This window comes from Poeciliopsis prolifica, unplaced genomic scaffold (assembly GCF_027474105.1).
Source record: "Poeciliopsis prolifica strain line A6 unplaced genomic scaffold, Auburn_PproV2 SCAFFOLD117, whole genome shotgun sequence".
Classification (NCBI taxonomy): Eukaryota; Metazoa; Chordata; class Actinopteri; order Cyprinodontiformes; family Poeciliidae; genus Poeciliopsis; species Poeciliopsis prolifica.
This window is the reverse complement of record NW_026562492.1, coordinates 33,697-322,054: the sequence shown is the minus strand read 5'-3', so window position 1 is coordinate 322,054 and position 288,358 is coordinate 33,697. Positions and strand designations below refer to the sequence as shown.

Sequence of the window (288,358 nt, the reverse complement as noted above, 5' to 3'; positions counted from 1 at the left end):
CTCAAACATAGAGATTACGCCATATTGTAGCCATGGAAACGCAACAATCCAATTATCAAGATGATTCTTTAAACTTTTACAAAGTAAACCATCCATCCATTTATTGTCTCCCGCTTATACGGGGTCGTGGGGGTAGCAGCTTCAGAAGGGAGGCCCAGACTTCCCTCTCCCCAGCCACTTCTTCCAGCTCCTCTGGGAGAGTCCCAAGGCATTCCAGTCGGGAGACATAGTCCCTCCAGCATTTCCTGGGTCTTCCCCGGGGCCTCCTCCCTGTGGGACGTGCCCGAAACACCTCACCCGGGTGAACTCCCATGCACCCTCCAGGACCCTGCCGGTCCAGTGTTCCATGACCAGGAGGAATGAAATGAGATATTGCAGAGTCGCGTCGGCCAGCACAACCCTACAACAGTCAGAGCTTTAAGAAACTCTGGCCGAATCTCATCCACCTTGGGGCCCTGCCACCGAGGAGCTTTTTAACCACCTTGGAGACCTCGTCCCCAGAGACTGCAGAGCCCAACCAAGAGTCCCCAGGCTCAGATTGAGGAGGTCTCAATTCTGCCTGCTACTCTTTTGCATTTTATCATTCTATGGAACTCAACACTACATTTCAATCAAGCTCTCTGGATTGCGTGTGTTTTTTTTCCCTTTCTTTTCAGGTTGTGGCAAGACATGAAGACTTGTTGGCTCAGGCTACAGGGATTGAGTCTCTTGAAGGTATTTACCCACTTTTTTTTACTCTGCATTTTGCTTTTGGGTCCTGTAATTGTGAAATGGGTTCCCTCTCCCCAGTCCAAGTAGCTAGGGAGAGGGAGGTGGTGTACCTAAGCCTGATTTGCTTAGGTACATCACCTAAGCATGCTTAGGCTACTGCTCCTGCAAACCGATCCTAGATAATTAGAAGATACCTAAATAACTAAGAAAGTATCGAGGTTAGTTGTTGTTGCCGATCGATCATGAATTTGAATATATTTGATGATTAGCAATCAAATTCAAAAATGTCATACTGATTCCAAAAGAAAATCAAATGTTGACGTAACTAATATCAATTCAAGATTGTTTGTGTGTGCAAAAAAGAGAATGTAGAAAATATTTTAACATTTTCCAGCACTTTAGTTATATTACATGCCTACAAAATAGATTTGAAAAAAAAACATCTTTAGAAAACTGTGAGCATCGGTTGGTACCACCAGATGGAGGTAGTGCATTCTAGAAAAGTAAGCTCTTTCAATTTCAATCTAATGTTTTGAAAGACACATTTTTTTTATTTTCAGGGGTTCTTCAAATGATGCAGACAAGGATTAATGCACTGCAGGCTGCTGTTGAGAGGTAAATAAACAACTGAATGATCAGGGTGTTTTAGATGGAATTTGGCTGTTGATCCATTAGAACTGAGTTGAATATCAAGGTTGAATGATCCCAGGAACTTTAAAGAACACACTAGCTGAACCAGAAATCATCAGCATCTAGATAAAGTCAGCTATTGACACTGTTTCAGATGCTGGAACAATATTGATGAAAACACGTTTATATGCTACAGTTTGTGACCATTGAAGATCACAATGTCTCTGTTGTGTTAATGAGTATTTTCAATATTTGTGTTAATCTTTTTTCACATGCAATGAGCCGATGGAATCTGTAGCTGACAGATTTGTTCGAAATGAAGAAGCCATTTTCGCTTAGTGTAGAAAATATTCTACGTCCATGCTACCTAGAGTAGTCTTTAACTTCAGGGTTTTAAGTACCACAGAGCTTCTTCATTTCATACCTGGATGCCCAGTCCAAATGTAAATGTTACTTCAAAAAGTAAAAGTTTCTCAGAGTTAAGTTAGAACCTTTTATTCCAAGTATACTTTGTTGTCTTCAAGTGTTTGTTTTTGTAATATTTATTTTCTTTTATAGCATTGACCTTCCTGCTGCATAATCATGAAAACACTAGATAGGTTCTCTGTTTACTGCAGAAGTTCCTTAGGTGGAAAACACCTGGATGATGGTCAGTTATAAAATGTGTTTCTTTCCAGAATGAGGACAAAGATCGTTGATCCCTATAATAAGATTGTGGGCAGAATCACTCAGCTAGCCAGACTGCAGGTAAGTTTAAACGTGATCTATCTGATTGTGAATTATGTTTTACATTGCTGGTAAAAAGTTGTTTTTCTGTTTCAAAGCATAGTAAAAGTCATTGGGTTCTTACTATGCCTTGGATCAAATAAATATATCAGACGGTGTGACTACGTTAACAAAATTAAGTGAAATTCCTGATGCAATCTATGTCATAGTCAAGAGACAAAACACACTGATGAAATATAATTGACTGATCTAATCTTCATCTTTTTTTGTGTCCTTGAGTTAGGTATTCCTCAGTTAAAGTAGCTTTTTTGGCATTTACCACACATGCTTTTATTGGCCATCTTGTTGTCACACTGTAAAACAATCAGTCTAAGATGTGGGCTTGGATGGATTCGGTGCATCACTGTATTTTGTGCAAGAGGTTTACATAATAAGGTTTACATGAAATCCTGAAGTCTCTCAGATGCTATTTCATTTCAGAGGAAACAGCAGTCCTTTCAGTTCCCTACAATCTTGTTATGGGGATCAACAATTTTCACCTGTGAAATTTTACTCCTACTTGCCTTTATGACGAACGTAACTTCAAAAGGTGCTTTTAACCTAACAAACGAGCCTCATCGGAAACTAGATTCAAAATGTTTTACTATGACTGTAATTGTTGATGGAGATTATTTATACACTAACATCACTACAATAACCAGGCACAGCAGAGTTTAGTCTCTCAGGACATTGCAGGAGATGCTGTGCTTGAAGGTTTCCCCACTTCTCACTCGAGAGTCACTGCTGTTGCTAAGCAGTAAGCAACATATCAAACTTTACATTTGTTCAAATAGGTTGCTTTGTGGTCAGCTGCTTGAGAATGATGGAGGTGTTTTATTATTTAGTGTTTCGAACATGTTGCAATTGGCCCTGGTATCGCCTTTTTTGTGAAATATAACCATATTTAGGAACATTTATGCCACAATGTTGTGTTGGATATTTTCTAAGTACAATACTGAGTGTGTACAATATGTCGTCACAAAAATACATCACACGTATTTACACTTTTTAAATATTAGTGAACATTCAGAAAACTACAATTGAGGCACAGTTTCTTTCAATAACAGAAATAACAGTTACTCCTGCTGATTCTTACAGGAGAGCAAGCTGCTGCCATTAAAACAAAATTTGGCATGTTTAGCCCTTCCTGACCCTCATGAAACACGATCATTTGGACTCCTCAACTTTTTTATTCAGTGTGCTATCCAGCTGTGTCCCACAGAGTGTGCGTTTTTACAAGGTTTTTTTTTTTTGCATGTGATTTTGGAAACTGATGAAACAAGAGTAGATGCTGATGGTTGTGGGCAGGAAGGATCGTCTGTACTACAATGAATGTGGAGAAGTCTGACTGAATACCCTCTCTTTCATGACAGTCTCAATATGAGGATGCTCAGGGTTCTCCATAATATTCTTGATTTTATGAATAATCCTTTTTTGCACAACAATCTGCTTGTATGACAGATGTATGGGGAAGAAGGGCAAGTGTGATTTTTTTTTCTATTTGAAAATCTTTTTTTGTGCTTTGTTTTATATATTGTGGGTAAGATGAGGGTTTTGTCAAGCAAGTTGTTCAGTGCTGCTTGGTCAGTACACTGAGGTACTGTTTATTTGTTTGTGCAGTGAAGAAGGAATCATGATTAAATATTGATGAAACAGTGGCTGTAAAAACGTTAGTGTGATTCTGAGGGCACTCTCTGGGGCCCCTGGCATTATGTATGAGAGTAATCACTTTCAGTGTCTCAGACTCGACCCTTAAGTTTGAATAGAATGACAATTTCTATGTAGTAATGAGGATTTTGGTTTTCAGCTTTCCCTTTGATAACAATAAATCTTTGTCTTCCACTTTCTCTGCTTTGTCCTTACTATACTATGCATGTTTTGCAGACTTTTATCTTCTTCTGCTACTTTTGTTTATTTCTTACATTTCTGCAAGACTTCTGCAGTTGACTTGAAATGCTTCTGCAATTTTCACAAAAAAAAATCATCTTACATCTTTCATACTACATTCTCACAGGACATGCACATTTTTCTAGTTTTGATTTATTCTTCTTTGTAGACTTTTGTTTATAATTACTCTGATTCACACATCATGTTTTGACAATTATTCCCTTTGGTTCTGGATTTGTGAAGCTGAAAGGATTTTTTCTCTCACTATTTTACTAATGGACAGTTGTCACAACATTATAGCTGAACTATGATCCTTAATCCAAAAGCTTCATGGAAGCAGACCAGGACCAAATATTAGTGAGAGCTGGAGAAAGTTCAAACCATTTTGCATAGTTTTAGCTTAATTACTGCTCTTAGTAACAGCCTTTTTCTTAGTCTTTATATTTCAGTTAATGATTAATTGATTACTAAATTAGTTGATGATTATTTTAATAATCAATTCATAATTTATCATGATTAATTTGATTATTTGTTTCAGCCATAGATATGTTATAGCAAAAATAAAAATAGCAATGATTTCTTTGGCATATAAAGTGTTTTTGAATTGAACTGAAGACCTGCAGATGAAACAGCAGGGGCTGAATACAAATGCACACCACACTGAAGTTATTTGTAAAATAAAATGTTTGAAACCATGCATCATTTTATAATTTCCCAGAATATATATCTTTCTAATTGATAAATGTTAAACTGACCAAATTGTGCAAATACGTTTGTAGTATTTATATCAATGCCCTGGGTCCCTGTTTACATAGGTAATTGTATCTGTTCTCTGCTCCAGGTGGCCTGTGACCTGCTGAGGAGGATCATACGCATCTTGTACCTGAGCAAGAGGCTGCAGGGCCAGCTGCAGGGTGGCAGCAGGGAGATTACTAAGGCTGCTCAGAGCATCAATGAACTGGGTAAGGCTTTTCTTGATTCAGTTTTGCACTTCACTTCTGTCAGGCAGCAGTGTATGATTTTCAAATCTACAGAAAACCATTTAGGCTTAAAGAGCAGTATGTAGTTTTTGTAACAAAAATATATTTTACATAATGTTCACATATCTATTGTTGTGGATTTTGGCCAAAAAGGCGTGAAAAGCATAACAGCTGGTGTCAGCCTTTTGAAGAGCTTGCAGCCTTCTCTCAGGTCACCTGTTGCAGAACCTTGTGATGATAGAGGTCTGGTTTGTATCCTGTAATAAAATCCTATCTAGAGTAGGTGTCATACTTATCATGCACTCCCTTCACCAGTCACCATTTGGTTTTCTACAACCTGGCTGCCTGCCCAGCATGTTGCACCTTGGAGCAGCTTATGGTAGGTTGCTGCTGGACCTTGTTTTACAGTAAAATCAAAATCAAATCAAATTTTATTAGTATAGCACATTTCAGCAGCAATGCTTTTCAAAGTGCTTTACATCATAAACACAAAAACACAAAGTCATGCAACATAGAATAAACAATACATTAAGTCAAGTTCCATCACTACATTTTGAATTGATTACATTTCAAATACAACTCTAAACATGTGTGTTTTTAGTTTAGATTTAAAGGAAGTCAGGGTTTCTACTTTTTTTTTTTACAGTTTTCTGGAAGTTTGTTCCAAATTTTTGGTGCATAGATGCTGAAAGCTGCTTCTCCTCATTTGGTTCTGGTTCTGGGGATGCAGAGCAGAACCAGAACCAGAACCTGAGAGGTCTGGAAGGTTGACACAACAACAGCAGATATTTGACGTATTGTGGTGCTAAACCGTTCAGTGATTTGTAAACCAACAACAGTATTTTAAAATCTATTCTTTGAGCTACAGGGAGCCAGTGGAGGGACTTTAAAACTGCTGTTATGTCTCTATCTTCCTGGTTTAGTGAGAACAGGAGCAGCAGCTTCTGGATCAGCTGCAGCTGGAGGATTGATTTGTTGGACAGGCCTGTGAAGACGCTGTTACAATAATCAATGTGACTAAAGATAAACGCATGAATGAGTTTCTCTAGATCTGGCTGAGACATTAGTCCTCTAATCCTGGAGATGTTCTTCAGATGATAGAAGGCCGACTTTGTAACTGTCTTTATATGGCTCTGAAGGTTCAGGTCCGAGTCCATCACTACTCCCAGGTTTCGGGCCTGATCGCTAGTTTTTAGTTGTAATAACTGAAGCTGTGCATTGACTTTAGATCGTTCCTCTTTAGGTCCAAAAATAATGACTTCAGTTTTGTTTCTGTTCAGCTGGAGAAAGTTTTGGCACATCCACACATTTATCTGTTCTAAGCATTTATTCAGTGATTGGATGGGGTCAAAGGTCACCTGGTGACACCATAATGTAGAGCTGTGTCATCAGCACAGTTATGGTGGCTAATATTATTTTCTGTTATAACCTGAGCTAGTGGGAGAATATAATTATTGAATAAGAGGGGTCCTAGAATTGAACCTTGGGGTATCCCACATGTGACCTTTGACCTCTTTGATGAGAAGTTTCCAATTGAAACAAAGAAATTCCTGTTCTTTATGTAAGATTCAAACCAGTTGAGCACCGAACCAGAGAGTCCAACCCAACTCTCCAGTCGATTCAGTAAAATGTCAAAAGCTGCACTGAGGTCCAACAGAACCAGCACTGTGGTTCTCACAGTCCGTATTTATATGATATCATTGAATACTTTGACTAGGCCAGTCTCTGTGCTACGGTGAGCACAAAAACCAGACTGGAAAGAGTCAAAGCAGTTGGTCATCATGAGGAAACAATTTAATTGTTTTCACAGTTTTTTCAATAACTTTGCTGATGAATGGGAGGTCAGAGGTCAGAGATCGGCCTGTAATTCTGCAGTAGTGATTTGTCCAGATTGTTCTTTTTTAACAGTGGTTTAATAACTGCCGTTTTCAAGGCCTGGGGGAAAACGCCTGATGTGAGTGAGATGTTACAATTTGGATCAGATCAGCAATAACAGGCAGGACTTTCTTAAAGACATGTGTGGGTAGGACATCCAGACAGCAGGAGCTTGAACTTAATTGACTTATAATTTCTTCTAGGGTTTTATAATGAAGTAGTTGAAAATGGGTCATTTTTCCTGTATTTGTTTTGTTTTGGTACAGCAATGGTTCTGGCTTTAGAGTTGATGTGCAGATTAATCCTCTGATTTTTTTGAATTTTCTCTGAAAAGAAGCTGGAAAACTTGTTCCATCAGCATTAGATTGGATTCATGTGGTAACGTCACAGGAGGGTTTGTGAGCCTGTCAACTGTTGCAAATAAAGCTCCAGCATTGTTCATGTTTTTGTTAATAACATCTGCAAAGAAAGCCTCCCTTGCATGTTTTAGTGTTGAGTGATAGTTACGTAGTCTTTCTTTATAGATGTCATTATGAACGTGAAGTTGAGTTTTACGCCATTTTGGTTTTGCCCTGCGACAAACAGTTATGTACTCACAACTGTTTGTGCTTTTCTCCATGGAGATTTCTTCCTACCAGACACAACCTTTACTTTAATTGGGCCAATAGAATCAATGTTATATGAACTTTAGACTGAAAATCATCTACCAACTTATCTACATCATTACAGCTTAAGGGTGAGGAGGAAGAGTAGATTTGATTAAATGTTTTCTGTAAAAGAACGTTTTGTGACAGCAGCTGTTTGTCCAAGCGGGTCAAAGAATAAAGAACTTCAAGATAACAGCAAAGTGATCCGACAGGGCGTCATCAGTTACAGAGACATTGGAAATATTCACACCCTTACTGATAACCATGTCCAGTGTGTGTCCTTGAGTGTGTGTTGCTTGTTTGACATGTTGTGTTAAACCAAAATTTTCTAAAATATTAAAAGCTTTTTTGCCCCTCTGTCTTGAAGTTTGTCCACATGAATGTTGAAATCACCAACAATTATTAAACAATCATAATCAATGCATATGAGAGATAAAAGATCATTCAAGTCCGTAACAAAATTTTGGAGTTTTGTATAAAGTTAGTGTCAAGTTCCTACAAAGTTCCTTTTAACCTGAATTCCAAGATACTCAAAAGACATGAAATGACCCAAAGAAAGTTTACTACAATTTATGGTTTTCTTTAATATAGAAGCCACGCCTCCTCCTGTTTTATGTTTTCTATTCTCACTTAAAAATTTGTAGTTAGGAGGCGCTGATTCAACGATTTGGTCATTATTGTCATTCAACCATGTTTCTGTCAGAAACATAACATCAATATTATGCCCAGTGATGAAAATCATTAATTAATAGAGCTTTAGCACAGGGTGATCTGGAATTTAAAAGAGCTACTTTAAGTGGTTTGGAGGCAAAAAGATTTTCAGTCTGAGGTTCGCATTAGGACCGCTGTATTTCATATTTCTGTTTTTTGTCAATTTTCTTGTTGTGATCTGGACAGGTAATGTCCTGTTCTGCAGAACCCGGGGCCCAGATACATTCTGGAGGAAGACGGGTGTAAGATAATATCTGGTCCCCGGCCTCAGACCTCAGAAACGCAGAGTGATGGTTCCTCTGGAAAGGATCCATCACTTTCCAGAGGATGGATCCTCTGGAAAGGATCCATCCTCCTTTCCAGAGGAAAAGGAGGATGAGGTAGTGAGGTCTGCTACTGAGTGCTAAGGAGAGACGTGCCGAGGCGAACCTTTTGATTCATTCCATCTGTAAATTTAAGAAACTCTGGTCCGGAAGACATTTCTTCATTGGTATTATTGAATCCTGTGAATGATTGGAGGAGCAGAGAGGGAGGGGGGAAGGAGCGAGGGAAGCAGTCGCTCCGTCTCCAGTCGATTTATCAGCTTGTTTGGAATATTATCCTCCTGATATGCGGCGGGCTCCATTCTAGTCAGACATCCTTGAGCCTGTTCTTCTGACGTGATGATCCTGTTGCTGTCCTTATTGATAAAATAAAAAAGGTTTGCAGCGAGTAGCTTTATCCCATATTTATTCAGATTGCGTCCTCCTCTTCCAAAAAGCTGAAAACTCTGCCAATAGATCCAGAGGTTATCATGAAGGTCACTGAGCTGGTAGAGCAGCTTTTAATCAGCCATTTGTTGATCGTGAGCAGACTGGAGTGTTTTTTGTCTCCCTATTGAAGTGATGGAATGGACCACTGAGAAATAACTTCATTTTTAATTTTCCTATAGTGTTCAGAAGAATATTAAAGCCCTTTTTCAGAATCTCAGACTTTTGCTTTGCCAGATCTTTGGCTCCAACATGCACAACTAAAGTCTGAATATCTGGCTGATCAGTGGTTAGAGAGAGCAGTTTGTTGGTTAAATCAAATACAGTGTCACCAGGAAAATACATCACTCTTGTTTTCCTGGGATTGCAAACATCACTGATTCCCTTTACTACCTCATCTTCAACAATAAGCACTTTTGGGATATCTTTTGTTTTCCTGGTGGTCACTTTGTCCTTTGGAGCTTTGGGGGATGGATGTGTTGGTCTTGCCTCACTGTTGATGTTTGAAGGCAAAGTTTCACTCAGAGGCTCAGGCTGGAGTGCAGAAAATCTGTTTTTCAGTGGGATTCCCACAGAGTCAGAATGTTTTGAGGCTCTTGCTGGTTGCTTTGTCCCTGGGAGCGGGGTCGGTGGAGGCGTTTTGGTTGCAGCTGCTTGTTTGTCTTTCTTTGGCGGAGCAGGTGTTGAAGTTGAAGGTGGGTTTCGGCTCAGAGCCGGCCACGCTGATTCATCCAGGTACGGGGTTCTCCCTGATAGTCGTCTCATGGGATCTGCAGTGCGAGATTCCCGTTTCGGCTTGGCACCCAGAGCGTTCCAGGGTGAGCTGCTCGGTGCGGGGCGCACGACCTCTCCTCTCCGTTGATCTCAAAGTTCACCTCCAGCAGTTTAATCTTCATTTCTATAGACTGAAGTCGTTGTACAATACTGCTCATGTCCTTGAGGTCAGTCGGAGGCATTTTGCCTTGGTTTAACTTGGAGGTAAAGAAAAGTAAGGTAAAAATAAAAGTAAGAAAATCCCCCAGTCCTCAGGTTTGGAGTAATCCAGTTAAGATGCCAATAATGTATGAGTTCTTTCACAGCCTAAGCAGGTCTGCCATCTTAACTTGTGGTCAGTGCACCATGTTCTGATCTAATGCATTACTTGTGCTTGTGGTATGTTTCATCTGAAGTTTTTGTTGCAAACATTTGTGCAGTTTTATCTTCATTTATTCATGGATATCATTAGAGTATTTGATAAACACTGTTTAGCCCAACTTTAAAATACCTGCTTATGTTCAATTAGCCTCTTATAATCATTAGAAAACCGTGTGCATGACAGTATGTGTGAGGTTGTGCTCGAGACCACAGAAGCACTTTCACCTAAAATTGAAAAAGTAAGGAAAAAAGTATTTGAATACCTTGCGACTTTGCAAGTTCTCCCACTTAGAAATCATGGAGGGGTCTGAAATTTTCATCTTAGGTGCAGGTCCACTGTGAGAGACATAATCAAAAACAAAATCCAGAAATCATGGTTTATGATCTTTTTCAATAAGTTTTTTCCTTGTTATTGGTCCAAATAAGCATTTGAACACTTGTGAAAATCAATGTTAATATTTGGTACAGTAGTATTTTTTTGCAATTACAGAGGTTAATTGTTTGCTGTAGGTTTCTCTAGGTTTGCACTGCAGCAGGAATTTTGGCCCATTACGCCACACAGATCTTTTCTAGATCAGCCAGGATTTTGGGAAGTCACTGAGAAACATGGAGTTTGAGCTCCTCCAAACATTTTCTAAAGGGTTTAGGTCTGGAGAGTGGCTGGGTCACTCCAGAACCTTGTTATGCTTCTTATGGAGCCACTCCTTGGTTGTCATGGCTATTTGCTTCAGGTCATTGTCATGATGGAAGACGGAGCCACGACCCATTTTCAATGCTCTAACCTAGGAACTGTGGCAGTGTGTTTCTTTAAGGTCTCTTAAGGAATGGGCCAGTCCTGTATCTCCAAAATCACATCCAATGTAACTGCCTTTCTACAGAAAGGCATGACATTTGGTTGCAGGCCACAGGAAACACTGGAGCTTGTGAACTGATTATTTTGTTTCTAATAAGTAAGTCTAGTGTGTCAAATAGATAACCATCAGCACAGACTTTAAAAAAAACCTACAATTGCATAATGTAGGTTTCAAGTCCATAAGACCACAAAGCCCTCCATGCTACATTCAGTCATTCACACACACAATCGCTTGTTAATGGTGGTAAATTACTGTATAGTAGCCATAGCTGCTCAGTCTGATAGATGTGAAAATGCTGGGCCCTCTGACCACCAAAGAGACAATAGCCACTGTTGCCATCATTATCCAATGTCTGCAATAAAATGGTGTCCTGTTTTATCATTAACACTTTTCCTCCTTCGACTGTGAAGGTTGCACAGTGACATGCACCACATGTAGTTAATCAGTGTTAAACACCAAGAATGTCTTAAATATTGCTTAGACCCTTGAAGAATCTTTCTAACAATTTTTAAGAGGGCATTACAGAGCTTTAGGTAAAAATCATCTCTGATCTAGATATGTGCATGAGCAGAACATTAAACTATGAAATACAGTGAGGCAAATAAGTATTTGAACACTTATTTGCCTCACTAAATGACTTTGCAAGTTCTCCCATTTAGAAATCATGGAGGAGTTTGACATTTTTTATCTTAGGACAATGCCCACTATGAGAGACATAATCAAAAACAAAAAATCCAGAAATCACAATGTATGATTTCTTTTTTCTTTTCTTTTTTTTTTTTTTTGTAATTTATTTGTATGTTACTGAGGTAAATAAGCATTTGAAAACCTGCCAATCAGCAAAAATTCTGGCCCTCAATGACCTGTTAGCCCACCTCTAAAAAGTCCACCTACAGTCCACTTTTCATTTTAAATGAAAAACACCTGTTTGAGGTCATTAGCTGGACATAGAATCCTGTCCACCCCACACAATCAGTAAGACTCCAAATACTAATATTGCTCAGACCAAAGAGCCGTCCGAAGAGACCACAGACAAAATTGTAGAGCTTTCACAAGGATGGAAAAGGCTATGGGGAAATTGCCAAGCAGCTTAGTGAAAACAAATCAACTGTTGGAGCATTTATTATAAAATGGAAGCAGCTAAACATGATTGTCAATATTCCTTGACAAGATTTTACTTTGTGACGTGTCAATGATCCTAAGAAAGGGGAGTCTCTAGTAGCTTTAACAAGTATCCAAACTGTGCAGCAGTGCTCAAAGAAAGACTATCAATTACCATCTGTCAGTTTCACAATGCTTGCATATTATGGGATCTTCTTGTAATAAGGCTCAGCTTCCCATTGTTTAAATAATTAAACAAAAATAAAAAGATAAGAACAAAGTGCCGGTAGATGTACAGAACGTTTTAATGCTAATTTGTCTGATGCATTGTCACTTTGCTACTCAGGAAGAAACTGTAGACGACACAATCCTGACAAATACTGTGCCCTTGGGTATTTATTACAAATGGTGACAAACGAAGTTATCTGTGACTCTTTGATTCACACTGTATTACATTGAACAACAGGAGCTACTGATTGATACAGTTTTTCAACAATAACTTTTTATTTCAGTCTCTGAGAGTCTACAATAAATACCATTAAGTTAGTATAACCCATGTCTCTTTCTGAGAGAAAACCTTAAACAAGTGTTGGGTTCATGTCATAACAATCCCTTTATTCTCAATGACACCATCATTTTAGCATTCATCCTACATACTGTATGTCAACCTGATTTTCAGCTTCATCTAAAAGTTTGGTCTGATTTTTGCTTCTCACTTTTTTTCCAACGTTTTCTCCTTTCTGCGCCTCATCCATATGTTTTAGTTCATTCACTTTTCTGTGTGCTTTCTTGACATTTACATGAGTTTAGTCTGTCACTCTGCTTCCTCTGAGCAAAGACACTTTTGTCTGGGGTCAGTCTCCTTGAACGTGACCTTTTTGTTTCTCCTGGGGTCTATCCAGGAGTTATGGATGACCACATTGTTTGGTGTTGGTTCTGCTTCCACAACAGACACCACCCTCTTTTTCATCTTACTTTTGAGAACTTTCTGGAACTTTTGCCTAGTGAAGGCATATAGGAGAGGATGAAAGATGGTGGTTCCATATGCCATTACCAGAAAACCAAGGCGAAGGCGTACAGTCAGATCGCTGGGACCATTACTGAGTATGATTGTGTTAAGGACCGTTATTGGGGTCCAGCACAGAAGGAATGTAGAGATGATCAGAAGAGACATCTTAAAAACTCGTTTCTGTCTTTCCCTTCTCTCTCGATGGCGTTTCACCGCTCTTCTTAGTGCAATTATGACCGATACGGATGTCCGCATGCCTAAAGGTGCATTTCCACTACCCTTGCCTGCGGTGCTGCTCTGTGAAGCTTCTGTAGACTCTGCTTGTGCAGCAGTGCTCAAAGATATGTTGTTTTTGCTCTTTTTCTTTTTCTTGGGTAAGTTGTGTTGAAAGCGTGTTCCAATGCGAATGTTAAGTGCCTGAAGGATCTTATAGTAAGTTACCAGCATTACCACAGCTGTAAAAAAGAATATGGGGATTTGTGCTAGCAGGTGGTAGTATAAGCCTAGCTCTGAGTAATATTCATTCATCTGAGAGAATTTCACTATTGCAGTCTGGTTTACAAGATCTGTTCCAGATCTGATGAAGAAACCCACTTCCATGAATGGAACCAAAAAACTGAAAAAGGATAAAGCCCAGATGGATCCTAGCAGAGCCAAAACTCGACCCATTGTTAGCACACGGTTTGCTGGTCGAACTGAGATATCATAACGGTCCACTGTGATGGCCAGGACATTTGCAGCAGTAGCCACACTTGCAAAAGACACACAGGCCTCATGGAAGCAGCTGATCAAGGCCGTGTCTGTTTCCAAAGGAAGTAGGATGACCACAGTTGTCAGCGGAATGCAGCCTACACACACCTGGAATATTAAAAGAATTCATATTACATTCTGAATATAATAGTTTTTTTAATCTCAGGTTTGTTAAAAACAGTGGTACCGGAAATAACAACAAATAGTAAATGGCCTGCAATTGTATAGCGCTTCATCAAGTCCTAGGACTTTTAAAGTGCCTTACACTACCATCTGTCATGCACACATTCACATGCTGATAGTGGTAGGTTACATTGTATCCACAGGGCAGGCTGATAGAAAAGAGGTGGCTGACCGGCACCTGCAGGTGAGGTGTCTTGCCAAAGTAACCCACTAATTACACAATGAAATCTGACATCCTGAGCAAAAACTACCCAAGAATAGGGTCTTTGGAAGAAATTAAACCAACTGGAAAGGTTGTCACTTATATGCTAATCATTGTATTTTGCTGGTGCTCAGTCAACTGTACATAAGCAGTAAAGGTTGACTAAACTAGATTCAGATCCCTTTGTCTAAGAAATAATCAAAGTTGTCCACTTTTCCTGTCATTGGCCTAAGTCAGTGATCATCAGGTCTATTCTCCCCACTCGATTTCATAAAAAATCGAGTGATTCACTGATTAATGAATATAAAAAACAATAAATGAATGGATTGTGAAGCTGCTTCCCTCTCCTCGAGAGCTTAATTTGCAGTTGTATGTTTCTCTTTAGTGAATCAGGTTCAGCTGCCTTTTAAGCCATTTCACATGATTAGTATGACTAATGAGTTGGGTATTTGTCCAAAGAAATATGCATTCATCAGCTAATTTATTGAGTACATCTTTCAGTTAGCAAAGAAGCCAAAGATGCACCAATAAAATATCCCTCTCACAATGTAGGATGCATCCATGCTTTCATCTTTTTTTCTAATTCTAACAAGCATTGGTAGGCTTTGCCTTGCAATGTGATTGGATTGCTTTTCTTTCCACTTTTGCTTCTTATCCAATGCCCGGAAAGTACCTATTGTTCTTAATGGACTAAGGTGCCTCTTTATTTATTTATATATTTAATCTTCCGTTACTGATAATGTGGCCTGAACCATAGCACGCACCCCCATGATACAAATATCAAAAATTGTGGCTCAATCTCGGCATCTGGACTATTACTTCAGATACCATTTTTGACTTACTTTGAACTTTGTCGAGGCAATGGTGGCACAGGTGGTAAGAGTTTGTCCTGTAGTTGGTGAGTTGTCAGTTTGAGTCCACACTTCGTCTGTCTTTGTTGTGTTGGACAAGACACTTCAACTACCTTGCCTGCTGATAGTGGTCATCGTAACTGTGCTTACAATCTTGTAACTCCCACCATCTATGTGTGAATGATGCTGCATGAATGAGAATGACTGATTTCATTGTAAAGTGTATTTGAGTGTCCTATATAAGTGTTATGTGATCACTTGAACAAGTTGTATTTACATGTGTGGACCTAATTAAGTTAGTGGTAAATACATTTTGGTATATCTCTGCCATAGGATTTGAAGGAAATCTTAAGTTTGCACTGAAGTTAACTAAATTCAAAAGTTTATTTAACATAGCTGATGAGATAGAGAGATGATTTGACAATGTAATATAGAAGGAAGTGATAATGATTTTGCTGTGATGGGGTTTTGGTAGCAGCTGAAATTTTAATCTTAAACCATTTAGGTTAATGCAAAAAATAAAAAGTATGAACTAGTGGAACTGAGAACTCACCAACACATCCACCACATGAAGGTTCATGGTGATGATATTGGAAACGGAGCTGATGAGGTTCTGTTTCATGGAGTAGAGGACCAGCACTGTGAGATTGGAGCTTAGGCCCAGCACGACCTCCAAAACCAGAAAGCTTGTCAAGGAAACCTTCCAATAGAAATCACAGAAATTATGTTGTGTTGTGAAAAAGGACAGTATTCAATTGTTCTATGACTGTGTTATCTGAGCAGTCTCATGCTAATATGAACATTGCTTCATGAGAAAAGGCTTAAAGGAGAATTGAGAAGTGTTTTTAAACATAAGGTTGAAGAAAATCATAAGAAAATCATATTTTCTTATCTATGATTAGCCCTAACCCTAATCATATTTTAACTTCTTGTAAAGTTAAAATATATCATAATGAATTGTATTTTATAATACTGTATTTTCTGTGATGCCAGACAATGAGATAATACAACAGGGGCTTTATACGTGATAACTTTAGTGACTGGCCATGGCAAAGTGCATGTCATGCAACCCAGGACAGAACAAACGTAATGTTGGGCCAGAATCATCCCACTTTGGCATTTTTTGACAAAAATCCCAAAGATAAGTTAAGTTTTAAAGAAATTGATCCTTGGAATGTTTTATGGAAGTGTTTCACTAAATAATATTTATGCAATGTCAACATTTTGAGATTTGATTTAATTTCTCCTTCAATTCTATTGCATTAGCTAAGCTAAAGGAATACCTGGAAGCTGATCGGATGAATGGCCTCAGATGAAGTTTGGTCAAGGAGGTTAGGTGTGTCTTGCACAGTCATGTTGCTCATTCTAGCGACAGAGATCAGGATAGCAGATGTGTGCATTGTCCTGCTAGTAAGATGTCACCTGGAGAGAGGTTCACACACAAATAATGCTTTGATTAGAAGTGAAAAAACTGCACATCACTTTTTTCTCTGGTGATCTGTAGCATGTAGTGTGCTACTTGTATTAAACTAATTATCTTTCCTTTTCCTGACATAACTATAGCCCCTTAGCTTGAAGAGTGAATCAGTGTTGTGTCCTCACTTCATACCCTGTGTTAAATTGTCTCTTTAGGATATTTGTTCCCAAAAGAGTCACAAAGGTATCACTGCTCCTGATGATATCATCTAGCTGATCATTTTTATTGGCCAGATGTTTCAGATGTGATGCTGTCAGCTATGGCTGACGCATTTTTGTGTATTTCGATCCAACAATGTCTTATAATTGTACAGTCCCAGCATATATGTCAGTGGCATTTCCAGTTAAATTCTCTCCGTGAGTATAAATTGGTACATTTCCAAACTGTCATGCAGTAACTGTTCCATTCTTCTTCTGTGATTTCCATTTTACTCTTTTTGCCCATTTTGTCTTCATATATGAAGTTCAATTTGTTTTTTTACTCATAAGTCTCTTGTATAACTGTGATATAACACATTTTTTAAGATTTTTGGCGCACTTACTTTGGAGGAAAAACATAAAGAAATGAAAACTGGTTTAAAGGTTTTCTTTAAACAACCTGCGTAATTTAAAAGAAGATATGTTTAGGGTTCAAATTCAGATTTAATAGCATACCAATGTTTGCATGTTGTTGGAGACAGATTTTTCAAGTTTTAAATTAAAATTCTTTTCAAAAGTAATAAAGACCACCAGCTTTGATTCTAGCTTCCTCCCATGCCACCGCATGTCATAGTTTAGATTTGGACTCCACTGTCCAAATCTGGACAACACAGTCCAAAATACCATCTATTGGAATAGATGGAACCGTGCAAAGGCAAAATGGTATTCCTTTCCAGGTATAATTACCTATTTTGAATGCTTCTTGGTTTGGGGTTACAGCAGGGTAATTATACTGTGATATTGGCCTGCAGACAGTTCATGCACATCAACAAATTATGTAGTTTAACTGCATCTAAGACTGTGTTCAGGATTACATGTCTGGGTTACAGTTAGGTTTGTATGTATTACAATATATATGTATTGCAAGAACTGCCAGGTCTGCCCGTATCCAGATACTGTCATGATCTTCTAAAGGCTTGTATGTATGAAAACCGGAAAAAACTTCATATCATATGCAAACCTGATATATAATCAATACAAAGACAAGATTGCATAGCAAAATCAGGAGACTCGCAAGTGCAATGTATTGATTTATAGTTTATGGATTTTTGGTATGTTTTATTGTTTTTTAACTGATATTTTTTTCTTTTAGTTTTTATCCTTGTAAAAAGTAAAACATCAATTTACCATTTGGGACATGAATAAATATGAATCTGAATCAATAAATTTAGCTTGTCTACCTTTTTGAATATGTAAAACATTTGCTGATCACTAAAAGGCTGTTTTTGCATCTATTTGTAACACTTGAAAAATAGGCCGTCATTTCTACAGTTGTTTTACCACAGCGAATACTAATTTAAATTAATTTTATTATTATCATTATTATTATTGTATCATCATTCCGTTTGCTTGTGATACCTTCCTTCAAGGGGACATCGGCTAAGATAATGCTGCCATTAACTGATTGTTCTTTCTTCTGCTGTTAACTCTGATGATGGCAATAAAAGTCAATCAAAAATAATCCTGCATCATTTTATCTGTTTCTTCTTCTGCATTTTTGTCGTTTTGTATTCTCAAATCCCAATTCTCAATTTTGTATTCAGTGAGTGAATGCTGCAAGCCTACGACTTAATGCAATTTGCTGGCTTTTCTAAGACAGAAGCTTTTTAATAATTGGTAACTAGGATCAATTTATGCATGATTGAATTTAAAAATTTTTTGTAAAGTGCTTTGAAATGACATTTGTTGAGTTGTCACTGTATAAACTGATTTAATTGAATTATTGTACCAGCATTATGACTTTCTACTTTATTTTTTTGCTCTCTGACACTCTTCATGATGGCAGCCAGTGCCACACCAAAATCGTCATTTCAATTGGCCAGTCTTCACCACTGTTGCTCCTATAATCAAAATCAGTCAGTCGTATTTTATGTGCAGCACGCCCACTTTCTTCACGCACTTTGCGGCTTTTTATTTGTCATCTTTGTAGCTCAAACCTCATGCTTCTGAAATATATTTAGTTTTAAGATCCATTTGTTAATTGGGATTTAACAGATGTGCAAAAAAGTTAGATTTATTTTTTTGGTTTGTTGTTGTTAAGGCTCTATAGATGTACGTTTAAGCATTGTTGACAATGTCTTTCAGTAACACATAATTACTCAGTAATATTTTACATTTCTTGTTGACTTAACATCTTTAAATCCAGAAATATGGTGGCCCGCTGATGGACCGCCTCAGTGCCTAGATCATTTGGTTCTGGGGGAAATCTTGAACTTTGTTTTCAATGTTTCTTGCTATGGCATTTTTAAAAAACACATATGTGGGTCCAAATATGAGGAAATAAAATGAGATTTTGTGTAATGTTAAGTTATGTCACATTTTTATAGTGTGCACATAGAAATTTATTTCACCCCTATTTTGTAATGAAGGACATAATGTTCAGTTTTGGGTGTGTTTCGATGAGGTGCGTGTCTTGACTTCACAATCTCATCGTTTTCACTTGTAGTTTTAGGTTTAGGTAACTCAGTTTGAGTTAAAACGTTATAGCCTGAGAGCTACATGTGTTCAGATAAGGATTAGCTCAATCGGAAATCAGGTGAGGCTACTGACCGTACAGCAGTTCCTCACTGGGCACACAGGGTGTCTTCATAGTACCCAGTATTAAGTAATATCAGTGGGTAGTGGTATTGGGCAAAACAATTTCCATTTAATTATTGTCTAAAAAATTACAATAAAGATTGCCTTTATAATGTAATGTGACATATCAGACTATATTTGGAAGCCCTAACAAACTATTTGGAGCAACCAGTAGATCGGTTGTAAACGTCAAAGAGTCTTGTGTTCTAAATGCTGCGTGAATGATGTTTTACTTAAGTTGAAAAATACCTTTGTATTTAACTAAAATGAATTTAGTATGTATAGCACTATTAAGACTTTTTCTACTCGTTTCCTCATAATTCCTTATGTCTGGTAAAGGAAATGTATGTATTTCGTTTATAGCTGTATATCTTGATAGTTTTGGGTTATTTCAATCTGAACTGTTCATATAAAATTGTATTGTGATAATTATTGAAATTGTTCATGAAACATCTAAAAAATCCATGGCAGCCTGGTTTTGCTGGTGCTTTTTTCCGGTGTGCTCTTTTTAAAATGGGAGACCTGAGTTTAATGCAGAATCTGTGAAAGGACCTAAAGACTCAAGTGATGGCAGGGGTATGAATAAATTTGGGTTAACCTGGCCAAAGAAAACTTTGAAGAATTTGTATCAGGGTGTAGACTTTGACTTCTGAAAAAACAAAGGGTCTTTCCACATTCATTTGAAATTTAATTTAAAATCTTTTCTTGCATCAGAAATGTTCTCTACTACATTTTGATCATTTATACTTAGAAAATGTAAACAATAATAATAATCAATAATAAAGTTTGACATCTTTGCAGTGTCCTGGTTTTTCTGCTGACTCAGTAAGTCAGACACCAGACTTACCTTGTGGTTTGGACTGAAGACAAGTAAACACAGGTGTGATATCAGGCTTTGACTCACCGCTCCCTCTCATTACTGTCTTCTTGGCTCAGCTGTCACAGTTGCCACAAGGATCCTATTGGAGCATGTCACGTCATCCCGCTATGTTGAGACTTTATGAAGTCACTTCCCATTTTGCCCCTGGGATTTAAAGTGGCCTTTCTTTATCAACTTAATATAATTACTAAAAAATCCAGAAGTGTTTTTAGTGATCTTTATGTTTAGGGATATTCAAGTGCAAGCAGAAGCAGCACCCAGCCACCCCTCATGTGCCTTGCAGCATCAGTGTGGTGCACGAAGATCAATGGTTTCTTTCATACAAAGCGCAATCTAGTCATTGTGCCTTTGCGCTTGAACTGTTGTCATCTCCTGGGCAAAATAATGACAGTTTCATAACAGTTCTTCTTCGCTCTACCAATCGCTATTATCTTCAAAGAAAAAAAAAATTACAAGAAAAACTACGACAGTTTTTCTTGTGGTAAAACTGAGAAGGAAGGAATGCAACTTTGTGTGGTTTCTCAAAGCAATTTCCTCTTCAGATTCCTTAAGTCCAAATGTTGAACCAAAGGCTAGATATCCTGATGTATGTGGTGGCAAGACCTTTTAGAACATTCAAGTCTCCAGTGGCCTTCATTATGGACATCCTTAATACTTTGTGAATGGTTGAAGTGAAGTGGCTGTTGGGGAGGCAGAGAACAAGCATGTTCCCCAGACATCACTTCTCCTGAGATTATCTTCTGCTCCCATTCAGGTTCTGTGGAGACGAGGAAAGAAAGAAATCTTTGGGTCACCTTGAAATAGATTATTATCCTGTAGTCTGGCTGTTGGATCACATGTGCATAGTCCAATTAAAGCTCAGCCATCATCCCCTGATACTTAGATGCCTGCCTGTGAGAGGTTACAGAGTTGTTTGTGTGTATGGAGAGTGTCCGTTTAATCAGTTTTAGTTGTCCTGCTCTGAGTCTTTGATGCTTCTCATCATATGTTGTTCAGGAAATGAGCAGCGAAAACTGTGAACCTCTTGTCTGCAGACTGTCTCAGAGGAGTGTATTATACATTTCAGTGTAATCTTTTTAATTGGTCAGAATTACTATATTTGTAAGTTTTCTTTATTTTTAAGCATTTGCTACGTTCCTTAATAAAACGTGTGTATAACGTATAAACTGGAATTGTGAAAATCAGAAATATTTCTTTCTTTTGGGGTGACCTAATAAATCTTTTATTTAAAAGACTTTAAATGCATTCCAAAGCAATCTATCAAAATGTTTTAATAGGTGTAGGATTTGATTTATGTAGCATCTCAGCTTGTGTGGTCCATAGTTTCCATCCTTTATCTAAGTTTTAGAATAAGGACGGCCATCTCTGGGCTAGGATTCTTCCTCCCAAGTTCAGGTTGTGGGAGACAGAAAAATGGGACAAGTGGAGGTGAGCAGCTGGAATTCAACCCACAAGACCTCTTATCCAGGGAAGCTTTCACACAGTTGGCTGCTATGAAACCAATACTAGGCCAAGCTAACATTTTCTGGCTAATAAATTGAATACTAAAAAAAACTAGTGCAAGTCAATAGGGCACTTTCCCTGTCATTGGCATTTAACGTAACTTTTAGTTAAACTTATCTTTAATGTAACTTTTTTGATGTTGCACAGTGTGTGACAGTAAAAGTGAATCAAAGTCCATGCTGCTAGTTGATGAATAAAAATTATGGAAATTCTTTGTTTTGAGGCATTTAATAGAACTGTGGAAAAAAGCTTACATATACAGCAGCCAGGGCTTGAACGCTAAACTGAAATTGAAGCAATTGAATATATTGCTGTTGAATATATTATTTTTGACACAAAGCATTTGTTTAGCTCACCAGAAGTAAGAACTGCTTCAGCCTGTTTAGTTTCCAGCAGTGTGAGTGGTCCGAGTCCAAGAGGTTGACTCTGTGGGTTCAGTTGCTCTTTTGGTTAAATAATCCTGGTGTAAAAACCTGCTTCAAATGTACCAGGTTCAAACCAGTGTTTTTAATTTAACATCTATTTTTGCAACGGCTCCTTGCCACACATGCAAACCAGCAACAGCGTTCTTGTAATTGACAAGCATTAGTTTACCTGAGAAGTACGATCTTTCTGTGTGAAGCTTTGTCATCTGTCACCAAAGATATCCTGCTGCCCACAGGTAATGCTGAGCTTTAGCTTGTTTCCCCATCAATGAGTCGTCTGCGGTACGCTGTTGAATCCCTTCAGAATGTAAAATTAAAGAGCAGAAAGCATACAGCAAGACAGGCTAGAGTAATCATGGAGACGCTGCTGCTCTTCCTCTCCTCTCTTCTTCTCTCTTCTCTGTGCTGTGTTTCTTTCTGTCTGTTTCTCTGTCATGCTTTTCCTGTCTCCAGCAGCACTCCACACTCATATCACCTCCTCCTCCTCCACTGGCTGTCTGTAGCAATCTTTTTCTGTTTTCTCTTCTATATCTATACGCTTAACTATTTGGTTTCAGAGCAGATTTAACTCATTTTTATACTTCTATAAATTTTTCATTCAGGGCTTTCTGGATCGTCTTTATCACTACATCCAATCCATGCGTTGTTTTTTTGTTTTTCCATTGTAATATCAAATTAGGGTAAGATTTATATGACTTGATTTAAAACATCTGACATAAATGTTGTCTATGGCAATTGTAATGACCATATATGCATTCTGTCAGGACTTTGGCCACTCCTCCACTGTTTGTGTTTGCATAGCACCTGCCGGATGGTGCATGTCTGTTTGCTCCAATCTGGCTACCATTTGAGCTGTTAAAGTTGTCCTTATTGCCTGCTGAGTATATCTGGAGTGAAGCTTGTCAGTGGACTAATTAGGGGTGCTTGGGATTGGCATGGCAACAATGGCACAGCCAGGCTAAGCAAACACAGACTGATAGATCAGGATTTAGATTAGAGCCCGTCTGTTGTCCTCCACAATTCATTTTTCTCTGTGTGTGAAAAAAAAAAACTGAAAAATAAATTGTTCAGGTGCTTGCACTAAACAAAACGCATATAGCTTAAATTGTTCAAAGAAATTAATATTAGAAGAAGTTTATTCAACATTCTGTGACATTTCATTGCATTTTAAGATATAGCTGAGTCACAGAATTCATACATTTATACATTCATAAATTTAAAAGTCCACTGAAACTGGTTAACTGAAGAGTGTGACTGCTACTCTTAAGCCAATCTTTTTTTAGATTTTTTTCAGCACTAGAGACCCTTATTAGCAGTCACCATACAGGAAATGGGTGGAAGGAACAGGGGAAAAGAGATGCAACAAAGATTCTAGAGTCAGGAATTTAACTCAGGATGGCTGCTTCAAGAACCACGGGCTCTGTATGTTGGGCGCTCGCTCTGCATCTCATCTTAAGCCACTCTTAAATCATTTTATGATGTCTTATTTTCTGCTTTTGTTCGTCTTAGTTGTAGTATTTATTTTTTATATTCTGATTTAATTTGTGTTGTACATTATTCAACACAAATAGTGTGTTGAATAACACATTCAACAATGAAAAAGTGGAATCAGCAGGTTAGACCTCAAAGAAAAGCAGTAATTGCAGCAGAGTGTTCAGTGTCTTTCCTCTGATCATTTCTGAATAGTTTTTGCAAAATGTTACTCTGGGTTCCAAATTCTGCAGATGTCAATTAAATGAAGTATCAGTCAAGGAGCCATCTCACAATTTGGTACTACAACATTCTTTATGGGAGTGAAGTGTGTGTTATGATTGGAACTTTAATGGTGGCAGATAGAAGATCTACAGTACTGAGAGTACTGAGTGGGTTGTATAACACATTCGTATATTATTAACCTATCATACAAATTGGGTTACCACAACCAAACGTTTTATTTGCAGTTCATAATTTTAGCAAACATCTTAAGTTGGTACAGGCCTATTATTTTTTTACTCATTTTAAGTGTCTTTTGGACTTTTTAGCCATCTTGCCATTGATTTTTGTTCCCCTGCTTAAATCACTGCTTCCTTGGAAAAGTGGGACTATTTCTTGCCAAGTGTAGAATTGTCCTCTTTTGGACCACAAGGCAAACTACAATAGGATCATTCAGCTGTTCAGAGACTTGGACCCTTTGTTTGACTAGTAACTAGTAATGCTACAAAATTTTTTATTTTTTATTTTAACATTTTAATTGAGAAAGCACATTACATTACAATGATATGTTGATTTCATTCTAATTTTTACACTCAGTTTTCACACTTTTTTCCTTGACAGAAAAAAAAAAAACATAACAAAAAAGGAAAAGTCAAGGCACATCTGTGTCAGAGCTCTGTTTATCACCTGGGAAATGTCTCCTCATAACCAGAGGTCTGTGTCACCTTCTTTTCTTTTGGCGTGCATGACATGCACAACACTGTGAGCAGTGAACACATGACACGAATCAGAAAAGACCAATTCATACAAAGACTTTGTCACATAGCTCAGCTGTTCCATCTTTATATATGTGAAACTTGGTAAATAACCAGGAGCTTTGGACAGATTGCTTTTGAATATGTGGTGTCTGCACAATACTTCAGTCCTTCACCTGTATAATAAGAATAGTATATCTTCCTTCCTTTGCGTGGGTGTACTATAGACCTGAAATGTAAAAAGAATCGATTCAGATGCTACAATTAGCAACAACAAAAAAAAAAAAAAAACAACAAACCAAAAATGCCATCAGACTATTTAATGCAAGACAACTTTAGGTTTTTTTGTTTTCATTCTGAATTATTTATGGTGGCCAATTTTTTCATCTTCTGATGGGCTTTATGAATAGCTTGATTTCATTTTACAGAAGGTTTAGGTACCGACCCGTAGTACCAAAAGTACTAGTGCCTTCTTTAGTCACCATGGTAATGCCAGCAAACTGGATTGACCTGAACCACACAGAGAATCTCAGGGCTATTGTCAAGTAGTCCATTGGCCAGAGGCCAACATTTCACATTTTGGTTTATTTCACGAGGAAAATGAGACATCAGAACCAACAGTGCAGACGAGCTGAAGGCTGTAATTAAGTGTGGTTCTACTGGGGCGTTCAGTCTTCCTGAACGCCCCAGTAGAACCACACTTTGATCTGTTTCATGCCACATTGGATTGATGTAAGAATTGACGCATATGAAGCCTTTCACAAGTGCTAAGTACAGCTATTGTTCAATACGTGGATGACTCAGTGTTACTAAGAACATTTCATTTTTATTGGTCTGTTATAGTTTTTGAGAAACAAAATTTGGAGTTTTCATTAGCTGTAAGTCTGAATCATCAAAATAAAAGTAAGTGCTTGGGCACATAACTGTGTGGACGGAATCTTTAACTTTCTTGGAAAACAATTTCTGAAACAACATTTGCATACTATTCTGAGCTAAGATCTATAAGGTGCTTTCTGTGTATTTCTTTGTTAGAATTTCAACTTTCTCTGCCTCACTGTCAGACAGACACAACATGTGGTGTCGGACACACTCAGTGGGACCTTAATGTTTTAGCTGCTCACAGCTCTAGCTGTAACCTGACCGGTTTTGGACCAAACCTTTTAAATAACCAGGGTTATCCTGTAAGTTGTTTTGAATGTTTAGTTTTTAAACTATTATTTTTGGTAGTTTCCATTTGAATTAGTATTTGTTTGTTAGTTTAAAATTTGAATTAAGACACAGGAGGACAAGAAAGTTTGTCCTAATATTTAACTAAGCAACCATCATTTTGTGTTGATGTCATATCTTCTGTAGTTTACTCAATACAAGAAGTTGGAAAGTTGGAACATGAATTGAATGGCTATAAATTGCAACTTTTTACAAATGTCAACAATTTACAGCAGTGAGATATTATTCTGTTTCTCCTGTTCCTAACATATTTTTGACATGAATATCATAAAGTTGTTTATATTAAAACTGACATTGCTTTAAGGCCTGTTTTAATTCCTGTGCTGCATATTACTTTTGGATACCAGAGCTTTGGTTCTGCGTATTTCCAACCTCTCATCATTTTACCTGACCTGCAGGGCAGGGAAGTGTACTGTCAAACATTTTCAGATGAAAGAGGTGTGATCCCCTTTTTGAAGTTTATTTGCATTCAATCTTTTTTCTTGTGAAATTCTGTGCTATGAGAAGATTTAACTCTATCATAGAGTTAAATCTGAGGCAGTTTTCTACTTTCATTTCAGCCATCTGACCTGCTGAAACCTCAAACTATTTTATTTTATCTAACCTTTATTTAACCTGGTGAGTTTATTAAGAGGAAATTCTTAGTTGTGATAGCAACCTGGTGGAGAAGAAAGAATAAAGCTGTTTGTGTAGCAACTAGACTGCTCTTTAAGCCAGAAATGGGAGTGTTCAATAATACAATATATTTAGAAATATCAGTATAAGGCCAAACCAGTTTGATGAATGACTTAGCTCCCTTCAGTTTATTTTATATTAACCTGCAGCAAACATAATCTCAAATCATTGTTACAGTAAAAAAAAAAAAAAAAATCAATCATGCAAACAGGCACAAAGTCACTGATGACCACAGAGTCCACATTTGACATCATAGCTGGACCCCTGTGTAATGGAGAGATCAGTGGTATTTCTGAACCATATCAGCTGCGAGTTTAGTCTACTACTCCAACATCAAAAATAGGCCAGATTAGGGCGTGGCAATGGTGCAGGGATAAAGTGTTACCCATGTAAGGAGGCTTTAGTACTCGATGTGACTGCCGCAGGTTTGAGTCTGATGATCTTTCCTGCATCTCTTCCCCTTCTTTCATAAGTCTGACAACTTTCAAATCAATACCTCTTATAAAAAATGGCTAAAAGGTTGTAGATTAGTAATACTTATCAGCTTGTTGCTTAGTGTCTGTTATTCACATTGTAACAGTGTGTCCATGTCCTGCTGTCTTCACATACACCACCTCATATATTGCTGCATGAACATTCAGGTTTCTCTCTTTTCTGGTTGAAGTTCTAATAGCATAATGTTTGTTAGTTGACAGCATCAGCAACGTTAATTTCAGCAGTTTGTCTATGGTGCTACATTTTCAGATGCTCATTGTTTAATGGACTTAATTCATTATTCTAGTGGGATACAACCGACTGATTGTCCACTGCCACATTTTCATGTGAGTTGAGCCAGTATCTGTTCCTCTGGTATAAAGCTGGGGTGACAGTAGGTGGAGAAACAATAGAGGGGGAAAAGCAGTTGAAATGTTTAACAGGCTGTCAGAAGTGCTATGTGCTTCTTTGAAATAAGTGTTGTTGACAAATCTGTCAAGCTGACTTATCCTGCTGTCATCTTCCCTGTCAGCAGGATAAAATATGCTAATTTAATCACAAAGATGTGTTGATGAAGTACCAGAGTATCATTTGAACAATAGTTGACCAAACATTTTTGTACAAGTACACTTTACAATTTGAAGATGTAAATGCCTAGTTCTCAAATTGTCCCGCTACAAATCTGAGTCGTTTTTTTTTCTTCACCATCAATGCATAAAAAGGGCACCCTCTTTCTGATTGATATAAATGATCTTATATAAAAGTCCTGAAGTATAGAAAACATGGGCTGCTCAGTTGAAGGTTTGTTCTCCTGAAAAGGAAGGTAGTTCTTCCCACTGTCAAAACGAAAAGTCAAAGCAAAACCAACAAAAAGCAACCACTAAAACCACTATTCCACGATTCTTTCTCCTGTCTTCTTCAGGAGGAGCAATAGCTCCACAGACAATAACTGTCTGATATTAACTGGACCGTCTTCCTTATTTATTTATAAAGCCCCATTCAAACACAAAACAAGGAAAAGAGCTCTAGATAAAATTGAACAAAAGACTTAAAGAATTTTAATAGGTATACCATCCCAGTGTCTGTTTGGGAGCATCTTGCATACAGAACTGCCTTAATTCTGTTCATCAAATTCAACAAAGTGTCAGACACATTCCTCAGACATCTTGCGCCATATATTAACGTGATATTTTCTCACAGTTGCTGATAGGTCTTCTGTACATTCATGATGTGGAGTCTCACTTCCACTACATCCCAAATCCAGATCCTTGGACTTGGATCTGGTGAGTATGGAGAACACTGGACTACAGTGAACTCACTGTTGTGTACTAGATATGATCAGAACTTTGTGACATGTTTCATTGTCCTACTGGAATTAAGCATCGGAAGATGGGTCCACAGTGGTCATAAACTGATGGGCACAGCAACGATACCCAGGTAGGCTTGGGCAAAGTTAAACGATGCTTAGTTGGTACTCATGAGTCTATAGAGTGTGCCATGAAAATACTGTTATCACCACCAGTTTGAATTGTTGATAGAAGATTGGATTGATCCATGTCTTCATGTTGATTACAGCAGATTCTGACCCTGTCTGAATGTTGTTTCATTTCAGACTTCACATAACAGCAATGATTTTTCCAACTTGTTGGTGAATCTGTTTGAATTTTAGTCTCAGCTTCCTGTTATTTTCTGACAGCAGTGGTACCAGGGGCCTCATGCTTAAAAGAGTCCACAGTTCTAACAATAAAACTTCGCATACGGACAAATTTAGGAAAGTGCAGCGCACAAAAAAAATTGGATGTATAAAGAAGAAAATTTGTTCACGTTGAAACAATAAAATATTAAAATAATGAAAAAACATTGAGTTTGATGCTTCTTTGTCTAAAAAAACCACTGAATGTAGTCAGATTTCCGCACATTTCAGTGAGTTTTGATGCTTTATAGTTTGTTATTGTCCAAAGAAAAAGTTTCCGTGGTTGCCATACATTTTCACAGCAGGTCAAAAGCTGCCATATATGTATGGTTCCATGTGTTCTTCCTTCACATATGGAATTCTGCATATCAGTGTTGCAGCCAGTTTGACCTACAGTTGCCAATGTATATCATCTTTACCCAGTCTGTCCATTGTCTTGCCTCTGACATTTCTGTCCATTCTCTTGCCTCTGACATTACCATCCACACAGCTGCTGCTCACTGAATGTTATTTTCTGTTTCAGAACATTCTTTGTTAACCTAAAAAATGTCTGAGTGAAAGTCTCAGCAGTTCAGCTGGTTCTGAAGAACTGATATCAGTCTATGTGGCACCAGCAACTATTGAAAGTCAAATGAACATACTTTCTTCCTCATTAATTCTGATGCTCAGTTTGAACTTCAACAAGAATCAGAGCCCGATCCGAATCAATTGAATACCTTTGATAATAGGCCCGAGTCTGAAATAAACCTGCTAAATATTTTAATCAAGATTTTATTGCTTTGGTTTTCAGACCACCATTAGAGTAAGAGCTATTGTTTAACATCTTCCATCTCCTTTTTGTTACAACTGCAAATCTTCAGGGATGTGATTGATAGAATAAAGCAGGGCTGTGTATAAATTAGTTGTGCAGGTTGCTGCACTTTTTATAGTCTAATTAACTTATACATCTTTATTTCTTCTCTCTATCAAATCCAAACTCTGCTTCACCACATTTAGACGCCAAAATGTACAAATTAATCACCATTTTCATTTTTTTGTTACAGACTATTTGTCTCAAGGTGTGGATCTGAGCGGTGTAGAGGTGATTGAGAACGATCTGCTGCTGATCAGCAGAGCGAGGCTTGAGGTAGAGAACCAAGCCAAGAGACTATTGGAGCAGGGCATGGAGATCCAGGTACGTTATAAAATGTTACTCCTCTAAGAAGTTCAATGTCTAAAGGATGGAAGAATCCACCAATAATATGTTTGTAAAAGTAAGTGAAGGAAAACATCAAAAAACAATTAAATAGTCTTGTGAGGTGCTTACTTTGTGACCTGACGAATATTAATGAGAACTCCCACATGTAAATGCACAAGCCAACCTAATCACTCAAGCAGCTCTGTCGTCCCACCCAGCTGCTGTCTCTACTCTCTGGGTGTGAAGGCTTCTATTCGACTTCTTCGGCTGTATCATTCAAACTAAAATTCTCGTAGACTTGGTTCATATTTGAAAGTATTAAATGAATAAAAGTTGGTTGTTCCAAAGAATATTTTTAAAGAAATGTCTGTGTATTTTACTGCTTAAAGCAAAAGAACACCATGGGCTCCTTGGTGCTCCATAAAGTAAATGTACAATAAAGCTCTAAATCCTTTTATGTGGATTTCCTTCACTTGCCCATGAAGGGAAGTGTGTGTTTTTGACAGCCTCTTTAATGTTCATGTTGCTGCTGACATGCTGTGCTTTTGTCCTCAAGTCTCTGTGTAGGTGTTGAGCAGGTCCACATTCAGCAATATTAAAATTTATCAAATAAAAGCAAATGTAATGTGAAAACATTTCATTATATCTACTTATTATCTTTCTCCTTCCAATGAGTCTTTGAAAGTGAGGATTTTAATTTATTGGTTAAGATTAGGAATGTGCAAAATATATGGCATTTGGCCTACAATAGAGATGTGTAGTCTACCAGCTAACCAAGGTAATGCTTGTTGATGATGTAACAGAGCCATTGGGAAGCACCGTGACTGATAGCACAAAGAGGTCATTAAAAAGGCTGGTAACGTAAATGATCACGACCTGGTCCAAGTTATTATTAAATACAATTTTAAATTGTGCTGTAGACATCTGCATAGCTGAGGGAGATAGACTACTTGTCTCAAGGTGTGGATCTGAGCGGTATAGATTAATTAATGGACTAAGTGCAGCTATTGTTCAATACGTGGAGGACTCAGTGTTACTAAGAACATTTAATTTTCATTGTTATATTTTCTGAGAATTTTTTTTTTGGAGTTTTCATTAGCTGTTAGTCTGAATTTAGTGTCAAGTCTGACTTAGGGTCAATTTGTTGACCCTAAGTGTCAACAAATTGACACCTCATACCAAAAAACAAATTTTTTTTTGTTTGTACTTTTTAAGCAAGAATAGTAATTTAGCAAAATAAATTGATCTGACTGCCCTCAGTCATTTGATTATTAACCAATTCTTATTCTTGTCATACTTCTGCATTCAGTTGTCCCAGATCCGCGATAGGGAGGAGTGTGCATGCAGAATGGGTTCCTGCAACTACCAAATTATAGACAAAACATTTTTTTCAACATTGAAGTTACAAAAGCACTTTCATGTATTTACTTTGCGAATGTAGTAGGGAAAACCCCTCCTTGCAAACACAGAAATGGTTTGACTGCAAAGAAAACATCTGACTTAGAGTTCATCAGGCTGTCCTAGTTCTGTCCTAAATCCCAGTTGTGCTACAGGGAAGTCAGGTAAAACTTCTGAGGAGGTCCCTCTGCTCTGGGTCAGGCACCTTGATATGAGGAAACTGTACTGTGACTGTCGCTGACTAGTATAATATTTGACCCATTAAAATATTATAGTACCAGTCAAACTCTCAGAACATTTTACAGTATCCCTTTTGTCTTAGGAGTGTATGATCATAAATAAATATGACCATGTGGTCATATTCAGGACAATATGACCATAAAAAGTAACTTCTTCAAAAAAATCTTAAAGAAATTGAGAATCTCAAGGACATCATGTTATTGTGGGTCAAATTATGCTAAATAATAAAAACTCCAGCCTCAGATACCTGAATCACACAGAAGACTTTGAGATTCAGGAGTGTCTTTGTCATGTGTATTCAGATATGAATACACATGCATATATGTAGAGCATACACACAGAGACCACTTTTCCCATTAGTCAAGGGACTTCTTTGAGTATCTTATATAAGCATTTGGGTCATATCTGTGAGAATTAGTTTTACCTCAGTGCTCTGCTAAGGCCGCCACAAACCCTGTAGGCCATAAAGCCTGTTGATGGGTGTTCAGGTGACCGAGAAAACAAAATCTTGCTTGTTTGTTGTCCTCTCCATACATCCAGACCCACCCCATCTGTCAAAAACAAACAAAAACCAGACTGTACTTTTAGATAGTAACAATAGAGATAATGTTCTTCGATAGCTGAAGGCCAACGTGAAATTTGTGCCATTTCAGGCTAAAGTAATTTAATGGTCGGTTTCGGGATTCTGTGATGCATTTTCAATTAGCCTACAATAAATCCAGCATACAGAAAGGTAAACAAGAATACACAATATAAAGATTGGTTAATGTGGATATTATAGAGGTAGTTTACCCTGCTGAGGAAAGAAAGTGCAGAAGTTAGGCTGTAACAAGCGTAGCACAATGCCGAATCAATGTGCATGTGACTCCACTCTGCTCCCATCAAACATGCAACCCTGAATATTCACACTTGATTTACCCCACAGTTAAAACAAGTGACAAAACAGAGCTGGAAGATGTTACGCTGAAGCTAAAAATGAGAGAAGTTACACTTCCACGCCAGCAGAGAGCAAAGTCAAAGATTTAGACATATTTTAAACTGGTAGCAGTTTAAAATATATCGAGATTACTTTGATCAAAGGTCTCTAATCAGAGTTAACGAGTCAGGTTGGATCAGGCTTAGACAAGGTGAACATGGGCTCTGGCCATGTTGGAGTTTTTTAGGCCTCATAAAGAAAAAAAAAAGCACTGACAATGCCTAGAAAAAATACCACAACCTCTTGGAAAATGATTAGTTTTCCAAGAGTTTGTCCATAAGAGAGTCTATGTTATGTCTGAGTACCCAAAAATAATAGTCGAGTTATAGCATTATTTTGTAATGAAGTTGCTAAGTTTCAACTTCATGATGAATTGGTGGTAGGTCAACATCTTTGTTGAGGCCAGTAGAGTAGATTTGAGGTATGCTTGGCAGGCTGTGCATTTGGGACGTGGACCTTCAGTGGAGGTTTACCAATTTAATTCACCAGTATAACACTACACTGTTAAAAAAAAAGTCTCTAATTCATGGTTAAATACAAGCAGCTGTGGTTGCCAGAATTTTAACATATTTAGGCCTGTCACAATAAAAAAATTTGAACGATTAATTGTCTCAAAAATTATTGTGAGAAACGACAATATTTGAAGATCATTTTAAACTGATATAATGGTAATGATGTAATAATGCAAGCACATCCTGCCAAAAATAAATACTCTTTATTTTCAAAAGAACATTTAATACTGGTAAACAAAACATCCAAAGAGAAAAATAAAATGGACTCTTGGTCTCCGTTAACAAAAAAATGCATTTAAATAAAAGCTAAACAACATAAAACCAAAGTGGAAATAAAATCTACATTCAACCAATGAAGTCTGTATGCTGTATTGTCCTCCAATAATCATTAGATTTAGAGAAAGAAGGTGGACATATCCAATGACCTGATCCAACAGGTAATAATAATATGGCAACCTCACCAAACAATTTTCAGACATAATTTATGCTGCTGTATCGTTCCAGATGCTACTCTTAGATGTACGTTTCTTAAGAGACATTAATTAAAGTCCTGCACCTCGCACCCCACTGCATAGTCAGGTGTGAGCTAATGAAATGAGGAAGGGAGGGATTAGTGGAGGGCACCAGAGTTGAGCCTTTTTTCATCCAGTGGATGAATATATATATATATTTTTTTTTTTTTTTTTATTTAGACTCCTTTATTGTCCATTAAACATACATAAAATGTAAATTTATCTTTGGCAATGGCACAAGAAACACAACACAACACTCATCACAGTCGCTACAAAACTGCATGCACAATGAACAAACAAGGTCTGTAAAATGAAATCAAGTCATATTACTCTACTCATGTCATTCATATATATACACACACACACTGGTCCCACACATGTGGTTGATTGGGGAAGGAATAGGGATTAGGCCAATGAGGGAAGTGCATCAAAATTACATTACCATTTTCTCACAGTTTACAATGTATTCCTTATATTTTTCTTCTTTTTTTCTCTTTGCTCAGAATCCAACCCAGGTTGGAACAGCTTTGCAAGTTTTTTATAACTTGGGCAGTTTAAAAGAGACTATCAACTGTGTGGTAGGGGGTTATCAGGCCAGCATAAAGGATAATGTCTCTAAAGCCATTGACATCAAGGGTTTGACCCAACCAACCAACCCCAGAGGTAAGAATCAACCAATAACTGGTTCAAGTACTGTAGAAGTTGGACTTAAGCACAGTTTTATTGCACATTGTCCTCATTTCAGAAAGATAAAAGACAATGGCACTTTCTGGGTCGGCCCAGTTCATAAGTTGGCTAGCTGGATCCAAAACAGAATATTATACCATGGCCATAGAGAATAGTTTGTTGAATCCAGGGGAAAATGTTATCTTCACACTAATGTGATCTCCACTATCGTTCTATTTTTCCAAATGTGTAGTCAGACATGATAAAATGCATGATAAAAGTCTTTGTTGATATTTGAGTTAGTAAATAGTAAAATAATTTTGATGGTCCTGTCAGAAAATAACACTATACAATGTATTAGAGCTAAAGCTGCATAGAAAGCATCCTACATACAAGTAGAAGTTGGATCAATCCCAGGCCTAGATAGACTGTCCTGCTGCCACAAATACTAAGTGTTTGAAATTGGTGCACAGCAACAACAGTATCTTATCTTTGCTCTTCATTCACAGTTTTCAATTCATTTGGACACCCAAATGATTTTTCAAATTTCTTGTTCTTTTATTTTAAAGGTTTTCAGTTAGCCAAAACTAGTTCACACTTGTCTTACCATTACCTCAGTGTGCTTTTAGGATTTGAGGACATGTGAAAAGTAAAATTGACATTTCAAGCACGTTTTGGGCTATGTATAAGGAAATTTTGACTCTGATCTGAATGATTTTAAAAACAGAAACACTGCTTGTCCTCCTTCCAGGAGCTCCTGGGAGAGCAGTGATGCCTACACCAGGCAACACGGCAACATTCCGTGCTGCTCTGTGGACCAACCTGGAGAAACTAATGGACCAAATATGTGCTGCATGCAGACAGGTACACATATGCACACGCAAACTGACTCCACATTCACTTATTGGCTCAATGCTAAAAAAAACAATTCATCATATTGCTTTGTCAGTTGCAAATGTTTTGGCTCTTTGAAGTGAATGACAGGAGCCGGCTCCTCACTGAGAGCCATTTTTTATTTATGGGAGGGATTTATGATGAAATCACACCCATACACACACACCCATACGCACACAGAGTGTGCTCCCCACTCCCCACTTTTTTTCCCTTTCACTGCTCAGCTCTCACTCTTTCAGTGGCTCCACTGAGCAGAGTCATCCACTCTGCTCATGGCGGAACTTTGCTTTGATTTAAAACAGCAGCCTTGTGGCCAATCGTGTGAGAATATGGGATCATACCATTATGTGAAAACAGTGGTTTGGGGGAGCAGACATGACAGTGAGGTGAGGGGACAGTCCGTCCCCTCAGTCAAGACAAAACCCATAAATATAATGGACACCTGTAGAAGAGAAGCATCATCTGGCTGAAAACTAAAGATATTGTAGAATAATAAATTATTATTATGAGTAAGTTCAGTAAATTTGCAGTTTTTTGTTTGTTGGTTTTTGTTAAAAATTAGAAGTTTGATTAAAATATTATATAAAAGTAAGAATGTCTGCTTTCGTAACAGAACAAATACATGAAATTAAGCAAGTACAAGACTTGTCTTATAGGGAACATTGAATGCAAAAGGATATATCAAAAAAATATTTCTATTTGTCTAGTTATGTTTATATATGGGGCTGCAGATGATCAGAAATGAAGAGCCATTTGGGAACCAAAAGAGATGGCTCTTTTTTGGGAGCCAAGCTACAAAAGCCTGCTCTCTGAAAAGAGCTGAAATTTCCATCACTATACAGTATCAACATAATTTGTGTGCTGCACCCTACAGGTGCAGCACCTACAGAAAGTACTGATGAAGAAAAGAGACCCTGTCAGCCATGTGTGCTTTATGGAAGAGATCATCAAGGTAAGTGGGCTTAAGTGTTTTGCTTATGGTTTTGATCCATATTGTCTGCTTAATGGTTGGACTTTACGGGGATATAAATTTAGCTCAGCTTATTTAAACGTCTTCAATTCACAGCAGATGTGCTCTCATAGTGCTTTAACCCCTTAAAACCCCCCCCCAAATCACCAAAAATGTTTGAAAAGGTATACCCAATGTAAATCAGCTGCTATTTTTGAACAATTTGGAGTACATGCAAAAGCTCGGTCTCTTTATGAAGATGACAAGCTAAATTTTCTAATTTTGCAGTCAAAATACTTTAAGTAGTTTGTAGCTATTATGTTTGTAACACAAAAGAAATTGAAAAATGTTGCTTCACCTAGATTTTTGATTTTTATTTCTTGTAAATAAAGACTGAGTGTTGAATGTATGGACTAGGTAAGCAATAAATCTGTAGAATAAAGTATTCTGCTCGTGGATTTTAAGACTGATCAAAATAGCACAAAAAAGAAATGTCATTTTGGACATGTTTATTTTTGAGGATGTAAAAATAAATGGGACACTTGGACAAATATCTAGTGACTGTAAGTCCTCAGTGCTTCTACATACAGTCATCAATGAGGGTTCCAATGAAAGATAATGAGCAGAGGAAGTACTGAACAACTCATGTTACATGATTATGCTACAAATGCCTGCATTGTTATAACTATTTTTTATTTATTTTTAAGGAATAATTATTGCCTTAAGATCTTTGGATAGCAGGTATGAGCAGATGGTCTTTCAAACTTAATGCTGTTAATATCAAGTCAGTATTACAAGTTTCAGCTAGAAAAGTTATGGACACCAACGTGGCCCTTTGAGAAAATATCGCAACTTAACTCCTAAAACCATCTATTATTGGAATTTATATTTTTACTATTTTGTCACTAAATTTGAAAATATCATTAAATGAAGTCACTTTTCCAGTTCAGTGACAAACTCACTCTACTTTGTGAAATGAATGTGCTGAGCAAGCCTGGTCTTGGCAGCAGTTGATCAGAAGATAGGAGTTCATTATGTCATTGGTGGGTTGCCAGTTCACAACACAGCTCTGTCCGTATCAGTCATTTTGTCCTTTGGCAAAATGCTCTACCTCCCTCCCTGGTGGTGACCAGCAGGCCTGCTGGTCTGCAGCAGTCTGCCCCACGTCAGCTGTGGCTACAGTGCAGCTTAACTGTATGAATGAAAGAATGACAGATTGGTAGAGTAAAGCTCTTTGGAGTCTCCTGATATATTAGAAACAACAAAGAAATTCCTGATATATTAGAAACAATATCACTGACAATCTGTAAAGGGTTACAATTTCTAAGACTTTGGGAATCCATAGAACCACAATGAAAATCATTATCCACACATGGAACAGTGAGAACCTTCTCCCGAATGATTGGTCTACCAAAATTTCTCCAATTGCTCTCATTTACACTGCAGGTTAGAGAAGAATCCTAATTAGAATTCCTTATAATTTAGAACGACATTTCAAAAAACAGCAACTCTCGAAGAAACACAAAAACAAAAAACATACTTACAAAAAAGTCAAAATATAAGAGAAACTACAAAAGAGATCTCTTTGACTGTAATTTATCTCACAAAATTACAAACCAAACCACATGTTAAAACATGTTAAAACATCCACATGTTAAAACATGTTAAAACATGTGGTTTGGTTTGCCCCTTCTATCAGTGCACCAACAAAGGAGCACTAAAGGTTTTACGGCTACAAAAAATAATGTTTTAATATGCTAAACATGAATTGTTTATTAGAAAAGAATGATATTTGTAAAGAAAAGGAGAGAATTGACACCTTTTTAAGTTACAGTTCTAATAGTTTCAGTGGTAACCATAGCAGTCTTTCTGTGGTCATCATCAGCGTTTCCCTTTTTACAAAACCTAGTAGTAGAAATCAGACTGGGAGACTGTTACCATGGCAACAAAGCTCTCACCAATTACCCATAGATGGAGGTGTGATTTGAGACCTAATGACATGTGTAAATGCAAGGCTCCACAGCAGTACAGCTGCACCGCCATTTCCCCTGTCCTTTACATGAGCCTGTGTTTTTTTCCACTAAGGTGTAAACATGTCGGCTCAGCTTGCAGAAATTGTTCAACAGTATTTATTGCAGACATGTTTTAATCCCTTGCCTGAGACTCAGAAGCCATGTGTCAAATCCAAAATGAGCTGCAGATCCAACCTTCTTTTGTTGTTAAGAAAACACTGAAGGAGTCCATGTCTTTCAAGTCTCCAGTTGAGAAGCTGAAGATTGACTTGACTTGGGGGAAAAAAATAAATAAATATATATATATATATATATATATATATATATATATATATATATTATATATATATATATATATAAAAGAATCCTAATTAGAATTCCTTATAATTTAGAACGACATTTCAAAAAACAGCAACTCTCGAAGAAACAAAAAACAAAAAACATACTTACAAAAAAGTCAAAATATAAGAGAAACTACAAAAGAGATCTCTTTGACTGTAATTTATCTCACAAAATTACAAACCAAACCACATGTTAAAAAAAGAAATAGGCTATTTTTTTTTTTTTCATAAAAATCCTGGCTAATGAACTGGATAACATTATGTTGATTGACAACATATTAGAAACATCTAATAATTAATCAAAACTCATTTAGAAATTATTTATAGGTTAACATATTTGGGTGTGCATGCTTGTTATTTAAGATATGTTTGAATTACTTACATCAGCATACATACATACATGTATGTATTTATATATAATATGGGATTCTGGAGTTGCTGGTGTCTATCTCCAGCTAACATTCTGAGTGTGTGTCTGAGTGTTCACACACACACACACACACCTAGGGAGAATTTAGAGAGACCAATTAACCTCACAGTCATGTTTTTGGACTGTGGGAGGAAGCCGGAGAACCCAGAGAAAACCCAGCATGCACAGGGAGAGCATGCAAACTCCATGCAGAAAGACACCAGAATGGGAATTGAACCAAGGACCTTCTTGCTGCAAGACAACAATTCTGAGATAAACTCACTCTCTCGTGATGGATATGGCAAAGTTGAATAATAAAAAGTCAGCTTAAGAGATATATGAATGTGGACAGCAAAAAAAGAAGAGAAGTGGGAACACAAGATTGGTCAAGAGAGCCAATGAACTGAAGTAGCCCTGACTTAAAATGATCTGGAAGCAGACAATATCTAATGTGGGCAACTTACCACCAACATGACATAAGAATATTAAATCATATGTTCAGCAAAACTCCAAGCAAGTAAATAACAGAAAAGCAATTTACAAATAGCATTAGTTTAAAACACTTAATTCAGCTCAGATAATGGAACTATCTCACTCTGAGCCGATTATCAGTTTGGATAAAGCAATGTCCAAAGATTCAAAAATTGATGGAACAGAAAAACTCTCTTCCGGCAGCAGACGTAAACTGCTGAAGTTTCTTAGCAGAACCTCTGGTACTTTGGGTTGACTAACTCAAGGAAAGTACCTGTCTTGGTGAGGAATGGAGAGGTTGCCACAATAGGCCTATGCAGACAGACGCATCAAGAGACTTTGACGTCTCTATGGGAACGCAGAAACATGATGTGCGCAGACCGCTGCCTAGAAGTTCTCCAGTGAACACTTTGAAGGTTTTGAAATAAATTGTCTTCCTGGGCAGCAGGATAGAAGAAAAGGGTTCAGAGCTCTTGTCTCTTGGAGGTCGACTCCAACAAGACTTTAGGATTAAAGTCTTGCTTCTGTAGTGGGGATCAGTTCTCATCTGAACAGCAATGAGTTTTAAGTGCAGGTTTGGCAGTGATGTCTGCAGCACAAGGAATGCTTAGGAATTACATCTGATCAGTTTGTGAATAAAAGTGGATCACAACACAGGTCTCAGGCCATTTGCTGCATATCTTCCTCCTTTCTCTCCTCCCTACTTCCTGTTCAAGTTCAGCACAAGAAAGGCCACTAGGATTTAAAAACTCTTGAAAAGAAAAGAAAGAGGAGATATCAGGGTCTCACTTGTTTTGTCTGATAGCAGGATGGTCAGCCAGATATCCTCTACACCTTCTGGACAGATGTAACCGGTACACTCAGTGAGGACTTTCATCGAGCAACTGAAGGTATGACTGGTCTGTTCAGAACTTTGACATATTTTGACTCACTGCTGGAATCCACCTGTTGTCTTGAAGTCAAATTTAGTCACAACCAACAAGAATAGTGTTGATGTTAACTGTTCTGTAAGCTGTTTCTCTTGTGTGGTCAGCACACACACATAATGTGTGGTGAGCACATAATGTTGATTACAATATAGTGTAGTTTTATCTTGGCTGGATTATGTAACCATGGCAACATGCTTGTTCAGTTATTGTCGTATCATTTTCATCTATCCTCTTCCGGTCTGATAACCCAGAAGTATGCTGAACTGTGTTCTTGTTTTTAATATGTGATTTTGATGTCAGATGTTTATGTGAAGTCAAATCAGACCAGAATAAAATTTTTAGTTCACTATTTGTCATCTTTAAACTTATTTAGGCTATGGACCTGAATAAGAGGTCAAATATCCTCCAACAACTGGATGATTATGATATTCATAATGACATGTTGTTTTGTCTTTATGAACATTATTATGGTAATAGGCTTACTTTGACTTGTTTACTCTGCTTTGAAAGGATTCATCATTCCACTCTTTAATTGTAGATCCAGTCAGCAAGATGCAGACAAAAATTAGACAAAGATTTCCTAACAATTTTTTCAGTTCTTTACACAACTCTCTCTTTTACACTTATGGGCCCAGCATGGTTGAGCCGATGTACCAAAATAGATTCTCGTTGTCACAATTGCCTGGTGAAAATCTCAACATTTTGTTCTCAGCCTCATGTAGTTCACTCCTCCTTGTCACAACCTCCTGGCAAACGTTTCATCCCCGTCTGCATTCCAAACTATTGTGTGACTGGTCTGAATTTCAGGGATATGTTTTATTTTCTCCTCCAAACTTTTAAACTGGTAGTCTACCATGATCAATGGGTTTGCTGTACTGTTGTAAACCACAAATGACGTCTTACTGCAGTGGGAGGGGATTTTACAGGAGAGTGTGCCTTATTTACCTGGAATGGTGTTTATAAAAACCTCAACTGTTTGGCTGTGACCTGACTATGCAGGGCCCTTAACCACCTGAAATATCTGAGCAACAGAGTAAGAGAGAGGAGCCACAACGTCTGCTTTTGTCTATATCTTTCTGTGAATGTCTTTGAAAATTGTAGAATAATGTGGCTGAATGCGCAATGTCAGAAAGAGCAGGACCTTCTTAAAGTGTCACCCCTGGTAAATTTGGAATAATTCCAAGAAATTGGGAAGAGTCAAAATACAGTTCATGTAGCGGATATGGTAAGTGAGGCTGTGATAAAGACAAAAGAAACATTGCTTTCAGCTTGTCCACTTTGCCATTGTGTTGATTGATTTTTCAGATTCCTCTAGTGTCCTTTTTTCAAAACAATAACTAGTGCTAACTTGCTCTTTGTTTGTGTTTTTGGAGACTTTTATTGCAACATCACTGTGCGGCCATTATCCTTAGATACCAGAAAGCGCTACATATGTAACCCACGATTGTTATAAAAATCTGATATATATCAAATATGACTTACAAGAAATTTGACTTTGCAATTTAAAGCCTTAAGTGAAACTAATCCACAAATCAAATTTTTGTTGATAAAATGTTTTAATATTACGTGTCTGTGCAAATTCTGACATTTTTGTGCAATTTGTTAAATTTGGTTTTATTTTGCCTAAAACTGAATCAATACTATCCTTCTTCACTCAAACGATTCTTAAGCAGTTGACTTTTCCTATTGCAGTTGCCCTGGAGTGTGAAGATTTATTATTTACATGAACAAACTAGAATATGTAGGTCAAATGGAGTAGCAAGTGATGCTACTCCATCTCCAATGGCAACATTTAGAATGTGGACATGGATTGGAATGGGTTTGCTCTGCTCTGACTGAAGGTTTGGTGTTGAACTGATGACTGTCAGACTGAGGAAGGAGGAGAAGCTAAGTGGGGTTAGATTTAGCGCTCTGGGTTCTAATTAATGTTACACCCCAAGAAACTGGTTTCACTACATTTCCCATGAACCTCCAGGTCCTGATTTGTCATAAAGAATTAAACTTAGTTGAACTGCCTAGGTCTGACCCATAAATGATGAGACTATATTCAGGTAAAGTATTTATTTACCAAACTTCAGAATGAAAATAAAGTAAACCACATGTGAAAATATACCCTCACACTGACTATGGTCACCAGCAGACCTTATGTCTGGCGAAGGGAATAGAAGTCAAACAACACCTTTTGGTGGTTGTTAAACTTCAAATAACCAGAAAGTATCAAAACAAATGCATTAAAATACCACAAGCTTTCTCGACCACCTGGTTTATAAATAGGGATGTTCCCTTTCTTTTCAATGTTTGTGTAGTCCCAAATTAGATTATTTTGAACAGTTCCAAACACGTCAGAGTCCTTTAGTTTGAACACAATAATATAAAACAATTGACAGTTTTAATCAGTGGGCCCACCAAAAATAAAACAAATTAAAGCCGGCAAAATAGTCTATGAACCCCCGTTGCAGGCCTGATACTGAAGACACTCACCCTTGGTCCTCAGTCCACAGTGATGGGTGTATATAGGTCCGGATGACTCATCTCACCAGATATCAGTCAGTTAATCCGCGCCCTTTTAGGTAGAGGCGGAGGAAACCACAGCCAAATCCAAGCACAGCAGGCCCGACGCAGGTGTAGTGGCTCTCCTCTCCACAGCTCTGGTGCAGAGACCTCCGCATCCAGCTCACCACTTGCTTCTCGGTCCATCAGCTGTCCCTTGGTGCTAGTGCACATCTAAGTTGTGGCACTTTTTAGCCGGTGTTCCACCAAAACGACTCACAAAAGTTCCAGCTAACTCCACCGAGTCTCTGCGTCGTTTCTTCCCTTTCTTGTTCTGCTCTCCTCTCCCGCGGTACTCCTGTTAGTCCCGCCGCCCAGTCAATCACAACTCAGGAAAAGTGCAATCACCCAATAGCAACTGACCTAAGGCAGAACAACAAAAAAAACATACACAGCATTCCAGTGTGTCACACCTCGTGTTGAGCTGTACTTTACATATAAACTATGCAATAATTATTTGTTCTTAAATTGACGGAACACAATATTTTAATATACTTTTTACTTCAACTGTTTTTATTTTTAACTAACTCTTGCTCATTTCAAACTCCTACCAAAACACTTGGTATTACATCTTATTTTAGGATATTAAGTTGCATACATTAAATTTATTTTTCAAAACAACAATATTTCTGGGAACCCAGGGGATTACACATAGTTACTTGATTGTGCTATAAAATGGCACTGTGTGACTGGAAAATACAGAATACTTCTCCATAATTACACACGTAATAAAAAACATGACTTTGCAACTAAAAGCACAACATTCGCAGTTTAAAGTAAAATTTTATGAACTCAACTGATTTAGAGTACATTTAAACATGAAAACATGGTGCATGTAGCTTAGTGCTGTTTACCCTGATGACCCATGACTGTCGTCCCAGGTATAACACAAACCACATCATGAAAAATGCAGATGAAACAACAATTGTGGGATTAATTCAGGACAACAATGAGGTGAACTACAGAAAAGAGGTACAACGTCTTGTGGACTGGTGTAGAATAAAGTACCTGTTCCTGAATGTCGACAAGACAAAACCACACGGCACTCCTCATTAACGACAAAGCAGTGGAGATTGTCAGCAGCACTACGTTCCTGGGGGTTCACATTACAGACAACCTCAGCTGGACACCTCACATCACTTCACTGGTGAAAAAGGCACAGCATTCGTCTCTGCACTTTCTAAGACGAATGAGAAGGGCTTCGCTTCCCTCCCCATCCTCTCCACCTTCAACAGAGGAACCATTGAGAACCTGCTGACCAGCAATGTCTCCATCTGGTCTGGAAGCTGCAAGGCCTCAGACTGAGAGTCTCTGTGAAGAGTGGTGAAGACAGCAGAGAGGATCATTGGGTCTCCACTCCCCCCCTATCCAAACCATTTTTGTCACTTATTTTATTTGAGATCCTCTCTGACTCCACCCATCCCCTCCATGGTCTGTTCATCCGGTTGGCATCTGGCAGGAGATTCCACAGCATCCGCTGCAGAACAGCCAGACTGAGAAATAGCTGTCTGCCACTGGCCATCAGACTGCTCAACAATCCCATCACTAAAACTGTCTAAGACTGCTTGAAAATATTAAGTTATATATATTTAACAATTTGTTTATTATGTAATTATAGGCACACTATCTTTAATCTTTATTAAGGACAGTGCACATTAATGAACAATCAACACTATTGTATAGACTGTAAATGAGCCAGATTATAGCATAATTGCTCATTTCCATCTGTAGTCCTAGACAAGGAGACCCAAACAACAAAAAGACATTATAAACATACAATCAAGAATTAACAAACATTCACAAAAAACACAGTATGTTTCTATGGTTGATCTGGTTGCCAAGCGATGATATTTCATTGCCAATTTTACTTACGTTTCTTTGAGCAATGACAATAAAGTAAGTCTAAGTCTACTTCGGAGCAACAATGTAGCTTCTGTGATTGAATAAATGCATCTGTAGCTCAGTTATTTTAGCAGCAATGTGGCTTAAACACTGTTTGTAAAATTATTGTGCCACTGTTTTTATCCGCTTCTCTAGTTTACATTCATAATCATTCTTTCATTGTAGTTATCTCTTATACTGAATGAATACTCCTATCAGAAAAGTACAATGATAAGTATCTTTTTTTTTTTTTTAATCACTGAAAAATAAAGTGCAGGTAACAGATGGGTGCTTTATTGGGTGTATGTTTGAATATTTGTTAGACCAGGACTAAGACGAAGACTTAATGATTTCAACAATAGCATTCATTCTTTATCGCTCGCAGTCACTCTCTCTCTCTCCCGGATCACTGGAGGCATTCAGCACAGAGTTGTCTGATTACAGCGAATACCAAAGTGAGAATAGGAGAGGTGATTTTGGCTGCTTGCTTTTGTACTTGGCTTCAGTCTAGCTTTGTTAAAAACCTGTTGTATCTGACAGGCTGTGTCTGAAAACATTCTTAGGCAGAAATAAGAAAAAAAGTGTATTGTATTTAATTAACATGGAACTTATGTAGAGACATTTTTGGTGGAACAGTTTGTTTTTCATAATCAAAAGTAGCAAAGAATTACTGGCAGTCAACATCTATATACCAAAGAGCCCCATAGTCACCACAAACTGGTCAGGCACATCAGGTGTGATCAGAGTATAGCACATTAGGAACTAGATTTTTCTGGTTAAATCAAAGAGAATATAATAGATATAAAGATTGCTTTCATAACTAAATATTTGGTTCTTTCTTTTGTGGAACAATTTTCTCTGCTTGTGCATTGCATACCTATTTACACTCATTTATTGATTAGATTCAGTGCACTTAAATTAATTTGTGAAAACTGCTCAACCCCTCAAGCTTTACAACAAAAATAGATAAAATTGATATTCTGTAAGATATTCTGGTTTAATCTGAATTTGCATGTAATTGCCAAGGTGACTAACAGAAAAACTTGGACTCTGGTAGCACATCTATTCTTTATGCCATTTGTTGTGGTTGGTGTCACACAAATGAAATACAAAGAGTAAATAAGTAAGCTCTGCTGTAATTGTGCAAACCACTGGAGCAGTGAATGGAACTTGCTGAAAATTTTTCTTTCCTATGTACAATCCGTCCCTGTTTTTGCTTGTGATGGTCTAGCTCAAGTACAGCAAGAAATTTGGGTTCCTCACAACAAAATACTGTTTTGTCTTAACTTCTAAAGTTAAAAAGTGGTATACAATCTGTCATTTGTTTTGCTCAGAAAAGATTTTTGCTTCTGCAGTTAATTCTTAAGTAGACGAATGCAGGAGGAAGTTTGACAGTCAGAATTGAATTGTTTGGAAAACAAACAACGAAAAAGCCCATCTCCTACGACAATTATAATGTGATTTGTAGCAAGAAATGAATGAATGAATGAATACATAGATTCCACAAATCTGAATCAGAAGTGATCTGCACCATCTTAGTAAGCAAGCACATGCTCTATGCATAGCACTGGCTTCCAAACCAGTTAAAAGAAAATATGTGGACAATCTTGGCAACTGTGCAAGAGAAAGATACATGAAGAAAGTCACTGCTGACCCGTATGAGACGGAGAAGGAAAACATGTCAGACGATATGGACGAGCTGCCGATCTCTGACTTAACTTATAAAGACGTTGTTTTTTTTCTCCATGTCAATTTACCTGCCAATAAAACAAGTATGTTTTCATTAATATTAAGAAATTATTTAGTTAAAACATGTCTCTATGCCTTGCTGAAAGGTTATTTTTAAGTTTATCTGCTTGCTTGTTTTTTTTTTTCAGCCTCTTCTTTCCTAAAGCAAGCTTTTGAAGGAGAGTACCCGAAACTTCTGCGACTGTACAATGAGCTGTGGCGCCGACTGCAGCAGTACAGCACAAGCCTGCAGGGGGCTCTGACGAGCGGTGGAGGGTTGGACATGCCTCTGGACATCGCTACTGCAGAAATGGAGAGCCAGGACTTGTTCACACATGGAAAACAGGACTACAAGTGAGTCAATTCAAATTAACCAACTCAACCAATTAAAGCCACTTTCATTTTGTCTGGAGTGAAGTTGGGTGGCAAAGTATTTTTCGGAGTACTAATTTCTCACTGTTTGGTGCTAACACTCTTTAACACCATCCATCCATCCATTTTCCTATCTCCAGCTACGTTCCGGGCGAGAGGCGCGGTCACCCAGCCTGTCGCAGGGCCTCTTTAAAAGCAAAATGATCAATTGTACAGCAACAGTAAAGGACACAAAGTCCATGATTTCCAAAAACGTGGCCTACAGGACACTTTGCATCAGTCCATCTCAGATGAGCTTAAGCCCAGAGAAGCTTTTGGTGTTACTCTGGTGTTAAAGTTTTCAATTGTATGGTAGAGTTTTAACTTTCACTTGTACATGTAGCATTGAACTATGTTCACTGAGTGTGGTTTTACAGTTAGGGCCAGAAATATTTGGACAGTGACACAGGTTTTGTTATTTTAGCTGTTGACAAAAATATGTTCAGAAATACAATTTATATATAATATGGGCTGAAAGTGCACACTCCCAGCTGCAATATGAGAGTTTCCACATCCAAATCGGAGAAAGGGTTTAGGAATCATAGCTCTGTAATGCTATGATTCAAGGGACCAAAAGTAATTGGACAATGGACTCCAAAGGCTGCAAGTAACTCAAAAGGCCTTTCCCTCGTTAACCTGTAATCAAGTAAGTAGTTAAAAGGTCTGGGGTTGTTTCCAGGTGTGTGGTTTTGCATTTGGAAGCTGTTGCTGTGACCAGACAACATGCGGTCAAAGGAGCTCTCAATTGACGTGAAGCAGAACATCCTGAGACTGAAAAAAAGGAAAAAATCCATCAGAGAGATAGCAGACATGCTTGGAGTAGCAAAATCAACAGTCTGGTACATTCTGAGGAAAAAGGAATTGACTGGTGAGCTTGGGAACTCAAAAAGGCCTGGGCGTCCACGGAAGACAACGGTGGTGGATGATCGCCGCATACTTCCTTTGGTGAAGAAGAACCCGTTCACAACATCAACTGAGGTCCAGAACACTCTCAGAGAAGTAGGTGTATCTGTCTCTAAGTCAACAGTAAAGAGAAGACTCCATGAAAGCAAATACAAAGGGTTCACATGTAGATGCAAACCATTCATCAATTCCAAAAATAGACAGGCCAGAGTTAAATTGCCCAAAAACACCTCAAGAAGCCAGCCCAGTTCTGGAAAAGTATTCTATGGACAGATGAGACAAAGATCAACCTGTACCAGAATGATGGGAAGAAAAAAGTTTGGAGAAGAAAGGGAACGGCACATGATCCAAGGCACACCACATCCTCTGTAAAACATGGTGGAGGCAACGTGATGGCATGGGCATGCATGGCTTTCAATGGCACTGGGTCACTTGTGTTTATTGATGACATAACAGCAGACAAGAGTAGCCGGATGAATTCTGAAGTGTACCGGGATATACTGTCAGCCCAGATTCAGCCAAATGCTGCAAAGTTGATCGGACGGCGCTTCACAGTACAGATGGATAATGACCCCAAGCATACAGCCAAAGCTACCCAGGAGTTCATGAGAGCAAAAAGGTGGAATATTCTGCAATGGCCAAGTCAATCACCAGATCAACCCAATTGAGCATGCATTTCACTTGCTCAAATCCAGACTTCAGACGGAAAGACCCACTAACAAGCAAGACCTGAAGGCTGCGGCTGTAAAGGCCTGGCAAAGCATTAAGAAGGAGGAAACCCAGCGTTTGGTGATGTCCATGGGTTCCAGACTTAAGGCAGTGATTGCCTCCAAAGGATTCGCAACAAAATATTGAGAAAAAACTTTTTTGTTTGGGTTATATTTATATGTCCAATTACTTTTGAGCTCCTAAAATGTGGAGTGTTTGTAAACAAATGTGTACAATTCCTACATTTTCTATCACATATTTTTGTTCAACCCTTTAAATTAAACGTTACAATCTGCACTTGAATTCTGTTATAGAGGTTTCATTTCAAATCCAATGCGGTGGCATGCAGAGCCCAACTCACAAATATTGTGTTACTGTCCAAATATTTCTGGCCCTAACTGTATGTGGTAATATCTGTTACAGAATGATGTTGGTTTTTACTAATGTCTGGGACATTTTTTGATCCGGTGTCTGTGTGCGTTTATGCAGTCCAGAAAAGGCCCTGAAGGACTCCCTGCAACCATACGAGGCAGCATACCTCTCCAAGTCCCTGTCCCGTCTGTTTGATCCCATCAATCTGGTGTTCCCCATGGGGGGGCGTAACCCACCCTCCAACGACGAACTGGAAAGCATCATAAAAACCATCAGCAGGTGAGTTCACTACATGCCAGCACAGATGCTCTTGAAGTTTCAACATGTCACAGGTGTGAAAAAATCTAACGTTATTGTTTATTTTAAATGTAATATAAAAAAAAGACGTTAACTGATAGCTTGAGATTTCTCACACAGATTAAAGCCTTTTTTTCTAAAATGCAAAAATAAATGTATGATAAATTCACATTTGTATTTGTATTCCGCTAGATGTTCCATGTAACTTTTGAGTGCCTTCAGATGACTTTTGTTCTAAATCGACATGATCTGAAAAAACTGAATTTGTTTTTGTTACAAAGAGACAAATATCCAAAAGAATCAGAGTCTCTGAGGACAACCCCTGTTAGAAGGTGTGATTGTGTTCCCAAAAGGTCGTCCGGTAAAAGTCTTGATTGAATAAACGTATCGTAACTTTTGTCGCCAACTATAAAAGTCAGAGCTAAAAAAAAGAAAGAAAGTACTTTCATTTTTCTAGCTTTCCTGAACTTTTGGAACTGTTTACATTTACTGTTTCTTCTCCATCATCAGTGGGCTCAGTCTTAGTTGAAAATTCAAGTACATTTTTGTCACATTTTATTTGAGAGCAGCACTCTCTCCACTCGAATGTAAATGTCAATGTATTGATGCCAGAGATAAATATTATGAGCTCATACAAAATGTTAGGTTGTTTCCATAAAAAATATGTTTTCAGAAAAGTTATACGTATGCCATTTATTAAAAGCCTCTATATTTTTGCATTACTAAGCTACATTTGACTGAGGCTGTTTTATTTCCAGTGAGCTGAATGTGGCATCAGTGGACCCAAACCTCTCTCTTGCTGTGGCCAAGAATGCTGCAAAAACCATCCAACTCTTCTGTGTAAAGTCTGAGCAGCTGGTATGTACAGCAGCCTGTTGTACCTCAAACCGTGAGAAATTGTTAGCTAAGAGCTTAGCTCTTAGCTTCTATATTTCTGCAGCTCAAGCTTAGCTCTTAGCTTCTATATTTCTGCAGCTCAAGCTTAGTTCTTAGCTTCTATATTTCTGCAGCTCAAGCTTAGCTTTTAGCTTGTCAGAAATAAGCACCAGGTTTGCAAGCCTTATACAGATTCTGATAAGGTGACGTTTGCTGTGAACCAACAAAAATGACCGTAGGCTAAAGTGCAGAGACATTGAGTGTGGGAAACAAAATTGGATAACATACATTACATAATGTCTACTGCTTCATGCTAATAAAATAATCTTGATGCGCTGGCTATTGAAAAATGTGAGCATCATTAATTTCTCTTAATAAAGAACATGAACACAGCAACAAAAGGTTACAAACCCAAAACATTCATGCAGTTTCTACGGAAGGAAATGTTTGGAAAAAGAGAAATGTTCTGCCATATTGTACTGCAGAATGTCTGAAAATATCAGTACCAACACCACCTGCTGAAGTTAAAGTAATATCAGTAAAAACTGTTTTTTGAATGTTTTTACAGTTTAGTTTTGGTTACTGCAGATACAAACTCCACCAACACAAATTCTACTCTTTGACAAGATCAATCTAAATTATTATCACAGTGAGATAATGAATGAATGAGATACTAAATTTCTATCACAAACCTCTTACCTCATGTTAAGCACAGTAGCAGAGGGGTAATAATGTGGGCTTGTCTTCCAAACTCAGGCTTCCTCCATGAAATTTTCTGCATACTGGAAGACTCTAAAGTCAAAATAATATTTCAGACCAGACCTGAAGATATCCATGTGGAAATGAAGGTCTGGAAACATTAGTGAACTGAAATGGGTAAAAAAATCCCTTCACAACAGCAAGACTCTTAGTTAGCATGGTCTTTTTTCTGTACTACAAGCAAATGACCTGTAGTTGGTTTTCACTCTGTCTCTTTTTAAGTTTCTGACAACTACAAAAAAAACTGTTCTTTTGGGATATTTTATTTCTGCAGTGGTACAGGTTAAATTATAACTTGTTGCCCAGTTGCTAGAGCATAGGGGAATTATTTTCTAACATTTGCTGATTATGTCTTCAGTCTGTAAAAGCATTGTTTCCCAATCCAGGTCCCCAAGGCTCACTGCCCTGCATGTTTTAGGTATTTCCTTGCTTCAGTCCAGCTGATTTCAATTGATGACTGATTAACAGGTGTTTGTTGAACTGCAATCAGTTGAATCAGGCACATTAAAGCAGGGAAACCTCTAAAACACGTAGTGTAAAATCAAAACCAGAAAATTATAGGCCAGTATCTTTGACATCAAACTTATGTAAAATAATGGAAAAAAATGATTAACAATAGACTAGTATATTATTTAAATAGTAAGGGGTATATAGCAAATTATCAAAGTGGATTTCGAAAAGGGAGGAGAACTAATGATCCAACATTATGCTTAGAGCATGAAATTAGAAAGGCACAAGTAAATAAAGAAAGTGTAGTGGCAGTATTTTTTGATATAGAAAAAGCATATGATATGATGTGGGTTATTAATGAAATTATATATGTTGGGCAGTAAAGGAAAGACATTTCAATGGATTAAAGACTTTTTAATAGAAAAATTCAAGTTAGAATCAATGAAGTAATATCAGGAGTATATACAGTAGAAAATGAAACTCCACAGGGGAGAATAATAAGTCCATTATTGTTCTCAATTATGATAAATTATATTTTTAAAGGTATTGGAAAAGAAATGGGATGTTCTCTTTTTGCGGATGATGGAGCAGTTTGGAAAAGAGGGAAAAATTTAGGTTTCATTGTTAAAAAATGACAAGATGTCATTATTGAAATAGAGAGATGGGCATTGCAATGAGGATTTATGTTTTCAGTAGAAAAAACGAAAGTAATGATATTTACTTGGAAAAAAATAAACAAGGAAGTAAAATTATATAACCAAGAATTAGAGCAAGTAAAGTGTATAAAGTTTTTAGGATTATGGTTTGATGAAAAACTAAAATGGAATGTACATATTCAAAAAGTTGTAGATAAATGTAAGAAAATCTTCAATATTTTGAGATGTTTGTCTGGCAGTGACTGGGAAGCGGATAAATCCTTATAACAGATTTATATACAGTAGGTATGATAAGAGCTAACATAGATTTTGGTTGTATTGTTTACGTTTCGGCAGCTAAATTACATTTGGTTAAATTAGACATTATACAACATCAGGCATTAAGATTATGTACAGGAGCATTTAAAACCACACCAAGAGCAGCAATAGAAGTAGAGATGGGAGAAATGCTGTTAGATTTAAGAAGAATAAGATTGGAAATAAATTACTGGCTAAATTTACGAAGCAATAATTTGGATCATCCAACTAGGAAAATTTTAAAACCATGTTGGGAAAAAGAAACGAAAGAAACGGGGAGTGTTGGATGGACAATTGAAAATAAAATAAAAGATTTTAACATGAGTAATTTGGAAATTAGACCAACATCAGTAAAACCACCATGGATTCTACCAGAGGCAATAGTAGATATGACAATAATGGAAAAGAAACAGGATAAATCTTTCATCATTGATAATAGTTCACTACAGGTACATTTAAACAATTATTATCATTATATTAAAATATATACAGATGCATCAAAAATATCTGGTAAAGTAGGAATAGCTTTTGTAGTACCAGAATTCAATATAAAAATAGAAAAAAAAATTACAGACAGATTATCAGTGTACACAGAAGAAATGATGGCAATATTAATATCTTTACAATGGGTGGAAGAGATAAAACCATTCAAAACAATTTGTTCAGATTCAAGCTCTGCATTATTAAGTGTATAAAATAAGCAGTCGGATAGTAGGATGGACATTTTATTAGAAAGAGAGAGAGAGACCAACATGAGCCACACTCCATACCAGTAAGTGGCGGTAATGCTACTTGAAGTTTGTTGCCAATAAACACAACAAGAAGACGTAGTGTACCTTGAAACACTGTGTTAAAGTGAACTTTGGACTCTGTAACTTCTTGAAACCTTTCTGTCCACAGCTCTGTACTCAAGGAGACGCCAGTCAGGTGATTGGACCATTGACAGAGGGGCAAAGAAGGAATGTTACTGTGGTCAACTCTCTGTACCGCTTACAACAGGCTGTTGCTAAGGTAACAGGAGAATTAACTATTGAATGACAGACACCAACTGTTTCTGTTGGTGGTTCTGACTTGCTATTTAAGTTACAACAGCTGTAATCTGTTTTACTGTAGTGTTGGAGAAGCCTGAAATGAATGCTGAAATCTTGAACAAGACATAATTCTATTTCAAGAATGATGCTAATGCTAGTTAACTTTGTGACTTTCATTGAGATCTTTTCTTTTTTTCAAACATTCATTTCTTCTTTCATGGAATTTTTTCTGTTTCTTTTTAGACAAGCATTTGTTCTTGTTTTGGATGCTGTGCAGATGGACTTTTTTTGCTCTTTTGTTACGATGCGTAACCATAGCAACAGGGTGGTTTACAACAGAGAGCAGCTGATTAATGAATGATGAAATAATATCACAACTGAAACCAGAAATCCCAGAGGAGTTAAAAAGAGGTGTGATGCATACAAAAAGGAGACAGAGAAGGAACAAGTTCAAACTATCTCTACCATCAATCTTAATGTCTAGTTCAAACTTTTACTTTTTGCTATTTTCTTGCAGCAGCTCTGTACTTTCATAGAGATTTTTTTTTTTGGCCTTTTTCTTTGTTTAAACTGGCAGAAACATAGCTTTTTTGTGACTTTTTCTAATCTGGCATCAATACCATCACCTGCATCTTCCCTCTACGCATCTGTGAAAACTGCAGTATATCTGAACTCAGCTGCCTGCACTCTCTCCACTGGGGTGACCACATCACCCAGTGGTGACCATATCACCCCAGTGGTGACCACATCACCCCTGTGGTGACCACATCACCCCAGTGGTGACCACATCACCCAGTGGTGACCACATCACCCCAGTGGTGACCACATCACCCTAGTGGTGACCACATCACCCCAGTGGTGACCACATCACCCCAGTGGTGACCACATCACCCCAGTGGTGACCACATCACCCTAGTGGTGACCACATCACCCAGTGGTGACCACATCACCCCAGTGGTGACCACATCACCCCAGTGGTGACCACATCACCCCAGTGGTGACCACATTACCCACATTCCCAATTCAACACTGAAACAATACAGAATATTCCTCATGCCTACAAAACACTCGATGAGCTTGCTGCCTGATTTGATTTGATTTGACTGATTTATTCCAGACATGTTGCAACCACTTTGTGGAACATATCCACAGTAACTATAGTATGAATCCATGCAAACACTGATACACATGTGCATACACACACACACAATTGAACATATATATATATATATATATATATATATATATATATATATATATATATATATATATATATAAGAAACAAAAACATTATAAAATGTGTTTATATCAATTGATACACTTTAATGGAATCCACAAGAATAAATCTGTAAATTAAGTCTCCACATTTACTCATACTCATGTACGTACAGCAATGGAAAAAAATAAGAGATCACTTAAAATGATCAGTTTCTCTAATTTTACTGTTTGTAGGTATATGTCTGAATAATATTAACATTATGTCCATGAACTACTGACCAGTCTCCAAAATTCCTAAGTAAGTATTTAGTAATTATTTATTTTAGTACATAGTATTCATTTTGAGAACAATGATAAATGGTCAAAACCACAAAAAAGATGCATTTCTTTAATATGTTAAATAAAGCAAAGAAAACAAGTTTCTATTTATTTAGAAACAATGATACTAAAGTTTTAACTGGCAGAGAGTTCAGACCCAATGTTTGGTGGGATAACTGAGGTTTTCAATGGAGATCAGTGCATTGGTCTCTTTTTCTAGAGCTGTATGTATGACAACCAGACTGCAGTGAGTATGTAGGCACACATATGGTTGTATGCTGGGTTAGTATGCTGGGCATGCTGGGTTTATTTATTTTTTCGTATTTGATTTGTTTTTTTGTGGGCTGTGCAAGTTTTCAGTTTCCTGTAAAATAATACAAATAATAATTATCCCAGTGCTAAATTTTACAATTGTAAACCCTAACCCTAACCCTCCAATTACACACTATTACATTCAGAGTCACGTACGCCATGCTGCCCTCTCACTAAGACCAGTCCCTAAACAGCAGTTATTGGACCAGACACATACAACTACTTACAGATGTTCTGTTTGTGCTACTTTGTCAAATTTTCGTCCTGAATCACATCTAGTGCTGCCTTTCAAAAACATGACCATGACATGACATGGTTGATGCCAAGCAGTGGGATCTAATTCTAACCCTAAAGTTCACAGTTCAGTAACATTTCAGACGCCAAAATAAAACCATCAATGTTTTTAAACATAAATGGTATGCAAGCCAGGTATAAAATAAATGAAATGATGCTTACCCTAATCTTTGACATAAAACAACTGAAACAAAACATCCACAGGTAGGATGTATTGCTTTAACCCATTGATGTGCACATATACATTACCACAAGGTAGGACTGATGGACCTCTGACCTGAGGTCGGAGGTCATTCAGGAAACAATGAATGATCCCTGTCATTCATTGTTTCATTTGAAGGCAGCAGCAGCTCCAATTCTGTCTTCTTCTTCTGTTTGCTCCTGCTCATCTTCATTAGCTCTTGTGATTTCAACGAGCTGCAGTTCAAAGTAACTTAATCATCAGTTTTGGCAGTTGGACCTTAGACACCATTTATCCAGAATACATTGCTCTGTGAACGACATGGTGACAATATTTTATTAAAATTGATGAAAACTTAATCTACAGTATTGTTATTGTATTGTTTTTATTGTTTTAAATTCTAAAATAAACATTTCTCAATCAAAGTCAAATCAAAGTTACAAAGGGATCATGGATCCATTTAAATCATTTCTGCCCTCCTTCAATCTCAGAATCAAATGTCAGAGAACTTCAGGCTTTGCTCAAATATTAGCTTATTTATTAATATAAGTGAATATTAGCACATAATCCTTAATCTGGCAAGTTTATCAGACTTGATCAAATATTTGAAATGAGCTTTAATGTTATATTTATTTTGTTCATTCTGGTAATTTAACCGCAAAATCATGTGTTTTTTGCCTGTAGACTATAGCAGCTTTTCATCAAAGTCAGTCTTCATGTGCTGTCTGGACTATTTTTGCCCTTGCTAGCAGATGTTTTTTTCTCATTTGCAGATTATTTCTGCTTTGGGAGCCAGTCTACCAGCTGCGGTAGATGCCCTCTTGTCTTCTTTGGAGGTATCAAACTTCTCTCATGGTTTGATGTGGTTTTCAAGTCAGGTCAAATCAGTCTTTTTCTTTCTAAAATGTTACCTCAAAGAACTTTATGGCACACAGTTGGAAGTTCGGTTTCTATTTGTTTAATTCAAAACAGAACTTTATAAATATAATTAAACATGTGTTTATCTGAGGAAATCTTAACAATTGGTACAATTGTTAAAGGTTTTAGGCTAGTGGCCTTTATTTATCAGATTTGCTGGAAGAAGGACATAGAGAGAAGGGATTTCTTTCTGCTTAGGACCAATTTGAATGGATCAGAACATGTCAGTCACTCCTCAATAATTTGTTGCTGAAGTGCTGCAGCTTTCCTTGGAGCTGTTTTAGCCTTAAAGTTTGTTTGCCTTAAATTTCCTGCCTGCAAGTTTAAGTCAAGGAAATCAGGACGGGTTTGATTTCTATACAGTTAATATCACTGTTTTAAATGGTTTTGAAACCATTTAAAACACAATTAGATGTGACATGTTTCTCTAACATACAGAGATCTGGACTCAGAAGCTGTTCAATGTGCCTGTTTAACCGTTTCCCTGATCTGACCTCAGGGAGTTCAGGCCCTGATGAGCTGCGCAGTGCAGCCCCTGCTGCAGTCTGTCAGCGACTCTATTGAGGCCATAATCATCACACTTCACCAAGAAGACTTCTCAGGGTGAGACATTTACTTTCTTTTTGTTCCTCTGTGAAATAAGAAAGATGCAAGACGATGTTGGTCTCAGGCTGAGTGTTCTGGCTGGATCTTTGAAACATGCCAAGCAGAAATTACATAGTTTGAAGTTGTTTTGTTTTTCATGCTGTATTGAAGTTAAAGTATATCTGGCCTCCACTTTTATCTAGAGGCACAAACTTCTATTTGAACCCAGTGAAGCGGTTGAGTTGAAATGAGCCTCTTATTTAGGAAATAGTTTCCCTAATTTTGTAATAGGGTTTTTTTTATGTTCACTGTTTCATTAAATTTAGCAAGAACTGAAAAGTCGACCATTCTTTTTGAACTTTTGTCAGATATCAGAAGAGACGCATTGTGATCCTTTCTGAATGATGCTTCAAAGAGAGACGATTAGATCAGCTCTCATTTCAAAATCTCAGTTAACTCAAGAATATAAAAGTGGTTTAACTCAAAGCAGCTGGAGACTCTGCACAAATGTTGAGGTTCCAAGTTCTCCTTCTCCCAACTAAAAAATGATGCAGCTTTAGAAATATTCTTAAACATTCTTGTTTGTAAACATCTCCTCATCAATTGTGTGTGTGTGTGTGTGTGTGTGTGTGTGTGTGTGTGTGTGTGTGTGTGTGTGTGTGTGCGTGTGTGTGTGTGTGTGTGTTTGTTTTTCCAGGCCTCTGTCCAGCCCTGATAGGCCAGATGTTCCATGCTCCCTGTACATGAAGGAGCTGCAGGGTTTCATCTCCAGAGTAATGGCCGACTACTTCAAACATTTCCAATGTGTGGATTTTGTCTATGACAACACAGAGTCCATCGCCCAGAGAGCCATTGACTTGTTTCTTCGCCATGCGAGCCTGCTGCGCCCCCTGGGGGAAGGAGGCAAAATGAGGCTGGCTGCTGATTTTGCACAGGTAAGGATCTGCTAACTGTAGGGCTTGGACAGTTCAGAGTCCAGGTCACAGACCAAGCCCTTTGGACTGTGTTATCTGTTATTACAGATAAGTGCATGCTGCATTATTACTGTGTAATGTAATCTATGTGTCAGATGGAGATGGCTGTAGCCCCTCTGTGCAGAAGAGTGTCCGATTTGGGGAAGCCGTACAGGATGTTGCGCTCTTTCAGGTCTGTGCCCTCTGACTGCAAATTATCTGTGACCCAGTTTGGTTCTTGGTTATAAGAACCAAGAACCAAACTGTGTTATTTTAGTAATTAGTTGGTTCACATCCTGCTCTATTTGAACCAGAATGTAGTAAAGTTCCAGCCATGAAAGTTGTGACTGAGCTTTCATGGAAACATAGCCTGGATGTTTGCTGGATGTTTCAAGACATTACAAATAAAAATCCTCCCAGCCACCGCGGACCCTAACCCTAACCCATCACAAGTTTGAGTCTCCGCACTGTGGGAAGACCTTTGCAGAGAAACCAAAAATCCTTAAAAAGAAAATCCTCCCATATTTGCATTTTATGTCAGCTGACCATTTGTTGGTCCCCTTTTTATGAGCTGAAATGAAAAATATTTGTGTGATCACTTAAAAGCTGAAGAGATGCTGTTCTGTTCCTTCCAGCTATGATTTTATTTCTTCTTGTAGGAGAGAAAATCTAGAAGATGAAGAAATCTCTCTAGAGACCAGAGTCTTGTAGTAGTAGACGTAGATTAGGTGCAATCACCTTTCAGCTTTTCATGAAGGCTTTTCATTGGTGAAAGTTTTGTGTGTGTGTGTGTGTGTGTGTGCAATAAGAAACGTGTGTGATGTGTTTCAGACCTCTGCTGTTTCAGACCAGTGAACTGATCGCCAGCAGTCCTGCAGTAGGTGACCTGATCCCCTACAGCACTGTGCTTCACTTTCTCTTCACCAGAGCCCCAGCTGAGCTCAAATCACCTCATCAGGTCTACACACACACACACACACACACACACACACACACACACACACACACACACACACACACAGACACACACACACACACACACAGACACACACACACACACACACAGACACACACACACACACACACACACAGACACACACACACACACACACACAGACACACACACACACACACACACACACACACAGACACACACACAGACACACACACACAGACACACACACACACACACACACACAGACACACACACACACACACACACACACAGACACACACACACAGACACACACATACACACACACACACACACACACAGACACACACACACACACAGACACACACACACAGACACACACACACACACACAGACACACACACACAGACACACACATACACACACACACACACACACAGACACACACACACACACAGACACACACACACAGACACACACACACACACACAGACACACACACACACACACAGACACACACACACAGACACACACACACAGACACACAGACACACACACACACACACAGACACACACACACACACACACACACACACACACCTAGTTTAGGATCATACAGAACTTTGCTTGCCCTCCACAGAGAGCAGAGTGGTCTATTGCACGTTACTCCCAGTGGCTGGATGATCATCCCTCTGAGAGAGACAGACTCGCCCTCATCAGGTGGGCTCCTCTCTTCTCATCATTCACCTATTCAATCTCAGTAGGATTGTATTTGTGGGCAGTGATGACCTCTAGAGGTCATTATTTGACTTTAACTAGTAGTTAGGAGGCACTTCACAGTCTCACATTCAGAGTTCCTCCTCACTCCTTAAGTCCAAACTGGACTCGCTCTGGCAGCTTTCTGGTCAAATTTCCAACAAATCCACCTTGTGCATGTTGCCATGGTAACTCTCAACTGGATCTTACTAGAAACCCAGTCAGAAGCCCCCCGTCCCCCAATAACAGTTTCACTCTAATAAAGTCCTTTGCCAGGCTACTGGTGCAGTCAGACATTTAACTCTACTATGTGTGTGTGTGTCCTCTCCTCTCCACAGGGGGGCGCTGGAGGCCTACGTGCAGTTGGTGAGAGCTCGGCAGGGAAAAGAGTTTGCTTCCATCTATCCCATCATGCTGCAGCTGTTACAGAGAGCCACTAGTGCTGCTCAGGGGCCCAAAGCCTGAAGCAGTGGTGCTGCTGTCAGAACCAGAATTTCTTACTGTGACACGTCATGTAAATTTGCTGGATCCTGTGCAGGATCAGGCGCTGATGTTCCAGGAACATCACAATGGCTTAACTTTGAGAATAAAGGAACAAATGTTTCTTCAAGAGTTTTCTTTATTAGAAGCAGGTCTCACACAGAACGACAGATGAACTGATTTCAGATGGGCCACTTCCACTGGTTGGGTGGAGGCTCCTCCACCAGTGGCTCCCATGGTTTCCAGTCAGCCATCTTCCTGGACAGATTCAGCTCACACTCCGCCTGCAACACAGAACACCATCCGTCAGCAGAGCAACGATGTTTAAAACCCACTGAATGCTCCATCCAGCTTTCAATGTTCAAAACAAGCAGCGCTTGCTCTCATTATCTTCTCCTCTTATCCCACTTTTGTTCCTTGTGTACTAAAACCTTTTTAACTAAATCTGTATCTGCAGCAATACAGATGTATTACACTATTCTCACTATACAGCGGTACGATTCCATACATTTTTACTATGTTTTGAAAGGTTTTAGGGGACAAAGTGATTTTGGTGAGATTTTGTGACTGTTCCATAGACGTGAATTAAAATAATTGAACTGAGTTCCAGTATCCACTTTTTTCTGTTTCAACCACAAATGAGATCAAGAATGTTTGTTTTCACATGGTCATACTTCCTGTACGCAGCACCCTAACCTTTCCAGAGGAGAAGATTTGAAACTAAACTATAAAGCTTTTCAGATTTTTTTTCTTTTCAAGCTTTGAGTTTCAGTCCTGCTTCTTTTTTCTTTTCACTAATATTTGGTTTGAAGTTGCTCCTTTTTAGAGCTGGAACAGCAAGAGTCTTTTGCTGTCAGTTACTGTTTCCTACCTGAAAGACGACTTCTTCAATTTGTCCACCGTTTATTTTCTTCTCTAGCTTCACAATATCTGGCTCCTGTCAACATAAAGCAAATCCAAGCTTCATCTTTAAATTGAATAATCGCTGGGTGACATGGTGACCTGGGTCTGCTGACCGTTTTCACGTGGTGTAATCGCTCGTTAACCAGCTGCTCTGTGTACTTCCTGTATGCGGCGTCCTGTGGCATGGTCTGCAGTGATGCCAAGATCTTTGCATAAAGAATTCGAAGACGCTGAGAAAGGAAAATCTTTAGGAGAATAGCTTCAGCTGGGAAATTACAAACTGCACCCTGCTCACCTCATGAGGATTCTGGGAGACAGCGAGTCCAACGAGGCCGGTGGTCTGGATGGGAACAGGAGAGATGCTGTAAGTTCAGGAGATGCAGGAGAACTCCCACTATCTCCTGCAATCAGGTAAGTTTTCACTGAGCAGCGAGTGAAAGAACAAAGAAACGCATCTAAAATCAGACTCTTAAACAACTCTTGGGCAAGCTGAGCTCAGACTGTTTTTGTCTTAGTACAATAATGGAAAGAGAAAGTGTATAGTCCAGAAAGAACAGGGAAACATAAAAACATATTCATAAAGTTAAGTGAACTCAATTCAAACTGAAGTTTCTTTTGTTTGTTTTAATAATGTGGCCGTTGATAAAAAGCAAACGGGACAAATTTCAGTTCCCTGATTTAAAAGTTGTCTAACAGAAATGTAACCTATATGGTTAATAATTTATTGTTCGATTAAAGTTATCATTCATAGACGCTTGATCAAATTTATTCCACCTCTTGAACCCTTTGAGATAGATAGATAGATAGATAGATAGATAGATAGATAGATAGATAGATAGATAGATAGATAGATAGATAGATAGATAGATAGATAGATAGATAGATAGATAGATAGATAGATAGATAGATAGATAGATAGATAGATAGATAGATAGATAGATAGATAGATAGATAGATAGATAGATAGATAGATAGATAGATAGATAGATAGATAGATAGATAGATAGATAGATAGATAGATAGATAGATAGATAGATAGATAGATAGATAGATAGATAGATAGATAGATAGATAGATAGATAGATAGATAGATAGATACGCTTAGTTTATCTTAGCTTAGTCTTCTCGGGCTCACGGTTCATTCGCCCGGTACCCGCCGGCATGCAGGCTGGTTCCTGCAGGCTCCTGCCGGCCTGCCTTCATTCCCTGTTGCCTGATATTCTAATGGGTTTCACTCGCTGCCTTAATCCCGAACAAACTAAAAAGAACATGACCTCTAACATACCTTCTTCAGTAAGCCGGCCATCTTTCAGTAGGACTTCCGGCAACCAGTTATGACGTCGCGTCAGTCAGCAGCTCTTCTTCTCTGGTCTTTTTTAAACGTTTATCCAAAAATATAAAATGTACACAGTGAGTCTTACAAAAACCTTTGGCAATATTTGTTTTTTGAAATACAGTTTCAAACAAGAAATTGTTTTGTAATGATAATTATTTCAGTTTGGCCGAAATGTTTTTTTTTATTAATTTATTTTGTTTATGTATTTATTTTAATTTTAAATCAAAATCTGTAAACTTCACTTGGTTATGAAAAACAATAGTACATTCTTCAGAATGGAATTGTTTTTATTCAAAAATACTTAAAAATAATAAAAAGGGATAATGTAATAATAGACTAATGCTGGAGAAAGTGTATAATTAGCATGTCAGCCCAAACATTATTTTTCCTTTTTTAACATAATTTCCCACAACTTTGTACAAATCAATTTTGAAATTAGTACAATTTTGCCAGACACAAAATAACGTTGATACAGAATTTCTGTTTTTTGTCTTTTATAACAAACCAAAAACATCAAAATTACTGTTAATGTCTGTAAATATATTAAAAAGTTCTTTATGGTTGTTGTTACGACTGCCGTCGTAATTATGCAAATCTGAGTGTGCAGCACCTGCACACTCAGATTTGCATAATTACGACGGCAGTCGTAACAGTTGTGCAGAGGATCAGTTCTTTCACAAAATGTGCACGTTTTGTGAACATGATTGTGACGGCCCTGCTGTGCAGGTGTGTGTGTGTATGTGTGTGTTATGTGATAATTTACTAACTATCAATGAAGGTCCTCAATGTGGGAGGCTCTTCCATTACAGACACCTGGATGGTAGATGAGGAGCGCCGTTCCATTCATGGGTGACTAACAGAAGCAAGCACGCACAGACGACCCGGGGTTCCAGGCCAGGATGACTCCCAGGCCCCCCGGTGTGAAGAGACCAGACTGAAGGGGCACGGGTCAATCACCCCTTGGGCCATCTATTGCCGTCTCCTTGATATTTTGACTTTTTTTAACCCTCTCCAGCGGGTGTTGCAGATTTGCAACACCTGCTGCGACACCTGCTATGGTCCTCTCGTAGAGCTCAATCACTGTGCGTTGCTGTTGTGGGACGCCTCCCTTTCCCATCTGCCTTTCCAGTATTGTTCAGTTGCTCTTTTGTTATTACCCTGCCATTGAGAGTACACCTTAGCTGGTTGAGTGGAGAAGAGCCGGCTTGGAGCCTGTTTGGCAGTTTCGAGTGCTTCAGATCTATACCTGCCTGTACTTTCTGGGTGTTGGTCTTTTCATTGCACCCTCTGATAGTTGGCTCACTTCCCTCCTTGTTACCTTGATTTTAGCCTCTAACCGTCTTTTCCATGGTGGGTATTGGGTCTCATGGTTGCTCTTATAGCCAAGTATCTCAAGGATCACTGATGCTGAGTTGTAGATCAACTCATTGGTTTCTGTTATGGGATCATTCTCAATGCTGCATATATATATATATAAAATGTATATATATTTTCAATGTCTGTGTACAAAAAGTACAGCCATGTTAGAGACCAGAAAATGTTTGAGGCTTCAGCTGCCATTTTCTGTTTGTGCCTACAGAACAAATGTTCTCAAATTGCAGCTTGAAGAATTTTTGTTTTCCAATAATCAGTTTTGATTGGGTCACTGCTGGAGACCCAAGGTGTTCCCATGCCAGCTTGTTTTTAGTCTTCTCTTCGAACGCTGTCCCAGTTGGACAGGCCAAAGTACATCAAAAATAAAACAGGTGATGCTAGTTTTGATGCTGAGGAAAACATTTTGGGCTCCATGGCATTCTGTAGGACCTGACCTACATCAAGAACTGCTACCAGAAGAGGAGCTCAGCTTCATCCTCTCTCTCTCTCTCTCTCTCCCTCGTTCGCTCAGCAGCAGAGTTCTTAGAGAAAGCAAATGAACTGCATCTTTCTCCAGATGGAGTTCATTTGTTTTTAGTTTATACCTGAATTAGCACTGCTGTTCCCCGTTGTGAGCAGGAAGGCAATGAGAACTGGTTGTTATTAGAAGGTAAACAACATGAGCTCATTTTGAGACTTTTATTAAAAACGTTTGCAGATCATCAGCTACATGGGAGTACAAAAAGTTTATAAAAATATATTACAAATCTTGTATATTTACAACTGCCTCTCTCTACAGATGCAGTTAATTTGTTTTCACTCTAGCTGCAACCAACATGCTTTCTACAGACTGCACCTAATAATACTGATGACCAAAAAAAGCCAAGGAGACAAGTTACTAAATTCCTAAGATCCTCTTGGATGAAGAAGAGGAAACAGAACATGGAGCTGAGCAGAAACGTCTGCCCCTGGTATTTCAGTTGAATTCATCAGAAGAACATCCTGTGGAGAAAAACAGGCACCAAAAAATATTTTAAAAAATTATTTTCAATGTTTCTTTTGCAATGTCATTTTATGTTCACCCTTGCCTGTAAATGTTGGGGGCCAGGAGGACAGCTGTGTCTGTCGGCAGCTTGGACAGATGAACCACCTTGGTCTTCAGCTGCAGTCTGTCGCTCTCATTCACCCACACGTCAGGCAGTCTGATGCACACAGGAACACTTCAACGTCACTGACACACAACTGCTAAAATGACCAGTTATGAGAACAGTGGAATTTCTGGGAGGTTCTGGAAGTTAAGGCTCAGGACTTACATATCTTCAGGTGTCCAGTGCAGCAGCACCTTCACTTTCCCAGAATCCTCTTTCCTCCTGGCTATCACCTAGAAACAAAAGAGAGCAGGGGTGGGTCTGTTCTGTGTTCTGTGTGGTGGGTCCGTTCTGTGTTCTGTGTGGTGGGTTCGTTCTGTGTTCTGTGTGGTGGGTTCGTTCTGTGTTCTGTGTGGTGGGTTCGTTCTGTGTTCTGTGTGGTGGGTCCGTTCTGTGTTCTGTGTGGTGGGTTCGTTCTGTGTGGTGGGTTCGTTCTGTGTGGTGGGTTCGTTCTGTGTGGTGGGTTCGTTCTGTGTTCTGTGTGGTGGGTCCGTTCTGTGTGGTGGGTTCGTTCTGTGTTCTGTGTGGTGGGTTCGTTCTGTGTTCTGTGTGGTGGGTCCGTTCTGTGTTCTGTGTGGTGGGTCCGTTCTGTTCATGCTGTGAGACAGAGAGAGAACCAACCGTGCTGTGGAAGACCACACTGTGTCCGTTGCCCTGGCTCTCAATGTGTGTTGCCAGGTTGAGACATATGGCTCGATGCCGGATGGCCTCCATGGTTTGTGCATCAAAGAAGTCGTGGGGTCGAGCTGGAAATAGGTGAAGAATCTCACTGTGAGATTGACTGTTATCGGCTATTAGACTGAATTCATAATTGCGTGTGTATAAATCATACGCAGTGAACGTCTATATTTGTTCCTGAGTTTCCTTCTCTTGATCAGACCAGCCTTGGATGGAGATTCCTCCTTCACTTTTCCCTGACTGGATGTTTTGGAAGAACCTTGGGAACTGAAGTGGGTGGGAACGTGGCGTGCCAGCCCCCCCTGTGAGGCAAAAGTGGCATTGCAGCCGCCAACCACGCACTGCAACAGAATGGACAGTTAGTTGGAGGAGGAACATTAACCTGATGCTGAATCTACAGATGTGTAAGGTTACCTTGAAGGGCTTGTCTCCACTGTGGGTCAGCATGTGTCTCTGCAGCCAGCTCTGACTGGTGGACGGAGTGTTGTACACCTTGCAGTTCTTCCACAGGCACACAAACACCTGGGTAACAGAGAGCTGCAGCAGTCAGCATTGGTCGAGTCTGAAGCACACACCATGTTCAGCTGTGGTGCGGCTGTGCACCAACAATCACTTTATGCTGTGGTCAGCATTCCGGTGAATGCTGACCACAGCATTCACCGGAATGCTGTGGTCAGCTGTTCATGTTCTACCAGTGTAGAACATGACAGCTGTTCATGTTCTACACTGAGAGGGAAATATTTTTGACTATTTCCCTCTACATAAACAGCCAGCTGGCTGCACCAATGTGGAAACAATCAGGTTGAAAACTGGAATTGACTCCTGACTCAAATGTATGTCTAAAATATGACTGTCCTAAATCTACTTTCTAACACAGAAAGGTAGACAGACCAGATTCTCTCATCTTGTTTCCAAATCATAATTTGGGTATACTGACTGACTACATTTTCTAGCCGATTACAATTTTTAAAAACTTGATGTAGCAATTCCAATTTTGGCCGATACTAATTTTTTTCTGAAAGAATGTAGCAGAGTTGGTGGGTCTGTCAGTCAAACCAGTCTCACAAAAGAGGACCGTTGATATTTAGTAGCACAAGTATGAGCCAATCTCCCAAAAGGAAATGGGGGCCCATTTATTGGTGCACCCCTAATTATGATAATCAAAATTTGGCCTTTTTAAACAAAACTATTTACAAAAAAAACACTGCAAAGTGAAAACTGAGTGAAGAATGACTGCACCAACAATAAGTGACAATATAAATATTGTTTATTGTATTGAAACAGTACCTTCAAAACTAAACTTAATCTGGGACTGTATTGTGATTACAGTCAATCAAAATGTTGATTATATTTTATCGAAACAAAGAAGCCTAAAGACGTTAAAACACCTTCAGGACATGGATGTAGACAGAGCAAGCTTCTGGGTGACGTGACGGTGTTCAGGTGGGGTTGGTTGCTACCCTGATGGTGCGGCGGTTGGCTTAACTCCGCCAAGCTAAAATGCACAGCTAATGATACCCACACTGAATAGGCCTGGCAGGCCGCCAGGCTTTATTTGCTAAGGTTTTTCATACAGAACAATGACAGAAAAAAAAGTTAAGCTAGGTTTATAACTGGGCTGAAGGGTGTGTGCACTGGTCCATTTGCTTCACACATAAACAGGTAAGTTTGGAAAAATGATGATGCCACAGTTTTTTTAACTTTTCAAAACGAAAACATGGTGGGCTGTGGACTGCCCTAACGCTGACAGTGTGAGCTACCAGAACCAGCAGCATCCAAGTCCAACAGACACACACACACAGACTGACCCCTCCTCTCTGTCCATCCACATGCACAGATCGAATGTGTTCAGCCAGGTCAGGGCTGCTGGAGAACAGAAGCTGGCAGTCATCCCAGCAGCAGGTGTAGTTCAGAGATTTGCTCACAGCAGGTCCAGAGCCTGTTACTGCCACTGCCCCCCCACTGTGACCATTGAGCATGGCAGGAGTGGAACGACCGCTGGACGCAGTGCTCTCAATGTCCATCAGGGTGGAGCAGAAACTGGAACAGATACAGGAAACCATAACAAAAGCAACAAAGACGAGTCTGAACTAAAAATTTGAGTAGAGAGTAGAGAGGCACAGATTGCCAGAGTTAAGTTTCCAGATGTCCTCTGCTGGTTCTGGTCCACTGAGCTTTCTGAAGTCCACAGTCAATTCTATAAGGAAATTCTAGAACACTTCATGTATGTATGGAGATTATTTAATTTTCTAATGGGCCATGGTACCAACCTTAAGGTACCAAAAGCTGCTCCACTGACCATGTGCCAATCCTGTTCTTGATTAGCTCCAGGGCTAAAGCAGACCTGAGTATCAAACTCCATCCAGCATGCTGATGACGTGATGCAGCCGGAGCTTTGCTCACATGGATGCAGTCATTTATGTATTGAGTATGCAGACTTCTGAACATGCTTTTCAGAAGTCTGGAATTCCTGTTTAGAATGTCCTGTTTTGTTTTTACATAGTGTCATTTTCTGAGATACTGAATCAATATTCTGCAAAATCTTATCAAAATTTCAAGAAAAAAATAAGCATGAAATCAGTGACCAATTTTCTTTTGATTTTCTCAGTTGTACGTGAACATTTCAGATCATTTCTAGAAGACATTGATCCAACTATTGGCACGGAGAACGTTCTTCTCAGAGGCAGTGTCTCCGGATCTGCTGCCTACTTTCTACATCAATTCAAACTAGTAGAAAGAGCAGGTGTGTTACTGCGGATTTACAGGCGAAATCACATGGCAAATGTGATCACTACATGTGCTTCACATGGTACGGCCATACTACTACACGATCATTATCCTTAACAAATCATTTCTGATAAGCTCTAGGAAACACACACCGTCACCCTAAAAACTTTATTACACGCTCTAAGTGGTGAACTCGGACCTCTCTGGAACTCAAGTGTGCGGCCTTCTGCCTCCTCCGGCTTTTACCAACCTGTCCTCAGAGTCCATGCGGCTGAGCGGTTCTCCTTCCACTGAGTTCAACTCCACAGCGACCCACCGCCTGGCCGCGTGTTCGGCCTTTCCCGCGGCCTTTGTGCAGCCGCGAGGCTCCGAGCTGCGCCCGTTCTCCGCTTCTCTTTGTTCTGCTTTCAGGACTCGCGAGCCCTCTTGTGCGGAGTCCGTGCTGCTCGCTAGACTACCCTGCGCAGGGCTTTCTTCAGGTTGGCCGAGTTTAAAGCCACATTCCACATCGCTGTTGCCCGGCTTCCTGTGAGGCGACGTACCTTCCCCGTCCATGTCGGAAAAGGACTGCGGGTTGTGCCCGGGCCCCGCTGCCGTACAACTGCCGCAGTCCTCGGCTGGTTTGTCCTCATTGTTGACACCCGGTTCCCGTTTAGGGTCTTCCGCGGCTTGTGCCTTAAAGTTGGTCCAAGAGTCGCTTTGTTTGGATTCAGACTGAGAACCGTGTTCGGTCCCTTCAGCCCTCATCTGAGCCATTTAACACAGCACACGCGCTGTTTTTGTAACGTTTCGCGAGAAAACTTTACCCCGCGCTGCACTAAACCTTCTAATGTAAAGCAAAGCCGAGGATGGCGTGACGTCAGAAACATCGTGGCGAAAAAGCTGCTCTATTTTGGAAGATGTTTCACTCGGTTTAGAAAGGAGTTAACTATTAAACAGACAATCCACAACAAATTCAAAACGTCAAGAAAAAAACGTTTCAAAGCAAGTATTCTCACTACATCCAACTGACTGCTTCTAAAAGCAGAAGAATTCCTTATATTTCAGTTTGTTGCTTTCAGCAGTAGGTCTTAAGCCCAGTTAAGACCCACTACACGATTTTTTGGCCCGATTTTGCCCTTGCGACAATCTTATAACTTTCTGAGTTCTAAGATTGTCGCTTCCGACAATCTTAACCGATCATCCTGTAGTGTGTTAGGTTAGGTTAGGTTAGGGTTACTGATCGGGTTAGGGTTACTGATCGGGTTGGGGTTACTGATCGGGTTAGGGTTACTGATCGGGTTGGGGTTACTGATCGGGTTGGGGTTACTGATCGGGTTGGGGTTACTGATCGGGTCCAGTCGCTGGAACGTTGGGACAAATGCTACGGTGAATGAAATTTCCTTAATTAGATCTCATAAAACTATAAGTAAAACTTGATCCTCATTCGGAGCAGCATGCTATTGGCTCGCTGTTTTAAATGAAAGATAATTATAAAATTATAAAAACATCTGGTTGAGAAGCGGATTCCAATCTTTGGTTGAAATGGCGCATTTGATTTTATTCTGCAGTCATAATACAATTTTAAACAATAAGTTTCAATTAAAGGAGCTGGAATACCTTAAGCTTTCGCGGTCAGTTGGGAGGAAAAAAGGATAACTGCCATCTGATTTTCTAAAAACGAATATGCAGAAAATGCTTTCTTCTACTTTAAGCTGCTCTGATGTTTCAGTCATTCTGTTTTCTGAAACAAGGTACAGTGTATGCATATATTCTACAACAACATAAACACAGCGAGAAATGATACGTAAACGGTTAATTAAACAACAAAACCGAAAACATTAAAAACAGTATTTTTTATATATATATAAAAAAAGAAAAAACCTCACCTCCATGTTGCAATGCAACAAATATAACTGGGCTTAATAAGATAAGCAGGGATTAGTAATGGTGAGAAGACCAGCCCATTTACAACAAAAACGGCAATTTGGACTTTTCTAAAAAAAAAGAAATAAATGAAAAAGACCTTTACATTCAGTGTACATTACCAAGTACAGTAAACTTTTGAGCGAGTGAAGCATCTTCGCTCACATTAACGCTCTTTTCTCTCATTTCCACGTGTTTTAACAAACAGATGAACGAACCAAACTAGAGGAGTGAACGCCGTGATGTGATGAGCCCATTTATTGACTGTTGGTTGGCTGTCTCTTTCTGGGGGTGTTGCTGCTCTATGCTCCCACTCAGGCCCTGACAAATGCATCATCCCATAACGTTCTGAGTGGAAACAAAACTGAGCTGAAGAGAAACGGTCAAAAGTCCGCACACTACGGAGCCCTGGAGGGGACATGGGGAAGTTGTTTTCTTTTGCGTTCTCTCGTACTAATGAGAGAACACATTAACACACCGCATGCGGCATATTTGAATAGGCTACTGTAAGCCTTTCATCATCGTACTTTCTGGAGTTTTCGTGAGATTTTTCCACGTTTTTTAATATGAAATACCTGAAGTTTTGTATATTTTTATTTAGGATAGAAATGCACGGTTTCTTTTCTTCAGTATGAAAGAAAGAAACACAATACATTCAACTATTTGGACTATTTATGAGTTATTATCACGGATAAATAACTGAAAGTAATCTGACAGTTTTGATTTGTGTCTTTTTTGTGTTTATGTGCAGTTCAACCTTCCACAGACATGCAGTGAATAAATCCATTTTCAATCACTTTTTCCACCAAAAGTTAAGAATGAACACGTTTTATATGTGTATGTACTTGACATTTTAAATTGACATTTGTGAAACTAGACCAGCAAATGTTGCAGGAAACACATTGCCAGGGAAGGCAAAAGAAAAAACAAATCTCCATTTCCCCCACAGGGCTTCACAGCTGTGAAGCCCTGTTATGTGACTTTGTGACTATTAGCATCTTTTAATGTCTTATCTTCTCTAAAAAGTCAATCCAGAGCACTGCAGCTAAAATGAGCAAAATAGCACATCATCCCAGCTCTAAACAACATTTAAAAACTAAGAAAACTAAAATAGGAAAAATTAAAATATTTTATTTGGAAAGGTGATGTTTTACTGTGAAAGGTTCCCCCAGATGGGAAAAGGTTTGAGAGGGAAATAGCTTAAAAAGCTTAAAAAGACCTGAAATGTTAGGGTAGAATCTCAGTATCTGAGCTTCTGCCTAATGCATCATCAGCTATGATCCATGTATGTTAATGTTTTAAAGTGCTATGTAATATTTGACAGCCATTTTGAAGTTTTAAAAATAAAATACTGGCAACCTCACTAAAGCTCCTTGGAAACCTTCAAAACAAAAACAGTAGATTTGGGAGTAAAGAGTAAAAAAACAATGTTTTAGTACAAGTCTGTGTAACAGCAGTTCCAATTGTACAATTAAGACAGGGCTGGGTACCAGCTTTGTTTTTTATGTTTTAACTATTTTACCCTTAGTTGATAAAAAGTGAAAAGTGACAGAGATTTAAAACTTGGACATTATATGTTACAGTTAGTTTTTCCACATGTACATCATAATTATGCAGAGATATACCTTTCTCATATTATTTCAGTAATAATTGCTAATGCATTTAATGTGGTTCCCATGCACATTGTTAGAATAATCAAAGTGACATTAATGGGTAATAATAATAATATAATTATAGTATTTGAACTGAATAGGCTTTCAAACAATTAACTTAGTATCTTTACAACCTTAAACTGGTCTCCATGGACAAAAAGGGAGCGTGACAAATGCTCTCCGTCCAAACACTATGTGTAATAGCAATTGTCTGACAGCAAAACTTTTCTCCCTGAATTGCCTTCCCAAAAACAAGTGTGAAAAATAAAATAAAACAAAGAAGATATCTTGCCTTCTCCCATGGTAAGAGGTCCTATATTTAAATATAGGACCTGTATATCCTATATTGTATATCAACTGAATCTGCCAGGGAAATTATCATCCATTGAAGAAAATAGACTGGACAACTTTAGGAACATCAACATTTATTTCACATGATATAAAACAGATGGGGTTTGAACCTTTTGCATATTGGCCCTTATAATGACAATGTCTTTAATATTCACTCTTTTTCAGATTAAATTATGCTTCTTATTAGAATTAGTTTTACAGTTTATACACGTCTTAAATTTATTCGTCCTGAAGCGCCAAAGTCTGCCTTATTGCTTCATACGTGTGCTATTCTCCTATGTATCACCATTTAGGACAGAATCACAGACTCTTTACTCATGTTTGCTACCTAAGAAAACTAAGTGAGAGAAAAACAGAAGACAAAAGCTGCAAAAACAGACAAAAATCTGAAGCATTCTAATGCATGCTCAAGACTTCAACCAAGACTTAAATCACCCTATCCAAATAAATATTTTAAAAAGAGTTAGTCCTCTACAAAAGAAGAGAAAAACAGCAGCATGAAGTGGCACCATTTTGAAGGAAAATTGGCTGTGTTTGTATATATTTATACTTTTAAATACTTTTATCTGCATATATGTCAAAGGACAACTTGTATTTTTATGAAAACATGAACCCTTCAGCAAAATAAAATCAGTACACTTTAGTGGTCACTTGGGGTTGAAGTTAAACACTGCAATGTGTGTGGAGGCAGCTCATAAACATTGCCACGTGTGACAAGGTTTCTCACTCTACTTCTTATTCAGATTAATAGCTCTGTACTTTAGCAACAAAATTCTAATGATCCCAGGATCAAGCTCCACATTGTGTCAGCACGTTTGCACTTATTCAGCAGCTCTGATTGTACAGGGGCTGTACAATCAGAAGTGTTTGCCTGAGGCCTTGTTGAGAAACAATTACAGAAAATACAGACATACAGAACATGTTAGCATTTTTGTTTCTCGTTCTAAAATGTGAGTTTCTATTGGGGCACTGATAACCTGCTTCTTATTCCACAGTTTCCTCCACACAGAAGGCCTGCTTTCCTGGTTTTGCTCTGAGGTTTTAAATTTTACCCAATTGCAAACATTTGCCCATGATGTATAAAATGTGCCAGTTTGATCCTAAGAAGCTTATTGGAAATTGCCTGCTCTTGTGAACAACATCCTCCACTGTGAACAGAGCTGATATGAATAAACGGCTGTTAAAATTAATGGGCAAAGCTGCCGACATGGATTGGCAGTGGATCCTCCACTGCCATTGCTGAAACTACAGGAAGACTACAATTCTAAAACAGAACAGAAAGTGAAACACTTTATTTGACGGGTTGTGCATAGTCATGACACCGTCATAAACATGAAACCTGTCATGAATATTTATGACTGTTGTCATAAAGTGTAATTTGGTAAATTTAATACAAAGCTGACATTATTCAAAATGTCTTTATTATGACAACTTGACATTAACCAAGAAATCATGATTGTTTTATATATTGTTATATAAATTACTGATTAAACTTAAAAAAAATATGTAGCTTTATGTTATTTAACCTAAAGTTTAATCAGCTTTAAACCCTACCCCCATTGACTTTCTCCCAAAGTCAATGAGAGAAAGCCCAGACTGAGCTTTGAAGTGAGATTTGAATCGAGCAGAATAACATAGGAAGGTGAGGACTAGGCTAAGTCCAAAGCCAGGCTTGGACAGTGTAGACAGATGAGTCCATCTGGGACTCAACTTGTATTAGCTTTGGATTTTTGCCACACAAACCATTTCAGTTCTCTCACCTGGTGCTTCCTCTAGAATAAGCAGGTGTAGGTGATGCAAAGGTTTGAGGGAACCGTTTCTGTCAAGGAAAGCAGATTTGTGTTTGACCTGATTCTATGGCTTTCCAATGGCGTGAATTGAATATTTTTAACCAGATTGGATGATGACAAAATGTGAAACAGTATGTTGTCGTTCACTGTAAAGTGAGACATAGTCTCACCAGTAGGCCATTTGGTTTATGACACTTTGGAAGAGCCATGTAAAAGTACTCATAACCCTTTAACATTTGTCCACAAACTTCAGTCGGCATAACTGTGATGTAATTGGAAATTATTATTTTTAAAAAGAAAAACAAACAAAATACAGTAAAAAGCATGTTTTTAAAAAGTTAGAGGTGCAGAATAAGGGATCAGTCCCCTTACTCTGATCCCTCTAAGTAAAATCCAGAACAGAACAACAAGTTGATCAGAGTTAATGGGACAATGGATGGAGCTAAATCCAAAACAATCCTTATTTCTCTGTTGTTAATGAAGTGTACCAGTGAGCTGTCATCATTTCTTCAATTTCAACCAAGCAATTTAAACATGTCTGAAAATGATTCAAGAGTCAGAAATCAGACAGAAACAGTAAAAGTAAGAAAAGCTCAAAGATTTACCATAAGTGGCCCTGACATCCTGTCTAACATAAAAATGTTAGACAGGGATCTGTTCTTTACTTATCAGTAAAGAAGGATTCCGTTTTCAACAGAAACTCCAAATGATGGCATCATCTACAGTCAGTAGATGAGTTTGCGTTCTGACAACGTTTGTCAGATTAAAAGTAAACTTTGAAAACAACATCCTTGAGACAGGGATTAAACACTTTTGATTAAACCCAGATTGCAGTAATAACAGTAATGTGTGTGATATATTCTAAACTTAAACATTGTTTTCTTTAGATCTAAACCGAAACTTATCCATCCATCCATCCATCCATCCATCCATCCATCCATCCATCCATCCATCCATCCATCCATCCATCCATCCATCCATCCATCCATCCATCCATCCATCCATCCATCCATCCATCCATCCATCCATCCATCCATCCATCCATCCATCCATCCATCCATCCATCCATCCATCCATCCATCCATCATCTATTTTGTCCCCAGTGGGTGCGAGGCGGGGTTTACCCTGGACAGGTCATCAGGAACTTATAGTTAACAAAAATAAAGTCTAAAAAAAGAAGATGTGATTATTTAATTGGTATAGGTTTTACTTACTGAATTGAGTCACTGAATTAAGACTTTTTTTTTCTTTTGATCCACTCAGGGTTTGCCCATTGGTAAAAACATAATCTATAACCAGTTCATAATGTTTTTTATGCAAACATGTTTAGGGGATAAAAGGAGCATCTGAGTTTGAAAAATGTCTAAAAGGTATTAGCCAATGACAAGCTCTGTCTGTGCCAGGATTCAAAGACTTCCCACCAGCTGTGTACTGTGATGTTGCTGGTGGTGGGAAGTGGTTTGTACTTCCCCACGGCTCAGAGAGTCGATCTCTGAGCAGGCATGTAGCTGTAGTCTCTAAGTGATTCTGTCAGGAACGCAGAAAGCCGTGGAAACATGCTCTGTGCTGGTTGGCTACATTTGGGCTTTATGGGATGTTGTTTTGGACACTGAGGCTGACCATGCTCACGTGTCGCTGCTAACCAAGGTAAATGTCTGCACTGCAGGGAGGAGAAGAGAGGGAGGAAAGCATGTTAGTCATGTCTCGCACCATTTTACTTAGGAAAGTTAATAAAAAAGATTTTTTTTTAAAAAAAGAAGATTTTGTTCCAAGTAGTTTTAAATTTGTGCCTGTACTGTGATGAAAATAGTCAGTGGCTTATTGTGTGAACCAAAACAAATAAAATCATAATATTTTACTGTACTGTATGAATAACGCAGGAAGTAGAAGTAGAAGCAAAAAATACATAGGCTATTATGGAAAGTAATTAGTTACATGTACATTTATGATTGTAATCACAATTTATCTAATTTGTACCTTAAGTTGTCTACAAAACCCAAACTATGACTTGAATTTGTTTGAATTTGTTTTGAGTAAAGTTACATTTGATGAGTACCATTAATGAGTGAAAATATAACATGAGAAACAGCAGAAAAAACAGCAGTGATCTTTCAGCTGGGTTTGTGTTAAGATCTCATGGTGTTGCATCAACGGGAAGACAGAGGAGCAAAACCCACCAAATTTAGTTCAAGCTAACTTCTGAGAAAAAGAAAAACCCTTGCTGAATTTAATGCATCACTTTAATATAGTAATCATTATTATTCAAGCTTATTGTAAGCTTGAATAATATTTTAACAACTAATGGAAATATCAGTTTTATCAGATTAAAAATGTCAATTTTATCAGATTTTTAAGATAAAAAATAAAATAAAAACAGTCAGTCTTATCAAGTGAGACTGACTGTTTTTTTTTTTTTATCTTATCTGAAGCAATTTCTCTTTGGCTAAATGTGGGCAAAGAATCTTTTTTACCAGACAACATGTTGCTGTTATGCGTCTTGCTGTCTCCAGTCAGCTGTTTGCAGGAATCAAGACTCTTCCCAAGCTGCTCCTCCTGGCTTGGAGGTAAGCTCTGCTGTTCCTGTTCCTGTTCCTGTTCCTTAGGCTCAGGGCTTGATGGATGAAAACTGTATTGAGCAAAACACATCACATTCATAAAAGCTCAATATGTAGTATATTTCAAAAAGTCTCTAAATGCAATCCAGAGCCACCACCTCTGTGAAACAGTGGTTTTGATTACAGCTCATCTGTCTGCCATTCCACCATGATAACATTAGCTTCTTTTTAGGTTGTCTGTATAAAAAAAAAAAATCAACTTCAGTTTGTTTAGGAATGTTTGCCCAATCAGTGGTCATGGTCTCACTTTCCACAGAACTATGATTATCCTCTAAATCATAGTTCTGTGCTGTTTAAAATATATTACACTCTCCACACACAGACCTGTTTTCAGTGAAGGTGTTTGTAGGAGAGCTGGTCAGATCTTGACCTTTGCTCTCATCATCCTCAAAGGGTAGAAAGTTTACGATCTCCACATGCTTTGGATCTGTGTCGAGGTCCACAATGATCACCCTCTGGCGCTCACACAGCTGCAGCAAATAAATAATACTTTCAAAAGAAAGAAAGGGGCTGGCAGTAACATAAAATGTCAGAACAATGTTTGAACAATTTAGTAAAATTTCAATTTTTCAATTTTAAGTGCCTTTTTTAGCTGTGTGATTACATAACATCATAATCAAAATTTTTAGATTATTATCTTTATTCTGCCTTTTTAAAAATAAGCTTTCTTAACTTTTTGTTAAAATTGTCAGTTTGACACTGTTCTTAGCCAAAAACAACCAGCGTAGCACTAGACTTGTGTACATGCTGCTCACACCCTCCCTTGCTCTGCTGTAAATGTGCAGACTCGTGAGAATGGACAGATTGTGATGAGCAGGGAGGAGCTCAAGTGACAGCTCTGGCTCTGATTGGTTGTTTCTGACCGAACCTGTATTCTGTAGGACCACAAGTGTAAGATTTCATTTTACACTTTCACACTCGCATATTTTTAGCAAATACGTAAAAATAAATAGAGGTGCAGTAGGTAGCATTGCTGCCTTGCAGCAAGAAGGTCCTGGGTTTGAATCCTGGCATCAGGTCTTTCTGCATGGAGTTTCCATGTTCTCCCTCTGCATGCTGGATTCTCTCTGGATGAGAGAATCCAGCATGATCTCCAGCTTGTAAGCTGGAGATCATGTCCAAAAACATGACTGTCAGGTTGACTGATCTCTCTAAATTCTTCTTGATGTGAGTGTGTACATGGTCATTTGTCCTGTCTTCTCTGTCCTGGCGATGGACTGCCTGTGGTGACCCTGCCTCTCAGCCATTGACCGCTTGAGATATGCACCAGCTGCCCACGTGACCGCATTAGGGATAAGTGTGTTAGAAAATGAATGGACGGATGGATGTAAAAAGGAAACATTTTTAAATAAAAAGTACATAGTGCAATTTTAAATCAGTCTTCACACAAGAAATTTTTCAAAGCTGTGTGTGTGTGGGCGGGGGTTAAGGTTAGGGTTTCACGTAAGTTTGTTACACTGAGCTTGTGGAAGTTTGTTAACCTCACTCCTGCTTACATGTGACAAAATGGAGCTTGAAGATGTTAAACAAAATCTGAAAACAGGAGAAGGAACTCTGCTTTACTCAAAAGGCGGTCTACAAACAGAAGAAGCAAAATCTTATTTAAAATATGTCAGGTTCACTTCAGCCTTGGCCCTTTAATTAAAGTTGGGTTGGATTGGGCTCAGAGACAATGTCAAAGGACTCGGTCCCGGCCAGGTTGACTTTTTTAGGTCCATCTGAACTCCAGTGCAGATTTCTCCACCAGAAGCGGACCAAGAGGAAGTTGTGGTGATGTGCAGGTTAAAACTGCAGGTTTAAATGCAGTTGTTTAATTTTCTTGTTCATATGTAGTTATTGGGGCCACAGTAAGTAGTTTTTGTCTCTGCAGAAACAAAAATTAAAAGTGTTCATCTGTTTTATGTGTGATGAGATCATAATTTTCTGTACAACTTATGGAATATTGATTCAACTGCATAAAACATACAGGCCGTAACCTACATATGTCTGTATATGATAAACCCTAAGCTTTCCACCCTGTGTGGTCCGGTGGCACTGCACTGACTTCTTTGAGCATTTTTAAGAGGTTTTTTTTGTGTGTGTGATTTTGGGAACTGAAAGGCTGACAGAATACCCCATCGCTTGCCCATCGTCCGACTGTGTCATCGGTCATTCTCCACCTCAATGCTGCGCTAAGATTGCAGGAGGCTTGAGAAATTGACGGGCAAAAATAAAATATGACTAGTATAACTGCAAGAGTGAAAATTACTTCAAAATGACCTCTGGTATGACTCATGCTTATATCACATTGAGTCAACATCGCTATTGGTACTGCATGCATTGGTACTGCTTGGTACTGCTTGGTACTGCTTGGTACTGCTTGGTACTGCTTGGTACTGCGTGCATTGGTATCACATTGAAGAAAAAACAGTGGAGTGTAAGACAAACCTGTGGTGAGATCAATGGCTCATCTACACTGTTAGCCCCTGATGTTGCTTCAGTCTGTTCCTTATGAGCAACCTTTAGTTGCAGCAATGCTGTCTCAAGCTCCACAGAGTTCAGACAGGCCACTTCTGTCTGCGTCCGACGCTGAAGACACACATTGACACCCACACAAACACAGATACTACAGTATGAATGGCTACAAATATCCTGTGGTATATTCACTTGAATTAACTTTCAAAGATATCATAGTTGTTAGGTTTTGAGGAAAAGATAAACATGAATTCAAGTATTTAACAAAGGCATTTTGCTGCAGATTGACATGCAGCAAAATGCATGTATGCAGAATCACCTGCAAGTGGAGGAGGGAGGTGTCTTTGTTGAAAGAAGATGAGCGTGACAATGTTTCTCTTCTCTTCTCTCGGAGTGATGATGCCTCCTGGTTTCTCCTCATCCTCTCCAGCTGCTCCTCAACACTCATCCTTGTTCTGATGAAATCACGCTCACCAAATCCCATCTGGTCCACTGCACTCCTTGGACGATCCTGAGGAAGACCAGACTCAGTGTTGTGCTTTAATGCTCGGGTAACCTGCATGAAAAGCACTTACATGTAGACTAGAGTGAACTTTGAAAATAAGGAATAGTAGTTTCAATGAAATGGATCTTGAACACATGGAAGGAAATTTAAAATGTATGTGAAAATTCTGCATATTGAAAATTAAATGTAAATGTAAATTCTGAACTGTCAATATACTTTCTTTTTGTTGTTCGAAGCCATGGTTCTGTTTGCTTTGTACTATGCTTGCTTACCAAGATGTCATGGATCCCTTCTGGTTCAGACTTCTGGTACTTATGCATTAGTGAAGGTTTGGTGTCAGATTGAAGTGTGCTGAGGAAGAAGAAGCTCATGGAGGCTAATGGTTGCTCTCACTGCTTGCTCATGACAGACAGGCTGCAGCCGAGCCGCAGAACGTTGTCACCATTAAAGTCTCCAACAAAATCACTTTGGGTTAAATGAAGCAGCGGGGTATAGAAGAAGCAATGGTGCTTGTCAGGAAAGCAACTGTCTTCTACTAATTATGAGTTTTATGTATCACAACATTTCTTTTCAGTTAATGGGAATATTACAATATATTTAGGTCAACATGTACAATAAGTTGTTAATCATGGCTCCCTTTTAAGGGACTAATGTCACTCATGTGCGTTCATGAGGTAAGGTAATAGTCAATGACAGTGTCACAATAGTCCATTGCTGCTACATGTCTGTCCAGGAAGAAAAGATATTGCAAGTCAGTATGTGCATTCTGCTAAGTTTCCTTAGAAAGAAACTTTTTATCTAATTCGAATAATAAACTGATCTTGACTGTATTGTTTGCTAACTAAGATTGAATCGCAATGTCAAAGTAAGTGACTTGAAATCTGTCAGATTGCATTGAGTTTACATTTTTTGTAAAGTGCCTTGAGATGGGATTTTCTATAATATTATATAAATACATTTAATTGAACCTGTGAAAATTCTGCCTAATTTACTCTCTAATTCAGGGGTAGGCAACTCCAGGCCTCGAGAGCCGGGGTCCTGCAACTTTTAGATGTTTCCCTGGTCCAACACAACTGATTCAAATAGCTGAATCACCTCCTAAAGGCAGTCAAGTTCTCCAGAGTTCTGCTAATGACCCCATTATTTCACTCAGGTGTGTTGAAATAGAAGCACATCTAAACTTTGCAGGAGACCGGCTCTCGAGGCCTGGAGTTGCCCACCCCTGCTCTAATTGGTGAGTCACTCTTCTGACACACACTGTTGCAGGAGACCATGGGTCTGCCATATAAGTGAAATAGTATGGCTTTTTTTCACGATTGAAGGTTTGGTGTCTCTGTCGATGCAGAAGAAGTTCATGTTGACACTTACACATCTAGATTCAGGTTTTTTAGTTTTCCTCAGGGTGACGTAGGAGGCAATAGTGGAAGACTCAGGGGGGCTCATGGGAGATTTAGTCCTGGGAGCAACAATGCCCACAGGGTAGGGGGGCACTGTGAAGAAAAAAAAAACATGTCACTTACCCTTCAGCGAGCAATAAGTAGTGAATAGTTCAGTGTTGTGGTAAAACACTGAACTATGCTACAAAGACAACAAGATAAAGAGATGGAAAAGAAGAGACATGCAAAAGGGGAAGTATTATGTAAAATCTACTTATTTTTAGCTTTACACAATGTTATGAGTAAAGTTGATCAAAAATATATCTGGAGTGTTTTGATCCTTTCATGTGTGTTTGAGAAATCCTTTAGAGTGCTGTGGCAACCTAGCCCTGTGCAACTCCCAGCACTCTGGGCTTTCTCCTCTTGACTTTGTATATTTTTATTTTCTTTTAAAAATATAAAAGAAAATAAATCCATATACAATTGAAAAATACAATTTCAATTGTATTTTTACAATTGAAAGTGAAAGTTTCTTGATTGTGCTATAAATTACACCATCTGGATGGAAAACAAATAATATTGCTGCCCATTTAAGAAAATCACAAGAATAAGTACCATTACTTAGGTTTGATTGCTCATTTAGTGAATGTGCATTAAATGTTTATAAATCATGTACAGATTACCTAAAGAACATTGAATAAAAGACTACAGTCATACTACAGAATAAAAGATACGGTAACTATACTCCTCAGTTTAAATTGGCACATACTATATTCCTCATGTCTTTGTCATCTTTATTCATGCTATATTCAGTAAACCTGTAGTATGAAACTTTTATAGATTTTCCTTACATATTTGGCAAAACCATCGCTATACTGTAACAGAATGGAATGAGAGATAATCCCGGCACTGATTAGAAGCAACAAATCAAAACCAGGTCTTAGTGCTGTCCGTCATAGTACTTGCTTTATCAAGCTCACTGGACTTCAAAGCACTTCACACTACATTCACCCACTCACACATGTTCACACGCTGATAGTCACAGCTGCTCTGGGGCAGTCTGGACCATGCTGGCAATACCGGACTTTCTGAACACCACCATCAGGCAAAGCGGGAGAAGTGCCTTGCCCAAGCATACAATGACAGAGGATGGAGCAGGAACCCACTGATTGCAATTTACTGTGGTAAATTGTTTCTCCACCATTTACCAGCATGTACATGAGCCTGACTCACCTCCTGGCTCTGATTGGTTGTTTTTGGACAGTAGTGGTGCATTTCTTCAGAGAGCAATAGCAGCTCAGAGAAGAGTTGGAGAAGGTTGATGTTTTCACAGATTATAATTATAGATTTTTTGGCCTATAAAGTGAAAATTTTAACAAATATGTGTAGTGTTTGACCACAAAGAGACATTTCGGAATGCTAGGAAAACAGTCCGATCAAAGGTCACCAGACATTCAGTTTTTAAAAAAAGTTGTACTGAGTGACTTGTTTAGAAGTTTTTGTGTCGTTTTCTTCAGTAGTTCTAGATGCAGCGCCACCAGAGGCGCGGGAGGAACAGGTTTTCCAAATGGTTTGGATTATGTGACACGGTGCAGAGTGAAAGAGAACTGAAGAAGTTGAAAATGTAACAAATGTTGCAACTTTACTCCCACATGGAACTGAATCTACTGTACTATCAGATATGAAAAGGTTCTTTAATATTAGAAAGGGTAGACATTGAAGAGCAAACCATGCAGGGTGAAAGTCAAGTTTGGCTTTAACATGGCCACTCAGTGATCTGTATACATTAGTGTGAAAACACAAAGAAACTAAAACGTATTATTTTCATGTTTTTACTTTAAAATGCACTATACTGCTGTACTGTATTGGCTCACCTTCTACAGAACAGCTTCTACTCATCTGGGACGGCTGTCCACAAGCATTAGGAATGTGTTTATGGGTACACTGCGGGATTTTGGACTATTCTTCCAGAAGTGCATTTGAGAGGTCACATACTGATGTTGGGCAAGAAGGTCTGGCTCTCTGTCTCAGCTCTAATTCATCCCAAAGGTGTTGAGATCAGGATGCTGTGCAAGTTCATCCACACCAGATGTTTTGTCTTTATGGACTTTGCTTTGTGCTCTGGAGCACAACTCAAACTGGAAGAGGAAGGGTTCAGCTCCAAAGTTTTCCCACAAAGTTGGGAACAAGGAATTACCCAAAATGTCTCGGTATGCTAAAGCATTCAAAGTTCCTTTCACTGAAACTAAGGGGCCAAGCCCAGCTTCTGAGAACCATACATCATAATCCCAAACTTTATATTTCACACTATGTGCTTCAGCATCCGATGACCCTGCTCAATCAGTTCACGTGTTCTGAGTTGCTGTCGTTTTTGTTTTTCTTGCAAAAAATCTTTCTAAAAGGAGAAAAAGAGCACTTCATTCACCTCTGTACATGTGCAGGTCTATTCTGCGTTTTCTCTCCGTTCAGCCCTCCAGTCTGGTTTCACTCACAAACTGGGCCGTGCAGATTAAACATTTTTACAGAATGTCGAGGTTTACTAATGTTGGAGGCTTTAATATTAATTCAGAAATGTTACTCTGTATTCTTAAGAAGATTGCACAACACAATTTTTACTCTTAGTTCGTTGCACAGGGATTTTAAACGCTGCTGTTTGTGCAGGGATGACAGAACCAAGTCGTACAGCTGACAGTGTGACAGGTGGCATCCTATCATAGTTCCACGCTGGAATTCACTCAGCTCCTAAAAATGACCCGTTCTTTTAATTTTATACACCTGTGGCCATGGAAGTGCTTGGAACTCCTGACTCTGATCATTTGGATGGGTGAGCAAATACTTTTGGCAAAATATTAATTTTATAGAGAAATGGTGAAGGGACCACCTGCAGCCTGGGTACACTGTGATCTTGGCATAACAGCCCATTTCTCCAAAATGTACAATTTAAACCAGTTTATCTGATGCATCACATTTTCTCACAATATCAAAAGAACAAACCTCAGTGGTCCATCCTCTGTAGCTAGAACATTATCCTGCTATCGGTCAGTAAACACAAAGTCTGAATGTACCTTTGGATGGTGGGGTGTCTTTACTTTCAGTAGACATTTCAGTCTTGTCCTTATCATCACCGTTGGCCTCGTCTCCTTCTTCCTTCACAGTTGTGAGCTCAGGCTCGCTCTTATACAGCCGGTAGTCTGGAGCTTGCTATGAGAGCAAGGTGAAGTGATCCATGGTTAGAATACAGTCAGTAGAGCTTTTAGAAAATATTCATACCCCACTGAGGTTTTTAGCAGTTTCTCAATTTTCAGATTCAGAGTAAATGGTAAGCGGCCTGTACCATTCACAAAGTACATAGGACCCCAAAATACTTTACACTACTTCAGTCATTCACGCATACATTCCCATTCTGATGGTGGTAAGCTATGGTTGCTCCTATGAACTGGTCCCACCAGGCCCTGCGATCCACCGGCAGACAGGTGGGGATCTTACACAAACGATACAACAGCAGAGACGGAGAACTGGAAACCCACTGATTGTAAGACAAACACCTCCAACTGTCACCACAATCCTCCCTAGTGTACAATGGATTTCTGCTCCTGACCGAGTACACAAACACTATGTGCTGAGGTTCTAAGGGTAACTAGCTTACCTCCGCTTGGAGTCACTGTAGGTTCCCACATGTTAGCAGACAGTCTGGGAAGAAGGGATAAATTGTATTTTCTGAATCAAGAGGATACAGAAGTCCCTTTGCTGATGTCATGGTGTCCTGGCTTTAGTCATTTTTTTTTCTTTCTTTTTACATCGGGTAATCTCACACATAGAGTACTTACTCTACCAGTCACCAGAACCTTGTTATTCACCTGGAGGGTTTGTATGTCCATTACAAATCCATTTAAACAATGATCCAGATGATGGAGGGATCAGACCTCTGGAAGATGTTCAGAGAATCTGCTTTAGACCGAAGGCAATTAGAAGCACCAAATTTTGTTCAGAGGTATCAGTGTAAAGTGGAATATATTCAAGGTCACACTATACCACAAACTTTACTGAATGAAATTTAATTCAAAGAAACTGAAAATATTAAGAATCACTTGCACTTCACAATGAATCTCTGAGTTGTGTTTGATGAAATATGCCGAAGTTTAGGGGTATGAATATTTTTGCAAAAATATATACACACTCTCACATATAAAGGCTACAGAGCAAAAAGTCATTTTAAAGTTTTTGATACATTACTATTATTGTTATGTCTAAGTTTAAATAAGTGGTTGTAAAACAGCTCAGAAGGTTTACTGGAGGACGACACGATGTTTTAAAGTCCAAAGGTAAGATGAGGGACAGACACAACAGGAAAAATCTGATGACAATGATGAAACGCAGGATGAACCATGAATAGGTGAATATCATGATGTAGCTTGGTGTAGAAACGCAGGGCGGATGGAGGTGGGTAAGTTACTGGGAGGAACTTCTCATTCTGTAAATATTTGATGGCGATGCTGAAAATGATTAAGGTCAGATGAAGTGTGTTCTTAGATGATGGAGGATGAAGGGATGGTGGAGGTTGGAGTGGAGCCTTTAAACAGGTCTTACACTGTGCGCTCCATTCCTGGAGCTGGTCTTGCGCTCTTCAGGGCGGTGAGCGTGGAGGGGTCGGCTGCCGGGTTGTGGGTGGTGGGGGTGTGTGTGAGGGATGCACTCTGAGTCATAGCATTGAGGGAGGGGTGGGCGAGTGGGCGCCCTGCTCCCCTCTTTAAGTGGGCTGGGTGGCACTGCCTGTTGACAGTTAAACAGCACAGCTCAGAACCAAGACAGGACCACGCTCACACCGTCACACTGAGGACGAGCTCAATGGTTTAAATTATGTGGTAGACAGCATAAGTACAATGGCGTGCTCACATTATGCACAAGCTGGAACAAAAATGTTTGTTCACATGTCCAAACTGCTGTCTGTAGGCTACAGAAACATGCCTACCCAACATGCATCGGGACATGGTGACACACCAGACAGACAACTCTTCACTAAACTGGCTGTGCTGCAATTTGAATTTTAAACTGTTGGACTTCTCCCTGAGTCATCTTCTGTTGTGAAGTACAAAGCTGCATGTAAAAAAATTAGTACAATGAAGAAGTTTATGTGTTTAATGAATTCATCTCAAGAAGTGAAACTCAAATATTACTTTGATATATTGATCAGTTTCTCATGATTTTTGCCTCAGCAAAGGAGAACTCAAAAATTTGTTCAGAAACAAATCCTTGATTATCAATGATCAAAACATTTTCAAGATTCCTAATAATCAGAGAAATGATAAAGGATTTTCATTCAGAAATGTTATGTTGCATCCACATAATCATGGGAAAGAATGCAACTGGTTCAAGCAAACAGCTTTGAGGGTCACAGTCACAGAATCCAAACTACAATGATAATTACATTTTCCAACTTGTTCTGGTCAAACATACCAATACCTTTAATAACCATGGTAACACTAGCAAACTGGCCTGACCTAAACCCCACAGAGAACCTGAGACACTCGATGACCCAAAGTCTGCTATTATGGAAAATGACCTGTACTTGTATAGCGCTTTATCAAGTCAGAGGATTCCAAAGCACTTCAGTCATGAAGTCAGTCACCCATTCATATACCGACAGTGGTAAGTTACATTGTAGCAACAGCTACACAAACGATACAACAGCAGAGACGGCAGGCAGCCTTGGTATGGCAAGGCTGCCATGCACTTCATCCACCAGGCCTGAGTTCATCTCCAAGGACACAACAACAGAAATATGTGGTCCAGGCCTTTGAACCGGCAATCCACTGGTTTCAGGATGAACTCCTGCCTCCTGGACACCCTGAACACCGATATCCTCCATACCACACCTCACTGATCCAGTGGAGCCAAACCAAGTACTCCAAGTTCACTAAGTTACCTTGAACTGACTTAAAATGAATTTTACTGATATGTTAAAAAGAATTACATCTCGTCTTTTAATAATGAAAAAATGTTCAAAAGGCCAGTGTTTCCCAAGCCTGGTTCTCAAGGCATGTTTTAGATGTTTCCCTGCTTTGATACTCGATTCAGATGAATGCAGTTCAGCAAAACCTGGCAACTGAAATCAACTGGCCTGAAGAAAGGAAACACCTGAGACATGCAGACATTCCTTGAGGCCCAGGAATACTGTGATATACTGTGATCGTATAAACAGGCGTCACTCAGAGGTTTTTCAGATGAACTTCTTCATTTACTCATTATACTCAAATGTCAGAAGCAAAGAGATTCGGGGGATGAAAGCAGCAAAAACTCAGATAAATAATGGGTGCCAATGCTGCTGTGGCCTAAATGAGCACATAATATTTGGTCAAATACTTGGAGAGTAAAGGTTATGATTTAAAATATGTGGTAGATGTAATGTGTGGGCTTGCTTTACCTCATTTTTCTGCTGACTGGAAAGAGGCGTGGAACCAGGAAAACCTGCAAAATATAACAAAAGAGTAGAAATATCTGGAGGAACCACTAAGTCAGACCAAAATCTCCAAAACCAACTAAGCGAACATGGCTGCCTGAGACATGGCAGCATAAGAAGCAATCGCCGAGATGACTGCCTGTTTGAAATAACAGGAACAAACATTTTGGAGTAAAATCATCTTCAATCCCATTTATTGTAATAAATTAGAAGACTATTGAAAAGACCATTTATTTTAGAAACTTTATCACTAAGTGAATCAAATTATATAAATTAATTCCACACAGATTAATGTTATGTTGTTAATTAATCATTAATCATACCAACAAAAAGCTGTTTTCAAAGACAGAAACATGGGCTTGTCAGATCATGTTTCATACCTATTTAATGGTTGTTATTGTCATAAGGTATTTTAATCTGACAAATGAGGCTCATAGAAATGCATATAGTTTATTGGAAATGACTATATCACAGCAGAAAAAGATTTGGCTGCCAAGGTTGCAGAAAGGTTTTGATAAACTCACCACACTCTGTTCTCTGCTGAGGTTTAGTTTTAGACAGAGCCTCCATCACATCCTGGATCCTCCAAAGCTCCTTCTGGATCTGGATGTGCTGCTGACTTGGAGGTTCTGTCTAAGACATACACACACAAAAGAAACATATAGTAAGAAAAGAATGTGCAGTTTAAAAACAACCAGTTTCACTCCTCAAGCTGCTACAGAACCCTAAAACGCTCCAGGTCGGATTGTTTGCCCTCGCAGGATTGTGTCATTTAGCTCCTAAAGTGATCTTGAATGTTTTAAGAAAAGACATTAAGCTCATTAAGGTGCGAGTCACCAATAAAGAGTGTGTGTTTGTGAGTGGGTCTGGGTCTGTCTGCTACCTGTGGGCTGCCCAGGGCCTCCAGCTGCTCCAGCAGTTTGGTCCTGGCCAGAGTAACGTCTGCCTCCAGCTGCTCATACTCCTTCAACGATCGCTCCAACTCCTGGGAACAACAACGACACACAGAGTGTGTGCAGATGTGTGTGTGTCCATATGCTGTGCATATGAGTCTTAGTAATATTTAGTATTATGGAACAATGTATTGTTTATTCTAGGTTGCATGACTTTGTGTTTATGATGTAAAGCACTTTGAAATGCCTTGCTGCTGAAATGTGCTATACTAATAAAACTTGATTGATTGATTGATTGATAGACTGATTGATATGTGGCCACTAAGGTTTTCACATTAGTGACTCTGCCTTTATGCAATTAGATTCTTAGAAATTCCTTTACACATGTATTCAAAAACTTTATAACAATCTATCTATCTATCTATCTATCTATCTATCTATCTATCTATCTATCTATCTATCTATCTATCTATCTATCTATCTATCTATCTATCTATCTATCTATCTATCTATCTATCTATCTATCTATCTATCTATCTATCTATCTATCTATCTATCTATCTATCTATCTGTATGTATGTATATAAATAAATAGACGATAAGAATAAGCATAGGCTCCTTTCTTGATAAAAAATACCGTATATATCAAATAAGCACCAGTTCGGCTTACTGTATGCGTTCATTGATCATTGGGAAAATGTGAACAATATAGCCTACATATGTCTCTATATGTGCATACATGAATATTTGAATATAAATGTGTGCATATGTGCTTATGCATGTATGTATAGGCACAGCAAATATCTTTCATTTTTGTTGAATGCTAAGACTATGACTAAGATGGGCCTTGGCTTCAGGCTATTTGCTTTTTGGTAAATTATTGTTTTGTAAAGTAGCATTTTACTTTGTTTCTATGGTTATGCTGCCACAGACTTTGGCTACTGGAGGGCAAACTGACCTCTTTTTCTCACTTTCTTCTTCCACTCCTATTCAATGTTATTTCAACTTTTAACTTTTTGTTTTCATAATTTTTCTCTTCATGGAAGCTACATCAGGTTCATTGTTCTGATTGGCTGATTCTTTCCCAGAGGAAGGCATCAGCTGAAATAATGCTGCCATCAAAACTATTTTACCAAGATAAAGTAATCTGAGTCTGGACTTACGGCGGTGACTCTGGACAACTCCCTGCAGGTGCTGAGCAAGCCGCTCTGCAGAACATCTCTTTGCTGGACCAGGCTCTGCATGGCTGCTGTGTTGGAGCTGCTCTGCTCGCCCAGCTCCTGACTGGCTGACACCAGCACCGTCTCCAGAGTGTGCTGCCACAAAACAACAGAAACTCCTTACTGCATACCTGTGACTGCTCTCCATGCGGAAAGGTGAGCTTGCTCTGCTCAGGGCAGTACCTTTTCCCTGTGCAGCTGCTGCAGCTTTTCGTCCTGCATCCTCAGCACTTTGTCCTTCTCACACAGTCTGCTCAGCTTGGTCTGATGTGCGTAAACACCGAGATCAGCTGTGCAGTTCATGAGCTGCTCAGCATTTCACTGACAGCAAAGCTTTCTTACCTCTACATCAGCCTTGTCAATGGTCTGGTTTAAAGAGCTGTCTTTAAAATCTTCTGGAGCGATCTGAAAGAGGTGAAACATTCAGACTGGACCAGTGGGGGGCGCCAACAACCCATCAGCTAAGATCAAATGAAAACCAGTTTCTCCTCACTTTGAGACTGAGCAATGGTATTCCTTAGATTGGCTCTATGCCGTTAAGGAAAGAGCTCTGCACACTTATTCACAAATCATCAAGCTGGCAGTTGATCAAGATGTAAACTTACCACTGATTTACATTTTGTCCAAGCATATACTATGCTTTTCACATGAAAATAGGAATATCATATAGTTCAATTATGTACGTAGTAGAGGCTTTTATAAAAATGCTGTTGAAAACTATTTTGCAGGTCAGAGAGAGAGCTTGCAGAGTATTAAGGAAGAACTGCCAGTAAAACAATGCAAACATCTCAGAAATTCCTTTCAAGAGGGTTATTTCATACGAAATACACAACAGCTTCCTCTCTGTTAGTTAAATGTTGGAGAAAAGGAACAAAACAAAAAAGTTTTGAAAGGGGAGCATAGAGGTAGATAAAGTGCTGAAGCTCAACAGCACAAGATTAAGAATGCTATGAAAAGAAAAAAAAACTAAACAAAACAAAACACTAAACTATAAACATATGAGCTGAAATGTTTGTGAAGAAGAAGTGAATGTTTACTCATTGAGGCTAAATATCAGATGAACGAAACAAAATGAGGAGTCAGATGAGATTCTTATATTTTTGTCATGGAGGACAGGATGAAAGGATTCATAGACAGACCACTAATCACTGCTGGTGAAGATGCAGGAATGTTTAGTGTAGTGATTTTTCTACCAATCATGCAGAAACAACTGAAAAGCCCCACAGAACATTTCCACAGACAGTGGTGATGTGGGGCTGCATGTCACAGCACATCAACATGACCATGCTCTGTAGGAGGGTCCGGACAGGGGTCCATCCTGCAGGGCTGACTTCTTAACTACTGCATGAAACAGATAGAATCTCAATTATGATGACCGTTGCTGTCTGACATAGTGAAGTGAGAAGAACTTCTGGTTGGACTCACGAAAGTTCTGCTAACCTGAGCAAACCCAATTCACAAAAGCTGCCCCTCTGTACAGACCTCAATCAGCCTTTCACAAAGGGTAGAAAGTCTTTTTTTTTCATGAAGAAATTCATTTTCAACAGCCAGAGAATATCTGAAAAATACATCTTTACAAAAACTCATCTTGACATGTAGATATGCGTCATACACAACAATCTATGGCAGATGAGGACAGGTGGAGAAGGGTCTGTGTGACAGTGCATGTCCCATGCTTCAGTTTGTGTCATTTCCAATAAAGAAAAACATTTCAAATGTCAGGTGCTGAATCACAGACATCTTACAGACATCAGCTGTTATATCTAGGAAGGATCCAGTGACTGGTGTTGAATGGTTCACTGCCTAAATGTGGTGAAACTGGGGCTTGATGGTGGAGATGCGGATACACAACAACTGGGCAACCACAGCAAAGTTTTGGCTGGAGTCTGCTGTACTTCAAGTCATGTTGAAACATTGAAGCTTTGCTGAAAATAAAGTAAAGCTGCAGGGTAAACTCAAGTTTATTCCTGTGTACTCAAATAAAAAGTCTTCAAATGATTTATTGTTTCTTTTGAGAAATAACTCCTAAATTTCCAGGTTACTTTTTGGGAACTTTCCATTTGAACCAACTTCATTCAGCTCTTACGTTGATGCTCTAATATTTAACCATGAAGCCTGGGTGAGTTAGCAGTTGTGTATGGGGAAATGTTTCTGCCATAATTCAAGAGCACACATTTTCAATCTGAAAACAAGATTTCCTATCTTTAGTTCTCAAAACTTTTAATAATTTTCTTTGCATTTATATGTTGAAAGCAGGACTTCAGATATTTCTTCTCAAACTTGTAATGATTGTACTCAAAACTTCTCCTCACACTCACAATCTCTGCTCAGAGCAAATCTTCACTTGCAAAACTCTCTGCTGGTTTGGTGGAATTTTCCTGCCATAATTCAAGAGCACACGTTTTCAGTATGAAAACAGGATTTCATGCCTTTTGTTCTCAAAATTTGTAATATTTTTCTTACACTTTCATTTTAGAAGCAGGACTTGATGTAATTCTTCTCAAAACATGTAATGCTTGTACTCAAAACTTCTCCTCATGCTCACATTTAGTCTCTGCTTGGACTATCTGCAGGGCCCATCAGAGACCTTTGGAGGGACAGGGGCTCAAATTTCAAAAAGGGGCACATTGAACAAGATCTTAAAACACGGTACAACAACATAGCAAACACCCATATTAATCAAGAATTAATCATTGCCATCATGCGGGGACAATGCAAAGCAAATGTACATTTTCCCCAACAGGTGTAAAGTTTCTGTTTCTGCTGCTGACAGCTGGAGGGCTGAGTTGATCTGAGATCTGATTAAACAGACCAGAGGAGAGAAGGTCAAAGGTTATGAAGCAAGCAAAATTGCTGTCATTTTACTAATTAAGCCCTGATAATATCTATTTATCCTCTAGAACAATTTGACTGCAGAATGATTTATAGATCAAATAAAGCTCAAAGGGGTTAACTCTAGCAGTTTTTGATGATGGAAGCTCTGAGATCTAGAATTGGAAAACTGGGATATCAAGGCAAAGAAAACTCAGTAGCTGCTGTTAGGGGCCTCTAACAATTCAGGGCCTCCAGACATTCAGGAGGCCCTAGAAATGGTTTAATTGCAACACAGACCATATATGTAAACCTGTAGCATTCATTCATAGAGAATAACAATGTTATAAAATGTTATTTAATGCATTCAGCTGAGAGGAAAAAATTACATTTAGGATTTAATTAAAAAGTTTACTTTGTAAAAGTTTAAAGAATCATCTTGATAATTGGATTGTTGCGTTTCCATGGCTACAATATGGCGTAATCTCTATGTTTGAGTTGGGTTTGTTCACAAATACATCTCCGCAAATAACCAATAATCAGTGATTGATTTTAAACTCGGTCAATAAACCTGGTCTCCCTCTCACAGATTCACCTTATTGATATTTAAACATGTTAGTGATGCTGAGGTTCTTAGTGGGAAGGGTTTCTAAGGCCCCATAGTACCTTGGGCCGGCCCTGCATGAACAACCACTGTGATGCGCATCTCTGGAATCTACCTGGAATCTTCCAATGCCAGTCCACTGATGCTTGGCTTTTGATTTATTTAATTGTGGCATGTTTGGCTTTGTGGTTCTCATCATTGCTCCAGTATTTTCTCAGATGTTTATTGTGTGAACTCTAAATGCTTTGACCCGAATCTTCCTTTAACCCTTGAGGTTCTGCAGTAACTTCTATTTACAGCCGTTCACCTCCAGCCCAGATCCCATCAGCAGCTTTAACCCGTCTGGTATGAACGTGTCAGAACAAGATGCAGGAAGAGAAACTGAGTGATTATTCGACTGAGGGCAGCCAGACTAGTTTATTTTGATAAATTATTATATTTAGCTAAATATTATTGCTGAGCTGTTAGTGATTAGCAGCACACTGCTGGTGGCCGTTTAGAAAGCTGACATTGTTGTTTCCCCCTACATCCAGTGGGTGATGCAGGTTGCTATAATTGATAGTAGAAACACAGGCACACCCACTAGAAGGAAACAAATGCACCCAGTACAACACTTTGATTTGATTGGCTCAGAGGTTGCCAGGCGACTATGTCCAAAGGCAGTTCTGTTTCGTAAGCGAGCAGAGAGTCCGCTTAAGGACTGCTTAAGTGTGAGTCTGAGGAGCAGTTTTACAAGCCTTACAAGTTTTGAGAAGAAATACATGAAGTCCTGCTTTCAAAATGAAAATGCAAGCAAAAGTATTAAAAGTTTTGAGAACAAAAGACATGAAGTCCTTTTTTCAGACTGAAAATGTGTGCTCTTGGATTATGGCAGGAACATTTCACCAAACGAACAGAAAGTTTCGCAAACAAAGATTTGCTCTGAGCAGAGATTGTGAGCGCAGAGACGTTTTGAGTACAATCATTAGAAGTTATGAGAAGAAATACATAAAGTCCTTATTTCAAAATGAAAATGTAAGCAAAAATATTGAAAATTTTGAGAACAAAAGATATGAAATGCTGCTTTCAGACTGAAAACATATGCTCTTGGATTATAGTCGAAACATTTCCCACATAGTTGTGAAGCTAAATCTCCATGACAAGGTTGTGACCCAGCCAAAACTCTCAGCAGATGGGTGGATGGGCTCTGTGTCGATTCGAGTTAGCACCTTCCAAAAACCTTACTTTCTGGTAGAGTTGCGGCCTTGGTGCCGAGTTCTCAATCATAGTGTGAATCATGAAGATAAGAGGCTCATTCTCCTTCGTCTAGCATTAGCGCCGGGAAGAAGAGGATACAGTGGTGTAATAAGACAGCTGGTAAGAGAGACTAAAATATCAAATGCTGTTTAGCTGATAATAAATAAAAGAAGAAAAGGAGCTGCTCAAAAACTATGGTTTTATATTTTACCTGCAGTCTGAAACCTATGAACTCATGGACAGTGCAGTGTAGAAATGAAGTGCTTAACAATCAGTGTAGAAATGAAGTGCTTAACAATCAGACTTATGCTATAACCCACATGCACAAAAGACATCAAAGCAAGTAAATGTATAAATCAAAATATATAATAAAGTGACATGACTCAGTCCTGAACAGATGAAGAATATTAACTGTTAAAAGTCACAGAAAGCCATAGAAACCTGCTGAAACATTTGGGGAGAAACATTTCAGCTGGAAACAGACCTGCCCTCATCAATGCAATTTAACAACAGCCGGTTAGAAAATAAAGTACAATTACAAAGAATTTACAGAAGAAGTCTATCATAATGGGTACAAGTAAAAACCTCTCTCAAGATATTGTTGTAGGAAAATATATATGTAACTTGAAACGTCTTAGATTTTGCAGTTAGCCCCTTTTGGGCCAAAATACTATAAACCAGTCAAAAATTAGATGCTTTTTTGCTAGAATTCTTAGAGAAGACAAAATAATACTTGAATAAGTTTTCCAAGAGCCGAGGATCTCTTACAAAGTTTCTGAATAATTTAGAAATTGCAGGTACAGTCTGTCAATGAAAACTATGAGTCATGCATCTATCTACCATAGATCATATAAACATATTTCTCCGCTGTTGAAGAGAAAAAATATGGAAGCTTATTTCAAAGTTGCTATAGAAAACTTTGAAAAGCCAGTGAAATACTGGAATAATGCTCCAGCCAGACCAGAGCAAATTTAAACTGTTTTCATGGAAGGATAGAAAACAGCACATCTGCAAACAATAAAGTTTGTAGGAAAGATTATCATGGTGTGTCTTTCTTTCAGCATAGAGAATTCTTCATACAACTCAAGGAACAATGAATGAAGAAATGTAACTGAACATTCTTGCAAATAATCTGCAGATGAAATGAAGTTGGATTTTTCAATATGATTCAAACACACACCCCAAGAAACTCTTAGCTAGTTTGAAAGAAATCAAAGAAAATGGTCTAGCCAATCACCTAACTAGAAAGAAAATCTATGGAGGGAGCTGAAGACCTTACTTTGTGTGGAAGAATGGTACAAAATGCAATTTCAATGTCAATTTCTGCTAATAGCAATTGTGGCCAACATCTATTTAATGGATATAATAAATAGACATGTTTGCTTTGATTTCTCTGTGTAGATTACTTTGTTAGTTTACAGATATCTAATGAAACTGAGCTGAGGTTAGCATGCCCATCCTGGCTAACCCAGTTAGCAGCTATGCACTGGTTATTTCAAAACCAGTAATAATATCTTGAGCAATTTGACCTGGATTATCTTTTCTGTTGCATCAGACAACTTGAGCACCCATGACTCCTGTTGCTGGATTGCCATTGTTGCATCTCTGGACAGCTTTTCATAGATCACCAACACCCCACATGCCTTGCTATTAAGGGACGTTCTGACCCGGTTTTCTAAACATCACATTTTGGTTGTCATTAATATTGCTCAACTACACTATATATTAATGCTGCTTCTGTTACAGCACCTATGTGGGCAAAATGTCAACCTGTTGCCTCATTTATCATGAGTCACTTTGCAGAGGTCACAGTGACTATGACTTCATCATCATCACTGTCAGGGCCTATGATGAAGAGAATTTACTATCAGTGTGTTTCTATTATATTTTATATGTCACTCAGAAATACCTGCTTTTGCTCCTTTTTAGCAACAGGAAAGAGGTGAAATGTTGTCAGAAATGAGATCAGAGCAACTTCTGGTTCACCTATAACCTACTGTAGTCAGTGTAGCTGTGAACAGTAATAAGTGGTAGAAACGTTTCAAAAACAAAAGTTCAATTTCCAATTCAGAGAGCACAGATACGCTGCCTGTGCCAGAACCAGAGTTCTCACCTGCTTGTCCAGGTAAGTAAGGTTCCTCTGAAGATGGTGAGAGAGAACATCAGTCTATAGACGATAAAAAAGAAGAAGCAGGAAAATGAAAGCCATGTTTTTCATGAAATCACAGTCACATGGTCAAAGGAGGGGAAAAGCTGGATAAATTAAAATGGAATAAACAGCTGTGTGAAGATCTGGGATAAGAAGAGAAGAAAATTTACTACAGTGCATTTGAATAAGTTCAAACTTATTAAACAACCCTCTAATTTACAGGTCAAGAAAAAATTCTTTATTCAGTTCTTTTCCTAATTAATAATAATGATAATAATAATAATAATAAATGACATGCTGTATGTACCAAAAACAAGCACCATGAAGTCATCTGAAAATCAGTTCTTTGGAAAACAAAATATCTTCTTTGCACTTTTATGATCAAGATGAAATCAGCAACAACACTAAGTGGTGCTGCTCTGTGGTGCCAGCACAGTTAAAATGCTGTGCTGCCATTTCATCTGAATGGAAGAGATCAAGCGACTATTTTATTTTTGGGGTTTTTTGGGTTTTTTTAAATTGACAGTATGATGTAAAATAGGCTTTTTTGATGATTACATCATATTGTAAAGTTATTCTCTCATCCAAAATATGCCTTAATTCTTTATGGTTCTGGTCTGCTCTGCGTCCCTGGAATCTGAACCAAACATGGAGAAGCAGCTTTCAACTTCTATGGACCACAAATCTGAAACAAACTTCCAGAAAACTGCAAACCTGCTGAAATAGTTCCTTTAAAACAAGGCTGAAAACAACCCGTGTAGAGTTGCTTTTGAACCATAATAAATGCAACATTGACCAGCTCATTTGATGTGTATCAATGATTTTAGTGATGGCACTCATCAAAACATAATGTTCAGCTTTTTTGCTGAAATGTGCTACACAAAGAAACTTGATTGATTTATTGGTTGGTTTCATGCAGGTTTGAGAAATCCTTTAATCTCCTATGGGAACCATTCAGCTGTGCAAAACACCTCAGTGAACCTAGTGCTGCCTTCAAGGTGCAGTTCCTTCTCACAGCTGGAGTTTCCACTCCTCCACTCAGCTCCCTCAGACTAGCCAACAGCAATTAGCAAACACCTGGTGTAGATGGGCTGATTGACAGCACTACAACCCTGTTCCTAGCTATGATTGGTAGCACTGGGAGAAGGCAGAAAAGCTTGATTTTTTTTCACAGATTATATTATACTGTTGTAACATAGTGACAGTTTCAACAATTATGTAAAAAACAAAATATATTTTATAAAAGCTAAATACTACAGCTTTAAGAATATTTGATTTTTATAACAACTGAAGTTCAAATAGTTCCTTGATTGTGCTGTAAAATGGCGCTATGCTGCTGGGAACACATAATAAAGTTAGTAAAGTTTACTAACTTTCACATATTGCGCTTCTGCAGAACATTTTCTTAGTCCAATCTTAAGGACTCACTCTGGGATATGCTGCTGGCATTGCCTGTCTATTCACCTATAGCAGCTGACCTCTTTTATTCTGCAAAAGGTTCAAACCCACCGTGCCAGAGCTTTCATTTGGCCCGACATTTGGATCTTCTCTCCTTCTTCTGCTTCACAAGGCCACAAGACTTGATTCTTAATTCTTAACTTTTCAGGCTGAGGAAAACATAACCCATTTCACAAACACTCAGGAACCACTAGATTCTGAAAGTGTGGATTCTAAGATTTGCAATGATGTTAAACATATAAAAATCAAAAAAGAAGTCGTTCTTTACTACCAAGTGATGTGTATATTAATGTCAACATGGACTTGTCAAAATGCAAAATTTTTGCTGGGGGGTTAATTGTGACAAAATTTGTGATTAACAATCATGTTATTGTTTTGAAACCATTGTTAAGTAATAGCATGAAAACGTCAGAATAATGTAAAGAACAATAAAAATATTTCTAAGGAACCTTTAGCACTGGACCTGGAAGATGTATCAAATATATAAAATACAAAATGTTGAATTCCATTTTGTTCAGGGACTATCCAAACTGTGTCTCCACATTCCTTGTGCTGCAGACATCACTGCCAAACCTGCACTTAAAACTCATTGCTGTTCAGATGAGAACTGATCCCCACTACAGAAGCAAGACTTCAATCCTAAAGTCTTGTTGGAGTCGACCTCCAGAGACAAGAGCTCTGAACCCTTTTCTTCTATCCTGCTGCCCAGGAAGACAATTTATTTCAAAACCTTCAAAGTGTTCACTGGAGAACTTCTAGGCAGCGGTCTGCGCACATCATGTTTCTGCGTTCCCATAGAGACGTCAAAGTCTCCAAATACATTTTGAACAAAACTCTCAGGCATGCATCAGTTAATAGAAGTTTTTACTGGACAAGCTTCCTTATGAGACTGAAATACAAAACAGTGACTGATTGTTAAGAAACAATCACCAAAACATAGAAAGCTGAAAACAGATGCATCACTGCACAGAAGTCCTTAAATAAGATGCATGCAGAGCAGCAGCACCTCCACCAACACTGCACTGACACACACGCAGAGCACAAACCCAAGAAAGCAGCTGCCACCACCTAAAATCACAAACTTATCCATCAGTGCCCTGATTTACTGCTGGACAATAAATTGAATTTGGTGTGTTAACAGAGACACATGAATAAATAAATACCTTCAAGCTGGCTGAGAATCCAGTGTATTTCTGTATCCTTCATTTTTGCCTAAAGTTTAGAAACACAATAGTTATGACTACAACATAATATCACAGAGCCCAGCTATTTATCCCACTGTGGGATGAAACAGCTGCTAAGTCCTGGTTGGAGGATGAATTATTTCTAAGCTTTGGCCAATGAGGAACATTGCAGGTTGCCATGACAATATCAACCCTAATTTTGGATCGAAAGACTGCTCATTTAAACACAAAGCTAAACTAACTGCCTAATGGCATTTGAATGTTTCTGTGAAGTGGAAGGTTAGATAGATGTTCAATGTGAGATCAGAAAAATGCTTTTAATAGAAAATTAGACCAATGTTAAAAAGATGAGCAATTATCCATTATTCAGTCATGTTGTTTGTGAAAATGCTTTTGTCTTTTTTGGTAAATAACCTTTAAATGCACACCAAATTCAATTTAAATGTTTGTTTTAAATTAAATGTTACCAAGACGAGCATGAACTAACACAAGGTTAGAAAACATTCAAGGCAGTCAGACACAAAACAACTGAATCTGCATGTTTGCTATATCAAAAGGGAGAAATGACCAGCACACACCTGAATCACTTCATGGATTTCTCAAAGACACAGAGAATCACAAAGAACCAATGTGTGCATGCACACTCTGGGCTGACCTTGGGGTTGGGCCCTTCTATTCCCAGAGCCATTAGCTGAGCTACTGTATGTTCCCGCAGGCTGTTGATTTCTGCCTGCTGCCGGCGGAGCTTGATGAGCAGCAGTGTCAGCTCCTCAGGCTGCACACAGCAACACAAAGAGGAGAAGAAAAGACTAAAATTGACTTTTGTATTTTTGTCAGCATATTGCTTCTTAAACAAGACGATTACTTTCTTATTGTATTTATTTCAAACAAAACTCTGCATCACTTTTCTGGGACCCCAGTCATGTCATATGTAGATGAATACCTTACTTATGTTTAAGGGCTGCAACATGACCAGCACATGACCGACCAGCACATGACTGACCAGTACATGACCGACCAGCACATGACCGACCAGCACATGACTGACCAGTACATGACCGACCAGCACACGACTGACCAGCACATGACCGACCAGCACATGACCGACCAGCACATGACCGACCAGCACATGACCGACCAGTACATGACCGACCAGCACACGACTGACCAGCACATGACCGACCAGCACATGACCGACCAGCACATGACCGACCAGTACATGACCGACCAGCACACGACTGACCAGCACATGACCGACCAGCACATGACCGACCAGTACATGACCGACCAGCACACGACTGACCAGCACATGACCGACCAGCACATGACCGACCAGCACATGACCGACCAGCACATGACCGACCAGCACATGACCGACCAGTACATGACCGACCAGCACATGACTGACCAGCACATGACTGACCAGCACATGACTGACCAGCACATGACTGACCAGTACATGACCGACCAGCACATGACTGACCAGCACATGACTGACCAGCACATGACCGACCAGCACATGACTGACCAGCACATGACCGACCAGCACATGACCGACCAGCACATGACTGACCAGTACATGACCGACCAGCACATGACCGACCAGCACATGACTGACCAGTACATGACCGACCAGCACATGACCGACCAGCACATGACTGACCAGCACATGACCGACCAGCACATGACCGACCAGCACATGACTGACCAGCACATGACCGACCAGCACATGACTGACCAGCACATGACCGACCAGCACATGACTGACCAGTACATGACCGACCAGCACATGACTGACCAGCACATGACCGACCAGCACATGACCGACCAGCACATGACCGACCAGCACATGACTGACCAGCACATGACTGACCAGCACATGACTGACCAGCACATGACCGACCAGCACATGACTGACCAGTACATGACCGACCAGCACATGACTGACCAGCACATGACCGACCAGCACATGACCGACCAGCACATGACCGACCAGCACATGACTGACCAGCACATGACCGACCAGCACACACAGTATTTTATTTGGTTATGGTGTGTCTGTGACTGGCATCCTGTCTCACGGATAGAGCAGATGGAGGGTTTAATTTTGAACTCTGCCTCATTGTCTCAAGTTTGCATGAGTGGTTTGTCTCAAAAACAAAAACAAACAAAAAAACCTTAATGAGTAACTGAATTTCTGCAAATAAGTCCTCTAAGTACCTCATCTAAACGGCAAAAAGGATGACAGCTCATCAAAATTGATGTTATATTGGTGCACATGCTCTTTTTTCAATGAGGCCTGTATGTAAGGTAAAGTTAATTATCTCATGCTAAAGCTAATGCTACATTCACAGAACAGGCAATTCCTTTTTCTGGCTGAAATTTGTTCCCCCCACCAACATCCCTCGTACGCTGAATGATGCAAACTAAATCAGACTTCTGTGTAAATCCATAAAATCCCAGAGCAGAAGAAAAAGGTGGATGACCAGTGACAAATCTATCTTTCTGTCTGTGCCGTTGGAGACTTATATGGGGACAGCACTGCTCTGCTCTGTCCTGTGTGATAACCAAGTCGCTGTGGTGATCACTGCTTCAGGACTGCAGTCAGTCTGAAACATCCTGCAGCCTATCATTATCAGCAGTCAGAGAAGAAGAAGTCAGCCAGCAGGGAAATGTGGGCGGGATCTTCTGCACGCGATGTCATGCTGCAAGGGGTCCATAAAGGTAATAAAATCTGCATTGTGATCTGAGCAATAAGTGATAGTTTATAGTTGTAATGCTTTGGAATTTTAGCTAATAAAATTTAAAAAAAAATTCCCATAAAACAATTGCTATAAAACCTCAAATACATTTAAATTAAAAACAGCATTTGTATGCTGAAACTATTTGAAATATTTGTCTAAATATTGCAACAGCATATTTCCTTTTGACATCCTAACAACATATTTTGAGACTATGTTATTCTTATCTGTTCAGAGATAAAATTGCAAAGAATTATGCCACTAATAAGAGGAGTGAAAAGGAACAAAACGGCCACCATGACTCAAAATTGATAAACATGTTAGTGTTTGTTTTATTTATTTGCTTATAAAGGAGATATAGGAAGCAGAAGAGAACACTCACCGTCTTCCCCTGCAGAGACTGTGGTGTGATGGTTTCAGGAGGGACACAGGTGGCCACAGACCGTCGGTCTGATGGACATCCATACTGTGACAGATAGAAAATAGATTGAACAGTACTGGTACAGATGTGGAGCAGGCCATAAATACATCCCTCCATTATTCCAGGAGCATGAAAAATTTGGAAAAATTCAACCTCAAATTTGAGAAGCTTTGTTTAGTATTTTATTTTTATTTATTAGAAAATTCTAATCGTGATATTCATAAATTCATGATGAACCAGGTAAGATCTTAAGTTGTATGAACTCCAAACCCTAAAAAGGATCTAGCCAGAGTAATGAGATTGCAGAAACACGCCTGCAGGATTCTATTTCCAAAGCCAGCACGTCTCTACGTGGATTTATCTGACAGGCTTTCAGCAGAAGATGATCAGCTAAACAGCAACACAGAATCAAGGAAACTAACATACTATTCAACAGTTTAGGGACAAGCTCAGCATCCGCCTCTTTTGCCACATCAAAACAGACGTCCCACTCTCAACTTTCCTGCCAAACCTCAAATGTTTCATTCTTCGCCTCAGTCATGGACTCTTCAGCTTGTACATGTTTGTCTTCAACTGAATCAGGAGATGCTGCTGCTCATTCTGCTTTGTTTAGATACCACACAAAAGTCACCCATCAATGATCAATGATTATAAACCTGTTGGTTTGACATTCCACATCATGAAGGTCCTGAACAAACTCCTTTGGCGACCTGAGGTACCGGAAGCAGATACGGACACGTCAGGACCCCCTGCAGCTTGCTTATCGCTATGAAGATGCCATCATAAACCTGCTTCAACAAACCCACTGCTATCTGGACAAAGCAGGCAGCATGATTCCAGATCCAACAAGAACATCCTTCATAAAGGGAGAGGGCAAACCTGAAAAATTTTAAAGAAATAAACTTCTGTGTTGTTCCTGATTTTTTTTTTTCTTCTATATCAAAAGGCTTGAGTTTTAATGAGATTTCTTTATGGCACTTTTGCTGTCTCTCTTCATCACCTGATATATTCAAAAAACTTTATGATCAATCCCAGAAACTCTTCACTGCTTCCAACAAAACCCTTAATCCCACCTTTGAGTGGAATATGAATTTAGAGCAACCAGCAGTGGCTGTTCCTAAACTACAGCAGTCCATCTGTCCATAAAATCCAAAGGGAGTAGAGATGTACTCAGGTGTAAATCCTACCCACCTCTATTTCCCAGCCAAACTCATCTATAACAATAGTTCAAGCAAATTTCTTAAAAGGCTGTAAAAACTGTAGGTTGTTTGATCTGAGATTAGGGTTAGGGTTAGGGTTTTCTGCCTAATGTAGGGTTTTCTACATTAGGCAGAAAAATGACATGCCAAAGGCAAACACCATGATGCGGATAGCAGTGTGTGAATATGATTCAGCACTGTGCTAATGTATCAAATGTGCTCCAAAAAAAGATGTTTCACGTGACTTGGCCTTCAAATGCGTTGCACTTACTTTGCTGAGGTGAGACCTTTGCCGGCGATCCAAAGTCCCATCCCCTCTGAGGACAGGTGAGGACACCTCAGAGAGTGAGCTGCTTGGGTTAGGAGCAGCCTGCTGGTGAGGGGGGGAGAAGCTGCTGTAGGGCGCCAGGGAGCCATGAGACGGAGAGGTGGAGATGGAGCGTGCCACAGCATGCTCAGAGATGTTTCCCATCGTCTTTGTGCTGGGCAGGGTGCCGTAATGACCCACAGCTGAGAACATGGCAACCACAAGTCACAGGAAATTCAGAACTTCTAATGAAATTACAAAATAAAGTTGACTGTCATAAATGCTAATTGAAGAAAAAAACACAGCTGAGATATGTCTCTAAGGCTACATTCGCACTACAGGCTTCAACACACAATTCAAATTTTTTGTGAAATCAGATTTTTCACAGTTCCAAATATATGCAACTTGTGTGTGATCTACTGCGTGAACTGCAAATGACCGAGGGCACAGCGACATAGAGGGTGAAGTAAACTGTGCCACATGTAGTGAGCTCACTAAGTGTTTTGGCAAACGCCATAAAAAAGAAGAAGAAGTGCTTAGTGTTTGCAGAAATAATCATAGAGGCTGATGGTGGAGCATATCTTATGAGGCTATTAACAACTAAATGTTCAATATGCTTGTTTTTCTTCTGTTCTTAGTTTTCTGCTGGAGATTTTATTTTTGAAGTTTAAAAAATTACCGCAAAAGAAAATAACACAGAGGTCCAAATCAACTTTCAATTTGAAACCATTTTTATGATGCTTTTTCTAACTCTGAGTCAGCTTTACTTTACAGGCAGACTCGTTGCCATGGCAACCTCTGGTAACCCACACAGCAGAGAGTGATATATGTCAATGGATTTCTTTTTATCTCTAAAAGACCATGAATTATTTCTCCCTGTAGTTCTACACTCACTCATTTATTTTGGCTGGATTTACCCAGAATGCCTTGGTCCACTTGGTGTTCACATGCATTCAAACAGATGCAGAGTTCACTTCAACCAAGCTGAGACCAAGGTTTTCAGCTGGACCAGAGATTGGTTTTTCGCTCTGCATTAGAGTGTGATTGTGTATTCAGACCTCCTCAAACAAACCCAACCTTCTGGACAAATGAGCTGCAGTTTGATGAAAGTGGACTAACCAGGCCGGTGTGAATGCACATCAAACCTTTTGAATTCAGCTTGTAAAAAATGTTCAAACCACTATTCCTTTCAGTTTCACAATAATTCACGTGAAATCTCAATAAACATTAAGTTTTTGCTTGAAAAGTGACAAAAAGCAAAAGTAATTGCTTAACATTTGTAATGAACATTTGCTAGTGCATGAGGTTTACCTGCTGGTTGAGCCAAGCTCTGCCTGGAGAAGGCCTGCCTCTGCTGCCACTCGTACAGCTGCCACATGGTGTCGTCTCTCATTGATCGCCTCTTTTCCACGGTGCTGATAGTGGAGGAGACTGGCCGGAGGGCCCGATCGTAGGTAGACCCTGCTACGCTGCAGATGCTATCAGGCCTGATCATACTGTTGCGGGGCAGTGTGCGGTAACCCTCAGGGAAGCAGGGGACGATCTGTGTCCTGTGACTAGGCATGTTCCTGGGCAATGTCTGGTATGACATAACACTGAAAGAGACAACAGGGAGGATGTGTGGAGGTTTGTTTTCGCTAATCTCTCCAGAGTAGAACTTTTATTGTCTTAAAAGTCGTAACTTGAAATACATGCAGAAGATGTTCAAGGGTAAACAGCTTCCAGTTTTGCTGTTAAAGCATGACTGTCTAATTCTGGGTGTTTAGGCACATCTTTTTTATGGCTATTTCAGGTCAATCAGTCTTTGCCTTTATTTAGTTCAAGAAAACATGCTGAAATAGAACTTTTCTAGCAAATGTGTCTTTTCTAAGTTTAGCCTAAACAAAGATACTGAGAGTGAGGTTCGGCCAACCTGATGGAAAAAGCTTGGCTTTTCAGTTTTACCTTTCAGCTACCTTGACCCATTGTTTAAACAGAAGGCATTAATATTATAAATGTCTTTATAGGTGCGACAGACTGGCGACCTGTCCAGGGTGTACCCTGCCTCTTGCCTTTTAAATTCAGCTTGTAAAAAATGTTAAAACCACTATTCCTTTCAGTTTCACAATAATGCACCAGCAACTCATGACCCCCTTAGGGATAAGGGTGAATAGTAAATGGATGGATGGATGGATGGATGGATGGATGGATGGATGGATGGATGGATGGATGGATGGATGGATGGATGGATGGATGGATGGATGGATGGATGGATGGATGGATGGATGGATGGATGGATGGATGGATGGATGGATGGATGGATGGATGGATGGATGGATGGATGGATGGATGTCATTATAGGCTTAATACATTTATTTTGTGAAAGCTGTGCATGTACACAATACATAATCCTAAAACTGCTCAGCAGATGAAGCATTAAATATTACCACATTTTTATAAATATATTATATAGATATATAGATAATATAAATATATATAAATAAGCTTACCATGAAATTCACACATGACATAATTTATGCATAAAAACAAATCCAATCACATTTGTAGTTTTAGACCCATGAAGAAAAGCAACTGCGAAAACTAATGGAAAACTAAGAAAGCAGGTGAAATCTGGCAACATTCAGAAAGCAATCCTGTCTCTGAAACCCAACCACCTCTTTGTGACCAGGCAAACGTATTGTTTATCTGAATTTCCTGGATACCTTTTGCAGCAGGTATCGCTCTGTCTTTGTGAAGGACGGATGGAAGCTGAGCACTACTCAGCTTCCATGAGCCACAGTTCTAACGATTTCTGCAAGATAGCACAGATCGGTAGCACAGATAGTCAGGACAGCGATTTTTCAGTCAGAGAGCAAATTTGTGAGTAGCAATTGTTTGAAGCTTCATCTACTGAAATATTAAACTCCTCCCTGTTAGAGCAGATGTTGGCCTCCTTGCCCATGTCCAGGATGAAAGATTGAGGTTGAAAGATATGTTCACTTCCTGAGATAGCCTTCTCTTAACATTGAGGTGGGCCTAAATCACAGAATAGAGTCGAAATACAGATTGAAGTTATTTGAACCTTATTTTTGTTCAGATTGTATTAGTTATCTTTTCAGCCCCAAACACAGTAGTTTCTTGACAACTGCTGTCAAGACTTGTCAAGAACTCTTGAGTTGTCAAGAAATTTTTTATTTGACACAACTAAAAAAGGAAGAAAGCTGTTTTTGTCATAAAGCAGTGCAATGTGGTGGTGAGGCAGACGCTTGAGACTCAGGTAGAGATGTAAAAGGTGGTTTTAATGGTGATGACGATGATCTAAAAACACAGTCAAGTCCACAGCCAGGCAGCACGGCTGAGCGGAAGCCAGGGCTCAACACCGGTAGAGCAAACTGGACGACAGGCAAAAAAAAGTTTTACGACAACCAACGACAAGGAACAGAGGACACAGGTGGGATTAAAAACACTGAGGGTAGTCAAAGAAACAAGACACATCTGGGAGTAATCAAGGGGAAGACAGGACAACACGAAGACTCAGACACAGAACTCAACATAAACACACAGAAAAACACAGAACGTGACAGTTTTACTGTTCAATTAGAGAAGAGAGGAAGTTGTTCAGTTTTGCTTACTTGACTTAAGCCAGCTGTATGTAAATGTAAATGTACTGTGGAATTCAATGCGTTTTGGTTCAGTTAAAAAATAAAAAAGGAGAGTTACACACCAACTCTGACTGATCATCAGTAGAGCAGGTGTTTAAATGAGCTAATCTGTGTTAGGGTAACTGTGACAAACAGTTCAAATCTTTAAAAATGCATTTAGAAAATCTCAATAACTTGTAAAGACGGTATTTAAAAGCCTCACCTTCGTGTGTCATCATCCAGTTCTCTTGTCCGGTGAACTCGAACCCTCGGCTCCAAGTGCATGGAATTGGCACTGGGTATGCCAAAGTCTGGCTCATGAACTGGAGGTGGGGACTGCAGAGGAACCCTGGCCACAGCGTTCTCTGCTTTTATCTGACCGCAGTCCCCAGGCTGTTCTCCAGGCCTGTTAGCTTGCAGAAGTTTTTGGACGTTGACATTTGCCTGGTTCTGGCGCGATACTGACACTGCAGCTGCAATGGCAGCTGCCTGAGCAGGCTGAAGCTTAATGCTGTTGATATTATTTAAAGACCTTTCTGAACTTGAATCTTTCTGGAAGAAGTACTTTTCCCCAGCACGAATTGTAGCATACTTCTCTGCGTCTGTAACAGCAGCATATTTATTCCCCTCTCGTAGTGTGCTGTACTTCCTTACTTCCTTTAGATTGCCATATTTATCCACAATTTGTATGGCACCATATTTGTTTCCTGTGTCTCTCATGGTGCTGTATCTTTCTGTTTCCTTCAATGATAACTGTCTCTTTACTTCCTTCTGAGAAACATAACTTTGCCCGTCTTTCTGGAGCATGTGTCTGTCTCTGACTTTCTGCAGAGCATACTTTTCTCCATCTTTTGTAAGTAGAAACTTTTCACCATCTTTGGAAGGAGCATATTTATCCTCTGTTGGTGTCACTGTATATTTATTATTCACTTTTTGAACAGCATAATTCTCCACATCTTTCTGCAGTGAGTATTTCTCCCCATCCTTTTGCAGCAGGTATCGCTCTCCGTCTTTGTGAAGGAGATATCTATCTCCGTCCTTCTGAAGCATGTAGCTAACTCCATCTTTCTTTAATGAGTACTTTTCTCCATCTCTCTGTAGGGTGTAATACTCTCTCTCCTTCTGGCTATTCTGTTTTTCAATGTCTTTCAAGCGTTTTTCATCAGCCCGTGAAAGTGAGTGTTGTCGTCCAGGTTCTCTGTTGCGTTCGTTGTTCTGGATCTCAGGCTGTGTAAGGGCAGTGTGGTTCAACAAGTTGTTCCATTGCTGAGGTGTCTGCTGGTCCATGTTCAGCTTGTCTAGCCTGTGTTCAAAAAGCAGAGTTAGTTTCCAATATAAGGCAAGAAAAACTCAGGCAAAATAAAGTGTCTCCTGGTCAGTCTGTCGTCCATGTGAACATTAAGGTATTTATATTTCTGTACTTCCTCTCCCATGACGGAAATACACCTTGGCATAAAGAAGTTCTTGTCTTTGAATAGAAACTTGCTTAGAACGGACAATGCTCCTCTAAGCATAAAGCAAAGCGTGCTCATTACTGACCTTTTGACCGGCTCAGTGTGGACAAGTGCAGCGTCTGTCATGACTTTCATCCAGGACTCCATCTCCTTTGAGGTGTCTGTGCAGAAGTAATATGTCCGCATGTTGGGATGGGTAGCCTGACAGCGGTGGAAAGAGCAAAGAGTTGATGGTTATAAGCAGACTCTGAGGGAATGTTGGCTTGAAAAGAGTTTCTGTGCTTCCTTCACTCCACAGAAGTTCTTTAGATGGGAAAATAGGAAATGGAATAGTCAAGTAGAAATGTCTAACTCTCCTTCTGAGAAACACAGAAGGAAAGCTTAGATGAGCTTAGATGAAAAACGCTATGAAGAGGATCAGATAATTCAAGTTTTACATGCAAGATATTTGGCTTTATATTTCTGGCCAAAACTTGTCAATGACAATCCCTTATCCATCAGGATTTCTGCTCTATTGGGAAAAGCAGAAGCACATTATGATAAACCCTGAGACTGTGGTAGAGGTAATATTCCTGCCTGCTTGGTGAAGAATAAGATCCCCAGCTGTCCTTAGCAATAGCAATGCTGAGTAAGTAAACAGAAAACAACTGGACTTGATTTTGCTTATCAGTGCCAGATTTGTAAATGTAGCCAGAGCTTTTATGCTGGTATGGTCATTTAATCAATAATATCACTTTTCATCTGAATACTGATGTCAGACACATTGGAAACTCTTTGGAAAGAAGCAGCAATTAATACTTTACTGTTAATTAACAAACAAAGTATCCCAGCACTAATCTGTCAGTGGTGGCAGATGGTTCTTCCACTGAGTCAGGGTTTGGTCCTGCTGGAGGTTTCTTCCTGTTAAAGGGGAGTTTTTTTCTCCCCACTGTTGCTACACTCATGTTTGGTATGAGGGATTGCTTATTAAACAGTAACACACGATGCATGCAATTGTCACTACATACTTGTCCAGTGAATATTGCAATCAGTGACTTGATGCATTGACTCACAAGCCCATCAAGAGTCTTGATGGGTTTGCTTTGACAGAAAACTTTTTCAACCAATGTGAATAATGAGCTAAGCTTACTGTTTAATAATTAGGAATAACTGGAATACATGTGTGTTTGAATTGAAAGAACTTTTCTGGCCTCCAGATGACATTTGTTGTGAAATGGAATTACATACATCAACTAAATTGAAATGTTTCACTTGAACAGATGTTAATGAAAAAGTGAATTGAAATGTTTGTTTTTCAGTTAATTGCATAATATTTCTGCTGAATAATAGTTGGCCAATAGATATTCATAGAGATTCTCCTGAAAAAGTTAAGACCTCACTTTTACTTTCTTAGACATTTATTAACATTTTGGATCAAACAACATTTAGAAGGGTTTACCTTGAAGGCATATTTCTTACTGATGTGATCGTCCACAGACAACATGGAAATGTGAAAACTGGGCAGCAGGATACTTCCCAGGATGCTGTCCTCCTTTTCATCTGCAGAAATGACAAAGGAAAGTTTGACATAATTCAGCAAGACATTTAAACCTGAAGTGAGTGTCTAAAACTGAACCTGTCTGAAGTGGTTTGTCTGTCAAACATGAAGGCTGAGGTATAGAAACGTTGGTTTTAGATGTCAGTGATTAATCATTTACTCTTGTTTGGTTGTATAATATTTGCATATTTACACATATCTGTTTTTGACTTGAGTACTTTTGACTTGAGTACTTGTAAATACTATACAGCATATTGCTGATGGCTTAGTGAAATACATGCCTTTCAAATTGTTTTAAAAGTATTCATAAAAACAGAATGCCTGTGCCCGCCCACCTGCTTCAGGACATGATGTCACCCAGATGACCCTTCACTGTGGATACCCCCTATTGGCCACTAGTGGAATTTTCTCAACAGATGGGAATCTTTATCAAGGATGGAATAAAGAGAGCAGCCCCTTTAATAACTTCTTCCTTCCTCAGTCTTTTCCTCAAACGACCAGAGTCACCAATGCAAAAAAGGAAAAAAATGTCCTGAAACCTGGTGCTTCAAAGAAAACATGCAGCAAAATAACAGGATGCAGTTTCTATTTTATGCATGTGAAAATAACCAGCAAGGTGGTGGAGTTACTGCCTGATGTTTTGAAGAAAAACAAAGCAGCAAATAAAGAAAACATTGGGGAACATGTTTTTCTTTTAGAGCAAACTTAACAACCTGATAAAGAAGTCTGGTTCTGGTTTTGGGAAAGACTGTGGAACCTCTGGAGATTTTCATGAAATCAAGAAAATGATGGGAAACCCTGAACATCCTGTTCATCAGACTGTCATACAACAGCAGAGTGTCTTCAGTCAGAAGCCTTTCTAGACCGTAATACAGACTGCTTTAGGAGTTCCCTCATGTCCAGCAGTCTCTGCAACAATGCATTAAAGAACTGAGAATAATGTGACATACAATATTTAATTTTGGGATCAGAAAAAGGATGATCTGAATTCAAATGAATGTTACGGTCTGGTCCATGTTCTTTAAAACAGTTTATGGTTTTCGTAAATAAAGAAGCCACGCCTCCTCCTTTTTTATGTTTTCTATTCTCACTTAAAAATTGTAGTTAGGAGGCGCTGATTCAATTCGTACAATTTGGTCATTATTGTCAAGTTCCAAGTCATTTGTGTAAAAGCTCAAGTCAAGTCAAAATTCTCTGAAAATGTATTCAAGTCAAGTCTAAAGTCATAATAATGGTGACTCATGTCTGACTTGAGTCCAAGTCCTGAGTTCCCACCTCTATCATACTATATACTGTTTTAAATCTGACTTAGTTTTTATTGAGTGACAGTCTGCTCTGGACTGACCTTTCTAAAATTGAAGGTCCATGTGGAACCTGCTGGAATGTGTGTATCGAGCTTCAGCAGGACGCACACTTAGAACTTTGATAAATGGCTTTAGTTGTTCAAATGCCAGCTTTGAACATCAGTGCATCATCTCACTTTGCTATAGAGTGCATGTAAATCTAGTGGTTGATTTCACTCTGGCAGGGAGGCTCGTCGTCTTCCCCCCAGGCGAGGAATAAATGCAGAGGCTCCAAATTCTGCTGGCATCTCTTAGAACCAAGTGATCCAGCAAGTCGGAGAAAAATTAAAATAAGAGGTGGTTCATCATTAGGCAGACAAGGACGTTGTCTTCCTTGAGGGTGTCCCACCTCTCACTTGTCTAGCTCGCAAAACCAATAAAAATATGATTCCTCCTTGTGTTTGTCATCAAAATGGCAGCTGATTGCATTCTGGGAGCAAATAATTTGTCACTTTAGAAAGATGGAAAATCTCCTTTTAAGTGTTTAGTAGAAATGACGGATGGACAGATACACTATGTGAAGAGAAGGTTCTGTTGGGTGCTGGAACCTGGCCTTGTGGGGAACCTTTTCTTTGTCCATCAGGAGGTTGTGGTCGGTTGGAGGGCGGTTCCTGCGCACCTCTATGTATTCGGCATCATCACCGCCAGCATAAGAAGAGCGGGCGGCCAGTTCTCCTGCGCTTCAGTGTTAACCTCTAATGGTACTCTGAGCCTAGTCCTCTGTGTTTTCATCTGTGTTCCTGACGACCTGAATCTGTCCTTATATTACTCCTTGCAGGAATACCCTCCGACGACTATTCCATCAGTGACTTCTGAGAATCCCTCCTTCCGTCAACTTTCCGGCTCCAGTTCTCCTCCCTGGCGGATGCTCCTCACTTCTCCCAGTAAACTCGTTCTTGAATTGTTTGTTCCAGTTTAAACATACCTCTCACCTCTCCTCTCCCTGCCTTCAGCACAAAGACGATTCTCATCCAGTGGAACCCGAGACAAACCACAATCCACACACATTATTTATGTTTGAACAATCAAACTTTATTCATCTGAACCAATTTCCATCTCCTGTTTGTGCTTCTGCATGTGGGTCAAGCGTGTAGCTTTGATCATGACAGGTTCTTCAATTAGTGTGGCCCTTCAGCATGGGAACGATTCCATAAACTGTAATAGTCCTTATTAGAATGACATTGGTTTAGTAACAAAAACACTATTTTCATTCTACTGAAAAAATGATTTTGTTATCGTCTTGTTACATTGATGCATTAAATCCAACCATTGGACTGCAGCTGGGGCAAAGTTTAGAATTTCTTAAAAATCATTAACACATTTTGTATTTTATTAGTATTGTATGCGGCAGCATAAAGTAGTGCATAATAGTAAGCAGGATGGAAAATAATACATAGTTTTCAAAACTTCTGTAGAAATAATCTGCAAAGTATTCTATGCTTCTGCTTCCAGCATGTATCATTACTGGAGATCTACTTTGTGAGATAGAGTCTTGGTGAAGAATGTAATCCTGCTTTAAACTTTTCCACAACGTCTGAAAATGTGCTGGGTCCCTTGGTCTCTAATGTTCTCCAAGACCAGAACCAGAACAGCCGAATTTCGATCCAGATCGGATTATACAGCTGGACTCTGTTAAAACCATTAAAACACAGTGTGTGGTTGTAACATGACAAAATGTTAACACACTTAAGGTGTCTCTTCCAGCATTCTGTGTATGTGTACGCGTGTGTGTGTATGTGTGTGTGTATGCGTGTGTGTGTGTATGTGTGTGTGTATGTGTGCATGTGTATGTGGTCTTGTATTTGAGAAACTATAAGGCCCATTTTTCCAACAACATTGTGAGGACTGACTGCTCCTTCAATCTCCATAAGAGGAAGTGCTGTTTTTGTCATGGTGTGAATAAAAAATTAGGTTATACATAGGTTTAAGCTACAGAAATGAATGGAAATCAATCCCAAGTTCCTGGCCGTCAAGACAGAAAGACATACTGTGTGGGCGTGTGTGTGTGTATGTATGCGTGTGTGTGTGTGTTCTCACCACGGTAGTAGAAGAGGCACATGTCAGACAGCACAAACCACCTCTTTTTCCACAGCTTCATGCCTGTGCTGTCCTAAAGTCAAAGGTTGTACAAGAACAGACAGTTAAAATTTAGAAATTACTCCAACACCCACAAACACACACCATTTATCTTTCTTCACTCTGTGTCCTTTCTGACAAGTCTTACTTAGCAATGTTTCTCTCATCCTCCTTAATTTTTTTGCATAGAGCTGAGGACCAGATTGACCTGTCACCACTACAGCACCACTATTTACCAAGAGTCACACTCGGCCATTGACATTGAGGACAGGGGCTCTGGGTACATCCTCCTGACATTTCAATGTGGGGTTTTACCTGTGGGTGGAGGTAGGTAGGAGACGCTTTGAAGTGAAATATTCACTTTGAAGTAAGTATAATAGTAACCCTATTATAACAGTAACCCTAACCCTAAGTGAATTGAATGCCATCTCAGTGGAAAAAACCCTAAAAAAAAACTGAGGCAGAGCTAATGTCTGCATATATAGTTGGAGCAAGTTGAATAGTGTTCTGTAAGGCTTTTAGTGGGCTGGAAATATCTTACTGTGACAGTGGAAAGGTAGCAAGACAACGAACCAATGCACAGTCTCGCCAAGTAGTTTAACAACACAACTCTGGATTCACTATGTTCAGTATGGACTCTTTATTGACAGAACTGAACCAAACTTTGGTGACTTCCTCAATCTTTCTTTTCAACTTTACATAAAAGTTGTTACATGTTTATGTACAATGTTACATTTTACATTGTTTATGTTGAAAAACCATTACCTGTTTATAAAGCCAGTTTCTCTTGACCACAGGGGCATTAAGGTTCCGCTTGATGGAGTTGGATCTCTTGCCAAAATTGTGGACTTTTTTGGATGACCTAGAAGGCTTCCAAAGCACAAAAATGAAAGTGAATAATTAATACCTGCATGTTCTTACAGACTAAAAAGCTTAAGGTAAAAAATGACTGAAACTAGGATTAAGATTGCTGTAGTTGACTGTACTCACAAACAGGATCAGGCTTGAGTGCAAACTCCTTATTGTTCTTAAAAATATACCAGACGTGGACTCTTCCAGAATAAGTCACATCATAATAGAAAGTAGACAGCAAGAAGGATTTCACGTCTTCATTCTTTAAGTTAAAAAGTTTCATAATTTCCCGCAGCTTGAAAATTTTCTATTTCTATAAATTCATATCATATTATACTTTTAAAAAGAGAAAAGAGAACATGTTTTCACTATTCAGACAGAGGCAGGCAAGGGGAGGTTCTCTACCACCTTTGCTTCCTCATTTTATGTCATCATCAAGTGTCCATAAGAAGCAGAACATATTGTCAAGAAAATCTGAGATCATCCCACTTCCCCATGCTGGAGATTTTAGTTAACAGTTACAATAAATAAAGTTACCTTTAAAATTAGTCACACAGGTGACATCTAGATCCAACTGTAGACCCAGGCTGCAATAAAATAAATCTGGTTGTGTGTGTTGTTTTGTCTCCTGCAAACTTAGCTTTAATTATACTTATTTTTTCTACCTAATCATAAGAAATCATAGTCAGAGAGAGAGATGAGACAGGAAGAGCAGGAAAAAAGAGGAAGTAAGTTTCCAGCTTGCAGCTGTATAAAAATAGCTGAGACTATTCCTTGTTTAAAAGCATAAAAATTTTAAAGGATAAAATCTAAACATTTTGAGTAATTAGATAAGATTTAAAGTAAAGTACTAATATTAATATTGGTTTACTTATAACAATATTTACACTTGTGGGAACAAGTAACTGTAACTTTGACATCAAATAATTACAAAAATAGATTATTCCTGGTTTCTTTTCAGAACATCTGTAATAACTCACATTATAAGAGTAAAAAGTTATGGTGTCAAAAAATTATAAATTAATGCTAAATCAAAGAAACTAAAAGGGTTATGAATATGATTTTAACATTGAATGGTGTAAAACGTGTAACTGCTATTAAAGATCACTGATGATGTGTTGGAGGTGGATAGTAGGTGAAAGGTAAAAGGTCAGGGGTAAAAGGGCAACTAACAGGAGAGCAGAGATGATCAACGCCTTATTTGGAGATAGATGGTTGAACAACTTGAACGTTTCAAGGAAAAGCCAAGAGAGGAATGTTGAGCAACCCTGAGACATTAGCACAGACATGAGGACAAAATGTCTCTGACAGTGATGGATATGAGATCATCTGTCCATACAGTCAACCAATGAAACAAGCACAGCAACAGTGTTAGCCAATGCAAATGCACCAAAAGGCTGGATAAACCCAATAAAAAGAGAGAGCAAAAGAGGAATCTTTGGTTGGATCCTCCAGGCAGCTTTGAGCCAAGACCGAGACGGACAAAGAACTCTGCAGCTGAAGGAGATCCGGGGCCACAGAGCCGAAGACTGTCCTGCGCACGGGGACCAACCCATCAGCCCCGCAACATGTGGCTTCAAATTGCACTTCTCTCATCAATTGGGCTCAAACCCCAATGACAAAGATAAAGACCCAAGTCCTGTGTGACCTCACCATGGATGCAGAGATGAAAGCTCATCAGACCAACAGAGATCCCTGCCTTTATCAATCAACCTCTTCCTCCTGCTGCAACACCTTCATCATCGATCCAGTTCTGGGGTTTGAAACACCAAACTTCATCTCAAAGGTTCCTTTTTTAGTTCTCAGTATCAGCGTTAGGGAAAGACAGGCTAGATGATTGATTTTACTTATTTGATTATTTCTGCTACTTAATTAAGCTGTACTGACCCTTGCAAAATTGCTTTACTAATAAAATATTTAGCATAAAGAAAATCTAAAAGATGTTGTGGACATTCAATTAATGAGTCACCTCAAAGTTCTTTGATGGTAGTAAAATAGCTGTGATGTTTGATTCTGGGGAAGAAAACTAGGGAATGTTTTATAGGTTGCTTTAGCCCAAATTTAAAACAACATCCTTGGGACTCGCCAGAGTCACTAAAACCAACCTGATTCAGTAACAAGTGCAAGTTGTAATCAAGAGAAGGAGCGACCGTTAACAGATGTGCTCTGTGGAACTAGTTGGCTGCAGGCTGCTCAGTCTGGCTAATTCACAGGGGGAAGAAGGACGAGACATCTGGATGGAGGTCGTAGAAATCAGGCGAATCCTTTCTAGAAACCAGCTTAAACAGAGTTTCCTTCAGTTCTGGATCGGGTAAATCCCAGCAGATTTAGGAAACTCAATTTACCCGTTAGATGGAGAGATGGTAGCACATGTCCCCTCTCAGAAGAGGAAGTAGTGACTGAGAGAGGAGAGAATGAAGAGGGGAGGGGGGAGCGTCAAAACGACAATATGAACCTGTTTTAAAAGGTGACCTTACATCAAATTAAAGTTACAATGAATTTAATGTGATATAATTAATGTTGGTCTTAAGAATGAAATATTTTGAGTTGTAACACCAGCAAATTTATGAACTAGTGTTTGAAGAAAAATCACAACCCAAAGTCACTTTTATAGCTGATAAAAAAGTGCTAACAAAGACAGATAAATGTGTCACTTCAAAGGAAAGATATTCTACATCTTTCCTGTATGACAGCTTACTCATGCAGGTGATAGGAGCAGATGTGCTTTGACTAAACTGAGATGAAAGGAAATTGTCCATTCCATTTTATTTAACACATTAGATCCATGTACTGAGGATCTATTGTACTGTTCAGTTTCTATTCTATTATTTTAGTTTTAACAGTAACTCACTCTCAGCAACAGATAAGAGACAAACTCAAACTCAGAGATGACCCAGTTACCCCTCCCTTCTACTATCATTCAGGTTTGTTCATGACAAATATTACAGAAATTAATAACATTGACATTCCAAAAAAATCCAGGAACTATGATCAAAACTATTGGTTTATTTAAACCAAGATTAGGTTAGAAATGCAAAATTAACTTCTTCTAAGTGCTGCAAATACCGCAGAGTAAATATTGTGTGAAAGGCACTTACCCTGGAAGATGAGGTGGTGGTGACAGTAGTGACAGTTGTAGCTGGGCTGCCAGGGAAGGTGCTGTAATCTGAGCCACCAGTATAGTTGGAGGCCTCACTCATGATGCTCATGGGACGCTGTTTCTTGTCAGTGCTGCTTTCCTGCTCTGCTGAAGCCTTTGGAGCTGGTCTGAAAAGAGGCACAAGCCAGAAATTTGAACATATTCTGAAAAAAATATTGAAAATATATCCTATATACTGACAATTAGTAATATTGTAATTGATAAAGCTATCTCTTGTCAAATGTTCTGTGAGCAAAGCAAGCATAGAAAAATAAATAATATAATAGTTTCAGATCACAGTTATCCTTGAGTTCAAGGCAAGTTTGAAAATATGTGCATGTCATATCTTGGCGAACGTTGTTCGCCAAGGTTCGGATTGAGTTTACAGATCTAAACATGCATTTTTCTTTTATCATTTGCTAATAAAACATCTGATCTTTTGAACTGTGTGAGATTGAATATACCCAAAGTTGGCAACAAATGGTGAAAATAATCGCAGATGTTCTAAGGACAAGTTCTGTTATCTGTTGTGTTCCAATATGTCCACATATACCCTAATTTTACTGTTCAAACAGATTAGACTAAACACAGGGACAAGGCCAGAAGGTGGTCCTGCTGGCAATTGAGCATCTATAGCCTTTGATGCAAAATTTATAATAATAATAATAATAGTAATAATAATAATACTTTATTGATGCCCTGAAGGAGAGGAAATGCTGCTTGGCCCAGCATAGCACACACACACACATACGAACACACACACACACACACACACACACACACACACACACACACACACACACACGCACACGCACACACACACACACACACACACACACACACACAGTGTTGTAGACACTCAGCCTCATACACAGCAACCCAAAGCAGACAAACATTTCTATCATCATTTTAGTGAAGTTCTAGCCTCACTGATTCTTCATTGAGACCGGATAACATCAACCAGTCTTCCTACATTAGACACTTGGGTAAAATGTACTCTGTCATTCACTTTCTGATTTCCCATTCTTTAACCATTTAGTGCTGCTTCTTACTGATAAAGATCAAAATGCTTTTTGTTTGTTCGTTGCTTTTTTGCTTCCCACCCTCTAGCATAAGGTGCAAATAAATGTAGTATTTATTTGCTATCTAATATAAGCTGGTTACCATCAGGTGGCACAGAAACAAAATAATAAAGAGCAGCTCTATGATCATTTAGTTCATAAAGCTATGGCTGACGAGTGTTTCTACTGTGTAGTGACTGATCCCACTACCACGTTGACTGGAGTGCTGCCAATCTTTAAGTCTTCTTTTGCCTGCAAAGTAACCAAGGACTGTTGTAAAGCAATGACCCAGCACCTTCACCTCATCACAAAGGGCCCTGCTTCATTCTCTCTGCTGGAGCCATTAAAAGTAAGAAGAGCAAAGTGAAACACAAGGATGACTGGCGTGAACAAACATGAACAAAGATGTACGTGCCATTGGGAAAAGCTATAAACTTAGATAAAGAAAGCACAAATCAGGAGTGGAGGACAGAGATGGTGCCTGAATCCAGCTATCATTCTTTGATTGATGACTTAAACCAGTGGTGCTCAATATGTCGATCGCAATCTATCGGTCGATTGCGATCTATTGGTCGATCGCGATCTATCGGTCGATTGCGATCTATCGGTCGATTGCGATCTATCGGTCGATTGCGGGAAGATTTTGAGTGGACACTGAAACCAGCACTTCCTCTTCTGACGCGCTTATCAAAATAAGAATTTAAATTAACTAATCACCCACCACTGTGTTCATGAGAGGTTTATTAAAAATCCACAACTATATATCAAGCCTGGAAACCTGATATCGTAACGGATTGAATGTTTTTAACATAATCTTGGAGGACGCAGGCGGTTGCCACGGCAACAGGTGTGTTTAATGACAAAGAGAGAGATTAAAAAGGTGCATGAGTTGATCACCTGTTCAGGTTATTTTACCTTTGTTGACCTTTGCTGTGGTTCATTACAGAGTTTCTGAACGATCAATAAACGATAAACTTGGACTGGTGACGTCGTTCGTTTGCAGTAAACGTGTCACATCAAATAGGACAAATATATTGAATAAGTTTTAACAAATGGTTTCTGCCACCATGATTATGTGAAATGAAATAAATTTTATCCCAGATTCAGAAGATTTGCCTTTACTTTAACAGAGCTCTTTGGTTCCTCCTATCAGTCTGCAGTTTCTCATACTGAGGTCAATGTTCAGATCCACCAGAACTGACTGACAGCTGCTGACCTCAGATTTCCAACCAGCTTGAGACTGAGAAACCAGTAACCTGTTGAAACCAGTAACCTACTGAAATCAGTAACCTGTTGAAACCAGTAACCTACTGAAACCAGTAACCTACTGAAACCAGTAACGTGTTCAAACCAGTAACCTACAGAAACCAGTAATCGACTGAAACCAGTAACCTACTGAAACAAATAACCTGTTGAAACCAGTAACCTGCTGAAACCAGTAACCTGCTGAAACCAGTAACCTACTGAAACCAGTAATCTGTTGAAACCAGTAACCTGTTGAAACCAGTAACCTGTTGAAACCAGTAACCTACAGAAACCAGTAACCTGCTGAAACCAGTAACCTGCTGAAACCAGTAACCTGTTGAAACCAGTAACCTACTGAAACGAGTAATCTACTGAAACCAGTAACCTACTGAAACCAGTAACCTACAGAAACCAGTAACCTGTTGAAACCAGTAAACTAATGAAACCAGTAACCTACTGAAACCAGTAACCTACTGAAACCAGTAACCTGCTGAAACCACTAAAACTGAAACCAGTACTGAACCAGTAACGTGTTCAAACCAGTAACCTACTGAAACCAGTAATCGACTGAAACCAGTAACCTACTGAAACAAATAACCTGTTGAAACCAGTAACTGCTGAAACCAGTAACCTACTGAAACCAGTAACCTGCTGAAACCAGTAACCTGTTGAAACCAGTAATCTGTTGAAACCAGTAACCTGTTGAAACCAGTAACCTACTGAAACCAGTAACCTGCTGAAACCAGTAACCTGTTGAAACCAGTAACCTACTGAAACCAGTAACCTACTGAAACCAGTAACGTGTTCAAACCAGTAACCTACAGAAACCAGTAATCGACTGAAACCAGTAACCTACTGAAACAAATAACCTGTTGAAACCAGTAACCTGCTGAAACCAGTAACCTGCTGAAACCAGTAACCTACTGAAACCAGTAACCTGTTGAAACCAGTAACCTGTTGAAACCAGTAACCTGTTGAAACCAGTAACCTACTGAAACCAGTAACCTGCTAAAACCAGTAACCTACTGAAACCAGTAACCTATTGAAACCAGTAACCTATTGAAACCAGTAATCTACTGAAACCAGTAACCTACTGAAACCAGTAACCTACAGAAACCAGTAACCTGTTGAAACCAGTAAACTAATGAAACCAGTAACCTACTGAAACCAGTAACCTACTGAAACCAGTAACCTGCTGAAACCACTAAAATACTGAAACCAGTAACGTGTTCAAACCAGTAACCTACTGAAACCAGTAATCGACTGAAACCAGTAACCTACTGAAACAAATAACCTGTTGAAACCAGTAACTTGCTGAAACCAGTAACCTACTGAAACCAGTAACCTGCTGAAACCAGTAACCTACTGAAACCAGTAAACTAATGAAACCAGTAATCGACTGAAACCAGTAACCTACTGAAACAAATAACCTGTTGAAACCAGTAACTTGTTGAAACCAGTAAACTAATGAAACCAGTAACCTACTGAAACCAGTAACGTGTTGAAACCAGTAACCTACAGAAACCAGTAATCGACTGAAACCAGTAACCTACTGAAACAAATAACCTGTTGAAACCAGTAACCTGCTGAAACCAGTAACCTGCTGAAACCAGTAACCTACTGAAACCAGTAATCTGTTGAAACCAGTAACCTGTTGAAACCAGTAACCTGTTGAAACCAGTAACCTACAGAAACCAGTAACCTGCTGAAACCAGTAACCTGCTGAAACCAGTAACCTGTTGAAACCAGTAACCTACTGAAACCAGTAATCTACTGAAACCAGTAACCTACTGAAACCAGTAACCTACAGAAACCAGTAACCTGTTGAAACCAGTAAACTAATGAAACCAGTAACCTACTGAAACCAGTAACCTACTGAAACCAGTAACCTGCTGAAACCACTAAAATACTGAAACCAGTAACGTACTGAAACCAGTAACGTGTTCAAACAGTAACCTACTGAAACCAGTAATCGACTGAAACCAGTAACCTACTGAAACAAATAACCTGTTGAAACCAGTAACCTACTGAAACCAGTAACCTACTGAAACAAGTAACCTGCTGAAACCAGTAACCTACTGAACCAGTAATCTGTTGAAACCAGTAACCTGTTGAAACCAGTAACCTACTGAAACCAGTAACCTGCTGAAACCAGTAACCTGTTGAAACCAGTAACCTACTGAAACCAGTAACCTACTGAAACCAGTAACCTACTGAAACCAGTAACCTACAGAAACCAGTAACCTGTTGAAACCAGTAAACTAATGAAACCAGTAACCTACTGAAACCAGTAACCTACTGAAACCAGTAACCTGCTGAAACCAGTAAAATACTGAAACCAGTAACCTGTTGAAACCAGTAACTGTGAAACCAGTAACCTGCTGAAACCAGTAACCTACTGAAATCAGTAACCTGCTGAAACAGTAACCTACAGAAACCAGTTGACCTGAAACCAGTAACTACTGAAACATAACCTGAAACCAGTAACCTGCTGAAACCAGTAACCTGCTGAAACCAGTAACCTACTGAAACCAGTAATCTGTTGAAACCAGTAACCTGTTGAAACCAGTAACCTGTTAAACCAGTAACCTACAGAAACCAGTAACCTGCTGAAACCAGTAACCTGCTGAAACCAGTAACCTGTTGAAACCAGTAACCTACTGAAACCAGTAACTACTGAAACCAGTAACCTACTGAAACCAGTAACCTACAGAAACCAGTAACCTGTTGAAACCAGTAAACTAATGAAACCAGTAACCTACTGAAACCAGTAACCTACTGAAACCAGTAACCTGCTGAAACCAGTAAATACTGAAACCAGTAACGTACTGAAACCAGTAAGTGAAACCAGTAACCTACTGAAACCAGTAATCGACTGAAACCAGTAACCTACTGAAACAAATAACCTGTTGAAACCAGTAACCTGCTGAAACCAGTAACTACTGAAACCAGTAACCTGCTGAAACCAGTAATCTGTTGAAACCAGTAACCTGTTGAACCAGTAACCTACTGAAACCAGTAACCTGCTGAAACCAGTAACCTGTTGAAACCAGTAACCTACTGAAACCAGTAATCTACTGAAACCAGTAACCTACTGAAACCAGTAACCTACTGAAACCAGTAACCTGTTGAAACCAGTAAACTAATGAAACCAGTAACCTACTGAAACCAGTAACCTACTGAAACCAGTAACCTGCTGAAACCAGTAAAATACTGAAACCAGTAACCTGTGAAACCAGTAACCTGTTGAAACCAGTAACCTACTGAAACCAGTAACCTACTGAAACCAGTAACGTGTTCAAACCAGTAACCTACAGAAACCAGTAATCGACTGAAACCAGTAACCTACTGAAACAAATAACCTGTTGAAACCAGTAACCTGCTGAAACCAGTAACCTGCTGAAACCAGTAACCTACTGAAACCAGTAATCTGTTGAAACCAGTAACTGTTGAAACCAGTAACCTGTTGAAACCAGTAACCTACAGAAACCAGTAACCTGCTGAAACCAGTAACCTGCTGAAACCAGTAACCTGTTGAAACCAGTAACCTACTGAAACCAGTAATCTACTGAAACCAGTAACCTACTGAAACCAGTAACCTACAGAAACCAGTAACCTGTTGAAACCAGTAAACTAATGAAACCAGTAACCTACTGAAACCAGTAACCTACTGAAACCAGTAACCTGCTGAAACCACTAAAATACTGAAACCAGTAACGTACTGAAACCAGTAACGTGTTCAAACCAGTAACCTACTGAAACCAATAATCGACTGAAACCAGTAACCTACTGAAACAAATAACCTGTTGAAACCAGTAACTTGCTGAAACCAGTAACCTACTGAAACCAGTAACCTGCTGAAACCAGTAACCTACTGAAACCAGTAATCTGGTGAAACCAGTAACCTGTTGAAACCAGTAACCTACTGAAACCAGTAACCTGCTGAAACCAGTAACCTGTTGAAACCAGTAACCTACTGAAACCAGTAACCTACTGAAACCAGTAACCTACTGAAACCAGTAACCTACTGAAACCAGTAACCTGTTGAAACCAGTAAACTAATGAAACCAGTAACCTACTGAAACCAGTAACCTACTGAAACCAGTAACCTGCTGAAACCAGTAAACTACTGAAACCAGTAACCTGTTGAAACCAGTAAACTAATGAAACCAGTAACCTGCTGAAACCAGTAACCTACTGAAACCAGTAACCTGCTGAAACAGTAACCTGCTGAAACCGTAACCTGTTGAAACCAGTAAACTAATGAAACCAGTAACCCGCTGAAACCATAACCTGCTGAAACCAGTAACCTGTTGAAACCAGTAACCTACTGAAACCAGTAACCTGTTGAAACCAGTACTGCTGAAACCAGTAACCTTCTAAACCAGTAAATATGAAACCAGTAACCCGCTGAAACCGTAACCTGCTGAAACCAGTAACCTGTTGAAAAGTAACCTACTGAAACCAGTAACCTGTTGAAACCAGTAACCTGGTGAAACCAGTAACCTGCTGAAACCAGTAACCTTCTGAAACCAGTAACGAGTTGAAACCAGTAAACTAATGAAACCAGTAACTAAGGAAACCAGTAACCTACTGAAACCAGTAAACTGCTGAAACCAGTAACCTTCTGAAACCAGTAACCAGTTGAAACCAGTAAACTAATGAAACCAGTAAACTAATGAAACCAGTAACCTGCTGAAACCAGTAACCTGTTGAAACCAGTAACCTACTGAAACCAGTAACCTGTGAAACCAGTAACCAGCTGAAACCAGTAATCTACTGAAACCAGTAACCTACTGAAACCAGTAACCTACAGAAACCAGTAACCTGTTGAAACCAGTAAACTAAGAAACCAGTAACCTACTGAAACCAGTAACCTACTGAAACCAGTAACCTGCTGAAACCAGTAAATACTGAAACCAGTAACCTACTGAAACCAGTAACGTGTTCAAACCAGTAACCTACAGAAACCAGTAATCGACTGAAACCAGTAACCTACTGAAACCAGTAACCTACAGAAACCAGTAACCTGTTGAAACCAGTAAACTAATGAAACCAGTAACCTACTGAAACCAGTAACCTACTGAAACCAGTAACCTGCTGAAACCAGTAAATACTGAAACCAGTAACCTGTTGAAACCAGTAAACTAATGAAAACAGTAACCTGCTGAAACCAGTAACCTACTGAAACCAGTAACCTGCTGAAACAGTAACCTGCTGAAACTGTAACCAGTTGAAACCAGTAAACTAATGAAACCAGTAAACTAATGAAACCAGTAACCTGCTGAAACCAGTAACCTGTTGAAACCAGTAACCTACTGAAACCAGTAACCTATTGAAACCAGTAACCAGCTGAAACCAGTAACCTACTGAAACCAGTAACCTACTGAAACCAGTAACCTACTGAAACCAGTAACCTGTTGAAACCAGTAAACTAATGAAACCAGTAACCTGCTGAAACCAGTAACCTACTGAAACCAGTAACCTGTTGAAACCAGTAAACTAATGAAACCAGTAACCTACTGAAACCAGTAACGTGTTCAAACCAGTAACCTACAGAAACCAGTAATCGACTGAAACCAGTAACCTACTGAAACAAATAACCTGTTGAAACCAGTAACCTGCTGAAACCAGTAACCTACTGAAACCAGTAATCTGTTGAAACCAGTAACCTGTGAAACCAGTAACCTACTGAAACCAGTAACCTGCTGAAACCAGTAACCTGTTGAAACCAGTAACCTACTGAAACCAGTAACTACTGAAACCAGTAACCTACTGAAACCAGTAACCTACAGAAACCAGTAACCTGTTGAAACCAGTAAACTAATGAAACCAGTAACCTACTGAAACCAGTAACCTACTGAAACCAGTAACCTGCTGAAACTAGTAAAATACTGAAACCAGTAACTGTTGAAACCAGTAAACTAATGAAACAGTAACCTGCTGAAACCAGTAACCTACTGAAACCAGTAACCTGCTGAAACAAGTAACCTGCTGAAACCGTAACTGTTGAAACCAGTAAACTAATGAAACCAGTAACTGAAACCAGTAACCTGCTGAAACCAGTAACCTACTGAAACCAGTAACCTGTTGAAACCAGTAACCTGCTGAAACCAGTAACCTTCTAAAACCAGTAACCTGTTGAAACCAGTAAATTGAAACCAGTAACCTGAAACCGTAACCTGCTGAAACCAGTAACCTGTTGAAACCAGTAACCTACTGAAACCAGTAACCTGTTGAAACCAGTAACCTGTGAAACCAGTAACCTGCTGAAACCAGTAACCTTCTGAAACTAGTAACCAGTTGAAACCAGTAACCTATTGAAACCAGTAACCTGCTGAAACCAGTAACCTATTGAAACCAGTAACCTACTGAAACCAGTAACCTATTGAAACCAGTAACCTACTGAAACCAGTAACCAGCTGAAACCAGTAACCTACTGAAACCAGTAACCTACTGAAACCAGTAACCTATTGAAACCAGTAACCTACTAAAACCAGTAACCTGCTGAAACCAGTAACCTATTGAAACCAGTAAACTAATGAAACCAGTAACCTGCTGAAACCAGTAACCTACTGAAACCAGTAACCTGTTGAAACCAGTAAACTAATGAAACCAGTAACTGCTTAAACCAGTAAACTAATGAAACCAGTAACCTACTGAAACCAGTAACCTGTTGAAACCAGTAACCTAATGAAACCAGTAAACTAATGAAACCAGTAACCTACTGAAACCAGTAACCTGCTGAAACCAGTAACCTACTGAAACCAGTAACCTGTTGAAACCAGTAAACTAATGAAACCAGTAACCTGCTGAAACCAGTAACCTACTGAAACCAGTAACCTGCTGAAACCAGTAAACTAATGAAACCAGTAACCTACTGAAACCAGTAAACTAATGAAACCAGTAACCTACTGAAACCAGTAACCTGTTGAAACCAGTAAACTAATGAAACCAGTAACCTGTTGAAACCAGTAACCTACTGAAACCAGTAACCTACTGAAACCAGTAAACTAATGAAACCAGTAACCTACTGAAACCAGTAACCTGTTGAAACCAGTAAACTAATGAAACCAGTAACCTGCTGAAACCAGTAAACTAATGAAACCAGTAACCTACTGAAACCAGTAACCTGTTGAAACCAGTAACTAATTAAACCAGTAACTAATGAAACCAGTAACCTACTGAAACCAGTAACCTGCTGAAACCAGTAAACTAATGAAACCAGTAACCTACTGAAACAGTAACCTGTTGAAACCAGTAACTAATGAAGCCAGTAACCTGTTGAAACCAGTAACCTGTTGAATCCAGTAAACTAATGAAACCAGTAACCTGTTGAAACCAGTAACCTGAAACCAGTAACTAATGAAACCAGTAACCTGCTGAAACCAGTAAACTAATTAAACCAGTAACCTGCTGAAACCAGTAACCTACTGAAACCAGTAACCTGTGAACCAGTAACCTGCTGAAACAGTAACTAATGAAACCAGTAAACTAATGAAACCAGTAACCTGCTGAAACCAGTAACCTACTGAAACCAGTAACCTGTTGAAACCAGTAACCTCCTGAAACCAGTAAACTAATGAAACCAGTAACTAATGAAACCAGTAACTACTGAAACCAGTAACCTGCTAAACCAGTAACTAATGAAACCAGTAAATTAATGAAACCAGTAACCTACTGAAACCAGTAAACCTAATGAAACCAGTAAACTAATGAAACCAGTAATACTGAAACCAGTAACCTGCTAAAACCAGTAAACTAATGAAACCAGTAACCTGCTGAAACCAGTAAACTAATGAAACCAGTAAACTATGAAACCAGTAACCTACTGAAACCAGTAACTTGTGAAACCAGTAACCTACTGAAACCAGTAACCTGAAACCAGTGAACTAATGAAACCAGTAACCTGCTGAAACCAGAAACCATAACCTGCTGAAACCAGTAACCTACTGAAACCAGTAACCTGTTGAAACCAGTAACCGCTGAAACCAGTAACCTGTTGAAACCAGTAAACTACTGAAACCAGTAACCTACTGAAACCAGTAACCTGCTGAAACCAGTGATCTAATGAAACCAGTAACCTGCTGAAACCAGTAACCTACTGAAACCAGTAACCTGTTGAAACCAGTAACCTCCTGAAACCAGTAACCTGTTGAAACCAGTAAACTACTGAAACCAGTAACCTGTTGAAACCAGTAACCTACTGAAACCAGTAAACTACTGAAACCAGTAACCTGCTGAAACCAGTAAACTAATGAAACCAGTAAATTAATGAAACCAGTAACCTACTGAAACCAGTAAACTAATGAAACCAGTAACCTACTGAAACCAGTAACCTGCTGAAACCAGTAACCTACTGAAACCAGTAACCTAATGAAACCAGTAACCTGCTGAAACCAGTAACCTACTGAAACCAGTAAACTAATGAAACCAGTAAACTAATGAAACCAGTAACCTACTGAAACCAGTAACCTGCTGAAACCAGTAAACTAATGAAACCAGTAACCTACTGAAACCAGTAACCTGTTGAAACCAGTAAACTAATGAAACCAGTAACCTGCTGAAACCAGTAAACTAATGAAACCAGTAACCTGCTGAAACCAGTAAACTAATGAAACCAGTAACCTACTGAAACAAATAACCTGTTGAAACCAGTAACTTGTTGAAACCAGTAAACTAATGAAACCAGTAACCTGCTGAAACCAGTAACCTACTGAAACCAGTAACCTGTTGAAACCAGTAACCTGCTGAAACCAGTAAACTAATGAAACCAGTAACCTGCTGAAACCAGTGAACTAATGAAACCTGTAACCTACTGAAACCAGTAACCTACTGAAACCAGTAACCTGCTGAAACCAGTAAACTAATGAAACCAGTAACCTGCTGAAACCAGTAAACTAATGAAACCAGTAACCTGCTGAAACCAGTAAACTAATGAAACCAGTAACCTACTGAAACCAGTAAACTGTTGAAACCAGTAACCTACTGAAACCAGTAAACTAAAGAAACCAGTAAATTAATGAAACCAGTAACCTACTGAAACCAGTAACCTGTTGAAACCAGTAAACTACTGAAACCAGTAACCTGCTGAAACCAGTAACCTGCTGAAACCTGTAAACTAATGAAACCATAAATTAATGAAACCAGTAACCTACTGAAACCAGTAAACTGATGAAACCAGTAACCTACTGAAACCAGTAACCTAGTAAACTACCAGTAACTAATGAAACCAGTAACTTGTTGAAACCAGTAAACTAATGAAACCAGTAACCTGCTGAAACCAGTAACCTACTGAAACCAGTAAACTAATGAAACCAGTAACCTGCTGAAACCAGTAAACTAATGAAACCAGTAACCTACTGAAACCAGTAACCTGCTGAAACCAGTAAACTAATGAAACCAGTAAATTAATGAAACCAGTAACCTACTGAAACCAGTAAACTAATGAAACCAGTAAACTAATGAAACCAGTAATCTACTGAAACCAGTAACCTGCTAAAACCAGTAAACTAATGAAACCAGTAACCTGCTGAAACCAGTAAACTAATGAAACCATTAACCTGCTGAAACCAGTAAACTAATGAAACCAGTAACCTACTGAAACCAGTAAACTGTTGAAACCAGTAACCTACTGAAACCAGTAACCTGCTGAAACCAGTGATCTAATGAAACCAGTAACCTGCTGAAACCAGTAACTACTGAAACCAGTAACCTGTTGAAACCAGTAAACTACTGAAACCAGTAACCTGTTGAAACCAGTAACCTACTGAAACCAGTAACCTGCTGAAACCAGTGAACTAATGAAACCAGTAACCTGCTGAAACCAGTAAACTACTGAAACCAGTAACCTGTTGAAACCAGTAAACTAATGAAACCAGTAACCTGCTGAAACCAGTAAACTAATGAAACCAGTAACCTACTGAAACCAGTAACCTGTTGAAACCAGTAAACTACTGAAACCAGTAACCTGCTGAAACCAGTAAACTAATGAAACCAGTAAATTAATGAAACCAGTAACCTACTGAAACCAGTAAACTAATGAAACCAGTAACCTACTGAAACCAGTAACCTGTTGAAACCAGTAAACTAATGAAACCAGTAACCTACTGAAACCAGTAACCTGCTGAAACCAGTAACCTGCTGAAACCAGTAAACTAATGAAACCAGTAACCTACTGAAACCAGTAACCTACTGGAACCAGTAAACTAATGAAACCAGTAAACTAATGAAACCAGTAACCTGCTGAAACCAGTAACCTACTGAAACCAGTAACCTACTGAAACCAGTAAACTAATGAAACCAGTAAATTAATGAAACCAGTAACCTACTGAAACCAGTAACCTACTGAAACCAGTAAACTAATGAAACCAGTAACCTACTGAAACCAGTAACCTACTGAAACCAGTAAACTAATGAAACCAGTAACCTACTGAAACCAGTAACCTACTGAAACCAGTAACCTACTGAAACCAGTAACCTGCTGAAACCAGTAACCTGCTGAAACCAGTAACCTGCTCCGAGTGCCAGAATCTCACTGGGGAAGAAACTGCATCAGGTTTTCTATCACTTTATCATTTCTGATAGAACTGATTCATATAGAAAATGACTCAATAGGGTTTAGTTTACAATTTTTATGTCTTCGTGTCATGAGGTAGCCGGCTGGTGAGAGAAAAAGTAGATCTTGGTCTCAAAATGTTTGGCCACCCCTGACTTAGACATATGCTTCCATTTTTAATTACAGTAATTACTTTTCAACACGGTCTGACAAATTATGAAAAATCTATTGCTTTTTTGCCCTAATTGGGTAGAGGGATAATGTTTGAAGAAGACAATACAAGGTGCCTGATGGGATTCAAACAACCAAGTGACAGCTTTGTCTACAAGCTGGAGGCAGCTTGCATCAACAATGAAAGCAAACAGTGGCTTCAATCCGTCTCATCAGCATTATAAATGTTACTTCATTTGATTAGTCCTGATTTCAATAGATAATATGAATTAGTTTATTCTTTTTGTTGTTCATATTGTTTTATAAGATAAAAGTGAGAACATGTTGGACCATTTTAATACCAAACGTCGATCTGTATGTGTGTTCCCAGTCATATTTTAGCAGATGCTCCTGCTTGTCTTCTGATAGATTAATGTGTGAGTCAAGACATAAGGCTTTAAATGTGTCTAGCATTAACCCTCTCAGGCTCAAATTACTTGCAAAGACTAGCTAAGTAGCATTTAGCTGTTTGCAACATCTGCCTGGAGAGGGTTAAAGATGCTGCCTGCTGCAGGTTGGAGATTATTGGTGACAGCGAGAAAGAGTTAAAGCGTCAAGGCTGCCAGAAGCTGGAGCTGCAGCAGCACTTCAGTCAGCTAAAGAATTACCTGATGAATCTTTCAGTGTCATGGTGAACAAACCTTCCTATATTCAGACTGTAGGAAGGTAAGGAGGGAGAGATAAAAAAAAAGTCTTATGAATCAATTGATGACTACTGGAAACAGACACACGTTATATGAAATATTTAAGCACAAATTGACATTCTCTTCAACAGAGGCCTGCGATGGACTGACAACCTGTCCAGGGTGACCCCGCTTCTCACCTTTTGATTTTGGGAAATGGGCACAATCAGTCCTGACACCACTGGGGTCAGGGGTGGAAGAAAATGGATGGATGAACAGACGTGTTTAAATGTTTACCTGTAAGTGTCTACATTACTCATTTAAAGTGATGTAATCATCTATTGACTTTCCTAGACATGATGTGAATCTTCCATCAACCAGACACTCTGCAGCAGTCGATCTTTTACTTTTCTGCACTATGTGAGTCTTTGTTTCTCCAAATTTGACCATCAGGTTGCCTGGCTTGTCCGTTGTACACATGAAAGGAAGATCTGTTAATAATAACACAAAGGCAATACAAAAGAAAGGGGGAAATGGTTTATGAAAGAAAAAACTGGTATATTTGGCCTCCAAACCTCTTTGGATTGGGAATAGAAATTTATCAATGTATACATTAAATTAGAGATAGACATAGGCAGCCTGAAGGGACCCAAATCCATTTTTCTGTTCTTAAACTACCAGGCTGCATGAACATCATCAATCCTCAACACACATCACTATTCGATCCTGATACGCGCAAAAGGAAGAGAAACAACGGCCTTGGTGGACCATAGTGAGCATTACATGGCTAACTCATTCTCAGCTCCTCTTTGCTGACTCCTCACATTTGATCCACTCATATTCCATTTAACTCCATTACATCCCATCTCTTCCCTGGTTTACCCAGCTGGCTTTTCCCATTGAATTTATGGTTTTGCTCTGATCTGGTTCTCTGTTGTTTTCTGTGACTAGGACATCACCATCTTGAATTTACCAAAACTACTAACTACTAACTAACTACACAAAATATCTATGGACCCTTTTTAAGCTCTGCTGAACAGCCACCCCTCATGTATGTGTATGACTCAGAAGATATAGTCATACACATTCTGTTTTGTTTGCTTTTGGCTACCTATGACTTATGTGCTGTCATAAACTTTTTGTCACAAAGGCCATGGCCTGAGATCATGCAGGTTTGATCATTAGCAATTCTGTAAATCACATGGAAATGACACATTACAGCCCATCGATTCTTCATCTTCAAGCATGTTGTGTGGTGGAACAAGTTGAAATTTCCATTAGCAGGCACACACTAATTAAACACTTTTTTAATCATTACTTTTTCACCTACATTCTGCTTAACGAGTTTAAAAATATAAATAACTTATTCACATGACATCCACATCCACAGAGAGGCACAGTGGTGCTTTCAACAAGGAGAGGTAAGAGCAAAGAGATAATTGGGATGGCAGTTGAATAAGGTGTGTGTATGTGAAAAGAATGAGTGAGTCAGAAATGCAGTGAGAAAATTGTTCCCACAGTGAACCTGTTAGCAATCGAAATGAAAAGTGTTGGTAATGATTTGTTAATGTCTGTTATAGGCAGATAATCAAAGCTGCACAGCTTATAGATGAAAAAGACCCTTTGATGAGTGGTGTATTTTGCATTTTGTGTAGGATTTACCTATATATTTATTTTACAATATCATCTTCCTGAATTTTATTGATTTGAATTGTTTACTGGTTATCCTTGAGAGGCAGAACATACACTGTATTGTTAAACGTATTCACTCATCTGCCTTGACTCACATATGAGCTAAAGTGACATCCTAATCCCTATTCCCTAATCCATAGGGTTCAATATGATGTAGGTTCACCCATTGTAACTAGAACATCTTACACTCTTCTGGGACAGCTGTCTACAGGGACTAGGAATATGTTTGTGGGTATTTTTGACCATTCTTCCAAAAGTGCATTTGAGAGGTCACTTACTGATGTTGGACAAGAAGGTCTGGCTCTAAATCTCAGCTATAATTCACGCCAAAGGTGTTCCAGTGGATTGAGGTCAGGACTTTGTGCAGGTCAGTCAAGTTCATCCACACCAGACTCTGCCATCCATGTCTTTATCAACTTTGCTTTGTGCTCTAGAGCACAACTCATTTTCAGCCCAGCTCCAAACTGTTCCGGCAAAGTTAGCATTCTGGAATTATCCAAAATGTCTCGGGATGCTAGAGCATTCAGAGTTCTTTTCACTGGAACTAAAGGGTCAAGCCTAGCTCCTGAAAACCAATTCCCTCCACCAACATTTATACTTAGCACATTGCAGTCAGACATGTACCGTTTTCCTAGCAACCACTAAACCCAAACATGTTCATCAGATTGGCAGATGGAGAATCATTCCAGAGAATGCGCTGGAGAATCCACTGCATTCACTGAGAATCCACTGCTCTAGAGTCCAGTGGTGGCGTGCTTCACACCACTGCATCTGACGCTTTGCATTGCACTTGGATGCAGCTGGTCACCATGGAAACCTATTCCACGTAGCTCTGTGCACTGTTCTTGAGGTCTTCTCAGGATTTATTGCACAGATGGCATCCTATCATAGTTCCACGCAGGAATTCACTCAGCTCCTGAGAGCGACCCATTCTTTCACAAATGATTGTAAAACAGTCTGCATGTCAAGGTGTTTAATTTGATACACTTGTGGCCATGGAAGTGATTGGAACTCCTGATTCTGATCATTTGATGGGTAAGCAAATACTTTTGGCGATATAGAGTAGATTTTCTGAAAGGATAGCATAAAGATGCAATAACTGAAAGGATACAATTCAGCATTTTACTGATGATGAAATGAAGCATATTAAAGATGCAGCGAACAACTTAAAAAGAGAACCACAGTTACAACTGGACAGACCAAAAGACCAGCAAAATCAAAGACATTACCTAATATTTAGCTGGACAAATAACTTAGGATTTTTTATGCAACACAAGTAAAGTGTAAGAATTGGAGTAGCGTTGCTAGGATTGTTTTTGTAGGGCTGCGGCAATTTATCAGGTTGCTGACTTATTGGTGCTGATTTCCTTAATTTTGGGAGAACGGTGATCAGCCAATACTCACATTTGAAACTGATCTTATCTTCCTCAGCAAAGGTCTAAAAATCACTCACTGTCCTCTTCTGCTCTGAAGAGATTTGATTGGGTCATATCTGCACATTTTTAGTTCGCAATAGTCACACCACTGTTGTCAACTTTCTCGCTATATTTATCAACATTTCAGACCAAAAAATTTGGTATATGCCAAAATTGGCATCGAAATGTCAGGATTTTTAAAAATCGGTAATTGGCGATCGGATAGAAAAACGTAATCGGACTTTTTATTGAATTTTCTGTCAGTCTCAAAAGTCAAAAGTGTTCTCATCACTGTGAACCAGTCGTACAACCCAAATTAAATGTCTGAACTTTACAGTTTAAGGAACTTAGCCTGTTAATTAAGGGATGGTAGACATTGTTCTTCAAACAAATGAAGACAAAACTGATGGAAATAATTTTATTGGCACCAGCAAAAATGTATTGGATATAGGAGAATTGTGCTATTCAGGGTTGGCAGAACACTGGAGTATATGTATTTTCATGCAGAATTTCATGCAGAACTTTCATTCCAAAGTGATTTTCTTAAAGGAAAATCACAGATTGATTTTATGAATCAGCCCGTCTTGTTTTGGATATTGTGTAGTTGGACTGATTTTTCTTTTACACGCTCTGACCATCCTCTATGCGTTCTATAAAGTTTTCAAAGTTCACATTATAGTAACTTGTATTAGCTACTTTTGGCCAGTTTTTGGCAGGACATGACAGGTGATGTTGTGATAAGAGCTCAAAGTAAATCTTACAAAATCATATAGGCTTAAAGTCAAAAGCATTTGTCTTAATTAAAAATGTAATTAACAGAAATGCCCATTTTAACAGAAACGTCTGCAAACAACTCTGTGTAAAGAACAAGAGTAACTGGAACAGAGTTAAGCCTGGTTTTATTATTGCCCACATGGAAAACAGAAGTTAAGCTAAAATAAAACACATGTACACAGTTTTTGCTGCACAGCTTCAGCAGTGAAAAATGAATCAGTTCATTAGTTTGTGTTGGATATTTCAATCCAGAGCAGAACAGACACAGCACTATCTGGGTGTGTCATGGTGCAAAGAGACTTACTGTTCATTTACAACAAAGATGCAGTTGTCTTGTGATGGGATGCCTGACACTGGGTGCTTGCAGGTCACTTTTCTTTCATTGTGGCTGAAATAAACAGAATTACAAAATTTGAATGTTAGAACATGTTAGGTTAATGACAAAAAAGTTCAAATCTTTCTAGTTAAAACTGAAATCAGAACTAGTTCTGTAATATAAAAGAAGCTTACTTTCCGACTGACATTGTAAAACATTGTATTACTGCAAACCTTGTCATCAACAAGCACACATTTACACACCTGGAGCCATGTGTGACTCTGAATTTAAGCATTATGTTCCTGTTACAATGTTCCAGCAGATATCCCGCATCCACGGCTTCCAAAAATCAAATACTTAAGTGTCCCAGTCTGAAGAAGCCAGCATCTGAGCAGTCCACAGCAGCCTGTGCAGGACAGCATCTCAACATCCTCCAGCTCTGAAAAACCTCCTGTCCTCCTTTCCTTTTGCTTCCGTCTGGTCTGTTTCAGTCCTGGACTTGGCTTGCCTCTGTTTTGACTGTCTCTGGGGTGGGAGGCAGTGTTTTGTTTTCTTCGTGTTTTTCTGTTCTATTTCTATTGGTCAGATGCTGCATCACGAGAAAACTGCTGACTGTCTCATTCTTTTCACAAACACATGAGGCTTCTTATCAGCTCTAGAAAGCTCATAGACAATGATACAAACAACCTTAATGATGACCTGAGAACGATGACCTGAGAACGATGACCTGAGAAACAAACAACCTGAACGATGACCTGAGAACGATGACCTGAAAATGATGACCTGAGAATGTTGACCTGAACGATGACCTGAACAATGACCCGAGAACGATGACCTGAGAACGATGACCTGAACAATGACCTGAGAACGATGACCTGAGAACGATGACCTGAGAATGATGACCTGAACAATGACCCGGGAACGATGACCTGAGAATGATGACCTGAACGATGACCTGAGAACGATGACCTGAACAATGACCTGAGAATGATGACCTGAACAATGACCTGAGAACGATGACCTGAGAACGATGACCTGAACAATGACCTGAACGATGACCTGAACGATGACCTGAGAATGATGACCTGAACAATGACCTGAACAATGACCTGAACGATGACCTGAACGATGACCTGAGAATGATGACCTGAACAATGACCTGAACAATGACCTGAACAATGACCTGAACAATGACCTGAACAATGACTTGAACAATGACCTGAGAATGATGACCTGAGAACGATAACCTGAACAATGACCTGAACAATGACCTGAGAACGATGACCTGAGAACGATGACCTGAACAATGACCTGAACAATGACCTGAGAACGATGACCTGAGAACGATGACCTGAACAATGACCTGAACAATGACCTGAACGATGACCTGAGAATGATGACCTGAAGAATGACCTGAACGATAACCTGAGAACGATGACCTGAACGATGACCTGAGAACGATGACCTGAGAACGATGACCTGAACGATGACCTGAGAACGATGACCTGAACGATGACCTGAATGATGCTGGGCCCCTTGGGATGCAATAGTGACTTTTCATTTTTAAACACTGGGGAACATTGTTGTCTTTGCTTCATGGTTTTTAAAATTTCTCTCCCATGAACTTGTAATATACTTTCTTAAAAAAATAAAGAAAAATATATGTGCTTTGGAATTTGAAAACATCCATTGTATTGGACTTCAAAAATAGAAACTTTGCTCTTCTGATAATGTATTATTATTGGAATTATTCTTATTCTTGTTGATAGCTAAAATTTCACCACAGATGCAAAATTTTATTTAACTAAAAGTTTACAAATAACCAAGTAAATTAACAATTTATAATTTATTCAGAAAATACATTTTTGGTGTCATAATCCACAGTGGAACATGTCCTGTGTCCACATGGGCTGAAGGCCCTCAGCAAGGAAGCAGCCATTACTCCAAAAGAAAAAGCCAGACAGCAGTTTGCAAATGTCACGGACAAAGATCTTCATTTATGGAGACGTGTCCTCTGGTCTGATAAAACTAAAGTGGAATTGTTTGACCACAATAACAATTATTACATTTGGATGAAAAACTGGGACAGTTATGCCATGCTAACTTAAGGTATGACAGCAGCAGCATCATGCTGTGGGGCTGTTTGGCTGCAGGAGGAGCTGGTACATTAATAAAACATCATGACAAAAGAACATTTTGTGGAAATATTGAAAGCAACATCTAAAGACATCAGCCAGGATATAGAAAGTTGATCACTCTTCCAAATGCACATTAATCCAAAGAGTAAAGTCAAACTGATCACAAACTGGCTCAAGGACAACAAAGTCAATGTTTTGGTGTGACCATCAACAAATCCTGATCTGAATCCTGTGGAGAAGTTGCAGGTAGACCTGACATGACTCACTCAGTTCCACCAGAACTGCCAGGAGGAAACAACTGTGAGAAACTTGTGGAAGGAAACCGGGAAGGTTTGATCCAAGTCATACAGTTTAAAAGACAGTCATCACTGATGCTGATCAATATGAATATAAACTTCTGAATTCAAAGAAAGTTACAAAGAAAAAATTCCATGAATTTTTAAGTCTGTGGCATTTAGCAAATAGATTATTTTATTCATGTTTTATCAGTGATGGGCTGTGAGACCCAGCAGGGCTTTCTCTGCTCGTCCTAGAAAATTGAAAAGAAAAAGTGTAAAATTTCTTAATCATATTTCATTTTATCTGTAATTTAATTTGTATTCTACACATGCGTTACTTATTTGTATTATTGAGGTTTCACTTTCATTTCCTACTCAAAAAAAAGTCCCTTAAACGCAGCTCCTCCTCAGGACCTGCTGCACAAATTCAGCTAAAAATGAGAGACGAAACAAGAGACAGAGACATGCTCCTGGGAGTCATTTCTTTTGGGTACTTCAATGATAAAGTATTCAACAAAAAAGGGAGAGCAACATGCCAAACCTCCAAGAATTGGATCTCAGATTCCAACTTTGTTTGATATTTGAAGTTGCACAAATAACAGTAAGCAATAATTTTCTTTTCCTGTATGAAAGTAGGTATGGAAATCTGAGAACAGCCAGGTTGAGCCACACCAGATCTGCTAATGGAAAATGAATCTGGTCAGATGGGCCAGACCGGGACCGGCCCGGTGAGAGGTGATGTAAGACTTGTGTACCTACGTCATCATTTAAACAGTGTTGCTGCTCAACATGTCCGTTCCTTTAAGATCACAGAGTACTGATCATCTGATGCCTGCTTCCAGCCGTCAGATGGAAGCAGAGATCTGCTTTAAACTACATCCTGGAAAATGCCAACTTCAGGATATCATTGGCCTCCACAGTCTACAAACCTCAAAGCAAAAGATTACATTCATCAGAACTAATCATTGATGTTCAGTCAATAAATCTGCAAAAAGTGTGTCATGTTATCAAGAAAAGTATAAGGAAAGAAATCTCTCAAGAATGTTTCTGATTACATGAAGAATAAATGCAGTTCTGAACACTTAAGTAGGTACCTATGAAGTGGCCAGTGAGTATATGTTGTGTGGCTTAATTTGTCCTACTTATCCATCTAGTGAATTTAAAGTTGAAGCTTTTCCAGTCCCCTATTTGCTGTGAATGAACTGTGCTCAAGGTTCTACTCTGATACAAACAAATCAAACTGAAATATTGCAGTGACAACCCTGAACATCACACAGCCCTTCACATTCAGCTAAGACAAGAGCATGACCTCCACAAAGAAATGAGTGAAAGACAGAACATGTTTAGTTCTCCACTCTCAAGAACAGACAGTGAGAGTTGATGCAATATTTAAAATGCCACAAATAAAGAATGAGTGTGTGTGAAAATACAATAATAAACTTGTGTTTCTTCTTCGACACAAGCATGACACAACAAAGTTTGTTCTCTTTCCCAGCATGCCACACATACTTAGAGGTTACAAAGTTTGTTGTTGTTGCAGTTTTGATGTGGCGCTTACACACATGTATGCATAATCTTTAAAGAGTATCACATTTCTTTTCATGTATGAGCTAATATTTAATGTCAGAAGCTAACATTGTATTTTGCTCTAAATGCCACTTAAAGGATGTTTAGAACTGGGGAGCGGACATGCGTGTGCTCTGCCCTGTTCCCTGTGAAGCGCCTGCCATTCAGCTCCATTCTCCTTCTATCCAGACTGCTTGTCTTTCAGAAAGGCCACAGTACAGACTATTCTTCTCCTTCCTCTCCACTCTCCTTCTTTTCTTCTCATATTGTTTCATTCTTTATTCTTCCCCTGAACTGATCTTTTTTCTATAATCTCTCAGCTCTCCCCGTCTTTCTGCCTCTAAAATCTTCCACCCTCCAGCATAGAGCCGTAGTGACCATAGTGGCTCTATGCAGTAATGCCTCTGTCTCGCAACACAGCTGACTAATTTTTGTTTTAATTTAATCTGTTCTGTTCTGCGGAAAGACTGAAATCCAGTCTCCTCCTTATGAAGTCAATGTCCCATATGCTAAATGTATTGCTACAAATTTGATAAACTTTTGTTTGAAACAGGTCACGTTTGTCCCTGTGATTGAAACCATTTCAGAAAGTAAGACTTTTATTAAACACAGGACTGAAGTTCAGTTTTATACAGAAACACCAGGTAAGTACAATCAGTACAATGCAGAACTGCTGGAGGACATAATCTGAGGGAAGGATGAACAGTGGACTCAGGAGAAACTGAACGGAAACACAGAGAATCCAAACCAAAGCTAAGGACTAATGCCAACACAAGAGACTAAATCCAAATGCCCAAAACAAAATACAAAAAGAAACTCAAGACAAAGAAATAAACCGATATGAAGAGATACCAGCGACACTAAAATGATCCCCACCTATTTATACATTTTTTAGGAACATGACTCCATATCATTGATGGGAAATTAAAATATTATATATTGTAGAATATTTAAAGGAAAATGTAGTTCAGAAAACTACCTACTGGAGCAACGCTACCTCACATATTCTTTGCTGTTTGCCAAAGCAGCTTCTGTAGAGAGTGCCAAGACAATGTCCACTGGTCAGAGCCTTGTGAGTGGGGAGTCCATAAAGACCCTTATCGTATGATTTGTGTAACTTTATAACTTAATTATTTTTAATGGAAGGCACATTTGGTGTTTTAATTACTAGAATAAAAATGTGCCAACAGATTTGGAAGATTTTGAGATCAGGTGTTTGCTGGTGGTTGTGTTCCCTAACTCCCAGAGCCTCAGCACAGCCAGCTGGGGGTCGTGACATTCTGATTCTACGTCATGATGACCCGTTGGAACAGCTGAGAAAGAGTGAGGCACATCCTATGCTGAATGCTCATGTTCAGCACTGTTGCTGGCTTGTACCGTGTGCATAGATGAGCAGTGACATAAAGAGGCCACACAAGCAGTCTGCTTTTTCCTGCATCACTAAACTGAGCCGTGCACTACATGAAGCTGTCCTCAGAGCTGTCCGGGCAGTCAGTGCTGTCAAACAGAGGCAGAGAGACCTTCCTCTTTAAGCTTCTCACTTCTGTGGACTTTATTGCACACCACCTACCTGCCATCTGAATATCTTGAGCCACCTTGCCACCTCCCATCACACTAATCCTCTGCATGTCTTTCTTCACTACATTTAGGAACCTTTTCTTCCTGTACACCAGATGCCTGGCAACTCCAGATTTGACATCTTTTGCCCTACCTGCCTTCTGTGCCTTCTCTGAATGTCCAAACCATGCAAGCCTTGCTTCTCTGTTTGCTCTCACTGAGCTGTCCTCTGTTATAAATCTCACTGAGCATTTGTGGGATGTGCAGGGCAAACAGGTCCAATTCATGTTACTGCCTGCAGGGCTTAAAGAATTGGATGCTAACATCTTAGAGCTACATACTATAACACACTGCATGAGGAGAAACACTCATGGAGTGTGCATGAGCGTTTCACCCAGCAGTATGTTGACCACCGGCCCAACATGGTACTGGGCAGGTGGTTATGATATTATGCCTGTGTAAAGCTGAGTAAGACGACATTTTACCACTATTTAATCCAAATGGAACTATTGTTGGTTTTGGTGATGCAGTGATCAAGCGTCTTCTTGGCTAATATTTTTCTTAGTTTTCTTTCAGGTGTAATCTGCTCATCTAGATATTTACTCGTTTTTTTCCCCCAATGATTCTGAGATGTAAAGCAAAAAAAAACAAAACTATGTACTTCTGACTGGCACTGACTGGTACTGTCAGAAGTACCAGTTTGGAATAAAATGAGCATTTCAAACAAAATACTAAATATTGATGTCCCTTTACTCACATGAAATATAAACATAATGGAATTGTAATTGTCATTTTTGCATACAGAAATTTATTAAATAAACAATTTTCAATGTTCTGTGAAAATGGCTTAGAGCATTAATCTCAGGGGAAAATAAAGCTAGTATCATTCATTTGCTCCAGCTAATGAGGGAAATCTGGTTCTGCTTTATGTTGAAAACTGGCTCTAAATAAAGATTCTGTCCACACACTGGAACCAGGCACAGCAAGAGCAGCAGAGGTCATTTTTTAACGTGCATTTAGGAAATGACACCTTTAAATGAGCTGGATGAAAGCGAACACAAACAGCCTTGTTTTTTCCTGAGAGAAAGCCGAAGCAGCAGCTCGGCTCATTCCTACCTCTATTCTGCCATGCCAGCGATGAAGCTCTCAGCATATGCCACCATGAGAGAATTCACAGTGTCAGTGTTTGCACACACCCACAGCCAAAAACACACAATGCCAATAAAGCCCACAGCTGGTTGACTTGACTCACCACAGGAGTAGTGTATGTGGTTAAGGAGGCAGGCAGGCAGCAGGACGGCGGTCAGCAGGACGGCAGGCAGCAGGACGGCTGTCTCTGTCCACTGGCTTTGCTCAGACATCAACGCTTCTTGTCTGAGTGCTGCTTAACAGCCTTCCCTCCCTCGCTTTGCCTCTCCTGGGCTGCCTGCGACACTTCTGTTCCACTACTATCAGACAGACGTGTCAACGTAGAGCCGGGACACGGGAGAAAAAAAATACCCAACAAGGATGTGAAGGCAGCCAACTGAAGAAAATAGAACGGAGAATATTTCCTAAGGTATATTCATGCACTGACCACAGAGGGGCAGCACTGTCTCTAAATAGAAACTATGTACTAAGATTTACTAGATTATCTACAAGATCTATAGAAGCTCAACCATGCATTGCATTTTTTTTCATCACATTGCAACAGTGTCTTCACAGATCTACCTAAAAATCAATCCTGCAGCTGCAGCCGATCTAGAAAGCTGCTGGAGTTCTTACTAAAACCAGGAAGATAGAGAACATCACCCAGTCATTCACTGAGAGAAGAGACTGTTAATTACCCATTAATATTTTACATTCTTTGTCAACTTAACATCTTAAAATACAAAAACACAGCAGGCCGCCTCGGTGCCCGGACCACCAGGCTTAACAAGTTTTCTGGGGGAAATCCTGAAAATGCAAAACTGCTGAAATATTGAATTCATTTAATTTAAAGCTAAAACTCCATTTTCTTACAATTCCTTCTCTTTATTTGAATGTTTTAATTATGTAAACTTTAACATTCTGAACTGCCTTGATGTTGACTTACGCTTCACAAATATTGATAAAACTATTTGTCAGAAGACTTGTAACTAGACAGTTGTCTCGTTGAATTGTATTGATGCCCTCCACAGGCAGGGTAAAAAAACAAAAGATTAGCCGTATTAGCTACATACTATAACACACTGCATGAGGAAAGTCTAGTGGAAGCAAAAAGGTCTGGAAAAAGATGTTCTCCCGCTCCTGCTATTAACTTTTTACGTTTTCTTAGCATATAAATTACCCTGGTTCAATTTTTCTATTTCTTTTTCTGTCTGCTTTGTCTTCTCAAACAATCTGTTTTCCAGTTAGTAATGATAGATGGCCACTTGTACCCAACCATGTTCTGGTTCTGCTGGAAGTTTCATCCCGTTAAAGACGAGTTTTTCCTCTCCACTCTTGCTACATGCAAGCTTGGTATGAGAAATTGTTGTAAAGTCAACAACACGATGCAGCATCCACTCCTGCTGCGTTGACTTGCAGCAATCAATGACTCCTGCAATCTGCTGAAATTCTTAGAAACTTTTTAAACTATTTTGAATAATGAGCTCAACTTTATAGACAGTTTGATAACAAGGTTGAAATGAATGTATGTGTGACTGAAATGACTTTTTTGAAAAGCTTTTGAGACAATTGTTATGAATTGGTGCTATAGGACTATAAACCACCTCTGTGGCAGAAGGAGAATTAAATACAAGTTACAGAGAAGAATAATAGGAATGATAACCAAAGAGCCCAGAACAACCTCCAACGAAATTAAAGGTGAACTCCAAGTTCAAGGTACATCAGTGTCACTAGGCCTGTCACGATAACAGATTTTGCTGGGCGATAAATTGTCTCAAAAATTATTGCGATAAACGATAATATTGTTTGAAGACCTTTTTACACTGATTTAATGGAAGTGACGTAATAATACATGCGATTTTCTGCCAAAGATAGAAACACTTTACTTTCAAAAGACACTTAACACTGGGACTGATACACAAAATAAATAAAACAACCAAAAATAAAATAGATTCTTAGTCTCCATTAACAATAAATGTACTTGAATAAAAACTAAACACCATGAAGCCAAAGTGGAAATAAATACTGCATTCAGCCAAAAGAGTGCAGATTATGAAGTCTGTATAGTATATTGCCCTTCAGTAATTATTAGATTTAAATAGAGAAGACATCAGACTGCCTGATGCAATAGTTCAAACTACAGGATTTTTTCTACCCGAACGACAATCTTAGAACGTGATTCGTTCTAAGATTGTCCTTTGTGTGTTACGGTAGATCGTCGTGGCCGCTCCGATCTAAATCAAGGATTTATCCAGACTGGGAGCGTAACGCAGCCTGTTGAATGTGACCGGTAGCCAATCAGAAAGCGCGGACTCTCCTCGTGCTTTCTGAGGGGAAACACGGAGGGCATCCCGAACAGCTGACACGGTGCAACCCGAAGTCCAGCAGACATCGGAAACAACATGAATGTTTATTCAACAGTTAGTGCAAAGGAAATAAATCACTAGGGGAGGAGTTGGAGCGAAATTTCTACCAGAAAAAACTTTTCAGCTGTTCTTCGTTAACGTGACATAAATAGGTCATAATGATTTTCATTCAGTCAGACTGACAGTAGCTACATGCATTGCAGGTAGATTGTAGTAAGGAATTGATTATGCCTGGTTTCAAAATTAGTGAACTGGACTTATTATTTTGTGTCCATTGTTGGACACAACACGGTTTCGATCGAACCGTTATACCGAGGTTTTCTGTCGGCTAATGTGTTTTGAAAATGAGTCGACATCAGATGGTGCAGCGCGCTGGGCATTACACTGAGGAAATAAGGAAGAGAGGGTCAGTGGAGTTGAGCCTTTTTTCATTCAGTGTCATCAACAAAAAGGCAGGAAGAAACGATGTAGACGATAATTAAAATGAGGTCGATAGTTTTAACTTATCGTACGATTAATTGACTTATCGTTTATCGCGACAGGCCTAAGTGTCACATTGCACCAGCTATCGTTTCAGCCAAATATGACGTAATGAGAGTCTACCAGGAAGCCCACCACTGCAAGCAAATCATAAAAAAGCCAGACTGCAATTTGTCACAGTGTGTAATGACTAGCCACAAAGCTTCTGGTGTAATGTTCTCTGTACAGATGAGACAAAACTGAAGCTCTTTGTCAAGGCCCATCAGCTCTATATTCATGACCAAACAATGAGGGAAGGTAAGAGAAGAACAAGATCCCAACTTTGAAGCATGGAGGCTTGACTGTGCTTTGGGCTGCTTTGCTGCATCTGACCAAAGGTTTCTTGAATCTGTGCAAGATACGATGAAATCTCAAGACTATCCATGCATTCTGGAGAAAAATGTGCTGCCTGGGGTCAGAAAGCTTGGTCTCAGTCACAGGTCTTGGGTCTTCCAAAAGGATGAATACCCAAAATACACAGCTAGAAACATCCAAGTATTTTTTAAGATCAAAATATTGGACAATTCTGAACTAGCCTTCCATGTGTCCTGATCTAAATCCTGTTGAACATCTGTGGAAGGAGATGAAATACTTTGTCTAAAGTTGGGCAACTGGAGCAGTTTGGCCGTGAGGAGCAGGCCAGGATTCTTGTGGACAGGCGCAGAAGCCTCACTGAGAGTTACAGAAATCAGTTGATTGGAGTTATTGCCTAAAAGGTTGTGCAGCAAATCATTACGTTGCATGTCCCATCTTGTCTTTTTTTAAATTAGTTTCTTAAATTTAAAAGCAATACGTGTTTTCATTCTCATAATTTTTTAAACTAAACATGTACTTTTTCGTCTCAAAATGGGAAATCAAGTTCCAACAGCTAATTGTCCATGAGGAAGCTGTTCCATCCTCCTCCAGGGTGCACTGGGAGATAGATGGCTGATTAGATGACGGTAAGCTCAGTGCAGTGACGACTCATTCTTTATCTCTTCTGTGAAAAACCAATAGCAGTGTTTCAGCCTGTGTTGCTTGGCAACGATAATGACAATGAGACAAAGGACATGTTTGAGAGCTTTTTACGCCGGCTGAATCAGCTCATTGCACAAGATTCATAGAAAATATATGAAGGTGGACATTTTTAAAACAAAATGACTTCTTAATACAAAAACATGGAAAACTGAGAATCTTCAGACATGTTTGAGAAAATAGAACATTTTCATTAGCAATTTGTGGAAACATGGATATGTTTCCAAAAAACATATGCATGTTTTTTGCATAGTCCTTAGTCATCTAAGGACTAAGTGAGCAGTTGCCCTGGCCGGCATCAATACCCTTATTTCCAAGAATTAGGAAATAATATATACTTTATTTGTCAGTTGTATCCTGAAGAAGTCTGATCCTACCTGTATGAATCTGTAGTGGACTAAGTGTCTGTTGGTTGCTGTGGTATATTGGGAGAATACAGTACCTGCTTTGTGCTGCAAAAATAATACTAATAGTAATATTAATAAAATGCCTGCATTTTAATTGGCTCTCTTGTTGCAAGAAGAGACGCTTTCCCAAGACAGCATTCCTGCACCATAACAACTGTGTGCACATTTATATTTCAAGCGTTCAGTTAGGCATTGTGATGAATCATAATATGTATATTCCTTCATGTTTTAAAAAGATGTATCTCTACTGCTACAGTGTTTGTATAGAATCAGTCCTCACAATAAGTCAGAGATGGGAAAGCAGGTCTTCTTTCTGACGATAAACTAAAATTGGATGAAATTTTGCAAAAAATCTAGAAGCCTTTTCATTCATCTGCCAAATAAAAAGATGCCAAGAAGATACAGTAAGTATGACTAGCTCTTTATTGAACTCAGATCAGGAGTGTGGACAGTATTCATATAGATCTGGGCTGGAATATGAGGACAACAACTTATCAGTTCCTCCACACAGAACAAGAATTATACAAAGCAGACACACAGGGTGCCACTAGCGCTCGAACTTCAAGCTGCTGTTGTCATGGTTACCCATCTCCACACATCCTCTGTCTGCACAAGCACAGCCAGCGAGACATACTCTGTGTGCATGCCAATAAGCTGAGAGAAAGCAGGAAAGGGAACAAGGATGAGGAGATATGGCCAACGCAGGGAAGGTGATGGAGGGATCGGAGGAAAAGACAAACTGCCCCTTCGTTCATCTCCTCATCCCGCCTTCAAACTGTCTCCTTGAATCCATCTGATTCCAGGCAGTCGACACACACACACACACACACACCCACACACACACACACACCCACACACACACACACCCACCCCCCACACACACACACACACACCCTTTACTCCACACAGTGAAGAGGACATCTGAGCTGTGATTAAGGCTGACATTCAGCTGTTTTAAGAGTTCATGACTTATGCAATAAATTTTCCCAGAAAAATGTACCTCTGGTTACTGAAAGGATGCTCCGGTGTCACACACATGCACACATACACAACCAGAGAATAAAAGTAGCATCTCATATTCAGAAAGCAGTCTTCTCCCCAACAAAACAAAGAATCTAAAGTCACCATGTCTCTACCAGGATGTAGCAGGGCGGAGGGGAGTGCCGGGGGGTTAAAACTAAACGACAGGGTGCAGACTTGATTTCTATAGCACAATTTATGCACAGTTAAATTGCTTTACAGGAAAACATAGAAGCACAGTTACAGAAAATTCATTGTGGAAAATGACAAAAGAAGAAAATCCACCCATCCATTGTCTAGACCCACCTAGAGGGGCTCTAGTGCTCGTCTCCAGCAGTCATTGGGTGAAAGCTGAGCATTCCAGTCCAACATACAATGTCACAGGTATTGATATACAATTCAGATTTCTGCTGAAATTTGGTTTTTTGTTGTTATTGTTGTTCATTCTACCATTGAAACTTTTGTTTCCGTCCCTAAAGCAACTGCATGTAATAATCAATGGAGCTGTTTATGAATTGATTTTAGCGTTTATTCAGCATTGGGAAACTAACATTATTGTCACAAGATCTTAAAAGGAAAGCACAGTTAATAGAAATGCATTGACTGGAACTTTTGTAGAGAAGACTGCTTGGATGTGTAGTCAGAACCAGGAGTTGTAACCTTCAGTGATAGAGATGCCTTTCATAATTTAGTAATTATAATTTTCAGCCATTGCTTACATCCAGATTTACCATGTCTGACTTCTAATGGTGTAGAATTATGACATGTCTCAAATCAATGGCAAAAGCTGGATAAAATGTGACATGACCAGATGTTTTAAAAACAACCAGATTCCTATCCGTAATAGAAGCACATATGGAAGTGGCACAGATCAGCGCTGGGCAGATCACACGTCATGAAAAAGCTGGATAGAGGTCGGATAAAAGCAAAACAGGCAGATTATTGTTGCATTTTTCTGCTGTGTGAACGTAGGCAGAGACAGACAACATGTACACACACACACACACACACACACGCACACACACACACACACACACACACACACACACACACACACACACACACACACACACACCCACACTCACCTAAGAACAATGTAAAGAGACAAATAAAGCTAACAGTTATATTTTTTAACTGTGTTATTTTACATGACACAAATAACATCAAGTTGTAAAGTTTATAGGAAAGTTAGATCAACAGCAACATTAACAAGTTTTCAGGAAGCTTGCTCCACTGCGTTAGGGACAGAAACTAAATCTGCTTCATCAGCGATGGCAATGCTGGATCTGACACTGGACATGAGAAGAGCACTGCTGGCAGAACGCATCACTGCCAGAGAAAAACACTCTGGAAACCTCCACTCACTCTCTTTCTGAATATTCGGGCATTGTTCACATGGAAATGTCAGTAGCCAGAGTTCATGGAGCCAAAGAATTAAAGGCATGAAGTTCACTTCTAGCAATTCTCTGTGGATTTCAGGTAAAGTATGTGAGGGGAACTGAAGCTCTTGGAAAAACGCTCCATTTCATTCTGGGCATTGATTAAGTTTTTTTTCTTCTTTATTTAGTCTCATGTAATTATATAAGCATATGCACAGGTATGCAGATTAGAAGGGTATCAATGTTTACAGTACATTCTGAGATTACGAAGTGACTATTCACAGATCTACTGGAGTTCTAACATGGAGCGCTTTTGTGCTGCTGTATGTTGAAATCCTGAATGTGCCAACCAGTTTATTCTTTTTGTTTTACTATAAGCAATATAAAAAGGTATAGAATAAAATGGTAAATGAAATATAAATAGCCATAGAAGCTCCAGGAGATCCAGAACTTTATGAGGAACTAAAACAAATATTACTGCCAGCAAACAGAGCCAGTGATGCACTGTGTATAAATCTAATCCATATTCAGCTGAACTATGGAACCTAAAACCACCACTAGTGCTATAATGGCTGTAAACTCAGTAAGAGTTATTAAAATAACTTCAAAGAAAATATTAGTTTCCACAAAACTTTAGAACTTTAGAACCTGTCCTGGCCTCATACCAACCAGGCAGCTAGGCTGGTAGCAATATTTCAGATTTGCTGGTGGCTATAACCGTCTTGCAGTGATTGAAGTTAAGGTGCTTGCTGACAGCAAATTATTGACAACCCCAGCCTCAACATTATGTGTGTCTATATAAAATCAAGGCTCAGGATGCAGAAGGAAGGTATAGTACCCACTATACATCGTTTCACACCCTACATCTTTTGTTGTATGGTGCTGTGTCTGTTAGGAAGGAGAGGGGAGATCCCAAAGCTCTGATACAAAGTCCCCTCGGTGGGCCTGCTCATCCAGCACTCATCACCAGAACAGAGACTGTGGTTAGAGACCCTTGAGAAATGTGTGATGTCAGACAGAAGCTACTGCAGAACATCATACTGGTGCAGGAGAACTCAGGTCAAATCAGTAACGTGGCCAGCAGCCTAGGACTAGAGATGCCATGGACCAGCCAAGACTACAGGAGTAAGTCATGGTTGGTGCAATCAACCTCTCCAACCAACACCCATAAAACCTTATTTCACCCCCACCCTACCAAGCTCTAATCACCGCAACTACCAGTCCAACTGCTGGGTTAGGAACACTCAGGAAGTACCCAGCCCTCTAACTGCTTTAATTTAAATAGGAAACAAAAGTTAAGGCAGTGAAAATAAAATGTTGATTATTACATTATTAACTGGAACCAGTCTGTGTCTGTCCAGAGAAATGTAGAAACGTCTATACCAGATGTCCTCCAGGCCCACCGTCCTGCATGTTTTAAGTGTTTACCTGCAGCTCCACACCTGGATTAAATGAATAAGTAAATAACAGGCTTCTGGATTAATTGGAGGCAAGCAAATGAGGTAATGTAATCATTTGAGTCAGCTGTGCTGGAGTAGGGAGACATTTAAAACATGCAGGTCAGTGGGCCCAGAGGACCAGAGCTGGGGACTACTGATCTACACTGTACAGTCTGCATAAAAGATACACACTTCAGCATTAAGATTTTAAAGAGACATAGATGATCCCCGATGTCACATATCCAACAAGAAACAAGAAAATGTCATGAATGAAAATGCCTGCTGTCTTTATTTTGTGGCTGTTGTCTGGTGTCAGCGTGTCACAGCCCACTGTGACACAACTTCTCCAGTTGAGAAGAGCCTTGTCTCCCTCTTGTGGCCAATGAAAACGTTAACCGCTGACTTATAAATAATAACATACATGGAATGTCAAAGCAGAGCGATTAATATTCTGATATGGCAAATTCTAAGGGTTAGCGTTAGGGTTACCTTTACAAGTAAAGCCTGCTGAGGAAGGAACAAACACCTGGCAGAACAAAATGTAGAACCCTGCAGTAAAAGTTCCAGATCCTTTTACCTGCAGATCTGATGAAATGAAGTTCAAAACCAATAAATTTGAGCTTTAAAAGTTACTTTTACCACAATGTACTGACTCAATAAGACATTAGTGTTTCACCTATCAAGACATAATAAAAAAGAGCCACCAACATGACTTTAATATGACCTCAGCTTTATGAAAACAACAAGCTGAAATGGAAAAGCTGTGAGGAAAAAAGAACAACCTTGTTGTCTTCATAGACTTCTGTTGTCTTACAGCTGACAAGGTGAGTAAGGGGAGAATTCATCTTTTTGGACTTCTTGGCCTAGAGGCACAGTATGTTTTGGTAGAGGCAGCATCATGCTGTGGAGATGCTCTTCTATATCAGAAACAGGAAAGTTAGAGCTGATGGGAAGATGGGTGGAGCTAAATCCAGAACAATCCTGGAAGAAAACCTGTTAGAGGTTAAAGAGGACTTTAGGCTGGGTTGGAGATTCATCTTCACTGAAACCTCCAGCCAGATGCATGCCACACCTTTCAGATGACAAAAAAACAATGCAGAAAACAAAGGATGATTTTGCGGCACTTTATCCCCAACTTTTTTCTTCTAAACCAGCCTCCAAGAGAAGCTCAACTGCTTCCACTATTTCCACGAAAAAGTATTACAAGGAAAGCAGGACTAGTAGCAACTAAATGTCAGACATTCTTCAAACTAGCAGGTCTCATTTCACTGTAGCCACTGCCAGAACTGCTGGTCCTGTGGTAAGGTTGCTTTGGGACTATGTTTGCCCAAATGTAAAATAAACTTCATAATTTGCTCAAGAAATTAGAATGGCAGATCTTTCTGAAAAGATTAGAACAAACCAAGATGAGAACCAGACCAGGAGCAGTCATCCATCCAGCTGGAAGCCTTCAGTTCCAAAGCTCCAAAGGTCACAGAGAGGGCTCAACATATTTACAGGAGGGAAACAGGGGAGGGGGCACATTTTTCTTTGCCTGTGAGAGTCTGATGTGTTTCAGCAAAGTGTACAGAATCCATTGTGAGTTCATAATTAAAATGAGGGAAAAGAGGGTCGAACAGCACTGAACATTTCCCAGGAGAGCCGTGGGATCAAAGCAGGCCCTGATCCGCTGCACTCAGGCACCAAGCGCCACCAGCAACCGAATCAGCCAAAGGCTCCACCCAGCCTTCCTCCAGATCACTGTGATTAGTGTGAGGAGGAGCGTGGGGGAGACCAGAGGCCGGGGAGCTGCAGGAAGGAAACACAAGTCAGACAAAACTCAGTAATCTTTGATTTCTGTTGAAAGTTTAAAGGGATAGTTTTTCCTTGTGATTCCTTCTAAAGCACATGATTCATTCCAACTGGAATGCGATCATTTCAGTCTTGAAGTGACAAAGAGTTGAATGAGAAAAAGATCATCTCTCTGCATCTCAGTCATATCATGCTTTTCTGATATGTTGCCCATTCTTTAAACATGTTTCTTCTCATAAACTCTGCAATCTGCACAGTTAAAAGCCTCTACTGGAAAGAGTACATACTGGGAATGAATTCTTTGTAAGGAGCATCAACATCACTTGCCTACCTGGTGGTGTGGTTTTATGTGGCTAAAGTAGCTCTGACTTATGGACTCATATATGGACTCCTGAAGCTGCCACCAGATGTTCCCAGTCGATCCTTTAACTTCTGGAAGTAGTAGTGTCTCCATGGATTATATTTGTTTGCTATTATCATCAAATTTTTATTGTTCTCATCCTTCCTACTTCAACCACATCACTGAAGCTTACAGACATTTTGTCTGTAACATTTACAGGCAAAATGTTCACTGAAGTTGATAATATTTTACGTCCCCTGTCTGCAGTCAGAATACTATACAAAGTTAAAATTATTTTTAACTTTGTTAAAAATAATTAAAGTGGATTCTAAGGCTTTTTCTACTGTTTAGTGCTGGTTTGGTAGAGATGAGCCAATGCTAAGCTGATGTTGGGATTTGGAGCAATCTAAATAGTCGTCAAGACGGCTGCAGGTGTCTCTCTTGGCAGATAGTACGGCCTACATAATGATGACTCTAGATGACGGGAGCAGTGATTGTCTATCACAAGGTTATGTGTAGATGCATACACAGCTCCACATCTCTGCTCTTACTGGTGACATTGGTTCTGCTATATATATGTAGCATCTTTCTGACGTAAAGCAGTTTCCCTGTTCTATTATTTGTGCCCCAACATTAGAGTAGGTGCAAGAATGAGAATGCCAGTTATCCTAATCAGGGTTTCCCTTGTATATTATAAGCATGGCAGGTTGTCAGGTTTTACTGTAAATAGGTTTTTTTTAACACAAAGACAGGTTTATACTTTCTGTGATGACATGGGCGTGAGGCAGGGCACACCCTATCCCACCGTCAGCTCCCTGCATGTTGGCTGTGGTGTCTGTGTGCAACTCTGAAGTTTACGTGGGGCGAATCGGCCATGCCAGCTTTCATTCAAACTAAGCAATTTGCAAGGTGCTCTTGCTGGAGGCTTCAGAGGGAATTGCATGATTCTTATTAAGAATGAAATGACTTGTAAGCCATTGTAGTGTTGGTGCATCACGATAACACCTCTGTAAAGGAGTCGTCTCTTCTTTCATGCTCCATCTTCCTGTTGATATTGTGTTACATCCAAGGGTTTTGCTGCACAGCAAAAATCACAACCCTGGCAATAAACAGTATGCTTTTTCTTGCCAGCAATAAATGGTGCAGCTGGCAGCCAACAGTGAGCTGCACAGCTTAGTGAACCAGCAACAGAGATTCATTTAAATCCCCAAATTCTGCACTCTAACAGAAAGGCTTACAGACATTTATAAGCATCATTTAGGAATCGACACCATCAGCAAAAGAAATTACAAGTGGACTTTGTGAAAGTCTGCCGCTTTTCCTCTGTTGTCACTTGACCAGAGCAGGCAGTATAGTTCAGATATCTCACCAGTAAAGCCATGAGGTTCAGATATCTCTGCTCTTCATGAATTGACAGAAATTTTTTAATTGATCAGTTTTTGTTTGCAATAATGACTTTTGAGTCTGATCTGAATTCTTCCAGCTGTCAACATAAACCCAGACCAGCGGGCCTAGCGGGCCGTGCACTCACGTTGTTTCAGGACTGTCGTTTTTGCACACACCCTGCAAGGTCCACATCGAGCCAACCTCCTGTAAAACCCACCTGGTGTTTGGTCACGTGTGTGGTTTGCAACAGCAGAGGGGAGTGACTGTTTTGAGTTCATAAATTCAGAGGAAGCGAAATCGATGACTGATGAGCTGCAACATCTCTTTTTCTTTCCCATCTTATCTGGAGAAAAAAACCCAGAAAGCATCGGTGGGATGTTTGTTCGACCAAAGCTGTGGAGGAGGAGTTCAGTGTTTTAGTCCAACAATGCATACTTCCTAGCTGCTTTGGTCAGTTGTTCTTCAATACTATCAATCCTGAAAAAACTGCTTCTAGAAGCTGAGTTGGGACTATTTTTCACATAAACATCTAAGAAATAAGGTTGAGAACAAAATGACACAAATTTCATCGCACATCTATAATAATGAGAGACTATTTCAGCACAATGGCCGACCATGCTGCACTCTGGTGCAGACACAGACTGCAGATTGAATCAAGCAGGTGCCTCCGTTAATCATTCAGCACTTTACAAATTTGGCACATTCGATCAATTGTCAAATTTGTTTTTGTTGTAAGTTTCACTGCAGCTGACTTTATGAAATACTGTATTTTATGGAAGCAGAGAATGTAACAAGTGTAAGCAGCAGCCCTGATATCAGTGATGGTTCTTAATATTTATATGTCATGTCAGGGAGTAACAAGAGGAATTCAGCCAGAAAAAGCAAAAGAAACTGTTGTTTTATAAATAGAGTTCTCTGAAGATACTAAGCTAGCAGCAGACAAAGCTATGGAAGCCATGGGGGCTAACATCCTTACAGAGCTGAAAGAAGTTCAGATGAACCTCTAAAAACAAATCACTGACCAGTCAGGACTCATAAAACAGAAAATGTCTGAATATAGAAAAGAGATGGGGAAACGGCTGGACAACATTGTTGCAGACCTGAAAGACGTAATGAACAGAGTTGAGGAGGCCGAGCAGCGAATAACCGAGGTGGAAGAATTCAACATGGACGTCAAAGACATACTGAGTCATGCGGTTCAGCTACAAGAAGACCTACAAAGAAGCCCGTTCACAAAGAAATAACATTTGTATCCATAGGGTCACAGAGGGAGAAGAAAGGGATAACTTGCAGAAATTCATAGAAAATTTTATAAAAACTGAACTCTCCCCCATGGACATCATGCTGGGCATACAGCGCTGCCACCGGTCACTCAGGCCCAAACCGCCGCCCGGCTCCAACCCCAGATCCATCGTGAAACATTTTCTGGAATATACCACAAAGAAACTTGTGCTTCGTTCTGCATGGGGTAAGAAAGTGATACAGCTGAGAGGAAAGCGGGTGTTCTTTGGACAAGACTTCCCCAGTGATATCCTCGCTAAACGTAAAGCATACAACCCCATCAGGAAGATCTTAAAAGAGAAGAGACTTCGCTTCCAGACCATGTACCCATCCAGACTTTGTGCGTTTTATGAGAATGGCCCTATGATTTACAACAGTGCGCAGGACACGTCTGATGACATGAGGAAGAGGAACATGTTGGAAGCAATGGACAAACCAATGGAGGACGCCCCAAAACCCAAACCGAGAGCCTTCTCCCGGGAAGGAGCGAGCGGAACCCAGCGGTGGAACCGGGAAACGCGAGTGAAACACATCCAGGAAAAACCCAAGGCCTTCAGGCGCAACGACAACACTCCGTAACCCTCTGGTGAATTTCTCTGTAAAGTACGAGTATTACAGACGACCGTAGATCTGGGAACAGACATGCTTTCTCCAAGGGCGCTGCCATGATGGACGAGAAATGAGGGGGAGCACTGAGAGGAGCCCCCTGGGATTCTAGGGACTCTCCTTACTACTCTGAAGGTGGACTGGTACTTCACTCTTGAAGTCATGTATGTTATGTGTTTTTTGTTGTTTTGTAAAACCCCCTTGTTCACCAGAGCACAATAGGTATTCATTATTTGTGTGTTAAACAACAGTATCAGGTAATTACTCTTAATGTTAACGGCTTACATAATCCTATTAAAAGAAGCAAGGCTCTTACAAAGATGAAACAAGAATAGCAAGATATAATCTTTTGGCAATAAATATCTTTCTACTGCTGAGCATAAAAAACTGTGTAAAATGGGGTTTAAAAATGTGTATTTTTCTTCATATATATAAAAAGCAGCTCCAGAGAAATAGCGATTTTAATGTCTAATAGGCTGAATTTTCAGTTCTCCTCACAAATTGAAGACAAAGAAGGACAGTATATACTGGTCAAAGGATGCATAGACCATAAAGAAGTCAACTTACTGAATGTCTACAGACTACCCGGAAATAATAAACAACTCATTAGGAAGATTTTTGGCATGATTGCAACAGAAATATGAGGGATATTGACATGTGGGGGAGACTGGAATGTTCACCTAAACCCTATTCTGGACTCATCTGGCAAAACTACAAAGGTTCAGACAGAAGCAATATATATTAAAAAAATGCTTAAAGAATTAGTGTTGGTGGATGTATGGAGGAATTTACACCCTCGGGATAAAAAATACTCATTTTTCTCTTACGCTCATCACATGCATTAAAGATTAGATTATTTTTTATACAAAATGTTGATAAACACAGAATAATAAATTGTGACAGAGGTGAGAGATATATCGGATCATGCAGGGGTGTATATGATACTTCATCTGGATAATGATCGCAAAGAAACCGTGTGGAGGTTTAATAATAGTTTATTAAATGACACTAAATTTGAGAGCTTCGTCGAAAGAGAATTTAAAGACTACAGAGAATATTTCTCCCTGTATTTTATGGAACGCAGAAGAAACTGTTCTGAGAGGGAAGTTAATTATGTGGTCCTCCAATAAGAAAAAAGAAAAACATTTAAAAGATCTCACTATCAAATTAAAATCTTTAGAAATACAGCACATGGAAAATAACAATGACCACACCCTATTACAGATAGGAGAAACAAGACAAGCTCTAAACTGTTTATACGTAGACCAGATTGAGAAAAAAGCTACATTTATTCAACAGAATTACTATGAAAATGGACTCAAATCAAAAAAAATTCTCACCTGGAGATTTTCTTTTTTTGTTTTGGTTGAGTGTCACTCAACTACTTTCTGTCAAACTAGTTGTTAGAGGGAGGTCTAACTGTTCAATGTCTGTATGTGTTCTTGGAAAACTACTAAAATGATAAAAATAAAGTAAAAAAAAAAAAAGAGGACTCCGCCCGACTCCTGATGGTGTCCAAGTTCTAGTAGCAAAATATTATCAGTAGGTTTGCATGAAAGAATAATAAGGTATATGAAAGATTTATGATGGTATCTTTTTATTGGTTGCTTCTGTGTTTTATTTTGTGATGCAATTTTACTGAGACAAAAAAGTAGTTTTGTTTTGCATGTTTAATATCACTTTGATTTAAAAAAAAACCTGTGAAACTTTAAATGCCAGGAAAAACCTACATTATATGCTGTGCATTTTTCAGAGGTTTGTTGTGTGATTTCTTATCCACCTGTTGCCTTTACAAACACAAATAATGCAAAAGTCAAATACCTCGACATAAAAAAATTCATAAATAAACATGTCCTTTGCTACATATAATACAGATCATTTTTTTGGAATGGAAATGACAGGAATTCATAAACACAAGGAAGGCAGTGGAACAAGTTATACTTTGGCTTAAAAAAACATTACATGTTTACATTACCTCTGTGGTATTAAGATGAGTTTATTATGATGTTATATTCTTGCTTTGAACTAAACTGGGACCTTCTCTTGGATTTCCAAATAAACACAAATTATGCAGCTTGGTGATTGTGACCACCGAGGCATTGCAGTAATTTACTAACTGATTCCACTCCAATTGAGATGAAGCTGTTCATCTCCACTTGTTTCTCTTATGCAACACACTAAAAGCTTAACTAGCTGAAGGCCAGTGGCAGAAATTCCTCTGGAGTCCAGTGGGGCTTTTTCCCTTAAAGTGTACATTTTTAATACACAACCCACTTCAACAAATAATAAAAGGAAATGTTTCCTTTTAAAAGCAGCTGATCAATTCAGAATAAATGTTAAGAATGCTCGAGTCATTGGATAAGCTTCCTTTTGAGCTCAGTTCAAAAAACCTTTTTGAAATTTCTGAATATTAACTCTCGAGTCTCTGACAACCAGAACAGAGCAAAATACAAATAAAATCATTGATCTGTCATTCATTAAAAAAAGGCAAGCCACAACTTTTTTATGAAATAAAATTATTTAGGAATGGGAGACCAGGAGGTTTGTCTCACTTATTTCAATGTTCAGCCCAGTACGATGTGAGCTAGTGGAACCGGCTGCAGCCGGTTCCACTAGCTCACATTAAAGTGTAAATGTACACTTTAAGGGAAAAAGCTCCACTGGACATCAATCTTGATGTAAAACTAACAAAGACATGCACAGTTGAAGAGAACATCTGTTGTTAAGTCTTATAAAATCTTCTCAGTAGGGTTTATGTTTTGAACCGCCACTCCTGTGTCACGTCATCTAGAGCCTCTAACGTGTTTTCTTCCAGTGTTGTCCTGCATTTAGCTCCATCTATCTTCTCAAACACTCCAACTTATCATGGTTGTTGTTTTAAACGTGGACTCAAATGTCTAAACATAATTAAACTAGAGTAACAACGAATAATAAGAGACAAGAAATAAACTAGAATCACTAAGAAGGTCTGAACTAAAGTAAAAATAAAAAATACTGATCAAAGAAAGAGACCGAGGAACACAAAATACTAAGCAAAGCTAAAAACAACTCAGGATCCAAACATAACTTCTGGGTGCCTTTCAGAAAAGAGGCATTATGATGCCATCATCATGTTGTATAGAGGTTAGGGTGATTGGTGATGTGCAGCGTTATGTTTCCTGTCACAAATTGCATAAAAACAAAAACTTTAATTTTGGCAAAACACTTTCTGTGAGATCACATTTTAGACTACAAGAGCTGCCACTCAATAGATAAGGAACATATGGAAGGGCATATAATTTCCTTCCCTTTCACAAATATGCTTTGTGTTGGTCTGTCACATAAAATCTCAATAAAACCCTGAAAACTGCAACGAGACAAACTGGGGAAAAGTTCACCGGGTGTGAGAACTTACCCTATCATTGCTAGCATTTGTCAAGCTTCAGCTGGAGAGTGACATTTTCACATATTTTACATGTTGCAAAACTTTCATGATACTCTATTGATAATCTAACAATATAAATCTATTTTCATGCAATACTAAATCACGGGAAAACATTTTACACCCAGGAGAAGTTTTTTTTCTCCCACATGTCAAGTATCCACATCATTCTTTCAGTTGGATGACTCACTCAAACCACCTTTTCCTCCATGTTGCTATGGTAACATGCACATGTGTGATTACCTATACATCCAAGAGTCACTGTTGACTTCCAGTAGAGGAAGAGGGAGTGTAATCAGCATTCTGAGGAAAAGAGCTCTTTCCTGTAATTATCTCTAGGATTTCAGCCAAAGGTCTGATAAGACAGATCTGTGTGAGCCCATGTGTCTGTTAGAAAGAGCAGGATTTAAACCACTGAGTGGTGAGGGGCAAAGTGTGTGACCTCTTTCCCAAAAAGACCACCACCAGAGATGAAAACCTCAGTGTAAACAGAAACACCACTGTGCAGTTAGGAGAGGTGTATGTGACATATTTATTTTTTCTGATCAGCCATAAATGTGCAGTGAAAATGTGGAGGGTGAAACAGAAAGTCCCATGCCTCACTGATAGGGGGCAGTGCTGAGCCTCATAGTCACAGACAACAGGTGCTCTTCTTCTACTCACTGAAAAGACCGAAAACAATCCTCAGGGCCACCATACAAGAGAGATACACTGCTGGAGAAAACTATGATGGTTAGTAGTTCACAAACCAGCTGAACAAAATGTAAAATAACCGGATGAAAAAGTTCTTTCTCTCAGAAACCAACCGCCTGACATTTCAACTCACTTCAGTCCTTTTGATCTATTTGCAGATATGGAAATGAGAGGAAAAGCTCAAACAGTAGGTTGTCCTTTTAGTGGACTCCAGCTCCTCCATTTTTATCCCAAAAAGAAGGTGTTTCCAGCCTGAGCTACATGTTTTAGGGCAATTATCACATTTTACAGGCAGAAGTACTGATTGTATGAAACACACATCATAATCAGTCAATCCATTATTTTTCAAAGCAGATCAATTTAAAAGAACTTTGTCACATTAAAACAGCATGGCGATCAGTAAAGCATCAAAACCACACCTCTTGGTTATGTTGCAGACACCAGTCACAGTTCAGTCAGTGTGCTGCTCAATCTCTTATTTAGCTCACCTACCGGGAATCAGCCTTATTTAAGCTTGGGTGAAACTGCCGCAGTAGCTGTGCCTTTGTATTTCTGTGGTAAGAGCAACACTGACATGTTGTGTGTTGCTTTGCTAAATTCTTCAGTAGTTATGTGTTTGATTAACCTGTGGATGGTTGAATTAGCAGCAATGCTGCTAGTTTTAGACTTATTATGGATAATTGGATATGGTCAGGTTTCATGTCAGCTGGGGAGCGGTGGTCTGTACTGCTCACCCTGCTGCTGTCTCGGTCCATGTATGGCTGCAAGTCTAACCAGACACTTGAGCTTTGATTAAGACTTAAAGACTGAGAGCAGTGACATCAGCCAGAGGATAACAGAAGGGACCAAGTCCACTGACAGTGGAGCAAAGTCAGGGAAGGATATGACATATGAAATACAATATTATATATATATCTATATATAGATATATAGATATATCTATATAGATATATAGATATAATCTATATATAGATAGATAGATAGATAGATAGATAGATAGATAGATAGATAGATAGATAGATAGATAGATAGATAGATAGATAGATAGATAGATAGATAGATAGATAGATAGATAGATAGATAGATAGATAGATAGATAGATAGATAGATAGATAGATAGATAGATAGATAGATAGATAGATAGATAGATAGATAGATAGATAGATAGATAGATAGATAGATAGAGTCCCTCCAGCATGTCCTGGGTCTTCCCCGGGGCCTCCTCCCGGTGGAACGTGCCCGAAACACCTCACCAGGGAGGCGTCCAGGAGGCATCCTGACCAGATATCCGAGCCACCTCAACTGGCTCCTCTCGATGTGGAGGAGCAGCAGCTCTACTCTGAGTCCCTCCTGGATGACCTACGGAGGAAACCCATTTCGGCCGCCTGTATCCGCGATCTTGTTCTTTCAGTCATTACCCAAAGCTCATGACCATAGATGAGGGTAGGAACGTAGATCGACCGGTAAATCGAGAGCTTCGCTTTTTGACTCAGCTCTCTCTTCACCACGACGGACCGGTACAGCACCCGCTTCACAGCGGACGCTGCACCAATCCGCCTGTCGATCTCCCGCTCCCTTCTTCCCTCATTCGTGACCAAGATCCTGAGATTCTTGAACTCCTCCACTTGGGGCAGGACATCTCCCTCGACCCGGGGAAGGCACTCTACCCTTTTCCGACTTAACACCATGGCCTCGGACTTGGAGGCACTGATCCTCATCCCGGCCGCTTCACACTCGGCTGCGAACCGCTACAGCGAGAGCTGCAGATCACGTCCCGATGAAGCCAATAGGACCACATCATCTGCAAAAAGCAGAGATGCAATCCTAAGGCCACCAAAACGGATCCCCTCAACAGCTTGGCTGCGCCTAGAAATTCTGTCCATAAAAGAAATGAACAGAATCGGTGACAAAGGGCAGCCCTACAGGAGTCCAATCCTCACCAGAAATGAGCCCGGCTTCTTGCCTGTATCAAAGGGCCCGGTACCCCATACTCCTTGAGAACCCCCCACAGGGCACCCCGAGGGACACAGTCGAATGCCTTCTCCAAGTCCACAAAACACATGTGGACTGGTTGGGTGAATTCCCATGCACCCTCCAGGATCTTGCTGAGGGTGTAGAGCTGGTCCAGTGTTCCACCACCAGGACGAAAACCACACTGCTCTTCCAAAATCCGAGGTTCGACTATCCGACGGACCCTCCTCTCCAGGACCCCCGAATAGACCTTGCCAGGGAGGCTTAAGAGTGTGATCCATCTATAATTGGAGCACACCCTCCGATCTCCCTTTTTAAACAGGGGGACCACAACCCCAGTCTGCCAATCCAGGGGAACTGCCCCCGAAGACCATGCGATACTGTAGAGTCGAGCTGACCAACACAACCCAACAACATCCAGAGCCTTAAGAAACTCCGGGCGAATCCCATCCACCCCCGGGGCCCTTCCACCGAGGAGCTTTTTAACCTCGTCCCCAGAGACCTCGTCCCCAGAGATTGGGGAGCCCAACCCAGAGTCCCCAGGCTCAGCTTCTTCGATGGAAGGCATGTCGGTGGGATTGAGGAGGTCTTTGAAGTATTCCGCCCACCGGCCCACAACGTCCCGAGTCAAGGTCAGCAGCACACCACCCCCACTGTAAACAGTGTTGGTTCTACACCGCTTCCCCCTCCTGAGACGCCGGATGGTGGACCAGAATCGCCTCGAAGCCATGCAGAAGTCTTTCTCCATGGCCTCTCCGAACTCCTCCCATGCCCACGTTTTTGCCTCAGCAACCACCCGAGCCGCACGCCGCTTTGCCTGCTGGTACCCATCAGCTGCTTCCGGAGTCCCACAGGCCAAACAGGCCCGATAGGACTCCTTCTTCAGCCTGATGGTATCCCTCACCGAAAGTTTTCACCAACAGGTTCTAGGGATGCCACCACGACAGGCACTGACAACCTTGCGGCCACAGCTCCAGTTAGCCGCCTCAACAATGGAGGTACGGAACATGGCCCACTCAGACTCAATGTCCCCCACATCGCCCGGGATGTGTTCAAAGCTCTGCCGGAGATGGGATTCTGCCAGATGTTCCCAGCAGACCCTTACAACACGTTTGGTCCTGCCAGGTCTGACCGGCATCCTCCCCCACCACCGGAGCCAACTCACCACCAGGTAGTGGTCAGTGGACAACTCCGCACCTCTCTTCACCTGAGTGTCCAAGACATACGGCCGCAGATCTGATGAAACAATAACAAAATCGATCATCGAACTGTGGACTAGGGTGTCCTGGTGCCAAGTGCACATACGGACACCCTTATGCCTGAACATGGTGTTCGTTATGGACAATCCGTGACGAGCACAGAAGTTCAGCAACAGAACACGACTCAAGTTCAGATCAGAGGGAGCGTTCCTCCCAACCACGCCCCTCCAGGTCTCACTGTCATTGCCCACGTGAGCGTTGAAGTCCCCCAGCAGAACGAGGGAGTCCCCAGGAGGGGCACGCTCCAGTACCCCCTCTAAAGACTCCAAGAAGGGTGGGTAGGCTGAACTGTCGTTCGGCCTGTAAGCACAAACAACAGTCAGAACCCATCCCCCCACCTGTAGGCGGAGGGAGGCTACCGTCTCGTTCACCAGGGTTTACCCCAATGTACAAGCCCCGAGATGGGAGCAACAAGTATGCCCACTCCTGCCCGACGCCTCTCACTGTGAGCAACTCCAGAGTGGAAGTACATCCAGCCCCTCTCAAGGAGACTGGTTCCAGAACCAGAGCCATGCGTCGAGGCGAGACCGACTATTTGTAGCCGGAACCTCTCAACTTCACACAACAGCTCTGGCTCCTTCTCCACCAGAGAGGTGACATTCAACGTCCCAAGAGCCAGCTTCTGCAACCGAGGATCAGACCGCCAGGGCCCCCTCTCTCGGCCACCACCCATCACAAACTGCGCCCCACCCATTTGGCCCCTCTCATAGGTGATGGATCCATGGGAGGAGGGACCCATGTTTCCTCTTCAGGCTGGGCCCAACCGGGCTCCATGGGTAAAAACCCGGCCACCAGGCGCTCGCCAACGTGCCCCACCTCCATGCCTGGCAGGTCACCGGTGACCTGCGTCCGGGTGAGGAAACACATGATACAAAGTTGCCATTCATCATTAGGCTCTTCGGGCTGCACTTTGTCTGGTCCCTCACCTAAGACCTGTCTGCCTTGGGTGACCCTACCAGGGGCATGAAGCCCCAGACAGCATACGTCTTGGGATCATTGGGGCACTCAAACCCCTCCACCACGATAAGGTGGCAGCCCAAGGAGGAGTGCATGGAGGTTTCCATCCCAAATCCAGCACCCTGAGACTGTACACGAGCCGCAAGGAAGGAGGCAGAGGACTAGTGAGTGTGAGAACCACTGTCCAGGACGAAACAACTAAGATCCATAAATACATCAGGGACAAAGCCTCAACAGACAATGTGCTCAGTGAATGTCTCAGACAACAGGGAACGGAGGAAACCAATTATCATTCAGGGACAGAGCGACCCCGACTGAGCTACCGCAGAGACAATACCGACTGTATGCAAACAATGATAACTAAACTAAAGCAGAGAAATAAAGAAGAGAAGAAATAAGCCCTGAGTGTTTCCTGCTCTTATCAAATGAATCTTTAACACAAGTACAGGGAGACGTGAGTGGATCACAAAATCTCACATAAAGACAAATTACTATTACTGTCAACAAACTGCTGTTCGACATTTCTATGTGGTCTCCAAATTAAACATCAATGTTTCCCAGAAGCTATGTCAAACAGTTTGGTGAAAAAACTGGATTCAAATATTTGACTAAAGAACCTGATGAGTCCCTCCAATGACAGGGAGGAACAGTGAGCCCTGTGCTTACTCATAACCAAAGGCTTAAAATTAGTTCACGAAATAGATTCAGCTAGACAGCTGGAGACATACAAGCACATTCACACACCCACACACACTCTTCTTAAGGTACCATTTCTACTAAACTGATGTTCACACTGAAAACAGATTAAGCTCGTCCTTGTCTTTGTTCTTGTCCTTGTGTGCTCTGTGTAAAGTCACGAGCCTCTACAGCCAATGAAAAGGGAGGAGGAGGGGTCTGCGTCTTCTTAGGCCAGAAACATCCTGCTGGTTTAACTGACATGACTTTATTGCAGTCACACTGGTGCATTCACCAAACTGGTGCTCCTCTGGTACTGAGAACTAATTCTGAGCAACAAGCCATGGGGAGACCCGGTTAATGAGGGGGCGTCTGAGCTTGTCTGATTTAGCCTGATTTAGCATTCTGTCTGGAGGGAAAGAGAATGCCCTCCTCCTGTTTTCTGTGTGCAGATGATGTTGACATGATTGCTCTTAACTGACTGATGCATAATCAGCATAGCAGAGTATTTGACAACCACATTGAGTAATACAGACAGAAAAAAATACTGGAATTGTCTCAAGCTGGAGTTTTAAAAATCACTTACAGGCTGACAGGTAAACCTTCAGATTCAGATTTCAACCTGTGTTTCACATTAGACTGCAGCCTTATAAAGTGAACCACTAGAAGATGAGCTGCAAGAGCAAAATGAAGAATTCAAGAACATTTAAAAATTTGAAAATACTCACAATATTCCGCTAAAAGAGCATTTGCTTTTAGATCTTATTTAATAACTGCTTATTGAAAGTAAAGTAAGGAAAGAGACCTTTTCTCCATGGCTAACGAAAACATGGCAGTTTTTTATTGCAACTTACACTTCGACTCAATTTCTGACTGGAGATTTTAAGTCTGGGATGGCTTTCTGGAAAGAAATACCCCAGATTTGGTTTGGTGTGAAGCAAATTAACATAGTAAATAAACTCATGGTCACTGTCAAAGATGGTGGAAGATCTGTGATGCTGTGGAATTTTTCTCTTACAAAGATCTGATTAAAATTGTTAATTTGCAACATCATATAAAACAAAATGTACACAAACAAACATTTCCAAGTAAGGCTGACCAAACTGACAGTGAAAACCATCAATCCAACTTGAACTTCACACGCTGTGGTCCATGGGGTCAAGTAGGACTGTTATAAGGATTTTAGTAAATCTAGTAATCTATAAATAACTCTGACAAATAATCAAGTAATCGAACATAACAGATAACAGCAGTATTAACGCTGGCCCAAATTTTTTATCTGTGCCACCCTAACAATTACTTTTATATAGCTCAGAAAATCAACATGTAAAAAAAACATTTTTTAAATTTCATTCTCAACAAAAATTGCACAAAGACTCTGGTAAAAAGAGAAACATTCAGTTTTTAGTTTCTGTGTTCATCTTCAGTCAATTTAATTGACTCTCACTTTGCTTTGTTCACATGGATCGCTTTTGCATCCATGTGAAGAGATCTTTGTCACCTTCGACATACACAGAAACATCAGCCAGCTGCAGGATGTGTTCCGTCACTCATTTATTGTAACCGGGATGGTGGGAAAATTATTTTCTGGTTTGTCTGCAAAGCTACACTGAAGCTAAGCTCCAGCTACGGTGCTGGAGCGCTGCGTTCTGTCTGTCTGCATGTGCCTTAGCAGGCTGTGCCTCTGCTCCACCTGTATTCATACACCCACTGTTCTCCAAACCAGCTGTTCAGCAGACAGCGGCGCCAGTCCATTTAAGGATGCCCCGAAAAACATCAACAACCTGGACATGTCCGGGGAAAAGATGTCGCTTGGTCACTTGTATGTTATGCTATTAGCACTTAGCATTCATCAACAACTTATTGGCAGAAGTCAGTGTTGCAAAAAAAATAAAAAATCTGGCTGTAACACATGGTGCTAAATGGTAAAAACAATTTAGTGAAATTTCAAGGCAGATCATTTGCTTCAAGGGATTTTTATATTTAATGTACTCTAATCATTTGATGAACCATTACAGCTTAATAAAGTTCACTTCAGACTGGATACAAACCTTTCTGTGGGAAACCCATGTTCAAGACCATCAACAATCTTAGAAAATAGAACTGTTCCTGTCCCATGACATGAAATCAATATCAAACATAATTTACATGAAACTGATTACAGTAGTAATCTTACCTGTGGAAGAAAGATGAAGATGTCCAGCAGAAGGCCATGAAAAGAAAGCAGAGAGAACATTTGTTAGATATTCAGTGTAAAACATACTGTTATGACAAAGAAAAAAACACATTTCTAAGCTTTGCCTAATATTTGCCCTTATAGCTTATATGTATAAGGTTTAAGAAACATTTTTATTTAACATTAGAGATCCAGTTACAAATTTGTTGAGGATCCATGTTAACATGTTCTAAAATAACAAAAACCCTGTTGCAGCACAATCTGAAACATTTATTTAAAAATTCCAAACTTCAGTCAGATCAAATTCAAAGTTATTCACTATGAAAAAGCTGTTATAGCATGATCACCACCACCACAGTTTGGGTTAACTCAAGTTTTAATGAACCTTTCATCTATAACCCATGGTTCCCTGTTTCCCAGGGGTATAAATATGGTGTGACACAAGGACATATTTCTCTCATTAACTGGCAACTAGGCTGGATACGGACCTGAGGTCTTCTTTCCAGGAATTGCCTCAACCATGACATAATTGTCCAACACATAGGAATTGACATTAAGGCTGCCTGACAGGCTTTAATGAATACAATGGGGTTGAAAGATCCTGGAACCTGGATTTTCCAGTAACACAATGCAAGGAACCCCTCAACCAGCAAATTCTGGAACTCTTTATTTGCTGTTTCAGACTTCAGATTTAAATTTGATAGACATTTTGAAGTAGATTTAAATGCAGATGCAGCATGGAAGCCATCAACCATCATTGAGCTTTTGTACAATAATGAGCAAACGCTCTGATCAAGAGGTAATCAGTGCATACGGAAACTATTTGTTCTAAATGATTAAAGCCAGTTGGTTTTCCAGTGATCCCTCTATATGGTTCCACAAAAACATGGTGGTAACATTGATTACTGCCACAGTGTCTTCACGGGTCTGTCTAAAGAATCCATCCTCCTGCTGCAGCTGATCCAGAAAGCTGCTGGAGTTCTGAGAGAGAACATCACCCAGTTCTACAGTCATTCACTGAGAGAACAGACTTTAAGATACTGTTAGTTTATAAATCACTGAACGGTTTAGCACCACAATACATTACAGATCTGCTGTTGTTGTATTAACCTTCCAGACTCTCAGGTCTTGGAAGAGCAGCATTCAACATCTATGCACCACAAATCTGGAATAAACTTCCAGAAAACTGTAAAGTAGCCAAAACACTGAGCTCCTTTAAATCAAGGCTAAAAACCCAACTGTTCAGAGTTGCTTTTGAAACATAATCAATAAAACATTAATCAACATTGTGATGTGTAACAATAACTCTTGACAAAATGTAATGCTACTGTGTGTTCATGACTGTTTTTTTGTGTTGTTATGAAGTGAAGCACTTTGAAGGGGTTTGTTGTATAAATATGTTATACAAATAAACTTGACTGATTGATGTGTTTAGTGCATGTAATTGTTCTTTTATTTCAAAAATTTTTGTGAACATTTTCAGATTTGTTTCTTACATAAAATCAGAAAACCCGAGAGGAACAAGAGTACCAAACTGTATTTAGTGTAACAGTTATCAAATTCTAAACCACACAATAAGATCATGTATTGATTAGTTGGCAGCTGCTAGAATCTTTCAAAACCATGAAGAATATCAAACTAAAATCTGAAAACACAAGTTATACTTTTTCCATCTTTTTCATCTCTGCTGCCAACAGTCAGCTGTTTGAATGGAAGCTAATTGGCTCCTGTCTGCCACACAACTATCACCTCAGACAAAGAAAAACTCCTGTGTTGCTGCTGTTAACCTCAGAGGAGTGCATCAGCTCCTGGCTCACAGCAGTCTTCAGAGGATCCTTGGCAGAGAGGAGATTCCACTGAGCCAAGCCTGCCTTTATACACCCCAAACATTCAGGAACACACACACCACAACAAAGCGTTGCCTGCTGCACAAAACAGCTAATGCATTCAGGTTTTGCAGCGTGTGCAGCCCATGGACAGCACCACTACACTGACTGACCCAGAGATGAATGGTCAGAACCCAACCTAGATGTGGGAACTCTCCTCTCAACTGGTTTTGACAAAGATATCCATCTTCCCATCTATTGGTGCATTCAGGGTGAATTCACACCTACTGGGTCAACAAGGTTTACCGTCTGAGAAGAGTTCTGTCAGGTATTTGCTGCGTTCCCTACAGGGCTTACTCCAAACTGCAAACAGAATTTCTTGTGTGTTGGGGTTTTTTTTCTACAATGCTGTTCAAGAATGGCCACACACACCAGATCCATGGTCAGGGGTCTCAAAGTCCCGTCCTCGAGGGCCGATGTCCTGCAACCTTTAAATGTGCCTCTGCTGCACCACCTGAAGAGAATAATTAGGCCATTAAGGCTCTGGAGAACTGATCTACACAAGGAGGAGGTAATGAAGCCATTTCATTCCAGTCTTATGTGGCACATCTAAAAACTACAGGAGAGTGGCCCTTGAGGACTGGAGTTTGACACCTGTGATATAGACTCTCACTACTGGCTCTTCTGTCAACAGATTTTCCCAACCAAGCAGTGCATCTCTGTAGCTTCTCCAGAGTTACCATACATCTTGAGAAGAGCAAATATTCTTACCAGAGTCCAGTTTAGTCCTTGTGGCTAACAGCATTGTGCAACATTCAGTCTGAGCATCCACAAAAACCTCACCAGGTGTGTCTCATTAGGTTTATTTGTGTTTTGTTTTTTTTAATGATTCCATTGAACCACATTTCAAAGGCCTCACTTTCATTGATTCATTTTCAGAAGATTACTTTTGTTTCATTTTATTTCAATGACCTTTGTGGGTTTTTTGATGAGTACTGACAATTTTGTCCACATGCATACATCATCACAATTCATATTTGAAGAAAGTATCAAAGGTTTCTTGAATTTCTGTAAAAGAATATTTACTGAGAATCACTTTTAACCAGTGACAGTTATGTTTAATGTGATGGGACCTGTTGGTTTGCAATCAAAGAATCAAACAAAGTCCAGAAATTGTAGAGCTCCCATTTGTTTTCCTTTGTGTTTTTTTCCAAACATTTCCTTCCAATTTACAGTATGACATGTTCACACAAGAGGGAGAGTTTCCCTCTGATCTAAAACACCTGCCTTTTAAAGCATTGGCTTTTCCTAGACTAATTAAGGGGTGGAGTCAACATTTACAAGTAGAAAAAAAACATTTGTACTACACTACTTCAAAACTAAAACAATCTGGGCCCCAACAAAATCCAAAAATATCTCCTTTCCCTCTCAAACAGATTCTGAGTTGATTGGAAACACCAGGTCCATGTCAGCACTGCTCATGGGCACGCTTCCAACGCAACACACGACCAGGTGACCTCAAAGAGAAGAAAAAATGAATAAAGCAAAACACCAAAAAAAGCACGTTGCTTCCTCCAAACAAAGTACAATATAGAAGCACAAACACATCACCTGTTAGGGAGGCGTAAATCCCTCACAGGACCGATCTGTGGTTTGGTGTTCAGAGACAGTGATGAGCAGTAGCTTTGTTGCATAATCTTGGATGTGTAACTGTGATGATTTGAGTTTTTCTGAGTGTTTATTTTGGGTTTCTGTGTCTCTGAGTCTCTGTGTTGTCTTGCATTGATCTGATTTGCATTGATTCATTCCAGACATGTTACAATCATGTTACACATATTCATACGAGTGTATATTCATACACTAGTAGGAATGCACATGTGTATGTGCATTTGTGTGAATGCACATACACATGTGCATTTACACATATTGGACATGTATAAAAGGAAAAAATAAATAAGTGATGAAGTAGAGTTTAGCATAATAATATATTGGAATGTGCAGAAAATAAGTTGAAATATCCAAAAAATAATAATAATTCTGAGAAATGCATTTCAGAACATTTTTGGTGACACAATGTGCATGAATGTAAAGGGACAGAAAAGTTTTAAAAACTGTTTCATTTGATTCAATTTTATACATGCAGAATGTATAAAATTAGGCTGAAAGGTATATTACTTTGTATTATTTTCAGGTTGTGCATTGTTTTTTCAAGTAACTAATTACTTTTGAAGCAAGAAATCATTAAAGTAATGGGATTACTTTCTTAAGAAATAATTAGTAAATAATTACTATTTCCAAATAAATTGACCGATACTGTTTGCCACTTCATCTATTTGCAAATATTTTTGTGGAACTTGATTCCATTTTTTTCATGGAAAATTTGCCTATTTGCAGATGTTTTCATAGAACGTACTTAAAATATTCGACAGAAATTGCAGCCAGGGAAGCTGATATACACAACAATATTTAACACAAAGGCTGGTGTTTGCAAAGCAGCGAGTCAAGGAATGGCATATTTTTTTCTTAAGCACATACTGACTGAACTCCAAGAGCAAAGTTAAGGAAGAAAATGAATGCTAGCTTTTGTGGTAGAGCCAAGAAGATTTCCACTTCTTGGCTTTATGTTAATAGAAATGAATGCTTCACAAAGCAGACTTGGTGCTTGAACTACAACAACAGGCAGTTATAAGCACTTTTACAGGTAGTCTGAAGTACTTGCAGCTAGTTGTGATCCTCAACCAAACCAAATATCAACTATACGTCAGCTTGTTTACATATATGACATATGAGATTGTAACACAAAGCAGCCAGATGTAAAATATAAGTGAAACACATGGATGGTGAATTTTAGTGTCCATACGTAAAAACTGAATCAGCTACAGAAACTGCTAAGGCTCATCTTAAAACTGCCCACTCACAGACTTAACATGTCACACAAAGTCGTCAGTGCAGGTGGGTTAGTCAGTTCACATGAACAATGTGCCCACTCAGAGATATACCAGGTCATGTCAACTCATCAGTAAATATTTTACTCTCAGTGCTCAAACACCCACGCTGAAGCCAGCCTGAGAGGAATACGTTACAGCAATCAGACATAAAGGAGCATGGAGGAGGAGGATAAAGATATGTGTAAAGGGATGGATTACAATGGAGAGAGGGATTCGCAGAGTGATGACAGGAGGAGATAGAGGAGGAGAGAAAGAGAAAGAGAGAGACTGCTGGCACTAAGCTGACAGAGGAGAACATTATCTTGCTGTTCCACAGGCACATTTTTACCACTAAGCCCAGAAGCTCTTCTTTCCAACCAGAATCCCTTTTTTTTTTCGCTTCCATTATTCCTCCTTCTCCTGATGATAAATCCCTAGCTTTGTTTCTCTAAATTTATTCACTGAACATATTTCCCCTCCATAATTGCCCATGGTTAGGTGTAACATGTTTCTGATATCATGATGTCTTTTTAGTGAAATTAACAGAATATGCAACGATGAAGCGAGAAACGATGCAGTAATGGTCAGCATTACGTCTGAGTTGTAGCTTTGTGCCAGCTGGTGTAAAACACATGAACTATGTAACATTAGCTTGCTGTGATGTGAATGTTATTGTTTTTTGTTGGCTCAAGTGGCCTTTATTTGAGAGTGGTCAGACAGAACAGTAGGGGGAAGACATGCAGAAGAGATAATCAGAGATCATCAGTGATCATCAGAGATTATCAGTGATCATCAGTGATCATCAGAGATCATCAGAGATTATCAGAGATCATCAGAGATCATCAGAGATCATCAGAGATTATAAGAGATCATCAGAGATCATCAGAGATCATCAGAGATCATCAGAGATTATAAGAGATCATCAGTGATCATCAGTGATCATCAGAGATCATCAGAGATCATCAGTGATCATCAGAGATCATCAGAGATCATCAGAGATTATCAGAGATCATCAGTGATCATCAGTGATCATCAGAGATCATCAGAGATCATCAGAGATTATCAGAGATCATCAGTGATCATCAGAGATCATCAGAGATTATCAGAGATCATCAGAGATCATCAGAGATCATCAGAGATCATCAGAGATCATCAGAGATCATCAGTGATCATCAGATCATCAGAGATCATCAGTGATCATCAGTGATCATCAGAGATCATCAGATATCATCAGAGATCATCAGAGATCATCAGTGATCATCAGAGATCATCAGAGATCATCAGAGATCATCAGAGATTATCAGAGATCATCAGTGATCATCAGTGATCATCAGAGATCATCAGAGATCATCAGAGATTATCAGAGATCATCAGAGATCATCAGAGATCATCAGAGATCATCAGTGATCATCAGAGATTATCAGTGATCATCAGTGATCATCAGAGATCATCAGAGATCATCAGAGATCATCAGAGATCATCAGAGATCATCAGTGATCATCAGAGATCATCAGAGATCATCAGAGATTATCAGAGATCATCAGTGATCATCAGAGATCATCAGAGATCATCAGAGATTATCAGTGATCATCAGAGATCATCAGAGATCATCAGAGATCATCAGAGATCATCAGAGATCATCAGAGATCATCAGAGATTATCAGAGATCATCAGTGATCATCAGTGATCATCAGAGATCATCAGAGATCATCAGAGATTATCAGAGATCATCAGTGATCATCAGATCATCAGATATCATCAGAGATTATAAGAGATCATCAGTGATCATCAGAGATCATCAGAGATCATCAGAGATCATCAGTGATCATCAGAGATCATCAGAGATCATCAGAGATTATCAGTGATCATCAGAGATCATCAGAGATTATCAGTGATCATCAGTGATCATCAGAGATCATCAGAGATCATCAGAGATTATCAGTGATCATCAGAGATCATCAGTGATCATCAGAGATCATCAGTGATCATCAGTGATCATCAGTGATCATCAGAGATCATCAGAGATCATCAGTGATCATCAGTGATCATCAGAGATCATCAGAGATCATCAGAGATCATCAGAGATTATCAGTGATCATCAGAGATCATCAGAGATCATCAGGCTGGGCCTCAAACCTGTGGCGGCCACGTTGAGGACTAAGGCCTATTGACTCGGGTTGTGCTGTATCCCTGCAGCACCACAGGACCCCGACTTTTTGTTTCAATAACATTTATGTGAGTATTGGAGCATATCTTTTGACTGCATTACCTAAATCCAAAGATTTCCCATTTAAAGGGACGGCATTACATAAAATTGACTTTTTTGAGATTTGTATTATGATATAAAGTTATTTCTTCATTAAAAATGTAACTAAAAAATGTACCAATCTCGCATGATTTTGTCATGCGAGATTGACAAATTCGGAGGTCTAAAGGCTTCTCTCACCAAGAATCCAGATTTTCTCCCCAGCTCCACGCCTGCACTTCACAAAGCAGTCCTCCTGCGACACTCCCCCACTCGGTTCCTTCTGAATAGTGGTAGGAACAATCAGGATGGAAGTCGCATCAGCTAAGCTCACTATTTCTCAGTACAACACGCTGTTTCTTTTAAAGCAGAAAGAAACACTGTTGTGATGACATTCTGAAGGTACAGTTCCAGAAAGAGCAGGAGCTTCATAAAGAGACAAAGTCCCAATATCAAGACATTAAACAGCATTGTGGTAACAACGGAAGGCATCAGTGTCGCTTTGCTGTAGTTTTGTTAACATGCTGCTGCTGTCTCTCACAGAGCAGCCCTCCTGTTTTAAAAAGAATGACAGCTTTACTCTCTTTATTCTTTCTATATGGCTGGCATAACAACATCTGTTAGCCAGAGGAAGGGGAAAATTGTTTGCTTCTTTCGATTTTCTTTTGGCAGTGAATTCTATTGCAATAGTATTTGTTGTATTTAAAAATGACTTACAGCATTACTTTGCCTTTGTTAGTTAGGGTTTATATGTCAGTTTGTTATTTACCCCTTGTGTGGTCTAATCAACTGCTATTAAGTAAACTTGCTTTCTGTTAGTAAAGTAAGTTTTGTGTTTGTGGCCTCACAAGCACAAAATTTGTGAGGTCAGTTTTGTGCTCAAGTTCTTTTGTTACTACATATGTTGAAGTCTGTTATGTTAACAGCTGTTTGGCCAAATTCATCATTTTTGATGTTTCAAATATTGAAATTTGAAACATTTAAATATTTCAATGTTTAATTGAAACAGTAATACAATAATCACCACATAAACAAAGTCTTTGAATAGCAATTACAAAGTCATAATTTTATCTTTCCTGTCAACGTAGCATTTTTTAATACAAAAAGAAAAATGGTGGCCCACTAGTGGACGGCCCTGGCGATCCAATTTGCGGGGGAAACCCTGCGAAGGTAACAGTTAAGTGCAATGGAGAATGCATAACACCCTTTAATGCACCCTAATTCTGACCCCCAAAATGATGCTAAATCACATGAGAAATTTCCAAATGAAGAATCCTCAGAAATAACAATTTTTCACTCTTCAAAGAGCCAGTTTCTGCACCCATAGTTTACTTTAATACTATAATCATAAACAGAACATAAGCCCCCAGCTGACTTCAGAGCACCAGTTAATCTCACAAATCCTATTCATGTTGTCCTCCATGTTTGTTTCAAACACACACACACAATAAAGTGGAGTGTCAGGTTGAGCTCAGCTGGTAAAACCCTGATTGTTGACATCAATAAAAGGGGCTTGGCAGCTTTCACACAAACTGGCTTCATATTCTTGTCATCAGTGATCCTTGCAGCCTCACTAGAAAATCTTTTCATCCCAATCTGGCTCTGCTGGGACACTTGTCATCAAGGAGACAGAGGCAAGTGACTCCATTCATTCATCAATTATTAGTAGCACCTATTTTTAGTACAAAAACAACTGTCTTGTGCACACCCCTATAAATAAAGAGGTAGCTTAGTTTTTAACATTTACCTTATGAACTGTTTACATGACTAAACAGTGAAGGTAAGAGTTATTCTATGACTTTCAGAATATAGTTGGTGTAACTTCAACCTTTTAAAACTGTTGAAGAAAAAATAGAACATAGCAGTATCATTGTAAATTAAAAATCACACTCCGATGCCCCTAGAGCAAGTAATCTTTCTCTAGCACAAATGTTGTTACTGGGTGTAACAGCAGCATCACCTAGTATGGTTTTGTTGATATATTCAAAAAGCTTGTCACTGACTTATGCTTATGACCTGCTCACCATCTGAGAAGGTTCGTCTGGAGTCGAGAGATCATGACATGATAAAGCTCATTCTGGTAAGTGCTGTTTTATGTTTTTGCCCTTCAACCAGAAAAATTAAACAGTTTCCACACATTCTATCTCTGAAGGAAGCAGCAGAAAGTAGACGAAACACAAATCTTTACTCATAGCTATTAGTCATGCACCCATGGGGATGGGTGTAAATCTCCAGCAGTTGATGGGTAAGACGCAGACACCATGGATGAGTGCCATTCCAGAAACACAAGAACAGCCTTGTGCACACAGACACACATCTAAGAACAGCTTAGAGATGCTAAATAGCCTTACAAGTGTGTTTTGGGCTCAGAGACCCCAAAGAAAACCAATGTTTACAGTAAGAAAACACAGCAAAAAGTCCTGGTCAGGCACAGTGAAGTCCTGCATGATTACCATTAACAATAGAAATGCACAACATACTAAATCATTACGCAATATTAATGCCTACAAATGACTGCTGGGATGCAATATGTGGTTAAGTGCTAAAGTTTAAGTTCCATCAATGTAAACTCTGGTATCCATTACAATATCTGGTCACTTGCATGGACTTCACTGTTCTTTATACCCACATCTAATAAAGATGTTAAAAACATTTGGTCTGTGCTACATTATAAAGAGCAAATGTGCTCTGACTTGAACACAGATTTCTGAACTTCAGCTGTGATTCTGAATAAACAGGTAAGTTTTATACATTAAGACCATTAAACTCAACTGTATATTTAAATTATTGTTAGTTCCCCGGGGCAGCTGGTTGCTATGCCAACATTTCTGATAAACAAGGAGTTCAATGGAAATCTGTTGCGCAACTTTCTTTGGTTTGCCTTGTAGTGCCACCTGTGGGAACACTCTTAAGGTTATATAAATGTCTTCTTTCTGGTAGGAAATCATGGCATTGGTCCATGGCTAATGCTCAAACACAAGCACACATCCTAGGGAAACCTCAAATATCTCTTAAATCTCTTTAAAGTCAAGGACTTTATGCAACGATTATCAGTGGATGTTTTGCAGAAAGCAGGCAAGACTATTCTATTTATTTGACAAATAAAATCATTTATAAACTCCCCACCAGCGCAGGTCACCTCTCTTCATCCTCCATCCAACTTTATGATGTCTGCAGTTGTCAGGTATGATAATTCTTATTTTTAGATTTTCAGCACAATGTCTCTTGGCCTCTAGTTCAAAACTGCTGAACATTTGATTCCAGATAATTTAGTTTACTACCTGCCTATAGCTGCCTGTAGCTGCAACTACATATTCCTTTTTCTGCTAATTGTGACTACTATAGGAAGAAAGGAGTGTATTTTATTGACCCATTGCATGCTACATTGAAATTCTCATGTGTTTTTATTTGTATTTGAGTTTTTTATGAAAACTTACATTTTAGGAAAACCCATCCCGGCGCCCTTACTCACCATGAATTTGTTTGCGATAAAAGATGATATATTTCATTAACCCTAACCCTATTATGATGTAGTCTTGAGATTCTGTTTCAAACTGAGAACCTACACCTCTGCAAAAAATTAAGATTCTCTATATAAGTATATGTTTGAGTAAAATGAACATTGCTCTTTTATTCTATGAATTATTAACAACATGTCTCTTAATTTTGTTTGTGAATGTTTGTATTTAAGCAGTTAGATTTAGGAAATGCACAAACGAATATCTTCATATGGGTCTTAGCCCTGCTGGGGGCTAAGCACCCCTAAAGGTCACATCCTAGAAAGGTGTGTGCTACACAACACACCTGGTCAGAAAAAATCAGTACCAAGTTATCAGTTGTGAGATAAAATGGAATACACATTTGAGAATAGGTGAGTTGATACTATCTCCTGATTGGTTCCTTAAATATCTTATCTTATTGTTTCAAAAATATACATAGCCTATTTTTTGCAAAAATATGAATGAAATTAAATCTAAAAAGCTCTTACAACTCAGATTAAAACTGAATCTGGCTTAATCTGATGTTTCAACTTGAAAGAATGATCAATAAGTCATTTTAGCAAAAGCTCACGTCATCACACAGGACATTTAACATGCCTCCTGGTGGCATGGTGGAAAAATTAATTTAATCTTTTAAATTAATTCAAATTCAAAAATACTTCATTAATCCCAAAGGGAAATTAAATGGGAGGTGGGTCTAAAAGTTATCAAAGTAATCAAAACATTTCCAAACTTAATTACAAATTTTAGTTCCAATCTAACTTGTGTATATTTTAACTGTCAAACACACAAAATGGTTCAGTGCTCATTGCTTTTCCATCTGAATGGATCGTACAGATGAAGAGTTCACTGGTTGCTAGGCAACAGCAGAGGTAAAAAGATACAAGATTGGAAGATCATATTTTCATCATGTTAGACATGATCACTACAGCCAAAGAGAGGATCTCAAGCCATATTTGATGTTTAAATATGTCCCTAGCCATGACAAAAACAGGAACCAGTCTTTTTGAGTTATTTACAGATTCTTAAAGTGTGATGTCAAATACTTCGATATAATAGTAATAATAATAATAATAATAAAAGATTATATGACCATTGAATATTGGCACTCTGCAAACAAGAATAAGGAGAAAACTGATATTAAAGTTTCAAAAGTATTGTTTTCCCCAAACCTGATCAGCTGCCTGGGTGTGACAGGACGTCTCTATTCAATTGATGCAAATAAACTTCTGGTTTCAATGGTATGTCAGGGATTCTCATGATGTTTAGGTAGCCACTGTTTGAGGGTGAGTAGATGAAGTAGTGTTTACAAAGTAAACCAAAGTGAAAAACTAGTGGTGGGGTGTGAATCTTTCCTTGTGTTGCTTGTAATCACAATGTGCATACTAGTAGTAATTTAAAATACAATATTTTAATCAAATCAAATTTTATTAGTATAGCACATTTCAGCAGCACTTCATTTCAAATTGCTTTACATCACAAACACAAAAACACAAGGTCATGTAACATGAAATAAACAATACATTGTTCCATATTACATTTCAAATACAACTCTAATCAGGTGTGTTTTTAGTTGAGATTTAAAGGAAGTCAGGGTTTCTGCTGTTTTACAGTTTTCTGGAAGTTTGTTCCAAATTTTTGGTGCATAGATGCTGAAAGCTGCTTTTCCTCTCTTGGTTCTGGTTCTGGGGATGCAGAGGAGTCCAGAACCTGAGAGTCTGGAAGGTTGATACAACAACAGCAGATCTTTGATGTATTGTGGTGCTAAACCGTTCAGTGATTTGTAAACCAACAACAGTATTTTAAAATCTATTCTTTGAGCTACAGGGAGCCAGTGGAGGGACTTTAAAACTGCTGTTATGTCTCTATCTTCCTGGTTCTAGTGAGAACAGGAGCAGCAGCTTCTGGATCAGCTGCAGCATAATGTATCTATGCTGCAACCATGAAATCACATTTAACAGCATTTAAGGGTTCAAGTATGCCTTGGACCAGCTCTAAATGTGATCAGCATTACATTGTGTTTTAAGATCCACTAACTGATGGCTTCGTTTAGATTTAATAAAAGTGAAAAAAATGATATTTATTTTAAAATTTTTTTTGATTTGTTGTCTTTAAGACTCAGTTGTGAGTTTTTATGTATTGGCAGTAATGTCTTCCAGTAAGATAATCACCTAGTAATATTTTTACATTTCCTGTCAATTTAAAATCTCTTAATACAAAAGGTCGGGCCACCTTGGTGCCCCGACCTCCAGGCTGAGCAAGTTTTCAGGAGGAAACCCTCCAGTCAGTAACTTTTGTAAAAAAAAAAAAAAAATATGCATTTGGATTTTTTCATTTTCATAAAACTGTTACTTTGTCCCGACTGCATGAGATAGATAATCTGTGAAAAAAATGTAACTCCTCTGCTTTCTCCCTGTGGTTGTACAGCCATCTGCAGAAATGCACTGCTGCTGGTCAGAAGAAATCTCTCATATGCATGAGGCAGATCTCAGCACTGTCAATCATGCAGGTGTATGTCCTGCTCAAGATTGCCAGTTTGCTGCAGCTGTCCCAATGGTAGAAAAACAACTCATCATAGGAGGACAACTGTTCATCCACCATGTGGAGAAGGAGATATAGCACAGGACAGAAAAAGGGGCAGGGGATGAGCAGTGCAGCACATACAGAAAAATGATTGATAGCACTAAGACCCTCTTGGTTCCTATTAGATGTTTCTGACCAGGAGTGGTGTATTTGTATAAATGGCAGCGGAGCTTAGTGGGTTTTTTCTAAATAATTGATCTCATATTATGCAGTCAGGACACAGTGACCGTTCTAACAAATATGTAAAAACTAAAGTTACCTATCGCAGCTTGAATCACATTAAATAACATCCTGTCTTGATGACTTCAAGCATCAACTGTTCATTTTCAAATTGGGTAACTAAAAGTTAACAAAGGTATTTCTAAAAGGGTTAGAAACAAAATCTGATAATCCTGGAATCGGGAGACGTTTTTGCCACAAATGGCAAATGTCCTGGCTACTCTTAGCACTGCTTTGAAAGAGAATTGATTTCCCAATTAAGCCTTCACTATTCTGTGCAGGACTTTTAGAGTTAACAGCAGTGGAATTAAAGTTCCCAGACAGTTTTCTGTGAAACAATTGAATGTTGTGTTTGAAAGTGTGTACATGAGTTGTTTCAAGAAAGTAGATTACTTAAGATGTATAGTGTGATGAATTTCCTAGGAACTAAGTGCCTGTGAAGTGATGAATAAATTATTTGGTACATAACACAATGAAGCAGCCCTCAAAGATGCAGGACAGACGTGAGTCCCAGCTCCTTCCTTTGCAGTGTCATTTCTAGGTTTTGCAGCCTGATTCCTTTTTTTATTATTCATCCTTCCATCTGTGCTTGATGTTTTATTTATTTGTGGTTTGCAGACAGTGAAGCGCCACAATAAGGCTTTTCATCTTTATATGCTCCAAGCCGAATGACAGCAAGGTCAAGCTTGTTAATGCTTCCACAGGTGATCAAAGGTCAGATTCATGTCCAACATATTCAAATGAAATTACAGACGGGACGACGGTGAACCTGTCCCCTTTTTAACTCACCTTTTGCCTTCAATACAATTAGTCCAAACCTTTGCTCTACAGATGCACTGGTTTGACAATACAGATCTCAAGTTTTCTTAGAGGTCTGAACTGCCAATTCCTATTTTGATCAATACGACATCGCATACACAAAAGCTCACTGAGCCCAAACATCCAGGGACTGGTCCGCTACAATATCCATGGCCAAATCATGACATCACTTAAGCCACAACCCCTGACAACAGGAAGTATAATGTTTGACCCTCTTGGCCTACACATGATCCTGTGTCAGAACACAGAAAGTTGGTCTCACTTGCTGCAAAGCACCACTATTTTCCAGTGGAGGGCGTGGCTACCACGAAGCCTGACATCACCAAACGTTTGGCTCTCAATTCCACAGTCAAACTCACTTCATACTAACCCTAACCCTAACCCTAATCCACTGGATTTCTGGCAGAAATCCAGTCCAATATTTGCCTCATCCAATTTGCACCGTTCTGTGTATGAGTGACCTTTATTAACCTCTACAAAGGACAACAGGATTTTTCCTCCTTTGAACTTTCTAACGGACTGTAAATTACAATGAATTATTATCAATAAATTATTCAGAATGAATTGTGTAAATTATATAAAACAAATGTCTAAATTGTGGAGATTGTTTATAGATGTTTATTTTGATTGTTGGTTGGTGTTGTGTTGGTTGTTTGTAAATATTTGGTTTTGATTTAATATTTGCAGTTTTCAATGAGATTTTCTTAGTTTGTACCTTGACTATACCATTGACTTCACAGGAAGCCATAGTCAATAAGGTCAGGCCTGATAAAAGTTGGCAGCAATCGTTATGCTGGAGGTACTACAACAATAATAATTTTAAAAAACAACACAATTCCCTTAAATTAGTAACATTTACTGTCATTCTTACTGCTGAGCTAGAAAAATTTGCTTAACTAATGTAACTTTTATCTGCAAGCTAAGGCTATGTTCACACTGCAACCCAAAATCAAGAAAAGCTTCGAGTTCGATGCTCTTTGAGTTAAATAACAATTAATGGAGTCCTGTTTCCGTGTATTTCAGTGAGTTTGGCGATTTGTAATTTGTTATTGTCCACAGAAAAAGTTTGTGTGGCTGCTGCACATTTTCACGGCGGGTAAAAAAATGTGTGTATTCTTCCACAAACTTTCACACCATGTTCATTTTTACAAATACCAACTTGTGTGTAAAATACCGACCATAAAAAAGGTGCTGCACATTTTTATGTGTATGCACCTTTATACATGAGGGCCAAGGCCCTTAATGTGCTAACTTAGAACTGCAGCATCTTGCTTTGGACATCACCTCCTGTAAATAATTAGGACTTATTTACAAGTCCTAATGAGCTGGACTTGTAAATAATGTTTTATGCTGTAAAACCATGGCCTTTAAATACATCAGAAATGGTTCTGTAGCCATTCTGAAGCTGATTCTCCAAGCTCTGTGCAAGACAAAACGTTTTTTCCTGCCGTTAGAAGTGGCTAAACCTATTTCTTTTGATTAGCAGTATTTTTTGTTGTGTATGAAAGTCAAAATTCCAAAATTTGTGGAAGAGCCAAACTCAGACAGCAGAGGTCTCAGATGGACAGACACCTCATTCTGCATAGGCATCAGCTGATAGTATGTGTGTGCGTACGTGTGTGTGTGAGTGAGCGTGCATGTGGGGGTGAGCGTGCATGTGTGAGTGAGCGTGCATGTGGGGGTGAGCGTGCATGTGTGTGAGTGAGCGTGCATGTGGGGGTGAGCGTGCATGTGTGTGAGTGAGCGTGCATATGGGGGTGAGCGTGCATGTGTGAGTGAGCGTGCATGTGGGGGTGAGCGTGCATGTGTGTGAGTGAGCGTGCATGTGTGTGAGTGAGCATGCATATGGGGGTGAGCGTGCATGCGTGTGAGTTTGGAAAGTGATTTTCATTCAGCTCAAGAATCCAAAATGTCACTAATAACTAAGAGCAGGAGAAATGAGAATGACCACTGTATAATCTAACACACACAATGAGAGACAAATGACACTTGCAGAGGTAGAATGTAAGACTAACAAGGTGAAAGTTGTTAGGAATCCACAATCACTGAGAAAGGCCAAACAGAAGCAAATTCAGAGGACAAGTCAAGCTGAAAGCACTCTGCAGAAAGGCACACACACTGATTCATTGCACTGATTTATGTGAAAAGCAAGCCAAACCATGGACACACACTTTCACAATTACAGACACATTCTTAGACATGGGAGCTGGGAAAATCTTCAGGGAATACTCAGTAAAGCATGGAGCAAACATCAAACAACTCCAGCCAGCAAACAGAAGCACACACAAACAAGCCATGGGGAGACAGATGGATATGTCAGAGAACAAGCAGCTGACAGAGTCCTGCAAGGATTTGATATTTGAGCAGGGAGGGTCTCCACAGGAACAGTGGTTGGTTGGGACACTACTGGTCTGCTACTGGTCAGTAGCAGAAATAATTGCTGTCAAAACAAACCCTCTTTTTCATTGGTCATTCATATATGAACCAGTAAAGTTGACCACATCCTGTCATAATGAGCGCAGCCTGTAAAAGAGCTCCTATCTGAAGATCAGCTCTAAAACATCTTGATCCAAAGAAACATCAGGAGATTGACAGAAACTAATTTGGGCCCAGAAAACAAGCAGTATCTGATTTTTTTTCTTCTTTTTTTTACAGTGCAGTACAAATACATTCACACTCATCAATGTCCCCAGTTTTATCACATGTACACTTTGTTCCAAATTATTATGCAAGTGATATTTTCTCAGATTTTCTTAAATGGTCAATTCAAATGATGGTCAGTATAATTTTCAAGTTATTAACTATTACAGTATAAATCAAATTTTACTGAACAAAGTTCCCCATGAGAACAGTATTTTTTTCAAAAACTAAAAAACTCAAAATGCACTGTTCCTAATTATTATCCACAGCAGATTTTCTAAACTTTTTATGGATTATAAAGAACTGTAAACAGTCATTCTTTGAATGTACAGCATTAAGTGGTCACATGTACTAAAATCAAAAGCTATTTCAATCAAACACATCTTAACGGACAGAGTTACATGTTAACATATGACCCCTTGTTTGATATCACCAGCACAATTTTTGCATCCATTGAACTTGTGAGTTTGTGGAAAGTTTCTGTTTGAATTTATTTGCACGGTGTCAGAATACCTAACCAGAGCTGCTGTTTGATATGAACTGCATTCCACCCTCAGATCTTCTGCTTGAGAAAACTCCAAAGGTTCTCAATAGGGTCAGAGGTCAGAGAAGGATGGTGACACACCTTGAGTTTCTCCCCTTTATGCCCATAGCAGCCAGTGACACAGCGGTATTCCTTGCAGCATGAGATGGTGCGTTGTAATGCATGAAGATGATTTTGCGTACGGCTCTTCAGAAAGTCCATGTACTTTGCTAAGATCATTTTCACACCTTCAGGAGCTCTGAAGGTGTGAATTTCAAACAAATTCTCTCAGTCACTATGTTAGTCTTTTTTTTTGAAATGGCAGGGATCTGAAGGTGCCGACCAACTTTCTCTCCCCATGATTTTGGCCCAAAAATGACTTCACCACCTCCTTGCTGACATCACAGCCGTGTTGGGACGTGGTGGCCATCTGCCACCAATCCACTACTGCATCCATCTGGACCATCCAGGGTTGGAGAGCATTCATCATATAACAAGTCTGTTTGAAAACAATCTTCTTGTACGGCTGGGCCCACTGCAACTGTTTCTGCTTGTGAACTGGTTAGTAGGTTCATGCACCGCAAGCCTTTGAGGATCCTCCACCTTGAGGTTCCAAAGGCACCAACAGCTTCAAATAACTGTTTGCTGCTTTGTAAGGGCATTTTAACAGCTGCTCTCTTAATCCCATGAATTTAAACAACAGAAATCTTCCTCATTATGCCTTTATCTGTACAAACCCATCATTGTTCTGAATCAGCCACATATCACTTCACAGTATGGTAACACTTCAGTTTTCATTAGATACCTAATGTTTTCATACCTTGTCCTAAAGCACTACACTATCTGATGATTTTTGTCAGCAGTGATCCTTTCTCTTTCCCATATTGCTTGAAACCTGTGGCCTTCTCAATAATGTGGAACATCCTTCTTAAGTAGATTTCCTTTAGTTGAGCTCACCAGACAAACTGATCAACCAGCTCTCTGAAATTAATTATAGCGATTCAAAGAGTCCTGACGCACTATACCATCCATAAATTTCATAGCACAACAAAAACACTTAATCTTTATGACACTTAAATCCAATTGGTATAATAATTTGGAACATGGTATATAAACTAAGCTGCTCACAAATCTGTTTAGTTTGTCACAACTGCAAACTTTCACGCCCTGTTATTGAGAATTAATGTGGTGGCCCAACACCAAGTCGTGTTCAATGTGAAGTTTCTACTTCACACACCCTAAAAACCATAACTGATTTGCAAAACAAATCACAGAGAAAAGTAATTAAAACATGATAAGCATAAGTTTTCAGTCAAAACTGAGTAGAAACGGCTTTGTCTGTAACTACAGATGCAGGTCTTTAGCGGAACGTGTCAACAAGGGTGGTCAGAATGATAACATTTCAAATTAAACGCAAATATTTTTAACATGTCATCATATCAATAAGTCCCTGATATCTAATCACCATTAGGTGATATTAGGTGATATCTAATCACCATTAGGTGATATCTAATCACCATTAGGTGATATTAGGTGATATCTAATCACCTAATGGCAGGTCTGCAACTGCTTCACTGTTGCAGACATTTCTAAAACAGAGTTGGTCTTGCAGAGGATTGTTTGCTACCCAACTCTCCACCTTCTGTTCATTTTTCACACTGCTTTTGGTTTTTCTGATGAAGATTAAAAATTCTTCTCTAAGTATGGAGTATCTTTAAATAATATACTGATTATTTTTGGCTTAGAGACTAACAGTATTAGTCTCTATCAGCTTTGTATTTCATGACAATACATGTTGGGTTCCTCGAATGTTTTCTTAAACTTCCATGGCAAGAAAAAGAACAGCAGGGATTCAGCTCTAGATTCACCTGGTTGACTTCTGAATCCAATCTTTTGCAGTGGATTTTAAATAGGGTGTTAATGTAAAGGAGACTGAATACATCTGGTTGCTGCACTTATGAGAAACCAGCTTTTCTCCCATTTCACAGTAATGTTCTACTTCTGCCATAATGCCACACAAGAATAATGAAAAGCATACACATGAGTGTTATGGCTTCGGCACCTTTCTGTTATGTACCAAATAATTCAGTTTTGAAAGCTTTAGTATTTAGTAAAATGTCTGGGAGTTTTCCAAAACGAACAGAGCATCAGAGCCTCTGATGACATTCCAAGTCTTCATTCATCCTCACAGTGTGAACAGCATCAGATCTTTCATACTCAGTCTCCCTCTTTATGTGGGTGATCTGACAGCATTAAGCAACTTCTTCACTCAATGCCTGAAAACATTGAACAAACCTGTTGAAAGGCGAGAGGGCCACGTGATGCTTGAGCTCTTCAGGGTCACATGCTAAAGGAGGAACAGCATCATCATGTGATCCATAATTTGTATTCATGTCTTTTGCCAAAACTTCCACCACTGTTAGCTGTAATTGCAGCATCAAATCTTTTTGAATATGAAGCCACAAATTTAGCTTACCTATCTTTAGGCATTTGGCTCCATCTCAAAATTTTCATTGATCATCCTTGAGATGTTTCTATGCTTTAAATGGATTCCATCTGTGGTAAATTCAGTTGACTGAACTTTATCTGGAAAGATTCACACCTGTCTCTATAAGGTCCCACAGTTGACAGCGCAGGTCAGAGGTCAAACACCAAGCATGAAATCAAATGAATTATCTGTAGACCTCAGTGGGAGGAGTATGGACTCTTAGAGCAGCTCAGCTGAGAACTCAGGAGAGACTGAAGAGAGCCAGGAATTATTGCCTAAGATGGATTTTGGGTTTGCTATTTTTACAAATTTGCACAAGTCTTAAAAAATTGACGTTGTCACAATAGTTCAAAGAACTACACAATGTGAATAAACTGTACCAGCTGTACCACACATATAAAATATGCAGAAACAAAATAACACACAAATTACTCCAAAAAGCACCATGTATATTGAAAAGTTTAAAAAACTAATTAGCAAGGAAATGATTGTGTACTGGATGATTACCCCTAAACAGTTCATAAAAAAAATATGGGGGACATTTTAAAGGAATTTTGTAAAGTTTGCTGGAATTTTGCTTAACTGGAAACAAAATGCATTCTTCACACAAGACCAAGGAGCTCATGAGGCATGCTGCAAAAATATTCAACCATTCCAGACATAACAAGGAGCTCTTTGTGGAAATATCACACCATGCTAGAATTCAATTTAGTTCATGCAGCTCAAATTGTGATGTTAGCGAAGGTCAGAGATGAAAAGGTCCTGATTCTGGTCAAAAAGTATTTTTAAACTGAATTTGAATTGAATGTTAATAATTGAAACAACAGATATACTATGATATGCTATAATATGCACAGTCGAAACTGGCTCAGCACTACCACAGAAGCTAAGATCCAGGGGGTTGCTTATCTCTGCTCTGCAGCCAAAACTCTTGTTTTGAACACAAATCACACATAACTCTATAGGATCATATATGATGCATGTTCAGGGGTTCCCCCAGAAAACTTGCTAGGCCCAGTATTCCACCAGTGGACTACTGTGTTTTTTTTATTAAAAATGTAAAACTATTACTTGTTGACAATACTACAACAATAGTCTTAAGGGTCCACTATTACGCAAAATAGTGGCTGCATATTTCTGTTCTTCCATTCGGGCATCTCCATCTTCCAGAAACAATGCAAGAGCAAAAAAAAAAGAAAAAACACCCAGGTGTTTTTTGGGAATAAGTAAATCTAAATTGTTGGTCACAATTTTTTACCTCAAGTTCAGCCCCTCACCTGGCAACCCAAGTAGAGCTCCACCCACTTCGTTACAAGTTACTGCTGCACAATGGCTGCTGGAAAGGAGAACTAATTTTGCTGTCAACTGTAACACAGAGCATTAGATTATGCATTGTCTCTCAGTCACAGAGAACAGAGTTGTGTGGCTTCACTTTATTTCTGCTTGCAAAAGAAAGTTGAAGTTTAATATGTGCAAATCATTTTAGGAAGAAGACTTCTGAAAACTACCAACAGGAAAAGGCAGGATTTGTCAAAGTACTTCAGCTGACAGAAGTTCAGTCCCTACAGTTCATGGCAAAACTGCAGTATATAATGATGTCTTGTGTGTTTGGAATTATTTGGCATGAACATGATTTATCATTTAGCACAAGCTAACATTGAATGTTAGCCTCTGCTAGAACCGATCAGGTGGAAATCTCAATATCTGAGAATTAATTTGTGTTTCAAATGTAATGATCATGTTTTGTTTAACCCACAGACCATGGCTTGTTCAAGGAAGCGCCACAGTGAACCTTTGAGAAAAACAAACCCAAGAAAAGAAATTAATGAAAATAAATATGAAATGTTTTACACATCTGTTAAATCCTAAATAAGTCAGCTGGTGGACGTTCAAACACTATGTAATGCTGGTCACATTTAGAGGTGACCCAAGGCATAATGAACTAAGCAGCTGATTAAGGCCCCGAACAAAAACTAGCAAGCTAAGTTTTTTTGTATTAGTCTGGCAGGGGGGAGGTAAAGCCTGGTGGCCCACCAGGCTTGTAATACACTGAGGGAAACTCAACAAGTCTGTCCCCGGGTCAGAACTCTCTACCGTGCATGAATCCAGCTGAATTACTACTTCTTCCTTTCTGGCGCTGAACCTGCTCCTGCAATTAAATTTTGTGCAGTAAACATACCAGCAGGATTGGCACATTTTTTTGTGTTCACTTAGCATTTTCAGCCCCTATTCCAGAGGAATTTGGTAGGAGGGGCATTGGCTGATAATGGAGGAGCAATCTAAATATATAAACTAACCTTTATGTAAGCTTTCAAATAAAATAAACATGTTTATTAATACAAAATAAATAATAAGGATATAAACAGTGAAACGTATAAAATGTGTAATTATGCTCAAATGTACTTAATTAGCTCAAATGTTACAGAAATCAAAAAATCTAATGTTTCCAATCTCAGAAGTTTATTATTATAAATGCGAACTCAATCTATCAACTAAGATAGCATTAAAATTACTCAACTAAAAGAAAAAAATAGAGTGCAGCAAAACTAATTTTATAAATACATTTTGGTTGATCATTATTTTTCTACAATATTCACTGCCTAAATCGCTGACCAACAAAAGCAAGCCTACAGAGATATTTAAAAGGTTCGCTCAGGTACAAATAAACTTTTTTGGAGATTAAATCCTAAGAAGTCAGTTATCCATTTTATTTGAAACTACTTAAAACAATGAGTCAGAGAGCTGTTCAATATTTTAGCTCACTGTTGACTTTTTTTCAGCATAAATTGAAACATCAAACATAATCTTCTGTAAGGTTGCCTGAATTTTTATGCCACTTCTCTAGTTATACTGATGAATCAAAGCACTTTAGCCTGGAGCCACATTCTCCCAACCCCACTCACTGATGCACCTGGGTGAAGTTAAAGGTTTCTCCCCCGGCGTCGTCATTCAGAACATTGAAATCGGTAATATCAGAAAATCTTTGAAAATTTGTTAATATTTTACTTATTATAAATTGTTCTTTGTTTTCTAAGATAGTTTCTGCTTCAATGCAAACTTTTAAATAGGGGGAAAAAATGTGAAAAATAAATATGATATTAATGTGACCTGACTCTTATTCTTGGTTAAGTATAATGAGACAGGGGAAAACAGCAAGTAGCAGCAAAGAAAAAGATGGAAAATGTCTAAAGTTTGGGACCAATTACTGAAGCACACAGGGAACAGTTACTTGTTCCCTGTACTCTGCAGTTTTTCCAACATTACCAATTCATTTTCTTCTTCATCTGATACTGTGTGGAGTTTATGATAGTTGGATTTTTACATCTGGTTGTTAAAAAAAGAAGCAATTTCCATTTAATTTTCATTTCATAGTCCATAAAGTACCTTATTTAGTCAATGGATCCAGTCCACCAAATGCATCCAACATGATGTAATATTAAATGTTATACTTTTGGGAGAAATCTATAGAATTGCTGATTGAGATAGAAACAACTCAGGAATATGCTTTAATTCTTGCAATATTTAGAATCTGTTTAAACATTCTATTTTGTTGCTCATTTCCCCATTCAACAGTTTGTTCCTTAATAGTTTTGGTCCTCTGGTATCTGGAGTTGCCCACAAGATGCGTCAAGCTCAAATCCTACCTGCTAGAATGTTTATTACCCTCCTACAAAGTACTTTTCTGTATTGTATTTACAGATTTATCTTAGGAAAGAGTTATTTGAATGTAATAAGTGACATTTACTAGTGGTGTGTTATCCAATTACTTTGACACTAATATGTTGAATAATCCCAGTGAAATAATCTCATGCTGTTGTAAACTACAGTGGAATGACTGTAGCTGTACAGGATTTCTCATCATGAATCATTTTACTGAATTGTTTCTCTTTGTTGAGTCATTGATATGATGAGAACTTGCAGAATAAAGAAAACTCATTTGGATTCGACCCCCAGATCAGTGGAAGTCAAAGTCCTCCCAGTTCCTGATGATAGTAGGCTACATCAGGAACCCCATGGGATGTTCCTGATGCAACATCAGGAACATCAGGGATAACCCTAATCCTTCAACCACCCATCAGTATTCACACCAGCCCTTTCTAGTCTGCTTTAATCCAACTCCAGTGTGTTTACCTAGAAAGTCTGGTTTGTTTGTGAATTCATTTCAAACTCTAATGAAGACCAACAAAAGTGGGCCCTGCTCTGCCTATGAACCTGGTTCTGAGTTCAATAAAAGGAAACTCAAACTCAGACCACATATACATAGCGCGGTTTGAATGTACGTAAAAGCCAAGCAGAACAGAGACCATTCAAAATCAGAAAGCAGAATATAATCCAGGGCATTCTGGGTAAATGCAACCAAAACAAAACCTCCTGTCTGACCCTAAAGGGAGAAATGGATCCTGGTCTGAAATGGATCCTGGTCTGAAATGGATCCTGGTCTTTTACTAAAGAAAAAAAACAAATCGTACTATCGCTAAAATCTGATACCTTTCTATTTAGGCCCGAGCAGCTAAGCGCTGCGAAGGCCTATTGTTTTCCTATTGTTTATTATTATTATTATTATTATTATTATTCCACCCAAATGAATTGGCTTTTTGGGGGCTTTATCATATTCAAAAACTCACCAAACTTGGCGGAGGCCTTAAGCCTGTTTAAAATTTACGTATTTTAAAGTCGTAGCAAAAATTGCAACAGAAATGTCTCTACGGCGCCACCTAGAAATTGGAAAAACACCCTTTTTTACCCTCTGCTATTCACTTACTTTATCATAGACACATGAAATTTGGTACACTTGTAGAACTCCCCAAGACGCTCAAAATTTACAATTAATGTCATAGTGCAAGTATCACAGGAAGTCAGCCATTTTTGATTGAAGTTCCCATTTTGACCCCATTTTTGCCGATTTTTGCCTTTTACAGCCTTTGTATTTGATCTATCTCCTCCTAGGGATTTTGATTGATCGACTTCAAACTCGGTCAGTCTGTTCATAAGGCATGTCCCATCTAAAGTTATCTAAACGGTGAGTTTTTGAGTATGCTGAAGGGGGGTTAGCAGGGGTCAAAGTTCACCTACTCGCCGTAAAAAAATAAACTGCTATATCTCTTACACAGAAACTCACAGAAGCATCAAAGTTTCTGTGATTGATCATCATCGGGTCTTCTGCAATACCCTATGGTCGAATGATGACATCACTTAGGCCACGCCCCCTGAGAACAGGAAGTGTAATGTTTTACTGTGAACTGTCGCTATCTGACCCCTTTGACCTCATCAACATGAAACTGTGCCCAGACACAGAGAACATGTTGGTGTATTGAGGATTCCAACCCCGACCAGCTTCAATGGAGCAGGTGGGCGTGGTGGCGTGGCGAAGTCACCTGTAACGCCATCGCCATACGTTTGGCTCTCAATTCCACATTTTCGGGCCCAGCTGCTGCAAACTCATAAGGATGGACCCTCATCCACTCCCCAACAGGAATCCATCACAATATTTGGTGGGCGTAGCCTAATTTCTCTATAGCGCCCCTAGAAAACTTTAAATGATCAGCCCCAAGCCATGCTTTAACCTACAAATACGAAACTTTGTACACGTGTGTACCTTGTCAGGACATACAAAAAAGTCTCTTGGAGCCATGGTCTAAACCCCACAGGAAGTCCGCCATTTTGGATTCAAGTTCGGTTTTTGACCCCATTTTTGCCGTTTACAGCCTTCATATTTGATCTATCTCCTCCTAGGGATTTCGATTGATCGGCTTCAAACTCGGTCAGTCTGTTCATAAGGCATGTCTCATCTAAAGTTATCTAAACGGTGAGTTTTTGAGTATGCTGAAGGGGGTTAGCAGGGGTCAAAGTTCACCTACTCGCCATAAAAACATAAACTGCTATATCTCCTACACAGAAACTCACAGAGGCACCAAAGTTTCTGTGATTGATCATCATCGGGTCTCCTACATTACCCTATGGTCGAATGATGACATCACTTAGGCCACGCCCCCTGAGAACAGGAAGTGTAATGTTTTACTGTGAACGTTCGCTATCCGACCCTTTTGACCTCATCAACATGAAACTGTGCCCAGACACCGAAGACATGTTGGTGTATTGAGGATTCCAACCCCGACCAGCTACGATAGAGCAGGTGGGCATGGCGGCGTGGCGAAGTTACCTGTAACGCCATCGCCATACGTTTGGCTCTCAATACCACATTTTCGGGCTCAGCTGCTGCAAACTCACAAGGATGAATATTTATCCACTCCCCGACTGGAATCCATCACAATATTTGTAGGGCGTGGCCTAATTTCTCTATAGCGCCCCCTAGAAAACAGCAGCCCATAGGTTATGTTGTTATTAATTATTTAAATATACATTATTATAACTTTTTATATATATAAGTTTATTTTGTGGGTTAAAGTACAAACATTCATTCATTTTTGCTGAAAAAAAGTCATTCAGCAAAACTTATGACACAGCGAAGTAAGAACACACTGGGGTCAGTGTTGATGGAGTACCACTGGCACCTCGTGGAGAAATACTGGTACTGCTAGTGCAATACCAGTATTGCGACAGCAGGAGGCAGTGGTACTCCATCAATGAGAAAACAGATCGACGCTACGTAATAACAGTCAGCCGGCGACAGCTGGAGCTGCAAAGTTTTCCTGAACATTTTGCTTGCTTTTTGGAGCCACAGAACTGGACTACGCTCAACATTTTGCTTGGATTTTGGAGTTGCAAATACGAACCACGCTTTGGAGCAAGAAGGCTCTGTTGGACCGGAGTTGGAGAAGTTTAATGGGCTCTTTGCACCTCAGCTTACACGTTCGGGAAACACGGCTGAAATGTTTTTCCAAGGTAACAATTAGTAATGTACATCGATCCGAAACCCCAACAAGTAAGGCAAAGAAAGGTTTTAAGATGTTCGCCTCTTTATACATTCACAGATATGAAGGTGAGTTATTTTCTTTAAACTGCTAGCACAAGCCTGCTAGCTTTCTAGTAAAAATCTGCTATTTAATTATCTAAAGATTTCTCAGCCATTCTAACGGACACTGTTTGTGCCTTATTTTCAAGCATATTACGTGTGTTTATTGTTAACTGGAGAGGGGGTGGGGGGCAGATTACAGTTCAGACTTTTTGCTTGAATTATGACGAAGAAAAACGAGCACAGAGCTTACTCTGGTATCGGAGTTCTAGTTCAGCTGACTGTTCAGATTCAGTTATTACTTTTAGAAAAATATGGCCGTGTTGCTTAAGGTTTCTGTGTTATTTCGTTTTATTACTTTTGCATGCTTGTTGTGAATGGCTCATTAAGACGGTGTTTAGAGCGGTGTGTATGGCGTTAGCTTCAAGTGGTAGCTTTAACTTGTAGCAACGAATATTTACAAGCTGTCTTAATTGAGGATGGCTTGGAAATCCATGAAAACTTAAACAAAGTACATAGTATTGTTTTATTTGTGTCTTAAGTACGACTTTGTCTTTTATAGCAGTCATAGTTTCTGAAAGTGGAAAAAAGAGCCGCATTCGGGTATACAGTTGTGACGTCAGCGCGGCAGGTGCAAAGAGCCCATTGCTGTTCGTTTAAACAGTCGTAACTCGCCGTGCGGTGAGTAATTTATTCCTTCCTGCTGGTTCTGGAAGCCGTCATGTTTGGAACAGTTATTCTGAGGAGGATGCTAACCCAATGCCTGAGGCCTGCAACGTTTTTAATGCTAACGAAGCGCTTGACTAATTCAATAAACTGAATAGTGTGTTTGATACATCCAGTTTCATACATTCAGAGTTGTTTGTTATTATGTATAGAAGATGTTTAAAATGTCGTTTGAAAGAGCTCTGAGAAAATGCTAAGTATCTTTTTACAGATCCATTGGGGTTGTAATATTTAGTTGCAGCACTTCCTGTGATTAATACCTAATTAATGGGTGGGATTGAGCCTGTGCTATTGTTCTAAAGTGCTGAAAGTTAACTGTGCTCTGTTATTGTGCATTGCCCTTGGTTTATTACTGAACAGTGCGGTTTATTAAACTGATACATCTTAACCTTCACCATTTTCCTGACTCATTTCACAATAACGTCAAAGTTGCACTGCATTTACATCTCAGTTGTAGTTAACATCAAGCATGTGGGTGTGGCTTAGTGTAAAACTTTCACTATTTACCATGAAACATCAACATTAAATGATTTCCAAATGCAAGATCACAGCTGCATCATCACACTTCCTCTGTCTTTCTAGAGAACAGCCCTGAACACATTTCCATGGTCACTTGATGACCTCACTGTAGCCCCGCCCACTTTTAAGAGGCAGTCACATGTTTTTTCTGCTGTATGTTTTACTGTTATTCTATAATTTATATGGGTTTCATCATGTGAATACTGACTAAAAACGATAACATGATGAACTCTATGAATGCTGGCTGCTGACCGAACCGCATTGGGGTGTAGAAATGACGAAATGCATTACTTCGCCACGTGCATATGATCGGCTCTAAATGACACGTGGATCATCGGACTGGCGCCAAATTGAAAACGTATGACCTTTGTTGACCTCTAAAGAGCAAAACAGCATTGAAATGTATTTTGACTCCACTGCGCCCCTACATTAATCCGCCAGCTGTATTTCCTCGCTAAACCAATGAATCTATACCACATTTTTTTGCATCTTGAAGGATAGCCGCCGAACGCATAGATGCGTACCGCCTGGAGGACGGGCGCGGAAACTGCGCAACAACTTCTGTCTTAGCACGTGCGCAGCGTTGATGGAAACTGAGCAACTGCTTCCGTGGTGCAGGCGGAGGTACTGAAAACTGCGTGAGAGCTTCTGTGGTGGCTGGCGTGAGGCGGCGGTTGCTCGTACCCCGCGGTGGCAATAGGCCGGAGCGGCGCTTGGCTGCGAGGGCCGTTCGAGGCTGCTTGCAGCTTTAATTTTGTTTACATTTCAAGTTGCAGACAGTGTCTTCTCCAGATGTTTTTATGTTGCATGCTTTAACTATATTTTCTTAATTAGTTCTTGGTGCAGGTTAAAAAAACATAAGTTTATAGTATATAAGTGTACCTCCAATATTTTTGCTAATAAAGGGAAAAGATGTCAGGTGACAGCAACAGGAGATCTTTGGCTTTGCTCCTCCACTGTCCTCAATTCTTCTTTTTTTTAACTGACCTGTATTCAATCAGGCCTCCCACTAGAAGAGGACTGCTTCAGCCTTAGTTCTAGCTTGCGACTCATAGAAGCCACTATGTCTTTGCAGAATTGTCCAGGGACAGTGTCTTTACACACATGCCCATGTGTTCATCCTTAAAATGGACTACAGCATGAATGTGTATCAGCACATAAGCAAAGAAGGCAACGTTCATACACTGGAAGCAGCGGTGGATTGAAGTTATTTATAGAGTGGCTATATTAGCAGAGCAAATGTGTCAGCAGCTGAGAAACAGCAACAGACGACACAAGAAACAGCAGCAAAACAACGTGGGAAAGTGGGAAGCACAAATCAAGGTGCCAGCTCTCAGAACAGGGTGTAGAACAGAACAGAGTGTAGAACAGAACAGAACAGGGTGTATAGAACAGAACAGAACAGGGTGTATAGAACAGAACAGAACAGGGTGTATAGAACAGAACAGAACAGGGTGTAGAACAGAACAGAACAGGGTGTAGAACAGAACAGGGTGTAGAACAGAACAGAACAGAACAGGGTGTAGAACAGAACAGGGTGTAGAACAGAACAGAACAGGGTGTAGAACAGAACAGGGTGTAGAACAGAACAGGGTGTATAGAACAGAACAGAGTGTAGAACAGAACAGAACAGAACAGAACAGAGTGTAGAACAGAACAGAACAGGGTGTAGAACAGAACAGGGTGTATAGAACAGAACAGAGTGTAGAACAGAACAGAACAGGGTGTAGAACAGAACAGGGTGTATAGAACAGAACAGGGTGTATAGAACAGAACAGAGTGTAGAACAGAACAGAGTGTAGAACAGAACAGAGTGTAGAACAGAACAGAACAGAGTGTAGAACAGAACAGAGTGTAGAACAGAACAGAACAGGGTGTAGAACAGAACAGGGTGTAGAACAGAACAGGGTGTAGAACAGAACAGAACAGAGTGTAGAACAGAACAGGGTGTAGAACAGAACAGGGTGTAGAACAGAACAGAACAGAGTGTAGAACAGAACAGAATGTAGAACAGAACAGAACAGAGTGTAGAACAGAACAGAGTGTAGAACAGAACAGAACAGAGTGTAGAACAGAACAGAGTGTAGAACAGAACAGAACAGAGTGTAGAACAGAACAGGGTGTAGAACAGAACAGGGTGTAGAACAGAACAGAACAGAGTGTAGAACAGAACAGGGTGTAGAACAGAACAGGGTGTAGAACAGAACAGGGTGTAGAACAGAACAGAACAGAGTGTAGAACAGAACAGAGTGTAGAACAGAACAGAACAGGGTGTAGAACAGAACAGGGTGTAGAACAGAACAGGGTGTAGAACAGAACAGAACAGGGTGTAGAACAGAACAGGGTGTAGAACAGAACAGAACAGAGTGTAGAACAGAACAGAGTGTAGAACAGAACAGAACAGAGTGTAGAACAGAACAGAGTGTAGAACAGAACAGAACAGAACAGGGTGTAGAACAGAACAGGGTGTAGAACAGAACAGAGTGTAGAACAGAACAGAGTGTAGAACAGAACAGAGTGTAGAACAGAACAGGGTGTAGAACAGAACAGAACAGAGTGTAGAACAGAACAGAGTGTAGAACAGAACAGAACAGAGTGTAGAACAGAACAGAGTGTAGAACAGAACAGGGTGTAGAACAGAACAGAGTGTAGAACAGAACAGAGTGTAGAACAGAACAGAGTGTAGAACAGAACAGAGTGTAGAACAGAACAGAGTGTAGAACAGAACAGAACAGAGTGTAGAACAGAACAGAGTGTAGAACAGAACAGAACAGAGTGTAGAACAGAACAGAGTGTAGAACAGAACAGGGTGTAGAACAGAACAGAGTGTAGAACAGAACAGAGTGTAGAACAGAACAGAGTGTAGAACAGAACAGAGTGTAGAACAGAACAGAACAGAGTGTAGAACAGAACAGGGTGTAGAACAGAACAGAACAGGGTGTAGAACAGAACAGAACAGAGTGTAGAACAGAACAGGGTGTAGAACAGAACAGGGTGTAGAACAGAACAGAACAGGGTGTAGAACAGAACAGGGTGTATAGAACAGAACAGGGTGTAGAACAGAACAGAGTGTAGAACAGAACAGAACAGGGTGTAGAACAGAACAGGGTGTAGAACAGAACAGAACAGAGTGTAGAACAGAACAGAGTGTAGAACAGAACAGAACAGAGTGTAGAACAGAACAGGGTGTAGAACAGAACAGGGTGTAGAACAGAACAGGGTGTAGAACAGAACAGAGTGTAGAACAGAACAGAGTGTAGAACAGAACAGGGTGTAGAACAGAACAGAACAGAGTGTAGAACAGAACAGAACAGGGTGTAGAACAGAACAGGGTGTAGAACAGAACAGGGTGTAGAACAGAACAGAACAGAGTGTAGAACAGAACAGAACAGGGTGTAGAACAGAACAGAACAGAGTGTAGAACAGAACAGGGTGTAGAACAGAACAGGGTGTAGAACAGAACAGGGTGTAGAACAGAACAGAGTGTAGAACAGAACAGGGTGTGTACGGCACTGAAAGCTGCAGGGCTTTTTTGTTGTCAGACAGGTCCATGGAATGTTCATGTGCACAAATGAGCTTCGAAGGCCGACACACACAGTAAGTACTAAAACAAGAAAAGACTGTTCAGAAGAGCGGCACAACTTCCGGAAATGATTCCTGAACACTGGATATCTGGAGAAGGAAGAGCAGAGCTGGGATCATCGACTCGTGACAAATGAATTCAAATGTCATCAGATACTGGCTGTGCATACCAATGAAGCTATCTTTGCATTATAGATCAAACTTTGCAAGACTGAATATGAACAACAGTTTTGAAATCTTTGGATTGGATTTAGGCCATAACTTTGACTAGGCCATTCTAAGTCATATATATGCTATGATCTGAACCAGAGGTCTTCAGTCGAGTTCCTCTCGATCTTCTGTCCTGCAAGTTTTAGATGCAACCCTGGTCCAACACCTGAATGGAATAAATGGCACTCTACCAGACCTTTGCCAAACTTGTAATTCAATTGTTTGATTTGTCTGTGTGGGATCAGGGATGCATTCAAAACCTACAGGACAGCAGATCTAGAGGAACCTGGTTGAATCCATTTCATTGCAGCTCTCTATCATGTTGGAATCTTCACCTCATTCTCAGATTTTTTTGTAAAATAAATGAATGAAACCAAGATTGACGAGAACCAAATCATGAATCATTTCTTTCCCTTTCATAAATATGGCAAACTTTAATTTATTCTGTCAAATAAAATCCCACAAAATCCATTGAACTGTGTGGCTGTATCATGACCAGATGGTGGAAAGTTGTAATATGTTTACAAGGTGCAACAATCTACTCAGCTTGTCTCGTCTCGAGGTTCTGTAAAAACCTGATAACATTTATTTACATCAGATGTGTTGCAGCAGGGAAACATTTCAAACATGCAGGACAGGCCTTGATGAGCAGAAGTGCCCACCTCTGATTATCCCTGTGCCATGTTCCTGTTCAGGCATGGAGCAGAGAGGAGAGGCATTCCTACTCACTTGATGAAGCAGCGAGCTCCCTCAAACGTGTATCCTTCCTCCCATCCTGTTGGTAAATCTGAGGACACAAAGCCACACAGAGGACAGAAGGAACATGAGAGCTGGAACTCGTCTCATATCAATGGAGCATCTGGACCATATTGGGCTTGTGCATCATTATAAAGCATCCGTCCCTCTGAAGGTTCAACAGAGGGTGTTTGAAAGTCCAGTTGACCAAAATGTATACCTGGGCAATGCTTGAATCCTTTATTAATGGGAAATGTTTTTCATCTAAAATTTCATTTTAACAGCTTTCAGTGTAACTAGTAGAATGTAGAAGAGTTCCTCCAGTGTATTCAGAGAAGATGGATTTTTTTAAACTGACATGTCGGTCCTGCTTGATCCAAAACATCCGCGGCTTTAGAGTTACAGCGTCCAGGAGTTCTGCAGGTATTTCCATTTTACCGCTCAGCGGTAACCGCTGTTACCATGACCATGACTTCTAGGTCATGGTGCCACATGACCTAGAAGGAGGTGGAGGAGGAAGAGGAGGAGGAGGAGAAGGAGGAGGAAGAGGAGGAGGAGGAGGAGGAGAAGAGGAGGAGGAGGAGGAGGAGGAGGAGGAGGAGGAGGAGGAGGAGGAGGAGGAGGAGGAGGAGAGGAGGAGGAGGAGGAGGCGATGCAAACATTGTGATCGGGCTGCAGGGAAACGGTGGCGGTTTGGTCAGGACGTGATTTATGTGCAGATGTATGAAAAGGCTTCAGATTCATCAGCTTCTCCTCGGCGGGACTTCAGCAATCCCATCTCCATGGATACGTGACGGAAGTTTTAAGAAGTGAGTGGCAAACTGTCCAGGTGGAGGAACCGACGGTGTGTGTGTGTGTGTGCGTGTGTGTGTGTGTGTGTGTGTGCGTGTGTGTGTGTGTGTGCGTGTGTGTGTGTGTGGTTTTGTTTTGCAGAGGTTGTTGCTCTGCTGCAGCGAAAAGACCCCCTCCCCTCCCCCTCCCCCCCTCTCCTCCCTCCTCCCTCCTCCTCTTCCTTCGTCTTCCACGGATCTTTGCGCAACTTGTCGCCTTTTTTTCCAACACAACTCCGAGACAACCTTGCGCGCGTGCAGAGGGACATGAAGCCATCCCGGTGATTTACCTGGAGTTTTCCTGTGGCCTGTGATCACAGCCTCTCCAGTAACAGGATGCAGCCAGGTTGTACTCTTTGCTTCTTCGCTGGTGGAAGGAAAAAAATGGGAGGCGATGAAGCCAACAATAGGACAAGTAAGGAAATGACACGTTCCCGATTGTCTGCGTCATATTTACTTAATGAAGAATATGCGTCCATCCCGAGTCACTCCATAACTCCAAGAAGAGGGAAGACAGCAGAGCCAGTCCGGCTTTGGATCCGCCGCCATGTCGAGCTGAGAGCTCCACTGGAGTGCGCGTACCCGCGACAAGCGCGCTCGCTCTAACATACCCACGGTCTCCCGCACGCACACTTTAGAAGTCCGGGAACGCGCAGAGAAAAGTTGACAGACTCAAATCAGTGGCGGAGCCAGAGGGGTGGCCGGGGTGGCACTTGCCACCCCCAGCAGACCCCTGGCCACCCCTAGTGCCACCCCACTGGAAATGGTAATTTTAAAATATAATACTAATGAGATCGGCAAAGATTTGCCAGGAAAACTGTAATTTCCGACTGTCCCTGAAGGCAGCTCGATGCCCGACGCTGTTCATTGGTTAAACTGACATGTCGGTCCTGCTTGATCCAAAACATCCGCGGCTTTAGAGTTACAGCATCCAGGAGTTCTGCAGGTATTTACGACATTTTACCGCTCAGCAGTAACCGCTGTTACCTTCCTAATGAGAGGCGGCTCTTGTCATACATTTCTAAAAAGAAAAACAAAATGGTTGTGCACCGCTGCGTAGTGCCTCGTTTATTATATTAGCCATGCTAGTGCTGATAGATCGTGTTTTAGACAGATTCTTTTAACACATGTTTTAGTGACATGCTGCCCTCTAATGTTTTATATCTCCCAGCTCTTGCTTGAAATGTGTGTGGTAAGAATATGAGAAAAACCATTAAGTTCTATAATGACTGAAATGTAAGTAGGCTATGTCATATAAAAGCTTTGAATTATAACCTAACTAGTTATATTGATTAATTTTAATTAATGCATTTTTAATTTAGTATTTTAGTTAGCTACAGAAAACTAAAAACTATAGTTTTAATAATAGTTAAAATGTTGTCTCTGCCAAACAGTTATGGAGTCTAAATACCAGGCTCTTATTTTGTGTAGAACCCAAATGAAGAGAGAAGGGAAGATCTCCCAGTTCTTCTTAAAGAGGCAAAAACCAGGACCAGACCTGGACCAGACAGATCCCTGTGACCAGGACCAGACAGAACCCTGCAGCAGTGACCAGGACCAGACAGAACCCTGCAGCAGTGACCAGGACCAGACAGAACTCTGCAGCAGTGACCGTGACCAGGACCAGACAGAACCCTGCAGCAGTGACCAGGACCAGACAGAACCCTGCAGCAGTGACCAGGACCAGACAGAACCCTGTGACCAGGACCAGACAGAACCCTGCAGCAGTGACCAGGACCAGACAGAACCCTGCAGCAGTGACCAGGACCAGACAGAACCCTGCAGCAGTGACCAACCTGGAGAATCCAGCCAGGAGACTCCAGGCCCAAGTGTATCACCAGCGGGTTAGAGGCTGTGACAGAGAGTTATTAAGTATTAAAATCCAATAAGCCTAATTCTAAAGGTTAGCATGATGCTTTTTGCATTTTTTATTGTGTCTGTTTATGCATTTCCAATGAAGTTCCAGAGAGAGATGAGGGTGATACAGATTCAGACTCTGGGGAGGAAGACAGTGAAGCAGAAGGAAGTGGCACTGAACTGCCCCCACCCAGCACAACCTATTGCACACCAGAAGCACCAGTTTATTTATTGATTTATTGTTGAGAATTAGTTTTTGGTCATATTCTGGGCTCTGGGTTTACATTTACATGTTCACTGTTCCATAGAGCTGTTTAACGTCTTGTTTGGTCATGGCAAATCTTAGTTAAATAAACCATTTTAATTTGAGTGTGTGAGAAATATTTGTTTCCTTTTGTTCATCATTTGTATATGGACCCTCTGATAAAGCCTTGCTCACCCTTTGGCCACCCCTTGAAAAAAAGTCTAGCTCCGCCACTGGCTCAAATGTTCTGTCAATGCTGCTGCTTCACTGCTGCTGCTGCTTCACTGCTGCTGTTGCTGCTTCACTGCTGCTGCTTCACTGTTTGAGATCAGATCAGTCACATGGAGGCATACCCTGAAAGTACAGTGGTAGAAACACAGTGAGCAGATTGACCTGGAAAACTAATAGCATTCTGCAGCCAGGATAATCATTCATATACTTCAAGTTAGTTAGGGTTAGTTAACTTCAAGTATGTTATTTTGGAACAACTCATTTTGTATTTACTGTATTTTAATAGCAATTAAATTGTAGAAAATCACATTTTAAATTGTACTAAGTGTAAAATCACATCCTTTTTTCATGGAACAACTAAAGTTATACTTTGAATACATTAAGGATACAGCTTTTTATATAATATAAACGTGTTTGATTAGTAGATCTTAAGTAACAATTTCTGTGATCTAATTACATATAAAAATGTTTAGAATGTATTTTAAGTATATGAGCATTACATATTGTATATATTAGTAATGTGATCACAGTATGCTCCAGTTACACTTTTGCTTTACTATAATTTCTTATGAAGTATACTTTTTACATCATTTGCACATCACATGCTTGATTCACACTACAGTACTGCAAACACATCTGGCTACCAGAACACAGAAGGATCAATTACAACATACTGATCACAAATTAGCACAATGTGAAAAATATTTCACCAAGGACAGAGTATTGTTTTAATTCAATGTCAGTTTTTCAGTATTACTGCAGACAAATTGACATTTCTCATTCCTAAGAACAGTGAGGATCAATGACAGAACATTCCCATTAACTGCACCACTGCACTACAGAAACCTACAAAAAAGAGAATAAAACAACAGCGCAAGTAAACAGAGAAAGCACATGAATTTTAAAGAGTACAGAAAAACGGCAAAGAAAAAAGTTTGACATACAATTTTGAGACGTGGACTCGCTATGTATGTGGCATCATCCAAACTAGTGATGATGATGACTGAAACCAGATGCCTGGGGGTGAAAAAAATGTCTGGGTGTCTTTTTGCCTGCATATGGTAGAAGTAGAAAAAAAATAGTGAGCAATATAATGATGTTGGAATTAACTATGAAGTTGTTTTAAATGCGGACTTAAGAGAGACAATCTACCTTAAAATCTTTCCATCCATGATCTGAACACGCTGATCCTTGCATGGTGGTGAGGGGGGCTGGTGGTGCCCATCTCCAGCAGTCAGCAGATGAGATTCACCCTGGACAGGTCACCAGTTCATCACAGGGCCCTGAAAGCTAACAATGAAAATAATTTATGAAAGAGAAATGGTAGATTAACAAGGGGAATAAATTCTGTCAAATTCTTTTCAAATAAAATCTTGTTTATTAATATGTAGAAGACTTAATAGTATACTTAAAAAGTACTTACGCAAATGCAAGTATGTTTGAAATATACTGCAGTATTTTTTTTCTCCTGGGTTGATCAATGCAGACGTTGACTGTAGATCAGTATCTTAAACTCCAGACCTCTGGTGTATTGCAACGTTCAGATGTTTCAATATGCCTGCTTCAATATTCACTCATTAGCAAAGCGCTCTGGAGCTGCACTGCATGCCAGTGAGGCAATTTGATCATTTAGTTCAATTGTGTAGGCCCAGGGACACATTGAAAAATTGATGGACTCTACAATGAATTTTGGGACAACACCTCTAGATGAAGATCTAGATAAAAAATTTAAAATTTGATGTTGGTGCAAAAGTGAATAACTTGAAGAAACTGTCAAATACAATTAATGAAAAAAGTAGAGAATTTGTTCATCTTAGTAGAGTTTGAAGAAACAGTATTGCCAAATATATCAAAATGGCTCACTTAAGTTTTCAAGGAAGGCCACTTTGCTGTTTCCAATGCCAAAGACACGATAAATGAAAACACAAGTCCAACATGTTTTGAAGATCACGACATAGAAGAGTGCAAAGAAATACAAGAGAAATGTTGCAGCTGCAGAGAGCAACATAGAGTCACACCTGGGCAAACGAAATCATACAGATGAAAAATATCAACTTTTTATTATGAAGATGTATTGTGGTGCACCACAATATGTCTGCATGGAATTAAGTTGTTGGCCTATTGTCTTGTTTTTCAAGCATGTTAAGATCATTGTGGTATATGTCTGGTATATGTCTTTTGCTTTCCTTATTCATGTATGCTATTTTATACTGCTATCATTTTTGAAAAAAATAAATACAAATAAAATAAATAAATTAAATAATATTTTGTTGACTATTCATGAATTCTTAACTATCTAAATCTTTTGTCCTACTAGACCTGACAAAAAGCTGCAGATCTCACCAGACTAAAGAATACAAATCAAATGGTTGAACTGAATTAGTCCTGAGGTGTTTGAGGTTTTTGGTGTCTTCAGCCCCCTCCGTCTTCATCGCTTGTCTTTCCTCACTCTATCTGTTTGGCTTCTTTTCCAGCCCAACCATCTGCATCTTGTCAGCATCATTCTCAGTATTTAAGCCTTTCTGTTTCTGCTGGGTTCTCCTGTTTCATGCTCATCGCTGGCCGGCTACCGTCACTGAAATGCATCCCCACAGCATGATGCAGCCATGCTGTTTTGGTGTTTTCAGAATGATTTTGCTGCCACATGTTTTTTTTTTTTTTTTGTGTAATCCAGAAATTTCAGAATTGCTAAAGAACACGTGTGCATTTGGCGTAAACTGGCAAAACGACATTGTATGAATTGCTAACTACAGTTTAAAAAAAGCATATAATATTACTACCTAAGTAATAGTTGTGCTGTGGCACAATGTTAACACAGTTGTGTACTTCACTCTAGAAAACTGAGTTGTCCTAATTTGAATATGTTCACTTTGAGTTAAAACACCAAAAGGCCCAACAGAATCAAACCGCTTTATGCTTTGAATGGATTCACAGCAGTTTACATTTCTCCCATGACAGAAAATTCTGTCCCACATTTTAAAAAAGCTTCATTGAAAATGTTTTGTGTTTTAGAATAGGTCTTTAAGCAATCACAACATAAATCTAAACTTTGTCTTTTTGAGAAAAATGTCCTTTTTTCAGCACTATCAGCATGAAGTCAGCAGGGCTGTGAGTTGTCAACATTTCCAAGAAGAGCTGATGAATGATGCATTTGAGTACTTGCAACAGCAGCAGACAGGTCTGCTGTGATTGGCTGTGAGCTTCAGGAACAAAAGGTCACCTGGTGGAGACGCCAAAACTGGGTTGAATGCATAAAACACGTTAGCATCCATTGCACTGGTATAAATTAGAGTTTGGACTCAGTGAGAGCGACTGGCTTGTGGAAAGATGCGCCTGGTGGTCCTCGCTGCCGTGTGCGTGCTCTTCGTTGTGGATGATGATGGGAATGTGGGAGCAGTTCCACTTGGACTTGATCCTGTACAGAAAACTCATGGAACAGGTGGGCTACCTGACAAAATCCATTTCATTTTAAATCTAGCTACAGCTTGACAAATGCACACATCTTTACAGTGCATGTTTATGTTTCTTTTAATTCTTAGATGTTGAAGTTGCTAAATATCCAGGAACATATCTTTGTGATAAACCTTCTATTTAAGACAGAATTTTTGCCTTACATAGAAGGCAGAATTTCTTCTATTTCTAGTTCATATTGTATTATAGCTTAAAATGGGTCATTTTGCATATGATTATTGTGATTACAACAAAATAATACTTATTTGTAGGTGACTAGACTTTTCTTTGTGACTTTTGTCTTCAGATCTACTTGCATTGCTAATTTTAATTAGTTTTACTAAAATGGCAGATTTTGACATACAGCTGTCCAGGAAATATAAAAAAAGAGTGTGTATATATTTCTGACAAGAAGTAAAGGAAAACAACTATTTGTTAATAGTTACTGCTTTTATATTGTTATCCGCTCTGGTGATTCCTCTATATTTCCCATAGTAGACAGAAAAGACAAAGAAGAAAGTCTCACTTTGAAGACCGATCTGGGATGAGATTCAAAAACAACTGTCCTGTTAATTCTAACATATGAACTGGACAAAAGGACAGGTTACTTTTCAACAGCACAGTTGCATTTAAAGATATTTGAAATTAAAGACAGACCAAATGAGACAAGATATATGAGATATAAAAGAATAAAATCAAGAGTATATAATCTGGAGAGTTTGGAATGATTAGACAGGAAAAGAGATGTGAAAATAATCTAAACAAAAAGCTGTTTTATTTGGGCATGGTAGAACTTTAAAATATAATATAAAAATCAATACAAATTATTCACACCTCTGCTTTTGCGAGATTTTGCCCAGCCCTATGATTCATCGATCTCAGAACAGATTTTGAAATAAATGATAGAAAATAGTCCATAAGAAAAACACATTGTCATGTATTTTTGTAAATGAATCGACAATGTATCCACCATGGATAGAAATAAATACTCTATGCTACTCGTGACCTCAGGTCAATATGCGCTCCACTGATCTTCCTTACAATGTTTCTACTGTTGGATATAGTAGAATGGACTCTATCATGATTTTATAGAGTCCATTCTGTAGACTATTTAAGGTCTATAGAATGGTCTGTTTAAGGTAAAGACACATCTCTTTTCTAAGTCTCACAGTCCTTGTCTTGTTCCACAGTGAGAACTGTGGAATATTGAATCCACACGTTCCCCGTGTGACACACATAAGGCGTGTCAACAAAACAACTGGTGTTTATGGATGTACAAAATGTTTCTGTCCCAAACAGATAAGATTGTTTAAACACTGATATTACAAAATGTGGACAAGTCAAGGAAAGTGAACACCGTCAAGGTGTGACAAAACCAACCAACCAGGTGACCTTAATTCTGTATGTGATGCTTTGGTTATGTAAAAGATTTATTTAAGAAAACATAATTTAACCATTTCAATTCATATGTAAAGAAAGTCTTGATTACATAACAACGTAGGGTCTGGTGTGGACGGTGTTTTTTTCCTCTCAGCCCTCAGGAGAAGACGTGCAGGTGACTTCCTGGCAGAAGACCCCAACCTGTGTCTGTCCCTGAGGCAGGATGAGGAGCAACAGCAGCTCCTGTGCAACGACCGCCGCAGTAAATTCAACTACAACCCATTTGGCCTCCGATTTGGAAAACGCTACAACAACAACTATGTGTTCAGAAGAGCTGTGAAAAGAGCCAGAACAAGAGGCTTTTTACCGCTGTCCCTTTTCTCCCGAGAGCTGGAGGTGTCCACCTAAAGGCAAGAAGTTGTGGATTTTATGTCCGGAAGTCAGAAATTTAAAATCTTACCTGTAATAAAAATGTTTCCTTAACTGAAAGTTTGACATCATTTTGTAATCTACATTCATTTTCAAACCGAATATGAGGCTAGAATGTAAACACATACAAGTGGTGGAACTGATAAAACATGTACAGGACAGCTGTTTAACATTATTTACCATGTTAAACCTGGTAAACAGACATTTGCCATCAAAGATGATGGAAAGTGGAAATCAAGCTACCAAGTTTTTTCCATCTGACAGGTAATCATACCCACCTCGGTGACGTCCACTTCACAAGGAGGAAAAACTTGTGACCCTTTCCATCCCATGTTAATGGTGTCATATAATCAGCAGGACTCTGTAGAACTTAAGCAAATGAGGAGGAAATTCAGTCCTTTAACTCTGTGCTGGACATGGGAAACCAGCACTGATTTCACTGACCAGTGAGTAACAATTTACTTCCTCAAAGAGTCCACAAGATGGCAGTGCAGTGCATGGTGGTGATCATCCAGCATCTGGATAATGAGCAACTTTTTAGAAAATCAATTATCTTTAAGAGTACTTTCACAATTATGTCATTTTTAATTTTGAGTATTTTTTGTTATGAAGTACTGATGGTCTTACTAGTACTTTTCTGGATCATCTACCCATTAAGAGTAACTTTACTGAATTTTTAACCAAAAATTCACCAGACATCTGCAGTTTTTGTTAATTTATATGTTTTGTTTTAAAGAAACTGATCTGAAAATCTTATTTTGTAATTATTTTATATGAATTATTTTCCAAAAAATTCCAGATAACTTTATATTTGGTAGATATGATGTAATTTTGAAATATTAAAGATACTCAGTTTCTCAGTGCTTGAATCACCTTTTTACCAATTTTTACTCGTACTTTCTTGGACATTTCATGGATATTTTTACTCGAGTAAAAATATATTGTAGTATTCTACTCTTACTTGAGTAGAAGTTTTGGCCGCTCTACCAGCCAGTCTATCATCGTGAGAAAGAGGAATTGGTCATAAAAACAGTATTTTCGACCCTGGTCCTCAAGGCTAACTGCCCTGCAGGTTTCAGGCATTCCCCTGCTTCAGCACACGACTGCAGCTGATGGCTGATTAACAGCATTTTGCTAAATTGTAATCATCTAACTGGGGTGTGTTGAAGCAGAGGAACATCTGAAACATGTATCTTTGAGGACCAGGGTGGCTTTACTGAACAGAAATAAAAACTTGGCCTAAAAGTCAGTCTTCTGTAGTGTCCAAGCGGCTGTGAAACATGGCATCAGCAGCGTGGCATCAGCAGCGTGGTTTTTCCTCTGGCTGTGGAGCAGAGCTGCAGCTTGCAGAGCAGGGCATTTTGGCCCACCAGTTTATCTTCAGGAAGAAAGCGAGATTGTTCCTACAGATGCTTTGTGAGGTGCCAGAGAAATACAGGGTTCCTTTAAAGGCTCACCTGAGGGATATCTGCATTTTCACCAACCGAAGTCTTCCACCTGCAGGAACCTCAGGGGAAAAGTGTCTGCTTGTGCTGGCAATAATGAAGTGTAAAAATCACCATGCAGCCATCATTCCTCAACATCAAAAGAATATCGAAAATGAAAAACGTTTTCTGGATCATTAAGTGAAAAAGTTCAGCAGAAGAGGAGGACAGCCAAGGGCTGAAGGCAAACGGCAGCAGGAGGAGCGAGCTGCAGAGCGTCTGCAGAGCGTCTGCGGAGCGTCTGCAGAGCGTCTGCGGAGCGTCTGCGGAGCGTCTGCGGAGCGTCTGCGGAGCGAGCTGCGGAGCGTCTGCGGAGCGTGCTGCGGAGCGTCTGCGGAGCGAGCTGCGGAGCGTCTGCGTTCCCACCGCCGCAGAGCTTACTCAACATGGCCAGCAGTCCAACTGCAGCTTTCAACTCTGCCTCTGTTCCAACACACCTGGATTGTTGGACCAGATTGAACACAAAAAGAAGCAAAGACATTGTTCTTTGTGACCAAATTTATTATTCCAACATGTCATTACACAGCAGGGTTTTGAGCAGTCTCTACAGTAGATGGCTTCCTATCATTAACATTCCCAGGTGACTGTTGCCGGTGGCAACCTGTGAACTTACAGTTGGGTTCAAAGATAAGGCCAGAGCATCACCTGCTGTTGGAGTTATGGATCTTTCAAGTCAGTTGGAGCTCTCTATGAAAATCCCTGCAGCTAAAGGAACCAAGTGAAGCCAGTATGAACAACAGAAAGCCTGGAATGAATCCCCACTGAGAAAACAGACAGACAGAAGTCTATCGTCCAACACAAACACAGGAGACGCAACCAACAAGCTCTTTGGAACAAGCGTATTACTTTAGGAATCATACCATGGGATTTTAGAACAAAATTCAGGAGACATGTTTGAACAGAAGCTGAACAGAAGCTGAACTGTGACAGCTCTAAACACACCTGTAGCTTCCTATAGTTAGAGAATGAAAGCCTGAGATCAGGACAACAGAGGAGGAGTGCTGGGAGACAGCGGGGTTCTCTGCACCCTAGGGGGCTGGAGGGGGCGTTCACAGGTCCTTCAGGTCCTTCTGGATGCCCCACAGTGTGTCGGCGCTCTTCTTCAGCTGGGCAATCTCTGCGTCTGTCAGGGTCATGTTAACCACGCTGCTGACGCCGCTGCCGTTCAGGACGCAGGGCAGGGACAGGAAGACCTCGCCGTCGATGCCGTACATGCCCTGGAACACAGCCAGAAGGAAAACATTCAGGCCCACACTTCACTTGTCAGCTATACTCCGATGGCCTACATCTTAGGAAGTTAGAATATGATTGGAGAGTTTAAGAAGGTATTTATTACATGGATTGAGTCTGCAGGCGGAGGGGCTTCTGGCTGACAAAAAAACTAATTCAGTTTCTCTGCAAGTTATAATATTCCATCAGATCAACAAATATGGCTCTACTGTAGTGTACAGTATCTGCACTCAGTACTTTGACTGGGCTCATTTTTATCGTACAACATGTGAAGCATGTGGTTAGCCGGTGGTTCTGCTGAGGTTCAGGAAGTCCAGGTTGCCATGGCAGCTGATGGACTGTTGTGTGGGTTTAGGCCAGGCTGGTTCCCTGTGGTTACCATGGTGATGGTTATCCTTGGCAGTGTGGGGCATTAGCAAAAGTTCTGTTGAGAAAAGCTGCAGAATGTTCTGATCCTCCTGCTCTGTAGTCCACGTCCTGTCTGTGTGTGTGTCTGTGTGTGTGTGTGTGTCTGTGTGTGTGTGTGTGTGTGTGTGTGTGTGTGGTGTGTGTGTGTGTCTGTGTGTGTGTCTGTCTTTGTGTGTGTGTGTGTGTCTGTGTGTGTGTGTGTGTGTGTCTGTGTGTCTGTGTGTGTGTGTGTGTGTGTCTGTGTGTGTGTGTGTGTGTGTGTCTGTGTGTCTGTGTGTGTGTGTTTGTGGGTCTAGAACAGGAGTCACCAACCTTTTGGAGTCTGGGAGCTTCTTCACAGGTATAGAGCAAAACGAAATGCTACTTGTTTGATGCAGACAGAAATTTTCTTGGCTCAGCCTTTATAACAATACATATATGGTAACAAGGGATTTGATCATATTAATGTTAGGGAATACTCACAACAGTTATCAGTAATGATTTACCATGGCAGATTTGGTTAATTGTCATTATGTGATCAGAAGTTCTTAGTTTAAAGTTTTCACTTTGATTCCCTTTCGCAGCTTTTCTGTGTGATTCTAAGTGACTGACAGTATGGATTGTTGCAGCAGCGCCTGCAGCCGTACGCACCGAGTACCTTGAGATTTACCTTTAAATCAAAAAACAAAATAGTTATTGTATGTTTTATTATCTAACCCTCTTTACTATTATCAAAATTGTGGAGAAAAAAGATATTTTGTGTCAAAACATCTTGTACGTAGTGCACGAGTGTGAATCTGTGGGGGTCAAAGGGTACGCAAAAGGCCAAATCTTATTGGTTTTACTTCTGTTAATTTAGCACTTTTTCAGTGAGCTAACAATGAATGAGCTCCTGTTGTTCTAATTCCTGCCTGAGCTGTTTACCGTGCGCGGTTCTGGCAGGTAGATGGTTTATTAGCCTTTTCGTGGTTTCGCTAACTGAAAAGCTGACAGGTCACATGTTGACTGACCTCAGCAGATGCCGAAAAAAAGTTAAGATTGGAGAGTAGCACAAAACTATCACAGCACCTGACCTGCAAGAGCACAACATCTCTCCACCAGCACAAACCTAAACCACAAAAGCAGCAGATTTTTTATTTTTTTTTTTTTACAAATGATGCTAAATAATAATGACATGAAAGCGAAGCTGACCTGTGTTGATTCCCAGGTCCAGATGGTGTCATATGTCCAGTGGAGGAGAAGGTGCTTCATTTCTGGTCTTTTGGGGAGCGTTTCTACTAGATTCAATTGTTCAAACCGCAGACTCAGAAGCTCAGTAGGAGCAGCAGATGTCTGCCATCCGGTGACCCGCCAGAACCACATAAGGTAAAAGCTCAGCCGGGATCCAAACGACTGCTGTTGGAACTACGAGTGGGATCAAACTCCGCTCATTCATTTTTAGCTTACAGAAAAAGCGCCAAGCCGCCAAATAAACAAAGGGCTTTGACATGCCCTTTGACCCCCACAGACTCACTATGTACAAGATGTTTTGACATGAGGGGTTTTTTTTCTCCACAATTTTGCTGGTGGTAGCTAACCCCCTGTGCCACTGCAGCACGCCCCACGTTTGGAGGCCTCAGTCCTGGACGTGGACGTCGCAGGTTCCACTCCCGGACCCGGCGACCCTACCGCATGTCTTTCCCCCTCCTGGTGGTTCAAAAAAATGTGAACCACTAGCACCGCTAAAAACCAAATAAATAAATAATAAAGAAAATTTTGCTAATAGTATACAGGGTCAGAAAATAAAAATTCCAGAAGTTATTCTTTCCTTTTTTAAAGGAAAATCTCAAGGTACCAGAGTGGGTGCAGCTGCAGGCGCTGCGCATAATTCTGAACTTTAACCCTAGGAAAGAGTTGTATACATAAAGCAATTTTTTAAAATATTTCTATAATTCATTTTTTTTCAATTCTAAACATGAACAAATATTATTTCAAGATAAAAACATTGAATTGAATATTTTTGGCAGTGCTCCCTGATGACAATGGCTGTTTTTAGACAGGACACTGACAAGGTCCCCTCGGGGGACCAGGAGGCTGCAGGCCCCGTGTTGGTGACCCCTGGAGGCTGCGGGCCCCGTGTTGGTGACCCCTGGTCTAGAAGCTCTGAGTCCAGCTACAAGCCCACTGCTAGTGAACCTCTTACAACTGAACTTTGCTTCACAATCTTACCAAGGCTGCAGTTATTCCTCAGCTTCTATTAAATGTTTTCCTATCACTCTACTTTGAATAAACTGCCTTATTGTTGTGTGACGAGCCAGATACTTAAAAAAAACAAAACAAACCAAAAGAAATACTCTGGTCTTCTTAGAACCTGAAGTTTGGGTTTCTGTTCACCAGAACGACCACAGATAACAGAAAAACATTTGAAATGTAATGAAAGAAATGTACATTTATAGGAATTTATTTCATTTCCTTTGGGATCAAAGTATTTCTGAATTCAATCTGACTTTCAGAAAATTCAATTCATGCTTATAGAATTATGAATTGAATTCATGATTCAATTCATGAGATCATAATCTCAAGCAGAGACAAATGTGAATTTAAGCATGATTTGTGTGATGCTCAGTGTGTGACGGTGTGTGAGAGATGGCTGACCTTCACCATGGTGGAGACGGGGTGGACGCGGCTCAGGTTCTTCACGATGCTCTCAGTCAGGTCGGCCACACTGAAGCCAATGGCCCAGTTGGTGTAACCCTTCAGCTTGATCACTTCATAGGCACTGGAACAGAGTGTGTCCTGTTAACACCAGCCCTCAGTGAGGAAGCATCAGAAAGGCTTGTATCCCCAACACACCCGCACACACACACACACGCACGCACACCCACACACACACGCACACACACACACGCACACACACCCGCACACACACACCACCCGCACACACACACACGCACGCACACACACACAGGCAGCAAATAATGATTCAATTACTAATCCATCATTCAAACAAATAAGTTGACACATTCTGCATATTTTGCATTTATACACTTAAGACTTTTTTGTACAATGTTAATGCATAAAAAATGAAAACAATTCAATTAACCTTTTAGCAGGAAAATGAACATTACTTAATGCAACAACAGCATTTCTTTAGCAATCATCTGATCTTTTGCAGAGGATGGACCGGAGCTAACGTGTGTAGAACTCAGCAGGGCTGATCAGGAGATTATTTTTTCAACAAGCAGATGAAGATATTCTTCATATATCTGTCTCTATAACCCTCAGCAGATGATATTTGCAGCAACAGTGCCAGAGTCTCAGGTTCTGTTCCCCCAGGGCTCATCTGTAATTAGTGCTGCAGAAACCCACTTCCACCTCACTGTTCATGTTCCTAATTATGAGTCCTTCATGTTCCCAGCTGACAGGAGGGTAACCACAGTGATCAGACCAACCTGTCCACCACAGCCTTATGTGTTGCCTTCCACTGCTCCTTGTCTGCATCGGTGCCGATCTCAGGGTTCAGCTTCTGCAGGTTGACTCCTGCGACGTTCGCACCGCTCCACACAGGAACTGTGGTAGCAGCACATCAGGTCAGTTTGGCTTCAGTGTGTGGAGAGCAGCTGCAGCAGAACGACACTCACCGCTGGTGTCTCCGTGCTCACCCAGCACCCAGCCGTTGAAGGAGCTGGCGTGGATGCCGAGGCGTTCGGCCATCAGTTGACGGAAGCGAGCGGAGTCCAGGTTGGTGCCGCTGCCAATGATGCGGTGCTTTGGCAGACCGCTCAGCTTCCAGGTCACATAGGTCAGCACATCAACTGGAATTTCAAAGAATCAGACAGAAAAATAAGGAGGACAGAGTGAATACAGCAGGGCTCCAAGAAAACTTGTTGCTCTGACAAGAAGTCGTTCTCACCAGGGTTTGAAACGACCAGGATTGTACAGTTGGGGCTGTACTTTACGATCTGTGGGATGATGGCCTTGAAGACACTGACGTTCCTCTGGACCAGATTGAGGCGGCTCTCACCCTCCTGTTGTCGAACGCCAGCCGTCACCACCACCACACGGGAGTTTGCCGTCACGGCATAGTCTGACAGGACAGACAGAAGCAGACCTGTTGGCGCTCATCTGGAGAGGGGCAGGCACCAGAGTGACCTCAGTGCAACCGCTCACCTTTATCAGCAACCACCTTGGATGTCTTCAGGAACAGCAGGCCATGCTGCAGGTCCATCATCTCTCCTTTCAGTCGGTCCTCCATCACATCCACTAGAGCCAGCTCGTCACACAGGTCCTAAAGGGACAAAAAAAATAAAATAAAGAATGAGCCAACATTAGCATTACCTTGTTCACACGCAGGGGGAGAGACTTACCCGCAGCAGGATGCTAACGGCAGATGCCATGCCGACCTGGCCCACGCCAACCACGGTCACCTTGTTCCTGGGAGGCTCAGCGGAGGAGCTGGCCAGTGGGGTGATCAACTTCTGCAGGACTGAAGACATTCTTGGTTCTGAAGAGACACAGGTCACATGTCCAATAAACGTTACTCAGTTGGTAAAAACCAACACTTCATGCCACCAATATCCACCGTTCTTTAAGTCAAAGATTCTCTGGAAGGTATCTTCACTGACACCTTCCAGATGTCCTCCTTCCTGACCACAGAGCATTGCAGTGCAGGGCTGAGCAGCATGCAGCGTTACCTTTAATACTTTCTAAATTAATAATCCAGACAGGGATTGAAATTAGGGCTGAGCAATATGGCTGAAAAACATACCACAACATAATCCTTTCATATCACTTGATCATTATTTATTTGTTTTAAATATCTGAAATATTGCCAAACTGGTTACATTTTCGGTTTTATTTACAGATTCCTCTCTAGCTTGCTCTTACTCAACAGGTTGTTGCTAGGTAACCACCAAATTTGCTTAGCTGGCTGCAAGAGTTTGAGCAGCTACAGCCTTCCCTCTGCCTACAACACCCAGAATGCCATGCAGTTTTGAATCAAATTTTAATGAAAATAAACATAGTTCCTAAAAGTCTAAAGTGGAAGTGATCTTCTCCATCTTAGTGGGGAAAAGCAGCACAAAGCATAGTGGACCCATGGCTTCCAGAGCAACAAAAAGAAAACCATGTTGACAACAAAGAACCATGTCATAGATGAAGTAGCTTTCCCCCCTCACAGTCAACTGACTGCAAGTTCCGCAACCAGCTGGACGGGAGCAGCCTGACAGGTTCTTACAGTTACATGATCACCTGATGGCCCAACGCCTCGGCATCCACACCAGCTCCTTCAACGGCTGGGTGAACATGAACAAAATGGCTGCTGTCCAGATCGACCGATGAGACGGAGAAGGAAAACATGGAAGACGATGTTGTGCACAATTTAGAATCATAAAACAGGGCTTGCTTATTCTGGTGTTGACGCCCATGAGAACTGCTCATGAAAGAAAACGACAACAAGATAGTACTTTCTAGCTCACTAATTGTGAGATAGAAAGTACAAGGATTGATCACAGAAAATAAGCACTTAAACTAAACAGACCTCGAGAGCTGACGTCCAGGAGGGGCTATGCTGACGTCCAGGAGGGGCTATGCTGGTTAAGCAGTAAGTTGGTTTTAACAACTCTTTCAGCAAACTTTACTGAGATCTGGTCACCTCAGTGAAAGTCTCTGCACAAGCATTGATACCCTTTCATTCACACTTGGACAGTTAGCAGGCGCCTCGGGCCCGACCCAAAATACATCCTGGTGGAGTATCTACAGCACAACCTCTGAATGCTGGGAAATGGGTCACATCAAGGCTGTTGTGGACTGTTTCTGGAATTACCATCTGTCTTCGACTTCAAAACTCTCAGCTGACCACAGGGAGATTGCTTGTTTATACCACAGGCAATATCCAGAATTTTATAGCATCAAACTGACTAATTTTATAGTTAGCAACTGACTATAAAGGTTGAAGAGTCCACACCTTCAGAAAACTATAGTTTCTCAACAGATGAGAGTCCAGACTATCTGGATAAAGTGAAGCGTAGAACAAGATGGGTTTTTTTACCAGGATCATTCTGAGGGAGAGGCGGGGAGAAACAGACACATTGAGGCTGAAAGTATGTCAAGTCTGCAAAGGTTACAGATCTGCTTCTGCAGAAACATCTGAATTTTAGAATGTAGCTCTACAGCATTTGTCCGAATGATTCTAGAAAAACAATTCTATCAAAAATCGCAATTCCTATTCCTGGGAATTCTGAATTGATACAATGTTCAAAAGTCTCTTATAAAATGCATTTAAGTTGTACGTCTGTCCTGCTCATTTTCGAGTACACTAAAATATTACATTACGTGTCCACTCACACACCGGGTCAATGATTCTTTGATATTATTTCATTTAAGAAAAAGGCAGACAGCTAAGCTAACATAATAGATACAATAGATTATCTGTTTGTACAAACAGCTTAAGATAATTTAACTAACAATTTTATGCACAAACTTATTTTTGCTTAAATATAAACTGATGGAATTTGATCAGTAAGGTATCAACCTTAGAGAATTGTTTTGAATGAATGTTCCATTTGTTCACTGTTTTTCCTCTTGTCAGTCACATCATTTAAGCGTTTGCTTTCTGGATTTGAAATTAGTACTTAGTCAAATTAGTACTTTGTAAAATTAGTACTTAGTCAAATTAGTACTTTGTAAAATTAGTACTTAGTCTAGCTACATCAGACTAAGTAGCGCACAGTCAGCCGGGTAAAGCTCTAGGATGACTGAGCAGAAAGTTTGCACTCCTGTTAGAGGGCTTAGTTATGATTCCACTTCTTTTTGTTACTGCAAAAAAAGTCAAAGTCTAACATTAACTGTGTGACAATGTTTCTCATTTCTGCAGTTAGCAGAACCCCATAAATAAACTGAGTCTCTGTCATCACTCTCACTCTCTTAAGCAATATGCTGTACTACACTGCACAATCAATACAGCTAAAGCTCTTGTATTTCAACATGGATCAACAAGTTTTGCAATGAAAGTCAAAGGGTCATCCAACAGCAGCCTGGGTTCAGAAGTGAAACAGTAAGAGAATAAAATCCACCACAGCAAATGTGCTTTAACAGAAGACCTATGTTAAATCTTACAGTTAAAAAGTGACAATAATTTAAAGAACAAATGACATCCAAACTTCCTACACATCTTTTGGTCGCTCATGGGATTTACATACTCTACAAACGGGGAGTAAAAATATCAGTGTGAAAATCTTACTACTCTTATTAAAAAATTTCTAATTGTTTTTATTGCTATTAAACTCAGACAACATTATTACACTTATAATGCATTTCTTGTAAGCAAAATAAAGATGAAGTAGCTTTCCCCCCTCACAGTCAACTGACTGCAAGTTCACAGCAACGAGCTGGACGGGAACAGCCTGACAGGTTCTGCAGAATTTTTGACTCAAGCTTCTCTCAGATTCCGGGTCGGGGAAGACCCAGCTAACAGACTGGTCTGTTAGCTGGGTCAGCATGCAGGGTGAGGCAGCAATAATCTGATGGTGTGAGATGAGGAGAAGAGCAGAGGAGAACCGAGGTCGCAGTCAAACAAACATGTTTGACTTTTTTATTGTGGGCTGTGAATGTGGGTGAACTGATAACACTTGGCACAACAATCAGAATCTGGTTTTGATCGCTTTCCTGATGCACATTTAAGCCCAGGGTCTAAAATATTCAGCATGTTAGCTCAGGTTGCTAACAGGCATGTCAAGGTCAAATGAACATTGGCCCTCAGTGGGGTAAGTGCCATGTCCATACAGGGACACAAACCTCTGTGTGTCCTTTGCTGTCCAGCTCCCTGTGTGTCTCACAATAGCCTGCAGGACACAAAGGCCTGCTTCAGGGTTCATGTTACATAAGCAGTCCTTCTCTCCTATTGCTTTGAAACTATTTCTGTGAGGCCAGCAGCCTGTGGAGCAGTTGGACTCGTTTCAAGGCAGACACGTTGGTTCTGCTGCCTTTGTGATGTGGAGCTTCAGAGGACGCTGGGCCCGAGTCCTTCCGTCGACCTTCATCCTGGACCCGAACGGGTTTCGAACAAAATGGAGGCTCCAATCAAACAAACTGCGCGATTTGAATTATTCCTTGGTCATAATAGTCACTTTCAACTAAATAAACGTAAAACTAATTAAACCGTATTCCACACAGTTCAAATGCAAAAAGTCTTTTTAAAGTAAACAATTCTATTTCTTCCGTTTCAAGCTGACATGATGAGTTAGCATCTCTTAATTACGTTCAAAGTCTGAAGAGAAAAGCTCAGTGATTAGCTGTGGTCTTTCATGTGTCTCATTCACCGAGACCCAACACGCTGCCTGCCTGCCTGTCGGAGGAGCATCCATTGCTGCTGCCGCCTTCAGCACGCACAGCAACGAGCAGGACGGAGCCGCGGCCCACAACTCACGAACATCAGCAGCAAGAGCAGCTCGAAATCACAAAAAATAGAATTTAAAAGAAAAACGTGTTGCAAACACTCACATATTTAAAGAAAAAGCTGATATCAGAAACCGTGTGAAGTCTGGTAGAGCGACGAGATGACCAGCGACAGTGAGGCAGAACGACCTGAAGCAGGAAGAGAAGAAAGGAGGAGATGGGAGGCGGGGCTCCAGCGGAGGGAGGCGGGGCTCCAGTGGAGGGAGGCGGGGCTCCAGTGGAGGGAGGCGGGGCTCCAGCGGAGGGAGGCGGGGCTCCAGCGGAGGGCCTGAACAGGATGTCCGGAAGCTGCTTGTTACATCACCGAATCACTTAGTCACACAGTTTAGATTTTTCATTCTCCTTTCGTAATAAACTTTTTGGCGTTTCCTCGTTTTGTGTTGACTATTTAAATTATTTTCATGTTTTGAAACACTGAAGTGTGACAAAATATGCAAAACAAATAAAACAAATAAGGATATCAGGAGAGGGCAAACACTTTTTCACATAGAATACAACAGATAGACAGAGAAATAGATAAGTGGAGTTGTCCTTAATTATCTTAATTTTTATAAAATGCTTTTTTATGTAATTATCTCCAGAGGTTCCACAGTCGTCCCCAGAACAGAACAGAACCGGAACCAAACCAGAACAGAGCCTGCATTCTTTATCAGCCTGTTGAATCTTTTTAATTTCCTGGTTGTGATACTGCTGACCCAACAGATGACAGCAGAAGAGATTACGCTCTCACCAACAAACTGGTTGTCCGCTGGATGTCTTTGTGGACAATTTGTTTATTTGCAGAAATGCAACTCAGGAAACAGAAACAGCTGTGTAAGCCAGTGCTAAAAGCCCAAGTAAAAAGTTTATGATGCTAATTTAATGTATTTTTCTTCAAGATTAAAAAGTATAAATAGATTTCATGTTTTGTTCTACTAATAAATATAAATTAAAAGTGATAAAAATCTTGAAACACTGTGAAATAGGCCTTTAGAGATTACTTTTAGAGATGGATTAAACAACCAATAGCTGACACAGTCTGATTTCACATCAGCCAATAAAGTTGATTGTCCTTTAACTGCTGTGCTGAGATTTTGCTCAGAACCCGTCAGACACGGTTGAAAGCTAACAGTTGCTTCCGTGAAGAGTTTGCCGAAATTTGATGAATCTGGAAATCGCTGAGAGGCTGAAGCTGGAAAAATCCCTGTCATATACCATCAGAACATGGTCATGTTTTTTTTCCATGTTATGGTGCACTTTGGGGCTGTGGTGCCCAGAGACCCAATGATCATCCACATCAGAACTTGGATGGTGAGCTCCAGCCCAGAGAACCAAGAGAACTGGTAGAACTGTGAAACATTGAATGGACAGACACATTGGAAAGACTATTATTTACTTAATTTTATTTTCTGTTTAAAAAGCGCACAATTTTGATTTATTTATAAATGTGGATCCACAATTGTTTATTACATTAAATTCTATTCTTTCTTACACATACTGAGCCTAGGTGTTGTTACTCACACCTAGGCTCCCTTGAATTTAGAGTCTTCTGATCCAGCCTAACTTTCTTTATATTTGCATATAATTGGTATTAGTCATTAAAGTAAATTAATTTATCTGCCATTTATTAATATCAAGTATATTTGAAGTAACTTCCTTGTGGGTTACACCTGAGTGCAGCACCACTTGACATGCTGGTATCTACATTGCAGTCAATCCAGGAGGGACATGCATTTGTTCTTGGTGCTAATTGATTATATCCATGAGCAGAGATAAGGAAGACTGTGTAGATATTAGTTCTAAGACAACTTGTACTGTCCATATTAATGCAAAGTATATTTGGTGTTTGAACTGTTAACATAGGCAGTTACAAATACCTTCAGTATTTGGGGATTTTAACTTTTCACAGAGAGCTGTGGTCTCTACTCCCTATGAATAGCAGGACTCTACATCAATATTGCAAGTTATATCAAAGCTGTTGATGCTGTAGTTGCATGTTTAGGGTCTTTGTTCTATAGAAAGGTCAACTCAAACCTCTTTTTTTTTCCAAAGAGTTTTTGCTGCACTAGTGGCTTGTATTTTTGACAGTTGGCAGACAGGAAAGAGGGCAAGGACAGGGGGGGAAACATGCGGCAAAGGTCACCGGGACCAGGAGTCAAACCTGCAACATCCGCGTCGAGGACTGAGGCCTCCAAACGTGGGGCGTGCTAACCCCCTGCGCCACCACAGCACACCCAATCTCTAGACTTCTGAAACAACTAAAACTACTGTCCTCCAGGATATCTGATGAGTTCGGGAGGCAGGACTGCCATCTACCAAATGTACTAACTGCCATCTACCAAATTGTTATTGACATTCCAACATACAAGACTGATATACTGTTATGTTTTAGAGAAGATTGAATGGAAGTAGTGGCGTGAATAAAAGCAATCTTTGAGGTCCCACAAAGGGAAAATTCATGTGTCAGAACAAAATGTTTGTACGTGTTAAAAACAATAAATCAAAAACTAGAACATTTCTGATGAAATTTAACCGGAGCCTGCCAAAGTGTGCCGTTGGTTAGGACCCAGCGTTCTGATGCTAAAAATTAGCATCAATGCTAAAAAATTACAAAGTAGCATGTGGAGAATCACAAACATGATGACTAACATAGACTTGCACCATTCATTATGTTAAAATTAGTGTCTAATCTAAAATTAGCCAGAAAACTAATGTAAGTCTAAATGCTGTCAGTGGCATGTAGGTTATCATTCAAATGTTTTCTTTTGAATGTGTCCTAAACACTGTATGTGTTTAGGACACATTCAGTGTCCTAAACATTGCTAATAAGTAACAAAAATAGCTACAAGACATTAGCTAATGTTTGTGCTAATGTCTTGCTGTGTCTTGCACTCAGAGTGTCTTAACCCATACGAACATGAGAGAAAAAGATAATGCAACCTCGTATCATGCACTAGCCAGAGAGGAATCTAACGGCTTTCATTTTGACATTTTCAGTAATCTTAATTTTAAATGTCCAAACTAATTCCATGATTAACAGTGATAAAATGCCCAAAACACAAGTAGTTCTACAGTGCAGCTCATTCCTGAGAGTTAGTTAGAACTACAGTGATGCGTTTTTGTAGTTCTAATCAGCTGCTCTGCCCTGCTGCCTTCCGTTGCTATGGTAATGGATCCTCTGCCAGCTGTGAGTCAGACAGGCAGCTAGTTTGACTAAAAAAAGCAGTCCGAACAACTCCTTGTTTGGGAACCGTGATACGTATTGGAAAACCGTTTGAAGCGTATGAGAGGGCTATTTGTCGTCTCCGATAGTCCTACAATTCTATTCTGTAGCTCACTCACAGTAATAGCAGTGATGAGAGAAAGAAGGTGTGCACTGAGCTCAGAAATCTTTCAGAAATACATTGAAGTCAATCTGATTGAGCATGTAGAAATACTGTCCCATGACTTTGCTCTGAAGTACTTTGAAAGAAATCTGTAAGCCCTAGATAAGTTTTGAAAGTATTTTACTGGAGCAGGCATGCGTATCAATGTCATGAGCGAGTTTGATACTGATAGGGCGATATTTGTGGACGTGAGGACGAGTTAAAAATGTTTTGGGGTCAAAATGGCACTCCGTCCCACACTCTAATGAAACATCAGTTACACTCGAGTTTTCCCAAAAATCAAAAACTTTGCTGCGCTTAGAGACAAGTTGTGGAGAAACTGTAATTAGTGACGACGTCCTGTCTTAACTTTAGATCACAAGTGTATCTACAAACTGAAATTTGAATGGCATTTCTACGTGAATTCATGACAACACAGAAAATCTTCAAAAATAGAGTATTTTTAGGTGTTTTCTTTCCTTGCTCCAATCATTTCTAGGCGGTCTTTGGGGGTCGTTTTTTGCGAATTATGTCGCCACGATAACTCCAAATCTCACCATAAGTAATAGGTCCAATGCCGGGACCGAGTTAAAAGCACTGTTGGCTAAATATGCAGATGTATTTACTTCCCATGATGAGGATTTTGGTTAAACCAACCAGGTCAAGCATGAGATCCATCTCGGAGATGATGAACCATCTATAACACAGTATAATGAGGTTAAGGAGCACATCAGCAAGTCACTGAATAAGGGCATCATTAAGGAAAGCACGAGTGCTTATGGTTCCCCAGTGGTCTTGGTCAGGAAGGTGAATGGCAGCTTACACCTATGTGTTGACTGTCAGAAACTAAACAAAAAGACCCAAAGAGATACTTTTCCTTTTTCTCGTATTGATGAGTGTTTTGATGCCCTCCATAGACTTTGCCAGTGGATACCACCAGGTGGCTGTCAATGAAAATGATCAACACAGGACAGTACTCGCGTCTGCCTTTTGGGGTATGTAATGGACCAGCCACCTTCCAGAGACTAATGCAGTTAGGTCACTATGAGTGACCTAATTATGCAAATCATGCTGGTGTACATGATTTGTATGTACACCAGCACATCATATTTAGTGTATATTTTAGTGTACTCACAGTCTTTTGAAAGCCATTTAAAATGACTTGAGCTGATTCTGGGCAAGCTAAGAGTTACTGGGCCTAAAGTGAAGGTGGAGAAATGCCATTTTCTTCAGTCAAAAGTGCATTTTCTTGGTCATGAGATATCTGCTGAGGGCACTGGGACTGAAAACAGCAGCAGTGCAACAGTGGAAAATCTCCAACACACTAAAAGAGTGGAGGTCATTCTTGGGATTCTGCAGTTACTACAGAAGGTTCATAGACGGGTTTTCACAAATAGCACGCACTCTCCATTATGTGGTAAATGCATGTGTCAAAAATACTAGTTCTTCCGGTTCAAAGAGATCGTTTGGAGTGTTCTGGTCCCATGAGTGTCAAAAGGCATTTGTGCTACTAAAAGAGAAGCTGACCAGTGCTTCTCTGCTAGGTTATGCTGACTTTTCAGCATAACCTAGCATATATATATATATATATATATATATATATATATGTATATATATATATATATATATATATATACATATATATATATATATATATATATATATATTGTTGAGCTGACTGGATAGCTCAATACATAAGGCATCAGTATATCACCCGAGAGGGCAGGGTTCGAATCCAGTCTGGGTCCTTAGGCAAGACCCTTCAAGCTACTGCCTACCTCATACCATGAGAGATACTAAGTTGCGTAACATGCCGGCTCAGACGTCGCCCGGCCAAACAAGGTCTGCGTCAGGTGTTGGGGAACCAGAGCACCTTGATGACAAATGGGCTACTGGAACAAGACGGAAATGGGCGAGAGATGAAAATGTGGATCTGTTGGAATGCTACTACTCAAGTAACCCTAGTCAGAGGGGTTACATGCAAAGACTGGGGAAGGAATGGTTACTTCGACATCCCCAGTCAACACTAAGCGCTAAACAACTAGTAGCTCAGTGTTCCAACATCCGCAAACGGCAACTGCTATCACAACTTGAGATTGACGAGATACAACACAAATGCTACGGCAAAAGGGAGGAACCCGGATGTCAGGACTGTGGGGACTTAACTACAAGTCCACCCAGTGAGGGGATACACGGCCCCAATGAGCGAAACAGAGCTGAACGAGCTGCTGACCTGAGAGAGAGAATCATGACCCAAATGACAACCAGCCTCCTCGGCCAATTACAACGGCTGAGTGAAGTACCATCTGAAAGTCTCATTGAGAATGTGAATGCAGCATTGAGAACGATCCCTACCAACACCATAACAGAACCAATGAGCTGATCTACAACTCAGCATCAGTGATCCTTGAGATACTTGGCTATAAGAGCAACCATGAGACCCAATACCCACCATGGAAAAGACGGTTAGAGGCTAAAATCAAGGTAACAAGGAGGGAAGTGAGCCAACTGTCAGAGCTCCACAAGGGTACAATGAAAAGACCAGTACCCAAAGTACAGTCAGATGCCCATACCTGAAGCACTTGAAACTGCCAAACAGAGGCTCCAAGCCTTGTCCAGCCGCCTAAAGAATACACAAGGGAGAATGAATCCAGAAGGATTCTCCACTCAACCAGCTAAGGTGTACTCTCAATGGCAGGGTAATAACAACAGAGCAGACCCACCAAGGCTGGAGACTGAACAATACTGGAAAGGCATATGGGAAAGGGAGGCGTCCCACAACAGCAATGCACAGTGGCTGATCTCTCTACGAGAGGACCACAGCAACCTCCCTGAGCAAGCCACGGTAACCATCACTGCGACAGATGTTCAAGAAAGAGTCTCAGGCATGAAAAACTGGACAGCACCAGGGCCTGACATGATCCATGCCTACTGGCTAAAGAAACTCACTGCTCTCCATGAGCGACTGGCAGCCCAAATGAACCAGCTGCTACAAAGTGGGACTCACCCTGAATGGTTAACTGAAGGGCGGACAATCCTAATCCAGAAGGATCCATCAAAGGGTCCAGTCCCACCCAACTACCGACCAATAACCTGCCTCTCCACAACCTGGAAGCTCATGTCAGGCATCATAGCGGCCAAGATAAGCAAACACATGGATAACACATGAGCACGGCACAGAAGGGTATCGTAAAACCAGAGGAGCCAAACACCAACTCCTCGTAGACCGCACAGTTGCCCGAGACTGCAAACCGACACACCAACCTGTGCATGGCTTGGATCGATTACAAGAAAGCCTATGACTCAATGCCGCATACTTGGATCATTGAATGCCTAGAGATGTATAACATCAACAGGATTCTGAGAGCCTTCATTGCAAACTCGATGAAGCTGTGGAAAACCACCCTTGAAGCCAACTGCAAACCACTTGCACAAGTGTCCATCAAATGTGGCATATACCAAGGAGATGCTCTGTCCCCGCTACTGTTCTGCATAGGCCTGAACCCCTCAGCCAAATTATCAACAAGACTGGCTACGGATACCGACTCAAAAATGGGCCAACATCAGTCACCTCCTCTACATGGATGACATCAAGCTGTACGCCAAGAGTGAGCGAGACATCGACTCACTGATCCACACCACAAGGATCTACAGCACTGACATTGGGATGTCATTCGGACTAGAGAAGTGTGTCGGCTGATCACAAAGAGGGGGAAGGTGATCCGCACAGAAGGAGTCTCACTCCCACAAGGAACAATAGCAGACATAGAGGACAGTTACAAGTACCTAGGTATACCACAAGCAAATGGCAACCTCGATGAGACCACAAGGAAAGGAGCCACAGCTAAATACCTCCAACGAATAAGGCAAGTCCTGAGAAGCCAGCTCAATGGCAAGAACAAAATCCGTGCGATAAACAGCTATGCCCTGCCAGTAATCAGATACCCTGCTGGAATAATTAGCTGGCCAAAGGAGGAGATAAAAGCCACAGATATTAAGACTAGAAAGCTACTAACCATGCATGGAGGGTTCCATCCCAAATCCAGCACCCTGAGACTGTACACGAGCCGCAAGGACGGAGCAGAGGACTAGTGAGTGTGAGAACCACTGTCCAGGACGAAACAACTAAGATCCATAAATACATCAGGGACAAAGCCTCAACAGACAATGTGCTCAGTGAATGTCTCAGACAACAGGGAACGGAGGTTGAGGTGCCAGAGATACCATCATGGGAGGACAGCCCCTACATGGGATGTACCACCAGCAAATAACCCAAGTGGCTGATATCAGTAAATCCTACCAATGGCTGGAAAAAGCTGGACTCAAGGACAGCACAGAGGCCCTCATCCTGGCCGCCCAGGAACAGGCCCTAAACACCAGAGCAATAGAGGCCCAGATCTACCACACCAGACAAGACCCAAGGTGTAGGTTGTGCAAGGAGGCCCCTGAGACAGTCCAGCACATCATAGCAGGGTGCAAGATACTGGCAGGAAAAGCGTACATGGAGCGACATAACCAAGTGCCAGGCATAGTGTACAGAAACATCTGTGCAGAATATGGACTGGAAACCCCGAGATCAAAGTGGGAAACACCCCCAAAAGAGGTGGAGAACGCCAGAGCTAAGATCCTGTGGGACTTCCATCCAGACAGACAAAATGGTAATGGCGAACCAACCAGACATTGTCGTAGTGGATAAACATCAGAGGAAAGCCGTTGTGGTTGATGTAGCAATACCAAGTGATTGCAACATCAGGAAGAAGGAGCACGAGAAACTGGAGAAATACCAGGGCCTCAGGGAACTGGAGAGGGCCTGGAAGGTGAGGACCACAGTGGTGCCTGTGGTCATCGGGGCCCTCGGGGCAGTAACCCCCAAACTGGAGCAGTGGCTACAACAGATCCCAGGAACAACATCAGACATCTCAGTCCAGAAATGTGCAGCAGTCCTTGGCACAGCCAAGATACTGCGCAGAACCCTCAAGCTCCCAGGCCTCTGGTAGAGGACCCGAGCTCAGAGGATAAGAACCACCCGCGGTGGGTGAGAAGGGAATTTTTTTAGTTGAAACGGTTGCCAGCAATGCTAGATGAGGAACAGTCCTTTATCAACAGCAAGGCAAGCAGAAAAAAGTTATCGCATACGCTAGTGGAAGGCTTTGCAACGCAGAAAGAAATGACAGGAACTACAGCAGTATGAAACTCAAACTCCTAGCCCTTAAATGGGCAGTTTCAGAAAAGTTCAGGGGCTACCTTCTGGGGTCAAAGTTCACTGTGCTGACAGATAACAATCCACTGTGCCACTTGAACACAGCTAAGCTGGGAGCTATTGAACAACGCTGGGTAGCCCGACTCGCAGTGTTTGACTTTGAGGTAAAGCATCAACCAGGTCGATGTAACACTGCTGCAGATGCTCTGGCAAGGCAACAATCCTTTATTAATAAATATCTGAAAACAGTATCAACTGTATATTAATAAAGTATCTACATATAAAGTCAAATTTAAATTAAGCAGAAACCTAAACATCTATCAGATATTTAAATGTCAAATAAGGAAACAACTAAAGGGATGTAGCAGCAGATGTAGTAGCAGAAACTACTAACAAAGTGTTGAGAACTCTCCAACTCATTATTAAAGGAAATAATCTTCTTTGAGGCAGAAATGTGTTTGGAAAAAGTTCCAGAGTGATTTTGACTGATGATTGCAGAAGGTTATGGAAACAATACCAGAATGAATGAAAATTGTAATCAAAGCTGAAGATATTCCAAAACAATATTAGCCTGTAACCTTTTCTTTGGTGGAAAATGTATTTTTTGGACAGGTAGCGTTTATCAGAAAGGCTTAACAAGAAATGAATCAAAGTGTTGCAATGATCTGGGTAAGGTCCAGACTTTGACCTGGTCGGTGCTGAGATGAGAGAGTCAGAAAGAAAAATAGAATCAAGTTTGTGAAGATCACAAAAATCTGGCTTGCAAAGATTGTTTCATGATATGAGATACAGAACCACAACTACTCAAAGTTGCTAAAGGAATCGTTTTCTAATCTATTCAATTATGAGACAGATGTTTTTATGTTGTGAATTGGCACTATATAAATAAACTGAATTGAACTGAAAGTGTGGTGAATACATGTCTTAATGATTCTGACCCTGAACTAGAAAAAGCAGTGCTAAATATTAGTGAGTTATCAAAAGCGAAAATAAATGGGCTGTAAATGATACTTGTCACATTCCAAGTATGGATACTTACAGTGGTGTTTCAGGTCAAATATTGCAATAGTTCAGTAGTACAGTAGATATCTAATCACATTCATGTGATTAGATATCTAATCACATGAATGTGTTGGAGTCTTGTCTTGAAGGAACTGGGACTGGACTTTCACCTGCAGACAAAGCAGATTTTACTCAACCTTCTTCTTCATCTTTTTTGTTTTAATGGCGATTGGCAAACAGCTGTAAGAAACATTAAAGCCAGCAATGGGTACGGATGTTGACCACAAAACAGCAAAAAGAAAACTCAAGATTTTACTCTACAAAAGACACTGTCTTAAGAAGTCAAATTTACTGTGATAGCTTTTGCTTCCTGAGTCTTTCTACAATAATTAGACAATCTCTAATTTTATTTTCATATCACTAAGATTTTGTTTTAAGTCATTTCTCTCCACCCAGCAATTCCTGCTTTCCAAATCTCTCATCTTCTTCACAATCACATTTTCCTGTCTGATATTTCTGTACTAAGAATAATATTCTACATTGCTCTATGCTGTTGTGAAGTGCACAATTCAGAGACTGATGTCCAGACAAAAGTCAGGGAGCAAAAACAATCTTTAATACATCTGCAGAAGGAGAGCAAGAAATCCACTGCATTAGGCACAAATTAGAATCCGCTCTGAGGAACCCAGAGTTGCATAGTTACTTTATTCATCTCTCTTTACTACCGAGGCGGAGACTCAATCTTCTAAGACCAAACAAAAGAAACAAAGGAAAACATATGAAACCTTGTATGTTCATTCACTGTAATGTTTACAGGAGGTGAAAACTAAACACTCTGTCTCCATGCAGGGAAGGCCACGGGAAAAACAGCGAGTTCCCAAATAACTGTCTGGGGAAGTTCAGCAACCCTGGAAAACTTACTTCAGTAGACACATCTTGGTTCATTAGTTTGTACACCGTTTCCAGCTGCACATTATATTTATATGATACATAAAGGAACACTATTTAATATGAATAAAACTTCTTCACTTTTTAGAAAAGCCCATCTGGGGACACTTTTTGCAAATTAGCTTATGTTACAAGTGCCACAAGCATGAGTCTGCTGTTTCATTCAGTTTCTCTACTTTAATGTGTGTCTGTCCCTGTCTAATACACCTAATAAATAAACTTCTATTCAATCCACTGTGTCCAATTCTCAGTCGTGAAATAATTATCTTTTCTCTCCGGTTCCTTTCTGTTCTTCTCATTTCTCAGATCACAGACCGCCTATTTTACATTTTGTCAACACAGATATGTGGGTGCAGAGCACATGCTTCAGAAGAAATAACATCAGAAGCATGACCGTGTGCTTGTATTGTAAACAGTAATACAGTTGTGTATGGCAATATTACTCTTCACTTAGTACAAGGTTCATCAACTGATCTTTGCTCAGTCTAAACAGGTCACAAGAAGCTGCCTTGATTTGTACAGCAGCATGTTAAGCAGAACAGTATTGCTAAGGTTTGTTGTTTAGTGTGTTGCTTGATCTTCTTGTGTCTTCTTCCCTCCTCACCTGCTCATTATTGTCAATAAAAATCTGTTTTTCATGGCTCACCTGGTTAAATAAAAGTTAAATAAATAAAACATGACCTAATTGTGTAAAGAGGAACCTGGATCACACAACAAATTTATAATATGCCTGGAAGTTACTGCATAAAGTCTGGCTCAGCAGTGACTGAAGCTGACACAGAAAAGGATCTAACCCATCTGTCTGTCTTTGACTGCAGGATTCAGAGTTTTATTCTGGTTGAACAAGATCTATGTTTACACTGTCATCCATTGTTCGGTTACAACATGTCACCTTCAGGACCATCACTAGTAAGATGGAATACAATTAAGAAAACATATTCAAAGAAAAAAAAACAGCAAAAGAAGAAATTTAGTTTCAATAAAAAATTATTGGAATCACCTAAAAAAAGTTTAGATGAACTGATAACCGGTGTATGGTATTTATTTAAAGGGTATGTATCATTTCCCAGGCACATAGTACACAATAATCAGGTAACTATGTTACCTTCAGTTGTTCTAAAAGTGCTCTGTATATGAGATAACACTAAAAGTGTTTCACTTCATAATTTAACGCCTTGACATTGGGACTCTGTCTCCTGCTCTTTCTGAAACTCTGCCTTCGGGAAGTCATTGCAATATGGCTCCTGTTACGTGGCGAGGGGTACTCGGATGCTTATGCTTGCAGCAACCATGGCATGGCGGCACACAAAGGTGCAGTGGCTTTTCGATTTCCCTCAATTAAGCCTTACTGTAAAACCTGTGAGGCTGATGAAGGGACTAGTTTAGTGCTAAATTCACAACTAATAGGCAGCTCAATCAAACTGAAGGCCATCAAAGACAGTTTGGTTATTATTATATCACCAAAGCTTAAATTTGCACTTGGTAGACACATCTGTGCACAGATTGGCAGGTCTTCAGAGAGGTGACTGTGATGGACCGAGTTAAAAAACAGGAGGAGTCACAGGATATATTTAGAAAAAATAGGGTTTTTATTTTAACCCAAAAATCATAAATGAAAAAAGATAAACTGAGGTAATAAAAAAAAGGTCAAAGAAACAAAACTGAACTCAGGCAAAAGTGTAAGCAAACTAGCTGCACAAACAAACATAAGTGACCTCACAAAGAAATGACACACAGGGTTTATATACTGGCTGATCAGACCAAGACACAATAGGGGTAACTAAAGAATACAAATAACACAAAAACAAAGAGTACAGCTAAGTTTGGCTAGACTAAAGACCCAAAATTGAAAATCAAAATTAAACTTTAAGTACAAATGTTTACATAAATACAAAACTTATCTAAACAAAACTACCATATCCCCCTGCCAGCAGGAACTGGTGGTGCATTCCAATCAACACTTAAGCTTACTGGCCCCCATCTTTTGTTGACATCAGGGTGTGGCCATGGATTTGGGCATCACAGTGACTAACTAACCCAAGTGGCTGATATCAGTAAATCCTACCAATGGCTGGAAAAAGCTGGACTCAAGGACAGCACAGAGGCCCTCATCCTGGCTGCCCAGGAACAGGCCCTAAACACCAGAGCAATAGAGGCCCAGATCTACCACACCAGACAAGACCCAAGGTGTAGGTTGTGCAAGGAGGCCCCTGAGACAGTCCAGCACATCACAGCAGGGTGCAAGATACTGGCAGTTCATCCTGTAGGCATTCCAATCATTAAGCAGAGCTCTAACCTCAGCATTTTTCTGGTTTGGGTAAGAGGATACTGTCCTGGTAGTCATCTGCACACTTAGAGATGAAGCCCAGAGCAGAGGACGCATATTCCTTCAGGTCCATCTCTCTCTCTAGTTAGGGTTATTTGCTGGTGGTAGGTCCCATGTAGGGGCTTGTCCTCCCATGATGGTATCTCTGGCACCTCAACCTCCGTTCCCTGTTGTCTGAGACATTCACTGAGCACATTGTCTGTTGAGGCTTTGTCCCTGATTATTATGGATCTTAGTTGTTTCGTCCTGGACAGTGGTTCTCACACTCACTAGTCCTCTGCCTCCTTCCTTGTGGCTTGTGTACAGTCTCAGGGTGCTGGATTTGGGATGGAACCCTCCATGCATGGTTAGTAGCTTTCTAGTCTTAATATCTGTGGCTTTTATCTCCTCCTTTGGCCAGCTAATTATTCCAGCAGGGTATCTGATTACTGGCAAGGCATAGCTGTTTATCGCATTGTTTGTGACCAGCTGACCACACTTCTCTAGTCCAAATGACATCCCAATGACCGTGCTGTAGATCCTGTTGGTGTGGATCAGTGAGTCGATGTCTCGCTCACTCTTGGCATACAGCTTGATGTCATCCATGTAGAGGAGGTGACTGATGTTGGTCCCATTTTTGAGTCGGTATCCGTAGCCAGTCTTGTTGATCATTTGGCTGAGGGGGTTCAGGCCTATGCAGCACAGTAGAGGGGACAGAGCATCTCCTTGGTATATGCCACATTTGATGGGCACTTGTGCAAGTGGTTTGCAGTTGGCTTCTGGGGTGGTTTTCCACAGCCTCATTGAGTTTGCAATGAAGCCTCAGTATCATAGGCTTTGCATGTAAGTCATAGACATATATGCAAAGACTTCCCCAGTCTTTGCATGTAACCTCTCTCACTAGGGTTACTTGAGTGGTAGCATTCCAACAGATCCAAGTTTTCACCTCTCACCCATTTCCGTCTTGTTCCAGTAGCCCATTTGTCATCAAGGACCTGCTGTCACCTGATGTGGACCTTGTTTGGCCGGGCGACGTCTGAGCCGGCATGTTACGCATCTTAGAAGGGTCTTGCCTAAGGGCCCAGACTGAATTCGAACTCCGCCCTGATTACATAAGACTGATGACTTATGTAACGAGCTATCCAGTCGTGTGTGTGTATATATATATATAGTCAGATTTTAATAAACATAAATTATATTAACTTTACTTTATTTCTTTAATCTAAAATTTAAAAATTAAATTAGACTACATAATTGCCATTAAAGGCACCCACATGACTTGTAATGCAAAAAAGTTCTTCCATTACAGTTCTACAAAATACATCTATTTCAATATGGCTGATGTAACTTTTTTATCAAGAGTTTTTCCTTATGAATTTTGTTTTTATTAAGCTGATTTATTTTCTACTTCAGTTGGTGCAATTCTATAGATAATGAAAATGCAGTCACAGGAGCATCTCCAAGAATGGAGAAAGCACACTGTAATTCTTGAGATGCCTTGGATTCTTCAAGGTTTGCAGTAAGATGCTGCATATCGTCAATAAGTCTTACTGAGAGCGTCATCTTTCTGCTGTCATTTGTTGGGACAGCAGTATCAGAGCCAAGAACTCAATGATAAACAAGGCTGGTTATGTTTGGTGTGCAATTTTAAATATAGTATCCATCTATCCATTCTCCTACATGCTCAGCCCCAGTTGGGTCACCAGGGGTGCTGGTGCCCATGGTGAACAGGTGAGATGCAGGGTCACCCTGGACACGTCACCAGTCCATCGCAGTACAAAGTGTCTTCTATTTTGAATATTTCACTGGAGATGATGGTGCAAAGAAAGATTTTACATCAACTAAAGATAAACTTGAACAACAAGTGTGTATGAGGCATTTGCAAGTTTGTGTCATGGTAAAAAAGAATAGAAGAAGGTTGAAATCTGTCATTGAGTTTTGGGAAAAAATCTGTCACTGTTGCACATTTCCTAAATTTGGTGTCATTTAGCAGAGGTTATAAAGGACAACCTCTGTGAAAGAACTGCTGTAGCTTTATTATTGTAAATAACAGTTTTCAAGTTTTACACTATTTTCTTCCTTATAAATTTTTTACTTCTTCAGCATAGATCAGAGCAGTTCATTTCATTTTATCATCATTAACTCTTCTGCTTCTTCAGACCTACAAACAACATTTGACAGTATTTCATTTTTTTACACACGCATATGTTTCAATTTAGCTTGTTCTGTTGTCTCAAAATTGCCAAAAGATTATGGGCATGTGTCAATTTTATCCTGGTTGAATAAAGTTTAAGGAAGGGAAGAAGTTGTTCTATTCACCACTCTCCCTCTTGGATGGGAAATTAAAGCTCACCGACTGAGACATCCTGAACTATTATTTGACCACATAGGCGGTCCTCGTCTGATTGGCACTCTGGGCAAAGAACTTGCAAACCTTTCCTGTCCTAACCGAGTTAAGGAACTAGTTGACCTTCTTATTGGTGTGTTTGAAGTCAGGGGTCGCTAGCTCCCTCAAAACACTATACTTATTTTACTTAAAGGGAAGAAAAAGACTGAATCCGAATAAATGCCTTATGGTTGAACATATGGAGAGATTTAAATTGAATGGCTCACTGATAATCAATGTTCATGAATAAACATCCAGAAACACAAATGATTGAGCCATTGAAGCAGAAAACTCTGAATGTGTCCCAGCAGATATAAAACCTGACCCCCATCTGTGTCCAACATCAGAGAGACGTTCCGAAATGAAAAAAAAAACAACTGGTAAGTAATCAAAAAGAAGCTCGGTCCTAACAAGTTCACCCAAAGGATCGTCAGACCGACGATGAAACCTTAGCTCCACACACTAACACACAAAATAGCAAAATAACAGAGAACAGAGCCATAAATGACAGCATGTCCAGAGAGTAGCTCCTGGAAACCTTTTTATATCTCTCATTGCTGATGTTTTATTCAATCAGCCAGCGATGACACTGTGACCTCCCAAACAGTGGAACATGGAAATGGGCTCCATTTCCCATCACCCTTCACTCCTATCCCATCAGTAGACCAATTGGCACACACCAAGCAGAAGCCTTCTGGAAAAAAGAATATGACATTGAATGGTTGGTGATGATCAAACTCCATGCTTCATTAGAACAAATGGACTCAAATGGCAGAAGTAGTCTATCCACTGAATGTGTTCACTGGAGGAAACTGGAGCTGGAACATCTAAATCATATTCTGCTACATTATGCATGAACCAGAAATAAGCTAACTGAAGCTCAGTTTGAAACATGATGCCAGTTCTGATTACTTAACTTTCTCTCCAAAGAATCTAAATGTAACCAAAGTTACATTTGATTGGAAGGTTTAGAAACATGCCGAACATCATGTTCGGCATTAGATTTACATACTAATTTCTGAAAGTATGTAAATCTGGTGTAATATGAGCACAAGTTCCATTCACAAATATTCTGTGTTTGTAAATGAGACTGCATCATTGTGTTGAATTCTAACTTTGCAAATTAAAGTGTCTGAAAATGCTATCTTTGTGCATCCATTGAAAATAATCTATGGATGCACAAAAAAAAGATTTGTTTTTTTTTTCTTTAAGTAACTACACAATTTATTATTTTTAATTTAAGGTATTTTTTTTACAGATTCACATCAAAAAACTGCACTCTAGTTCCCAGCCAAAGGGTACAGGTGCAATGTGGGATGGGTGTTGGCCGGAGCTGGAACTGTGGTAATCTGACACTTGGTCATAGAAGCTGTCTCGTGAATCACGGAACGTCACCTCTCTGATGGGAAAGGAGCTTGAGTTGGTGTATGAGGTTTGGTCTAGAAATAGTCAAACTCACCTCGATGCACACTTCAGACACTGGAAATATCTCCTTGAAAGGGGTTGGACACTTTCCTTCTGGACTCTGCGTCTCTCACCAGGGACTCTGGAGTTGTCCCGAGTGAGAGATGCAGAGCAAGACTGGGGATACCTTCTGCCCCCATCTTGCTGGATGAATCTTGTGTTCACACCAGTTAATTAGAGTGTAGCATCCCTTTCCTTTTATATGACCAATTCAGACTACCTACACCTATTGGAGTCTTGGAGGGGGTGCTAAAGAGTGCCCCTCCTGTGAACTTCCTTGTTCTGCTAGGGAACTTCAACTCTTATCTGGACTATGATAGTGAGACCTGGAGGTGTGTGGTTGGGAAGAATGGCCCCACTGATCTGATGCTGAATGGTGTTCTGTTATTGGACATCTGTTTTCATCACTATGTTCAAGCACAAGGGTATTCATATGTCTTCTTCACACTAGGATGCACTAGGTTTCAGTTTGATGATCAACTTTGTTGTCTCATCTGATTTGCAGCCGCAGGTAAAGAGAGGGAATGTGCTGTCCACTGAAAACTATCTGGCGATGAGTTGGTCCCACCACTGACGATGTGGAATGTTAAGCTGAAGAAGGAGTTCCATTGGATCTTTTTGGTATATGGGACTGTGGAAGCAGTTGATGAATACCAGCAATTTAAGCGGCATGCAGCTCAGGTGATTACTGAGGCAGGATGAGTTTGGAGACGTCATGGAGAATGACTTTGGTAGCTTTGAGTTGATTCTGATCCACCATCTCTAGAAGAAAAGCAATGCACCACCAAAAATGTTTATAATGGGATTGAGTTGACGCTAACTTCAACTCAAAAGGTGGTCAAAATACTTTGAAAAGGACAACCGAGGGGAGGGTTAGGGTGCATGTCAACTATGGGATACAATTTTTTTCAGGGGTTCTGGAGAAGAAAGTCCACCAGATAGTCGAATCTTGGATTTACAGACAGCATTGCAGTTTTCATCTTGGTCATTGAACACTGACTAGCTCTATATCATCAGCAGAGTCCTGGAGGGGGCTTGGGAGTTGATCTAGCCAGTCTGCATGTGCTTAGTGGACTTGGAGGAAGGGTTTGACATATTGGGGAACACTATCCCAAGGTGGAGGAGTTCTAAGTATATTGGGGTCTTCAGTCTTGTTTACAAATGAGAGAAAAATGGAGCGGGAGATTTATAAGACTGGTGTGGCATCTACAGTGAAGCTAGTGTTGTACCAATCTGTGGTGGTGAAGATGAAGCTGAGTCAAAAGGTACTGGTGAATCTACATTCCTAACTCATCTATTGGCATGAGATCACAAAGCCAAAAATGATTTTTTCCTGGATGGTGTCTGATCTCTCCCTTAGAGATAGGTTGAGAAACTTGGTCATCCACGAGGGAGTCGGAGTAGAGTTGCCACTTCTCCACGTCAAGAGGTGCCAGTTGAGTTTAAGATGCCTGCTGAATGCAGTGTTCTGATCTATCCCACTAGGACAAAGTCCAGAGGAGGGACTTTGTTTGTCGGCTGGGCTGGGAAGGCCTTGGGATTCCCCGGAGGAGCTGGTCCAAGCGGCTGGTAGTTGATACTTCCTAGACTGCTGCCCACCCCCAACCTTTCCCGGATAAGCTGAAGAAAATGGATCCTTCAGTGACTTCCCTTCACTCAGCCACAAAAACTACACTATATCCAATATTCAGTTGTCCGTCTACTTATCTACACTCTCCAGGAACCACATTACCCATTTTTAACTGGTGCACCATTTATCACTGACCCAATATTAAATACTCATCTACACAGCCCTAAATAACTTTGCCCTCTCATATCTCATTAACCTTCATCATCACTCTTAATTCTCACCAGTTTATTCCTATGGACTCTAACCTCCTGACTCCCATCAGAAACCTGGGGACTAAGACTTTCTTGCCACCACTCTTTTACTCAAAATATCAGGAAGCAGGAGAGATCAGGAGTATACTTTTTAGTAACAGTCAACTGGAGTGGTATACTTCCAGGTCTTCCAAAAGAGATTTAGCGTTTCACTGAAGTGGCAAAGCTCTCAAACTGTTTTTGTTCTGCCCAATTAGTGCCTCTGTGGGCATTTACAAATTTATTTGGTCACACATTGCAGTATTTTTGGATCAATTTTTTAGGCTGCAATTTTTCAAAGTGGAATATCAGCTTCTTAATTAGCATTGGTCATATTTACACGTCACAATCATTTCATGGAAATGTTGAGATGCAAGTAAGTTAGTTTGTAAATCTAAAGTTTGACAAGGATGACTAACAGTAAATTGCATCCTCTTTCATTTCTTCCACTAAATGGAGTCAAGGAACATTGCAATCATTTCCCAGGGAAATTTTATTAGAACTCCCACATATTTACTCTAAGACAGGGATCGATAAAACCATACAGGTGTTGGTATAGAGGAATATTTACTGTCAAAACATTCAGCAAGAAGCAACAGCCTTCACTTCTTCTCCAGGTTGCTCAGGGAGAAAAGGAGCGGCTCCCTGCTCAATGCGTAGCCAAGAACAGGACAAAGTGCAGCCTGTTGTGGAAATTTCAGTTGAAGACTGCATGGCTGTGAGGGGACGATGAAGGGAGAAGAGTGTCACTCTGTGAGTCCAAGCTTCTTCTTCAGGGACTCTGGCATCTCTGGAGGCGGCGGGCGGGGCAGACGGAAGTACACCTTCACAGAGTCATAAATGAACCACTGCAGGGCAGTCAGAGTACCAATCATGATGATACGGGCAACAAGACCTTTCCATACACCTGAGAGAGACAGACGCACATCAGGAGATTGGAACATCACAGAATCTGGTCAAAACTGTTCTAACAGTAGCTTATTCACCAAGGAGTCAGTAAGACCCCATTGAACTAATTGGTTGTCTGCCCCCCAGACTGGCTGCACTGGGAGTTCCTGTCTGATGGCCAGGTTGCCAGTGCAGCAGGTGGGCTGGGGAGCAGGTGGACTGCTCTCACACGCCAATGACTCAAGCACCTCCAACTGTACAGCCAGAAAGCTGCTGAGGAGCTCTGCTCATAGAGCAGCGCCCTCCAGAGGTGGATCTAAGGAGCGTGCTGAAAGGTTGGACTGCCAACTCATGTTGATACAAACCTTTAGGTCCCAGCCTCTTGAGGACCTGAGCAGCTGTGCTGCCTTTCTCCTTGTTCAGCACAGACACCACAGAGTCAGCTGGATGTGACACAATGGCACAAAACACACCAGCTGCAACAAGAAAAGAGGCGAGAAGAGCATGAGTGGCAGCTAAACAACATCTACATCACTGTGAAGGTCTTGTTCAGAAACAATGTGCCCTACAAATGTTGTGATGTTTCTAGAATCCTTTCAATGTGCAAGTGCTTCAAGCAATGCAGCTGCTGTTTTGTACCCTGATTACAGTTAACTGAAAGCAGCACAGACTAATCAGCTTTAGCTATAAAAAGTATGATCAAACTATAAGAGCTGTAGAGCACCGACTTGTTCATATGCTTGGGATGATGGACACTCACCAATGTAGCCGGCCACAAAGGTGACGACGAGTTGCTCAGATTTGCTGCACTCGCTGCGGGGCTTAGGAACAACATACTTGTAAAGAAGCTCTACAGTACGCTCGAAGCAGGCAAACTTCATCATGGTGTAGGGGATCTGCCTCATCCACAGGGGTACCACACCCTTATAAAACCTGGCCAGATATCAAGCATCAGGTTTACTGATGAGCACTAAGAAAACACTGAAATGACAGCAAACTTTTTCATAATCCTAAAGTCTGTGTTAGTACGAGCTCCAATTGAAGCACAAGAACATTTAGTTTCATCACCATTTTATGATTGCACTATAAATAGACTGATAACTATCTGCCCCCCAGACTGGCTGCACTGGGAGTTCCTGTCTGATGGCCAGGTTGCCAGTGCAGCAGGTGGGCTGGGGAGCAGGTGGACTGCTCTCACACGCCAATGACTCAAGCACCTCCAACTGTACAGCCAGAAAGCTGCTGAGGAGCTCTGCTCATAGAGCAGCGCCCTCCAGAGGTGGATCTAAGGAGCGTGCTGTGACCACATATTCCAACTGAAAAAGTGTTCTCACCAAAGAAAAGGTGTGTACTTACGCCCAAAGTCCTTCCTCTGCAAACATCTTAGGGACACCCTGTCTGAGGGTGTTAGCGTAGCCAGGCTGAGTCTGGATTCGAACCTTTACAGCCTCCATGGGAGCCAGAGCAATGTCAGCGAAGAACTCTGCGCTAGCTGAAGCAGCCAGGTACAGCGATGTCCTCCATAAGTAGGCATTTTCCTGGTTGGTGAGACCACAACTTCAGCTGTCAGCTGCATGTTTAAAGCTAACGACCAGACAAATGTTTGTTGATCCCCATAATTAAGATTAGAGAGGTTATCCCAGACTCAGGAATAACCTCTGGAGAGAGTTAACCATCAACCCTTTTTCACATTGACTGAAATCAAGGTGCATATATCTGCACTATAGGCAGGGTGTTTGGATAAAGGTATCAACAAGAGATTGGCTGAGCTTGCCTTCTTAACAGTGGTCACCTTACTTATTTTAGAACATGAGCAATAAATTATTCTGCTGATGAATAGAGTAATCTAAAAAAATTAAAAACTTCTATAATAAAATACTGGTAAATACTGCCACTGGCCCAAATTTTCATCTGTGCATTCCTTACAATTACTTTACTGTAGCTTAGGAAGTAATTAAAACAGTATGGTGACAAAGATGCTGACGAAAAAAATTAATATTCCAGTTTTTAGTTTCTGTGTTCATCTTCAGTCAATTTAATTGACTCTCACTTTGTTTTGTTCACATGGATCGCTTTTGCATCCATGTGAAGAGATCTTTGTCACCTTCGACATACACAGAAACATCAGCCAGCTGCAGGATGTGTTCCGTCACTCATTTATTGTAACCGGGATGGTGGGAAAATTATTTTCTGGTTTGTCTGCAAAGCTACACTGAAGCTAAGCTCCAGCTACGGTGCAGGAGCGCTGCGTTCTGTCTGTCTGCATGTGCCTTAGCAGGCTGTGCCTCTGCTCCACCTGTATTCATACACCCACTGTTCTCTCCAAACCAGCTGTTCAGCAGACAGCGGCGCCAGTCCATTTAAGGATGCCCCGAAAAACATCAACAACCCGGACATGTCCGGGGAAAAGATGTCGCTTGGTCACTATATGTTATGCTATTAGCACTTAGCATTCATCAACAACTTCCATCCATCCATTTTCCGGTCACCCTTCTCCCTAACGGGGTCAGGAGGTGCTGGTGCCTCTCCAGCTGCGTTCCGGGCGAGAGGCGGGCGTCACCCTGGACAGGTTGCCAGTCTGTCGCAGGGCAACACAGAGAGACAAACAGGACAAACAACCATGCACACACACACTCACACCTAGGGAGAATTTGGAAAGACCAATTAACCTGACAGTCATGTTTTTGGACTGTGGGAGGAAGCTGGAGAACCCAGAGAGAACCCACGCACGCACAGGGAGAACATGCAAACTCCGTGCAGAAAGACCCGGGCTGGGAATCGAACCCAGGACCTTCTTGCTGCAAGGCAACAGTGCTACCAACTGTGCCACTGTGCAGCCCCCTCATCAACAACTTATTGGCAGAAGTGAGTGTTGCAAAAACAATATGTATTATTTTTTCAAAGCTAAATGGTAAAACAAGCTTTGAGGCAGATAATTTGCCTCAAGGTTTTAATAATAGAGGTATTTGAGTCATTCCATGAATCGTCAGCCTTGGTATCTGGGAAGGGGACGTGAGGTTGTGTGAAGGGAGCAGATATCAGAACTGAGAGCCCCCATTGAACTCACCTCCCCCAACATGTCACTGTAGAAAATCTTGAACACCTCATAGAAGCCAAACTTGCACAGTCCCTGCATGGAGTAGCCAATGAAAGTAGGGGCCCAGCCCTTCGCTAGACCTCTCACACCATCCTCCCGAATAGTCACTGAAAAGCCATTGCCGATGCTCTTGTATTTATCTGGATTCACCTGAGGAGAAGAAGATATGCAGTGATCACCAAGGCAACATAGGAAGAAAATGTTTGGAAATCGTTATGAAGTACTTTTATTTTTGGAACCTGCTGTCACATGTAAGTGTTGCTGTGAAGTCCCACATGCCTTCAGCTGTCTCACCATGTCTTACTGAGACAAATTTGTTTATCAAGATTGAAAACTGCCAATGGTCACACATTGCTTTAAAACCAGTTCAATTTAATCCTAAAATCATTGTTCTGACAGCTTTTATATAAATCTGACTTACATTCTGAAGTGAGTGGGGTCTCTTGCATCTCAAAGTTTTGCAGAATATGCTTACATTACTGAACACTTGGGGAAGTCGTTCACTTCTCCAATAGTTAGCTTTTGGTCCCATACAAACCTGCATACGGCACTTGACAAGGTCGAGGGGCACCACTGCGGTGTGTGTGAGGCCGCAGCTCAGGATACCACCAAAGCCGCACAGGGCATAGTACTTGGAGGAGCCAAACTCGCAGCTGACATCCTCTGTGGTACAAGGGAGGGACACGACACACATGCAGCATGCCAGGTCACATGCAATACAGGAAAAATAATCACAAAATATACAGGGTTATGATGGAAGAGTCTCAGCAGCTGGGAAACTGAAACCATTCCTAATTATTGCTTCCATCAATGGTATGAGCTCAGTGCTAGGACTCTTCCAGCATAAACTCTGCCACCAACATGCAAATATGCATTAGGATCACTCAAAAGAAGATAAAAAAAAACAATCACTGTACAGAATCAACCACCATGGAGATGGTGAATATAATTGTTCTTTAAATTGATTCAGTCTTTGTTTTCCAAATTAAAATGTAGCTGTTGTTTTCTTCCCAGACAAACTGAACAGGTCCTTCCTTCAAAAGAGCAATGTGCAGTTTTAGTTCACTCAGAACTAAAAACTGCTGCTTCATTAAAATGTTTTATGTAGATTTCGATGCATCACCAAGTTAGAACATTACCTCAACTGTTATTTCATTTATTCATTTACCTGAAGTCCACATAGTTATAAAAATTAAAGATGCATTTCTGTTCATTTGGTCAACTCAGACCTCGGGAAGGTCATCCAGAAGACCAGCAATGCGAACTGAGACATGATAGCCTCTTATTAGAAAATTAAGGTCAAGGCAAGCAGAGTAATGTGTGCGATTAAGTCAAATTTTGCTCTGTATTTAACAAGTCATAAAACACATTTGAGCAGTCAAACATCTCCAGCAATGACTTAGGAAAGCAAAAATGTACACACTGTATGCTTGGAATAGATTTTTGTTGTTGTACCTTTTAGCAGTACAAATGCCTAAACAGTGACCAGTCCCATCATTTTGGATGTCAAAGTTACGACACAGGGCGTACTGTCCCACTTGTCAGCTTATAACCTGCGCTCTTGAACCCTTATGTGCGTGTTGAGTGAGTCCACATTCATAGAGGGGCGTAGGGTACACTTCAATTATTGGGACCAGACCAAAGAGCCACACCAGTCAATGTAACAGGTCTTTTTTGTCCAGAGAATTTCTTGCAAACAGTGGATAAATCACCCATCAGCAAATCACAGTAGAGCAACTAAAAACCGGAGGATTTAAGAAAACTTAACACAAACACCAATTATGTTCCCTATGAATCTTTCGTCTTCAAATAACAGATACAATACCCGGTCATATTTTAAAATTTTCTGTCAAGGGTTTTTTTTTTACTCAAAAACACAGCAGACTGCTGGTGGACGACCCTACCCCAGACTTAGGTTTTCTGTGGGGAACTATACAGCAAGAAGGTATTTGTTTTGAATCTCAATCTAGGCTCTTTTTGAATTATGTTTCCATATGGGTTAGGGTAGTGCAACTACCCTAACCTCCCTTTTAAGCAGTTTTCACTAAATTTTATGCTTGGGCATGAAGATGTGCATGCATCATTGTGTCCTGTGTCCAAGTGTTGACCTGAGATGGACTGGAGATCTGTCCTTGATGCACCCTACATCTCACAAGCGTCTCACCACAAGGATAAACAAGCAAACAAAAGAGACAAAGTTTGGAGTTCCAACATCAATTGAGAATCACTAAAGCATAAGTAAATCTGCCAGTGTAGGAAATGTGTTTAAATAATTTAATTTAGCCATTAAATGACATTGTAGTTCACTGAAAAAAAACACCTGCATGACACTGAGTGAAAAGTCTCAATCTGGCCTCATTTTACCAGAAGAAAATCCAGTGTGCTATCCCATACCAACCTATCCATTTGAACATTGGAAGGTTTGTTTTTATTTCTTACATGTGTAATTATCTCCACTTTCAAAACATACTTCAATGACAAACTGTAAAATTCCCACACTTTCTACACGGGTCGGCTCCGCTGACCCCTGCAGTACAACACAGGGTTTTATTGAATCATGCAGTGATATCGTCACGTCAACAAAATGTGATCAGAATTAAAACAAAAAACAACCTCCATCATGCAGATTGATGCTTATTAACAGAAAGGTGGAGGGGCTGGCGAGGATGAAGTTACGTTCAAAAGTTCAAAAAAAAAAAAGAGCCACTGCAACAGACCTGCATTCTGCATTTGACCAGGTCGAGGGGAACAACAGCTGTGTGTGTGGTGCCACAGCTCAGAATCCCACCAAAACCACACAGGATAAAATACTTCTGAGAGCCGAACTCACAACTGTCTCCCTCTGAAGAAACAAAGGTGAGGTATTAAAAATGGAGCACTTCTGCTCAGAAAGGGGAAACAAAGTAGAATTCAATACACCTAATTAAGAGTTTTGGACATACTGATGAGGATCAACATGATGTATATTTACCCTTGTCATCTGCTACAGTACTTGAAACTTAAGATTGGAGATAAAACTTACCACCAAAATATTACTACCTGTGATGCAATTAATAAGAGGACTGTTTGTACTATGCTGAACACACCAAAGGTCAAATGCATTTAAGGTCCTGTTCGAGATAAATAATTACCATCCCAGTTCTTCGCAAAAATGTTTTAAAGCTCATGTCCAAGAAATAATGAGTAATTTGCAGCCCCTACAGTCATTTGTCCTTCGTTGTCCTCGGCATACAGTCTGGCCACAGTAGAGGCCTGATGTCAAATCGCTCCAACAATGAAACATTTAATTGTTTTAAGACTAGTAAAGCAGAAATTGGGCATTAGTTAATCAGTAAATAAAGAGACCATTAATAGGCTACAGAGTAAACCATGTATTGTAAGGGCGAATCTATAGCTAGCGTGGCTACGGTTAGCTCTGCTGCTAACCAGCCGGTTTACCGTCTGCTGTTGCAGCTGCTGCCAGTCTGCGAGGCCGTTGACCATTGAGGTTCTGTTGGGGTTCTTCCACTTTCTGGAGGCTGAACAGAGGGGCGCTGAACGGGTTGGCTCTTGCCAGCTGCGTCAGAGAGGTCGGGTACATGGTGGCGGAGCAACGCTACAGAGATCAAAATGCACACCATTAGCTTATGCTAACTCGTAATTTAATCCTTCACCGACAACCAAAAGCAAGGGATAAAAAGTCATTGGGACATGAATGTACACCAGACCTAATGCACCATATATGTACTTGGATGTCGTCTTAAATGCAGAGATCGGTTTGTCTGCAAATTTATACCGGCCTGTCTTTTCCTCATTCAGGCTCCAAAAGGATACGCTAAGCTAACTCAATAGGGCTGACCAAGGTTATAGTCCCCTTTTACTCCAGCCCTCCTTCTCACACATAGACACACATAATTCGAATACACTAAGCAGAAAACACATATGTTATTCTTCCCGTAATGTTCCCGTGATGTTCTATTTAATATAAAGGATTTATAACAAGTAAATAAACTTACTTTCAGTGTATCAAGATGGCGCCTCCGCTTTTCCGCAGCCGGCTGCTTGGAGAGAATTGATGACCTCGCGGTAAATCAATTTGTCCTCTCACTACGTCATCAAACCCACTGGGCGTGATCGCTCCCTTCTTTGTCCAATAGGACAACGGTTTATATATGCCCCTCATAATATTTGGACAAATCACAGAACAGCGCCGACAAAATTAGGGCGGTTCTTCTGGCGACCTCAGAATGACTTTCAAACGGATTGGCTTTGCACTTTGGCTTCTGTCCCAGCAAAGTTATTCTCTTATCACCCACGAACAAACTAAAAAAAAAAAGTTATAAAAATTGGGGGTGTCCTGAATATTTAGCAATTGTTAAAAAAAAAGAGAGTCAAACACAGAAAAGCACATTCATACATATGAATACCATGTGTAAAATGGTTGGGGTCACACTGCCACCCACTGGGTATCTGGCAAAACAACGCTACCTGTCAAGGACAACAAAAATCGCTAAGGTCCCCTCCCTCTCCTATTATTGAGCTGAGGTGTGCTCTCTTAAGTGTCTGTACAGGAAGTGCCCTTTTGACAGTGTGCAGCGACCAGGAGAAAGTGTCTGCTATGTGGACCCTGAGGAACATTAGGTGTGTGACAATCTCCACAGCAGGGTTCTGGATGTTGAACAGGGTGTGGACATGGTGTTTCCTCCTGAAGTTGATCATCAGTTCTTTGGTTTTTCCCACATTCAAAAGCAAGTTGCTGTTGCACCATTATACAAAAAGTTTTACCTCCTCTGAAGTGAAGGGGGAAGGACAGAGGTGATGTGACCTTTGACCAGTATTTCATGAATTGACTGCATTGCATTTAACAGCAGTGAAGAAACTTTTAATAGTATGCCATGATGTAGACTTATCAGACCAAAAAGTGGACATGAGTCAACATTAATTCCAAACATTGATTCAATATAAAATCAACACAAATATGCATGCAAATCCACATTCAGATAATGATTGAATCAACACTGATATGTCAGTTATGGATGAAACCTCAACGTTGATTCAACATGCAAGTCACCGACCACTTTCAGTATCATTTTAATGTCAGGCTTCAATATGGATCCAATGTTTCTGCCCGACTTTGTTTCAATGTTGATTCACTCATTTTCCTATCTGGGTTGTTTTTGTTCCAATTGACCTTTGGAAACTTGTTGAGAGGTTGAATTCTAATAAATATCTCTTCTTGTTTGATCCAATGTAAAATGTCCTGATGGGGCATTTATATCTTTACCTGTCTAGCCTTGTGCTCTTTGTGAATGTTGTCACTAAAAACACAAAGATGGTGTTTATAATAACTATTCCAAAGAGAGCACAAAACAAATCCAAAACATAAAGTGATAAATGCAACAATTTCCAACAGGAGGATGATCAAAAACAGCATAATCAGCAAACTGAAACACTAAAGTTTATTTAATATGACTACATAAGAATGAAATAAAGGAATTCAATTAAGTTTCACAAGAAGCCTCAAGAAAATATATCAAGAATTGAAGTTTAAAAAAAACATATTAAGAAGAAAGTTCTTGTTTATTTTTCTAAAAATGATCAGTGGGTAATTCTGGTATAAGTCCAGGGTCAATAATGGACCAAGACAGCAAGACAAGAGTCAACCCTTTCACATCTGCTGAAAGTAATCCTTTGGGGCAAATGTCACTACATCACAACTTAGACCTTTACAACTTAAGACTTATTAGGGAAGAAAGACACTTCCTTAAAAATAGAATTTGACATCAGGTAATCTTGAGGTAAGATAAACTGGCTACACTGCAAATTCACACCTTAAAAATGAAGTAGAGGCATTGACAGTGACTAGGCCCCTTCAAACTATATATGCACTCTTTATGGTGTTCCACTTGCAAATGATTTTGAGTCTGAGGCCTGAAATGGGCTGACAGAGTTGGTCTCCATGGTCAGGTAAACAAAAATCATGAATGTGGCCAAAATAGCAAACAGGGCCAGCTTTTTCCATAAAGTCACACTGCGCCGCACTGCTCTGGGTGGACCTGCAGATGGAGCTGTAGCAGAAAGCTTGGAGGAGGAGGAGGAACTAGAGGAGCTAAAAGATGTGAAGGAGGTGGCAGGATTCAAACTGGACACTCTGTTGACTGCATGGCTCCCTGTGTAGGAGTAGCTGCTGGTCTTTGTGGTCTTTGGAGACAGACAGGAATTCTCATCACTCCATAAGTCACTGGAGATTAGCGGCCGTCCAGCTGCTCCTCGGATGGGCTTTCGGCAGCTGGCACTGTGAAAAATAGAGATTAGAGTCAAGATTCTCATAAAAAACACAAATCAGGCCTAATTGAGTGTTGCTGAGCTACACTACAACTCTCACACTTGTATCGAGAAGAATTAAATCAGCTGACATTTGATAACAAAAAAATCATACTAGTAAAATGAAAATCAATAAAATATTAACCTCTGACTGCTTTGCTGTTATTGGTTCAAAGTCCCAAAACTAAAATAAGTGTGTAAAGGGAATTGGGTGTATGTGCCTCACTTTGGCACATTTGTAGAAGAGCAGAGAAGCAAAGGCAAAGACCTGAGCAAACAGCTTTTCTTTCACTAACCTGTTGGCTTGATGTTTCTGAGCCAACAGGTTATCGCCCCTGATCACAGGGGCGATAACAGGATGCTGAGACAGAAATGGCTCCAAATCTCCCAGACATGCAGCTTTCAGTTCATAACCATATCAAGTCGCTTATTTGTACATTTCAGCAACAGGCCAATTCAAAGTGCTTAATACAGTCAGTGTATCCAGGTAAACTCATATCTCATTGAAAAGAGAATATATTGTATTTCATTAACAATAATGAAATCATAAAGATTTCATTATTGGGCTGAGGTGTGCTCTCTTAAGTGTCATTATTAAGATACTACATCATCAACCAAACCACACAGACACATGTAAGGTCCATCATAAACAAAAACAGACAGAACAATAGCAAAAACACAATAAAAGTTAAATTTTCATCCACTGCCATATAAACTAAAGCGCCAGCGATTCCACAAACTATAGAAGAACCAAAGTGAGCTGTGAACAGGATTGGTGAAAGTCTGAATGCTCAGATTAACCTATACTGTACATAAGGTTTTCAAACATAGCAGCACAGGTGGGGACACTGACATTTATACTGACTGACTCCATCTCTGCCCCTTCAGTAGCATCCTGGTGCCTTCATTGACCTGGAGATTATGCACGCTACTTTTCCTGTTATGCCGCCACAGCCGGCCAGTAAACATTGGAGTACGATATCCTTTAAAGAGTGCAGTTTTGACATGGAGTGAGGATATAAAGAACTTTTGAAGAAGCATATTAGCTTGTACATATTGCATACAAAACTGCCTGTAAATGTCTCTATTATCAGACAGGTCATCGGTGATACAATGTCACTGTCTTGGAGGATGCTGCTGGAGTGAAGTCAAGGAAAGATAAATTAGCATCCACCCATGCATAATGCTGCATTATGGATACACTGTGTGCTGGATGATTGGCTTATTGGTCCACTTAGACTCCCTAGTGAATTGCTCTTGGATCGATGTGTTGGTGAGACACGTGGATCCATTACATCCCCGTACTCTTTTCTTTGCAGTTGCTATTTTTGGTTCTTAAATGACACTGATAAGGTGTATGTAAATGAGTTAGCTTATTATTACTGAAGTACTTTGCATTGACCATTTATGGTTGGATGTGTGGATTTAGAGGACAGAACTTGAGGCTGGACCTTACGTTTTGGTGTGTAAACATGGAGGTGTAGCTGTGATCTACAAAGGGGGAATTGCTGTCTGGGGTGCATGAATACGGTTTTATAAGTCTGGAGTTATTTGGCCATTTTCAGTTTTGGAAATATAGACACAAAGCATAGATAAAATGAAATGTTTTAGAAATGAGACCACTGGTTACCTGATTCCTGTTGGACTACTTAAATCAGGAAAAAGCTCCTTCAGAACATCTTTCTCCACTTTAAGTGTCTGATCATTGGAAGTGATTTTCTCAACCTGCACAGAGAAAGAGCAACAGTGAATGTCATCAGATTTTATGACTGTCACATCTGTCTCCACAGTCACATTGGCATACAGCAGAGTTCTAACAATACATAAATATTATGGTTTGGTACATTTCCCTGTTTTAAAGTCATAGCTTTATAAACTTTATGTATCCTGTAATCAAAAATAAATAAATAAAAAATTATCCGTCCGTCCGTCGGGTCGCGGGGGTAGCAGCTTCAGAAGGGAGGCCCAGACTTCCCTCTCCCCAGCCACTTCCTCCAGCTCCTCCGGGGGAATCCCAAGGCGTTCCCAAGCCAGCCGAGAGACATAGTCCCTCCAGCGTGTCCTGGGTCTTCCCCGGGGCCTCCTCCCGGTGGAACGTGCCCGAAACACCTCACCAGGGAGGCGTCCAGGAGGCATCCTGACCAGATGCCCGAGCCACCTCAACTGGCTCCTCTCGATGTGGAGGAGCAGCAGCTCTACTCTGAGTCCCTCCGGGATGACCGAGCTTCTCACCCTATCTCTAAGTCCACCCTACGGAGGAAACCCATTTCGGCCGCCTGTATCCGCGATCTTGTTCTTTCAGTCATTACCCAAAGCTCATGACCATAGATGAGGGTAGGAACGTAATTGACTGGTAAATCGAGAGCTTCGCTTTTTGACTCAGCTCTCTCTTCACCACGACGGACCGGTACAGCACCCGCTTCACAGCGGATGCTGCACCAATCCGCCAGTCGATCTCCCACTCCCTTCTTCCCTCATTCGTGACCAAGATCCTGAGATACTTGAACTCCTCCACTTGGGGCAGGACATCTCCCTCGACCCGGGGAAGGCACTCTACCCTTTTCCGGCTTAACACCATGGCCTCGGACTTGGAGGCACTGATACTCATCCCGGCCGCTTCACACTCGGCTGCGAACTGCTCCAGCGAGAGCTGCAGATCACGTCCCGATGAAGCCAACAGGACCACATCATCTGCAAAAAGCAGAGATGCAATCCTAAGGCCACCAAAACGGATCCCCTCAACAGCTTGGCTGCGCCTAGAAATTCTGTCCATAAAAGAAATGAACAGAATCGGTGACAAAGGGCAGCCCTGGCGCAGTCCAACCCTCACCGGGAACGAGCCTGACTTATTGCCAGCAATGCGGACCAGACTCTGATACTGGTCATACAGGGACCTGACAGCCTGTATCAAAGAGCCCGATACCCCACACTCTCGGAGAACCCCCACAGGGCACCCCAAGGGACATGGTCGAATGCCTTCTCCAAGTCCACAAAGCACATGTGGACTGGTTGGGTGAATTCCCATGCACCCTCCAGGATCTTGCTGAGGGTGTAGAGCTGGTCCAGTGTTCCACCACCAGGACGAAAACCACACTGCTCTTCCAAAATCCGAGGTTCGACTATCCGAACCTCGGATTTTGGAAGAGCAGTGTGAATTAATGAATTAATTTATTTTTAATTTGACATCAATAAATAAAATAATTAATTTCTGAAATCCATTTCCGTATGCGTCTTCTCAAACTCCCAGTTGGTTGAAGCAGATGGCCGTTTTTACTCTGCCAGATTCTGGTTCTGCTGGAGGTTTCTTCATTTTAAAGAGACGTTTTTCCTTTCCACTGTTGCTACATGTATTTTTGGTATGAGAAATTGTTGCTAAGTCAATATCACAATGCAAGTGATTGTCACTACATGCTGATCCAGGATCAGTAAAGGCTGCAGGTTAATGACTCCATCCCCTACAGGGTTTCATTAGATAGAAACTTTTTAATCTACTTTCAATAGAAAGTAGATTCAACTGAGCTTAATGCACCGTTTTATAACTAGGACCAATTGGGATGTATCTGAATTTAAATTATTATTTTTAGAAATGCACACTTTGTAAGTCAGTTGTATATTCATATGGCACATATATTGAGCAAATTTTCATTGCAAGGCTCTAATAATAAAATAAATGATAAAAAGTATCAATATAAACATACAATAAAAAGACTAATGGGAGTTTAGTAGTGTTATTGCATTAGGAATGAAGCTGTCATGGAATCCGTTTGTTCTGTGTTTGAAGTTGCTAAAACTTTTCCCTGAGGGCAGCAGGAAGATTTGACCACGGTGAGGATGGAAGGGTCTTTGTGATTGGTGGAGCCCTGGACAGGCAGCGACTGTGAGCGGTGTCAAGGATGGAAGGAAGCTCAGTAGCAAAGATTTTCTCAGCTGTCCTCACTGCTCTTTTCATGTGTTAAATGCTCCAAACCATACAGAGATGCTGATGGGCAGTTTGTTCTCTATTATCCCTCTGTAGAAAGAGGTGAGGATGAGAGGGGGGAGGTTTGATTTTCTCATCGGACATAAAAGTGCAGAGGTTGCTGAGCTTTCTTCACCAGACCAGAGGTTTGGAGGGAGCAGGTCAAAGTGTCCTGGTCGCTGCAGCATCATTGATGAAGGGAGAATGTGTGCCTTGGTTGATTTTTCCTGAAACTCAACAAAGCAAAATAAAAAATGTTTTGTTGACACACTGACCACATGTGTTGTACGTGGTCAGTGTGTTAGATTGCTTGCATCACACCAGTCCACCCGACGTTTCATCTCCTCTCTGTAGACCAGTTTGTTGTGTCCCTGATGAGACAAACCACTATAGAATCATCCACATACTAAATGATGTGCAAGTACCTTGTATGAGCATGGCAGGAGTGAATTCATATTCTGTGTTTTATTGAAGTCAGGAACCCTACGTGTTGACATTGAGCTGGGTGTGGCTGATCTCCAGCTTAAAAGAGGAAAGAATTTGCTTCCTTTGATAGCGATGAAGGAACCTAATGAAAAGCAGCTGCTGTTTCCTTTCCATCTGCTGCACTCACTGCCCATCTGCCTCACAGAGATAAAGAGCATTTTAAGTTCAATGATCATTACTATCAGGCAATAAATCAGAGACTGACTGGTGGCAGACATGTTGCTTGCCTGCTGTCAGGAGTTTCTGTGTTTGATGGCTTATTGAAGGTTTTAGTGACATAAATCTAAAACTATACAGAGGATCTCAAAGGTCTCCACACCCTGTGAAATACCAGGTTGCTATGGAAACATGCTTGATAATGTCTAAGTATTTTTCCACAACTGTGATATACATTACATCCCTGACTGCTCTTGTAAAACATAAATTTACTAAGTATATACAATTTTAGAATACTTCCGCTTACTTGAAGCCAGACTAATCATCAGTATGCTTCAAGTTAGTTAAAGATTATTTGACTTGAAGAATGTTATTTTGAAACCCCTAAGTCTGTGCTTTTGTAAGCTTTTTTGGTAAGGTAGTTTGTAATTCAATTGGAGAAAATCACAATTCCAAGTGTACCAAGTGTACTCTCAGGTGCTTTTGGAACAACTAGAGATATACTTTCTACATTTAAGTATACAGAGTTTATGTGATATAAACACGCTTAATGGTTCAAATTTCATAATATCTACGACTTACATGTGATCCTCTGTGTGAACTGCAAACACAGTAAAAATGTATGGGGACATTTTTCTGCCATAAGTCAGGAGCACACGTCTTCAGTCTGAAAGTAGGACTTCATGTCTTTGTTCTCTAACCTTATAATGCTTGTAATCAAAACTTTTGTACTCTTTCAAATATTCACTGCTATCTCAAACCTTTCTCCTCGTGCTCAAAACTTGTCTCTGCTCGCTTGCAAATTATTGTCTGTTCGCAATCAAAACAATAAAGTACAATTCCCTGGCAATGCGCAGTGAACGGCACAATAACGTCACATGTAATGAGTGTGCCAAGTACACATAGATGGTAATGATGGAGAATATTTGCCAATTTTATAGTCCGCCACGGTTGTTTTCTTTAGGGTTCATAATCGTGATGTTTGTCGAGTACAAATGATGTTCAGGTTGAAATGCAGCCTGGCCGTATAGACACAGGTCACATTTGAAAACATCAGAAACTAATCAGATTTAGGAACATATTTTCAAGTGGCTTGGGGAGCATTTGTCAAAGTTGGGTCTATGTTGTGATGCAAGACTCTCATGAAAAGATCAGATACAGGTTGCATAAAAGCAAACAAACAAATCTGATTGGGGCCACTTCAGGCTGCAGTGTAGCCTAAGACACCAGCTGGCAGCACTGGAGAAAGCAGTACTATTGAGGAATCACAGGTCTTCCCTGCAGCAGCTGTTCAGTTATGCAGAGTCAGATTTCTGAACCATCTTCTTACCGCCTGGTTCTGGCTGCTGCTGCTGGTGCTGCTCTGACTGCTCGCTGAGGACTTCCCTCTGCTCCTCACTTGTGTCTCCACCACTGGAACTGCTTCAGGTTCAATCACAGGTTCTGGTACTGCTATCACTACTGCAATACACAATAAAGTTCATTACAACTGTTCCACAACACATGTGTGTCCTTCCTTTGAGACAGACAAAAGGTTTAGATCTGTGTCAGTCTTCCACAGGACCAATTTAATTTGATTTATATTATTTGACTTCTAAAGGTAGATTCAGTCTGACTGTATTGAACCACTAGACATGACTCAGGGTATAACAAAGAAAGGCAATTGTCACCATTACTGTGACATTTGGTTTTGGATTTTGATTACTTTTGAAACAAAAGTAATCAAAATCCATCATTTTGATTTTGAAGTATGGATCCAACTAAGAATATCCCATTGGGTTTTTTGTCCCTTCAGTCCAAATCCTTTGGTTCTGAGTACTGGCCGATGAAAAGTCCTAATCCAATAATTCAAAATTACCTTTAGAAAGTTAGGTAGCGCGAAGACAGATAGAGTAGGTCCCTTATTTTTTGTTTTATTCTTTGCCTACTCTTGAAATACGAACCCATGCGTCCCTGCCTCCCACTTCCATCAGTACTACTGATAGATACTGTTATGTTCCCATTTGTGTTGAGAATAAATATTCATACACATCTTATCCTTGATCAGGATGTAATGCTCAATTCCAATCAAGTCCGAAACTACGTGATCATTCCCTTCTTTCCGGTCTCATAAAGAGATCGGAACATCCTGAAATTCATCAAATCAATACAATTTTGTGCCTGGATAGAGATCTTCATTCTGAAAAATGTTCAAGAATGCTTCGATCCCTGAGTCATGCACAATGAGTTCATATGTTTATACCGTCCTCAGTGTCGCTGTAGATCTCAGACTCAGAGTTGCCGTTGTGGTTGACCTGTATTTCTGTGGGAAACGACTGTGCAGGACTGTCGTCCAAGAACTTCTGCAGCTTCTTCTGATACAGTTCACGGGTTGAGTCTGGATAGAACAACACGGAAAGAAATGCATGGTAAAACCAGGACCGTCCTATAGAGGCCACACAAAGATGAGATGTATAAGAGGCGTTTCAACTTTCAGCACAAAAACAAGTCAGAGCAGCAATGGGCTCTGTTAAAGCATGATCAATTTTAAATGGTCCTAGTCAAATTCTGGGGGTGTCATTTGCAAAGCTTGCATATGCACAAAATGGGGCCTAAAACTTGCGAACGTTGTTTTCAGATGTATTAACACAGTACCTGTGTATATGCCTGTACTCATAAATATATGAACTTTCAAATGAACAAAAGTCTGTAAAGCAGTTTCAAACCTAAACCAAAGTCCACACAATATTTCAGTGTTTTCTCACAATCCTATTCATCTCCCCGATAATTTCCAGGTTGAGACGTACCCCAGTTTTATTTTATTTTATAATTTATACCACAGATTAAGCACTAAATATGGCAAAGTGTGAAGTGTTCACAGTGATGTAAACACTTAAATACATCTATGTGTAACGTTGTGCAATGAACGCATTGCAGCCATTGTAAATGGAAGAATCAAGAAGGAACAAGTTTCCAGGAATCCCCAACATCTTCTGGCTCATGATGACTGGCTGATTGCTGACTCAACCTCTATGGAGCAGTGGCCCTCAAATGGCGGCACAGGGCCCACATCCAGCCCACGAGCCATCTATTTCTGGGCTTCTGGCTATCTACTTCCTGTCTGCAGTTTGTGGTCAGTTCAGATCCTGATACAGAAAAGATGATGAATGTTGATCCATTCTGGATTTTCCAGGTCTGAAACGCCACCACTCTGTCACTTCAGTTTGGTTTGAACGTCCTAAAGATGTAACATCAATCTGTTGACAGGTTGTCAATGGGTCAGACAGTTAAACGCATCGGCCAAAACGGCTTTTAGAAAAAGAAGTTTGCTGTTAGCTAATTTTGGGTAAGTTTGGCATACACCAACTTCAAAAGTAAAACTAAGGTGGACAACAAAAAGTTTAACCCTCTAAGGCAAAGCTCAGGAGGAACGCAGCACATGTCTGATAGCAGGGGGGTGAGACAGGGGGGTTTAGTACTGATAGACCAGATTTATTTATTCTCCCACCAACCAGCACAAGACCAATACCTAAAAAGGAACAATATCCTGTAAAATAAACTTTTCTGAGCTTTACATCATGTTATAATGTTATTCCTTCATCAAAAACATACCTGGAATGTTGCCACCGGAACCACATCGATCAAATACAGCTGTTCTGGGGTTCTTGGCAACCATCTCCCAACAGCGTGATTTAGCAGACTGCTATGTATTAACACAGTACACATCTTATCCTTGATCAGGATGTAATGCTCAATTCCAATCAAGTCCGAAACTACGTGATCATTCCTGATTTCCGGTCTCATAAAGAGATCGGAACATCCTGCAATTCATCAAATCAATACAATTTTGTGCCTGGATAGAGATCTTCATTCTGAAAAATGTTCAAGAATGCTTCGATCCCTGAGTCATGCACAATGAGTTCATATGTTTATACCGTCCTCAGTGTCGCTGTAGATCTCAGACTCAGAGTTGCCGTTGTGGTTGACCTGTATTTCTGTGGGAAACGACTGTGCCTAACCCTACCCTAACCCTGTTTGAATTAATGATAGTGAAAAGTGAACTCTCTGAAGCCATTTTAAGGAACAATGCTAGTCTCTACATGAGTTTATGGTGTCTTACTGTGCTGAGCGCAGCAGTGCCTATTGGGGCCTCAAATACTCATGCACTATTTCACTATAACCTGCAGGGGGCAGTGGCTAATCCCGTTCCCAAATCTACAGATCTCAGAGGAGGTGTGCTTTAATATGAGGCATCCCTCCCATTAAGGGTGTGTAAACTTGAATCACATGACTGTGGCTACAAAAACAACTCTTTCCTATGTTTTGACTCGTGCATCACCCACAGCAGACATTTTATTCTGTGCAAAGAGCAGCTGGAAGAAGCACTCACCTACAACTGGCCCCACTTTCATCCCATGCTTTTGCAATTCGTCCCTCAGGCTCTCGTCAGTAAGTGATGTGATGTCAACTTGCTCCACATGATGTTTGTTTGATTTCGTGGCGGCTTTCTGTGGCACAGAAGCAGACAGTTAAAACTCAAACTTAATGCAATCCTGCACAAGTTTATTTTCATTCACAAGTCACTCCTCAGCCTCACTGAATGGCATGATTGAAACAGCAACTATTGTTGCAACTCATCCAAAAATATTCAGATATTTTAAAATAAATATTTAAAAATGGTTGCAAAAGAACACCTTGCTTTCGCAGAACCAAAATAGATTAATTAAGTTTAGTAATTTTTGATCAAGAGTTGTCAGTTTAATAAATTCTTCTTTTTACTTCTGGTTAAGAAATGTCCAGATGTTTTTTGTTTTGGTTTTTGTTTTCCACAGACATATTCCTGATGGACAACTGGATGTAGTCCAGTACAGTTCTTGTGACTATCTCCAATTCCTGGTGTTCAAATAAGTCCCCCTCTGGCTGAAACTGTCCTGCAGTTTGAGTTCATTCTGAGGCCTGGTTGGAACCATCCTTTTGGTGGCCCTGGCTCTGCGTCTGAGGGGATGTAGGTTGAGGACAGTAGGAGAGACAGATGGTCTGACTGGCCGAGGTGAGGGAGGATTTGTGGCTCTGTACGCATGCCTGATGTAAACATGATCTCTTCCCTTGTAGACCATTCCACCTGCTGGTATAGCTTTAGCGCAGTCTTCAAGCTGGAATGTTAAAGTCTCCTGCAATTATGTGTACACCTTTGGGTGGTCTAAACCACAAAGCTCCGTTTTTTTGCATGACTCTTTAACCGGATGTGCTGCAAAAGTGGTGATGTTTGGCACACTTGGCAGGTGTGTGTTTTTATTTTACATTTTGAAGGTTCAGTGATCTCGTGCAAGATGACCCAGTAATGTGGCTTAAAGGTGGTGAACTCACAGCTTCCCCTTTCTCTCTGCTAGACTATAGCTAGTTCTCCAGATCGAAGCTAACTAGCTCAGGATAGTTAGCATGGCTATCAATAATGGCGGGTAAATGGTTTTCATACTAACACTTGGTCCAAACTTAGTTAATTCACAGATTTGCTAGCTCTCTGCCATCCGACAGAAACCCAATGCAGAAAGGACCTGGTTGTATTCTCCTCTCCCAGAACTGACAGAACAACTCACTGATGAAATTCTTTTCCCTTTTGAATTTCTCGATGTTCACAAAGGTGCGACTGCTTTGTTGAGGTCTAGCAGAATTTTAACATTCTGAACCTGTTGTGGAGCGTAAATCTGTCCATCTTAGTCATTAATTTAAATACACCCAAACCTATTAACTTCAGAGCATACTCCTCTAACGTTTACTGAAAAAACTTTGCTACACTTGAATCATTCAGTAGCAGTCCCTCCACTGTTTGATGGGATGCGCAGAAAAAAAGCAGCAAAACACTGACTGTAATTCAGTGAAGTGTGGCTAACCGCCAGAAATGAGAGGAAAGCCGAAGAGAAAATGCTCTGTGTCAAAGAGGAGTGAAGCTGTGGTTCCGTCTGTGTGAAATGGGTGGAGATGTTCTTCCTACGCGAAATCTGATCTCATGTTTTATGATCACAGCAGTCTTTTCTCGAGTGAAACTTTGTGCTCCCTCCTCTGCAGCTACACCCAGCTCCAATGAAGTAATATTTCTCTTTATTATCAGCTTATAGAAAGTAGTCAAATGTGCAGCATGCCAGGACTTGTGGTTTTACGCTGAACTGCTTGGCAGAGTAACAATGGACTGTGTAGCTCTCCGTCACCAAGATGGAAAATATTTTCATTATTGCCATTACATATTCCTCATATTTTACAGTATGCACTTGCATGTAAACACTAGGTTTCACAACACATTGCAAATAAAATCCAACATAAGGCTGGTCTTTAACTTTTAACCACATGCACAAAGAGTTCCCTCAGTAAAGAGGCTTGCCTTAGCAGTTGTAATAGGATCTGTGATTGCTTTATTTGAAACCAAATCTTCCCTTTGTCTTCCCACATGCATGTCATGCCATAAAGTCAATATAAGATTTCCCTTTTTGTTCTAACTAGTCGTAATTCTAATTAAAGATTGAATGACACTATAATGCAAGATACCTTCGATGTACTGTAGATAGGAGTCTATAAGATTCAATTAGTGCAAATTGAATTACAGATATATTGAAAGCAAATAATGACAAGGCAAAACTAGCTTAGATATTTACAACTATACTGTTGTAAATATTCCTTTTAAGATATCTCCAAATAAATTAGAAATATCTTAAACGTTTTTTTAATCTAAACATTTCCTGCATTTTAGATATCGTTAACGTGCTGACCAGTCAGAATAACATAATATTGTGCTTTTGGTTTCCGGTGTGATGGAGGCGTGTGAGTAGTTGAAGACACTTGACAAGAAAGAAGTGTCTCTTGCATGAACTTTACTTCTTCCAGCACAGGTGAGTTACAACGACATCTGAGTTGTTCTCAAAGAGGAACTGAGTGGCCTTTCGCTCTGGCACAGAGAGCATTCAGCGGGCAATGAGCGGTGAGTGCCATTACCAACAACAGAAAAGAACCAATCAGCTGCTAGATACTGGTTGCTCTGGTAACCACCGGCTGTCAGGAGCAGGCTTGGAAAACTAAAATAAAAAATACAAAACCAAGCTTAAGATCTAATAAAGTTTAACCTTCCTTACAATAACTTATATCTTGAAGAAGTATTTTGTCTAATCCCAGAGTGTATCAATTTAGAAATTTCAATGAGAAACTGAAAATTAAAATAATAATCATAAAAAAAAAGAATTTTTTTTTGAATTCGCTCTGCTGGGTTTTCTTAAATAGAAACTTTTTAAAACTGTTTGACTAATTAGTTGAGCTTACTGTACTGTTTGATGACTAGGATGTGTGTGATTGAATTGAAATGATTTTTGTCAAGAGTGTTGAGACAACTTGCTGTGAAAAGGCACTATAGAATCAGAATTTCTTGAGCATATGGATGGAGCCAAATACAGGACAATGGAAGAAAACTTGGAGTCTGAAAAAAACTTGAGACTGAGGAAGAGCTGTTTTGCAGAGAAGAACAGAGGAACTTTAAACAACTAAAAGTCCAAAGCTGGTAGAGACAAACCCTAAAGACTAGTAGCTGGAATTGCAGCAAACAGTGGGTCCACAAAGTTCTGACTCAGGGAGACTGAATATTTTTGCACATCACACTTTTTAGTTTATTTGTAGGACGTGCTTTGAATCATGTGTGATTTTTTTCTACCTCACAACTGTATTCCACTTTGTGTTCTTTCACATTAAATTCCAATAGAATATCTTTGTTTGCATAATGTGACTAAATGTGGAACATTTCAAGAGGCATGTAACTTCATTTATTTCACATTGTAAAATAATCGTTAGAAATAGTGTACACTGTACAGTGTGCAATAATTTGCAAGATTAAAAAAAATCTAGCTTCTTGTAAACTTGAATTCCATTATTCATGCCTGAGCAGAAACATGTCTACTCTCTTACTTCAAATGGCTTCATTATATAAACGTATTACCAGTAAAGAATCTGTATTTTTCTGTTTACTTGTAACTTATAAATCCTTATTCACATTGAAGTATGGAGTATAAGAGCTGGATTATTGTCCCACCCTCTAGCATTCCTCTGAAAGTACACCTTTATATGGTTGTCGTTACTTCATATCCTGAACAACTGACAGAGGCAATAAATCCTTTTTGAGCATTCTGCTGTTTCCACACTGCTGTGTTGTCAGCTGGTGAAACCTGTCTGGTCTGTAATGTTCAGCTCATCTTCTACCAACCTTTTGGTTGGCAGGTAAAAAAAAAAAAAATCTGCAACATGATTCATCGGGAGCAACATGTAAGCAGACAAAAAGCTTACATGCTGAATTCTGTGGATTCTTTCCTAATCCTGCAGGATACTAGTAAGATTTCAAGCTAGGAGTGTATTTTGTTTTCAAACTTTTAGCCATTTTATTTATGAAGAATTCTTAAAAAATTATATAAAGTGGCTTCACATGCAAAAAATCTTCTGCTGAGAACACTTAACAGTTTGAGAGGTGCATTTGTAATTCCCACCAGTGCAGAGCTTGATCAACAACAGCAACAAGTGGCTCTTAGAACAGCTGCTAAACAATCAGGTAAAGATTTTTAGACAATAGCAAGTAGGGCATTTCCAGGAAAACGAAAATAAAGAATATCCTGAAATTTTACATAAAATGCAAGTATCAACATCAAAACAAGGGTTCAGATTATTTTCTCCTTTAGGTATTTAAAAATCCTTTATCCTAAAAAGAAAATGTGAACCCTTTCATTTGGAAAATTAATTTCCCATTCCTCCCTGCCAAATGTAAACCCTAGGGAGGCTCATTTCATAAATATACAGTAGCAACTTTGGACTTAGAAATTTTATTTACTGAGAAGCTCATTTGAACTTGTATTTGTGGAATTCAAGCAGTCTGTGCCTGCAGGGGGTCAGTGCAAGTTCCAAAAACAACTCAACAACTCTGAGAAACGGCATCAAAGTTACACAGGTGCATGAAAATATGTTACTGATCAAATCAATTTTTATTAGTATAGCACATTTCAGCAGCAAGTCATTTCAAAGTGCTCTACATCATAAACACAAAAACACAAAGTCATGCATCATGGAATAAACAATACATTACATACATATTACATTTCAAATACAACTCTAAACAGGTGTGTTTTTAGTTTAGATTTAAAGGAAGTCAGGGTTTCTGCTGTTTTACAGTTTTCTGGAAGTTTGTTCCAAATTTGTTGTGCATAGATGCTGAAAGCTGCTTCTCCTCATTTGGTTCTGGTTCTGGGGATGCAGAGCAGAACCAGAACCAGAACCTGAGAGTCTGGAAGGTTGACACACAACAGCAGATCTTTAAACCATTCAGTGATTTATAAACTAACAACAGTATTTTAAAATCTATTCTTTGAGCTACAGGGAGCCAGTGGAGGGACTTTAAAACTGCTGTTATGTCTCTATCTTCCTGGTTTTAGTGAGAACAGGAGCAGCAGCTTCTGGATCAGCTGCAGCTGGAGGATTGATTTGTTGGACAGGCCTGTGAAGACACTGTTGCAATAATCAATGAGACTAAAGATAAACGCATGAATGAGTTTCTCTAGATCTGGCTGAGACATTAGTCCTCTAATCCTGGAGATGTTCTTCAGGTGATAGAAGGCCGACTTTGTAATCGTCTTTATGTGGCTCTGAAGGTTCAGGTCAGAGTCCATCACTACTCCCAGGTTTCGGGCCTGATCGCTAGTTTTTAGTTGTAGTAACTGAAGCTGTGCATTGACTTTAGATCGTTCCTCTTTAGGTCCAAAAATAATGACTTCAGTTTTGTTTTTGTTCAGCTGGAGAAAGTTTTGGCACATCCACACATTTATCTGTTCTAAGCATTTATTCAGTGATTGGATGGGGTCAAAGGTCACCTGGTGACACCATAATGTAGCTAATATTATTTCCAGTATTTCCTTTATTAGTGTTAAAGGAGAACTGGAGCAGGAAGAAGTCATTTTATGAAGCATCTCTCACCCCTGACAGAAATATTATCTTCAATGGTAAGATTCAGTATTTCTCTGTATATGTAGCTGATTTTAAATTACTTCTAAATCCACCATTGACACAATTAGCTAAGAGTAGAGAAGGACTCACTTGCAAAAACTTATGATAGAGACTTTTTAAGTAAAATTTAGAATAGTATCAAATGCAAAGCAGCTGATTTTGTTACACAAAGAGAGAGACAGGTTTGACTCAGTAAAGCACTGCAGCATCTGCAAGTGCATTCTTCTAACAATGAACCTAAAAGTTTTCAGAAATAAAAATGTCATTCAAGTCCAGATTCATTCAATCTGACCTCCTCTCTCATGTTGAACTAACCCATGCAAAATTCTTCTAACAAATCCTGCTGTGTAATTTGTTGTTGAAATAGTTTCACTGCTACCACATTTTAAATAGAGTAAATTAAAAGTGCAACCACTTCTATTTTTAAAGTAACTTACCCTAACCCTAACACTAATGAATCCTCGGTTCATTAGTGTCCTAATGACATCAGCACAAAATCAGGAGTTTATGTTTCTTTACAAAAAGTTTACATTTTGTGAAATCCTGCCTTGAAAAGTAAACGTCATTACCTAGTCCTGATGTCATTGTCCGCAGCTGGATGGGATGTTTTGAACTGGCAGCTGCAGCTGTGTTATGACTTCCAGCTTCACTGAAACTGAGACTCAAGTGGGAAAGCTCCGGGGGAAGAGAAACCTGAACAGCGCCAGTTTGATCAAATCTGTGGCCATTAAGTAAGTGATTTAGTTAGATCATAAGCTCAATCAGAGGCTTGCTGTGTCTAACCAACCATCCGACATCAGGAGGCGGGGCGCAGCTGGAGGCTGGATGGGAAGAAATGGAAAAAACTTTTTGTCCCGCAAAGAAAAACTAGTTTAGGAATACCGTCAAGCTGATCTATAATCTATAAAACAATAATACAAACTGCACTAAACGTTTTCACTTCGCAGTTCCACCAGAAGCGGTGAATATCTGAATATCAGCACGGTAAAAAGAAAAGTACAAGAGGCAGCTGGTTGACTGACACGGAGAACAAGGCTTACCCTTCCGGAAGAGCGGCTTCGATTGGAGGCCACGACAGGCGGCAGCTCCTCGTCACTGGAGAACGCATCCAGAACTACGTTCTTCTCGTTCTGGACCGTCAGGTTCTTTAGATAAAGCTGCACATACACATCCTTGGTCGGGTTGCCGCTCGGTAGTTCCACATTGTGAGCAACAAGCTCGCTCTTTAGCTTGTCTTTGGTGAGCACAGACGGGTCGTCCAGGTACTCCGGCATGTCGAGCTTAAGATGAAGGCAGAGGAGCCACAGAGCCTGAATAAATTAGCTTGGCGACGACACCGAAACCGGAGCGAATAAGACGCATATGGCTGAAACCTGGAGGCTCCAGGGCCAGAGCTCGAGGCTGGAGAACTTAATCCACGCCCTCCTGAGACCTGACTTTTCAAAATAAAACTCACATCACACGTCATCATAACACAACCTGCTATTCCTTTTCCCTGGTGACCAAATGACTGATTTAATTGCTTCTGAAATCAGAATGTGGTCTCTCTCTCTTTTTCTCGCTCTCTTTCTTTCTTTTTCTCTCTCTTTCTCTCGCTCTCTTTCTTTCTCTCTATTTCTCTTTCTCTCTTTTTCTCGCTCTCTTTCTTTCTTTCTCCCTCTCTCTCTCTTTCTCAAGCAAGTTTTAGAAATCTTCAATCCCTCTTGGCAATGAAAAGAGATATCTAAAAGAGATAGGCCTAATCTTAAACATTCATCTGTGTATATACACATTCACAACACAATATATTTCGAATTAAGCACGTGCTTAATTTGAAATATTTACAGTTGCAGTGAAATATTGAGCAGAAAATTTCCAGGCTCAAATTGTCATAAAAGGAACTTTGGCGACATCTTGTGATCAGATTACGACACGGAATAAATGCAAATAGCCGTTTATTTCCTGCTGAAATCTTCGTTCTCTGCCACATGAAGCTAATCTAATCTTGAGGAGTTGATGGCCTAACTTCCTCGTATGTCATCACCTTTGCAGAATAACTGTCCCCCTTCCAACAGCATGCATTCTCAGTCAGAATGTATTGATAATCAAACTCCTCGTCCTTTTTCCTGGATTGGCCATTGCCTCCCTGCGCAATTCCGCTCTGTTCAAATCTCATTTAGTCTGAGCTTTCAGTTTACTTGGATCACTGGAGAAACCATGAACGATTATGTTAATTTTCTGCTCTGTTTTAGAATTGTAGTCTGTCTGTAGTTTTTGCAATGGAGGCGGTGGAAGTGAACAAAGCCGTTCAGTCCATGTTCAAAATAAAAAGTTTATCATTCCCATACCACCAAGGGAATATGCTTTTGTTTTTGATGCTATCCAGTCTGGTGTTATAATATTTCTTAAATCCTCTGTAACTTCTGTCTGTACCTCCACTAAGTCTGAATCTTCCTGTCACCAACATTGGCTAAATTTGCTTCTACATTTTTTCGCTAACAGCAAAAAACAACTGTGAAATAGATGCCTTATTAATGGTATCTAATCTAAATGTAAGCTCTTAGACTTCAGAACTGAATTGGAAGAAAATCTGGTGTCTTCCCTCTAAATATTTGATCAATCAATCAATCAAATCAATCAAATTTTATTTGTATAGCACATTTCAGCAGCAAGGCATTTCAAAGTGCTTCACATCATAAACACAAAAACACAAAGTCATGCAACATAGAATAAACAATACATTAAGTCAAGTTCCATCACTACATTTTGAATTGATTACATTTCAAAAACAACTCTAAACAGGTGTGTTTTTAGTTTAGATTTAAAGGAAGTCAGGGTTTCTGCTGTTTTACAGTTTTCTGGAAGTTTGTTCCAAATTTGTTGTGCATAGATGCTGAAAGCTGCTTTTCCTCTCTTGGTTCTGGTTCTGGGGATGCAGAGCAGAACCAGAACCAGAACCTGAGAGTCTGGAAGGTTGACACAACAACAGCAGATCTTTGATGTATTGTGGTGCTAAACCGTTCAGTGATTTGTAAACCAACAACAGTATTTTAAAATCTATTCTTTGAGCTACAGGGAGCCAGTGGAGGGACTTTAAAACTGCTGTTATGTCTCTATCTTCCTGCTTGTAGTGAGAACAGGAGCAGCAGCTTCTGGATCAGCTGCAGCTGGAGGATTGATTTGTTGGACAGGCCTGTGAAGACGCTGTTACAATAATCAATGTGACTAAAGATAAACGCATGAATGAGTTTCTCTAGATCTGGCTGAGACATTAGTCCTCTAATCCTGGAGACGTTCTTCAGGTGATAGAAGGCCGACTTTGTAACTGTCTTTATATGGCTCTGAAGGTTCAGGTCCGAGTCCATCACTACTCCCAGGTTTCGGGCCTGATCGCTAGTTTTTAGTTGTAATAACTGAAGCTGTGCATTGACTTTAGATCGTTCCTCTTTAGGTCCAAAAATAATGACTTCAGTTTTGTTTTTGTTCAGCTGGAGAAAGTTTTGGCACATCCACACATTTATCTGTTCTAAGCATTTATTCAGTGATTGGATGGGGTCAAAGGTCACCTGGTGACATCAAAATGTAGAGCTGTGTATGATCTGCATATGTGGTGGCATGGTGTTTCACCCTCCTCACTCTGCATACCAGGTGCAACGAGAAGCTCACTGTTGATTGGTGGGCGGGGCAGGTGCCTTTATAGCCAGGCAGGCCGCTGCAAGGTGTGTGTGTCTTTGTCTCCCCTGCTACATGCTGGCTGGCTGAGTGGCCTGTGGGTTTGATCGGCTTACTGGAAATCCAATGTTTTTGCTGGTGTGGCATTGGCGGTTGCAGCTGGAGATTGTTGCGGCGTGTGGCTTCCATCTAGTCCTCACTTGTTGGTCCGCTTCCTCTCTGGGAAACTGTGCTTCCACTCCTGGGCACCGGAGTGCTGTGGGCATTGCAGCGCTTTGGACGCTCTGCTGTCTTGTCCTGTCAGTGTGGTGTGAGCAGTTCAGAACGGAACCTGCTGCTATTCTGGATATGTGGGCGTGACTCCTTCGTCCCTGTTGTGAGCGGCTTCTGAAATCGGACATCAGCAATTATTCCATTGTTTAAAGTGTTTTGTTTGTTTGCAGTCCGTGCTTATTTGTTATTGGATCTATTATTCTTTTGTTTTCTTTTTTTTGCATGGCATGTTTTGTTTGTTCATTTATTTCTTTTGGAATGATTTAAATTGTCTTTATTTCACAGAATCCCTTCCCCTTCCAGGGACCAAGTAGTATGCCTGAAATGTGTTTTTAAAAAGAGAAGTGTTTTAAAGAAATTGTTTAATAAACTATTATATTTTAATCAGTGTTCTGGTGCGTCCTATAAATAAAAGGAACCCTGCCCCTCGGTCGGGTCACACATAGTTATGGTGGCTAATATTATTTCCTGTTATAACCTGAGCTAGTGGGAGAATATAATTATTGAATAAGAGGGGTCCTAGAATTGAACCTTGGGGTATCCCACATGTGACCTTTGACCTCTTTGATGAGAAGTTTCCAATTGAAACAAAGAAATTCCTGTTCTTTATGTAAGATTCAACCAGTCGAGCACCGAACCAGAGAGTCCAACCCAACTCTCCAGTCGATTCAGTAAAATGTCAAAAGCTGCACTGAGGTCCAACAGAATCAGCACTGTGGTTCTCCCACAGTCCGTATTTATATGAATATCATTGAATACTTTGACTAGGCCAGTCTCCGTGCTGTGGTGAGCACAAAAACCAGACTGGAAAGTGTCAAAGCAGTTGGTCATCATGAGGAAACAATTTAATTGTTTTCACAGTTTTTTCAATAACTTTGCTGATGAATGGGAGGTCAGAGGTCAGAGATCGGCCTGTAATTCTGCAGTAGTGATTTGTCCAGATTGTTCTTTTTTAACAGTGGTTTAATAACTGCCGTTTTCAAGGCCTGGGGGAAAACGCCTGATGTGAGTGATGAGTTACAATTTGGATCAGATCAGTTGCAATAACAGGCAGGACTTTCTTAAAGACATGTGTGGGTAGGACATCCAGACAGCAGGAGCTTGAACTTAATTGACTTATAATTTCTTCTAGGGTTTTATAATGAAGTAGTTGAAAATGGGTCATTTTTCCTGTATTTGTTTTGTTTTGGTACAGCAATGGTTCTGGCTTTAGAGTTGATGTGCAGATTAATCCTCTGATTTTTTTGAATTTTCTCTGAAAAGAAGCTGGAAAACTTGTTCCATCAGCATTAGATTGGATTCATGTGGTAACGTCACAGGAGGGTTTGTGAGCCTGTCAACTGTTGCAAATAAAGCTCCAGCATTGTTCATGTTTTTGTTAATAACATCTGCAAAGAAAGCCTCCCTTGCATGTTTTAGTGTTAGTGATAGTTACGTAGTCTTTCTTTATAGATGTCATTATGAACGTGAAGTTGAGTTTTTACGCCATTTTGGTTTTGCCCTGCGACAAACAGTTATGTACTCACAACTGTTTGTGCTTTTCTCCATGGAGATTTCTTCCTACCAGACACAACCTTTACTTTAATTGGGCCAATAGAATCAATGTTATATGAAACTTTAGACTGAAAATCATCTACCAACTTATCTACATCATTACAGCTTAAGGGTGAGGAGGAAGAGTAGATTTGATTAAATGCTTGTTTTCTGTAAAAGAACGTTTTGTGACAGCAGCTGTTTGTCCAAGCGGGTCAAAGAATAAAGAACTTTCATAGATAACAGCAAAGTGATCTGACAGGGCGATTGAGACATAAATTTCACACCCTTACTGATAACCAGTCCAGTGTGTGTCCTTGAGTGTGTGTTGCTTGTTTGACATGTTGTGTTAAACCAAAATTTTCTAAAATATTAAAAGCTTTTTTGCCCCTCTGTCTTGGGGTTTGTCCACACGAAAAAACCTAACCCTAACCTCAGACTGAAAAAAGGTTTTCAGTCTGAGGTTCCTTTAGGCAGGGGATCAGTCTGAGGTTCGAATTAGGACCGCTGTGTTTCATATTTCTGTTTTTTGTCAATTTTCTTGTTGTGATCCGGAGAGGTAATGTCTTGTTCTGCAGGACATTATCAAAGTCAAAGTATCTTTTAAGACAATCCTTGCAAATTTTTTCTGCAATGATAAACAAACATTGACACAAACCGCTTATTCTATATAAAAAAATTTTAAGAGCTCTGTCTCATGTATTTTCTGGAAAGACATTTGCACATTTATTTCACAAAACATTGTCGCCAACTTCCCCCTCACTTATACAAGTATGTTGTTTGGATTCTTCTCTTATACTAACAAGTGTTGAAATAAGAATTTTAAAGTAGCACAATAGTACATAAGTTAACTTTTAGGTTAAGATAAACTTAGATACAGATCCAAACTGGGACAGCTGGTGACTCTCAGAACTTACAGAAATTCCTAATCAGAAAGCAGTCTTAGACTCCTTGAATCTCTTTAGATGGGGAGTCTGTCTGCCAGGCAATTAACAAATTCCTGAGCATGGTTCAAAAGTTCACTAGGATCTTAAAACTTTTTATAAATAATTTTATCTATATTAGAATTAACTATATTTCTTTAAGCATGTTTTTAATTAGTTACTTATTAGATCCAAACTTATAGTCATTATTTAGCATTACATTGTGTGCAAGCTTGGTTAAAAATACAAACTACTTTCTTGTGGAAACATTTTGAGGCACAGATAGCTGCAGCTGCAATCATATATCAAACTGGACAGCGGCTGGTACGAGAAGGGTTTGCCATATATCTGCCTTTGGGGCTCTTTAGCAGGAGGTAATAAAATTAACATTAAGACAGCCCACACAAAGGAAAAGAACACACCTCCTAATACATATATTTAAATGAGGAGAATACGCAGTCTATAAAAAATGGTTCGTTTCACAGCAGAAGTTGGAATCTCTTTGTGCTGAGTGAGAGTTTCCCGGAGGATGCATCTTCTGTCTTTTTTTACTCAGTTCTTTGTCTCTGTTTTGTAATGTCTTGGACTTTTGATAATCTAGGTGAGATGCTTATTGTAAACATTCTTTGCATTGAATTTCTCTGGATAAAACTCTGAATATCTGAAGTCTGACGTCGTATGATTGCTCTTTTCTCTCTGCACACTTACACAGACACAGGAATTCGGGACAAAGAATTAATTAACGAGCTAAATCAAGTTATTCCTCTTTTTAATTCTTATCACAAGCTAAATTCATTAATTGTAAAATATCATATGCATGAATAAAAAAAATGAAGTAACAAACCTTCCTTCTAAATATTCAAAGATTTATTCAAATAATATATTACAACACTTAAACATCCAAAAATAGTAACACCATTAAAATAATTGATAGGTGTACCTACTTTTCTTTATTTTTATTTTTTGTTTGTTTTCTAAATCTATGAATGTTTGCTATTTAACACCCTGGCATATTATATTGTTTCAATTCAAAACATGTTTGATATTAATTTTGCTCTTTTGTAAAGCCATTATTATTGTTCAAGCCAGCGCACCCCAAAACTAGCATCTTTCAAAATAAAAGGACATTTCCGGTTCGACCGGCTATCAAAGTAAAAATACTTTTGTAATGACTAAGACTAAGGCTATGTAAATAAAAATGAGTTAATAAATTGCTTTGTTGTTGTTGTTTTTTTAACTAAGAAAACATCTTATTTTTAATTACATTTCACATCTGATTTTTCAAAAGCTATCTGTTTAACCGACTAATTTCAGTTCATGTTAATGTATTTAACTGGTTGAACTCGCTGAAAACCATCAGAAGTGAGTGAAATTAAATTGTTCACAGTATCATTCACGAGAGGTTTAATTTGAAAAACATGTTACCGGAAGGAAGTTTTAACCCTGTCGCTTCTGACGGGGCACACCGGGCTATTTCATCGCTACGGCAGTGTATCCGCGTTGCACGTTGCTAGTTAGTTGCAGTGTTGTAGCTATTAGCACGGCAGTCATTCTTTTGGTGGGACGTTTACATTGATTAATCCTTAATCCTTAACTATTTGTAGTTTGTCTTTAAGCAGCTGTCAACATAAAAGTACCAACTAATCATTCGCTTTTTTGTAGTTTTGTGTTTCTACTCGCCCATTTTTCTATACATCTTGCTAGCTTGCTAGTTAGCCATATCTTAACGTTTCCTTTCCTTGAGCGAGATTTCTCGTGTCCGGCTGGAAGACCATGGCAATGAGACAGACGCCTCTTACCTGCTCCGGGCACACCCGGCCTGTAGTTGACCTGGCCTTCAGTGGAATTACTCCCTATGGATACTTTCTCATCAGCGCCTGCAAAGGTGAGGCTTGTTTAAAAGGTCCTGTTTACTAAGCAGTTCTCCAATCTGATGAATGAAATCAAGCTTGATGTCAGAGTGTGCTGCGTGCCTTATTTCACAACAGTCCATTTTTTTTAGCTTGCATTTATTCAAATTATAGTTTTGTATGTCTAAAATGTATGTTTTTAATTAACCTAAACTTGCTGTTTGTCTAAGGTTTGTGGTTTGTGTATTTTTACTAACAGTTTCAGGTTGTATCCCGTTTCCAAGAGTTATCTCTACCCTTCGCCTTCTCCCTCTACCTGTTGACTAAATGTTCAGATTCAGGAAATGGTTGAACTTTCCCATTGATTAACGGGACATTCCTTTAAGAATTTGATATACAGGAGGAAAAATAAGTATTTGATACATCACCGTATTTTTTAGTTTTCCTCCGTGCAAAAAGAAGGGAGAGGGCTGTAATTTTCATCGTAGGTTCACCTATGTGTACCTATGAAGCAGAATTATAAAAACCCTGGAGATTCAGCAAGTGTAATTTGTGAATAATTATTTTATTCCATTAAATAAATATTTTCAGGGCTCTAGATTAAATTAAAAACAAACTTTAAAAATCTCCTAAACAACAGTTTTATAAAATTTTAGTCTATGTTTAAAGGTAATGTTGACTTGTAAATAATGAGCTAATTATTTGTTGTCTAATAAACAAAGTTCTTTATTTGAAGCAGAATTAAAACAGGTAACTTACTACAAAAGTGGTAAGAGGTTCAACAAGCTTAAATTTAAACATATCTCAAGATAAAATAAATATGTAAAATCCAAATTATGAGTATAAATGTTTTAACACTGCTTTATAGCTCATGTTGAGCTTGGGACATTAAAGACAGTTTTTTCTTCTGAAAAATTAAACTGGACTTGAACTTAGTGAAGAGAAGCTTCAAGGTTAACCTTGATCATCTGGTGTTGTTCAGTGTATTTTCATGTTTGCATTTATGTGAGTGAATGAAATGATATGCTTATTTTAGTGGCCTGTGAGTTTGTGTTGTATAACTAAACTGAAACAAATAGGTCTATCACAGTCACACATTTTGCTGGATGATATATCTTTTAAATATATTGAAAATGCAAGGTTTCTCTCAAAAACGAATAATCATTTTCATTTTAAGGAACACTTGACTCTAGAACTGGACAATATTTGAAATATCCAAAATAAAAGCAACAACCAATAACAATAAATATAAAGGAAATAAAAAGCACACACAACTGAAACCATAACTAAATTGTATTATCTCTCTGTAAACAGAATCACCCTTCAAAAGATATTAATCAGAATAGAAGCATTGTGCTCATTTTGATTTCTTATGTGATTGTTTATTTTGACAAGCTTACAACTGAATTAAACTGTATAGAAATAATTATGAACTCCTGCTACTTTATTGACTTTATTAAGTAGCAGGAATTTACTGCGTTAAGAGCTAAGAATACTAACCAACTAAGGTTCAGCTTAGTTGGTTATTAACCTATAGCTCAAGACTATTGGTTAATAATTCTGTCTTTCAACCCTTTTCTTGTTTATTTTTGTTCTCACTGTCAGATGGCAAGCCCATGTTGCGCCAGGGAGACACAGGGGACTGGATTGGAACGTTTCTGGGTCACAAAGGTGCTGTCTGGGGAGCCACTTTGAACACTGACGCCACCAAGGCAGCCACCGCTGCTGCTGACTTCACAGCGTGAGTGGGGGAAGTCTTTATTGTCTGGATTCAACAAAGTAGCTGAGTTGTGTGTAGCTGACTCACTGTTCTTGTTTTGTTTTTTTGTTCAAAGGGAGATTTTTGAGGCACTTCTAAAATGTTTGTTGTTGGTGTTTATGGGTCAGTTGGAGTTAAAGCTGGACACACTTTTCACAACTTCTGAAGTCTTCACAGATTTTCAAAACATGTGGTCTTGACACTAGCCGACCAGATTCAACATGTTTCTTTCCTGGAATAAAAGAGTGATTGGCCTGCTGATTACTCAGCAGTAATCAGCTTAATCAAAAAAAATGGTTGGTTGGTGCACTTATCAAACCAACTAAACTGCTAGAATGTCATTTCAAGGTAGATGTCAGTGAAGAAGGACATTCTCAGAATTTGGAGAAACCATATTTCTGATTTCCTCCACCCTAAAATGAATTAAATAGCAGTGTTTTCCCCAGAAAACCTGCTAACCCTGGTGGTAGAAGTGTTGCGGCAGTCCACCAACAGCCCATCATGTTGTGTTAAAAATAGTTCAAAGTCACAAAAATTCAGAGGTACATAAGCAGGTGTAAATTTTGAAATGATATCATGTGAAGCCAACAGGCAGGTTTAGGGACAGCGCCCTCTTCAATACATCTACTATAGACCTAGCTTAATCTGTCTTTACTGTCACTGTTCCTGTTGTATAAAATAACTGACACATAGCCTGGTGGGGGTGAAGTAAAGCCTGGTGGCCTCCCAGGCTTATAATCATGAGGAAAATGCTCAATACTTAAGTTTTTTTCTACAAATAAAATTTCTCAGATGAAACTTTTATTTGGACAGTCCTGTGTATTGTGTAAAAGTAATAAAGCACATCAGAAGAGCAGCCAAAGGCGACCAACTGAAGGAAGATAATTACTCTGGTGGGAAAATCTGTAAAATGCTCTCCACAGATCCAGTCTTTAAAAGTCCTATTTGCAGTTTTCAAAGCTTGTGTTTCCTACAAGGTTTGTAGGAAACGCAGCAAAATTTGTTGATTAGATTAAAATGGACTTTAAATCCTCTCCACATGGTGGTGGCAACATCATGCTGTGGAAACACTTATCCAGAAAGGCTTTGTGGTTTTATTTTGAAGTGAATCTTGGGACCTAACCACTTCCTCTGTGGTTTTGCAGGAAGGTTTGGGATGCTGTAAGCGGAGACGAGGTCCTCTCACTGGCACACAAACATATCGTCAAGTCTGTCAGCTTTACTCAGGTTAGTTCAGTTTTGTATCTGTGTGTTGTTACTGCTATCATATATTGCAACCTGCAATATAGCCTTAAAAACACAGACTTAAAAAAAACCCTGCATGGGTAAAGGGCTGTAATGATGTAGTTGCAAATTCACCTATAGTATGTTTTTAGAATTTTTTTTTTTAAATAGAAATATAAAATATTTTGCATAATGGTTAACCCACTCTTTAGTTCTTTTTGAACAGCATTGACTTCCTGTAATCCTTGAAAGGTGCATTCATTACTAGTGTTCTGGTCTGTCTAAGGTCATGGGATGTTTTCTAAAGGATAATGTCTTATTTTTCCATGACAATTTTCTGCCCACACACTGCTCACCAGAGGACTGTTTCACAAAACCAGGATAGTGGATTAAGCCGGGATTTTCTGGATCTTCTGGCCTAATTAAGCCTAGATTCCGATGGCAGCTTGTCTGCTCCGGACCAAGCTAACAGCCAAGCTTGGTTAATCCTGGATCCTTACCTATTCAGTCAGCGGTCACACTGATTATAAACTGGTGTTTTAACTTAAAATAACATTGACAACTTAATTAACTGTATTTTTGGCATATAATTAAACACATGCACATCTTAAATCGCAGAATATTTTTCAAAAAGCTACTTATCTAAATCATAAACATACATTTTGTCTCTGTCAAAGTGACTGCTGCTATAAGATCCATTACAACCGCTGTCTTTTGATTGTTGCTAAGTTGCGTCTATGCTAGTTAAAAAACAAATTGTCCCTTTAAAACTAAAGCATTCATCACAACTCAAACAGGACGTTGACTGTAGGTGAAACTAATTAAAGGCTTTATAGGTAGAGACTTTCTAAGTTACTAGTACAAATAATTTTCACATTGTAGTCAACATCTTATCCGTTCCCAGATACTGCAAAAAGTGCTCATATTTAATTTTGACCTGTAGGCATGGTTGTTCCACATAATTATAACACGTGGAACAAAATAGATTAATATGAATCAACAGGGGCACAACAACACATTTTTGAGGTGGATGTGAACACGTCACCTTCAAAATATTTATTAATTAATTTATTAATCTTTTTGTATGATTTGTTCTTTAAATTGACATTTATATTATTTTTGGTCTCAGGAAATGACTGAGGGATGAAGATACTGATGTCTAGCTCTTTAGGTTCTGACGGGTCAGGTGTTCCTCTCCTGGCCCATTCTATCTGGTATCAAACAACCCGCTGTGTGTCACTGAATATTGCAGACATATTTTTTTAATGCCCCATTTAAACTTCACTGTCACTATTTAGCCTGGAATCTGTATTTTTACTGGAGGTTTTACTTCTAATGTAGTGTAGTATAACATGAACATTTTAAAAAGATGCGGGTTGACAGCAGCTCACCGCAGCCGGCTGCGCAGTCCATCTCTTAGCAACCGTGACAACAGTGTCGGTTAGTGGGGGTTTGAGGATAGAGAGGTGGGTCCTATTCAGGACCACCAACGATAAATATTCCCCTGTTTTGTTTTGGTCATTATTATTACACTTATTGTTGAGATGTGTGTGATATGTGTGTCTATCAGACATCTATTGCAATAATGACTAAATCGCGTCCCGTTGGTTCAATACGGAGCGGAAACAACAACCATCTCCTGTCATTGTAGCCTAGCTTAAGCTAACCTGAACATTTACAACTCTCTTGCTGATGCACTGACATCACTCACATTCTGTCTTTCAACCACTTTGAAAAGCTTTTCTTCATCTCCACATCTTTCTTCCTCCCCCTCTTCCATTTTCTGTTTTGTGCTCTGGAATTGTTTTCTGCCACCCATCTTTAGCTCCCTGTTGCCAAGTGCACTAACACAATTCAAATTTAAAAGGAAAAAAATGCGCCTCAGCACTTTCTCGAAGGGATGTTGGCCAAGCTAGCTGTATGAGAGGGAAGGGCACCTAATCAGTGTTGTTCCTCTGTTATTGATCATATTATACACAAACAGCGGTTAAGTACATAAAATGCTGACAATAATAAAAAAATAAATAAAAAACATTGCTTTTGCGCCCCCTCTAGTGCAGCGCCCCGATGCGATGCATACAGTGCATAGCCACCTTTTGCACCATTGTGAATGAATACACTGTCAGATTCATGCTTGTGATAATATTGACTTCCACTGTTCATTTATAACGTTAACGCTGTTTAATGTGATAAATGACAGATGTGATTATGATGTTGTAATGTTTGGAAATGTATATTTCGGGCTAATTACGCATTTAATCAATCTGCTATAGTAGCAGCATTCCTTTCTTTAGTATGATGTGTTTCAGTTCATAATAATCCTCCATCTAAAGATGTTTAGTGTGAGATATGCCGTACGAAGTTTAACTACCATCGGCATAGCATCAGTGACTCTGTGATCGATTTCATTGGTCTGTTGAAGAAGTCTGTGGACACGCATTCACCTGAATTACTTCAGCCTGACTCCACATGAGAAGGACCTCGCTGCAGCAAACGCAAAGGGGCCGGGACGGACCACTGTCAGTCTCATACCTTATTTGGAAATGGGACCATTGTACATTGGAAGTGAATTTTGCGCTGTTTCTTATGTGATCCGCAGCCTCCCATTTTTATTTTCTTTTGAAATCTGTGACATACCTTTATCTTTAGGAAGGAGTTTTGCTCTCAGCATGTATTTGAACTTTTCTCTTTTATTTACTCAGCACAGCTCAGTTTTTAATAAATTCTGAAGCTTTCTGTGCACTTCTAAATCTGTTCCTTAGTCACATCCCTGCTACTGCATCTAGAGGTGAGACAGTGGAAACACAACTAATCTAATTACATTACTAAATCAGAATACCACCAAGTCTTTATTATTCATTCTGGCATTACTGGAACCGAAAAGAATAAATTCCCTCACAAAACATGCTTTTTCATTTTCTTAAAGAGCTAATTAAACGACATAAGACCTGAAAGTGGTTCCAGTTTCTCTCGATGGCCAACTTGTTAAAACTGTGGCTGATTTTAAATACCTCAGGTCATTCCTGGACAGTCGGCTCAAATTTGCTGAAAACACTGGCTGTATTTTTAAGAACTGTTGTCAGTGTCTCTATCTTTTAAGAAGACCCAGTGATCTTGGGGTTACCCAAACAAGCTTGTGTACAACACAATGTTGAGTGTTTTAACTTTTCATCTCCTCAGCTGTTTTGGTCATGTGAGCTGCAGGCTAACAGACAAACTTTTAAGAATACTTTCAATTGTGGGCAAAGAGTTGAAGGAAAATTTCCGCCTTGATAGATTAAATAGTTTCATCTTATTTTTTTCTGTATATAGGACTCTACCACCAAAAAGTGTCTTAGAATAACAAATGGCACCATAGAAGCAAAAATGTGAATATTTCCTTGTATTTGTCTAACAACCCTGGTTGTAACAACCAGAATTGTTGTTCTTCTGCAAACCTAATGTGTTTGTGTGGTATTGACTTTTGCTCAATTAAGTTTCTCAGGTATACATTGTAAATGGTATTTTACAATTTCTTTTGTTCCCCCTATAATTGATGGAGATGTATAGATATTATTTACGATGTATAAAGGTGTTGTCCATGTCATTTTAATTAGCTCAGATGTTTTATTAGACAATTTATTTTTTACGATTTCAGTAATGCCAGAATTAATATTAAATAATAAAGACTTTGTGGTATTCACATTTAGTAATGTAATTCTATTAGTTGTGCTACCACCCCCACACCATTAGAGGCAGTACCAAACCTGAAAAGATGCGACTAAGGAGCAGATTTAGAAGTACCCAGAAATTTACAGAATGTGTTAAAAACTGAGCTGCGCTGAAGTAGTTACAAGAGAGAAATTCAAATACATGCTGAGAGTGAAAATTCTTCCTAAAGATGACGACATGTCATAAATTTCAAAAGAAAATTAAAACGGGAGACCACGAATAATGCAGGAAAGAGCGCCCTCTTCATTTCCGGAGTGCAATGGTCCCATTTTCAAATAAGGTGTGAGACTGGCAGTGTTCCGTCCCCAGCCCTTTCTGTTTGCTTGGGCTCCACATAGCTGCACCTCCTCAGTCTGGTTTGGTCTTTATGAAACCGATAGTCAGGATAAACTGATGCTATGTGAAGCCTGGCTTTGTCTCTTATTCTGTTACCCTTTGTATCTTATCTCTTAATCCTACTTTTGTCAAACAGCCCTCTGTTTTACTTGCATGTGACAGACCTGAGGTAAACTACTGTGTCCATTAAATGACCTGCGTCTTTTCTTCAGGATAGCAATTGTCTGCTGACTGGAGGAAATGATAAGCTGCTGCGCATCTACGATCTTAGCAAACCTGATGCTGGTAAGAAATATGGAGACCATCCTTCTTTGCTGCTTCTCTTGCAAAGAGGCAGCCTTGATTTTTATGGGTTGAAAAGTCCAAACAGTACAAAGTGTTCCAACGTGTGTTAGATAATCCAAAATAAAGGGTGAGACTTGACATAATGATTGAAAATTTAGAACTTCTTAGTAACTACAGTGTCTTTATTTTGACTAGCTAGATGGCTCAATAGTTTAAACTAGTGCTTTATTACAGTGTTTATTTTGGGAGACTTCTCTGTGGTCATTGGAATAAAGCTACAGCTGAATAGTTTTAACTAATTACAAAATGTCCCTGGCTAGCAAATCAAACGCATCCTTTCAGTGGAGAAAGGAGTTATCTAAACCCTGATTTACATGAGATTGTTCATGAGATCCAAAACGTGAGCAAGGCTGACAAACCAAACACTCAAAGTAAATTCCAAGCTTTTAAATTTCAAAATAATAAATTTAAACATTACAAGTTCTTTTTTTCTTTTTCTTTATTCAGCAAATCTTTTTATTGTATGTTGAGTCACACTTTTGTTCTCACATCTGATTGGCTCGTGATATTTAATTGTCCTGTGATGTTTTGTGTCAAGTTACTGACGTACAAGGCAGTCATTTGGCTAGAACTGTAATCTGCCGAGCGTATGACAGCAGAAGAAGGCAGATGGCGTTCTGAAGATTCTGAAACCCGACTCATTAAAAACCATCCTCCATTGCCAAGAGAAACGCCGAGCTGAACAGGATGGCTGTTAATGTTAATTCAATATTTGGAAGCGTGACCAACACAGACTATACAGCTTCATTCACTTCCTTTGCTGCTATTGCCAAAACTACAGGCAGACTATAATTCTAAAACAGAACAGAAAATCAATGTCAGTGTACATAACTTCTCCTTTTGTTCACTGATTGTAGAAATGTTAGTTTTGGAATCCACTACAGCGGGTGAAAGTCCAGACTGAACTGTGAAGAGATTAGAATTGAGTGGGATGGCAAAGGAAGGCAATGAAAGGTTAACATAATGTCTATTTTTGCATTAAAAAAAACCAGACTATTGACAGACATGCAATACCAAGAAAAATCTTTCAGTGCCCTGGCCTCGGTGCAGGAGTTAGATGATGGAGTCATTCATCTCGAGACCAGGCTGGTATTCAAGCTTTCATTAGGACGTCACCAGGGGGCTTAAATGGCTGAACACCAGCCTGTTGATAGTCTTCATCAGATGTGAAGTCAGGCCACCGGCCCATAGCTGCCGAGGTCTTTATGATGTTTAGTGTCTGGTAGCGATTCCACACAGGTCTTCGACAGTTTCGGGCTCAGGCTGAACATGTACCCTATGATGCCCAGCACATCAGGAGCCGTTTAGACCTGCAGCCTAGCAAAGGATCATTGCAAACTACCATATACCATGCCATCTACAATGCAGAATTGTATGCCTTCAACTGTGCTCATGTCAGAAGAGAAACATCCGTACCTAAAGCTCAGCAAATGAAACCTATTGCTTCCTGCTGCAAGTAGCAGCAGCAGTGATGTTAAGCTCGGTAGGCTGACCATTGACCTGGCTGTTTCTGTGTGTTGTAGCTCCTCAGGAAATAGCAGGTCACAGCTCAGCCATAAAGAAGTCTCTGTGGTGCAATGACGACAGTCAGATCCTCTCTGCTGCTGAAGACAAAACTGTCAGGTTTGTATTTTGTCTTCTCAGACTTCCTCTGCTACATGTTGCTTGGTGTCAGACTTGCATTTCAGACAGACTCCAGTTGCACATTGACTGCTAAACTGTCAAACAGTTCAGTACTGAGAAACAATTGGACATTGGAAACTGTATGTGTCCAGGCTCTGGGACAGTAGATCCATGGAAGAAGTGAAGACTCTCACATTTGACACGTCTGTGAGCAGCATGGAGTATCTTGCTGACGGGGAGATACTTGTGATAACGTATGGAAAGACCATAGCTTTCTACAACGCTCTAAGGTACTGCTATCCTCTCACCATGATCACTTAACGCTTCACAAGTACATCCATGATGTTTCTTGTCCTAGCTGCAGCAGCGTGCTGTTGGGGGACAAGGTTTCCCCCTGAAAACGTTCACAGTGTGTTGATTGGGTGCTAGGACAGTCATTCGTCCAGTGACCCATTGTATTTTTGAGCTAAAAAATTTTTAAAGTTGAGAGAAATTTAGGGAATATAACTTGATAATTTTGTGTTATTAAAAGATTGGAAGATTAACACCTGAACACTAACTATAAAGCCTGAATAAATGTAAACATTTTAAAAAGACTTAAATAAATAAACAATGTTAATCCTGGTGGGGGCACAAGCAAAGCCTGGTGGCCTGCCAGTCTTATAATACAGTCGTCCTCAACCCCCGGGCCGAGTACCGGTATCGGGCCGCGCAAGAAATAATTAAATATTGCTGTTTTATGTATTATTTGAGTCTGGAGGAGCTTTTATTTTGAAAAGCCTTGAGCTGGATCCTCTCTGTGATGTCTTGCATGCCAACATTGATCCCACAAGCAGGAGAATGAGTAAGAAACTGATCAGATGTCTTTGGAAAGTTTCTTTGCGAAGGGGAAAAAGCCCAGAGAAGAGAAAGAAGAATGATTTACCCTGGTAGGTGATTCCCACATTCCAAGCCCGCTCTAAATAATATGTGGCGACTGGCTCACTGATGAGGGAATGAAGCCTTCAAACTGCTTCGCCATGTAGAGACCAAACAGACTGTGCATAAGCAACACTTTGGGTGTCATTGTCTCTCATCAATCCCAGATGGGACTGTCTCTTGCAGAGAAACAAGCTCAAGGCTTCCATTAGTCGTTATGGTGAGTTAAAATTTTCATGAAAGTAAAATGTGCGTTTTTATGGCACATCTGTATCTTATTTTGAAGGGATATGTAAACTTTACCATAACGACCAGAGTCAGAGTGCGTTAGCAGTGGTCGGAAAGAGATGAGAGGAGTAGAGCTTGTGAGTTTTAGGTCTGGTTCACACGGCACGATTGAAGGATTATCGGCCGATTTTCCAAACTTCTGTGACCACAGAGCCGATAAAAGTCCCAACAGATTCGGTCGGTTCGTGTGTCCAGTCACACGAACCAATTCCACTCACAAACATCCAGAAGAAAATTCAGTGAAACCACCGATATACCATCCGCGAATTTAGAATAATCAAACACAGATGATGTAGAAGTAGTAGTGATAATTTGTGGACTCATTTTAAGCGATAACAAAAAGAAAAGGCGTTTGATAAAAGATGGCGGGAGCGGCCGCTCTATTTGCTGCTCTGTGATTTGGAGGTGAGTTTTTTAGTAGTTAACATTTTTAAATGAATAAACATAACGACATATAGTAAATGTATATAATAATGACCTTTACATATAGTAATGAACATTTCCACATATCACCTCCGATGTCCACCTGACTCTCAGTTGCCTTGTCAACTGTTTCTTACTTCACCGCGCTTTCTGATTGGCTACCTGTCACACTCAACAGGCTGAGTTCTCGCTCCCAGTCAGGGAAAATCCCACAGGCTGCGATAATCTGGCCAAGACAATATTGACAAGTCTTTTCAGGCCTGCGGTAATAAAAAGGTTGGAGGACCACTGTTATAATACGCTGAGGGAAATCCTGGGATGCGTCATGTAACCAAGTAATGATGCCATAATAAATTTTTTAAATGCCTATAGTCTAACAGACAATATTCCACAATAATACAATAAAAACTATTCTGCTTTTTTATTGTAGTTGGCCAAACAAATCTTTATTTTTCAAAATAAAAAATATATCCATCACATATTAATATGTACAAAATCACACAATGCATTTAGTGCATCAAGGAAACTATAACATAAATGAATAAATATTTATTTATTCATTTAAATTGATAAATAAATAAATATTTACAAACAAATGTTAACTCCTGTCCTGCAGTGTGGTGTGCATTGATTTACCAACAATGAACCACTGATTTAAATGTTAGTTCGTAGACATGACTTTAGCAGTTAAATTCTTCTCTGTTTCTGAGTAATTGTTGTATTAATCCTTGGGTTTCATGGATATGCAAGGATACGGCGCTGACAGAACGGACAGAAAATATTCTCCTGTTTTGTGTAAATCGAAGGCCCTGAGCCTTGCAATACGCTTCCAGTTATTTATGTATTGTTTCAGAAGACGTCAGTGATTCACAATGTTTTTTTTTGCTGACTGGTTTATTCTGTCTTTGTGGAGAAGGGAGCCGATCTGATGCACAGCTAAGTGTGGAAAATGCCACACTTCCACCTAGCCAGGTAGCTGTGGGTGTAGGAACTGCAGCTAAATCACAGTACACTGTATAGCCTCCCTTCTCACAGGTATCGGCTAATTCTGTGAAATTCAGCCCAGTTCAGACTGTAAAACAGCTGACCAGCTGCTTCTGTGTTTAATGGCCAAACAGCTATAGGAATCATTACAATATAGCGCCTCGCACTGCACAGGTCAGGCCCAGTTAAAGTATGTCATTTAATATTGCTATATAAGTTTTTGTCACGGGTGTCAAAATCCACTGGTATTGCTGTTGAGTAAACTTCCAGCATTTTTCAGAGGTTGATGTTCATTCTGACTTCTGCATTTTTTTTCTTGGTCTAGTTTTTAGAACCAGAACTGACAAATCAATGCTGGTGAATTCATGTATGATTAAAATCTACATAGAATAGTAATTTGAGCTAATTGTCAGCTGTCTCTAAATAATCCCTGTGGGCTCTAACCACTGGTTTTTGTTGTTAAGCTTGGACCTTATTAAGACGGTGGAGGCACCAGCTCCCATCAACTCAGCCTCCCTCCATCCAGAAAAGGATTTCTTTGTTGCTGGCGGTGATGACTTCAAGTTATACAAGTTTGACTATAGCACTAAGGAAGAGTTGGGTAAGAGTACTAAAACTTTTTATTTGCATGTTATTAACCAGATGATTGTTGGGATCAGAGAATTATACAGAGGAACTTCTTTGAATGATCAGAAAGAAGGCAGTTTTATTTCATCTTAAGAATATTTCAACATATGACCTAATTAAATAGGAACAATCCTTGGGGATGCTATGCTGATGTTATCCCTTGGCAAAATATATATTTACATGTAAAGTTCAAACATTCTGTCTCAGAGCTGTTAACTGGTTTAAAGGGAAGTAGGTAAGGTTAACATAAAGAAGAAGAACTTTGCAGTTTCTTCATATGTTAACAAGGAATCCTGTTCTTAAATCAGAAATGTACTCTCTTGTTCTGATTAATTCAGTACCAGCTTTGCTGGCTTTAAGTGACCAAGACATGTTTATTTATATATAACACTTCAGCAACAATGCAGTTCAAATGCTTTATAATATCCAGAGCCGGCCCAAGCCTCTATGGGCCCTACGTAAAATTTGGTTTTGGGGCCCTCTATTTCTGCTAACAATGTAGATTTCTGGAATCAACAGTTAAATGATCAGATCATTCGCACACCTGCTATAAACATTGCGTCTCTGATGGTGCTGTTTGCATTTTATGCATGTATAATATAGGATACATTCTTCAGCCAGACGATTTCTGAGTTCATTTTGGGGAATTGTGATTGGCCGATATTTACATCTGAAGCCCATCTTATCCACTGATCTTATTTTTGTCAGCTAAGGTTTAAAAATCAGTCTCTGTCCTCTTCTGCTCTGCATTGAGAGATTTGACTGCCAGACGACCCACCAGGTCAGGTCTGTACGTTTGCAGTTAGCACTATTCACCCCACTGTTGCCAGCTCTGTGACTTTCTTGCTACAATTAGCAACATTTCTTCATACATTATCAAAGATATTTGTAAAAACAAATCCCCTCATAGTGAAATTGTGTGTTTTTGTCATTACAATGACGTAGAAATCGTTACTTTAAAAAAAAAAATCAGCTCTTCTGGGAGGCCCCTTGATGGCCCTGGGACCCTAAGCGGCTGCTTAGGTTGCTTATGCCTTGGGCCGACCCTGATAATATCACACAAATTATCTTACAAGCAACATACATTACATTTTGTCAAATATCAGCAAAATCATAAAGCAAGTACATGTCAAATGTATTCATCAATATTCCAGTTGTTTTCAATCAAAAGCAACTCTTAACAGGTTCAGTGTTTTGGCTGTTTTACAGTTTTTTGGAAGTTTGTTCCAGATTTGTGGTGCATAGATGCTGAATACTGCTCTCCATGTGTGGTTCTGGTTCTGGGGATGCAGAGCAGAACCAGAAGACCTGAGACGTCTGGAAGGTTGATACAGCAACAGCAGACCTTTAATGTCCTCTGGTGCCAAGTTATTCAGTGATTTATAGTCAGAAGTTTTGTCATCCAGACAATTTAAATGGTGTAAACCTCTTCAGTGTTGTCAACCAGGCTGATCTCATATTTTTTTTACACCTGTCATATGTTACAAGAGTTAATGTGGTTAATTGTTGTTAATTAGCTTCAAGCTTTCTGTGATGTCCTCTCTGTAGAGTCATATAAAGGCCACTTTGGTCCAGTGCACTGTGTGCGCTTCAGTCCTGATGGGGAGCTGTACGCCAGTGGCTCCGAGGACGGCACGCTCAGACTGTGGCAGACGGCAGTGGGGAAAACCTATGGCCTGTGGAAATGTGTTCTTCCTGGTAACTCTCACTTTGATCACTAACAGATTTCTGTCACATCGTCAGTAGGATTGGAGCAAGTCTTACAATGATCTGATTCAAAAACTATTCTCTTGCCACGATGTCTATTTCATTCATATACTACATACAGCTCAACTGCTTTTCCTTCTTTCCACACATGGTGAGATGTTTTATAGGAACGCTAGTTGTGGTTGCCCAAGTGATCAAGAGAGACGGGAGGCAATGAGGGGAATAAGAGAAACTGAGTTGGCTTATCCAATCAGGAGCATGTCAGCAGTGGCTTCCATTCTAATTGTAGCATTGACCGAGCTTCTCACAGGAGTGGCCATGTGAAAACCAATAATGAAATAAGTTGATTCATTGACTCAGTGAAAAAACAACTGAGTGAACTCTTTCGACCACTGTATCTTTTGGTCGTTTGAATTTCCTTGTAGGAAATGGTAATATTATACAAGAAACAAATGGTTATTTGATTTTATTTATTTAATCATTTAAATTTCTACATTGTTTTGGCACTAGTGCATTTTTGAACGAACTGAGGATGGCGTTGACCACAGCCTCTGGACACGGTGCGCCTGCTCTACCCACTGAGCCACCAGTACCCCACTTATTTGATTTAAAATACTAAGCATTTCTCTCTTTCAGTGTGAAAAAGGATGAACAGATTAAAATATATATTTATATTTTCTATTCATATAACAAAACTAACTTTAAAACGAACAAAAAAGGCCTGTTGTTCATATTGCATTACCAGGTGTGGCCACTTACATGACAAGAGCTCCAAAGTGGGAGAAAGAAAATCAAATAACCAGTTGTTTTTGCATTATTGGAAGACTGGAAGATTAATATCTAATCACCAACTATGAATTTAAAAAATGCAATAGATAAAAAAAAAAAAGCAATGCTAACATGGCTCACCAAGGGAAAACCTTGCTCCTGCACGTCTAACTACTCGTGTTGCGGTTTTGTGTGTTCAGAGGACCTGGGAACAGAGAACTCTGAGCAGCTGTACAGCTCGACCCCTGAGATCAAAGCCTGAGGATGGAGGCTCAGCTGAGGAAAGAGAGAAACAAAGAGGCAGTGAGCGTCACGGGGTTGCTGCAGTGTCTTTTACCAGGCCACATCAAGGAACAGAATCCAAAACATCTCCATCCACCGGGAACTGATGTTGGTATTCTGAGTGCTCTGTTTGTCATTGACCAATAATGATACACCCTTTCTTCTTTTTTAAAGTCCTCCAAGGACAGGTTTGACCGTAGAGGAAAACAGTAGAGCCGAGAGTCGAGTCTGACTGCTGCCTGCTTTCCCTCTGATCAGCCACGTTCTGAAGACCTCAACTTCTTTTAAATTCCTTGTTATCAGCAAAACCCCCAAATGTTAAGATGCTTGGCTCAGTTTTGGTTTCACTATTAAGCTTTTAAGAAGCTGGACCAAGGCATTTGTTTTCAGTTCATAGTTACAGAAATACCAGAAGTAGTTGCACAGTTTGTGCTGAAGGCGAGGTGATTTCATTTCTCCAAACAGGATGACTTTGAGTATTTGCTGGTGTTTTACTGGTTAAGTCATAAAACGTGTCGGAATGAAAGAAAAATATTGTTTTGTGATTACCTGGAAAAGGAAGAAATGTCACTGGATTTTCCATGTTGCTTTTTCATTTGTGTCCAGTATAAAATAAATGAACTTTGGTTTTATTTGTAAGTAATCCATGCGGCCCATTGTTTGTTTTTTATTAATCTGTGCATTTTCAACACAATTTGTTCAAGGTCAAATGGGTTATTTCTTTGTTTTAACTCTGTATGTTGGTGTAGAGTCTGAAACTTTAGCCTTAATATTTTTGGAAGAAAAGAAATACAAAATACTACTTTTCAAAAGTCATAAAAAATGAATTGTTGGGTGGTAGTTCTAGTTTAACTTTACTGACCCTCCAGTGATACGGTTCTCCTGGACATGTTTCTGCCAGGATGTTTTCTGTCCACTAATATCCTACCAACCATTCAGTGTTGAGGTACAAACATGGAGTTCTGTCATTTTTTCCCTTCAGCTGACATTTCTGTTGTTCTTCATGTCGTCAATGAACCAATTACCACAACTCATGTTCTGTAAGTGATCATTTAACTGGAAACATGTTTCCTGAATTGACCCTTTTTTCATTAATGACCTACTTAAGACAAGGTCTTGGGAGCTGCTGGCTGTGTCCAGAGTCCAGAGAGACAGATGGTTTTCGCCTGGACAGGAAGCCAGTCCATTAGCTGAGGGGCAATGTTTGTTTGGAAAAGGGAATTCTAAATATCAGATTTATTTACTTTATCAGTACATGTCAAATCTACAACAGTCATTACAGTGCAGCAGGGTGTAAGCCACAGTTGGATACAATTCATTTGTTCTTTTGGAGACTTGCCTTGTTTGCCAGAAGCTGCTGTTGCAGACATACACCACTTTCACCAATAGGGGGCACTTTAACTGTCAAAGTGAGTTCACAACATGTAGATTTATCAATGCAGCTGAATGAATTTGGCTGAATCCCTTCCACTGGCATTCACTGCTTCTCCATGATTGTTTAAAACAGTTTTGATAGAAGGGAATGTCTTTTTGTCAACATGATTATTGCTTACATATTTACAAAGAATTTCATATGCCCATGTGCTCAGTAAAACATTAATGTAGCAGTTTTCTTCTCGTTATAAACAGAACTGTGATATGTGTCATATTGACAATGCTACATGATTTCATTTAAATTGTGCATTGCCAGCTATTTTTAGTTATTCGTTACACAGTAAAATGTTTCTATATTTTACTTTATCTGTGAATATGACTTACTGGTAAAGAAAAGCCAAATGTAGTGTCTCAGAAAATTTGAATTACACCAATGAAAAATGAGTATATTTTAAGCACAAATGTGAGACTTCTGTAAAGACTGTACTGTATGTAACCCTAATGAGGGCGAGGTGAGCCATATTACCATATTAGCAAATATGGTAATAGAAAGATTCGGCTGAGGAGCCTGTGTGTGAATAAACACCATCAGACAGAAACTAAATTTACTCTATTTCAATGTATATTTATGAAGGTATTGAATAATAATAATAATAATGTTTTCTTATAAATATAACCAATAAACCCAACAAGGAAAACGACAACAAACAAACAAATAAATAAAACCCGATGACAGCCAAGACTTTTTCTTTCTCTCACTCAAATCCGTTCTTGTTTATAGGGTGATTAATTATTCACCAAACAATAATCCAATTGCTTAAATCCACAATCCAAGGGGGGAGGAAGGAAAATACAAAAACACAGGCCGGAAAAAAATGAAGTAGTTTGGTTCAGTTCCATCCTACCGCCATCCTGATGTTGAACCAAAAACCCTGAACTAAACGAGCTCATACATCAAACAAAAATGAGTATTTAAGCAGTTAAACTGCTATCCAACATCTAAACATTCAGAACAACACATAGCTACATTCCATAAAGTTTCCATCAGGAATCAAATAAGTTATTCACATTAATGTCACAGATCAAGTAAAGTCAGATATCAAAGTAAAGTGCACTTTTAAGTTCTATTCAAGTTTAATTGGCTTCAAAACTATTTCAAAAACATTGAATTGGTTTCTGGTTTAGTTGGCCTCTGCAACTGCAGAGTTCTGATGAAAAATAACTACAAATATC

The 288,358-nt window shown here is 39.8% G+C and overlaps 10 protein-coding genes and 2 non-coding genes across 37 annotated transcripts in view; 3 read left to right on the top strand and 9 right to left on the bottom strand.

The window, feature by feature from the left end:
* cog5 (component of oligomeric golgi complex 5) overlaps positions 1-60,092 on the top strand; it is a 64,087-nt gene extending 3,995 nt beyond the window's left edge. The window contains exons 3-22 of one of the 2 annotated variants that reach the window (XM_055024235.1): positions 657-714; positions 1,272-1,326; positions 2,019-2,088; positions 4,835-4,955; positions 29,658-29,788; positions 33,933-34,092; positions 34,847-34,959; positions 35,864-35,941; positions 39,980-40,061; positions 46,409-46,613; positions 48,771-48,932; positions 49,709-49,808; positions 52,889-52,999; positions 56,116-56,178; positions 56,760-56,863; positions 57,543-57,780; positions 57,915-57,991; positions 58,630-58,756; positions 59,373-59,452; positions 59,827-60,092. In XM_055024235.1, the coding sequence (XP_054880210.1) occupies positions 657-714; positions 1,272-1,326; positions 2,019-2,088; positions 4,835-4,955; positions 29,658-29,788; positions 33,933-34,092; positions 34,847-34,959; positions 35,864-35,941; positions 39,980-40,061; positions 46,409-46,613; positions 48,771-48,932; positions 49,709-49,808; positions 52,889-52,999; positions 56,116-56,178; positions 56,760-56,863; positions 57,543-57,780; positions 57,915-57,991; positions 58,630-58,756; positions 59,373-59,452; positions 59,827-59,953 (2,262 nt within the window). In that variant the 3' untranslated portion in view covers positions 59,954-60,092. Of the gene's footprint in view, positions 1-656; positions 715-1,271; positions 1,327-2,018; positions 2,089-4,834; positions 4,956-29,657; positions 29,789-33,932; positions 34,093-34,846; positions 34,960-35,863; positions 35,942-39,976; positions 40,062-46,408; positions 46,614-48,770; positions 48,933-49,708; positions 49,809-52,888; positions 53,000-56,115; positions 56,179-56,759; positions 56,864-57,542; positions 57,781-57,914; positions 57,992-58,629; positions 58,757-59,372; positions 59,453-59,826 lie in introns of both variants that reach the window. The other variant, XM_055024234.1, reaches the window with a different exon arrangement.
* Positions 12,525-22,768, bottom strand: LOC129354758 (G-protein coupled receptor 22-like). 3 transcript variants are annotated; one of them, XM_055024238.1, is made up of 5 exons: positions 22,268-22,768; positions 20,138-20,927; positions 16,323-16,461; positions 15,593-15,739; positions 12,525-13,911 (listed from the first exon to the last, which is right to left on the bottom strand). In XM_055024238.1, exons 3-5 carry the CDS (start codon positions 16,437-16,439, stop codon positions 12,859-12,861), a joined length of 1,317 nt encoding a protein of 438 aa, XP_054880213.1. In that variant the 5' UTR covers positions 16,440-16,461; positions 20,138-20,927; positions 22,268-22,768; the 3' UTR covers positions 12,525-12,858. The 3 variants fall into 3 exon arrangements, with proteins under 3 accessions (XP_054880213.1, XP_054880212.1, XP_054880214.1); XM_055024237.1 differs by having other exon boundaries at positions 20,195-20,927; XM_055024239.1 differs by lacking the exons at positions 20,138-20,927; positions 22,268-22,768 and having other exon boundaries at positions 16,323-16,722.
* On the bottom strand, positions 60,090-62,243 carry ndufa5 (NADH:ubiquinone oxidoreductase subunit A5). 2 transcript variants are annotated; one of them, XM_055024240.1, is made up of 5 exons: positions 62,157-62,243; positions 61,167-61,211; positions 60,985-61,101; positions 60,840-60,905; positions 60,090-60,252 (listed from the first exon to the last, which is right to left on the bottom strand). In XM_055024240.1, the coding sequence occupies exons 1-5, from the start codon at positions 62,175-62,177 to the stop codon at positions 60,151-60,153; spliced, it is 351 nt and encodes a 116-aa protein (XP_054880215.1). In that variant the 5' UTR covers positions 62,178-62,243; the 3' UTR covers positions 60,090-60,150. The 2 variants fall into 2 exon arrangements, with proteins under 2 accessions (XP_054880215.1, XP_054880216.1); XM_055024241.1 differs by having other exon boundaries at positions 60,985-61,077; positions 62,157-62,218.
* Positions 62,244-64,245: 2,002 nt separating this feature from the next.
* On the bottom strand, positions 64,246-72,009 carry LOC129354775 (zinc finger protein aebp2-like). 2 transcript variants are annotated; one of them, XM_055024285.1, is made up of 8 exons: positions 68,364-71,687; positions 67,195-67,426; positions 65,801-65,908; positions 65,541-65,727; positions 65,330-65,454; positions 64,874-64,941; positions 64,649-64,762; positions 64,246-64,562 (listed from the first exon to the last, which is right to left on the bottom strand). In XM_055024285.1, exons 1-8 carry the CDS (start codon positions 68,867-68,869, stop codon positions 64,550-64,552), a joined length of 1,353 nt encoding a protein of 450 aa, XP_054880260.1. In that variant the 5' UTR covers positions 68,870-71,687; the 3' UTR covers positions 64,246-64,549. The 2 variants fall into 2 exon arrangements, with proteins under 2 accessions (XP_054880260.1, XP_054880258.1); XM_055024283.1 differs by lacking the exon at positions 64,246-64,562 and having other exon boundaries at positions 64,874-65,454; positions 68,364-72,009.
* A 69-nt stretch (positions 72,010-72,078) lies between these two features.
* LOC129354773 (pleckstrin homology domain-containing family A member 5-like) lies at positions 72,079-200,706 on the bottom strand. 19 transcript variants are annotated; one of them, XM_055024266.1, is made up of 30 exons: positions 200,466-200,683; positions 200,299-200,375; positions 199,173-199,230; positions 135,345-135,428; positions 117,422-117,590; positions 114,237-114,341; positions 113,433-113,505; positions 109,954-110,054; positions 108,601-108,716; positions 107,285-108,364; positions 104,753-105,036; positions 103,406-103,644; positions 101,897-101,980; positions 99,429-99,548; positions 96,096-96,149; positions 93,971-94,051; positions 89,674-89,736; positions 89,515-89,595; positions 89,275-89,427; positions 88,102-88,203; positions 87,743-87,851; positions 87,183-87,226; positions 85,349-85,531; positions 83,827-83,962; positions 80,754-80,875; positions 79,200-79,391; positions 78,854-78,994; positions 76,751-76,896; positions 76,283-76,437; positions 72,079-75,471 (listed from the first exon to the last, which is right to left on the bottom strand). In XM_055024266.1, exons 1-30 carry the CDS (start codon positions 200,615-200,617, stop codon positions 75,437-75,439), a joined length of 4,539 nt encoding a protein of 1,512 aa, XP_054880241.1. In that variant the 5' UTR covers positions 200,618-200,683; the 3' UTR covers positions 72,079-75,436. The 19 variants fall into 19 exon arrangements, 16 of the variants coding, with proteins under 16 accessions (XP_054880241.1, XP_054880243.1, XP_054880244.1 ...); XM_055024268.1 differs by lacking the exon at positions 99,429-99,548; XM_055024269.1 differs by lacking the exon at positions 85,349-85,531 and having other exon boundaries at positions 200,466-200,682.
* Positions 200,286-207,678, top strand: kiss2 (kisspeptin 2). Of its 2 annotated transcripts, none has more exons than XM_055024287.1 (2): positions 200,286-200,423; positions 207,325-207,678. In XM_055024287.1, the coding sequence occupies exons 1-2, from the start codon at positions 200,345-200,347 to the stop codon at positions 207,576-207,578; spliced, it is 333 nt and encodes a 110-aa protein (XP_054880262.1). In that variant the 5' UTR covers positions 200,286-200,344; the 3' UTR covers positions 207,579-207,678. The 2 variants fall into 2 exon arrangements, with proteins under 2 accessions (XP_054880262.1, XP_054880261.1); XM_055024286.1 differs by lacking the exon at positions 200,286-200,423 and adding an exon at positions 205,043-205,779.
* A 1,885-nt stretch (positions 207,679-209,563) lies between these two features.
* On the bottom strand, positions 209,564-219,309 carry ldhba (lactate dehydrogenase Ba). Its single transcript, XM_055024251.1, has 8 exons — positions 219,179-219,309; positions 215,047-215,183; positions 214,850-214,967; positions 214,593-214,766; positions 214,321-214,494; positions 214,132-214,249; positions 213,335-213,458; positions 209,564-210,300 (listed from the first exon to the last, which is right to left on the bottom strand). Exons 2-8 carry the CDS (start codon positions 215,173-215,175, stop codon positions 210,133-210,135), a joined length of 1,005 nt encoding a protein of 334 aa, XP_054880226.1. The 5' UTR covers positions 215,176-215,183; positions 219,179-219,309; the 3' UTR covers positions 209,564-210,132.
* An 18,808-nt stretch (positions 219,310-238,117) lies between these two features.
* Positions 238,118-245,721, bottom strand: slc25a3a (solute carrier family 25 member 3a). Of its 2 annotated transcripts, none has more exons than XM_055024245.1 (8): positions 245,623-245,721; positions 245,066-245,222; positions 244,345-244,469; positions 241,598-241,777; positions 239,887-240,068; positions 239,291-239,463; positions 238,896-239,006; positions 238,118-238,549 (listed from the first exon to the last, which is right to left on the bottom strand). In XM_055024245.1, exons 2-8 carry the CDS (start codon positions 245,205-245,207, stop codon positions 238,389-238,391), a joined length of 1,074 nt encoding a protein of 357 aa, XP_054880220.1. In that variant the 5' UTR covers positions 245,208-245,222; positions 245,623-245,721; the 3' UTR covers positions 238,118-238,388. The 2 variants fall into 2 exon arrangements, with proteins under 2 accessions (XP_054880220.1, XP_054880221.1); XM_055024246.1 differs by lacking the exon at positions 244,345-244,469 and adding an exon at positions 242,166-242,290.
* Positions 238,662-238,860, bottom strand: LOC129354778 (small nucleolar RNA SNORA53). The gene has a single exon (XR_008605197.1). It is a non-coding gene; the product is annotated as a small nucleolar RNA SNORA53 (small nucleolar RNA).
* On the bottom strand, positions 239,631-239,829 carry LOC129354779 (small nucleolar RNA SNORA53). The gene has a single exon (XR_008605198.1). It is a non-coding gene; the product is annotated as a small nucleolar RNA SNORA53 (small nucleolar RNA).
* Positions 245,722-246,466: 745 nt separating the features above from the next.
* tmpoa (thymopoietin a) lies at positions 246,467-263,962 on the bottom strand. The gene is made up of 6 exons (XM_055024232.1): positions 263,567-263,962; positions 256,900-257,017; positions 254,773-254,907; positions 253,861-253,991; positions 249,561-249,655; positions 246,467-247,901 (listed from the first exon to the last, which is right to left on the bottom strand). The coding sequence occupies exons 1-6, from the start codon at positions 263,798-263,800 to the stop codon at positions 247,499-247,501; spliced, it is 1,116 nt and encodes a 371-aa protein (XP_054880207.1). The 5' UTR covers positions 263,801-263,962; the 3' UTR covers positions 246,467-247,498.
* A 6,413-nt stretch (positions 263,963-270,375) lies between these two features.
* Positions 270,376-286,785, top strand: strap (serine/threonine kinase receptor associated protein). The gene is made up of 9 exons (XM_055024231.1): positions 270,376-270,791; positions 272,362-272,497; positions 273,661-273,742; positions 277,999-278,071; positions 279,655-279,754; positions 279,907-280,044; positions 282,832-282,968; positions 284,543-284,692; positions 285,670-286,785. The coding sequence occupies exons 1-9, from the start codon at positions 270,680-270,682 to the stop codon at positions 285,729-285,731; spliced, it is 990 nt and encodes a 329-aa protein (XP_054880206.1). The 5' UTR covers positions 270,376-270,679; the 3' UTR covers positions 285,732-286,785.
* The last annotated feature ends 1,573 nt before the right edge of the window (positions 286,786-288,358 follow it).

Bases quoted from the DNA above. Each gene is read 5' to 3' on its own strand.
- LOC129354758 (XM_055024238.1), bottom strand. From the start codon at position 16,439: ATGCACACATCTGCTATCCTGATCTCTGTCGCTAGAATGAGCAACATG. The intron at 15,740-16,322 runs GTATTCCTTTAG...TTCTATTGGAAG, and splicing joins TTCATCCGATCAGCTTCCAG to GTTTCCTTGACAAGCTTTCT. The intron at 13,912-15,592 runs GTGAGTTCTCAG...TTAATATTCCAG, and splicing joins TTCATGTGGTGGATGTGTTG to GTGTGTGTAGGCTGCATTCC.
- ndufa5 (XM_055024240.1), bottom strand. From the start codon at position 62,177: ATGGCCGGCTTACTGAAGAAG. The intron at 61,212-62,156 runs GTATGTTAGAGG...GTTCCCATCCAG, and splicing joins TGGCCGGCTTACTGAAGAAG to ACCACCGGCCTCGTTGGACT. The intron at 60,906-60,984 runs GTCAGCAGACCC...TTATGTTGACAG, and splicing joins GATTACACCACGTGAAAACG to GAGCCAGATATTGTGAAGCT.
- LOC129354775 (XM_055024283.1), bottom strand. From the start codon at position 68,869: ATGGCTCAGATGAGGGCTGAAGGGACCGAACACGGTTCTCAGTCTGAA. The intron at 65,728-65,800 runs GTAACCTTACAC...ATTCTGTTGCAG, and splicing joins GTGGAGACAAGCCCTTCAAG to TGCGTGGTTGGCGGCTGCAA. The intron at 65,455-65,540 runs GTATGATTTATA...ACCTATTTCCAG, and splicing joins CAAATATAGACGTTCACTGC to CTCGACCCCACGACTTCTTT.
- LOC129354773 (XM_055024266.1), bottom strand. From the start codon at position 200,617: ATGTTAGAGCGAGCGCGCTTGTCGCGGGTACGCGCACTCCAGTGGAGC. The intron at 88,204-89,274 runs GTAAGTCCAGAC...TGTTGTTCCCAG, and splicing joins AGTTGTCCAGAGTCACCGCC to GAGTTGGAGCGATCGTTGAA. The intron at 78,995-79,199 runs GTGATTCTGCAT...GTGTGTCTTCAG, and splicing joins CCTCCCTCCTCCACTTGCAG to CGTCGGACGCAGACAGAAGT.
- kiss2 (XM_055024286.1), top strand. From the start codon at position 205,668: ATGCGCCTGGTGGTCCTCGCTGCCGTGTGCGTGCTCTTCGTTGTGGAT. The intron at 205,780-207,324 runs GTGGGCTACCTG...TTTTCCTCTCAG, and splicing joins ACAGAAAACTCATGGAACAG to CCCTCAGGAGAAGACGTGCA.
- ldhba (XM_055024251.1), bottom strand. From the start codon at position 215,175: ATGTCTTCAGTCCTGCAGAAGTTGATCACCCCACTGGCCAGCTCCTCC. The intron at 214,968-215,046 runs GTAAGTCTCTCC...TTGTCCCTTTAG, and splicing joins CCGTTAGCATCCTGCTGCGG to GACCTGTGTGACGAGCTGGC. The intron at 210,301-213,334 runs GTCAGCCATCTC...GCTGTGTTCCAG, and splicing joins CCGTCTCCACCATGGTGAAG to GGCATGTACGGCATCGACGG.
- slc25a3a (XM_055024245.1), bottom strand. From the start codon at position 245,207: ATGTACCCGACCTCTCTGACGCAGCTGGCAAGAGCCAACCCGTTCAGC. The intron at 241,778-244,344 runs GTCTGTTGCAGT...TCTTCTCCTCAG, and splicing joins TGGTCAAATGCAGAATGCAG to GTGAATCCAGATAAATACAA. The intron at 240,069-241,597 runs GTGAGTTCAATG...CTCACCAACCAG, and splicing joins ACAGTGACATGTTGGGGGAG to GAAAATGCCTACTTATGGAG.
- tmpoa (XM_055024232.1), bottom strand. From the start codon at position 263,800: ATGCCGGAGTACCTGGACGACCCGTCTGTGCTCACCAAAGACAAGCTA. The intron at 257,018-263,566 runs GTAAGCCTTGTT...TCTGTGCCACAG, and splicing joins GAAGCCGCTCTTCCGGAAGG to AAAGCCGCCACGAAATCAAA. The intron at 247,902-249,560 runs GTAACCAGTGGT...TATTTTTCACAG, and splicing joins AGTAGTCCAACAGGAATCAG to TGCCAGCTGCCGAAAGCCCA.
- strap (XM_055024231.1), top strand. From the start codon at position 270,680: ATGGCAATGAGACAGACGCCTCTTACCTGCTCCGGGCACACCCGGCCT. The intron at 278,072-279,654 runs GTAAGAAATATG...TGTGTGTTGTAG, and splicing joins TCTTAGCAAACCTGATGCTG to CTCCTCAGGAAATAGCAGGT. The intron at 279,755-279,906 runs GTTTGTATTTTG...GTATGTGTCCAG, and splicing joins GCTGAAGACAAAACTGTCAG to GCTCTGGGACAGTAGATCCA.